Source organism: Thamnophis elegans, chromosome 11 (assembly GCF_009769535.1).
Source record: "Thamnophis elegans isolate rThaEle1 chromosome 11, rThaEle1.pri, whole genome shotgun sequence".
NCBI classification, from domain to species: Eukaryota; Metazoa; Chordata; class Lepidosauria; order Squamata; family Colubridae; genus Thamnophis; species Thamnophis elegans.
The window spans coordinates 38,119,766-38,379,541 of record NC_045551.1 but is presented as its reverse complement, the minus strand read 5'-3'; the positions used below and the strand labels follow the sequence as shown (position 1 = coordinate 38,379,541).

At 39.0% G+C, this 259,776-nt stretch overlaps 1 protein-coding gene across 1 annotated transcript; it reads right to left on the bottom strand.

Annotated features, from left to right (window-relative positions):
• Nucleotides 1-28,377: 28,377 nt before the first annotated feature.
• SH3RF3 (SH3 domain containing ring finger 3) lies at nucleotides 28,378-246,906 on the bottom strand. The gene is made up of 10 exons (XM_032227048.1): nucleotides 243,856-246,906; nucleotides 99,482-99,757; nucleotides 86,787-86,882; nucleotides 78,882-79,235; nucleotides 60,123-60,223; nucleotides 56,928-57,098; nucleotides 54,874-55,112; nucleotides 50,835-51,169; nucleotides 33,056-33,393; nucleotides 28,378-28,872 (listed from the first exon to the last, which is right to left on the bottom strand). Exons 1-10 carry the CDS (start codon nucleotides 244,534-244,536, stop codon nucleotides 28,704-28,706), a joined length of 2,760 nt encoding a protein of 919 aa, XP_032082939.1. The 5' UTR covers nucleotides 244,537-246,906; the 3' UTR covers nucleotides 28,378-28,703.
• Between the last annotated feature and the right edge of the window lie 12,870 nt (nucleotides 246,907-259,776).

The following is a 259,776-nucleotide window of genomic DNA, read 5'->3' as shown; positions in this document are numbered from 1 at the left end:
CAACATTTCAGATTTCTTTCTGGATCAAGCAGCTCTTTTCCATTCAGCAGAAGAGCCCAGTGGCTAAAAGCAGATCATGTATGGATTGATTGTGGAGAGGCCCAAACGGGATTGCTTTCATGCAGCCTTGAAAAGACTCAAAAAATGACAGCTTTGCTAGGAATCTTTTCCCTTTGGGTCTTTTTAAGACTCAAGAGGTCCAAACCCAGAATATAGCTCATTTGAGCTTCCCTGTGCTCACATCAATTTCATTCTTTCTCTCTAGTTTTTTGTCTATGAAAGAATGCAGTACAGAAGGAACTCTTGAGATTGTCTTTTAATTGAATGTTATTGCTTTAAATGAAAAGCATTGTTTTTGTTGGCTTTTAATCCTAAATTTGCTGCCCAGGATTGCAGTTGTAGAATGGGTGGCTTTATAATTTGAGATAATAAACATAATCAATTCATCTTAAATCTGGATTCATAATACGGATAGGGCCTCTTTCCGCCATGTAGCAGGAGCCATTGCATCCTCAAAGTCTCTGCCTTATCTTCTCCAGTTGTCATCAAGCAACAATTGTGCAATTTCATAGATTTTGGCCAAGAATCTAGCCTCTTTTGGCTCCCCTTTTTTGCACTGTTTTGTTGTCCATCTGGCCACGACAAGTACTTAGTAACTAAGAGTTTCCTGTGCTTGCTTTTCCTCCCCTCTTTTATCCTGCTCCCTTTTCTATTTCTATGAGCTGTTTTTTTAAAGAGTGTAACCCTATGGCCAGGGATGATCTTCTTATGAAACTTTGTAAGCCATTCTGGTTGCTCTTTAGCAGAGCAGAGTGGAATGTGGATGGAGATATATACTCTAAATATTCACGATGCTGCATCCTGATGGCATCTGCATCATAATGCACGTGTTATTTATGCATGTTTCTGATATAACTGAGAAGATCCACATGCAGACACTTTTCTATTGCTAGGAAATGCCTAGCGCATTGGGTCAGTTTGGGGAAGGTCACTGCTGTGACGCACTAGCATATAGGACAGTGATAGCTAATCTTTTTGTTGCTGGATGCCAAAAATGCAATGGTGTGCATGCAATGGTGCACATATGTGCTGGCACCCATAAGCATGCCCCACATACGCATGAGCGCATAACCCCCCTTACATTCCCAACTCATGCGTGCTGAACTACTCACCTCCAAGCTGAGCTTGGTATTTCCTCCAGAGGGCCGGGGGAGGCCGTTTTTGTCCTTCCCAGGCTTCAGGAAAGCCTGTTTTTCGCCCTCCCCAGGATCTGGAGGATTTCCTGAAGCCTAGGAAGGGTGAAAACAGCCTCCCCCCATCCTCCAGAAGACCAAAAATCAGCTGGCTGGTGTGCGCATACGTGCTGGAGCTGACTGCTCACGTGCCAGCAGATATGACTCCATGTGCCACCTGTGGCACGCGTGCCATAGATTCATCATCACGGATATAGGATTTTACTGAACATCAATCCATGCCTGGCAGTAACTGTGTGCACATTTAAATAATATAACCAAGGCTATGCATCTAGAATCTGCCACTATCACGGGGTGATCCAAGGCTAGACAACTAGGGGTACTCTAGTTAGGAGGTCTCCAATTCCCTTCTGAGTTTGTCTTTGTCCCTCAATGCAATTGTCTCTTTTCCATTAAAAGCAGCAATGATGAGACAAGAAAAACTTTGCATTACAATATAAGGAGGATATGAAAAAAAAAATATTGTTCCAGATATGAACCTGGAGACAGAAATGGAAGATTTTTATTATGCTGAGGTTCAGTGGGAATTTTGTGAACATGGTACTGTAAAGCCCATGTTCACACAGAGACACACACACAGATACACATGGGGGTGTTACTTAATGTTGATGTCAATAGATCAATGTTGATTATTGACCGACGAACATGCAAATCTCGTATGATGGATCATGTCAGTAGTGCTTTATTTATTTAATTAATAAGTTTTTTTTCCACAGTACTACTTCTCCAGAGCAGCTAGCAAGCAAACAGAAACTTTAATGTATAATTGGGGTAAAAGGGAATCATGCAGACATCTAGCATAGCTAGGTGCCAAAACCAAAGCCAAAAAATAAAAGTGGGATTAAAAGTCACGGGAAATAAGGAGGTTTCCACTGAACTCCAAACATTTTAAAAGTCTACCAAAGATCCTCTCAAAGTAGGGCAAAAAAGATCTGGGGAACACCCAGATGGATCTGGGGCTTTCAGCTGCAGAATGAAATTGAATATAAGCAGGGGTGGGCTTCAGAAATTTTAGCAAGGGGTTCTCTGCCCGGTTGCTGGGTGGGTGTGGCCTAGTAAGCATCCTTCACCATGGCGGGGGTGGGCGTTTTTTCCCTCCCAAGCTCCGGAGGCTTTACTCGAGCCTCCAGGAGTGTGAAAACAGCCTCCCCAGGCTCCAGAGACCCTCTGGAGGCCAGAAACGGGCCCATTTCCAGCCTTCCCAAACTTCCAGTAGGCACATTTTTTGCCCTCCCTGAGTCTCCACATGTGCCCTGCACTTACCTGCATCCCAAATGGGCCACGTGGAGACTTCTGAGAGTGGCAGGGTGGGTGGACGGGGCCAGCCAGGAGTGAGATTTGGGGGTTTGCCAAACTGCACAGAATCTTAGCTAGAGGTTCTCCCGAACCCCTGTGAACCCCCAGCAGTCCCTCCCTTGAATACAAGGCTCAGATAGGAACTTCCTGGCTACAGTTATCTCTCTTGATGGACCTAAAGGCTATTAATCTTCCCAATTTTATCTACATCTTACATAGAGAAACAAAGATTTGGGTGAAGCCAGCCAGTTTAAAATATACTCATATGTTTTATACTAGCTGACCTCTTCCAAAATACACATGCTAATTAACAGAATTACATTTAGATGAGTCAATACAGCATTAAAGCAAGTGTAATCAGAACATAGCGGATCAACGACAGTATTTTGAACTGTGTGAGCCCGAAGCTTCCGCAATTGGGCATTTAATTCATTGAACTCAGTTCTGTATAGTCCTTCATGAAAGACATGGAAACTCCCACTAAACCCTGCTTTTCTGCTCCATTTTGGAGAGAGATTAGGTTGCTAGGCAACATTTCCCATGTAGCTTCCTCCTCATCAAGAACAGTAGATAAAAAGTGAAGAAAAGAGGAAAAATGTCCTCCTGTTGGGTCAAGTTATTTCAGTGATATGATGAGTCAAAGTAAGTTAGAAAAATAGTTCTCAAATGGAAACTGAATTTTAATCATTTGTATTTAGGTAAATCCAATCCAATCTATTTATAATCTATCCTTTAATTTTTTTCACTACTGAAAAATCTTCACAGAAGAGTTTCAATGTAGTTGAAAATCACATTCAATTAAGCTTATGAGTGATCAATCTATTAACATCTCTAAGATTCAGGGCAGAAAATACAATTATATACTCATTAGTGGGGAAAAAGTCTTTCTCTTTCCCCCCAGTCCAATAGCTAATAATGCTGCTGTCAGCTTTAACACAAACCATGTAAAAAAACATGATCTGATGTAATCCACTACACAATTTCTTTGAAGATTGAGATCTATTTGTTTTCCAGCTCTAGCAGTGGGGGATTTTACATGCTATAATGAATTATGCTGAAAGAGATAGAAGGGCAGGAAGAGGGGATTAGTGCCTAATTTGTCAAATACATCCAAGTAAAGTGTATTCAACATTCAGCTTGCAACAGGAGAGGATGTGCGAATGATGGTGGTGGAAAAAGAGCATTTTATCTGAGGACTTCTTGTGTTATATCTGTTCTATGTGAGAGGCATCCATTTGTAAAGTCTACATTTCCATTTGGTTCTTGTTGGCATTACGGTGCTCTTGTGCTGTCCAAACTTTGGGTCCCCCAGTTTCCTTTGAGAAAACATGGCTTCTCCCTTCCCTTCCCTTCTGTTTTGCATAGTTGTATAGTTTTGTGCCAGAAGGAGCACCTCCTCCCCCTACTCTAATAATATCAGGAGTTAGAAAGCTGGAGATGAGCCCACATCGATCATTCACATGCTGTTCCATGTAATCATTCTGTCTTTAGCTGGAACTAAAAAGGAGATAAGAAAGGATGGGGTGGAATGGTACCAGACCTCCAGATCACGGGAGGTGGGGGGCACATTGGATGTTAAGCAGTGGCCCATCAACTGAGTCTAGAAAATAGTTTTTGGTGGCTGGTACCCATTGCCTTCTCCCTTGTCTCAAAAACAAAGTTACTTAAGGAGTCTCTAGATATACTATTATTTTCCAATCACCATTATTATCCCCTGTATGCAATTTAGTTGAAATCTGAAGTGTGTATATAATGTTGCTTAAGTATATGCACATAATGTTGCTTAAGTGTGTGTGCATGAGTGTGTGTGTGTGTCTGTGTGTGTGTGTGAGGCAGTGGTGGGTTTCAAATAATTTAACAACTGGTTCTCTGCCCTAATGATTTCTTCCAAAACCAGTTCACCAAACTGCTCAGAAAGTTAACAACCAGTTCTCCCAAACTGGTTACGAACTGGCTGAATCCCACCACTGGTATGAGGACACATGCATGGTTAAGATACTTGTTCTTAGTTAAATGTATGCCTTGTTTTGTGGGCATGAGGCTCCTGCAGCATTTGCACCAACTCCATTTAATGATGCACCTATTTTCTTTTTATTGCATGGTGCAGCAGAGAGGGCAAAGGCAATGGTGGAGCACTACTTGAGATGTTAGGTCCAGTACCAACATACCGATTGGGCTGAACTCCTCCCCTTTGCAGAAGTTGCATATAACAATGCAGTGCACAAAAGTACGGGATTTACCCCATTCCATGTGGCCACAGGGTAGGAGTTCGTCCCAATTCCGGAGTGTCCTCAAGTGCGTCCAGATGACACGACCTCGCAGGAGTGGATAGCCCAGATGCAAAAAGTTTGGAAAGTGGTGAGGGATGCATGCCGAAGTAAGAATACAAACTGCATTTACAAACTGTTTGGCTGGTTTCATTAACCCTTTAGAACCTGATAATAGGATGGTGTGCACTGTTATGAAAAAAAAAGGGTATCATGGATTTTCCAGTCTTTTCATGACTGATTGTGAGGAAAGTAAATCATGCATCTCATGTGAATGGTATCGTCAGTGATGTGTTGAAGCCGGCTTGTACCAGCTCACAAGAACTGAGAATTAAATTATCTGAAATTTTGCCAGTGGTTGGGAGCAGAGCTAAGCCACTGAGACCATGGGTCAGCTCTTCTGCAGCTAGTGGCACAACACACTGACACAAGTGAGCCAGCTGATCCAGTTTTTAAACTTTTGCCAGCACCCCACTGTGGGTATATTGCACGCATGAATCAAATATCACTGTGATGGCAAACCCATGCATGCATGCCAGAGGTGGCATACAGAGCCCTTTCTGTGGGCAGGTGCGCCATCGCCAGATGCTCTTCTGGTTTCCAGCATGCACATGCACGCTGGCCAGCTGGTCTTTGTGGGTGCCAGAAAATGGCTTAAAAATGGCCCAAAATGGCCAAAAAACAGATCATTTTCCAGGCTGTTTTCCGGGTGTTTTTCAGGTTGTTTTTGGCCTGAAAATGGCTGAAAAACACCCCCAAAATGGCCCAAAGACCAGCCAAAATGCCCCCAAAACAGGCATATGTGCGGTGGCCAGCTGGTCTTTGGGTTTCTGATGCTCTGGCACATGCGAAGATCAGCTAGTCCGCACACATGCTCGTGCTGGAAACCCGAAGACCAGCTGGAGGCATGCGCATACGCACCAGCCAGCTGCTCTTTGGGTTCTAGTGCTCTGGTGCATGCACGCGCACGCATGCACATGCATTCCAGTTTGGGCACTCTCTGCAGAAAAGGTTCACCATCAATGGTACATCATATACTTAGAAGGGCACAGGATATGTTGCCCAAAAGATACACTATACAGTTCTGCATCTTACAGGCCTAGTCAGTATATCGAATAACAAGATGACTTTCAAGATAAATTGTCCTTCTCTCCTAATTTTGGGGAAACCCTAATAAACCTCCTAGCAACTTGATGTTCTCTGGAGCCATTATTGAAAGCAGTTTCCAAATCTAGAATAAGACATTTAATGCAGATTTCATTTTATTAGTTTCTTTGACAGAGCGAGAGAAAGTCTCTCAACCAACTCTTTTCCCCTATGCCTTTAATGTTGGATTAATGTTAATGGCTGGACCAAAAGGCAGCCGATGTGGCAAACGGTGCTGCTTTGTGCTTACATCTGTGGTGCAGGCCACCGATTCAGGCCATTACTCAAAGACTGTGTCCCAGTTCAATGGTTGACCTAATTGACTCCCCCCTCCCCACTCCCAACAGAGCGAGGCAGTAATAAAACCACTCTAAAATATGGAGATTGCAGCCGGTGGTGCACAAGGTGAATGAAGGCAGAATGCAAAATGGTGGAGCACGCTAAAGATTGCATTCTGCTGCTATTTTTTGCTCCGTTCATCTTGTCTCCTAAACTTGTCAGACTCATTTCAAAGGGACACATTCTTTATGGCACCAGAACCAAAAGTATCAGTTATTTTGAAAACCATCACATGCACATGGAGACTTTGGAGAGGGAGGATAAGACGCATACTGGCTTTTGGAGCTATCTGTAACAAAGGATGGATTGCAATGCATTTAAACACATCAACAGCAGTGACCACCACCCTAAATAGCTCTGTCAGAGGGATTTAAGGCTGATTTCTGCATGCAGAGAAAACATGCCTTACACTGTTTTCTGCCCTAAGTATATGCTTTTATTTTCAGCAGGTTATGCATTATCTAAAGCTGTCTGTCAAAATTCATAGCTATTATTATTTACTTGGCGTTTTTCAAGAAGTTGTCTTCTTGTGAATAGGTCTCCCACCTACCCAGATATCCGATCCATGAAATATTTAGAATGTGTCAGGCAGTTTGGTAAAGAAGGCTTGGTGTGGGTACCTTTTTCAACATTGCCTTTGAGTATCTGAAGAACATCTTAACACTGATGGTCTCATCAATGTATTATCTTCAGCAGAATGATTGTGACTGTGCAGGATGTGTGTATCGTGCAAGAATATTCCTTCTTGTTAACAAGGAAAAGAAAAGCTAGGAAGTACAGGTACTCCTCGACTTACAACAGTTTGCTTAGTGACCATTCGAAGTTTCAACAGCACTGAAAAAAGTGATCATTTTTCACACTTACGCCCGTAGCAGCCTCCCGATGGTCACGTGATTTATATTTGGATGCTTGACAACTGACTCACATTTACAACAGTTGCAGTGTCCTGGGGTCACCTTTTGTGACCTTCTGACAAACAAAGTCAATGGGTAAACCAGATTCACTTAACATTGTACTAATTTAACAACTACTGTGATTCACTTAACAAATGTGGAAAGGAAAATGGGACAAAACTCATTTAACAAATTTCTCACTTAGCAATCTAAATTTTGGGCTCAATTATGGTCGTAGGTTGAGGACTACCTGTACAGCCTGGGAGAGGAAAGACAGCATAATTCATGCAGGGAAGGTCAACAACTTCATCCTACAATCTGCAGTTTCAATATTCGTTGCTATCCTGCTGTGCTTTTCACATGGCCAAGTTCTTTGAGAATAATTCTTTGTCTTTTTGAAAACATAGTTCCCTTTCCCCCTCCTGCTTTCTTGTTCTTCATTGATGCAGGGCATGTTAATCTGTTAAATAATAGGTTCGTGGTTTTCTTGTGTTAATTTTAATCCCTATAAAATTAGGTAATTATTACATACCTGAATCTCATCTGCTGGGATCCAAGTTCATGTAGTAGATCTGCATATATATTTGTCCATATTATCATTTATTTGTCACATTTATAATTGTCTCCAGGACAGTAGGAAAGCATGCTTGGTGGGCCCCAGTCAGTCTTGTGAGCTAATCCAGACAAGAGGTATCCCCATAAATACTAGCTCTAATTTAATTGTAAGGTAACAGCAGAATGTCGCATATCTGAAAGTAAATCATTTACCCCCCACCTTTACAGTGCAAGAAACTAGGGAAGATCCTATTAAGATGTCCAGCCAATTGGTTCTTTTGGATACAGAGACAATAAGCACATGTGATTTTAACACATTAAATTTTATTCAGTTACAACCCGCCACTCTGGCCCAACGTGTGGGAAGCCAGGCTCTGCCTGTCACAAGCCAGGACAAAGGGTGAGTGATGGAGGAGTAACACCTTCTTAAAAAAACTTGTCCAGCTGGCCCAGCTGGTAGCACCTCGTAAGGGTCCCTTTCCAGGGTTACAGGAGAAGACGGTCAATGGTTTTGAAGGAGGAAGAAGGCTCTACGCCCCAATGGCAGATAAAGCGGCAGAACCATCTTCTAGGAGAAGGGAAACTGATTACAAACCTCCACTGCCTTGTGGCTATATCCACTACTGGAAAAGGCTTCAGGAGTCAACCTTGAGGCAAAATCCAGAGCCGGAGTCCCGGAAGCAGTTTGTGACTGTGTACAACCATGTTCTGGTAACTCCTGCGATGCAGCTGAAACCAATCGTATCAGCTCTGCCGTTCCATTGGACTGTTTCAGCGATGTGGAGGGGGCAGATCTGATGCTTGGGTAATAGTCTATCTTCCATATTAATCTACCCAGCCCTCGTGCTCTGGAGGGGACACTCCAGATTTACCTCTTTCCAGAGCACGATACCATAGTCTTTTGAGACTGAAGGATGCCAATGCAATGTACAACGGCACTGAAAAATGTGACTTTTGACTGTTTTTCACAGTTATGACCTTTCCAGCATCCCCATGATCATGTGATCAAAATTCAGATCCTTAGCAACTGGTTCATATTTTTGACTGTTGCTATGTCCCAAGGTCATGTGGTCACCATTTGAGACCGTCTGACAAGCCAAGTCAAAGGGCAAGTCAGATTGACTTAACAACCGGGTTGCTAACTTATTAACTGCAGTGATTCACTTAACAACTGTGGCAAGAAAGAACGTAAAATGGGGCAAAACTCACTTCACAAATGTCTCATTTAACAGCCAAATTTTGGGCTCAATTGTGGTCGTAAGCCGAGGACTACTTGTAGTACAACACACACTAGTTGTGCTTACATGAAGCGAATATTCTTTGTAACAGGGACAGTCACAAAATGCTTTGTCTCTGTCAGACTATTTTTTACTTCAGTGGGTTTAGCTGTTGTAATCAACTTGTCCTCATTTCTTCTTGTAGGCCTGAGAACCTTATCAATATTTCTATCACTTGAAAGCATGTATGATAGTATCAGAAAGGAAGCCAAAGCTTGCAGGGTACAACACTTTAATCCACATGTCTTACTTCCAGCAATAAGCATTAAAAATGTCTTTATCTTTTTGCTGCAGTAGTGAGGAAATTTGTATTTTTAAAATATCTTAAGTAGGGGGAAAAATGAGTTACTTTTTCTCGACTATGACAAGTGTTTCTGTAAGGCATTACAGAACAGAATTTAAAGTAGCAGATTCTGAATAATTTTATTAACAGAAAAAGAGTGCTTGGCAGTGGATTTTCATCCTGCTTTAAAATGAACTGGCTATTTTTCCCTTGGGGAGAGAATGGGGCTCAGTGGCCCCTTTGAAATCTATAATTCTGTGATAATCTACTGGGCAGCCCATTGGCACGCAGGAAGAAATATACTACTTATGTTAGAAATATGAATAAATGCCTATCCTTAGAAAAACACAGTTGCATGCAAACATTTAGTTATCCTTCGTTAAATTCACTGACTCCCAGGGGAATAGATCTCTGCAGGATGCAGAGTTAAGCACAATATTTTTTCTGCAAACCTGAATTCATATTTCGCATTTATAGGTAGTTGTTTACCATTTCAAAACCAACACAAGCAAAAACAGTACAGCAGATACAGAGGTATAGAGGTCTTTCTGATCATTGCTTCATAACATCTTCTGTGGCAGAAATAAAAATCTCCAAAGGTCTTCTGCAGCCAGATAGGAATCTTTTTCCCCCTGGATTTTGGGATTATCCCCTCATTGAAGAATTTTTCTAGTTCAGAAATACTTTTGGATTTTTGCCATGCGCTGCAGGTTTGAGATCTACTCCAAGGTTTTCAATAATCTTCCGATGTGGGGAGTGTGAAGGCCATTCCAAGGACTTTCACTTTCTTTCCTGAAGGAATCTGAGGGTTGATTTGCACCTATCCTGTGGTTTGTGCTATTGCTGAGATGCCAGCCTCTCTTTGGCTTCACTTTCCTCACTAATGGTAGAACTTTAGTTTGAAGCTAAGTTGATCTCTAACAGAATCCATTCTTTCTTCCTCCTGCACCAATTATTTCCTCTATTTTTGATCACCAAAACCATAATGCAGCCATCCAATCCTTAACTGTTCGCCTTTGGTCATCTGCTTTACCCTTGTGAAGTAGTTGTGACTGTGCAATTTAATTTTTGTTTTATCATTTCAAAACCCTTTATTCAAAAACATTTCTGTTTATTGTTTTCTTTTCCCAAATTTAGAAAATAGAAAGAGGGAGCATTATGTGTACAGGTAGTCCTCGACTTACACAATTCATTTTGTGACCGTTCGAACTTACAACTCCACTGAGGAAAGTGGCTTATGATCAATTTTCACACTTATGACCATTGTAACATCTCCATGGTCACAAGCTTTACATTTAGATGCTTGACAGCTGGTTCATATTTATGACGGTTGCAGTGTCCTGAGCAGAGGTAGGTTGCTGCCAGTTCAGCCTGGATCAGCCGAACTGGTAGTAGCGGTGGTGGGAGGCTCCGCCTACCCGCCCGGACGCTTCTGTGCATGTGCGCGAACTGGTAGAGAAAAAATTAGCAATCCACTTCTGGTCCTGGGGTCATGTGATCCCCTTTTGTGACCTTCTGACAAGCAAAGTCAATGGGGAAGTCAGATTCACTTAACAATGGGGTTACTAAATGTCTATGGAGATTCTCAATCATCCAGGTCATGGTTGTCCCAAGGGTGTTTTTTCAAGAGGCAACTTTCTAGTTTCTCTTTGAAGATATTTTGCTTCTCATCCAGGAAGCTTCTTCAGCTCTGACTGGATAGTAGGGAATGGAAGGTTTGATATTCCTTGCAGACAAAGAATGCAAATGACCAGCATAAATCCTTCCATTCCTCACCACCCAGACAGAACTAAAGAAGCTTCTTAGACAAGAAGCAAAACATCTTCAAAGAGAAACCAGAAAGTCCAGTTACTTCTCGAAAAAATACCTTTGAGTAACGGTGTTACTAATTTAACAACTGTAGTGATTCACTTGTGGCAAGAAAAGTTGCATGAGACAAAACTCAACAAATTTCTCACTTAGCAACGTAAATTCTGGGCTCAATTCTAGTCGTAAGTCAAAAACTACCTATAGTACATGTCAAGTTTATGTAAAATAAAGGTGGGATCTACTAAGATAAATAAAGTGACCTATGATGAGGTCAGAGAAAAAAAACCCTTCCTTTTCACATTGCACAGGCAGCACTGTATTCTGCCCTCTGGACATTTACTTCATTGTCAGCTAAACTTTTCAGCAGTCATTTACTGTGATCTGTAGGTTGCGTTTTGCAGATTTGATCCTGTTTTAGGACAGTTTTAGCCTAGAGTTATCTTGTTCTTCCAGATCTTGTCTTGACTTTGCTGTTCCAAGTAACTGTATTAGAGCAGAAACTGCTAGCTAGAAACATTTAGAGACATTTTTATAGCTCTGTAAAAGTGAATACTGTAGTCTCCCTTTTCAGACATTTAGACAGGTCCTTAGAGAACACCCTGATCGTTGGAAGTAAACAACAACAACAAAGCCAGTCACAATCTGAGGTTGTTCATATCTGGTCTTTTCTTCACATGACTAATTGTAGATTTAATGAGTTGATTTAAAGATCTTATTAAAAAAAAAAACCAAGCAGCACTAAATCAGCTGAAAAAGTGCCTAAATGTGTATCTGCCATATTCACCTTTTTTAAAAAAAATGAATCTGTGAACAGCTGCACTTAAATAGTACAATATATCACAGAAGTGAGTACACTCCTCACATTTTGTATATATTTACTCACTTTTGTTGCCAGAGTTTAGACATTAATGGCTGTGTGTTGCATTATTTTGAGGAACAGCACATTTACACTGTTATACGAGCTGTATACTCACTACTTTACATTGTAGCCAAGTGTCATTTCTTCAGTATGTGTTCAAATCTGCAAAAAGATGCCATATTTGACTTTGTACAATGCAAAGGTTTTATTGCTTTCAGAAGACACTGAAATTTGCTTAAACTTTTTTGTGCAAATGTACATACCAAATACTTGCGGTTTCACATTATAAATATACATATATATGTTTTTTTCTCTTTTTACGACCCTATAATGCCTTTATTGGGGTGGAGTTGGGGCGATTTAATGGAGCTGAGAGTTTACTGCCTGGATGCCCTTCCTGATGCCTACACAGAGTTTGCAGCAAATATTTTCTCTTTGTGCCCTGATAGAGAAACATTTATCACTGCTTAGGATTTGAACTCTCAACCTTCCAAGTGGGAGGTGTCTTCATCTCAAGGCATGTATATGTATATGTATTTCTCAACTTACAACCACAATTGATCCCAAAATTTCTGTTGTTATGTGAGACATTGTTAAGTGGGTTTTGCCCCATTTTATGGCCTTCCTTGCCACAATTCACCATAGCTGATATGTTAATAAGATGGTTGTTAAGTGAATCCGGCTTCCCCATTGACTTTGCTTGTCAGATGGTTGCAAAAGGTGATCACTTGACCTTGGGACACAGCAACATTCATAAGTACGAGTCAGTTGCTAAGCATCTAAATTTTGATCATATGATCATGGGGATGCTACAAAGGTCATGTGTGAAATACGTCATTTTTTTCAGTGCCATTGTAACTTTGAATGGTCAATAAACAAATTGTTGTAAGTCGAGGATTACATTTATATGTTTGTATGTGTATATGCATATTCTGAAATTGGGAATAGGAGGATGTGGATTTCAAATATATCTCCAATAACCTTTTCCCTAATGTTCTCAAACATTTTGAGAAATGGAAGCAGAGATTCCTGCCCTTTGCATCTAGAGGTGGACTTCAGCTACAATAAAGGAGCATGGCTATAAAGCACCATTTTTTATGATGACAGAAGTTGATGGAAAAATGGCCATCTAGGGAGAATATAATGAAGCTAAGCACATTTTTTGGGGGGGGGGTTGCCTTCTTGCACCGTAGGCCGTGCTCCGTATTCTTAATTGAAATGGCTCATTCCCTGTGTAGCCAGGAGGCACACAGGGGCAGCTTTTTATGGGCTCCTCGGGGTCTTAGCTATTACCTTGGAAATGTAGTGGGCTTGATGGATATGGGAGACAGTGATATTCCTAAAATGCACTTGAAGGATCTGAAGAGATTTGGAGTTAAGATGATCCTGTAGTGTGTAATCATTGTCCAATGTGTCAGGAAATATGTATCATTTCCACTAATTTCTAAAAGGCAAAACGATATTGGTGAAATCAGTCGAAGGAGGAGGCGTTCTTTTCCAGAAGCAGCTGTGTGAAGGGATCCTTTATCAGAACTGTGAGAGGCTGTGAGGTTTTGCATACTCATTAAAGCCTTTGCTTCAAAAAGCCAGATAAGGCTAAGAGCTGAATAAATCATTTTATATCCATTTAGTGATGGCAATTTGTGACTAATTAACTATTGGGGAGATGACCTTTTTTGAGCTGTTGATGTGTTCTTTGCAGGAGCTGGCTGAGAGCACATCCCAAGGGACAGAAATCCACCCTGCAGGGCAATTATGATGTAAAGCAAAACAAAACAAATGCGTGTATCAATTTTAGGGCACAATTTTTGCCAGATGCATTTAGTTTTAAACGACTCTGCATCATTTGGGTTTGCAGATGTGCACTTGCAAGCATTAAAAATTGGGCTTTGAATTAAAAATGTTTCATATTTTAAACCCCTCCCCACAATCCATGATCAGGAACTGTAAATGAGTGAATGTTTTTTCACAATATTTTTTTAATAGATGATATATCCCTTCAATACTGCTTTGAATACTACTTGGTGGAAAAACAGGATTTACATTTTTTTGGGGGAGGGGCATAAACATAAAAATAAACTGCAGTTTTGACACTTAGAAGAACATTCACTTTTTTTCTTTTTTTTTTCTTTTTTCACTGGGGCTGGAGAGTTATAGTATATATAAGCCATATATAATTTTATATTTCCAACTGTATTTTACCACTGTGGTCAGCCTTGCAATGCTGGTGGAGGAAAAAGAAAAATGAATCTGTTTTTTAAAAGATGTCCTCTGGGTCCGTTCAGGGAAGCCACGAGTCTGAATTAACTGGCATTTCAAAGTCTATTATCCGTTTGAGTTCATGGATGTAGCTACAGATGGAACCTATTTTTTGCCCACAATTTTCTAAAGAACTGCCTTTACCGACAGGCTTGCACTCTGTCAAAATTATTAGTGCGAGATTATAGCAAGATGCAGCTGTGTGTGTATGTATGTGTGCGTTTATTTTTTTGTTTTATTTTTTTAGCACCTGACAAACAATAGCCATTTTTAAGATGAGGAACTTCTCAAGCAACAGTTGAAGGCACCATGAGATGAAAATGGGCAGAATAAACCAAACCAAATGCCTATGAAGATGCTCAGTCATCCAGGTTGTCTCAAAGGTGTTTTTTCAAGAGGCAACTGGAGTTTATTTTTCTTTGAAGAAAAACAAAGTACAGTTGCCTCTTGAAAAAAAACACCTTTGGGAAAAACCAAACCAAAACAAAATACATATTTATAACAGGCATAAAAGGGAAGAATAGGTGATAGGAAGATGTTACTTTCACTGGTTTGCTTTAAAAAACAAACACCAAATCAGCCGATGATGTTAAATCCATGTTTTGTGTTTCATCAACATCTCAAGGGCTACTAACTATTAAGATTGCAACATGCATATAGGAGCCAGGTTATTATGTTTCCTTACTTCATACATGGATAAAAAAAGGGCAAATTATAATGCTGGGCAGGGGAGGGAAGCATTGGAATTACTAGGTGTGGAAATAATCTTTCCCATCCTTCTGCAGTCTGGCCCAAATCATCTTGATAAAGTTTTTATTGTTACTGCTGGTGCTAAATGAGTTGGCTTGTGCAGTCAGGGGTTGTGCATGAATGGATGGGTGGAGTCTCCAAGGCCATTTCCCTGATCATCATGAGGAGAGGTGGCTAATGCCAATGCATTAGATCAAAGTTAAAGGAGGTACCCATTCTCTGTTCAGAGTTGATTGGGCTTCAGCCACAACATGAATCCAATTCGATCAGGCATCACAATGCAATAATCTTATTTTCAATGGCTTGTTAGGACAATGATACATATTTTTATCTTGGTATGATGATATATGCAATCTTTTGATGAATATCAACTACACTCAACATTGGGAAGGACAATATAAATAGGGCGAGGCAGAGTGAGCTGATTTTCTGGATTTTACTGGTCTCTGACTGTAATAAAAATTGAAATTGATTTTTGGGATTCTACATACACACACACACACACACACACACACACACACAGGAGTTCATTAAGAGACTTTATGAGTTTCATTGCTTTTTTTAAAGAGAGCAGCAGTTAAGATGATGGGCTTGTCAGTTGGAAAGCTGGCAGTCCAGGTTCAAAATGCAAGCTCCACATGACAGGATGAGCTCCCATCCTCTCCTTAGCTCCTGCCAACCAAGCAGTTATAAATGTAAGTAGATCAATAGGTACCACTTGAAGGTAACAGCACTCTGCTGGTCACATGACCACAGAAATGTCTTTGGACAGTACGGGCTTAATGGCCTTGAAATGGAGATGAGCACTGCCCCCTATAGTCAGCAATGTTTAGTGGAGTAAATCCACAGGGACTCCTTTTACTGTTATTGTATTTTAAAACTGTTGTGAGTCTCTTTTAGAACCTACAGTACAATTTTCACAAGCAATATCTACCTATCTACCCTGTTTCCCCCAAAATAAGAACTCCCCGGATATAAGCCCTGCCCAAAAATATTGCAACACAGCAGCAGTCATGAGGTGACCATGCTCGCTGCCTCCTGCACCTCAAAAATAATAAGACCTCCCCAAAAATAAGGCCAAGTGCTTATTTCAGGGGTCAAAAGAAAATAAGATCCTGTCTTATTTTAGGGGAAACACCATATCATCCATCCATCCATCCATCCATCCATCCATCTATCTATCATCCATGAGAAATACTCATGACCCTCACAACTGAAGTATTTCCCCATCCTGTTGGTATCTGAGAGGGCCAGTTTTTCTTTCATCTTAGGCAGCAGCAAAATGTCTTGAGTCAAACTATGTTCCAGGTCTTAAGTAATGGAAGAGACAAGTTCATTGCCTCCTGAGGAAAAATAAAGATATGTGTGGAAAGAAGGAACTCCTTGCAATATGAAGATATCAGCAGAGAAGAGTAGATTAAGATTTCCACAGTATAAATGGCATAGGCACATTTTAAAAAAAGGAAAGGATTATGCTAAAGAGAGACCAACATGTTTTGGTTCCTGAGGCAGTTTATGTAAATGATCAGAGTAAATGTAGTCTTACCGGTTGTGTCCTGATTAAAAGTACGCTGCAACTGATTGCCTGGAAGGGTAAATAAAAGCTTTCCATAATTAATGAAAGATTCTCTGAGAAGGTCCACCCTGACCTACTTGGAGAATAGATTCTTAGGGACCTAATATTCTTTGTATTATTCCTGGGAGCTGTCCAAATCAACCTGATGACTTGGCATGATTGTCCACAAATATTTGGAAGTGGAAGAAGTGGGTGGAGAATTGATGTTAATGTTTTCTAAAAGAGACCCTAGGGTCTAGGTAATGCCAACTGCACACCTGTCATCATCAGGAGTTAGATGTATGAACTGTAGACTGTTTTTTAGTGACCCTGTAATTCTTTGAGTGGGTTTTTGTTTCTACCAGGTTCTGATCTAATGCCATACCTGCAGTCTGAGCAAGGAAAGGGGTAGAGATCTCTCCATCAAAGCAGGGGACAGAACAGCCTGTAGAAATAGCAGAATTAAAGGGTGGGTTGTAATTTCCCATGTTTGCTTTCTACATTTGTAACAACTCTGATGGGGGATGGGGGAAAACCCTGTAACGGAGAGTTATTTCATGTTTTGTTTGGAAGGCTACGTCATTTGGAGGAAAAGGAAACAGCCTAGTTCTTTAATAAAAACAACAACAACAACCCTGGAACAATGGCCTCTGATTTTTATGAACCGGCAGTCATTTCCACTTCCTCACATTATCCAATAACCTTATCAGAAGTTAAAATGCCCTCCTCCCGCAGCCCCACCTACATTTGCATTTAGATTGTTTGGTGCCAACCTTCTCAATAAGATACTTTTCAGCTCTGTCAAACAAAACCCGACTGTCATTTAGCACAGTGGCAGTCAATTTACATTTCCATTAACACAGACCCCAGACAATTATCAGAGGAAATGAAAAAGAAAACGGCTCTACCCAAAGCAACCTTCTGCCTGTTGTCCTGATGGAGAGTTCAGAGGTTGATGGTGGGATGAAGTCGGTCAGTCTGGGAAAGAGCAGCAATGGGATGTCATCACCTTCCCTCAACTGGAAGGTTTGTCAAGATGACAAACAGGCAAACCATCCTCTAGATCAGGGGTCACCAACCTTTTGGACGTCAGGGACCACTAAATTCATAATTTTAAATCCCCGGGCCACTAATATGAATTATTGACGGGATGGGGTCCTTCCGACACTCAGCTTGGCCGTCTGTTAGCGGAAAGAAGCACCCAGGGTCAACCCTAAGTTTGCTGTACATTGCAGCAAGGAATCTCAAATACAGCCAAGAATGAATGTTTGTCTTGTAGCCAGCCTAGGTGCTAGTTTGGTCCCCTGCAAACTCTGACTTTTGAGGAACCTGGCCGAAGTTTTTTGCACTGCTCACTGAAGCACTTGGACTCCCAGGGAGGGAAGGAATGGCTGGAGCTACTAAACAGGCAGCCAAGCTTAATGCCTGAAGGACCCCATCCCATCAGCAAATGGAAGTAATTGCTTCGGTGGGACGTATCTGGTCCAGGGGCTGTAATTTGAGGATCCCCGATTTAGTGCAATATAAAAAATGCAAAAAAAAAAAAATTCTGCAGACCACCAAAATTTTCTCATGGACCACCAATGGTCCATGGACCACCAGTTGGTGACTGCTGATCTAGATCAGCATCGAAGGAAGATGGTCAAGGAGAAAGAGGCAAAGTGTGGATGGAAAAGGCAGACGGCACGATACAAGAGGAATAGACTAAAAAAAATGAGCAGGCGGAGGAGGATGCGTGTGCTGTAAATCATAATTCAATATTATGAAGAGAGGAAGACCTAACACCCATTTTTCTAACTGAAAAAATTGTCTGGAAATGCACCATGTAGATTTCACCAGATATATTCCTACTCATTTCGAGACAACATCGAAGCATTTGCATAGGAAAGCCTTCTGTTACTTTATAATGGCAGTCAGTAGTATTGTTCTATGATTGCAGGCAGACCAGTGGTGATGCAATTGAGGTTTATAGATAGCAGCTTAATAAATGTACAGTTCAATTCAAAGAAGTGCCTTGTGAATTGGGATTATGCAGTTTGAGTCTGAGTCTTAGTACTCATTATCTGTCTAATGAATCTTTGTCTCCTGTGATTGGTTGCAGTTTTCCAAGACGTACCTCAGTCCTATCATCTGCTATTTTAGTCTTTTACCATGAGATATTAGGAACTATCTTGTGGGAACTACTGGGCTCAAAGCATGAAAGTTATTATAAAAGTGTTATTTTTTAAAGGAACATACTTCTCATTCTAATGAATTTCTGATGTGCTCGCTTGTAATTAATGTGGCAAAATATTTTATGCTTAAGTAAGAATGCATAAAGGAGAGCATCAGGAACAATTGGAGGTATATAAATGTTCTATATAAATACAGAAAGCATCCTAAAGGCATTTCCATGCAGTAAAGCAATGAAAAGACCTCACATATACTGGTCTCCTTGTGTGAAAATGGTGCCTGCCTCCAATGAAGGGCTTTAAGCAGGGGATGACTAGTTACTGTTTCTTGCTCTCTAGCCTTTAGCGCTTGTATAATTCAAGCTCGTATTTCCCAGAGTAACATATAACATGCTAGGCTATTTCTAAGACTAATTTCTAGAGGCCAGACAGCTGCATAAATTGCATTTATGTTCTATGGACTCTTATTAAACTGACTTCTCCTTCTGGTCAGTTTAATACTGCAGATTATCCCAATCAATCTTCACAATTCCAAATTTCTACATCATCTCAGAGAGGGCTAATTGTGCTGGAAGGGTAACTCCCAGGGCCTTGACTCTTCAGCAACTCACAGCCTACCAATGAAGAAAGATACAGATTTATTGACTATGTCCCCTCTTGGTCTATCACTCTTCCTGCTTGCATTTTCTGAAATTGCTAATCTTCTTACTGCCTTTGTTTTCAGACGTGCACACACAAAAAAACCCCTCGGCACTGATTTTGCTCTTGGGACAGATCCATCCAGGAGCTTGGGTCAGTCTCTGTTTCATTCAATCAGCCTTTCTTTCCCTGGGAAAATAATAACTCTGTTTTATTCGTCCTTGTCCAGATTTGATTCCCACTCATCAGAAATGTTCATTCACATATACAATGTTGCTATTTGAAGTAAACTGAGAGGTGCTGGCCCCAGGCATGGGCATGGGGTGTAATGCTATCGGTTTGGTCAGGGGATTTCCTGCTTTCTAGCTAATCTAAGTAATGTGGCACAGTGGATTCCTCCTTCCCCCGCTGTTCACTTACCTTGCTGTTTGTTTACTCGCTTGCCAGGCGCACTCGGTAGGAGGCTCCGCCCACCCGCCTGGATGTCATTTTGATGCTCTGAGCATGTGCAAAACGTCCTGCGCAAAGGTAAGTGGATTTCACCTCTGCCCAGAGTGATCCTCAGCATGTCTTTGGGAATTCCATTCTGTTTGGATCATGAATAAGACAAGAAAAAGAAAAGCACAAATTGCTCCTGCCACTGAATTACTAAACTAATCAGAAAATATTGTTCAACGAGAGAAGGAAGAAAGAGATCCTGGGAATTGTTGAGAGGTTGGGGGACCATGTCACTTATATTGCTTGTTAACTAAACACTATGTTCTGTCTCTTTTCTAAATCCCTGCTCTCTAGCCAAGCAAAACAAACCTCCTTCACTCAGGTTACACTAATGGTTATTTTATTTAAAGGATGAGAACACTGTCACTGTCGGTCATTTGTACTCATAACAACCATTGACATTTTCTAAATAATATGTTAACATTCATGTGTAACAAAATCCTTGTTTCTGACATGTGCAAAGTACAAAGGCTTTTTCATTTGCAGAAACCTCCCTCCCCCTCCCACCCCCAGTATAACAAATTTGGCCTTTTGCAAAAGAAGGCTGCAAGGACAATTTCTTCAGAGATGTCTGTCACAGGAAACATACACATGTGCATGTGCTCCCCCTCCCCTCATGCTTTCAGTCCATTGAAGGCATATTTCTCAATGGAGTCACTGTAGACGCAAGATCTCATCAAAGGACAGAGAATTCCCTGTCTGAAGTCTGTGGATTGCCGTTGCCACTGTGCTTGTGCTACTTAGGTGGGATTGGTTGACCACCGGAAATGAGCGCCAGCTACCATGATGAAAGAGATCTAAGAGCCAGCACAACTCATATTTGCAGAGCATTGAACAGTCAAAGGAGGTCTTTATCCTCAGATGAAGTGTGATGGATGAGTCTTGCAGCACCTATTGCTGGAGGGGAATTTGTGGTAACCCAACTCTTTTTAAAAATACTGAATTCTGAAGAGTGGCTTTTTTTGGCCGGGGGTGGAGTTGGGATGAGGTAAATTATTGGCTGTTTTGGCTTCACACAGATTATGCATTAAACACCTGCATCCAGAAACACCCAGTAGCTGTTGTCCCCTGGCCCAAAGAACTCTACCAAGACATTGATTCTTTTTCCCACAAACGTTACTCAAGGTGGACAGCTGAGTATACAGTACAAGAGCTACAAACCTCTGCAATTCTACATTCTGAGCATGGGAAAGAAGCCAATATGAGATCAATTTGGCCTCATGTTTACTAAGCCAGAGTTATTTTAGCAGCAGGCAAGCCTTTGTCTGTATTGAGGGGCAATGGGTGCGCCCTCTCATTAACAGTAACTCTACCTCTAGTTCCTAATTGCCTTTCATAATCCCCACAAACTTAAAACTGACTTTCCAAGGAGTAAAGCTTAAAAAAAGCGATGTTCACAAATACTTCCAATACCACTTCTGGTTCACCAGTTTTGGTATGCCCAAATTAATGAGATTTTAATTTAAAAAATGGGACTCTGGCATATGAAAAGTAAAACATTGGTTGCTAGCTGTTTGGCACCCATGAGATCACCGGGGAAATTTCTAGACCCTAAGTAGATCCCATAAATATTTCTAGGAAACACATTGGTAAGTCACACATACCTAGTGCTTTGGGAATGTGCTCATTATTCACCAGACCAACAAAAGGATAAAATTAAACAGAGATATGAGATGAAGAGCATTCTGAATCCTGATATTAAGGATCTGACAGTGGCAAGTAATGCTCTCCATCTGCCTTATAGTCAATACATTTTGGATTCATTCTGTCCTCTTGGGATTAGGTAAGCTTTCTCCTGCCAATTAAATTCTGCAATCATCATTAACATACTTTACAGCTTCAAAGTACCCCAGGTATTTAAAAAAAATCACCCCAAAATATTTTAGTATGTTGTGTTTGTGTAGGATGTTGTGCAGCAAAGTTGTTGGAAAGAATTTGATCATCCCATTATTTCTTCATTTATTTAAGGAAGTTACCACGCCATTGAGGGTCTAAAAATTTATGCAAAATTGTGGTTGAAGTCCTGCATAGCAGTTGACAGTGTTATGATTTAACAGAACACAAGAAAAGACATTACTCTTTCCTTCCATTTGTTCCTTTTCAAGCTCCTTTCCAGCTCTCTCTCTCTCTCTCTCTCTCTTTTGAACTCTTGCCTGAATGTTTGTAATGTCTAATTTTCTCTAAGATCTTTTAAAGTTTGATGGGGAAATTAACCATATGGAAACTATATGCCACTAAAAACAAAAGGACTTAAAAATGATTTGCTTTGGCTGGATCTTGGGAATTATATGAGCTTTGAGCAGGGAGGGTTTGGAAATGCTCCATGCATGGAATGTGCTACCCAAAGGGAGGCTTTTAGGCTGGAACCTGGAAGACTGGTTCCATTTTATTCAACTGGAGGGGAGGCAGGGAAGAGGAGAAGGGAAGATTGGAGGAGGGGAAGGAAAAGGAGAGGGAGGGAGGGAGGGAGGGAGGGAGAGGGAGAGGGAGGGAGAGAGAGAGAGAGAGAGAGAGAGAGAGAGAGAGAGAGAGAGATGCAATTGCTACAGTACAGAGGTTGGTTTCTACTGGTTTGTGCTGGTTTGGGCGAACTGGTAGTGGTAATTTGGCCTGGGTTGCAGAACCAGCAGCAACCCAGGCTGGCCACGCCCCCAAACCGGTTCCCAGGTCTCTGCTGCCGTTGCTGGCATATTTTTTAGTAGTTTTCATGTTCTTCGCTCATGCGCAGAACAATTTACATTGAATGCGCACGCATGTGCGAAGTGAATCAGTACCAATGCTAGTAGAAACCCACCCCTGCTACAGTACATTTCTCACAGCAATTGTGGGCTGGATGGTATTTTTCTTAATTTCAAAAGGTAGGGACTGAAATATATGAATGACAGCTGAAAATGTTGGCATGCACTCTACTTAGGACTTCTCATTTTAGGAAGACAAGGATACAGTGCCAAAACTTTAGACTGTCCCATCTGCAACTCTGGGCACATAAAGATGTACTGTACAATTACACTACAGGAAAGGAATATAAGAAAATAGTTAAGATATTGCTGAACGTATTTGCTTTGCTCTGCTTGTTCTCTTGGTTTTTTTTTTTAAGTACAGAGACCTACAGAGTATTTCAGCATATTAGTATGCAAGTAAAAACTCTTGCATCTGAGTTTTTCTTTTTGTAAAATAATTTCATGCACATTTCTCACTTCAAGTATCAACTGGCTACTCCCTAGTATACAGTCAATAGATCAGCCTCTAATTCCATGAGCCTTTGTCCAAAGATGGATGTCATCAGAAATCAGTCTGCAGTAGGCAAATGCTTGCTTGCTGTTTCAATTAATTTGGGGTCTGACATCATTAATATATGCAAAGCCAAATACATTTTGGATGCATATTGGTCTGCATCTTTTGTATTCATACGGTATTGTATGACAAAAAGGATATACTTTAAGCAGGAGAAAACCATCCCTTTCAACTTAGTGAGAATATTTTGGGAGATGTTTCTGACATCTAAATGAGACCTAGCACATACATGACTATAAATATTCTTCCACCTCTTAAAAAATGTTAGCAATGTCACCAGCCAACTTGTAGATTTATTTCTTGTCTCCCTATTTATTGCACCGTTAGGTTTCTGGTTATAGGAAGCGTCTGTTGCCTGAAATGTTGTGGCTTGAGCTGGGTTACAAAACTAAATAGTGTTTAGAATGATACATTTCTACAATAACAAATCAAATGTTATCTTTTTCCTCTGATGGTAAAACAGAGAGTAAGAAAAATTGCAATGCTCTGTGCTTTGTGGGAGACTGCAGTGTTCTTTTTATTGCCAAGAAGAAGCCAATTAAAGTGAATTGTCCTGGAAAAGCTTCCCATTCTCCAGAAATGATCATCCATCTAGATGGAACACCATGTCTTCATGAGACCTTCCACATGTTATTGTAAGAGAGAGGACCTTGTAGTATTTAGCAGTATTCCAGAAGACTTCCCCACCCATTTGGTTAAGCATTAGCATCTTCACAGCATTGGATCTTTCAGAATCTGACATTAGCTCCTAGAACTGATAAAAAAAAATCCTAGAGAAATAAAATCTGAGTTTATGAACAGATATTCTTTTAGCAAAGAATGGGCTGAATCCAGATACGCCAGGTATCTTCTGCTAAATCTCACAATGTGGCTTTGCAGAAGAAATGGGAAACCAGTATTTTATTGGGCAGAAGAAACCCTATTAGACAAGTTGAGACAGGACACAGCTGATCTTAAAATGGGTGGGTAACTATTGGCCAGGTGCAACTAGCTGCTTTTCCCGGAATGGCATTCTTACCCCTCCAGAAACGGTTCCCCACTGTAATAGGAGAAGCTTTAAAACGGTCTCTGCCTGATCTATGGAATCAATTTTGAAGTCTCACTGTAACTTGGAAGAATGATATTGAAAGAGGAGTAGCAACGTTTGGTAGCCAATCTCTTTCTTTGGAATTCTTCCCTTGAATTGCAACTAGAATTTTTTAAAAAAACAGTCTCCTTTAGCAAACAACAGAAATCCCTTTTAAAACCTGATTGCAGCCTGAAAAGTGGATTCCCTGAGATGGATCAGGATTACTGGGGAGACAGATTATTCTCCAGCAATATCCTATGTCTACTTCCCTCTGCATCAATTAGCAGTCCCAACTGGCAACATTAAAGTTTTGTTGGGAAGAAAAAGCTCCTAATTTAATCAGAGCAGTAAGATGTGCTTAGATTTCAGTAGAAACAAAAAGTCCCTTTGGAAGGCACACTTTTTGACCATCTGCATCTTCTCCTCAACTTGCAGGAGATTCCACAATAATGCATGTTTTGAGTTCAGAAGATGCTAAGAAGGTTGTGCTGTCAATGCCTCCTCATTGAAGGATCACCAAGATGGCAGATGCAATTGTGTGACAAAAATCCCATCTCTTTATACAGATGCATTATATTGTCTCATATACAAAAGTATGGAGCTTTGATTTGCCACATTAGCCTTTTAGACCCGTTATCTTAACACATATTTTCCTATTCTTCCCCCCTTCTAGTATTTTGCACAAGTGCAAGGTCTTCCTCCCCCCCCCAGATCAAATGAATGTTGACCCATTGGTTGCAACAGGAATTGCATGAATGTCTGGCTTGGGTGACAAGCTGGTTGGTCAATCCCTGAAACAGCCAATGGAACAACCATGCAGGAAAATGTTAGGAGGGAAACAAAAGTTACCCCAGAAGATGTATCTTTTTCAAAGGGGCATCAACAGAGGCAGACCTACGATGAAGCTTCTTTTTGGCTTTGGCTCCAAAGCACAGCCCTCCCTAACTTTAGTTTATTCCTGGGTTGGGTCCAAGTAGGATGTAGAAGGTGGTCTGCACTAGAGCTAGAGGAAAGGCCTGAGACACAGGGCAAAGTCTTTCAAGGAGATTTTTAGTTGCCCTATGGATCAGAGATTCCTTCTGCCCTTTATACACCATCCTTTATTTATCATAGCACAATGAGATTTCTTGTTGAAGTGATTATCAGCTGCTTTCCTTCCACTCTTCTTTCTTAGGAGTTAACTTAAGAATTTGGCATCATGCCCTGGTTTTCTCATATGGCCTCATTCTGTTGACTAGAAGCCAGGGCTTCTCTTCTGCATAAAAAGGAGGTATTTTTCTCAGGCTTGAAGCAAGTCAAAGTGCATCCAGAATCCCTCATCTTCATTATGAAACCTGATTCGTGCAACTGATTCAAGGGAAAGGTTTGCTTGCCTGTGTTTATCAGGCACAATGGGGCAATGGTTTTGCAGATGTTGAATTCCAATTAGGAAGCAGGTCCAATTGTGTGAGATGTTAAAAGCTATAATTCACCAACATCTTCAGAGCCTCAGGAGGATCACTAATTCCCTACACTGGTACTTGGGAGTCAAGATCTACCAGACATAACAATTACCTCTACAACAACAATTTCCTAATAGGTGTCAAAAGGCATTCTAAAAACTGGACCCTATTTATAAAGAAGTCCTTTACTTATAAGGAATATCAGGGAATACATTTCTTATAATTAGAAAATTATATTGTACAAAACCTCCTTCTCTTTGAAATCCTGATAAAAAAAGCACCAATCAAAATTGAATATTAAAAGAGGTGCTAAAAAGTATTTTGAAATCAATGAAATAGCCCAAAACTATTGGGCATCAGTTCAATACTGGTGGTTTTCTAGCAGTATTTTTAATGTGGGGGAAAGGGAGGGGCTTTGATCTGAGCTGGTGATGAGCTGCTCATTATCCACAGAAGAAGGGAATGGGAAGCCCTAAAAGATGACATTCAATCTAAAAGTAGGTTCTGGTTTGTACTCATTCAGGTTATCCAGACAGCCACTTTTATGTACTTTCCTCCTTTCCTTAGAGCAGCAGGAATACACAATGCGCTCAAGTGGTTTTACCTCAGGGCAGGGCAGTTTGTTGACTTTTCCCTCTGTATTGTGAACCAGTTTCAGTGCAGTTGTTGGTGTATTCCTGTCACCCTTTCCCTCACTCCCTTGATTTATTTCACTAGTGGGAAGTCCAAACACAATCACTGTCCCAAATGTGAGTGAGGCAGAACTGGGGACTTCAGTACTCCCTAATCAGTTCCTTTGATATATTTTTTTCTTTCCCGGCAAATCTATTGATCTTCTTTGAGAATGATTTCCCAGTGTCAACAGCAGTCAAAGGGAGGCAGGGAATATTGATCTCTCAGTCTTCTGGAAAATGGGAGATCAAAACCTCAATCTTGTGGGGGAGAACAAGCAGGATTTTTGAAAGCTATGGCCCTGGGCGTTTTCTCCTTCCCACCCACTAAGCATTTGTAAATGATGGGGGAGAGTGCTTTCCACACAGGTTCAAGTCAAGGGAAGGGATTCAAAAATCTAGGAATGGCTTTCCAAGCAGTCAAGCGTTAGATGAAGCAAAAGGGGGAGGAGAAACCGCTTCCCCCTGCTTGCCTTTATGGGACTTGTTGTCCAAAGAAAGCTGTGCTTGCAGTCCCAGATCCTTCTCCCAGGAGGGTCTTTTGATCTGTTGATGCTGCTCTGAGTTTCTGCAACTGACAACTAGATTAAATAGGTGAATCATCCAGGCTGGGCCCTTCACCCTCCAGCTCCTTGGACCAACAATTTCTCTGTTCCTTTGCTGCCTCCATGTCCTCTGCACAGAGGGAAAGGGTTGCTTCTCTTCCTAGTACTGCATGGACAAGGACCAGCAACAAAATACAGGCCAAAATGAAGTACAAGCAGCCAGTGACTACTAAAGAGATCGAAGGCTGCCTTCCACTGGCAGAAGTCCCAGCTCCAACCCCAATGCTCTGAGCCAGATTTTCTCCAACATCTGAAAATTTCTACACCTTGTTTGGCTACGTAGTAAATTTGGCTGACTGCTCGTTTCCAGGTGACGTGCCCCCCCAATCATAAAAAGGCATTTGATGCTCAGTGCAGGAGATGTTGCCTTGCCAGGGATGAGCAAGAGCTTCCCTGTTGCCCATAGCCCTCTTTGTCTCCCAGTTCTTCTCGACCAGCTGCTTCTAGAGCCGTGATGGCGAATCTACGTGTGCCTGAAGTGGTACGCAGAGCCATGTCGCCTGGCATGCACAGAGTCACCTGTTCCTCTTCCGGATTTCTGGGGTTGGAGCTGGGGCTTCTGCCAGTGGAAGGCAGCCTTTCATGTGCAAGCGATGATCACCTGGCCTTCATGTGTGTGGCAGTGCCGGAAACTGGAAGAGCTGGTCTTCCGTTTTCCGGCGTAAGCATGCGTGCCAGCCAGCTGATCGTCGTGTGTGCATGCGCTCCAGTAACCGGAAGACTAGCTTGCAGAAACCGGAAGTTCATTTTCCAGCTTGCACATGCCCCTAGGGCAGCTCCTCTTCCATGTTGCAGCCCCGCTGATCATGCATGCGTGCTCCTTTTTCAGCACTCTGTGCCGAAAAGGTTTGCCATCACTGTTCTAGGGCTTCCTATTGAAAGCAAGATATCCTTCCACAACCCATCTGTCTTGTTAGCGCCAATGCTTTTTAGGGGCTTGGGGGTTTGGATGTGGAAATAGCCATTCCCTGGAAGACCTGTACCCAAGTCCAGTCTCCACAACTCACGGAAATAGCTACACACACAAAGTATCTGGTATCTCTTACAACTCTTACAAAAGGCTTTCCTGCAGCGGATCTACTGGGCCAACTGGAGATATGCAGATTACTGCCTCTGACTGCATCGACCCCTCTTGGTGGTCAGCTTGGGAAGCTTTGGATTGAGAAGGGGAGGAAACGCCACTTCCAAACCAAATCAACGAAAGCCAAATTTGGGCTGTGGTGGCAGGCTGGGAATGTCATCACGAGGACATGGAGTAGAGTATTTTTGAGGTATATGTGGAAATAAATTATATTTTGGGCTTCTGGTTCTTTCTACGTGAGCAATATTTTCTGCATGAGCCCAGTATTTGGAGGACAGACAACAAACATTCCCTGGCTGCCCTCTTAAACCCAGTTCCTTTTTCTCTTCCCTCAGCCAATAATAAGAACACTGCAGCTCAGAGAAATAAATTACAGCGATACAACACGTTTCTTTTCTTTCCCAAACGGAATTCCTCTATCATTTACATGAAATACACTGGCTGGGTTTTAACTTGTGTCCTCTCCATCTCTGGTCTGTTCCATGTAGAAGGCACAACTCCAACATACTGCTGTATGTACTGTTTGAAAGCGCCGCCAGACCCCTTGTTTCCAGGTGGTCAATCATTGAGCCTTTGGGAATCATAATCATGGCTCTCTCCCATTATGGCACTTTCCCTTTGTTGCTGCTTTATATGGTTTTTGTGCTCCAGCATTTCCTCCAGGACGTCCCTCAAGTCCACAACCCAAGCCTTCAAAAGCTCTCCACGAAGCTGCCGGGGAAGAGGCCTGACCTGCCATTCCGCTGTAACGTCCCTTTGTACCAACCATCTTCCCTTTTCTTGTGGACGAACACAATGTCACCCTCCTTCAGTTCAATCTCAGCTTCGCTCTGCGGGGGATACGGGACCACGACACGGTATCTTCCAGGAAAGAAAAGGGGGGGGGGAGGAGAAAGCTTATTGCATATACTGTGGATCCATTTACAAAGCAACATGTTTATCACTGATTTATTCTGTGTCGACCTCAGCCATTAGCAGCCCCAAAGACAGACCTGCTCAGGATTAGCCATCATCTTTGCCACCTTGCCATTGCAGGAAATGCCAGAAGAATCAGTACACCATGCCAGATTATGTCTATGTGTGCAAAGCTTGCCATGCAGGTATTGTTCTGATCGAAGATTCTCCAGAGCATGAAGCAAACTCCTTGTCCCAACAAAAAACCCTTTTATTAATGTACTGTGAATTCTGCTTATTCACAACCAGAAAAGTCTTTCAAGGGAGGATTTACAGTCACAGACCTTATCTGGCTTGGAGAGCTGCTAGGCTGATATCTGCAAAACTTGGCAAGGAGTCTCGGAGAGTCACGAACCAATTAAGTGAACTAATTGTCTCCTGCAAACTCCATTCCCTTTTTGCTCCTCTTTTATTTCCTCTGGGAGGGGCCATTCATCGTCCACCTGTGGCCTTACTTGCAAGTCAACCCCTGTTCTTTAGCTGTTCCCTTCGTCTGGCAACTCTGCACATGTGCATACTGGGAACAGGATCCAGTTGTTTGTTTGCCTCACTGATGTCTGACTCTGAAGGCAGCTGATAACTGGCATATGGCTCTTGCCCCCTCTCTGCCTCTGACACACAGCCCTCATCAGAGCCTTCCCCAGACTCCAGGATTGGCCCATGTTCCTCCCCAACCCCCTCTGAATCTGCTGCCAGCTCCGCAGGTGGGCCACAAGAGGCATAATGTGGCATACATACTTAATGTTAATTGCATATGTGTATTTATTTATACTCTGATTTAAAATTAATTGGCAAGCCCCTCCCCCCAAATCTGATGGTCAGCTCTCTTATACGGGCAGATGTACGGGCAAAGTTTGGCATGGAAGATCTTGTTTGACTGAGATAACATTTCCTATCAAATTGCCTATGGCAGAACTGCTCCTCTTATATTTAGGGTGCATTGCCAATTTCAACCGTGTGTAACTAAGTGTTTGCATTATTTTAAACACGTGTCGGCTAATTGCATTATTACATTGCAGCAATTTTAGCTAGAACAATGCCAACTAATCTTGCAACGCCATATGGATAAACAAAACGAGAGAAAGTTAGTCATCGTTCACTGGACCGTATCATTTTGGCAAAAGGATGTGTAAACTTCTCTTTCCCAGAATTCTTCAGATTGATATGTATTGCACTGATACAACAATCTTGACTTTCATTTAGATTCCCCAAATGCTTTTAAAAAATGGAAAATTAGTCTTAACTACAAAATTTCCACTGAAGGGTTGGACATATTTCCAATGAACAAATGATGAAACTTTAAAGTGATACATATGGATACATACTTAGAGACACACGAGATTTTCTCTCTTAAAAATATTGACTATATATCCCTTTGTGGGTTTTTTTTTTTGTTCAAAACCTAGCACAAATAACTAGCCATTAAGTCTCAAGAGAATGCTCTGCTGTTTTGCTAAACCAGGCTAATGCAATGTCAGTCCTTAACCTAGAGCAGGGATATTTCTATGACAACCTATAGCAGTTCTCACAGGGAAAAACTTCCAGGGGGCTTGTCTCAGTTCTGTTTGTGCAAGTCTTCAAGATGACAGGTGCTGCCTGAGCAATGACTCCAGCTTCATTGCACAAAGTTGCCAGAGGCTTGCGAGCATGACACACATGGCTGTTATCTAAATTAGGCAACCACTGGTTTGGTTGTTACCTTCCTTGATCTCAGTGTCCTCCTATTAACTTTCCCTAATCTTTTTAACATCTTTCCACTGGCCTGTCCTGATTCTGTCTGCCAACTCCTCCAATGTCGTCCAACTGGCCCAGTCAGGCCACATCTTCCCTGTTTTCCCCACTGGCCTGCTCACACCTCTGTCTTCCTAGCATCTTCTCACTAGGAAAAAGATCATTCTTAGCAACCTCTCAGACACCCATTCTGATTTTTCCAACATCCTTCTGCATCCCTAGTAGTGTTGAGCTTCCTGAAATATCCCATTTTTAGTTGTGCTTTACAATACCGGTTAAAACTGCGTGTTTATTCCATGTAGAATGAAAAAAAGAGAGCTATGTGTTAAAGAAGCAGCAATTGATTCTCATGAACCAGACCAAACAGACTAGCTAACCTTCTTGGTGTCATATCCTTGTACTATTGTTGTGTTTTGTCTCTGAACAGAGAGATACCAGTCTTGATGCAATCCATTTCTATCCATATATTTCTTCATTGCCTTTCTCTCAACACCTGTCATAGCATTAGATGGGCATGGAAAGAAAGATACCTGAAGGCAGAGTGGCTGGAATGGCAGCATTATACGTTGTAGGAGTTCGAAAGGTAACAGCAGCTTCTGGTCATGAAAACCTTTAAGGGCTTTCTCTGTACTTGCTTATATTTTTAACAAGCAACAACCCTACATAAACAATAGTCCGAAATTTGACTGTAGCATAATGGACATCATCTTGAAGTTTTTGATCAGACTCTGTGGACAATATGGAATTGGCTAGAAAGGCCAACTTTTTGTCAGCCCCAGATTTTAAAAAACACATACCTATAATCCTGTTTACATGATATCAAATATCTGAATTCATATCCTGGATTGATTAGAGGTGAATTTTAACCCAGGCTGAGCAGTATTAGGAGACTGAAATTCTGGTCATCTGGAAGACTAATCTAGTTTTGTTTTATCAATGTCTCATGTGGCAGTAAACAAAGGCTGAATCTTGAACATCTCAAAAAGTATATTGCTATAGTTTTTGTAATGAACAGTAGAACTAGATTTGGCACAAGAGTTTGTATGAGACTGGATAACATGTGTCCAAATCAGTCTTAGCTGTTCCAGGTCTTAAGCTTTCCTATTTCAAACATCCAATACAATGAATGTATTTTTTTAAAAAAATCTAATTCCAATGAAAGCTCTAGGAGTGACATTGAAAACCAAAGTTTTTGAGAGCAAAGATGTCAGTTTTGTCAACTGTCAGCTGTTGACCAGCTCTCAGGCCAAGAAGGACAAGGGGAGAAAAATATGTGAAGCTAAGGGGAAGGTAGAACAAAGGTACACCTGTTTGTTCAGTTTCTAGTAGCTTCATGCAAATAAGCAATACAGATTTCATATAGCCTTCCTGTATTAAAGGGCTGGGAAGTTTCTGCTGGGTTTACGCTGGGATGCCTGAACTAAGCTAGTTGTTTAGCTTCATTCAATATACAAGTAGCCAAGGAAACATCTCAAGGGCAAAATCAAAGATGAAAACATGTTTCCCAACTTCTACTGTGGGTCAATCAAGGGAGATGGACAAGCCATCACTCACAGTAATGAAGGCTCTCCTTAATGTCATCTCCCTGCATGGCCATTCACCAGGAATCTTTGTTCCAGAGATTCACTTCTGGAGTTGAAATCAGATGGTGGAAGAATGCTTGAAGAGATGTGTAATGAGATTAAGAGTGGCAGACAGAGAAAGATTCAGTACACTTTGCCTTTGTACCATTCAGTTCTTTCAATTGGATTCCAATCTTTGTTTTATATGTGGACTGGGTGGATCTATTTTGAAAGATAAAGGAAGGCAGTAATTTGGAGTTAGTCCAGTAACTAGATAGAATACTTATGAATGAAATATGAAACTTCTAAATGCTGAGTATTTGGGTGTACCTAGTAGGGCTGGTGTCATGTTGTAAATTGGCAGTGATTCTTCACTATGGATCAGACGGGCACCACATGAGACATGAAGCTTTGGGTACACATTTTTAAAAAGGCACTAACTATATTTATGAGAACAAATGGATGTAGAATGAACTTCCAGATTAATATAGCTGCTCAAGTAATTCCAAGACTAAGCTCCTCACAAAAAGATGAAATTAATATTCCTCACTTATTGATTAAAAATATACCAACTGTTAAGGAATAAAGATCAATTCTTCCATTCTAGAAGAATTCTGATTGGTTTGCTTTGATAATAGGAAAAAAAGCCGAAACAAACTGCAAATATACCCTTGCTGTTGAAACAAATCTTGTGCTGTGATATTAGAAAAAAAAATGGCCTTAATTGAAAGTGTTTGGAAATGCAAATCTGTAAATAGGGAATTTTCATTGCATGGTGTTTGCACTCAAGGCCTTACCTTTCTCGATTCAATGGCTTAGCTTCTGGGTGGCTGGTTGCCATTGAAGGTGGCAGTTGCCTTATGGGAGAAGGAATAGAAAAATTCAGATCCAAAGATCCCGTCTTTCTGTGCAGAGGCTCCATCTCCATTGCGCCTTGCATTTCACTCTCGATAGGGCACGATCCTGCCCTCCCATGGCTAGAGAGAGAGGACAGTTCAGGTCCCATTGCACCCTGCAGCATCCCTTCCACTATTGCCATAGGATCGTGTGTTGGAGACATGGAGGGAGGAGAGCGGGGTTTCTTTTTCGTGGATGCTCCTGCTAGAAGTTTCAAGAGTCCGCTTTTCTTTTCTTTCTGCATGAGGATCACATAAACCATTGATGGTCCGATTAGGCAATTGAAGTAAACATCATCACCTGTTTTTCATATCCACCAACACAAAAGCTAAATAGTCTTGCAGCAGGCAAAGTATGGACCTCTGGGGGGATGCATCTGTGTTTTTGTGTACCTTGGTGTGCATATGCATATACTACAAACCCAAATATTCATCCAGGTTGTTGCACTGAAGGATTTTATTTAGGCAGAAAAATAAACAAGAAAGCAAGCAACATTTCCACATTATCTTTGCAAAGATGATTATGTCCTTATGGACTGTAAATGCGATGTTCAATACCGGAGTTGGTATTATGTTTCATTGCAATAAGGACAAATGATTCATCCCAGGGAGGGAATAGGCAACTGCTGAAATTTGAAAAGGCAATAATGTTTGAGTCTACCCATGGGGGAAACAGAACACTGAATGTCTAAGTCCTTGGTGCAACAAGAAATTGGTTGTTCCTACAAGCATGTTGTTTCTCTGCTTATTTCTCTTGCTTCTCTCCTTTTGACTGATCCCAGCACTGGGGCCTTTGTGAGATCAGAACATGAAATCAATATGTCCTTGCAATGCACAATTTTCCCTTTCACCAGATCTTTTAAGTCAGCCGTGACACTATCCTCTTTAGCATACAATTATAGTGGATCATTCTGACTAGCAATGATGGGAGTTGCAACTGATCATACAAGCAAGCCCCAAGTAGTTTGTAAGTTTCTTCTAAATATTTGTTAATTTTGTTAATTTAACTGTCTTTCCAGGAAGCACAAAGTGGTATATGGCACTATATTCTCTCATTTTGTTCTTGCATTATTTCAATCTCAGTTAAACTGAAAGATAGTAGCTAAACAGAGGTTATCCCGGTTATAATACCATGTTTCCCCCAAAATAAGACAGGGTCTTATTTTCTTTTGACCCCTGAAATAAGTACTTGGCTTTATTTTTGGGGAGGTCTTATTATTTTTGAGTTGAAGGAGGCAGTGAGTGTGGTCGCCTCACAGCTACTGCTATGTTGCAATATTTTCGGGGAGGACTTATTTTCAAGGGAGGGCTTATTTTAGCGCATGTGCTCAAAAGCACAATTGGGCTTATTATCTGGGGAGATCTTATTTTTGGGGAAACAGGGTACACAGGTAGTCCTCAACCATTCATTTAGCAATTGTTTGAAGTTACAGCCACACTGGAAAAAGTGATTTATTATCAGTCTTGCAGTTATGACTATTGCAGAATTCACACATTCACATGATCAAAATTTGGTGTTTCGTAACCAACATGTATTTATGCGGTCACCACATGTGGCGTTGCCAGCTGTTTCCCATAAGCAAAATCTTTGGGGCAAACCAGATTCATTTAATAACCATAGCAAAAATGACTGTAAATTCAGGCATGATTCAATTAACAACCACTTTGCTTTGCAACCAAAATTTTGATTCCAGTTGTGATCATAAGTCAAGGACTACCTGTAGCTTCCTTGTCTTTAATCTGCCACTTTAAACATGGTTTTCTATTCCATTTCATTTCAACTTTCAATTTAGCTTCTATCTATATCTATGCTAAATTTAAAGATAGATAAATAGATAACACAAATAAGCATATACAACAATTCATCTTAAATCCTACTATAGAGCCCTTGACAAAGCCTTGATGATAAGTAACAAAATGTGCATTATAGGTTGTATAAAAATCTTATCAGTGAGCAGAAAAGCAACACAGAAACTGTCTGATTATCTGGAGACTGCTGTGAGAAAGGGAAAAATAAGGTTTTGCTACAATGTTATATAAAACCTGCAATATAAAAGACCACATGTAATTCATTCTACCTCTGGCGTGCCATACGTGCAGAAACAATGTGATATGGGGAGTTTGTGATACCTGTCCTGTAAGTATGCTGAAAAAAGGACATTAGAAGTGAGCCCACAGTTTCTAAAAACAATTTGCTTACTGCTAAGAATGCACACCAGAAACCTTTTTCTGTATAATATGTATGAACATATGGGGGAATTTAAATGTTTTAAAGCCAAAGTTTGAGAAAAAAAAAATTCCCGCTTCATAACATTACTACAAGATAAAACAATGTGCACTGTCTCAATTTTGTCATTTCTTCTATTTATTTATTTTTTGGAAATTCCCCTTATATGTGTCAGCAAAGGCAGGAGTTTCCTTCTAATCTATTGGTAAATTAATCTGGCAAGATATATAAAATATTTAATGTTAATTAAGGCAATGTGTTTCACTTATTTATAGGTTTGCAGACTTATCAAATCAAATCTTCATTATAGTCACAGACTAGCATATGAAGACGTACAGTAATTCACAATTAATCAAGGATAAGTTTAATTATTATTTTACAGTGTATTTGTCTTGTTGAGCTTTATATCAAACTGGATACCAGAATAATACAGCAAGATCAGAGAGCACCATGAACCTCATGGCTTTCTTTTTCATTTTAGTTTTCTTATTATTAAAATTTACAAGATGCCCAACTCCCAGGGACTCTATCTCAATCACATTAAACTACCATCTGTTTCTATATATTTTATGGAACTGATGTTTCTCCGGCTTTGCTATTGCTACATTTCATCCTGATTTTCAACAGTTGTGAGTCAAGAGTTCACTTTTTCTTGCCTGGCAGTACAGAGTATTCACCAATACAACACTGAAAAAGTGTATGCTCTTGCTTTTTAAAACTTTGGCAAGTCTACCCAGTTTGGGGTTGGGCAGCCTTAAAACATGCTAGCTGAATTTTGTTTTGCCCTAATTAGATTCAACTTAATGGGATCCAGACCCAGATGCCGAAAAAGTAATGTCTTAATAATTTTTTGGAATGGAAACAAATATTTAGGCTGATTGGCGAGATCATCTATAAAATGTTGAATTCAGGAAAGCCAGGAAACTACAGATCCATCAGCTTGACCTTAATACCAGGGAAGATTCTGGAAAAAATAATCAAGCAATGAATCAGCAAACACTTAGAAGCAAACAAGGTAATAATCAAAAGCCAACATGGGTTTGTCAAAAACAGATCATGCCAGACTAATCTTAAAGCTTATATTCTTTGATGAAGTGACAAAACTAGTGGACCAGAGGAATGCTGTAGATATAATTTACTTGGACTTCAGTAAGGCATTTGACAAAGTAGACTATAATAACCTACTACTTGATAAAATAGAAAAATGTGGGTTAGACAGCATCACCACCAGATGGATTCGTAACTGGCTGACCAACCACACTCAACATCTAGACCTCAATGGAACTGCATCTACATGGAGGGAGGTATGCAATGGGGTACCCCAGGTCTCTGTTTTAGGCCCAGTACTCTTCAACATATTCATCAATGATTTGGACAAGGGGATAGATGGGGAACTCATAAAATTTATAGACGACACCAAGCTAGCGGGAATAGCCAACACTCCAGAAGACAGGTTTAAGATACAGAAGGATCTTGACAGATTTGAACATTGGGTTCTATCTAACAAAATGAAATTCAATGGTGAAAAAAGTAAGGTTCTACATTTAGGCAAGAAAAACAAAATGCACGGGTACAGTATAGGTGGTACCTTGCTCAATAGTGGTGACTGTGAAAGGGATCTTGGAGTCCTAGTGGACAACCATTTAAATATGAGCCAGCAGTGTGCAGCAACTGTCAAAAAAGCCAACACAGTTCTAGGCTACATAAACAGAGGGATTGAATCAAGATCACGTGAAGTGTTAATACCACTTTATAATGCCTTGGTAAGCCCACACTTGGAATACTGCATTCAGCTTTGGTCACCACAATGTAGAAAAGATGTGGAGACTCTAGAAAGAGTGCAGAGAAGAGCAACAAAGATGACTCCCGTATAAAACATATAAACAATGGTTGCTGGAACTGGATATGTCTAGTCCTAGTTTAATGAAAAAAAGGACTAGGGGAGACATGATAGCCGTGTTCCAATATCTCTGGGGTTGCCACAAAGATGAGGAAGTCCAACTATTCTCCAAAGCACCTAAGGGTAGAACAAGAAGCAATGGGTGGAAACTAATCAAGGAAAGAAGCAACTTAGAACTAAGGAGAAATTTCCTGACAGTTAGAACAAGTAGTCAGTGAAACAACTTGCCTCCAGAAGTGGCAAATGCTCCAACACTGGAAGTTTTAAAGAAGAAACTAGATAATCATTTGTTTGAAGTGGTGTAGGGTTTCCTGCCTAAGCAGGGGATTGGACTAGAAGATCTCCAAGATCCATTCCAACTCTGTTATTCTATATTCTAACTGGGAAGAATGAATTTGGAAAATGACTAGATCAGTTTATCTGAAGGGCTTTAAACAAAAACTGAGGGGGGAGGGTGACCAAACTTTAGGACCTAATCCCACGCATAAACCGCAACATAACCTGTCAAACAAGAAGATGGGAAAGAAGGAAAGAAAAACTCAGATACAAAGCAGGAAATTTAAGAGGCATATCCAGGGTAAGCCACAAAGGGCTCAGATGCTTATACAGTATCACTGCAGCTACCAAAAAGCCAATGCAATCCTAGGCTGCATTAACAAAGGGATAGAATCAAGATCATGTGAGGTGTGAGTATTGCTTTATAAGGTAAGAATACACTTGGAATTCTGCATTCAATTTTAGTCACCACAATATAAAAAAAAAGATGTTGGGACTCTGGAAATAGTGCAGAGAAGAGCAACAAAGATGATTAGGAGACTGGAGGATAAAACATATGAAGAATGATTGCAGGAATTGGGTATTTCTAGTCTTGTGAAAAGAAGGACTAGGGGTGACATGATAGCAGTGTTCCAATACTTGAGGGGCTGCCACAAAGAAGAGAGAGTCAACCTAATTTTCAAAGCACCAGAACGCAGAACAAGAAACAATGGATGGAAAATAATTAAGGAAAGAAGCAACCTAGAACAAAGTCGAAATTTCATGACAGTGAGAACAATTACCCAATGGAACGGCTTGTCTTCAGAAATTGTGGATGCTCCATCACTGGAGGCATTTAAGAAGAGATTGGGCAGCCATTGTCTGAAATGGTTTAGGGTTTGAGCAGGGAGTTGGACTAGAAGACCTCCAAATTCCCTTTCAATTCTGTTATTCTGTTCTTTTCTTAATTACTATGTGCAAAATGGAATAAAAACTGTCTTGATTAGTTCTATTCTTCTAACCTAACCTACAATTCTTTGATCAGTTAAAGAAAGAGTAGCATTTCTGTAGGAGATGACCAGGCTGAGCCTCGGGGAGGGGTCAAATGTGTAATCAGTCATGAGGCCCTGTGTGCCCACAAGAGATCTAAGCCCAGTCCAACTTGAATTCCTTTCTTAACTCCCACTCTTTCCCCTTGACTGCTAATAGTTCAGTCTCTTGTAGAGAGTTTAAGCTTGCAATAAATATTTATACTCATTTGAACTGCCCGAATCTCTTGATTTCTGTGGCGCCTAATAATTTATGGTTGATTTTTCTGGCAATACTCCTACATAGCTACACATTCAACAATTGGTTAAATCTTTATGTACGTGAGTTGGATATTGCCATCCTTAGATAGGAAGATAAGTCACGTACAATCCTGTTGATGGTGATTCTTAGGATTGATTAGAAACCTATCAGAATTTTGTAGTCAAATATGCCATTTGGATTTGCTAGCCTTTGTTGTATACCCAAAATTACATCTTCAGAATTTTGTAATGTGTTTGGCAACTCAAAATTTAGTACATAAATGAAAATACAACCCAACCAAATATGTTAGCAAAAACTATGCATCAAAATGCTACCTCCTAAAGAAAAAAATTGTTATCCTAAATCCACCCTTTAAGAAAAGCACTAAAATGCCCACAATACATATTTTAGAAGTGTTTGTGAAAATGCTGACGGTTTAACTGCAAATATTTTCCCAGCGAACAGCTAACAGAACATGCAGTAGTACAGATGAGAAATTTTGTGCACGGCTGACAAAATCATTTTCTGTATCAGAAATAACAGAAGTATCTTAAGTGAAAGCAGTAAATGAAGCATGCTGAATGACAGAAGTGTCCTCAGTGTGGGTTCCTTCTAACTGGTGGGATTTGGAAAAAAACGCTGGCTTTCAAAGTACTCTCCAGATTAGAGATCCAACTTGTGCAGAATAGTGTAAGAATCCTTGAAATATTAAAATTGGGATTTGGTTGCCCTTGTGAAATAATGGCCAAAGTACAGGTGAAACTTCGAAAAATTAGAATATCGTGCAAAAGTTCATTTATTTCAGTAATGCAACTTAAAAGGTGAAACTAATATATGAGATAGACTCATTATATGCAAAGCAAGATAGTTCAAGCTGTGATTTGTCATAATTGTGATGATTATGGCTTACAGCTCATGAAAACCCCCAAATCCACAATCTCAGAAAATTAGAATATTGTGAAAAGGTGAAATATTCTAGGCTCAAAGTGTCCCACTTTAATCAGCTAATTAAGCCATAACACCTGCAAAGGGTTCCTGAGCCTTTAAATGGTTTGTCAGTCTGTTCAGTAGGAATTACAATCATGGGAAAGACTGCTGACCTGACAGTTGTGCAGAAAACCATCATTGACATCCTCCATAAGGAGGGAAAGCCTCAAAAGGTAATTGGTGTGGCATGGAAGCTAGCAAAGTCCAGGGTCAACGCAGCTGTCTATCAGGAGATTTTGGAGCACTTCATGCTTCCTTCTGCAGACAAGATTTATGGGGATGCTGATTTCATTTTCCAGCTGCCCACACTGCTAAAAAAGTACCAAAACCTTGTTCAATGACTGTTGGATTACTGTGCTTGATTGGCCAGCAAACTCACCTGACTTGAACCCCATAGAGAATCTATGGGGCATTGCCAAGAGAAAGATGAGAGACATGAGACCGAATAACGCAGAAGAGATGAAAGCCGCTATTGAAGCATCCTGGTCTTCCAGACCACCTCAGCAGAGCCACAGGGTGATAGCTTCCATGGCACACCACATTGAGGCAGTAATTGCTGCAAAATGGGCTCAAACCAAGTACTGAGTACATATGCATGCTTATACTTTTCAGAAGTACAATATTGTTCTATGTACAATCCTTGTTTTATTGATTGCATGTAATATTCTAATTTTCTGAGATTGTGGATTTAGGGTTTTCATGAACTGTTAGCCATACTCATCACAATTATGACACATCACAGCTTGAACTATCATGCTTTGCATGCAATGTGTCTATCTCATATATTAGTTTCACCTTTTAAGTTGCATTACTGAAATAAATAAACTTTTGCATGCTATTCCAATTTTTTGAGTTTCACCTGTACATCAAAACTGCCAGCACCAACCTCACTGTTAGCAGGGAACACTGCAATGGGGTACAGGTATCTTTGGGTCCCTCTAGAGATGACACAACATATGGAGGATTGCAACAGGAATGTAAGAGTAGTAAATGGTAAGGGGCATGAAAGCAAGAAAAGGGAATGCTGTGTACCTATGATGCAACAGATTGAGTGTAGCTGGGCTAATTCTTGGAAACAAAATTGATGAGTAAATATAGGAGAGTGAAAAAGTATTCATTCTTGAAGGGTTAATATCTACAGCAAAAAGTATGAATTGGTATCATATTAATTATGTGTAGATGTGAGAGTAGGAACAGTGTTATGATAGCTGAATGTGATATTCCAGTCTATGGTACCCCTGGGAACCTAGAAGAGAAGAACAGTTGTACAAACTTCTGCATGCCAACTATTCTCCCATATAGAGAAAAGAACATAGCACTATTTGGCTATTTAAAGGTTCTTTTCCATTTGACTAGATGGAAAGAAAGGGGCTGTAATGGAATGGCAAATATCGCTGGAGGAAGGCTGCTGAATGAAATAATGTTTTAAATAAAAATACACTGTTACTTGACTGAAGCTGGGATTTGGCACAAACTGCTGGATCCGTGTTGGTCCTTGATCTGTAATAATAAACTAAACTAAAAGTCCTGGATAGTCCAGCATAGAAAAGTCAGGATTGCCTGAGCAGAATGCGCATTCTCCTGCAGCTGAGATAATAACCCATGGCTCCCTCTCTGCACACATGCAGAGAAGAACAAAAGAAACACGTGTATGCCCAATTTCATAGGGTTGCAGAATGATAATGCTTACCCTGCTAATCATGGTAATAAAAGAGTGATCAATACGTTTGGTGCATTTGAAATATTGTTCTAAATAATTTACATGGCCTGCCTAACAACTCTTGTATTTTCTCATTCTGATTCTCAATTAGAGTTTGCATTTATTAAATTTCCCCTCCTCCTATTGTAGAGAGAAAAGTGAGCAAATGGGATTATTTCTGGCAGTCTATAAAAACCAGAACCAGAATTTTCTTCACTATAAGGGGGTAATAAAAAAAAAGAATTCTGCTAGAAATTAACAGCTGCCAGATTGGATTTAAATATTCATTTATGGCATACCTCTGCCATGGCCACTAATGCTCCTATCACACACATAAAATTTAATGTAATTCAAGAGATTTTTTATTGAAAGGATCAAATAATATCCAATTGCATCTTACATGTTTGTACCTACTGCCAAACATTCATATATGTTAATTTATATCCTAACATCTTCATATAGAAATACTATAAAATGGTTCTAAATTTAACTGTAAATTTAATTTTAAAAAAATTTCTTCATTTTTTTAAGGCTTGTAATTTGAATATTAAAATATTGAAGTCCATGATACAGAATTGCATGAATGGAATTAGGAAGATTCTGGAATGGAATATATATATAAGTGTATATATATATATATATATATATATATATATATATATATATATATATATATATATATATATATATATATATATATGTTATATTTATGCTGATAAATAAATAAAGGGAGACTAGTATAGATCTATTTCAAGCTATTTAGCTCTCATCAGCTAGCCATACCCAAGTTTGGGAATCGAACCTGTGCTCTATTGCCTCCCAGGCAGGGTTGGGAGGCAATAGAGCACAGGTTCGATTCCCAAACTTGGGTATGGCTAGCTGATGAGAGCTAAATAGCTTGAAATAGATCTATACTAGTCTCCCTTTATTTATTTATCAGCATAAATATAACAAATGTAACAAAAAAGGCAACAGTAAAAAATATTGGGTTTCTGTCTGGATGGTCTCTTGTGACGAGCCTAATGACAGAGAGTGGAAGTGTGACCTTCCTCCCATACTTGGGCATACCAGGGGTTGTGACTTTAAGTATATATATGTATGTATGTATGTATGTATGTATGTATGTGTGTATATATATATATATATATATATATATATATATATATATATATATATATATATATATATATATATATATATATATATATATAAATAAATAAAAAACAAACAAATAAATGCAACACAAATGTAATAAGGCAGCATAAAAAAATGGCTTTCTGCCTGGATGGCCCCCAGAGTGAGCCGATAGACAGAAAAGGGAAGCAGTATGCTCCCTCCCATATTTGGGCATACCAGGGGTTGTGACACAATACATACATACATACATATGTATATGTATGTATGTATGTGTATGTATATGTATATGTGTGTGTATGTATGTATGTATATATATACATACACACACACATACATACATACACACACATATACACACATACACACACATACATACATATATATATTCTGAAGATTATATTCTGAAGATTACAAATGTTTAAGAAAAGTCATTTTTAAGGATGCTTGAAGAAGCGCTAAAGCTAACAACAGGAGACAATCCTGTTTCATTACATAATTTGAAGCATACTATGTATTGACAGTTGGAGTTCATACATTTGGCTGAGTTAATTGCCAGCCTGAGAAATAGTTATCCATTGATTGTTGCTATAGATCTTTTGCTGTAATGTTAGGAAAGAAATGGCAGGCAAAATGCGAAGCATGAGATAACTCTTATAGATAAGTGTTTTATGATCTGAAACCTTCATGGCCATAAAATAAATGAGGAAAAGGATCTACAGCCCAATGTACAATCCAAATGGGAATAAGATCAATAATTTGCTTTAAAGCTAACATTTCAAATTATTTGAATCATTGACAGGACAGTGGGCCTAAACAAGCACAGTGAAAGGGCTTTAATGTTTATTTTGCATTGGAGTCTTCCTTGATACTCGATTGTGTTTGTTCATTCATTCTGATGAACTTCTGATATATTAATTTATATAGAAATTTATTATTCAAAGATTCTTTGTACCTTTACTTGTAAATACGTTTTCTAAATAAAGAAATGAAACTATGGATTACAAACAGTAGCTGAAAACACTGAGACATCTAATCCAGATTTTGAGCTCTGCCCTACCATAATTTATTCCATTTGCAAGACATTTCCAAAATACTTTAAACCCCTTAGTTTCTCCATTTTGTTTTTGCCATCCTAGAATCTCAAACGTGTTTTGTATAGCTCCTACTGTATATTCGGTTCCCAGGAAGCATCTTTACTTACCTGAATTAGCCAGTCGCTGATCCTTGAGTAGGCTACTAACTGATTTAAAACAATAGATGCAACTGATGACTCATGTTGCCTGAGATAAAGAATAAATCCAATTATGAAAAACCCCAATAGCAGCAGTAAAGTTTGCCAAACTTCTGGAACAAATGCCTGGAGAAACAGCCAGGTCTTCAGAACCTTGCGAAAGTTGAACAGGGTTTTCAGGTCACACTATCATAGACAAGTCACAACTCCTGGTCCAGCAAGATGAAATTGTTTAATAGAAGGGCCCAGAGCACGTCCTGTCTGCTACATCTAGTAGGGGGAGCAGAACAACAAAGAAAGACAGTCTAACAAACTAACCCTATGCCATAGAGGCCTTTATAGGAAAGAAAGGTATCTTGAATCGTATCTGGAAGCTTATCAGGAGGCAATGCAGCTCATGGAGCAGACTTATATCAGCTACCACCAGAAACATCGAAAACTGTCAATACCGTCACATTCAGGACAGTTGTGAGTTCCAAATGCTGTGATATGTGTTATATAGATTACAGTAATCCATGTAAGAATTGACTAAGACTTGATTAACTGTGAAGAAGACCTCCCAGTCCAAGAAGGGATGCAATTGGTGCACAAGAAGAACTTGTGCAAACTATAGACTTACAAGGTAGACCACATCAATTAACTGTTGCTGCATAGGTTTACAACTATTTTTTTTAGTAAAATGGCTATAATAACAGAATCTTGCAGATTTAAATCTACTTTCCCTCCTCCTTTTATTTTCATGTGAATTAGGAGAGTTCCTGTGTTAGATGTTTTTGAAAGTAACTTCGTATGGGCTTAATCTATGTTGATCTATTTGTTGCCTTGATAACAGACCTTCCCTCTCTCTGTCAAGGTCATCCTTTATATTCCCAACACGAAGGCCCCCTAGCCATGTTTGCCACTTATATTATACTTACGGTAGTCAGATACCTAGTTGCCTTGCCCGAAAGAGCATACTGTATAATAGAAATAAAGCTTACAGCTATGCTACAACTCACTTATCTTTTTATGCATTCAACAGATTTCTTCCTGGAGTCAAAACTGTGGGGCTTCTAAAATTATAAAGCTGCAGGATGGGAACAATCTCCTAGACCCACTGTAATTTCTCAAGATTCCTAGATTTTGAAGGCATCCAAGATACAGTTCAAATTATTTACTATGGAATGATAGTCTAAGTTTGTACAGTCTGATGCACATAATGAAACATATTAAAACGTATGTTTAAAAAACCCACCAATATTATGCTCCTTGCAAATACTGTTTTGCTGCCAAATCAGTATGCAAAATGTGAATAGAAAAAAACAACCATATTCTTCATGAGAAGACTACAAAGAGATTACACTGGGAGTTCTCACCATGGGTGTTCCCAGAGTAAAATATGTCTGGTTCTGTGCTGAACTTTGATTCTGTAACCTATTTCTGAGAAAAATATGGGTGTGGAAAAGAGCTAGAGAATGATCCACTGCACAGTTTACATTATAGGATTAAAATAGTTTGGCTTTATATAATATCCAATTCCTTACTTTTGTTTAAACACAACCTTTCAGGAATCTTAGCAAATTATCAACAGGCTCTTTTCAATTAAAATCCTACAAATGTTCTTTACCTAATGTTCCATGCGGACTAAGCAGCAACTACTTAAACAATAAAAACGAGAATTTTCCAGGTATGTCAAATTTCTAATGAATCATGTGACTATTGCTGATTATTGCTGAACCAGCCAGATCAGTCTTTTGGCAGAGGAAAAGCTGTGGGCCACATGCACTGAACTTAAGAGGAAATTAAACTTTAGCAGTTAAATCAAGCTTTTATCATTGCAGAACAAAATTTGGCAGTGCTACATTTCTACAGTTAAGAATAAATTGAGGGGAATCTATGTCTGCAGCTGCATGCTATTTTGCTTTTCTTATTTTACTATTTTCTGGAGCTAAAATGCATATTCTTAAATGTACTAAGACCAAAAAAAAAATACGGGAATTATAATCAATATACTAAACTGAAATGAAATTCCATCTTGAACTAATTTAATGTTAAACATCCAAAATACTCACATTTGCTTTAAACGCCAAAAATTCTCTCTGAATGATAGTCCAAGATGTAATTTGTGAACAAAAGGAATTTATTTTTTTATGATGCTAGGTCCAAGACATTAACAGAACAGTATAACAGAGTTTGAAGGGATCTTGGAGGTCTTCTAGTCCAACCTCCTGCTCAAGTAGTGGACTCTCTACCATTCTAGACAAATGACTCTCTTCTTAAAAACCTCCAGTGATGGAGTACCCATAGCTGATTCATTGTTCTCACTGTCGGAAATTTCTCCTTCGTTCTAGGTTGGATCTCTTTTGATAAGCTTCCACCCATTACTTCTTGTCCTGCCCTCAGGTACTTTGAAGATGGAATGGGACAATTGCCACGGCCAACTCATATGATTAAGTCGCCATGGCCAATTTGTGACAGCCAACTCACCATGGCCAACTCGCCATGGGACAATTCACCATGGGGGAAGAGTTACATTAATATTGAAGAAATAGTAGAATAGAATCATTGAAGAAAAAATGCGAAAGGAGGGGCAAAATTGACTGACTGACTGATTAACTGAAAGACATTGATGACTGACTGTCTTATCCTTGTATGACTTGGACTGTTTGATGGACTCTGATACTTCTATTTCCATGAAAGTAAAAGCCTATTTAAACTGCAGTGTCTCTGCCGGTTTGTGTGTTCTCCAACAAAACTCTCACAACGCTTTGCTGAACGTACTCGCTCTCCCAAAGGGAGCTTACCTAATAAAAATGATGTCAATGACAAAAATCAAAATATTGTTTAACTATTTTAAATAATTAAATTGAACTGTTGAATTTTCACCTAGCCCATTGAGATTGTCCCTTCTATAGCATATTTAAATGAATAATAATAATAAACAAAAACTTTAGCTTTCCCCACATAGTTCTGTTATTTTTATTCTGCTATTTGTCTTTTAATGGTAGTGTTATACTTTTTTACCTTTATGTCTCTTCTGTATTTTTATTACTGCACTACTTGTTATTTTAATAAAATTGTTTCCACAACATTTGCTATGTCCTCATTGGGGTGACATTACCTGCTGTGACCCACCTTGATGGGAATGTCTCTATAAATAAAAATGTAAAATAAATAAATAAATAAATTTATCATTGTGTAAAAACAGCATGTTTTCATCTGATGGGTAGCAGCTGCTCAATAGCTATTTTAATTATTTAATTATTTTATTAAACGTCTAGCCTATTTTTCCTCTAGTAGATCTGAGCAACCGGTATATACCTGTGTCTCTGAATAATTTCTAAGGCCAGGCTGGATTAAACTGTAGCTGCTGAACACTTCTATGGCTTTATATGGGGCTTCTCTGTGGTGGTACCAGGCCTGTGGGAAGCTTCCCCGCCCACTAGGATTCCAGAAGGTTCAGGTCATGTCTCAGGCGTTATGGCCAGGAGGATGGGTGGGTGTTTCTGTTTGCTTTCCTTGACAATTTTGGTGAAAAGTTGATTATCTTTATTTGACATCTTTTATTTATTTATTTTTAACTGAGATTTTTGCTTTCATGTTTAGTTAGCTTCCCAGTGTTAAGATATACATTTGCAAGATAAATACATAAGTAAATTTGTAGGTCACACCAGAGAAGAACGGATGGCATTTACTAACTGGTAAAAAAGAAGAATCACTGCACTATTTTAAGCATAGTGTACAGGAATGAAATTATGCACGAATCAATAATTCCTTAAGTCCATATGGTAATTCTACCCTACATTAGACAATTTGAACAGATTTTACTACTGGCTTAGAGGAACAAATGGTATTTTCAAATAGCTGGCTTTCAACTAATTTGGGTATATTCTAGGCATCAGAAAATTATAAAGATATTCTGTCACTGATGATGGATTCATAAGCTGTTCCAAGAACCAACAACATATTCATCTCTTTAGCAACCACAGTGCCATATGCTTTGGGAAAGTTTAATCAGAATTCTTATCAGAAGTCAGGATTCCCCCCCCCCCCAGAAAGAATAATTAGATGTTTAAACATTTCTAGTGTGATTTGCTTCATCAGATTAAGCTCCTGGAACAGGATCATTTTGTTCAAGTTAATAGTTACACCTGACATGAAAACAATAGCTAAATTATTTATCAAATAAACTGTCAGAGGAAAAAAATAGATCAATATCAAATCATAATAGATTAGTAATTAACAGAAATATTACTGTTAAAGAGGAAATTGTATTCTGTGATTTTTAACACATAATACACTGCTGCAGATTGGTTTATGGTAATAAACCAAAGAAATGTAAAATCCTTTTTATAAAAAAGTTATAAAAACAATACAGGTGTTTTGCCCTCTGTGCTTAACATTATAATATTAAATTATCCACATCCACAGCTATCCTATTGCTTCAACTTGAAATTGTTTTAACTTCTAAAGACGAAACTTGGAAATTGAAGGCTTCAGAAACAAATGTTTTTTATTCCAAAAATCTGAAGTTGACAATGGATGGAAGCAAATTTACTACAGTGATTTGACTTCCTCACATGTTTCCAGCAACTTTCCAATCAGTCATTAATAACTACTGGTATGTGAAAGTGTATACTAAAACAGTATTTCTTTTTTTTAAAAAAACCAGAAGTTTCAAAATTGTTTTTATAGATTGGAACACAAAGCTGAACTCTCCAAGATGAACTTCAACCTAATAATATATAGCATTTACAAAATACAGACAAAGATGTTTAGTGTATAATAAAGAACTAAGTATTTGGTGGATTGTCTACAGATCATAAGCCAGCAGGAATTACTAAAGGAGTTACTAAAATCCCCAATGTAGTCTTAAGTCACACTAACCATTATGTGCAGCCACAGAGTTTCTTTTGGCACCTTTAAGCCTGAATGCAAAGCATCCAAAAAAAGAGATGAAGTCACACGATCAGCTAATGGAGAATGGAACAACAAGGCAGGGCTCAGGTTTTGAATTTAGATGACGTGTAGAGGTGGTCCTTACAACTATTCATTTAGAGACTGTTCAAAGTTACAAAAGCACTGAAAAAAGTGACATGATAATTTCCACACTTACAACCATTGCAGCATCCCCATGGTCACATGATCAAAATTAAGATGCTTGGCAATTGGCAAGTGATTAGGATGGTTGCAGTGTCCCAAGGTCATGTGATCACTTTTGTGACCTTCTAACAAGCAAAGTCAATGGGAAAGCCAGGTTCACTTAACAGCTGTGGTACTAAGTTAGCAGTGATTCACTTAACAACTGTGGCAAGAAAGATTATATAATAGGGCAAAACTGAATTGTGGCCATATGGCAAGGACTACCTATAGTCCAGTTATATCATTTAGGGCAATCAATGAGACCTGAATTTTGGAATAAATTCTGAAAGTGCAGGGAAAATAAAAATTTGTATTAGTTTAATCATTATAAATTAAAATATATAATTATGCTGGACTAAAAACTGTGCAATGTAACTAAAGAAGAAAGTCCACCCACTGAGCAAAACATTAACTGAATTGGTTTCATTTGTTGTTTAGGATTTTTTTTAGTGAAAATCCATCCTTTAACTTGATCATTAAAAGATAAGAGCTCTATAAAATATATGGCTATTTACTTATCTGGAACTTACTTTTTTTTTGGGGGGGGGGGAAGAATCCTACGCTTTAAACTGGTAATTTGTATTTTTTTAAATGGCCCCAAAAATAGAAGAAGAGTGAACAAAAGATCCATCCAAAACAAAACAAAACAAAACAAAAATGCTCCAGTCCACGTAGCATTTGGTTTCCAAAACATGGAAATCTGAGTAGATTAATAGCTACCACTTTGGTGGGAAAGTAACAGCCTTCTGTATGCCTTCTGCATATAGCTATGGTGGCCACATGACCATGAAAATGTATTTGGACCACGCTGGCTCCCTCGGCCAAGAAACAGAGGTGAGCACCACATCTTGGAGTCAGACACAACCGGACAGGGAAACCTTTATCTTTAGCAACAAAACTTACGACTAATAAGAAGGAATGCTTTTACACACTTAGATTTTTACTCCAATACTTCTAAACAGTGATTAATCATGAAGTTCTGCAAGTAGCTTTTAATAGACAGCATTCATCACCTATGTAGGAGAGTGATTAGTTACAACATGTGTAAACTCTATATGGAAACAAAATACAGTACTGTGTTTGTGAAGGATTGACTGAGCTTAGCATGTTTAGATCAGCTTGGTACTAACATTCATTAACATGTTACTGCACTGACACTGAAAGGCTGTTCTGAAAGTGAACCCCATATGCCTACATCTCTAGAGAATCAATCACATATTCAACATCATATTTAACCCTGTCCTGTCCTGTTTTACCGATGTGTACAAGTGCAATTTTCTGAAAGAACCATATATATATATATTATAGTACTATTAAAACAGCCTCAAACATTCACGCATCAATGTTTTAATATGCCTCTGACTCTAAGCCCCCAAGGCTACATGTCATTTAACATCTTCAGTCTAATTAATCCATTTTGGCTGAACTTAGATATATGGAAAAAGGCTATTTGATACTTATTTTGTATACCTGTGCTATCAAAATTGCAGCACTTAAAAGAAGCATATCAATCAAAGAGGTACAACAGATGGAGAAGATAGTGAATTTCTTAATATGTAAGATACTCACTCAACCAGTCAGCAGCTCCAAAGCTACATTAAAAAATGTATAAACAGTAAATTAATCAGGGTGAAAATTATATATATATATATATCCTTTGCAAACCTTTGATGCAGTCTCCAGAGTTCCTTCAAAAATTGACATCAAAATGCAATGATGATTGTGATAAAAAAGAAATTTTATTACGTATCTAGTAAGAAAATTAATTCAATTAATTCTTTTAAGGCTGAGCATAATGTATCTACTCATCCATGTTGCAAAGTGGTCATTTACCTTTTCATTTTTCCTTTCTTCTGTTTTGCAAGCTGTGTTAGTTGGGCTACAAGTCACCAAGCTACTGATGGGCCCATTTCCAGCTTCTCCGTTCAGATTGACTGCAGTGACATTGGGAGGAGTAATTGCTGCAGCTGCTGAAGTGAGAGGAATAATAGGCCTGGCACACTGTGCTCCAGGGATGACATGCACAGGAGAGTGGTGGATATGTTGTGGAGAAACCACCGAGTGTGATCTGATCACAGTTGCTGGGAGGCGAGATGGAGAATTCTGACTTCTCAGTGGTGAGACTGTGGCTGTGGGCCGATCCTGGGCCTGCACAGAATTGTGCACAACTAAAAAGAAAAAGGGTGTAAGGAAACAGGAGAGGGAAAAAGTAATTTCAGAAACACTGTCAAAATAGAAATGGAAATATCATAGGAGATTTTGAACTCCTCCTTTCAAACTACTAAATTCAGACGGAACTCTTTGATTATAGCTCATCTACAATACAGAAACAGTAACATCTCAATAGAAGCTGTGCAAAAGCTTACAATTTTCATCTTATATCTTGATTAGCCATATGCAAAACTGCATGCAATTCAGAAATAAATGTAGGGCAAGCAAATATGCTCAGGTTGAACTAGATTTTCATATAATACTTTTAAAATAAAAGCAATATGGAATATTTTGAAAGAAAACCACAACACTTCTTACTTACCAGTACATATGAATTCAGGAAGCCCTACTGTAACTACCGTATCTATTCTGATGGATGAAGTAATCCAGAATACTTCAACAACTAGAATTATTTGTGGGGAAAGTCAGTTAGATTCATTTTGACTTGGAATTCTGAGTTGGAGAACATTATAAAGGTGTTACATCAGCAATTATTTGTTCTATTATTTTGAATTGTTTTTAGCTGTCTATGTCAGGGGTTGGCTTCAAACATTTTAGCAAGGGGTTCTCTGCCTGGCTGCTGGGTGGGTGTGGCCATGGTGGGCATGGCCTAGTTGGCCTCCTGCACCATGGCGGGGGGACGGTTTTGCCCTCCCTGGGCTCTGGAGGTTTTTCTCGAGACTCCAGGAAGGCGAAAACGTCCCCCATGCTCCGGACGCCCTTCCAGTAGGCCTATTTTTCACCTTCCCTGAGCCTCCACGTATGGCCTATACTAAAAACAGGCCACATGGGGACTCCTGGGAAAGGAGGGGTGGGCGGGATGAGCCAGGATTGGGATTTGGGGGTTCTCTGAACTGCACAGAATCTTAGCTAGAGGTTCTCCAAAACCCCTGCAAACCCCCAGCAACCCACCCCTAGTCTAAATTTTAAGGATGTGGAAAAGATATACGGAAAGATGAGTCATTTTGGGCTCCCTGGGGAAGCTGAATCTTGGGAGTATCATTTTACAGTGGTTCTGAATCTTCTTGTCAGGCTGGTCCAGAAGATAATATTGGAAAGCTGTGATGTGACACCTAGATTATGGACTTACCCAATTCCATAGGATCGTTTAATTTTATCTCCAATGCTATTCATGTACAGAATAAGGAAGATGACCTTGATGGAGACAGGTAATATCCACCTCCAGGAATGAGTTCAAAACAAGCACAAAGTGTGTGGTTAACGGCTCAGACATCTCCTTAATCCACATGGGTATAAGAAGGGGGAGAGGTTCAGCACAATCAGACTTTCAGGATTCTGTTGTTATAGCCCAGTGATGGCGAACCTATGGCATGTGTGCCACAGGTGGCACGCGGAGCCCTCTCTGTGGGTCCGTGAGCTGTCGCCCAGCTCAGTTCCACTGTGCATGTGTGCGTGCCTCCTACCGGCCAGCTGATTTTCGGGTCTTTGCTGCACATGCCCGAGGGATGCAGCATGCCCCCCCACACCCTGTTTTTGCTCCCAGGAGGCTTTAGGGAGGCCTGCTAGGCTCAAAATGGGGTGTTGGATGGGTGTGTGGCATGCTCCCATGGCCCGTTTTTGGTCACAGGAGGCTTTAGGGAGGCCTGCTAGCCCCAAAATGGGATGCGGGGGGAAGTGTCGCACACGCATGGGGAAGTGGGAGTGCAGAGGGGAGCACATGCATGTGGGGGAGGGAAAGGGGAGGCCGGGGGTGTCGCATGTGCAGGGGCGCGGGGTGTTGTCACACGTGCATTGCATTATGAGTGTGGGCATGCATGCGCGCTTTCGGCACACAAGGACAAAAACGTTAGGCATCACTGTTATAGCCTCTCTCAATAAAAGTAATCGTAACCTAATAAAATTGATTTTTGGTCTGATTTACTTGGTAGGGATAACAGTTCAATATTTACACCAAGGTACTGGGAGAGGTTATCTGGAATTTTGGAATGGGTTGTCATCAATATGCATTCAATTCCTAGATAGCAGTCAGTATATATTATGTAAATTTGATAATGAAAGATGGATTAAAAACAAGACAAGATGCTATTGGGAAACAGGAAACTGATCTCAGGGATTAAGTGTCAGATTGTTTTGGAAACAGTTGCATTGTCCTTGAAAGAACAGATTTGCAGCCTGAGAACATTCCATGAATCTCAGTTACCATTAATAATATCTTTGATGTGGAATGCACATGTCTATCCTTGAGTCAGATGAATTTGGCAGGGATTATTATCTTGGATACCTTGAGTACTGCAACATGCTCTACATGGGGTTCTTCTTAGTAAGTGTCTGGAAGTTGCAGTTTGAGAAAAAGATAGCAAGCTAAATGCTAATCGGAATCATATGATGTTGCTGTAACATTTACACTAGATGTACAATACAATAAACATAATACAATAAATAGCTGTTTCTCCCCCCTTTCTTTAATGTTTAGCAGAACCTACATGCAGTATATAGCCATTTAAAAATAAGACTTTTGTAATTAGTTAATCTTCTTGAAAATGTGGGATAATGAGCCACTTATTCTGTGATTTGAAACAGTCACCTAAAAACCAAAGTCTATTCTATTTTACTTCTGATCAGAGGCTGCTTTTTCTTAATATGTTTAGGACAAATCAGTATTGTATGTTAGGAAAGCAATCTGGTGATCATCAGAAAGTATTTCTAAAATGATTCTGAAAAGCTGCTGGAATATATAATTATAATAAAAAACTCAAAAGAACAGCAGTGTAAAAACTGATTTTATATGCATGCAGAACATTCTTTGAACAAAGAATGCCATGTGGGAAAAAAGCCCATTACATAATGTATAAACTCTATTTAAAAAAAAAGGAAATTGTATTTCAAGGCTCGCCTGGATGTATCCCTTGTTTTGTTCATTGCACAATAAACATCTTCCATATTTTAAATCTAATAAACTGTTTTAAAACATTAAAGCAATACATGACTCTTCTTAGACTTATCAAGTTTACTTCTTAACATACAGGATGCTTCATGCTTCCCAAATGAATTAGTGTGTAAGTACTGTAGTGGGACTGCCATTGTGAGTACAGGTAGTCCTCAACTTATGACCACAATTAGCCCAAGATTTCTTTTGCTAAGTGAGACAAAAAGTGAATTTTGCCCCATTTAACGAACTTTCTTGCCACAGTTGTTAAGTGAATCACTGCAGTAGTTAAATTAGTAACAGGGCTGTTAATTGAATCTGGTGGCCCCATTGACTTTGCTTGTCATAAAGTCGCAAAGGGGATCACATCACTCCTGCAATGGTCATAAATATTAGTCAGTTGCTAAGATGACTTTTTTGAATTTTGATCACGTAAGCATGGGGATGCTGTAATGGTCATAAGTATAAAAAATGGCCATAAGTCACTTGTTTCAGTGACCATTATAACTTCAAATGGTCACTAAGTGAACTGTTGTAAGTCGAGGACTACCTGTATAGGATAGCCAGAAAAGCAAAATGTGGTCCTTGCAAGCAATAAATACAACCTTAAACAATGTAGGCCAAAGGCCAAACAAAAGCTCTAATTCCTATCCCTGATTCAGTTTTGAACAGAGCAAGGACTTTGCGGAGGCGCCCTAGACAGACAGAAGATTCCGAGACTCTTTTTCTCTGACGCGAGATTCAGAGGACAGGATGTCTGCAGATTATACCTACCCATTTGCACAGCGCTGCGAGGCTGAATCACTGGGTGCTGAGAAGAATATCTCAAACAGTTATTCATCTGTGGGGAGCCTCCTGGCAGCTGCGTCTGAGAGGGAGGGGTTGTGATTGGAACGGCAGGTCTGGTAACAGGAGCAGAACTGGTAAGAGCCGGGGCAGCATCTCGAGGGGAGCCTTTGGCTGTTGGAGAGCCTCCTGTTAAATTCCTGGGCTGGTTAGTTGATGCAGGAACCCTGGATAAAAAGGAAGCCCAAGATAAGAGTTCTGTGCAAGAAGTCAAAGGCAACATATTGGAACCAATGTTTCCTCATCATGTGTTCACAGGTAGTTCTCCAGGTACAACAGTTTGCTTAATGACCATTCAAAGTTACAACAGCACTGGAAAAATGGACTTACAACCATTTTTCACACTCATGACCATTGCAGCATCGTCCTGGTTACGTCGTTGGTTACATTCAGACGCTTGTCAACTAACTTACACTTATGGTTGCAGTGTCCCGGGGTCATGGGATCCCCTTTTGCAACCTTCTGACAAGGAAAGTCAATGGGGGGAGCCAGATTCACTTAATAGCCATGCTATTAATTTAACAACTGCAGTGATTCGGTTAACAAAGGTGGCAAAAAAAGTAGAAAAATGGGGCAAAACTCGAATAGATTTGAATAATAATTATTTTTTTTTGCCACAAACTGGCCAAAACATTGTGAAGCATCAAAACTTGTTGTCAAGTGAGACAGGGAGACCATTTACAATGTCTGTAAAAGACCCATAGCTGTTGTAAATGTTGTTCAACAACCAGTTATAAGTTGAGGACTACCTGTGGAACAGCACATTCTGTCTCATGAGAAAGTGATATGTATTACACAAAATATGCAACCTTAGTTCTTATTATAGAGAGAAAAGCTGAACAGAAATCCTTACTTCTGGAATTGAGAAGAAATATAGGAAACTAGTACTTGCATAAAAAAATTCTATTTGACCTCTTTTAAAGAAAGTATGAACTATGCCAAAGGTAGGAAGCAGAAAAAAATGGGCATTTCGGCTGATACTTTTGTGGTTTATTTCTACCTGTCAGCCTCTGCTTTGCTACTGCTTCGGCTGCCATTGAAACGGGGAGGGGGGGGCATGGTATTTGGGAGGGGAATCATTGCTGTGCTGGAGGAAGTTTCTAGACGCTGAACTGACCACCTTACTGCGCATGTGGAGGAGGGGTGTTTCCTGCCAAGGCCAACGGTCCAGCATTCCATCCTGGTGATGCCTTTTGAAGTTATCTCACACCTGACATTGGGGGGGAAATATGATTGGACTGTGCACGGGGATGCCAAGAGGAGGGGAATGAATTATACATTATATTATTAGCTTTCGCGCCTAATTAACCAGACTCAGCTTACCTTTGCAACTGTTCATTTATAATTAGTAAAAGTACACTTGATTTCAATACAAATGGAGTCCAGTGGTTTTCTTTCCTGATTACTGAATGAAGTGATGCTGACACTACCACATGCAGCAGTTTAGATGTATAGCCTTCCCCTGCCTAGCTATGAGCAACCTCTGTACAGTAGAACCTCTGGTCACAAACACTTCTGGACCACGATTAAATCAGGTTTCGACCAAAAAAAATATTTTTTTTCTCGCGGCTGATTTCCCCCTTCTGTGCAATTTTTTTTTTGTAAGAGCCAAATTTCCAAAATTATGTTCAGGTGACGACAAAATTGGGTTGCTACCAGAGTTATGGAATGAATAATGGTCGTGACCAGAGGTTCTATTGTATCTAGACAATAGTCTGAGATCACAGACGAGATGAACATGTACTTCGCTGTAGAGGTACAAATGTGAGATCAGGCATAATCCTTCAGCATCACAAACTGTTCTTATAACCCATTTGTGAGGTTATTATGATAAAAAAAAACATTATGGAATTGAAAATAATATATTAAAATTAAAACATATGAGGTGCAAACTCAGGAAAGACACTTTTTGGGGATTCAGTTCCTTCCTTTGGGAGGTGGTGATGATATCCAATTGCTAAAACCCCCACACTGCTTCTCACCTGGAAACTGGAGTGACATAATTGCCTGGAAAGACGCCACACATGCCATTTCTCAAGGACGTCCCTTTGAACCAGCCATCCTGACACTTCTCGATAACACGATACATTTCGCCCTTACGTAGTTCTAGTTCATCTGTCTTCTGAGGTTTGTAGGCATATAATGCCAAATAACTGTCAAAAATGATAAATATATAAACAGTCAGAGGGTAAAGCTGAAGACGCGCATAGCAAGTAAACCATATTTTGTTTTAAAATAAAATACCTGTTATTGTTACATTTATTTATTCAACTGAAATTATTAACCAGCAAAAGAATATGGGAACATAGAAGGGAAAATTCATCCAGACAGCTACAAGATAATTAAACACATTGACAGCACTAGAATATTAATTGGAAATTCATCTACAAATTTCAAAAATAGGATGCCCATAACAAAATTTAGCTGGATACTGAGTATCAAAATGAAAAGACGCAACACTCAAGTAATTCTACGTAATGTATTTTAAAGATATTTTGCACTTTAAAAATAGGTAGCTGAATTAAAGGAAACATGAAAGTAGTATTTATAAAATTACCAGAAATCATTTTAAAAGACTATAGTTTTCAAATTTCCCTATTATTATACATATCAGAGGGACAGTCATTGAAAATCAGAGTGGGTGGTTTGATGGGATATGTTCCTTCAGGGAAATTGGGACTTGGAGCTGAGGGAAAACCCTGAAGGAAAGGGACTTAAAAATCTGGGCACAGATAGGCTGATGGGTTACACTGTGCATGGATATCTCTGGCCATAGAGAAGAGCAGGGATGACATGTAACATCTTTGCCTTCTTTGTCCCATAAAATCACTTGCCAGGATTCTTCCAGATTTTTATTTTAGCCAAAACTCAGAAAAACCAATCTTTCAGCAAAATTCCAGAACAATCAAAATTCGGCCAATTCAAAATAGTTTGGCAGAAGCTCTGGGACACGAAAGTTTGCTTCAAGTTCAAAACAAATATACTGCATATTCTATTGTGTGCATATCCCTAATAAGGTACACTATATATAAAACTATACTGGCTTTGCTAAATTACAAGTGATTTTTTGGGGGTAATTACTGGAAGGTGTAAAACTGGAATTTTCCACATAGCTGCTCAAAAATTACTGGAAGGTGTAAAACTGGAATCTTCAACATAGCAGCTAAAAAAAACCCCCTAAAATTCAAATTCAGTTTGAATACAGACTGTAACCAATACACACAAGGCCCTAATTCTTCTGCCTTCTAGAAAATACAAGTTGAAAAATAAATGTTGCTTGCTTTTTTTATTTTATCCCTGTGTGCAGTAAGCACTCTCACTGCAAGCAGAAAATAAACAGCAATAATTATTAGACTGCTCATATCTTTTAACAATTCCTCGAGGCATTCTTTGCCTTGATTTATCAAATGCTTCCAGTAGGCAGCATCCTGATCAAATAATTAATGTATATTTTTCACAAGAGGCTTGAGGAATTATTGTCACATTATGTTTTGGCAGTGTATGTGTGGTGAACTATGTTAATTAGCACGAGTGCGTTCTCTGGTTTTAGTACAATCAGTACTAGACACTTGGAACAAAATATAAAACCCTCAGCTATCTTTGACTACCCAGTGACATTAGAAAACAATATTGAACTTGGGGCTTTTTGTGATGCTGGCTGTCTGGATATTATGAGTTAAGTTTCAGACTACACTAATCAGCACTAATAGTTGCCAGGTAGAATTGTATTCCAGCTTTAATTTTAGGCTACAGGGGCTCAACTGTGACTGATTTTAAAACATCAAATTCTCGGTACTATGATTGATGTCATCTTTGTAGGCCTGTTATGAGTTTGTGGTACACCTTTGAAGTGAAGTCTGGTTTTCTAGCGCTTAAGAGCACGGAAGTGCTTATTTCCCTTTTCCTTACACATATTAAAAAAATCCACAATTTGTCAAGTGGAATACTGTAGACAATTACAGAAAAACCATACAGTGAGTTCATTAAAAATACATAATTAAGTACTTATGGTAGGTGTGATGTCTATAGGTAGTGCTTATTTAGTGACTGTCTCGTTTAGTGAGTATTTGTGCTTATAATGATGAAAAAGTAAGCCAAAGTGACCAATTCTTTGTATGTCTGCAAAGAAAGCTGAAATTATATCACAAGCTGTTACAATATCATTTTGTGACTGCTTTGCTTAACGACCTGATTGCCGGTTATTAACCATATTAAATAAACTTAGTGTAGTTGTTAAAAAATATACATTCTCTTTCTCTCTTTAAATGCAGCAGACACCTTAAATGTCTTAGATGGAAATTCAAATGCTGAGATTATATAAAGGATAAGATTATTATAAAGTTAGACGAGAACCGCAGCCATAAACAAAGAAACAAATTCAGGTAATGGAGAATGGGTGAAGGACACTCACCATCTCCAAAATTAATCAGAATGTTTTTTCAGATAATATTCCAGCTGATAGGAAAAGTGCTGGATCCAAGGAAAAGAAAACTCAGCTTGTGCTTGGTGTTTTTCCCCCTTGATTGTGTATTTAAATTCAATAAATATTTAATCATTCTATTTTTAGTATCTTTCACTGAAACTAAAAATTTTACACGTACCATGCTAATGTTGTAACATCATTTACTGCTTAAATACATACCTGGAAGAATTTTATTTTATGAACCACTCTTCCTAATATAATTTCAGGTACTAAATTGTATAGGAATATTGTTTCTAAATGGTTTAATATAATTTATGGCAGTGGTTCTCAACTTGTGGTCTGCGGACCCCTATGGCTGTGATATTGTCACGGGGGCCCATGAAGGCTTGAAGAAATGATTTAAATCTTAAGTCCCAATGGTCTGTGGCCACAAAACATATTTAAAGTGGGTCCATGGTAAAGAAAAGGTTGAGAACCACTTATTTATGATATTAATGATTTTCTCTATTTAATAGGAACAATACCTACCAAGTAATCATTCACAAAACTATAATAAGTAACTTGGGAATTAAAATTTGTGTCAACCTGTGAATACAAGTGACCTAGCCTTTCACTCATCACTTTTCAATGTTGACAAAAGGCTGGTTCACCCAGACCAGTGATAACCATGAGAAGAGGTTCTGCTGACATTTTCAAACTACAAATAATAATGCCAAAATTATACATTGCTCTTCAGAGCAAAACTTCTGCTTACATATTGAGTGGTAATTGGACCTTCGATGGTGTTCCTTGATCTCCTACAATTGCGCTGGTTCTGGGCCCAGCCATGGTTGCAGATCCAGCTAAAGTAGAATCCTAGAAGCAACAGAAGTGGAGAAAAATGAAAGGAATGCCCATTTCACACTCATTTTTTACTCAAATTGTATGACCTTCAATGTGTTTATTTATTTATTTCACTTATTAATATCCTTTATTTTCTTTAAGATAGGTTCTTTAGCTTTATGCATTCTAACAATGTATTTTTTTGCAGAAGAGTCACCAATGGCCAAAGCTCCACTATAAAAAAAGATTCAGAAAAATCTGTATTTTTTTCAGCCTAAAACAAGATTAGTCTCTCCATTCTTTAGATTATACTATGCTTAATTTGATAAGAGCCATTATTCACTTTTAATTTTATTTTCTTATTAACTTCTTGTGCAGTAATAATTCTTCATATGTACTGTTATGTTAAAAAACAAGTTGGTTGTCAATTTCTCCAGTGATTATTTTGTATATTACTTTTTATAATCAGCCAGAAATCTCTTCAGCAATCAGATATGAACTACAAAGCATTAAAATAATAACTATTGTCATTGTAACTCAGTTTATTATTATGTTCTTTATTCTCAGCTCATATTACAGTGTCAAAAGGGAAACCAGATCTACTACTGATGAAACATATTATTTAAAAAAAAATACTTATGCCTTCTCTACCGTCTAACAGTAAAAAAGTTGTTTGGAAAGGAATAAATTTTGTTCTTTTTAAAAGAATATATTCAAGAAAAGGAATGTTAAAAAGCTTTCCTGGCTATTTCTTGTCTCTGCATTTTAAGAGATTGTGCGTTTCATTTTCTTTCAGTTGATGGAATTTGGACCAATGATTTTAAAAGTTTCCAAGGTTTGGCAAGAAATAGATAGATTAATTTATTCACTTATAAAGACTCCTGATATGAAATATATTCATAAATCCTTCTTCCTCTTTATGTCATCTTGTGGGATTTTACAAATCCCCAAGTTAAGATGCATTTCATAAGCTGTGAAGTGTGACAAATTTTAATGCTTCTTTCCAACTCACTCTCTCTTAATCTTAAAGCATCTATTAGTCATTTACTTAGCTAACTGTAGCACCAGGGACTGGTACAGGGGCAATAGTGCAGAAGGACCATTTTTAGTGCTGAAATTGGATACCTAGTCTTCTAATGAATTGTCCTTCTGAACAATAGGAATATGCACGAGACTAATGCTCTACAGAGAAAGGTTGGAAAGAAATATATTGGACCGAAAATATATTTGATTCTCCCTTCCCTCAATTAAATTGCAAAGCCCAGTAAAAATGCAGACAAATAACTCATTTGAGTCATACAAATATCTGATTGACTATTTCTATTGTTCAGATCAGACAAAAAAAAAAATCCAGGCCAGAATCATTCCCTATATGCAACTGATTTAAATAATCCCCTAATATAGTTATTTTGATCTGTACTCCTAAAATTGTCAAGTCAAGCTGAGTTTTGATACAAATTCGGAGTTTACCAGGTTGGTGAAAATTGATGTAATATAATATTTTCCACATATAGAGATCTGTATTCATCAACATGTTTTCCCCAAATTGTGCACTGAATTAAACAAAACAGACTTTGTAAATCATGGATACCCAGATGAAGTTCCTGTATCATGAATGTTAAACTTAGATGATTTTTTGGACATTTATTTTACAATATTTGTATCATGCTAACATTGCAAACTCTGCACTGTCTGGACAGAATATGAAAACAGCCCTATATACAACATATTAGTATAATTTAATCTAAAGGTTGGAACATGAGCCACCATTGCTAATCCCTCTTGCTCCAAGAGGAACTGCAATGTCACGTCAACTGAAACTAGCAAAGGATATCCTGATCATAGAATCCAACTGTTGTTCTAAAGAAGTTAACAGTCAAGGAGAATACTTAAGTTTTGGACAATCCCCTTCAAGGATCAGCCACTCAGAATGAATATGGAGGCCATCAGCAAATGCGTCAATTTCTATACACACAGCAACTCTATTTTGCCAGATTTAGCCTGGTTTCATCCTACCCAATGCCTCCCACAGCTTTACCAAGAAAGATGCTGATAGTACCCTCTACGTATTGATAATATCTCATCCAAATTGGCAGATGATATCCCAATAGAATATATGTCCCAGTTGTTTAATATGGATAACAAATAACATTATTTTTCACATGGAACATTATATTTTATATGATAGCAAGAAAGCTATCTGGATACACAGGACCACTGATTTGATTTCCAGAGGGAAGTGCTACGTGATATATTTGCAATTAATTTACATTTACTTTCCATGTAATCTTGAGACTCAAGGCAAGACACACTGCACCTGTATGATATCTACTCTGGTTAGGTTTTACAATGATAAAATAGTGTAATGTGTGATTAAAAATAATTTTGTACAAATATATTATCACTTGTGCAAATCTTGCCTATTTAATTATGCCTGTTTTCAAATAACATGATGGAAGAGTTAAAACTTAATATCTTGTAAAAAGATGTTTTGCATAAATTAGGTTGTTTGGGATTTGGCTTTGCTAAACATAATATATAAACTTACACTTTGTTTACTTTAGGAAACTGTTATTAAAACAGTTTATCCCATTAAAGAATGCTTGCAAGATGGCATTTTGATTTAAGGGCCAATAATCTTCAGAAAATTACATTTCATTGATCTATGAACATAGTAATCTGTTAACAGATTCTTTGCTTCCCAGCATATTGACATATTTGTTTAGGAAAGCATGAATTTAAATAAAACAAATCATTGAATCTAGAAAAAGTAAAACAACAAATTCTTATTCTATTTTGTTAATGAGCCAAACATCTGATTTAGTATTTAACTAAACTATATAAGGGGGATATGATCATTTATTTATGCTTCTGTCTCCAAGAAAAAGAAACAAATGAAAATCAAAATACAAACTAAATGGAAAGTTACTTTGCACTGCAGTGCTGTAAATGTGTTTAGAATTATGAATATCAAATGGAAGAACCCAAAAGGTATTGGGGCAGAGGAGAAAGGCAAGAGGAAGGATGTCTGTTGACTTTTATTATTTTCCTGATACTTCCAGTTGTCATATACATGCTAATTAATATTTTCCTTTCCCTCCCTTCCTTTCCTTTTCCAATGTCATCAGTTGCTTCTACTTAATTCCTATTGCCAAATACTTTCTCTTTTGACACTTTTTTAATAGCCATATTTATATTGATACAGATCACATCTTTACCTCAGGAGAAAAGGAACATCTTAGAGCCCCTTCAAATATAATGGTTGCTCAATATCAAACAATAATGGTGGCACTTTCCTGTGGACCTGATATTGAGGATAAGTTAGGAAGACAGATAGAAAACAAGGCATTTTTATCTGTAGAGAACCATTTATTGGAAAGACTACATTTTATCACAGTTACTGAAGACAATGGGAGGCAAATATATTGACAATGCAACTTTAAAATCATGAATTCAAAGGCAACATTTGGTGGAATGCAATTGTCTAACACATACAAAATAATGAGGTTTTTTTTTTACTCCTTTTCAATACAAGAAATGCAATATCCCCCTCCCCCCCACGAACCAGTTTGATGTTATGGTAAAGGCATCAGGGTAAAGATTGGAAAATTGGGAGTCTTAGTTCTGCTTTTGGTACAACATCAGCTGGTTGATTGGGAGCCAGTCACTCCCAGCCCAAGAAGGAAAGCAAGAGCAAACAATTTCTGAAAATCCTATTAACTACTACAGGCAGTCAGTTGGAGTCAAAATTGACTTGAAGGCATTAAAAAAAGACAATGTGGTTTTGACAATACCCCAAGTGTGTGGTATATATTTTTCTATCTGCTGTTCTCTTTGGGGTGGAGAAATAATAAAATTAACACTGATAGGAGGTCTTTTCTTTATTGTGCTGCTCCCTGTGTGGGCTTTTCCACATATTCAACTAAGATCTGACAGTGCAAATTGATTTTCTGTGCATATGCACGGAGAGAGGGGGGGAGGGAAGGAGGGAGGGAGAGAGAGGGGGGGGAGAGGGAGAGGGAGAGAGGGAGAGGGAGAGAGCAGACATAACATTTTTTATTTCATGCCTGAATTTTATTTTTTACAGTTCCATAGTGTGTGTGTGGGGGGGTGGTGGTTCTTACCACAATTGTAACTGCTAAACAGGTTTATCAGATACTTTTTAGTCTCTAGTTGCATTTTCAAGATAAATGGGAGTCATGTAACCTGTAACAAAATACCGTACAGACCAACATTACAAGACGTTTAAATGCAAACATGCTGTTTCATTAGATACTGGATAAAAATTGTGTTATCTAAATTTGGAACAAATTTGACACTGTTTCTCTGAATATCAAATATTGTGTATTGCAGTAATGCCATATTTATTAATGAAAATAGTAAGGTTTTTCATGTTTTCATTGCATATTTAGATTTTATCTTTAAAGTGAGAGCAATAAACTTAAAATCCACCTACAGACCTTAATAATATGTGATCCTGTGGCAATATCTCAGCTAGAAAATCGACTAATAGTCTTTGAAACTCATGCTGCTCATTTCTGTCAAATTCATTGACTAACCAATGGGTCATGCAGTTTCTCCAAGCCTTAATGTTCTTAGGAATAATGCCAAAGCACTGAAATTATATTTGCACTGGATCAACTATTGGCAAGAAAGCGCTGCACCCGAGATAAAGCATTCTCATCAAATGTTAATTAACGAAGTGGGAGTTAGGGCATCCAATGACTCCAGAACACAGCTTTTCCGTTAGTGGTGCAATATATTAATAAACACCCTTTCACACACTGATAAAATATAATTACAGCTGCAGATGGGCATATACAAGCTATTTCTCTATTGCAGGAGGTGATAAACATAAATTCTTGCTATAGATTTATCTAACCCATAAATTATAAAAACATCTGTGGTATTTCTAACTCTTGCCTACACCAGCCAGTGTGAGAGACTAAAAAATAAACTACGGCTCAGTTATTTCTGTGTAGCTGGTTGGGAATATTAAGATCATTCAGTAGTAACGAAGAGCATCTGTTTAATGAAACACCATACCATGGAGGACCCAAACTGCAGAACTCAAATGAATGAACTTTTCACTTGTCATTTGTCCTTGCCAAGAGAAAGAATTGACTTTCATATTAGGTGAGCAAGAAAGGTACAATATGATTTCACAAATAATTATTATTTTACGTGATAGTAAATATGACTTAATTCAATATGGCTTCTTCTACAAGAAAAGAAAACTAAAAATAAATTTGCACAGGTTTGTATTTTTTTTTTTGAAATATTGATGTAAAATTTCTATTCTATAATCAGTGGTTCTGATACAGAAAAACAGTGTGTCCATTTTAATTAAAAAGCAATTTAAACAAAACAAAGTATAAATGCAGACATTATTCTTCTGGGTCCACTCCAGGGGTGAAATCCAGCAGATTCTGACAGGTTCTGGAGAACCGGTAGCGGAAATTTTGAGTAGTTCGGAAAACTGGCAAATGCTACCTCTGGATGGCCCCAGAGTGGGATAGGAATGGAGATTTTGCAATATCCTTCCCCGGGAGTGGGGTGGGAATGGAGGTTTTGCAGTATCTTTCCCCTGCCACGGCCACCAAGCCACACCACACTACACCCACCAAGCCACACCCACAGAACCGGTAGTAAAAACAAATTGAATTTCAACACTGGTCCACTCAGTTGCAAAGACTAGTAGAGAACTAAACTGGGTAGCTCCTCATAACTACTACACTTCTTCACATTTACAATTCTTTACAAACTCTTCTTCATATATCTGATCGTGACTAAGAGTTTCAATTTAGGAATGCAGGAAGCTATCATTTGAGGGTGTCAAGATAATTTTAGATACAAGATTTTTAATGTGAAATCAACTGCATTAAAAACAGAACTTTATGAGTGGCTCAAAGAATCTCCAGTGTTTGCCACCAATTCTCTCTTTCACCCACAAAAAAATTCTGAAGTTGTGAAAAGCAATGCAATTTAATAGGTGCCTTTGGGAAAGGATCTTCATTTAAAGGTTTCTTATTTTCTTGTAGGCATACTTTGGAACATACCCTAAAATTTGAAGAATAACAATATTCTTCCCTTAGAGAATTGACTTGGGCAGTCAATTAATTGGTGTGAATGACCAGAATGAACGTATTGTTAATTTCCAGACTTCTTTTTAAGTGTTTCAAGGATAACTTTATGGCACATGGTAGTGAAAATTTTAGACTGATTCAAAACATCCCCATTTGACTCATAATTTCAAGGTATAAATTCATAGAACATATTGGTAATCTTGGGTAATCATGAATATAGACACAGCAGAATACTCATATTGCACTTGAAAGAATACTTATTCTTACAATGCAGCAATGGAAAATTATTCCCCCGCCCTACATGCTAAATAAGTCTTCTGCCATAGGTATATATGAGAAATCTTCACACCTATCTGTTTTTTGAGTGACTTAATTTTTTTATAAGTTTTCAAAAATAAACATAAAAATATGCAGTTTGTATAAAATATGCAGAATAGTGCATGTTCAGGTTTTTTTAAAAATTAAACACAGAGCCATGCTTATGTTATGTAAATTTCCACCTCTATGTGTGTGATTATATGATCTTGGTACTTTGTCTCAGTAGGGCTAAATCAACTCAAACTAACATTCTGGGTTGGGAGGGAGCCAGTTGAATTTGATACAAAAAGTAGTTTGAACTCTGATGATATGTTATGAGTATAACTGCCATTATTCACAAAACAATATTTCTTTGGAAGAGAAAATTAATTGACTGCCCAAGTCAAAAACCAAAGAGGATTTGGATTGATTTCTCCTAGTCTCCAATGCACAGACATAAAACTAAACCTTTGTCTTTGGCTTCTCTGTGTTTTAAATACAATCTGTATGCGTCTTAACTTTACTCTGCCAATGATTTTCTACAGTCTACAAATTTGGAGCATGTTTCTTGTTTTCTATTGACCAAGAGTTAGTTACATATGCCCACTTCCTTTTATATTGGAAAATCATTAAGGCAGACTCTGGTTTTTTAGCGTTGTATAGTATAGCCTTTGTTGTCATGGTACAAAATAAATACAACAAAATTGGTTTATCATTCCGCATGAAGATGTTTTTCATCTTCAAAATATATACCATAAAATTGGGAAGTAGGCATTATTGGCTCTAATTGTGAGCAAATGTACTCTCTGCTCAAGATCAGAATTTATTTTGAACATATACAAGCAGTGCTCTAGCATTCTTATCTCCCAGCTCAGGTTATATATTGAGAAGGAGGTAGCCATGCTTCATTATTTATGAGATTCATCTTTGGCCTGAAAAACCTAGGGATTTGGAGCTAGCTGACCTGTGACCTTTCCAAATAGCAAAGAAGAATAATTCATTAGGGGTTCAAATGGAGAGAAGATGAGACATCTGAGGCCTAGGCAAGATTGGTGAGCCAAGTGGGACTTCCTCTGCTGTTCACACCAGTTTACTTTCACATATCTTCTCTATGACCCTCATGCAGGCTCAGTTTTATCACTGGCCTGCAGCTGTATTATATTCTCAATACAAATCAATTTAACTAGCCTATAAGAACACTTGATGTGACACACAGACACAATTTAGAAGGCCATATTTAAATTTTATGGCTGCATTCAATCACTGGGCATCAAATGTGCTAAATGCAAATTAGGTTGAGGCAGGGCACATACTGATCAAAACAATACAGGTTTCTAAAAAAAAAACATTAGCAAAATCTGCCACTAAATCCCTTGCTTCTTAGGGCTGCTGGAAGCTATTCTTGTGTTTTTTGTGTCTATAGAAATTAGAATCCATTAGTTTCATGCTATTCAGATGATAAAAAGGCTTAAGAATACTACTTGTTTTCAGACGCATTTATAACAGAACAAGAAATGTATGTGCTTATTACTGACAAGCAGGGAACTGTTGAGACTTGAAGAATAATCTTTGTAATTCTGGATACTTAGCATAGCAGTAGCTCTAAATGCAGATTCTTTCTGAGATGTTAACATTATGTGGTAGAATATTAAACATAGTTATTTAAAGTAATAGTGCTATATGTATTTTGCAAGTTAATTTCTTGTAATGGGTTCATTTTATAAATATCTATGTACAGAAAATCTTACACGTGTAAGTTCTGAAACTATCTTACTGATTTCAAGAGGATCTAATTCTAATATACCATCTTTTGAATCAGGATATGAATAATATTACTGTTTAATATTAATTAATTTAATTAATATTAATTAATTAGGATTACAATAATACAATAGCAGAGTTGGAAGGGACCTTGGAAGTCTTCTAGTCCAACCCCCTGCCTAGGCAGGAAACCTTATAGCATTCCAGACAAATGGCTATCCAACATCTTCTTAAAGACTTCTAGTGTTGGGGCATTCACAACTTCTGGAGGCAAGTTATTCCATTGATTAATTGTTCTAACTGTCAGGAAATTTCTCCTCAGTTCTAAGTTGCTTTTCTCCTTGATTAGTTTCCACCCATTGCTTCTTGTTCTACCCTCAGGTGCCTTGGAGAATAGTTTGACTCCCTCTTCTTTGTGACAACCTCTGAGATATTAGAACACTGCTATCATGTCTCCCCATGTCCTACTTTTCATTAAACTAGACATACTCAGTTCCTGCAACCGTTCTTCATATGTTTTAGTCTCCAGTCCCCTAATCATCTTGTTGCTCTTCTCTGCACTCTTTCTAGAGTCACCACATCTTTTCTACATCGTGGCGACCAAAACTGAATGCAGTATTCCAAGTGTGGCCTTACCAAGGCATTATACAGTGGTATTAACACTTCACGTGATCTTGATTCTATCTCTGTTTATGTAGCCTAGAACTGTGTTGGCTCTTTTGGCAGCTGCTGCACACTGCTGGCTCATATTTAAATGGTTGTCCACTAGGACTCCAAGATCCCTTTCACAGTTACTACTATTGAGGAAGGTACCACCTATACTGTACCTGTACATTTCATTTTTCTTGCCTAAATGTAGAACCTTACTCTTTTCACCATTGAATTTCATTTTATTAGATAGTTCCCAATGTTCAAGTTTGTCAAGATCCTTCTGTATCTTAAGCCTGTATTCTGGAGTATTGGCTATTCCTGCCAGCTTGGTGTCATCTGCAAATTTGATGAGTTCCCCATTTATTCCCTCATCCAAATCATTGATGAAGATGTTGAAGAGGACTGGGCCTAAAACAGAGCCTTGGGGTACTCCACTGCATACTTCCCTCCATGTAAATGTAGTTCCATTGAGGACTACACATTGAGTGCGGTTGATCAGCCAGTTACAAATCCATCTGGTGGTGATGCTGTCCAACCCACATTCTTCTACTTTATCTAGTAGTAGGTTATGGTCTACCTTATCAAATGCCTTACTGAAGTCCAAGTAAACTATATCGACGGCATTCCTCTGGTCTTCTAATTTTGTCACTTTGTCAAAGAATGCAATAAGATTAGTCTGGCATGATCTGTTTTTGACAAACCCATGTTGGCTTTTGGCTATTACTTTGTTTATTTCTACGTGTTCGCTAATTCGTTGCTTGATTATCTTTTCCAGAATCTTTCTTGGTATTGAGGTCAGGCTATAGGTTCCTGGATCTATTTTTTCCCCTTTTTTGAAGATGGGAACCACCTCATCTCTTTTCCACTCCTCTGGCAGTTCCCCGGTGCTCCAGGATCTCTGAAAGATATAGTCAGTGGTTCTGAGATCTCATCTGCCAGTTCCTTCAGAACCCTGGGGTGTAATCCGTCCGGTCCTGGTGATTTGAACTCGTCTAGGGTAGACAGGTGCTCACTTACCATTTTCTTCCCTTTTTCAATTTGTGTTCCTAATCTGATTTTTGTGGTGCTGTTTTTGATAGGTTGGACTGCTTTATCCCTTTGTGTAAAGACAGATGCAAAACATGAGTTAAATAGTTCTGCTTTCTTCCTGTTGCTTGTCACCTTCTTGCCACTTTCTCCCAGCAATGGACCAATTGTTTTCTTAACTTTTTTCTTATTTTTAACATGTTGAAAGAAGCTTTTTTTGTTACTTTTTTTACTTTTGTGGCAAGCCTTTCTTCATTGTAAGCCTTAGCTTTCCTTACTTCATCTTTACAGGCTCGGGCTATTTGCTGATATTCTGCCTTAGTTATGTCCCCCTCTTTCCACTCTTTATACTTAACTTTTTGGTCTTTCAATTTGTCAAAGAATTCTTTATGTAGCCATGCTGGTTTCTTTTGGGAGCTGTTATTTTTCTTCTTCACTGGTATTGTGCTAGACTGAGCTTTTGTAAACTCATTTTTCAAAATTTTCCAAGCTTCTTGAGTTGTTTTCCCCTTGAGGATTCTCATCCATGGAATTCTTCCCAAGCTGTCTCTAAGTTTATCGGTATTAGCTCTCTTAAAATCCAAGACTCTAGTTTGACTATGTTCTACTACTTGTGTTTGCATAATGTTGAATTCCAATATTGCATGGTCACTTGCCCCCAGGGTTCCTATGGCTTCAACACCTTCTATCATTTCCTCTCTGTTAGTGAGAATTAAGTCTAATATGGCCTATCCCCTTGTTCCCTTCTCTACCTTTTGGGAAACAAAGTTGTCTGCTAGGTTCATTAGGAACCTGTTGGATCTTCCACTTGATGCAGAGTTTGTTTCCCAGTTGATGTCAGGGTAGTTAAAATCCCCCATTACTATTGTGGTGTGCTTCCTACGTACCTTAGTTAGCTGACTAGCAAAAAGTTCATCTACTTCATCTGCTTGGTTGGGTGGCCTGTAGTATAGACCTATGGCAATGTCGTTTCCCTCCCAACCTTTAATATTGACCCAAATGCATTCAAGATAGTTCTCATCATTGTTGTGCTCTATTTCTGTAGAGATGTAGTTATTTCTTATATAAGGTACAACTCCACCTCTTTTATTTGGTCTATTTCTTTTAAATAATTTAAATCCTTCTAGCTGTATGTTCCATTTGTGGGTTTCATCCCACCAAGTTTCTGTAATGGCAACAATATCGTATCTGTCCTCATTTACTTGAATTTCTAATTCACCCTGTTTATTCCTCATACTCTGTACATTGGTGTATAGACATTTGAGTCTATTTTGATTGACCCTGTGTTTACTGTCTACGTAGCCTGTGTCATGCCTGACTGTCCCTGTTTTCTTGCCACTTGTATGATTCATGTACATGGTATGGCACTCACTATTAAATGCTTGGTTTTGCTTGACAGCAGGAGTGATAAACGTACCCGCACAAACATCTATGTTACATGCACTGATAACCCTATGAGTTTTAGATTGCTGGGGACAGTTTAGGATTTTTTTAAAAATTGTCAATCTTTTATGAAATGCAAGTATATTTTACAAACTATTTAACCAATAAAGTAACCAACTGCTTCCTGTAGTGTCTCGTAGTAAACATAAATCCTGTTGGATTTTGTATTTATTTAGTTTGCATATTCAGAAAATGCTTTAATAAAGCATCTCATTTCAAGCAACAATTACAACATTATCCTCAAAAGATACATAACTACAGTAGTTTTGTTTTATCTATTTGAAAACTGCACTTATAGTAATTTTGTTCATTAGTGTGTATAGAATTCTGCAATAAAGAGTAAACACAAATGCAACTAGAAGTTACAAAAAAAAGTGTTCAAGGGAATGATGGTAAAAGTTCTTAAGCAAATTAGAGATGTGACCATGTTAGTTACAGCCACAGATCTTGGACAGAAGCTCTCCTTCATGTGGTAAAGCCACACTTGGAATACTGCATTCAGTTTTGGTTGCCACAATGTAAAAAAGATGTGGAGATTATAGAAAGAGTGCAGAGAAGAGCAACAAAGATGATTAGGGGTCTGGAGGCTAAAACCTATGAAGAATGGTTGCCAGGTATGTCTAGTTTAATGAAAAGAAGGACTAGGGGAGACATGATAGCAGTGATCTGATATCTCAGGAGTTGCCACAAAGAAGAGGGAGTAAAATTATTCTCCAAAGCACCTGAAGATAGAACAAGAAGCAATGGGTGGAAACTAATCAAGGAGAAAAGCAACTTAGAACTAAGGAAAAAATTCCTGACAGAACAATTAATCAGTGGAACAACTTGCCTCCAGAAGTTGTGAACACTCCAACACTGGAAGTTTTTAAGAAAATGTTGCATAACCATTTGTCTGAAGTAGTGTGGGGTTTCCTGCCTGAGCAGGGGATGGACTAGAATATCTCCAAGGTCCCTTCCAACGCTGTTATTCTATTCTTGTTGTCCCGGTTATAATTTAAAGACCATGCAGTGGGAAGAGAGATAAGATGAAGGGATAAAAAGTTAGCTTGGGAGAAGAGGCAGAGAGTTAATTCAGAAATTAATTAATTAATTAATTGCCTGCCGATATTACCACAAGGTAACTATGTGGTATATATACACAATCGGCTTTGGATGTTGTGAGAGAGACAAGGGAAAGAAGAAAGGAGCTAGCGGGCTAGGGAAAATAGTATATCTTTTTGAAGTAGATTGGTAGCTTGACCAATATACAGCATAAAAAACTATGAGGCAACCATACTGTGGATTTGGCTGGGGATGAATTGTGGTTTGGAAGGCCAAGATGAAGAAAAATGGAGATGTAGAGATTGGAGGGAAGATGGAAGGGACAGAAAGGAACACTGCCATGCCAAATGATGCCATGCCAAGTCAATTATGGCTAATTTTTTTGGCAAGGGACAGGGAGAACGCCACTGCTTTTAAAAAAATATTTTTTCATTAGATTTTTTTTTAATATAATGAAAATATACTTAAAAAAAAGAATAGAAAAAATAGGGAGAAAAAAGAATGGACAGCTCCACTGTTTTAAAAAGGATATTTGGCGGATTCGTTCCCAATGAGATCAATACCTTAAGTATGCTTAATGCTAGCAATGCACCTTTTTTTTTTTTACTGTTTTTGCATATCCATCCATCCAATTTGTACAGATGCAATTCTGTACGACATTCAACAAACAAATAAAGCAACAAATATAAAAAGTTGTGTTCCATGAGCTACATTGGCTGCCATTTTACTTCTAGGCCCAATTCAAGGTGTTGGTTTTAACTTGTGAAGCCCTTCATGGCATGGAACTGGGCTATTGCAAGGACTTCCTCCCCTTAGTTACATCAGCCCATCCCATTGGAGATGGCTGAGAAGGCATTCTGCAGGTACCATCAACTAGAAACCTAGATTTTGAAGGTCCCAGGATATGTGGAATCTCTACTGAGGTGCTCACCTAATGAAACTTTATTTTCCCCTGAAATTATATTATATTAGATTTTGATATTCCAGACCAGGTTATTGTTATTAGGCCTGGGATTCCCAGAGAACTAAGGACATGTTTCAATGGCTCCATTACTGCGGTGACTATTCTTTTCTCTTTGCTTTGGATTTATATATTTGTTTTATATGTATATTTGTTTTTATATTTCAGATATAGACATATAAAAATCCACATTAATAGATAAATAACCAGCTGAAGCTTCCAAATATTCTTCAAGGACAACCCCATGTAGAGCGCATTACAACAATGAAACCTGGAGGTGATTAGGACACAGCTGTCTATAAGGATGTATAGAGGTAGTTCTCGACTTACAACATTTAATGTCTTTGGAGTTACAATTGCATTGAAAAAAGTGACTTATGATTGTTTTTCACATTTCATGACCATTTCAACATCTTCATGGTTATGTGATTACAAAATCAGGCACTTGGCAACTGATTCATTTTTATGACAGTTGCAGTGTCCGGGAGTCATGTGACAACATTTGGCAATCTTCTGACAAACAAAGTCAATGGGGAAGCCAGATTCACTTTACAAGTGTGTTACTAACAACTGCAGTGATTCACTTAACCACTTTGGCAGAAAGGTCATAAAATGGGGAAAATTCATTTAACTACTATCTCATTTAGCAATTTTGGGCTCATTTGTGCTTGGACATGGTGTATGTATCTGTATGTATGTGTTTATGTGTGCATATACTCACACATACATACTCTTGCCCCAGGCAGCAGGCCTGATGATAATTAATTCTATAGGAGCACAAAGAGATCTGCTTAGGAAACTGCACACGTTGGAGGTAATCAACTCTTGAATTTAGGATTAACTTCTAAATTACAGCAGAGACTATATAAACTAAACTGACCTTATAATCACAGCTTTGATTAGTAAATTGCATTTATGGGGAAATTCCACAACCAGCTCTCACTGCTTAGAATTCACTGGAGTCCTCCTGTTTTCCATTATTGTCCTGTAACACAATACCCCACCCATTTTGAGAATGATAATTAAGTTTTTTTTTGTACAATTTCCCATCAAAGATGGAATTTCCCACCCGTGGTAAGTTGCTACCACGGCTGGGAAATTGCCATACATATGTGAATATAGAAATGGCATGGTTGTGTCAAATTTGGATGGCCTTTCATATGGTTCTAATTATCACATTCTACCACAGGAAAATATTCCTTAGGTAATAAGGTTTATTAGTGAACCAAGCTTGTGTTTTTTTCACTGCAACAGGATTTGGAAGAGATCTATAGATTTTCCTTTGTTGCGATCCAGGGTACTGTGATATTAAGGGATAGTTACAATGAGGTTTTTTTTTTTTAACATACGATTGTTTACCCAGACATTCTACTTACTAAACAGTAAAACATTAAGTCTGGACCCACTGATTACATAGTGGGAATAGCATTTATAGCTCCTTTTAAAAAAAAAACCACAGCCTTACAAAATGGATGCTGCTGGTTCTTTATAAAACAATATTAGTCTTTCTCCATATGGTTGTATCTTTGAGTATATATGATTGCATAAAGAAAATATGCACCCTTTATTTTTTGTAAACTTGATTTTGCTCCCTTAGGAGGATTTTATTTTATTACTCCACTTCTAACAGCAGCTTTCTACACCACAATTTGCATTTTAAACCTAGGGGAGCCATAAAAGCATTTTGCAAAACAACACATAAAAGCTGCTATTGGCCATGCATCACTGTATGTATAGGAGGGCAATTTAAAGCCATTTTCAGTTTATGCAAACCTTTTTGCTTGGCTAAAAGGAGTCCCTGTATCACAGTCTCGGCTCCTCCTATGTGAAAGGAGCAATACAACCATTCCATTTTGGGCAGGACATGCAATTATTACTGAATTGTAAAGCTTATAGTCTTCCATATGCTCTTGAAAAACAGAAGTGTGTAAATAACGGTCATGGAAAAATACTAGGCAGAGTCCTTTAAAAAAACGTACTTTATTCTGATATAAAGATTAGTAGAAACAGTAATTTTCACTGCATGCTTCTACATTTTCATTAAAGTTTTAAAAAGCTTTCTTACTTAATGCATATTGGTCTATATAACAATAGCTATTAGGTAAATGCATAATCATATAGGAATTTTTTCCTATATAGGAAAAAAAGAAACATTACAAATTAAGAAGAGATTGGACAACCATTTGTCTGAAATGGTATAGGGTTTCCTGCCTGACCAGGGGGATGGACTAGAAGACCTCCAAGGTCCATTCCAACTCTGTTATTCTAAATTCGATATATCATCACCTCAGTACCCAGAAATAAGTCCTACAGAATTCACTGGGACTTAACACAGGCAGGTTTTTGTATAACTGCAAGCAAGGTTGGGAGTATTAAGTCTTCTTGCTAATGTCACACACACACACAAACACACACACACAGAGACCAGGAGTGGGTTCTGGCAGTCATTACTGCTGGTTTGTTCATGGGCGCTTTGCGTGCGCACGCCTGATGCATGCTGTGTGCCCATGCACAGAGCAGAAGCAAAAAACAAGATGGCAGTGTATCTGGGAGAATTGGTTCGGCAGTGTGGCAGGTCTGGGTTGCTGCTGGTTCCAGTGACCCAGGCCACCAAACTACTACCATTTCATCCGAACCAGTAGGAACCCACCACTGGCAGACACACAGAGAAAGATTTCGTATTTGCACAACAATGGAAGAGTAAAGAGAGCCCTACAGATGAAAATGTGATTTTTAAAAAATTAGAATGTGAAGAAATGGATAGACTAACACAATTAAGGAAAAGGAAGAAACTGAATACTTTTTGACATGGGACTTATTTTATCAATGGCTAACTAATAAAAACAGAAGTTAGAAAAATATGGCTATAAGAAAAGAACTAACGATACAAGGAAGGTTTGTTAAAATGGACAAGCAAATATTATTATTACTATTATTATTATAGATTTAATACCAATGTAATGAACACTGTTGTAAACCCTTTGATTATTATTTCCTAAAAATATCTGTACCCCGACAACACAGTTTAACTAAAGATGGATTTTTATATGTTATTTTATATATATATATATATGAAAAGAAAAGTTTTATGTCATTTATATCAGCTTTTAAAAGTACTACAAAAGTAATAGTACTGTAGCAGCAGCAATAACAATCATTATAATAAGACATTAATCAAATTAATAATAATCTTAATTTTGTTGTCATACAAATCAAAAGTACTGTAGGCATATATATGTTCCAGATGTTTTGAACTATAACGCTTATAAATGCTGCATCTTTTCCCCTAATTCCATGATTATCCTTCTGCAGCAGCTGCACAATCATGGGAAATCTTATATTTGATTTAAGGAGTTCTAGAAATATGCTGTTTATGGCCCCACAGGCTAGAAAACATCTTTTTGCTTTCAAATCTGCACATCTGCACATCTGTAATATATATATATATATATATATGAATGAAAAGGTTTGGAAATATTTATTTAAAAAGTTCTTTTTCTTAGCATTTGTTTCCTGACTTTGGCATCATACTTGCCTTGTCTTTTACCATGAAACTTTGTTTAACAGCCGGCTTAGTGCAGAGACTGAAACTAATTAGGCTTCAGAGGTAGCCTAAGATCATTCAACTGTCTTCTGTTCCTGGGGAGGACCAGAATCTGGACTTCCCTACTGCAAGTCCAGCACCTTAACCACTATATCATGCACTTAAATAAAAGCATTATCTACCTATCATCCTGTCCCCTCCACCTTCCCTGAGTCTGTGCGCCACCCTAGGTTGGATTGACGCTGGGGCTCAGGACCCCGGACAGCACCCTGGAGTTTGGGGGAGCTGGTAGAGTTGTTAAAGGAGATTCAGGTTAATGTCAGGGTTCCAAGTAACAACTTCAATGAAAGAAGACTCCGAGGCTTGAAGTTCCTCAAAGTTCCATTTTATAAGAGATATCATATTGGCAAATCTGGGAAAACCCGAATCTCAAATTTCCCCACCCAAAAGAAAGTTCAAGTCCCTGCCCAATAGCCACATGTCCATCTTATGATCCAATCAGGCACCATCCAAAACTGGAGATGCCTCCCAGTCACCCTATTGCAGCTGCAGGGCAAGATCGCCTTGACTCTCTGAGAAGAGAATGTTATTTTGACTGTATCTCACCCACACTTTATACAGTCCCCCCTTCCATTTTCCCACAGTAGAAAATGTAGCAGGCCTGAAGGCCCAAATAGCTTACAGGTATGGCACCATCTCATATAATTAAAAACCAAGTAACAAATATGTGTAATAACTAAAATACCAGTTAAAGAATAAACTCAAAACAAATCCATACCATTCCCACTGAAACTCAACACAAATCTTTTTTAAAAATGTTTAAAAGCCATTAATGATAGAACTAGGAAATAGAAGCAGAAAGCCTTTGATGCTAATATTAGCTCTCAGATTTTGAGAAAAGACAAATGTATTTGCACAGTCTCCAAAAATGTCCCGAAGTATAGTATTCAATCAACCAACAGAAAATATTTTGTTGCAACATATTTTTTTAAACAGATTTCTGTCACTCAGCTGTACAGAGCCAAAGGAGTTTTCTAGGAAGTATCCCCAACTGCTTGCTTATATGAGAATTTTTTCAGTGAAATGTGATGATTATTTGAACAGGTACCAGTCTTGTAAACATAATGCACAAAGACCTCAAGAAGAACACAGTGAAATGGGGCTGGTGAACCACAATGTTAGTGTTACGATTCAACAATATTACAGAATTTTTAATGTATAGATAATACAGGCTAACAACTGCATTCAGTTCAACTCATATATTGGTGATTATGTGAATACATCTTTGTAGGTTTTTTTTTTAAGCGAGAGTATTAAATAAATAAATAAAAACCTTTTCAGAAGAGGTTTACAGCAGAGAAAAACCATATTGTGAAATCCTATTGTGTTGCATGTATCACACGAAAAGAAAACCACCACACAGACAAATCCCCAATAAGTTATCTAAGCCAAAGCCAACTCTTTTCTCAAGGCAATTCCTGAAAAATGTCTTCACTGTTTGCCTTTTTCTATGGGGTGATCAGCATATGATGATTTTGCTTCTGGGGGGAAATGGGAAAGAGTTCCTAGCACTACAAATGAAACAAAATGATAGAATTGAATTATTTCATCTTTTTTCTCCTTAAAGGATTTATATTTTTTCTTCTTTTTTATAGACAGGAGTAGGAGGAGGAGGAGGAGGAGGAGGAGTAGAAGGAGGAGGAGGAGAAGGAAGAGGAGGAAGAGGAAGAGGAGAAGAGTAGTAGGAGTAGGAGTAGGAGTAGTAATGTTATTTTGGAGACTTCTGCCACCTATTGAAATTTAATAGCCAATGCACATGAATTCATTTCTACCTGGTCTCCCCCATTGTTGACTAAGTATTGTGGTTAATTAAAAATTTACCTGGACAGGTGCACTGGTGGAGAGATGAGCCACATCTCCAATTCTGGCTGCAGCCCGGGGGTCACTTGAGCTTATCAGAACAGGAGCACTAATCTCCATGGAATGCCTATTATTCAAGGCCTGGGAGGACTTGTGGGTCATACTGAGAGCAGTGAAGGAGTGGCGCTTCTTGGTATTCTTCTTGCCGTCAATATGTCGCTGAATGGCACTGACCGCTCCAGCACTGTTCAGTGTGCAGCACTGGACTGTGCTTACTGCCAGGTTAGTGTCAACTGGCAAAGGGACGTCACTGCCAGACGCAGCAGCTACATTGGTCTTGTCCATCTCAATAAGCTGCTTAGCTGATTCATTGAGCTAAAAGAAGAAATAGAAAAAGAGGGGGGAAAGGGGGCATTACAAAGGTGTTATCTCTGAATATCTATACAATTCAAACTCCATCATCAAATGAGAGAATAAACAGTAGAAGCCAATCCGCGTAAGAACGAAATTTTGCTGGTACTTTAACTTGCACATATCAATGTAATGTTTTTTTTTTCAGTTCACTTAAATTGAACTAGAACTTACTGTTAGTTGAATATATATGAGATTATCAGACTTCTCTCTTAGAAGCAAAGTACAAAACACAGTGGCTATGCTATTGAAATAAAATAAAATAAAATGAAAATATTCTGTCACATAGATGTTTCATTAACAGAAGCAGTTTGTTCAATGATCAAAAATCCCACTGATGAATTAGTTTTCTTTTGAAAAACTGAAGTTATTACTTATTGAGTTAGAGCGGTCCTGTCATACAGGCATTATACAGTAACAAAGAGAAAGGGGCATTACAGAGCGATAACTCTACTACAGTGCAAAATTTACAGTTCCATCACGTAATGAGACATTACTTCATGCAAATCCTAAATATACAAAGATATATAAAGAGAAGATTTTCTTCCTCCTTTCCTCCCTCCTCCCTTGCAAATCCAATAGGAAAAAATTATCCAGCTCATTCTCTTAGATTATCCTTAGTATTTCCCTTTTAATTTTAAAGCCACAACTTTAAAAGCCAATTTCTTTTGTAGATCCAATGAAATATCTTTTTCTCCAAATAGTGTTGGTTCAAAATTTCGTGGTCCTTACAGTTTACGTGTTAAAGAACAGGTGGCAACTTTATCCAGGAAATCCTTGCACAAATCCATGCAAATTTGCATGTTCTTGGATTGGGAAACTTTATTCATGGTTACTCATATCTTAATCATTTCCCAGGTTGACTATTGCAGTACATTATTGTTGAAGAACATTCAGAAGCTGGAATTGGCCGACAATGCATCTGTTGTTAAGGTCTGTTAAATTATAGTTTTACATCATAGTTACTTAAGCTATTTAAATTACAGCCAGTCCTCGGCTTACAACAGTTCATTTAATGACAAAAGTTCCAACAGCTTTGAAAAAGTGATTTATGGCCATTTCCCACACTTGTGACCATTGCAGCATCCCCATGGTCACATGATCAAAATTCAGATGTTTGGAAATTGGTTCATATTTATGAGTTGCCGTGTCCCGAGGTCACATGATCAGTTTTCGTGACCTTCTGACAAGTAAAGCGGGAAAGCCAGATTCACTTAACAACAGTGTTAATAATTTAACCACTGCAATGCTTCACTTAACAATTATGACAAGAAGGCTCGTAAAATAGGGCAAAACTCAATGAACAAGTGTCTCACTTAGCAATATAATTTTTGGGCTCAATTATGGTTGTAAATCAAGGAGTACCTGTAAAAGGTGTATTCACATTTTTCAGATAAGTGCAGCCATTCATGACCCCAAGGACACTGCAACCATTTATGTTTCAATATTATTGGGATTCTTAGTTCTTTTAAACTTTCTAAAATAAAAATCTTTAGCTTTTTGCTAAAGGTTTTCCAGGTCACAGTTGCTATCTGTTCCTTAAAACATGAACTGTGGGAACACCAAATTTTGAACCAGCACATTTTGGGGAAATAATCCAGACTCAAAAATGGAAAATCTCCAGATCTGGTTGTTAGAGACTTGTTCTAACTATAGTGGTTTCCACCCAGGTCCTCTATTCCGGCAGGAACAGAGGTTTAATCCTATTGGTCGAAGGGTCTGACAGCTCCCTATAAAAGGGCTGCTGTCAGACTCAACCTTCGCTGCATTGTTCTCACTTGTTGTACTTAATAAAGAGCTGTTGTTACTGTTAAGCCTGTTTGTGCCTATCCATTACCCAATCTAACACTGGTGACCCCTAAATCCCATAGCTACTCAGTCTTGCTAGAACTAAGCCAAAGTTTTTTCTTTCCCATTCAGATTCCAACAGCCCCCCCCTCTCTCAATTGCAAAAGAACCTTGATAGGATCACTTAGACAGTCAAGGGAAGATATGAACAACTCTTATCAGTGTCACCCATGATGTAATTGTCTCTACCTATATCCATAATTCCATTTCTTACATCAGAACAACAGCCCCAGATTATACAATTCAGTCCCCAGAGGTTTTCTGAAATAGCCAGGTCTTTACAGATTGCCAGGAGATTAGGAGTGATCATCCTTTTTTTAAAATAAAAACAATTTCAAACATTTATTTATTTATTCAATTAATTTATATGCTGCCCATCTCACTTTGAAAGTGACTCCTTTGAAAGCCACATGTATGGTACATGAATTGTTTGTTTTAAACTGTTTATAGATGACATATATACTTCTCAACTCCTATATTAAAACATATTGTGATTTTATTAAATCTATAAATTACTTTAAACTTTGGTTCAAAGCTACCAATCCACTGAGCTGGAGATATATGGATAGTTCTCACAGCAGCAGCCTCCATTCTAGTTTCACCAGAAAAAAAACAAATCAACATTTCTTTATTAATATGCCTTGATCTTTAAATGATAGGGACAATCTGTACTCCTTCTATATTGGGGAGAGTTTATCATTTCCAATAATACTACAAGATCAACTAATCTACTGTAATGTATCTCTAGTACTTGTATTCTTAACATAATATTGTATTTGTTTCATTTTTTAAATAATCCTGAACTTAAAAAGAAAACAACTGTTCCAAGGATCCAATTTATTTGAATCTTCTGCCAATGAAAAGAAAGACATGATGATTGTACGATTGAGCTGCATACTATTCTGTACTGTATGTGTTAATTTAGACTAGCAAATGCAGAACACTTCACAAAAATGTTCATTCAGTTTCCATTACAATAACTTTATTCTATAATATCAAAATATATAGTGTAATGCTTACAGACCTTGTTTCAGGAAAAAAATAAATACAATTAATTGGCTTTAACATATTAATTTCCCGTTAGATTGTGAGAGTGGATAGAAGCCCAGATTCTTTGCTAGTTATTTATGCTCAAAAAGTGAATTATACATTTTATACTAACACAACATTTTTATATTTACGTGAGTATTCTGATGCTAGTGTTCAATACTCGGCATGTACATTTTAATTTTTACATTCTTATATCAATATTTGTAGAAATTCTGACATAACCATTGTTTTCCCCAATATCAAACAATATGTATTTACTATGATCTTTACATATTGCCCCTCTGTTATTTACCAGGAAAATTGCTTATAAGTAAATTCCAAAAGAATGCAAATCAAAACAGTCAGTGTTTAAGCAGGATAGCATCCATGAGTTTGTAAAAAGAAAATAAATAATGCATATAGCAACAGTAAGCACTAATCCCCTGACAGAGAACAACATATTTTTTTCTTCTTCCCTAGAGCAATTATAATACTTGAACAAGAAATGTTACAGTTAATATTTTACCTAAGTAGAAACCTGGATTTTTGTGGAGAATATTTCTCAAGAATACTATTTTCTATGAATATATAATATTGAATAATATACCTTTAATTCCATATTTGACAGGCTGTAGGCGTTTAGGGGAGACATAAAATCCTTGAGCAAACTATTAAATTCCTTCACCTTATACTACCACAACAAAACATAGCTTGACATTGCTGAGATGTGATTTACTCACAGCTAGTATAATCCAGCTATTTCAAAGTGCCTATAATACAGTCCAGTGATCTCATTTTTGAATTTACAGGCTTAATTTAGTTGAATCTTCTCTGCGAATACTAAGTTTTGTTGGCAGTCCCAATGTACAATTTATCATTGCAAATAATCATTTAACACAAATCTTGGTTAAAAGCAACCAATAAAATATTAAAATTTATTTAATATAAATTTTCTACTACCTGATTGATATTACTCCATTTTTGAACAAAAGTGTTCAGTATTAAATATTATGAATATGAGCGGAGCAACTAAGCCTTAGCTTATTTTTTGTACATGGTATATGTATTAAAAATCCAATTCACCTAGTTTGATAGACACTTCTGCAAATCTGCATGTTGGACCTAATCATATTGCCTTGGATGTGAGGGAGGTCTGGCTGAGACATCTGTCACTCCATTGATTGCCAGGGTTGATTCAGCTGATCTGGCTGGCTAGGCGGATGTCCCCTTCCTCCCTCACCAATCCATATGCGTCCCTCCCGAAGCTGTGTGCTCGGTGGAAGAGGACGACCATCCCAGATAGAAGGAGTGTACCGAACTTCGGTCAAGAGTATACAATAACTTTGTTCATGGCTCAAGAAAATTTTCCTTTACTAATGGAAATTCTATTTTACGGCTGTGACCACTGTACAGTTTGGAGAATTTATTCAAAAACAGATTGTGTAATTTATGAGTTACAATGCCAATAAGAGAATGCCTTGGTGCACATTGGATATTGTTTATGGTTCAATGAAAATATCTTAAACTTAGGTAAGATGGAAAAAAAATCAGACTTATTAAATATTTCTATTCCTGGTCAATAGGAATCCTCTACTCATCTCTCTTAAAGTACAATATTCTAGTTTGACTTTATTCCTTGTGCTTGCATTATGTTGAATTTCAATATTGAATGGTCACACCCACTGCCCCACTCCAAGTTACAGTAGTCCCAAAAACTGTGGTTTTTGAGCAGTAAAAGTTTTAATCATAACATTCAAGAGAATGTGGCCATGTAAGAAAATAATGTATATTTTACATTAAAATAATATATGTTACATTTCTGTCCCATAAGTTATATTTTCCAGAACATTTTATGCCTCTTTCCGAATATCTTTGATGGGACGGAAGGTGACACTATGGGAAATGATAGGATCCTACAGAAGATGGGCCTTGAACATTTCAGCTTCTTCCCCAGATCTTAAAAGAAGCAAAATATGAACTAGGAACTATAATTGTTTGTGAAGTTCCTCCTTTCATAATGACATTATAGACTGCCAAAACAAGTTAGAATGAATAGTAGACTTCACACCTTAATTCTCAGAATATTTTTGACTGAACAATCCCCTGAAGATTTCTTTACAATAATTAGTTTAGTCCTAGTGCATTGATTAACAGGAGCATAACAGCCAAGAGAATTCCCACCGTGTATCATTTAATCAAATAAACTGCCTGCATCTAACATTATGAGTATAGAACATCATCAGCCATTACACCACCATAAGCAGTCAATGTTTCAATAACAGTTGCTAAAACATAATTTTAAAAAATATAGTTATTGTCACTGAAGAATTTATATCCATGGTGCTTTGCATAATATTGAATACTGTACTGCTGTTGTGAATATGCTGGCAGCTATTTTATTTTTTAATTTTCCTCCAGATCTTTCAAAGAGAGTGGTGACTTATTTCCAAGGGATGGGTTACAACAGTGGAAAGGACTTATTTTGAGAGATTTATTTACATGTTATTACATGTAACTGTCATGTTATGAGATGAAGGCTGTGCATGTAGATTTTCCACTCATTTTATACTTACAACATCCCTATGAGTTAGAGTGATTGGCCTTAAGTTATCTTATATAATGTAAATAAATCATGATTAGATCTTTCCATTCCATTCCAACATATTAACCATTCTACTACATATGTTGCATTTCACAATCAACAAAATTGCTGTTTCAGTATAATAAAGTCAAACATAGGTAGTATATGAGGAACCTGATGGCTCAGTGGCTAAGATGTTGAGCTTGTTGATCAGAAAGGTTGACGGTTCGAATCCCTAACACTGCATAATGGAGTGAGCTCCCATTACTTGTCCCATCTTCTGCCAACCTAGCAGTTCGAAAGCACGTTTAAAAAATGCAAGTAGAAAAATAGGAATCACTTTTGGTGGGAAGGTAACAGTGTTCTAGGCGCCTTCGGCGTTTAGTCCTGCTGGCGATGGAGACGTCTTCGGACAGTGGTGGCTCTTTGGCTATGAAACGGAGATGAGCACCACCCCTAGAATCGAGAATGACTAGCACATATGTGCGAGGGGAATCTTTATCTTTAGGTAGTATATTCATTAAGAAGCCCTTACTGGGACATAATTAACTTGTGATAATCTATTCACTTTATCTGTCACATTTCATTATTACATGCAAATTTCCTTATGCACTATAGAAATAAACTTCTGAGTGGAGTGGGAATTATGCATTCAGTTTGACTAAACATTATTTTTTTAATTTTAATTTTAGGGTATTTATATTGCCACCTATTAGCACATGGTGACTCAAGGCGGCTTACAGGGATATAAAACCCTCATATCTAAAACAATAAAACTAATAAAAGAGAATCATTATATAATAAATTAATATAATAATATAATAACACCCCCCCCCGTAACAACACATCACACGAGCAATTTAATGGACTCCATCCCGTTCTGCATTCCCCAGGCCTGCTGGAAGAACCAGGTCTTCAGAACCTTCTGGATGAGTGTTAGAGAGGGGGCATTCTAATCTCTGGGGGAATGCTGTTCCAGAGAGAGGGAGCCACCACAGAGAAAGTCCTTCTTCTGGGTTCCACCAGATGTATCTTCCTAGGAGATGGGACCTGCAACATTCCTTGCCTCCCCACTCTGGTGGGCTGGATAGATGTGACCGGCAAGAGATGGTCTCTCAGATAACCTGGTCCCAAGCCATGAAGGTCTTTAAAGGTGACAACCAGCACCGTGAATTGCACCTGGCAGCAAATTGGCAACCCCATGCAGCTCCCGCAGGAGAGGTGATATATGTGCCCACTGAAGTCTGCACAAAACCATGCAGGCCGCTACATTTTGTACCAACTGGAACTTCCAGATGCTCTTCAAGGGCAGCCCCATTTAGAGTACGTTGCAATAGTCAAGACGAGATATGACTAGGGCATGAGTGACCGTGAGTAGGAATTGTCGGTCCAGGAAAGGGCGGAATTATGATCAATATTGGCACAAGATACTAATGAAAGTTGAGACCCTGCAATGTGAATCAGGGGTTCCACAAATTGCAGCAACCAGTCATATCTTACAAGTGCAGCTTTGATTTATATGCAAAGGCTGCTAGGAATAAGAATTTTTCTGGAGAAGCTCACTTTTAATAAATCATTCCATTAGAGGATTAGCTTGGTTAGCAACTTATGTCTTCAAAAAGCCAGCAACTACCTGGATCAGAGGAGAAGAATTCTGTATACTAGACAGTCATAGAACTGGAAATTGGCAGAGAAAAAAGTACAGTTTCAAGCAAGTGTGAATTCAATTCTATAGTAACTGAAGATAAACTTTCAAACTGAAGTTTTGTTTTTGTTGATTCGCATTTCTCAAAATGGTCAACTAAAATGAGCGGTATCTCCTTTACAGAAAAGTCTCTGTGACAGTTTTCAAAAGTGCATTTGTGGTGACAGAGCTATTGGTGTGTGTGTGTGTGTGTGTGTGTGTGTGTGTTATTTGTGTGTTATGTGTTCATCTCAGGGCAACAGAAAAATCCTGCATTTTGTGTTCACCATCAAAAGAATAAAAATCAAATGACAAGTTAAAACAATCAAGCTTTTTCTCTCAACAAAGAAGCACAAAGGTAATCTGAGCTTACCTCCACATACAGAATAGGGAATATTCCAATTTTATCCCCCAGCATTCCTTCTGCCCAATTATCATCTACTCTTCGGATGACAGTCAAAATTTCATCCTAAAAAATTATAAATACACAAAATAAAATTAAGATTTTTAAAAAATATTTGTTTCAAAGGAAATGGGAAGAATTTTTTTTCTTGAAATATATCTCACAAAGTAAAGCAAAAAACAAACATTCTAGGAAGCCAATGATTTTCACCAGAATAAGATGTTAATAAGGTTACACATTTCTAACTACTTCTCTAACTATTTAAAAGGCTACAAATCCATTTTAAAAATTGCATTTAGCCACTGTTAAAAAAAAACATGAAATGCTTTTTTTGGATGCTATTTGATTTGTTTGTAATATTTTATTGTATGTGTATATGCACTCAGGATAAAAACACAGTGACTTCAGTTCAAGACTAATTTCAAAATGCATGCTTTCTAAACTTGACTCTTGTTCAAAGAACTTGATTTTCAAATAAAAACAATATAGATCCCCAAATTCTAATGCATACTCTTTCTTGCAGAGAATCCAATGTATCTCATGAAATGTGCTCATATGTTTTATATTACCTCCTTTACTTCTGCTATATAAAGTATTTTCTTTTTCAATTTCCTCAATTTCCTTTTTCAGCTGTAATAATTAGCCATTTCATATGCTAATTATTATAATGGGAAAAGAATAACACATGTTTCCTTTTCTTGACCAAATCTGGCTTTTCAAATTGGCTGAAATGTTTTGTGATTCCACTAAGTGAAGACCGATGAAGGATGACTAAAATAATGTTTGTAAAGTATTTCCACATAGTAAAATTTAGTTTTCATACGTTTTGTCTGATTTCTGAGTTTTTCAGTTAAGCTGCTTTGAGTATTTCCTGATTTGGTGGCTCTATAAAGTCAAACAAAGAAAGAAATACCAAACCCGTTACCATTTTAAATCTGCACTAAAGCATCTGCTTACAGAAAAATAAAAAAACCCTCTAGGACTAAAAATATAAAATTCAGAGTTCAGGGAATTTGAAATCCATAAAAATATACCGATGAAAAATGTCAAAAATACTATGTAACACAAAAGAAAGACAGATGTTATATTGGACTGAATTACCATCACAAACAATACTCTCAAACTCTATTGGCCATAATACAGAAGCTGATTTAGTTGTTCCTGCATGTATTCTTTGGCTGCTAGTCTCATCTGTCTTCTGAACTTGACATTTCAAAGCACGACCATACTGGGAGTAGCCGGGAGAAGCGGCCACCGTACGGGTACGGTGGCTCATTTGGCCCACCCGCTTCCCCGCATTCCATGGCCGTTTAACAATGCGACCAACCCATTGCGCACAGGCGCACAGCATGCGGCACGTGTGCAACCTCCACTGGGCAGCTGGGTGTCGCAGGGTGGTGGTGTGTGCAAGCGCATGCAGCATGCATGTCCATCTAGGATGCCTGGGCCCATGCGCAGCATACTTGCTGTGCCGGGGTCCGGAACCCATCACTGGGCAGTTGGCTTGTTCCATGCCATTTTCACAATCAGAGAATAAATGCTGTATACTCCTTACAGAAGCCCCTCCTCTTTCTCAGTTATATTCATCATGTTGGCTTCTCCAACAGTTTTCCTTCTCCATCTGCCTAGGTATGATGAATATTAGGACTGTACACGAGCACAGATTTGAAGGCAGAAAGATGCAGGGACAGTCCATGTAGCATTTATCTGTGATTCTTATAAACAGCTTATAATTCATTTTTAATTCATTTTTTAATTAATTACATTAATTACATACATTTATTAATTTATTAATGTAATTACAGTGCAACCCTTGAGAGATGATGCAGTTTCTTTAAGGAAGCAGTTTTTTGCTTTCAAATTCAAAATACTATCCAACCCTAATGAATATAACACAGTGAAGCCTCAATTTAACAGATTGCCCATTTGGCAGATTTCTGATACAACAGATCACATGTCTGTCCAGATGTTCTGTTGAAATAATGGACCAGCCTGTTGCATCAAAGCTCTTTGTTTGAATGAGGCATTATAATTATATTATTTTATATTAATGCTATGTTATGTCATATAGTGAAAGAAATCACCAACTCACTTCACAGAGTTCTTGTGGGGAAAATAGGAGGAAGAAGGAGTGTCATGTATGTTATCTGTCTTGAATTATTTATAAAAATAATAGATAGAATAAAAATAAATAAATGCATAAATAAATTGCAAATTAAAGAACACTGAGAAGTTCAATGAGCTTTTGGTTCTCCCCAGATGATCCATTGAAGTGGGATTTTTCTCCAATAAACTTTGCAATGAAAACTTTAAGAACAGAAATAAATGTTTCTATTTATAAAAGAATTGAAATTCAACCACTAAGCTAGGAATGGTATGATGTCCACTTAGCTCATGTTAACTTAACTCAGTTTTGAATCCCTATGTGGACTGAAACAATGAAATTTACCCAGATTTGCAGTGCCTCAAATGTTAAGGTATACTTCATAGGGTAAAGAGTTGTTCATTGATTTGTATATTGGTGAAAAATATTCAGAAAGATGATTACAAGGGAAAATATATACCAAAAACTATGCTTAGAAAAAATATATAAAAATGTACATAATGAAGGAAATGCATAGAAATATTTATGCTATGAGAAATACATACAACCTCTTCATGTCAGCTTAAAAAAAATAACACAACTGGCAAGGAAACAAAGTGGAATAAATTTAAGGCTGGAAAAAAAGGAGCACAGCAAAATTGATTTGGCAGATGAACTGTTATGTAGACTAAGCTGTCTGCCTAATTTCCATCTCGTGTAGCTATGAAATATTATATAACTACATGAGGAATGAAATCAGTGGGATGATACTCCCTAGAACACAAAATACACCATTTGCAGGACAAAAGCAGAGCTATTGCCAGCATTGTAAAATGCCTTTGAACATTCCACTGAAAAATGTAATGGTTCATTCCAGGTCCTTTCTGACTCAGATCAGTTTTCATTTCACATTTTATACGAAAACATCAGATGTGGGCAACATTTACCATTCTGCTCCACCATAACATACAAACTACTGACATACAGTTCCCTGAACTGTTTGTATTTTATGTTAACAAAAACAAACGTTGGCAACTTGCATTTCTACACCAAGGATACACTGGGGGGGGGGGGGGAACAAGGGTTGTACTAACATCCTTGTGAACCAACTCTTTTATCCTGGTCCATATTTTGTCCTTATTTGCAAACTCTGGTATTTATGTAATTTATTTGGGCCTATAATTCATAGAGTGTGTGAGGGTGACCAATGACCTTTCTGTAATAGATTTTACCTGCTAACTTTCAGGAAAGTTTCTAAACTTACAGATTAGAAAGGAGAAGGAAGAAGAGAATGGAGGAGGGAAGAGAAAGCCAGGGACTCTCAAAAGACTAGAAATATTTTCTAGTCCCATGCTGTGTTTGTTGTGGAATTTGGCAGGTACCCTGCTCTGACCATGATGAGCTCCATATGTTTCCAGGATTCAGGCACAGACTCGACAGGAATGAGTTGCTCCTGTCCAGATTGTTTTCTTCTGCTCTTTTAATTCAAGACAAATTCAAGAAGATTAGATTAAATCTATTAAAGGCAGTTTCTGAATCTCTCTGAATCAACCCTGGGTGCTGCAGAAGATACTGCATGTGAATTTCTGGGAAGCAACTGACTGGTTATTATGTGGGATGCTGGATAATCCCTTAACATGACCTAACAGGATTCCTTTGTTTTTATATTGTTATAACACTGACTTGGGAACATCTTTGAGAAACAGGATATGAACTGATCCAGGAAATAAACAATCCATCATTTATTTACATAAATGATGAAGTGCCACTTGATCTTACTGCATGGTCTGCTATTCTATGCATACTGATTTCCATCAAACAAAGCTGTGAATCATTGTTTCAAAATTGTTGTCTATGTGAGATGTTATGTCCTTTTTCTGTTCCTTGTTGTTAATATGCCTCAGAATTAATCACTGTCTGACATCTGCTCCATGTTATTGTTAAGATAAGAAATTCTATTTTATCACTGACATCAAAAGCTATGCTGGAAATCAATCACTTCAGTCAAAATTGATTTTATTTTTATTAAATGGAGTAGAAGTCAGCTATTTTTTTTCAGAGAGGGGAAAATTACATGGAAAAATGTTTCAAAGAGTTTCATGCCACATGTAATGGTATTTATTAACACCATTCCTGCATTTTTGAGAGCCAAAATGAGCAAGAGATGGTGGCAAAATAGTATATTTTTCAACTGTCAGTGTCATCCTTGTTTGCCAATTGATAAGACATAACATCTACTTATGGGGAAAAATATATGAGGATAAATTGCAAAAGGTCTAATATATGTATTTGAATGAGGCAAGTATACATAATCTGAAATTGAAAAATGTGTGAGGTGGTCCATCACAGTTTCTTCAGCAGTCACTAACTCCATGTGCCTCGCACAAATTCTGTATTCTTCAATTTCCCTTCAATGGTAAAGCAATGCTCTCAGCTTAAAATGAGGAAGAAATGTTTTGAGGAATGCTTGCCCACAATTCTTCTTCAAAGGAGTACCAAGGAAAGATTTCAGATAAGAAGGAGCTATGTGCCTTCTGAATCTGCTTTGCTTTTCCATGGTGAGCCTGTGTAACAATATGTTCATTTAACTCACAACAATCTAATAGTGAGGTTATGCTGAGAGACCGCGACTGGCTTCAAGTCACCCAGATAACATGCTGTACTCGATGAGCAGTTATTTCCTCAGGCTGGAACAGTGGAAGAAAAGAGAAGCAAAGGCACTTCTTTGGATCTGCTTAAAAACACACGTGTCTTATGGTTTTGCCTTCTCTGAACTGTTTCAGGTTTTTATTTTTGGTACCGTTGAGTCATCCTTGGCTCCTGACAACAGCATGGACATGTCCTTGCAGTTTTCTTGGCAACATTTTCAGAAGTGGTTTGTCCTTACTGTTATCATAAGGTAGAGAGAGATTCACTAGCCAAAGGTCACCCTTGTTGGCTTGGGGCCTAGCATGGGACTAGAACTCACAATCTCCCACTTTCTTAGGTGGCTCAGTGGCTAAGACATTGTGCTTGTCGATCAGAAAGGTCAGCAGTTTGAATCCCTAGTACAGGTCTCCTGCGTGAGCAGGGGGTTGGACTAGATAACCTCCAAGTTCCCTTTCAACTCTGTTACTGTTTACTTGCTTGGTGTTTTTACCCCCACACCAATCTGGCTCTCATTATAGTTCTTTCCAGGAATTTTGTTCATTTCTGGCTTTTCTTTCACTTCCACCTTATCTGTAAGCTAGAGACCATATTGTTGGTCCATGAGCTTTTCAGCTGTCAGTCATATAATAAGTAACTAAATAAAACCTCTGCCATTTCAATTGATTAACTGTCTCTTATTAAGTCAGAAAATTTTCCCAGAAGAAAACAAGAGCAAACATCTTCCACAACTCTGTCAAGAAAAGTCTATAACTGGACTTATTATGGGTCTTTCCATTTTTTATGAATCTGTAGTCAGTCATCCCTTCATTTCAAAACCACACTTTTCTTTAAAAAAAAAAACACCATGGTTATCTACTTCCCAACTGCTGAAAGCATTTTTAAATTGAATCTGGAATCACCTTGTGTTCTGTTGACCATACAATATTACAATGGGTTCTGCAAAAATAAAAAGATGCTCACCTCTCTCAGTGCAAAAGCAAATTATAATAAATTGCTTCTACCTCCCCTCTTCTTTCCTACTTTATACGTATGTGTATTTGTCTGCTTCCTCCCTGCAGAGTAGCCCCAGTGTAGTGCAGCTGAAAAGCTGTCAACTCACCTAAGTCTTAAAAGGATTGCTAAACCAAGGAACCTAGAGATGGGAGTAAAACAAGAGATCCCACAAAGGAAACCAGCTGTAAGATTTACACAGTTGCAGTGTTTGAAACAAAAGGTGACTTTTTCATCTAGGTTTTTTCAAATTCATTGTGGCTAAGCCAAACATAAATAAGCACAGTCTTCAAACTTAGCAGACATGTCTTCAAAATGGCACAATTCTCCTTGGAGGTGGAAGTGCCCTATCTGTGTTGAGAAGCACTCAGTTCTAAAAGGCCCAGAGTGTTCAAAACAGAAGCTGGCCAACAGAATTGAGAAAACATTTCTGAAATCAAAGGGAATAGTTTATAACCACTTATTAGTGCTTGAAGCATTCATTCAGTAACATGTAAAATGAGATGTTTTTTTTAAATGTAAAGAAAGTGTCTTGCCAAAAATGAGGCAGGACTTAAATCAGTATTTTTCAAGCTTGGAAACTTAAAGATGTGTAGAAATTCTCAGAATTTCTCAGCTAACATATTCTGGAAGTTGAAGTCCACACATCTTAAAGTTGCCAAGTTTGAAAAATACTGGCTTAAATACAATATCCATACAAATATTGTGTTTCTTCAGGAAGGGAAGAAATAGTGATCTCTTTTCTCCAAGTCAAGGCATTCAACAACAAACCTCATAAAATACCTCTTTTCCTTTCAGGCAACTGTCATAAAAATTGGATGGAGAGCTTTAAATAGATTGGAATTCCAATCTAAAAGACATTATTGCATAGACCTCCTATTGGAGATAGGTCTGTCTCAGGTCTATTTCTGGAAAAAAGCTGAAAACAGAGCTTTTGGGATAATGTCATGATTATGTTTGGGATTTTATTTCTTTCGTATATACATATGTTTGGGATTTTATTCAATATTATTATTTGTGAGGCACCAAGAGTCTTATGATTGTGCCATGATATATGTTTGATTACTAAAATAGATAAATAAATGGATAACATTATTTATAATAATAGATTTTACAAGTAAAATTGTGAAATCAATCATTACAATATATCTATTAATAAAGCAGTCTTAAATTGAATCAAATCATAATATCCTATAGGTATTTAGAATGGAATGGAATGGAATGGAACAGAACAGAACAGAATAGAGCAAAACAGAACAGAATAACAGAGTTGGAAGGGACCTTGGAGGTCTTCTAGTCCAAATCCCTCCTCTGTAGGAAGTTGTTCTTGACTCACATCCATTCATTTAATGACTATTCAAAGTTACAACACTACTGAAAAAGTGACTTTCTGTCCTCCAACTTACAACCGTTACAGCATACCCAAGGTCGTATGATCAAAATTTGAGCGCCTGGTAACTCGCATATATTTACAATGGTTGCAGCAGGGACGTGCAGTCACTGGAGGCAGGGGAGGCGGGGCCTCACCAGTTTCATGAGGAAAAGGAAAGAATTTTTAAAATAATTAAAAAGGCCAAGGTAGTTGCTGCCAGACTCCAAGTCACAGTGACTCTGAGTCTGCTTAGTGCTAACTGTAGGGGGAGGCGGGAGAACGATGGGCATCCTTTGCATAAGGAATTTTTCGCCTTTTAAGAGTTAAGCAAGGGTTAAAAAGCGAAAAATTCCTTATGCAAATGAGGCACGTGATTCTCTCGCCTCCTCCTGCAGAGGGCACTTTGTTTAGAGGCTATTTTAAAACATTTACGCAGTGTCATCCACGTGGTGACTCTAGCAGCAACTATCCTAGCCTGCCTGGCCCTGGCTAGACCAAATCTTGCATTTTTGATGCAGCTGGAAGGTATGTGGGTCAGAGAGAGTGGGCAGGAGGGAGGAATTCAAAATTATTTGTAATGTAAGTAATTGTAATTTGTTTTTATTGTGTGTGTGTGTGTGTTTACCTGCCTCTGCTGGTGCGCGGGTTGGTACATTTATTTTTATTTTTCATTTTTTTAAAGTGCCGGCATGCCTTCTGGACCGGCCATTCAGCGGGACATGCTTGATGTGCTCCATCCCGGCGGGCGGAGAGGGCGAGGGAGGACTGGAGGTGACGGGCAGGCGGGCTCAGCAGCGCTGCTGCACCAGCAGAGCCAGCCTGGGGGAGGAGGGGCGGCTGAGCCTCAGCCACCCGAGCAGCCTCGCTTCGCCACCCACCCGCCCATCGCCTCCAGTTCTCCCTGGAAGCCTCATTAGAGCAGTCGGTGCCCGGAGCGGGACCGGGACCCACTCTATGGCGGACGGTGCCGGGACTTGAAAGTCCTGCCGCCGGGGCCCTGCTGCCACTTTAAAGCCATGCCCCCGGGCACCAACTGCTCCAGCGAGGCTTCCAGCTCCATCCCAGCGGGCGGAAAGGGCGAGGGAGGACTGGAGGCGACGAGCGGGCGGCGAAGCGAGTCTGCTTGGGTGGCTGAGGCTCGGCTGCCCCTTGTCCCTCAGGCTGGTGCAGCCGCCCGAGCAGCCTCGCTTCGCTGCCCGCCCGCCCGTCGCCTCCAGTCCTCCCTCGCCCTCTCCGCCCGCCGGGATGGAGCTGCAAGCCTTGCTGGAGCAGTTGGTGCCTGGGAGCATGGCTTTAAAGTGGCCGCAGGGCCCCAGCGGCAGGACTTTCAAGTCCCGGCACCGTCCGCCATAGAGTGGGTCCCGGTCCCGCTCTATGGCAGATGCGGCGCCGGGGCTTCAGCGGGGCTTTCGCACTTGCCTCACCGGCCATGAAGCTCACATGTCACTGGGTTGCAGCATCCCTGAGTCATGTGATCACCATTTATGACCTTTTCAGCTGGCTTCTGGCAAGCAAAGTCAATGGAGGAAGCCAGATTTGCTTAAATACTGTGTGATTCAATTAATAAAAATTGCAGTAATTCATTTAACATCTATGGCAAAAAAAAGGATGTAAAATTGGGGATGACTCACTTAGTCTTGCTTAGCAATTGAAGTTCTGGACCCAATCACGGTCATAAGTTGAAGACTACCTGTACTTTAAATGAATCAGATACTTGTTTAATGTAAAGAAAAACACTTATCATTTTTACATATTTTTACATATTTGACCATACAGTCTTATCCACTTACTACCGGAAAGCCATTAATAGAAATAAGATGGAAAATCTGTTTCAAGAGTCACACACACAAATAGGATTTTTTTCTTCTTCTCAGCCAGGATGAAATGAAAATTTTAGCCTACATCTCTCAGAGAAATCATATCAATGACAACAGATAGGACATGTCATTGTGATGGAGCTGTGTGAGTGAGTGACTTCAGTAGTGTGTGGGATCTGGAATCTATCTCAATAGGAATAGCTTCTTCAGCAGAGTGACAACTATAATTAGCATAGAAACGTCTGACGAAATAAAGACAGAGTGAAATCCAGAAATGAAAAATAGATTATCTGCTGTCAGAGAAAACAACAGACAAGGACCAAAGACTTATTCTAAGTGACAAGCCATATATAGCAGGAAGGAAGCTGAGGAATAAAAATGTGATGGGAAGACAATGAGAGTCTCAAGGCACCTAAAGGAGAGAAGAATTGTATTAGAGATAGTAACTGGATCAAAGTTGGATAAAAAAAAAGCTGCTACAAAGTTTACCAGAGGTAGAAAAACTTATTAGGTAATGATATAACACACTCATTCAGGGGGAAAAACCACCACTGTTTGGTGGATGTAGAAAATAGAGAGTTGGCATTTAGATCTGTGGGGAAGATGAGGAAACTCTGTAGGTCAACAAAGGCGCTCTAGTAAAATGTTACAGGGCTGATCCACATCCTTTTGTTTCGCGAGGTCAGAAAGGCAACGTGCATGCAATTCAACAACAGTCCTACTATGCTGGTCCTGGAGGTTGGAAATCCCACACACCCTTCTTTTCCTTTTTGGCAATAAACACATTGTGGCAGTAAATTAAGTGAGTAACAGTTTGCTGCTTCCTTATCATGACATATAAAAATAGTCAACTCTGGAGACTAATTCAATCAAAATGTGTTAATGAAAATATTTTCTCTTCCTTTAGGACTGCCAGAAAAGGCACAGGGAAAAGGTACAGGGATGATTAATTATTGTTTGTGGCTGCAGTTTTGAGATACTGCTAAGTTCTTGGTTTTCTTTTCCACTAAATAGCTCCATCTCAGAAGAATTAAAAATGATGAAGTTCCTTCATGCACATAGTGATGTAATCCTATCAATACATCTTCATATGATGAGATCAATATAGAGTATCTACTGATAAAATGGAAATTTTTCAGACATTTCCAAAATGGATTTTTACATTGGCAATAAGCCCTCGCCTTCAATGAGACACTTCCCATATTTACAAAAATCCAACCTAACATAGGATAATCAAATTTATCACTTTAGGATTTTTTTGGTATAAACCAGAGATGGTATTCAGCAGGTTCTGACCAATTCTGGAGAACCGATAGTGGAAATTTGGAGTAGTTCTAAGAACCATAAATACCACCTCTGACTGACCCCATCTATTCTCTGCCTCCCGAATCCCATTTACAGTATCCCTCCCCTGGAGTGGCCATGCCACACCCTCCAAGCCACTCCTGGTAGTAAAAAAATTTGAATCCCACCACTGGTATAAATGTGTGCTTCATACAACAATATGCAAACAGGTAACTTTTGTTTTTATTTGATTTAAACTGTACTAGAAACTTCCAAGGCTCTTCTTCACAGAAAAGACTATGCCTTCTTCTTTTAGAATATACTTAGGTGAAGTCAAATAACATCTTCCTATGCTTTCTTCCTAGTCCAGAATTTTCTATCTCATGGCTTTCCAAAACTGACATTTTGATTTGTGTCTTCTTTAAGCTTTTTATCCCCAAGGAGTCAATCTAGAGCAGGGTGTCAAACTCAAGGCCCAGGGGCTGGATCCAGCCCACATGGGATTTAGATCTGGCCCACAAGGCCACCCTGGAAAAAGTGAAGGATCAGGGAAAACAGGCTCCTGAGCTCAGTTTTCGGTTTCCATGGCCTACTGCAACCTCCACCAGTGAAAACAGAGCTCGGGAGGGCTGCACATGGCCCTTCTGAGCTCCATTTTCAGTGGCGGATGGTTGCAGGAGGCTGTGGAAGCTGAAAATGGAGCTTGGGAGCCTGTTTTCAATGGCAGAGCGTATGGACCACGAAAGGCACCCCTGACAGGAATGATGTTGAGATGGCCATGGCCATCCTGGCCATACACGCCCCCACCTCCCTGAGATAAAACACAACCATGATGCGCCCTGTAATAAAATTAAGTTTGACATTCCTGATCTAGAGAAAGTATTAGGAGCTCTGACTCCCATAATATAACTTGCCCAGTTCTTCCAAATTTGTTTGTGCCTCTCCACCTCCTCCTTCTCACTGTAGCATTTTTTCAGTACCCCTTACTTCTTTCATCTCCACAGTTGTGCTTCTCATTGGAAAAAAGTTAGGGCAAATTGTGATGATATAACTCAGTGTAATCAGCCCCTTGGCTGACCATATAGTCAGTATAAAGGAGAGATGCACATGTCTGTATTAGCTTTTGTTTAGATTAGTGAATTGTATGAATGCACAGCACAAAACCCCAACTGCATGAGATATTGTAACTACAATGGTGTTTTTTTTTTAAAAAGAGTTTTTAAGGTACCACATATCTCAAAACTTTATATCTTTTTAAATTGCTACTGCCAAAAAGTAACATGATTCATATATGGGACATAAGAACAAGGCAACTATTCCAGGCTTTCATGGAAATGTCCTATGGATAATTAGCAAAGTCTTAATGCAAGATTTCAGTTCCATAAAATATTTCATGGTCAACAAAAGCTGAACATTAAATCAATGCAGTTCTGTAACCTGAATGAGCAGTTATATTAATCTTGTGGACCACAGAGTTACAGCAGAAATTTCAGACAGTTTTGTGTTGACTTCTGGTTCTAAGATAATACTGTTGTATTCTCCAAACCTAATGATGTTTAAGGATCTTAATCTCTCTTTCCATTCAGTCCTTGTGATTCTGGTCATGTCCATCCCCAGTTCATTTCAAGTGCTGAATCCATATTTTTGTGATTTTATCTGAAACTGGAACTTTTTTTGTGTGTGGCAACACTGATGTTTGTGAAAAGTCTATTTTTCAATTGGTTTACTCTTGTCTTACTTGGCTTATCTTACATTGTAAGCAAAGTGTGTCCTTGCTTAGTATGTGCTGTGATCTAAAAGCAACTCAGTTTTAGTCCTTTGAATCAGTTTTACTTCCAGGCATGTACTCTGTGGTCCTCCAGCTGATGGTTGGGTCAGTTGTAGCCACTAAGTGCAAGGAATCCCACCCTCTTGTTTTACAACAATGAGTCCTGTTCTGGAGTCTAACCGACAGGGCAGGAAATCATTCAGTAAATGGCAGCCGATGCATGAAAAAATATTATCTCATTATATTAGAGAAGCATTCATTTTCAAATAAAAAGTAATCATACCATATCACTGAAATGTTCTATTTGTAATTTTATCATTCCTTCAGGCTATACAACTCCTTCTTTGTTGCCCGCCTGAAGGAAAACAATCAGAATGACGAAGTTCAAAGGCCTTCTGGAAATAATGTTGAGCCGGGGCATAGTTGCAGGCAATAAAAAAGGTCAAGATTGCAGCCACAACCACAGGATTGAAGTCTTGTCTCTCTTTACATGTGTTATGGGAAAAGAACATTAAAAAGGGTCGGGACTTCAATTATGTAGTTTGGACTGCCAATCTGACTTTTTTTTTAACCTTCCGCCCTGGAAACCTCTGAGTTGAGCTCTGTGGTAGCTCCAAAATTCATACTTTAAAGAGTAGTATTTTAAAGCAAATACATTAGGAACTATAATGAAACTAATTAGAAAAGGATGGGCATTTCTACCTTGGTAAAAGTCAAACAGTCTTTGTCTTGATCTTTGTCCTTTATTTCAAAGTCATAAAGTGCTTTGCCTTGTGGCGGGGCTGGTGGAAGAGGCTTGATACACTGGATGTAGCTTGCTGGGAAAAAGCCATGATTTCCATTCAGTTCCCCATGATACCAATTCTCATCTACTTTTCTGCGCAGTATAATAAGGTCTCCTTTGTTAAATTTGAGGTCACCAGGTTCTTTCCCTTCGTAGGCATAAAGAGCTTTTCCATAGGGAAGCTGAGTGGGGTTCTGCAACAAAAAAAAAAGAAAAATACTATGTACTATTATGCAATTAATTATAATATACATTATTGTTACCCTTCGTTGCATGTTGCCTTTATAACCATTTCTCATCTTAGAATTCACTACAAAATAGTTTAGCATGAGGCAACTACAAATCAAACTCTTATTTCCTGCAGTTGGGACAAAAACTGTCTCATACTATTTGCTTATATAGATACCTATGTAAGAATGTTTCTGCTATATCCAACAGCTGTTTTACAAATTGTGACTGTTAATAAGATAATTATCATTCTATCCCCTATATTTTATTGTTCCCTTACTACAGTCTTTTCAATTTTCTTCTCTTTTCAGTGAATGAATTCCTGTTTGAAGAATAGCAATTGGAATGTACTTATATTTATCTGTAAAATGCAGGTAGCTTTGTGTTTAAAAGTGGTCCACAGAATAATATACAAAAAGGTTCATTTATTTAAAATTTTGAATAGCATAATGAATAGAAAACAACGTCTGTACTGCGTACAAATCCAACTCTATTTTTATGAAATATCAGTCATGGTTGAATATCTAAGTCTATATTTCATAATTGAAATACCCAATACGAGTACTATTCATTGCACAATCAATTAAGTACCATTTTCTGAATCTCTTTGTTAAGTAGCTACAGAAATTTCCCCTTTTTTTCAAGCTATTCCCTGCTTGTAAGCTAGTTTTCTTCTCTTCCATTGCAAATTAATTAGCCAGTGAATCTCTAAATTAGACAGAATTCCTCTCCACTTTTCCTCTACTTACTCTAATTAAAAAGAGACTCCTACAGAAGGTGGCTTCACATTAAAGAAATTTCTCTACCAAAAACAAAAAAACAACCCAAATAATTGATTAGTCTTACTGAGTTCCTCTCAGCCTTTTTCTATCAAAAAATGAAAAGAAGAATGTCCATCTATTACGAATGTAGGCTTGTCATATAAATGAAGCAACCTTGGAACTCTCAGCATTTCTTGTATGTTCACATTCCAGAATATGTCTTTATTTGAACCAATCAATTCTGATAAGCAAAGAGGACAATTACGTCTACTTGGGGGAAAAGTGAAGTCAAGTAATGACATGCTGGGGATTCAGTCATTGAGCATTTACATTTCAGACAAATCAAATGGCAGCACTTAAGAAACTACAAGCAAACAAACAACAATCACGAGGCAATTAAATGGTAACTAGGGCCTTGAAACCAATGAATTGATTGCTTAGTAGAAACCATTGTATGACATTCAGTGCGTCACTATCTTCTTTCCCTGTTCAAAAGCTTTCAGCCACTGAACAGCTCTCAGTTGCCTTCTCTCTATTATGCACAGTTCCTCTTATCCTCTGGTTCAGTGTGAAAGCTTCCCTCAGCATTATTCTATTTTCTCAAAGATTTCTTTTTAAATCACCAGTTCCTCATGTTTCTGTTTTAGCCTATCTTATGCCTTGTTGGCTCAATTTCTTTCTTTCCCCAGCTTAGCATGTTGCCACTTCTCTTTTTAACATACTGTGACACTTCTCATTAACCTCCTCCTGTCTCTGTTCCTGATCTCCTTTGAGCTTGTCCTCCCCTCTCTTTTACCTCCCCCCTTCCTGTTTTTCAGCTCACGACTTCTTTACACGCCTCTTCCTTTCTGAACTTCATGCTTATTAGTTTATTCTGCATCTCGGAACCTTTTTTGTTACAATTTTCACCCCACCATACAGAAGAGCAACAAGCCAAAGCTCAACTCAGGCAGGTAGAAAGCCTGTCACCGAGAAATAGGCTAAACTGGAGATTCAGGCATTCTCTGGAAGGACCAAATATTGCAATGTTTTTAGAGCCATCATCAACTGCAACAGGAGACAGGAGTACTTTTTCCAGCATTGCTGCAGCAGTAGCAATTTTTAATTTATCTGTTTATCTAAAAAATGTAATATAACTCAAACAATATAACTCTGGGCAGCTTACAAACAAAACAAAGCAACAAAAACAACAGTCAGTAATAATCAGGAATAAGCAACCTGTTTGACATTCATACCCTTTCCTGATGAATGTATTCATTTTCGTCCCAATGCTCAAGGGGAATAGCCAAGTTTTAATTTTTATTTAAAGGTCAGCAATGTTGGAAACAACTGAACTTTGGGGATAGGAATTATTTAAAAGGGCAGATGCCCCTACAGAAATGGAATGGCTTCTGGGTTTCATCAGATGACAGTGACTCAAGGCATGACCTAAAGCAGTGATGGTGAACCTTTTTCTTATGGCCACTCAATTCCCCGCCCACTTGTGCACGTGCACGCAATCCCCCCACATGCATGTGTGACCCCCCCTCCCCAGGCTCCAGAGGCTTTCCTGAAGCCCGGGGAGGGCAAAAACGGCCTCCCGTGGAGGCCCTCCGGAAGCTGAAAATGGATCGTTTTCGAACTTCCAGTTGGCCCATTGGGGCCGTTTTTCGCCTTCCCCAGCCTCTGGAGGCTTTCCTGAAGCCTGGGGAGGGCAAAAACGGCCTCCCCTGACACTCCAGAATGGTGAAGAATCAGCTGGATGGTGCGCGCCAGAGCTGACAACTGGCGTGCCACCAAATATGACTCTGCGTCCCACCTATGGCATGTGTGCCATAGGTTCGCCATCACGGACCTAAAGCATGCCCATATTATTCGTGTAGATAAGTTCAGGACATATCCTACAATAACTCAGCTCTATGCCATGGAAGGCTTTATAGGTGACAACCAGCACCTTGAATTGCCCTTGGAAAGTGGTAAGAGCCAGTGTAGTTCATGAAATAGTGGTGTTATACAGGGGCATACAAAAGTACATACAGATAGTCCTTGACTTACAATCATTCATTTAGTGACGGTTCAAAGTTACAACTGCACTTAAAAGTGACTTACGACTGTTTTTCACTCTTATGACCATGGCAACATCCCCATGGTCACATGATCAAAATTTGGCCACTTGGCAAGTGGTATGTTGCACTGTCTCAGGGTCATGTGATCACCATTTGTAACCTTCCCAGCTGGCTTATGACAAACAAAGTCAACGGGGCAAACCAAATTCTTTTAATGATTGTATGATTGACTTAACAACTGGAGTGATTTACGTATCAACCATGGCAAAAAATATCATAAAATTGGATAAAACTCACAACAACTGCCTTGCTTAGCAACATAAATGTAGAACTCAATTGTAGTCATAAGTTGAGAATGACCTGTTCTTGGTCAATTGTGGGTCAAGGATGGTCCAATGTACAATGTGTTGCAATAGCAGAGCTTCTGAATTGGTAAAACTGTTTCACAAAATGAAATTCTGCACACAAAAAATACCCCATAGTACAAGGAGAATGAAAGAATAAGATATCCACAGTTTGTCTGCTCAGCAATGAAACAATAAATGTCAGTACAAGGCATTAATAACAATTAAAACTGGTAATGCTTATTTTGTAGCTCATTACTTGACGCGCACTGGAGCCATTTCTCATTTTGTGAAGGAATTTAAAGGAGCACCTCCACATTTGGATAGATCCTTTATACAAGCAGTCTGGACAAGGCATATGGTTTCTGTCATGAATAAAAACTTCTTGGAAAACTCATCAGCTGTATCCAGAAGAGGGATTTCCATGCAGAAACTGGTTGAATTGAACTATTCACAAACAGATATGTAGTGCAGGTAGTCCTTCACTTACAACACTTGGTTTATTGACTGCTCAAAATTATAACAAGATTGAAAACAGCAATAGCAATAGCACTTAGACTTATATACCGCTTCACAGTGCTCTTTATAGCCTTCTTTAAGTGTTTACAGAGTCAGCATATTGCCCCCAACAATCTGGTCCTCATTTTACCCACCTCAGAAGGAAGCTGAGTCAACCTTGAGCCAGATTGATTGGAACTGCTGAACTGCAGCTAGCAGTCAGCTGAAGTAGCCTGTAGTACTGGACTCTAACCACTGTGCCACCTCGGCTCAAAAAAGTTACTTATGACCCTTTTTCACACTTATGACTCCTATAGCATCCCCATGGTCATATGCTTGGAAATCAATGAATATTTATGATGGTGGTAGTGTCCTGGGATGACATGATCACCTTCTGTAACCAAAATTCACTTAAATGTTTCACTTAACATGTGTTAACTTAATGTTGGACTCAATTTTGTTCTTAAGTACTTCACTTTTGTTTAGCTACAGCTAAAAGGCACCACTGTGGCAATTGTTACATTACCATTATGAAAAGCTGGAAGAATTCTGGGTGATTCAAAAGATTTGTCAATTGCATGTTAATAAGAACCAGAAAAATAAAGCACATCACCTTATTAATTAGGTATATTAAGTAATTATGCAATTATTAGGATGGAAGGGGCACTAATTTTCCAGTGTTTCTCCTTTTCTCATATAAACGTCTCAGAATTATTGATGTGCATCAGCAATTTTTCAATATTATTCCTATTGACTATAAGATAAATAGTCTTACTTCCATTTGTCTAGAGAAGGGGTCTCCAGTCCATTCAGAAGTGGGCCATATAAGTGGCAAGTGAGTATACTTGCAACTGCAATTGTGGAGGTGGAGGGCATGCCCGCCGCTCACAAAAATCCAGCTTCCTGTGTATGCACAATTGCTCGCTGTTCGTGCAAATGGAGCTGTGCAATCATACACACATGTTACTCATAACTTTCCTCTCCCACCTTCCGGTCTATAAAGCCGGAAGGTTGGGGACCTCTGGTCTTGAGTAGGGTTGCCAAACTCGTGGCCTGCGGGCTGGATATATCACGTGCTGGCCACGGCCACCCCCATTTTAGCAAAGGGGGAAAAGGTTGCAATACATCAACTGACGACAGTGTGTTATCGCAAGTTTGATATCCCTGGTCTAGGGAGAAAATCCAAGGATGCTTTGCAGGGGTGGGGTGGGGTAATCTTGAAGGGCTTCTAACTTTGCACTTTTTAAAGGAGCTTTCCACTTGCTGATTCTAAGTAAGCTTCAAGAATGCCAATAAGGAAAGATTTGTATGTATGTGCCTAAGAAGTTATGCTAGTTTATCATTTTCCAAAAAGGAATTGGCAAAGCTACCCACCTAATTAAAAGGCGTACTTTATTTTGCATGCCCATATTTTGAGAAATGTTTATTGTCAGACACAGGGATCTCAATTTTACTGCAAAACAAACTTTCTAAAAAAAATTATAACCATGGGAGTGCAGAGAATAAAGTTTTGCCAAGGGGACATATCATCATAAATTTGAATGTTTATTTTATAGGTAAATAATTGTTTGTTTGATTGAAATGATGAATTTGCTAAGTTTTAAACATAGGACTCAGCTGACATATTTAAATCATGTAGTAGTAGTAATAGTAGTCTACTGATTAAATCTTCAGTAATGGAATTCAGAAATAAAGGCGCAAGCTGAATTCCTTTTTGTTTCAAAGATTTAGGGAGGAAAAAGTAGAACAACTTGCACCTGTCCATGAAGCGAACACAATGAAGTTGCTATAATGGTTGACAACTGAAACATTCCAGGCATGCATAGATAGATAGATAGATAGATAGATAGATAGATAGATAGATAGATAGATAGATAGATAGATAGAAGACGAGTGACTTCCATTTTCTCTTGACTTCTCAAATTCTCCTCCAAGACTTTAATTTAAAGAATTGCTTACATATTTAATTTCTTTGGACATTTGTGAAAAGAAAGTTCCAATTTAAATGCATGTAGAAATACCTTCCCCATTAAAAGTTTCTTACCAAATGTTCCAAATCATTTATTTGATGTATAAAGAAAGCAGTCCGAGTTGTTTGTCAATGGTGTGCTAAAACTGAACATAAACAATCTCTTAAATAGAAGAGCTGTGGCACCAAAGGCTCAGCTTTCCCATGCAATATTGTCATAATTAAATTGGACCTTAAAAATCCCAGTTCTCAGGGCAAACTTACAACTATTTAATGAGGGGAAATTGAAATATTGTCACAACTTACATTGGAATAGCTCCACTAAATATAATGTAGGAAGCCAAAGTGATGAGTAGGAGTCTTCTCAAGGGCTATCAGATCACTTTGGTCCTGCAGTACTTAGAATATAAACTATCAATTATGGTTAATTATTAGAATAAACTGTATATAATTTCTTGGGTTCTTTGCTCTGTATAAAATTTTCTGCTTTCTAAACTTTCCACTTACAGTGATCATGAATATGACAATCTTCTCTAACTCAAGCCCTACTGAGCAATAAATAACCTAGTTCTTAAAGTGCTACAGGATCCTTTGCTGCTTATTTACCATAATTTATGTTATTCCATTGGATTTTAGCATTTACTTCATTGAGACATATGAAAGTATCTTAAAACTTGGTGGAATTCAATTTTCTTATATAGTGTATCTATTAAGATATTCAAAACTTTCAGAGTAAAATAATACAAATTTCAAGTGTCTTAAATTACTGTATATCTATCTAATTTAACCTTCAATTTTGTCCACCTTTCCTAACTCTTTTCGCAGGAATCATGTTTAATACTTTCCTGATGGTTAAGTAGAGAAATGGTGATTCTACAATCTGTATCAATGCATTAATTAGCCTGGGGTGTGTGTGAAATTATACGCCCCTCAGAGAGGGTTCCCAATTTGGGAGTCCTCCTGGATCCGCAGCTGACGTTAGAACATCACTTGTCGGCTGTGACCATGGGGGCCTTTGCCCAGGTTCGCCTGGTGCACCAGGCGACCCTATCTGGACCGGGAGGCCCTTCAGATGGTCACTCACGCCCTCGTCACCTCAAGACTGGATTACTGTAATGCGCTCTACATGGGGCTGCCCTTGAAGAGTGTTCGAAGACTCCAGTTAGTCCAGAACACAGCCGCGCCAGCGATAGTAGGTGTACCTAGGTACACCCACGTCACACCTATCCTCCGTGAGCTGCAATGGCTTCCCATTGGTCTCCAGACACGCTTCAAAGTGCTAGTCGTTACTTTTAAAGCCCTACATAGTATCGGACCTGGCTACTTGAGAGACCACCTCCTGCCAATTACCTCCCTGAGGCCTATAAAATCGCACAGATTAGGCCTCCTCCGGATTCCATCTGCCGGTCAATGTCGGCTGGCGACTCCCCGGCGGAGGGCCTTCTCTGTTGCTGCTCCGGCCCTATGGAACGATCTCCCTGCGGAGATCCGGACCCTTACTACCCTTCCGGCCTTCCGCAAAGCGACCAAGACCTGGCTGTTCCGGCAGGCCTGGGGCTGTTGATTTTGTTCAGCCCCATCCTACGTTGTGAACGTTGTGGATCTTTTAATGTTGTCTTGTTTCTGTATGTCCTTCCTTTTCCCTTTTTTACTTGTAAGCTGCCCTGAGTCTCTTTGAGAGTGGGCGGCATACAAATTAAATAAATAAATAAATAAATAAATAACATATAAATTGAAAATTGTTATTATAAACAGAACATAATAAAAATAAATGTGCAGAAATAACTTTGAGAAAATATAATATCTTAAGAACATGTTAACACATTATACATTACAAAACCCCTAGTGACCCACAATTAAGATTTCAATTTCAAGTATGAATTTTTGAAGAACCGGGTATTTTTTAATTTGAAAAAAATCAATTACAGAACTAAAACATGTGCAAATCCAATATGGTGCAATTTAGTCGACTTGCAGTATATTAGACTGCAGTGATTAGTATTTTAGGTATATGGTTACCAAATTCCCACCTAGTACTGTCCTTTAAAGCAGTTATTCTCGTCAATTAAGCTAACCTTATAGTACTGGAAGAATGAAGAGGGTAAGGAAAAAACAAGAGGGGTTTTTTTTGGCGAAAGAGCAGACAATGCAAACAAATTAATAAATGTTATAACTGCATTGTGTCCATCAACTGTAACATGATACCAATTGCCTTGTGAAGTTTATATGCAGAGTGTCTTAATTTATGCATCTCAATGATATGGAAAAAGAAAGATCATGGCCAAGTGCTAATTTCTGATGTGCTACATTCTAGACTAAATTATGGCAGCGGATTGTCCCTGCCCCCACTTTAATTGTGCAACTCCCATCTGTTTAGTGTATGCCGTAAATGCTATAAACACTTTGGAGTCAAATTATGTTTGGGTTTTCCAAAAACTGTTAAATCTACAGTGGAACTGCATATTTGTGCAGTGATATAGTTAGAATTTGGCTTTGTATTCTCCATCGGGACACAGCTAACTCTCTAACCCAACAATTTGTTACTCTAGCAGTTCCAAGAAAAGTGTGGGGTCGATAAAGAACATAGATTTGGCAACTGAGTGTTATCAAAACAGTTAATTGAAAAGATCTTCAATTTATTAACTGAGAAGCTATTTTGTATCATTCTAATGCTTGTTTAGATAGAAAGAACATAACATTTTATTAAGATCTGTTGAAAACAGTCATGAATTTCAGACCCCCACAATCTCAATTAAAGATTGTTTTGCTGACATGCCTGAAAAAATAAAATAAAGGCCGATCAATATTCTTTTGAACATCTGGCAACTTTCTATAGCTATGATACATTCAGATTAATGTGTGTGTGTGTGTGTGTGTATTTATTTTGTAGTCCTTAGTTTGCTTGCTAAATCTGTTTCTTCCAATAGAATAATGTGTGTGTGTGTGTGTATGTGTGTGTGTGTATGTTTATTTATCTTGTAGTCCTTAGTTTGCTTGCTAAATCTGTTTTTACCAATAGAAGGTTTTGTTTATGTCCTGGGTAACATATGATCCTATTCTTTCTGGATTCTTTTTTGCCATAAAAATCATTGGTACTTAACAACCAGGCAGTTCAGTGAGCACGCGATTTGGCATGCGACTCACTTCCTGCGTGCACGCACTCATGCCTGATGCACCTGTGCACACGTGCGCAGTTTGAAGTAACACAGCTGATTCGTGTGGCAATCTGCCGCACGAATCAAATGAGAAGATAAAGGTAGAAAATAGTGTGGGCGGGCGGGTGGGCGAACCGGTTCACTCCCAGCTGATCGTCAGAGCTACTGGTTCGTCCAAACCAATCTGAACCGGTAGAATCCCACCCTTGGTTAAAATTTAAAAAAGAAGATACATCAACATCTAAAAAACCATGGAAAGCTATAAACCACATTCTAGCCTGCACTTTTGTGAGGCCTGCTGTAGTCTCAGGATGGCATTAGAGATACATTTCGAGACATGAAGGGCTAATCTTAGAAATTTGAATTGTACAAGTTCTAGTGGTGCAAAATTGGAGAAGGAGCCCAGCTAAAGAAGTTGTGCTATTGATTTGGCTTCAAACAGTTTGAATGTGGCAAGTATTTTTAAAAAGCACTTAAGCCCACATGTATATGAAACTACTTTTTCTACATCAGAAAGACTGGTTTTTAGACTGGAGCAATGTACTATAACTAGTTAGAAGGCAAAAGACTTCAGCCAGTATCTGATTAAAGTTGTGTCAACTCAGCACAAGCTGGCCGGAGAGTCCTAATCAACTAATTAAGGTCACGGAGCTGAGCTTGTTAACTTATGCTTAGCACTTATTAGGAAAGTGCTGCTGCACTGAGAAAAGCTGCTCAGGAAGTGACAGCTTGCTACAAACTCAGAAACCTGGACAATATTTGATTTTAAGGCTAAGCGTGCCGCCAGAGAGGGCACATCCTTTTTTTGCCAGACTTCTGAGAACCCTAATCTTGCCAGATGCATTAAAATACCATGTTTCAAAAATAAGACTTATTTTCTTTTGCACCATGAAATATGGCCTTGGGCTTATTATAGGGGGAAGGCTTACTGTTTTGGGGTTGCTGGGCAGCTGCTCCCTTGAGAACTGGCTCCCAAAGAGCCGCGCACAGTCTCAGGGGCAAAGCAGCCATGAGGTGACCATGCAACCCCCCTATCCAGCCGGGCAGAGCACCATTCACTGACCTAGGGGGTATCCCTAAGGTGCCAAGGCACGTGGGGCTCTGCTCGCTCCCCTGCTCTCACGGCTTGGCACATTAGGGATACCCCCTAGGTCAGTGCATGGAGCTCTGCCCAGCTGCAGAGGGAGGTTGCGCGAGCACTTGTTCCGCCCACAGCAAGCATGCTTCCCAGCCTTACCACGCCCTGGCCCAGCTCTCTCTGCAGGCCCAGGGCACCTCCACCACCACCGCCGTGCTCCGAGCATAACTTCTTCTCCAGCTTCCAAACTCCAAAATTCAGCTGCAGAGTCTTCCAGCAGCTGCTGCTGTAGGAGTGCGCTCTATGGTTGTGGGCTGGCTGCTGGACAGAGAGTCTTCCAGACAGAGAGTCGTGCAACCCCCCCCCTCTCCAGCCGGGCAGAGCTCCATGCACTGACCTAGGGGATATCCCAAATGTGCCAAGCCGTGGGAGCTGGGGGGCGGGCAGAGCGCCACGTGGCTTGGCACCTTAGGGATACCCCCTAGGTCAGTGAATGATGCTCTGCCCAGCTGGAGAGGGGGTTTGCTGGGTGGCTGCTCATGAGTGTGGTCACCTCATGGTTGGTTCGCCACTGAGGCTGTGCCCGGCTCTTCAGGAGCCCACTCGCAAGGGAGCACCTGCCCAGCAACTCCCCCCTCTGGCCAGGCAGAATGCCACTCCCCAACCTAGTGGTATCCCGAAGGTGGCAAGCAACGTGAGTGCCTTTCCCCTGGCTCCCATGGCTTGGCGCCTTTGGGATACCACTAGGTCGGTGAGCGGTGCTCTGCCTGGTCAGAGGAGGGATTGTCAGGGGGCCTATTTTCAGGGGTGGGCTTATATTTTTGTCCACGTGAAAAATGTGGCAGGGCATTAGTTTCAGGACAGGTCATATTTTTGGGGAAACATGATAGATTTCTGAAATATTGAAAAAAAACTAACCTTAAGGCTTCAACAAAACAAAAATTAAAATTGTAGGATGCACTGAAATAGCAAAATGTTTGTTATTGCTAGGTGTTGTGTTAAAAGAGTTAATTCCCTCAACATAACCAAATCGCTTACAGATAATTCTTCAAGCACCAGTACTAGTGGTGGGCTTTCACAGATCAACATTAAAGCATACCGAAAACTTTCCCTTCCCAGTTCAGTCATAGGTTTGCCACCACTGGATTAAGACATGACCATTCAGGACATAATAGGATTAACCCACTAAGATACAGAGCTCACTACATTGCACAATATCCTAAGGTCTTTGCATCACCTTCAGAAACATCAAGCAAACTTAGCTCACACAACCTATAGAGCCAGCTATGACCCTACATAACCCCTACATGGCCCCATGGCAGTCTGACAACAGCCAAATACATGTTCCTGCACAGGAACAGGAAGCTCCAGGGCAAAGCCCAAGAGAAGGTATAAAAACCCCTCACTCTCAACTCCATGTTGTCAGCTATCCAGGATCACACATGCTTGGTGATTCTGCTTCATCATTAAACCATCTTTCCAATCAGCCTCCAGCCTCCATTTTGTCTCCATTGCCTTTCTCCCGGCTTGAACCGAACTAGATAGATATTTCTTCAAACAATAGCAATAATGAGGTCAAAAACATCAAGAGGGTAGCTGCAGCTATGTGATCAAAGCCCTATCCCTTTTTATGTATATCACACATGCAATACGTGTGGAAAGGAGCAGGGCTTCTATTGTATGGTTATTGAGGCAGTTTTGGCTTTTTTGACAACTCTTGCAGCTTGCTTGCTTGGAAATATGTACATTACATTGTACTACTAGTCAAAACAAAGAAAAATGATTAATTCCCAAAAATATAACTTTTTTTCCTAAAGTATTCTCAATATTCTATGTCTCTTTTGGAGTCAAACAACTGAGTTTTCTGAGACAGTGTCTATTTTTATCCGTAGATAGCTGTGTAAAAATAATTTATATCCAGCTAACATGGATCTTCACAATCAGTAGAGTAGCATCACTTTGTGGAATCAAATGTTTTTGATGGTATTACTAGTGGGGATAAGAACTGAATATATGACAGATCATTTGTTGTTATATGCCACTGAGTTCAAGGCAAGTATTCTTTTAGTTGCAAATTCCCAAAGACACTCAAATCAGTCTATTGAATTTACTATTCATTACCACACTTACAGATAATGAACAGGAAATGAGCACCACTGCAATAAAAACGAAAAACTAGAGAGATGAAATGCTTGCCAGAAGTCTGAGGGCTCTGAAAATTTGCAAATGAAAGACTATTGATAATTAGAACACTGGAATAACTGCAGTTCAGGCGACAAAATAAACTGTTAATACTCAATCATCACAAATGTTTTTATTTAGTTTATACATAAGAAGTGGTTCTTTATTACAGAATGACTTGTTAAACTTTTTTATATAAGTGAAAGACCTAGGGCCATGATGGTGAAACTATGGCATGCGTGCCATAGGTGGCACGTGGAGCCATGTGTCAGGGCACGTGAGGCGTTGCCCTGTCAGCTGGCCAGCTGACTTTGGACTTCTTTTGAGGCCATTTTTTGCCCTTGAGGAAGGCTTCCTTGAATGGACTTCCGGTTTGTCCATAGGTCCATTTTTCACTCTCTGGAGCCTTCAGGGGCCTCCAGGAGGCTTCCATGAAGGGTCCGGAGGGCAAAAACTAGTCCTCTGGACAAACTGGAAGCCACAATTCCCAAACGTCCGGGTTCCCCAAGGTCCATTTTTCGCCCTCCGGAGCCTTTAGGGCCTACAGGAAGCTTCCCTGAAGGCTCCGGAGGGCAAAAACCAGCCCTACGAGCAAACTGAGATGAACCTCCTGCGTTCCCCCCTGGTTTTGGACAAAAAAGAGCCAAAAAAGTTCCCAAAAAGCCAAAAAAGTTCACCATCATTGGACAAGTCTTCTTTATTGACTAACCCTAAATTCAACAAAAAAGATACCATTAATAGGATTTATATTAGTATTTGTTTTGTTGGGAATGGGTCATGTAGTCCAATCTTTCACAAATAAACAAGACCAGGAACATACTATCCAATTATGACTAAACAAACATCAAAAAAAATATTGTGAATCTATACATAGTTCCTGATCAATAAATCATTTTTATTATGGTCACAGACCAGTATTAGTTCCTGATATAATAAGCTGAAGAAGTAGGTGGATTTATCTGGAAAAAGTGGAGGGCACAATGAATGATGAGAAGCACAATCAGGTTGAAAGATAATAATCACCATCTAATCCATATTCAACTTGCAGTGACGGGAGGAGAAACTATTAAGACATTGTGTCTTGGTTGATTGCACACAGTTATCAAAAATAACCTTTGAAAGCAACACAAAAGACCTAGACAGACAAATAAACCTTTAATGCTTCTTCAGTCAATCATCAACTGTTTTTAAGCATAAAGAAGACATATATTTGAGGTAAGGAGTAAGAACAACTCCTTTTGACAGGAATGTTCTTGAAATATAATTGTATTACTGTATTGTTACAAAGTGGACATCATTTGCATGGAGTTGTGCATGTAGAATGACCGTTGGCTTACCTGAATGGTCGTTCTCTGGGCGCTGCAGGAGAGTCCAAGCAAGGGTTAAATTTAGTCTATTCGCCCAAGGACTGAGTTGATTTTCTCAACCACCCCTCCTCTCCTCACTGAGGTCAGTTTAAAAACGAAGGTGGTAGTCTGTGATGGACTTGTCCACTGTTGAATATGTGTTTGTGAGGGAAAGACGCAGGAGCCATGGAATCAGAGAGTAAGATGTTTATTGCGAGATGACAAGCGATTCAAAACGTCCCTGCAACTGTCAGGGTATTTATACTCGAGCCCAAAGCAACTGTCAAATGACCAGCCAATCAGAGAGCTGGTAACAGGGAACATTTGCATATATAACACTCCTTCCCCCCAGTTATTTGCATACTCAACGCTCCTCTAACATTTGCATATATAACACTCCTTCCCCCCCAGTTATTTGCTTTGTGTGCAAAGAAAGTCCAAGCCTGTCGGTAACTTTGGTTTTTTTGAAGGCAGGTTGGTGTCCTCGTGCTTCAGCTTCCCGTCCAGCGCCAGGCCTCGCTTCTCCCGGTTGTTGGTCAGCAGTGGCGTCAGCGTGTAAACCTTGCAGAAGGTGGAGCTGGGAGGCAGGCAGCTTTGTAAGGCAGGTGGCCTTGGGAGGTAGGCAGCTTTGTAAGACAGGTGGCCTTGGGAGGTAGGCAGCTTTGTAATGCAGGTGGAGCAGCGGAGGCTCCAGGCAGCAGCAGCTGCAGACAGTTTGTATTATGCAGATAGAAAGCCGTGAGGAGACGGATGGCAGCAGCGGCTGCAGACAGGCAGGCAGTTCCAGCTGAGGTTGGCCTTCGCGGTCTTTGGCTCGTCCTTGGAGTTGGTGTGGCTCGTCCTTCAAGTTGGCGTAGATGGCTCGTCCTTGGAGTTGGCGTGGCTCGTCCTTCAAGTTGGCGTAGATGGAAGGCTTCACGGTGGCTACTGCTGCTGCTGAGTGCATGCTGGCCATTGGTTCTCTGTTGTGGCTTTTGTGTCTGATTTTCCGCGTTGTTTTCCAGGCTCTGCGGAATCGCGATCCCATCCTCGTCACCAGTGTTGAATATGTGTTTGTGAGGGAAAGACGCAGGAGCCATGGAATCAGAGAGTAAGATGTTTATTGCGAGAAGACAAGCGATTCAAAACGTCCCTGCAACTGTCAGGGTATTTATATTCGAGCCCAAAGCAACTGTCAAATGACCAGCCAATCAGAGAGCTGGTAACAGGGAACATTTGCATATATAACATCCACGATGTGTGTTCAGTCAAGAGAGTCATTGCTCCTCACAACTTGAGGCGATCTGGAGAGAAGAAGAAAACCCCAGGGTGGGATTGGACTCTCCCGCAGCGGCCAGAGAATGACGTTCAGGTAAGCCAACGGTCATTCTCCTCTGCACTGCTTGGAGAGTCCAAGCAAGGGACATATCCAAGTTATGTAGTCCCAGGGAGGGAAGCAGAATTGTCCAGGGTGTGCGAACAGAACGTGCGAGTGTGCAATCAGCGTACCAGTAGTGACAGTATGAGCAACCCACCACTGGTGTATACATATAGGTACAGTTAACCTGCATGCAGAAAATGACAGAGAGACAGCTAGAATCTTGTTTGATAATGATGCTTAATTTTTTACATTGAAGAATATGACTATCTATAGAGCTATAAGTTTTTGTCAAAGAACATGGTGGCTGGATACTATCAAAACTTTCACCAGAGAGAGCCCAGAAAAACTCAAAGAAATAGTGCAAGATTGGAAGATGTGGAGAGACGTGGCCCATAAAATCACCAAGTCAGACTTGAGTGAATGAAAACCATCATCATGATGTGATTCCTCACATGACTGCATATACGAGTATACATTTGCTAGCTACATTGGGGCAATGCTATTTTTTTAAAAAATAACTATCTATACTGCCGTAATTTCCAATGCACTAAGATACTTTGGTGTTTTGTAGCAAAACTCCACTAAAGGAATACATTCCCATAAACCTTCATCAATGTGTACAGTTGAATTGTACTTATAGTTTACTTTAATCTGGATACTGAAATGACAGTATCTCTTTATTTATAGGATAGCTATTAATACCTCTAATGCAATTTTGATTCACTGATACAAGATTTCTTGGCTTAGTCAATGAGGGAATACAGCATTCATATCTCAGGAAATGCATGGATTAGAAAGTAAGAACTGCCATGTTTGATGACTGAAGATTCATCCACTTCAGTATTATGTTTGCTGGAGTCATCCAGATGTCTGGAAGCTCATAAGGAGGAAATGAAGTTAACAACCTTCCATAAATTTATTCCTAGCATAAAGTGTGGGAGGAAAAAAATATGCTTGAACAGATCTCACCTTGGCTTTCTAAGTGAAAACTACATCTTGTTCAAATTCCTCCCACAACCATTTGCCTGAGGTGCCAGGAGACTGTGGGAATTCTTCACTGACCAACTCATATTGCTTTCTTCCTTTCATTAATGCAGGGTTGCACAAAATATACATATCCATTACTAATATGACATATAGCCCAATTTGCAACTGGGAATCCTTACCTTTGAATTCTTAATGCTTATCATGAGCTGAGGCAAGCTATATTCCTCTGACTTGCTGTTTCCTGCTTTCCATCAACAAATTAGCTGGTTGATATTGTCTTCTCATTTCTATATTTTAAGGCTTTTATAGCCACTGAAGGTGTTGCTGTTTCGCTTAATACTTACAATCTTAAGTAATCTTAAAAGAAAAATAGGACTATTTACTGTATACCATCAAGTTCAACCACTCTTCTCGGTGCAGGAATCCAAATTAAAACATTTCAAATGCACAGCTATCCAGCCTCCACTTGAACCCATTCAATAAAGGGGAGGCTCTTACTTCTTAGGTATGTGTGTTGTGTGAACAAGACACAACTTAACTATCCATCAGCTTGTATCTTTGAAGGCTGATGATGACAAGTTTGGAAGCAAAGAGTCTGATATCAGAGACTATTATTAAACACAGTGCAGTGCAAAAAAAAAGCAAGAAGACTGTTACCACTTAATGGTAGGAGAAACAGATGCAAGATTAAATAGAAAGCTTCATGGCTTGATTTTGCCATAGCTGATGTACTTCACAATTAGCCCTTGTATCTACAATAAATACGGGGTTTGTTTTCTTAGAGGGAGATTTATTGCCAAGCACTGCATAAAGCTCTATTAATATCCTAGGATGCAGTTCAGTTCAAGATCTGAACTCATTCAAAAAGCTATTGGCCATGTTGATCCTTACCATTTCTATCAATCTCATTCTTTAATCCTGGCCTTTAACTATATCTTTCCCTAATTTATGGTGCAATATGTAATCTTTTTTTGTTGGAGAAAACCAGATCAATGAAAAGAATTGAGCAGCTCTTTTTAACCTGCCAGCATTTTGTCAACTTAACTGAACAACTAATATGCCGATTGGTTTCTTTTCTTTTTCTTATATCTAAAGAAATGCTTTTAAAATTATTCTTACTATCCCTTGCCAATCTTTATTCATTCTGAGGTTTTCTGACACCACTCCCATTGTTTAATGTTATACATCTGTTTTGGAACCTGCCCATTTACATTTCCTTTATGCATCCTCTTTTATTTTCAGAGCCTCACATTGACTTCTTTTGCTGCCCCCATGTTTTCTCCATGTATTGGAACTGTTTGCAACCATATCTTTAGAATCTGTTTCGTAGGACCTCTGATCCATCCTGAGCATCTTAACCCATTAACTTATCTTACTATAAGAACCTACTTAACCTTGTTCTGATTTTGTTAAAATCCTTTGTTCTATGCATTTCACTATGTGTAGTTTTTCGTCTGCCTTAAATCAATTAATTCCAACATTATATTACCATTTTTCCCAATGCTCCTGCTACTTCCCTTTCCTTTGTTATATTTACTCTGTTGCTTGGATATCAAGCCAAGGATAGCTGATCCTTTTGTGTCATCCTGTACCCTCTAGTAGAAGAATGTTGGCAGCAAGGCAAGTCAGGAATTTCTGGAAAGACAAGCCTGGAAGAATTTGTTTCCCAACAAATGTTTGGACTCTTTTATCACTATTTCATGCCTCTGAAAGATCTAAAATTTTGTTTTGGAGGGCATCATTCACCTCTTTTTTTTTGGTTGGGACTGGAACAGTAGTCATCATTAATTGTGTTATTTTTGTTTCTACGCTTGTGTTAACCAGAAACTTTCTATAGCATTGGCATTTGTTTTGTTTTCATTGGGGTTGTTGCAGGAGTGGGTTACAGATTCTTTTACTGCTGGTTCACTCAGGGATGCGCTTCAAGTGTGCGCTTGATGCGTGCTATGCGTGCATGCACACTAGTTAAAAATTGCTTCTGTGCATGCGCAGAAGCAAAAAATAATGAACCGGTTCAGGATGCATGGGCGGCCAAGTTACTATCTACTTGGCCGAACCGGGCCAAACCGGTAGGAACTCACCTCTGGGTTGTTGTTACTACTACTACTACATCATCATCATCATCATCATCATCATCGCTGTTGTTGTTGTTTGTTGCACAGCCAGCCAGATATTAGATTGGATTTGTCATTTTTGTCTACTTATCAAGTCCTTTCCAAGATGCATTCCTGGATGTTTGATGGTGCTAAAGATATCGTCACAGGGTGGAAGCTGTTCTGAGTAAAGCTGCCTTTTGCAATTAACTGATGGCAAATTTGTTAGCGTCAATGGTGTTCAAATGATGCTCCCAAGTGCCTATTACTATTGGAATGATCTTTGCTTGCTTTTGCTACAGTCATTCTATTTCTATTTGCAGGTCTTTGCATTTTGTTATCTTCCATTCTTTCTCTTCTATTCTGCTGTCCACTTCGACTGTCCACTAGCCAGACTTTTTTGTCTTTCTTATCAACAATGATGTTGATGATGATTATACTTTTATTCATTAAACATGAAACTCAGTCAACTGAACATTTAAAAATGCATCACAAATATCATTGACTGGCTCTGATGGTTGATATGGGTTGCTGCCAGCATCCTAGGTATTGACCAAGTATTTTCTTAAAATGTATGTTGTTCCGAGTAGCATAGTTTTTTGCAGTTCTGCTAGTGTTATTGCAATTTCTTGATGTAATTTGTAAAATTCTTGGACATGGTGCCAAGTGCCCTGATGACAATGGGTATCACTGTTACATACTTCATTCATAATTGCATAGTTTCGATGACCAGGTCGCAATATTTTGTGATTTTTTCCAGTTCTTTTCTTCAACTCTGGCATCTCCTGGTACAGCAATATAAATAAATTATAAATCTTGATTTTCAACTATTATTATTGTTGTTGTTGTTGTTTGTTGTTAATAGTAGTATTACTATTAGTATATGATATTGTTACATTAGCCAAGAGACCACAATTCTGTTGCAGAGCAATAGTTTGGCTGCCAATTTATCAGTACTGTTGTAGGACACGCTCACATGCTTCCCAAGGTTGGCCACAGGAGAGAAAGCTGGCTTTGCACCAGACAGACAGACAAGTGGCTTTCCTGCAGCAGCATCCTATGCCCCCTCCCTTCCCCAAAGCTTCCTCATAAATGGACACTGCAGTGAAGGTTTATAGCTAGCAGAAATCTGATTGCGTGCATGGAGCACCAACTGAGTAGAATATGCTTTCAAATTGCAAGGTGGGCAAAAGATGAGGCAAGTGATGGGACCTCACCCCGCCACATAGTGCTAAGACTCGAACTGCTGGAGCAGAGATCATCTCCAGCATCATTAAGCCACTGAGCCAACACACCTCTCTTTCTAAGCAAGAATAGATGTCATTAACATACTGTGCAGTTCCTCCTCCTTTTCGGTTCCTTCTCTTATCTTTATACATAATTCTGAAGTTGATGCTCCTATGTAGACCAGAAATTTATCTGTTTAAAATTATGACTGAATTATAATAAATAATAAGTACTTTTAGAGTAGAGTAGAGCAGATCAACAAGGAAGATCAAGGAATTATAAAAGACACCACAATAGTTGAAAGACACAATAGTCAAGTCCATAGTATTCCATGTTTGTTCTTGTTTATGAGGAATGAGTTGCATAATTTTATTAGAAATTCAATGTACTTATTTATTTGAATTTCATATTTCTTAACTGCTCACCTTCCCGTCAGACATCATAATCACGTTTTCTATTTAATATTTGTAGCTCTAACAATCAAAATGTTAAACATATTAACAGTGAAATGTAATCAGGCTCAATACCATTTAAATTACAAGAACATTTTGTTCAAGCAATCCTTTTTTACGTTGTAGATGAGTCTGAAGAGGCTTTTTCAGCATCTTCCTGTTGTTATCCATTCACCCTGATCCGTTGCATGTAGCAACTCATTAACTGCAATTCATTGGCACACGCTCTCTTCATAAAGATGATTAAGAGCCTCTTGAAAGTAAATCCTGCTGACAGTACAGACTGACACATTCTTGTGCTTGTATGTTAGCCTGACTCCTGCCACAGTCTTTAATCAGCTCAACCTTGATAAGTGTTGAGTGGGTAGAAGATACAGCCTGCTACAACACTGATCATTTCCAACTAGCTCTGAATATTTTGGAGGTTAAGCACTCTTACATTTCAAACTGTCCTTCTCTGAAAGAGAACTATTTTCAGAGAAAAACTCTCAATATCAGCTGTTTTTTTTTTGGTAACTGCAACTAGAATAAATGCTATCTTCATATATTTTTGATCAGATAACAGCAGTACTTCGAAAACCAGCTGGGAAAAGTATCAAGAAGATGCAAGCATCCAGAATGCAAATGAGCCTTTCATGTCCCTACAATGAATTTCTTTACATAAGAAAAAAATCATTATTTACAATATATAGGTCAAAGAAACATGATCTAAAAACCCCAATTATTGCAGCTGGATTCAATTTAATTCCAGCTAACATATTCCAGTGATTTTTCATGCAAATGATTCTGTCATCATGTCAACCCTCTCTAAAAGCTCAAGGTTCATAACTGAATCTGAAATGTTCCTTGAGTCCCTGGTTTAGTTGATACAGTCTGTAATATCACCCTGTGAATGATTTAAATCGTTATGCCAAACTGAAGGTGACTTCCATTTATATATCCCAGAGGATCACAGCTCAAAAATATAATTGATACAACCTTCTATTACACTCTTGGAATTTCCTAGGACATCTCTTAGCAAAATATTCAATTGTATGTTTGCAATCTTCTATCATAACTATGCATGTAGGAAATTAATGATTTATAAAAGGTTGAAATATTGTGTAAACCTATTAGCTGAATTAAAATTATGAAAAATTATTTTCCTGCAGGTTTTTTTTTACAAATTATATTCTCTTATTTAAATTGTAATATTGCTAAACTTAATATTAAATTAAAATTAGTCCATATAACTTCCAAGAGAAATGTTATGTAATAGTTACAGTATTGTACACAACAAAATAAAATATGCTAATAAATATAACAAAGTTGCATTTCATACCTCTTCATAAGGAAAAAAAAAAACCAAAACAGTGTCATATTAAAATATATTCTACAAACACAACAAATTTCTTAATGTATTTGGTAGCTTTTCCAATTCTCACTTTTGTCCCCTTGGGACACAAGAAGAAGCTGTGAAACACCGAATTATCTAAATTCTAGCATTTCAGAAATGCAAATAAACATTACTGCAGGACAACTTAATGTGATATCTCCTGTCAGATTTGCAAAATTTGGTTTTATGCTTTAAGATGGATGCTGCAACGTACAAAATTGAATATTACAGCGGTTTCTTCATTCCAGTGACTCCCCTCCCCCAAACACACATCCCATCCCAAGCAAAATAAATAAATTGGAAGACAGTATTTTAGGGCAGATGGAAAAATGCCTCAGCATTTTAGAAAATATAATTGTGTGCATTTGGAATTAATATGTTCTATTTTACAGACTAAATTTTACCTAATCCAACATTCTTTTCCCCACAGTGATTGATAGGATGTGAATGGCATTCAGAAGCATCTCCTCTGAGTCAGGAGGTGACCTACAATCATCAGGAGTGATGACTACCCACAGAGGTCTATCTATTTTGAGCCTGTGAACCATTCCTCTTCTTCTTTTTTTGTTTCTTCCTTATAAAACACTACTACCAATGATGATATCTTCCCAATAGTAACTGAAATGGCACTTTTAAGTACATCTTGAGAAAAGGCTGTTCACAATCATTTCATTGTCTCTAGTAAGTTCTTACTGCATACTTCCTCAGAATTGCCCCCTCTTTCCTTAATATTGTTTCCTCTACACATACTATACTTAATATAGGAATACTGACTTTTCAACGAATAAGGTAGAGTTTCGTAACAATAATCCTGCCCAACTACATGTTATTAGGATATTTAATATGCCTTGAGAAACCCACTACCCTTGCAGACAACAATAAATCATGATTTTTTTTTTGTTAAGCTTTTATGTATCTTACTTCCACCAAACATTTTAGGGCAGTTAATTCTTGAAAATCTGATATCGTACTGTACATCTAACTTCTAGGACAGGAATGTCAAACTCGATTTCATTGAGGGCTGCATCCGGGTTGTGTTTGCCCTTAGGGGTCATCTTAATGTCACTCGTGTTGGGACACCTGTGGTGGCCCAGGCTGGGCTGGGGGTATCCACTGTCTCGAGCGGAGGATGACAAGACCAAAGAGAGCACCAAACCCTTGTCCTCCAGAGGAGCCTCGTTGTACCTCTCAGGCCACATAAAAGACCCCCAAACAGTGGTGCAGGCTGTCCAGAGCCCTAGCATGGGAAGAGCAAGCATCCAGCCTGGTCCTGAAGCTCACAGGGCACCGGGACCTCATGGCCCAGCCCAGCCCAGCCCGCTTCCCTGAGGGGGTGCCTGTCTGCACTTACCTCCTCCTTGAGGCTGCTACTGCTGTTCTTGCTCTCCTTGGCCACGTTGCTCATGATGTGCGTGGGAGGGCAAAGTGTGTCGGTCAGAGGGAGACCCATTCCCTCTCCATGCAAGGAGACCCAGCTTTGTAACCAAAGCATCCTCAGCAATAGGATGGGAGACCACCAGGAGATGTCAGGAGGAGTAGACAAGGGCAAAACAGCAGCAGGCCTACTGGTGGCTAAGTCCTAAGGCAAGACTCCCCTCAGACCCTCCCTCCCTCTCATTATAATCCCCTTCCTTCCTTCCACCCACCCACCCACATTCCCTCTTCATTCTCCTTTCTTCTTCCTTTCCCTCTTTCCTTCTTTTTCCTTCCTTGCTTTCTTCCTATCTTTCCTTCTTTTTCTTTGTCTTTCCTCTTTCTCCTTGTCCTTTCCTGTCCCTTCTTGGATGCTCAAATGCAAAAGGGAAAACATTTCTCCTTTTGTTTGGCTTTTAGTTTGATTTGCTAGTCCTCTGCAAGCAAAAACGGAGTCCAGCTCAATTTTCTTCTGTGATGACGTCCTGAAGCCCTCTGCCAGCAAAAATGGAGCTCCCCCCCTTCCCCGAGCTCTGTATTTGCTGGCAGAGGGCTGCAGGAAGCCATCGTGGCAGAAAATGGAACTTGGGAGGCCTGCACATGGCCCTCCCAAGCTCTCTTTTCACTGACAGAGGCACCGCAGGGTGGTCCTTTGCTGTCCCCAGGACAGCCCCATGGGCCAGATCTAAGTATCCCATGGGTCAGATATGGCCTGCAGTGCCTTGAGTTTGGTACCCTGTACTAGGGGATGTTACATGCTGTCTCTTGCAATATCCCCTAATTGTGAAAGTCAAATGTGCCTTCAGTTTTGATGCAAAAAGTATTGTACAATTAGTAGAAATATATGAAACATTGCCTTAAACACTGATTCAAGGACAGATGTTTAAGATGCGACTGACGTCTATGGTTTGGAACTGCTTATCTATGATATTAGAATCCTAATGAAATAGAAATAACTATTCCACAATTATTTGAGGGCGATTGTGACTTGGGACAAGTAATTGGATCTTCTAATTGGATCCTCTAATTGTGATTCTTTCGTCATTTCTCCACAGCCACTAAATACTGTATGTACCGATAATTGTTTTTTCCCTCAATGTCTGCCAGTCTGAGCACTCTTTTTTATAATTCTGCAGAACAAAAAACTATTCTTCTATAATGTTCTACTGTTTGGAAGGCAAGACAGCAAATCAACTGACAAACTAATATGTACAATCTTATTTCCCACAGAGGGAATCCGAATATGGCAAAAATTCACAAACATTCCACACTAACCTATAATTTTAAAGTAATGAGAAAGGTGGAAATACATGAATTGGCTTGCAAAGATATAAAATAGTAGTTCTATTCTCTCAGAGGAGAGACAATCAATAAAATAAATGCTCAATTACAAAGCAACCACATGGTTAAATGCAAATTCTTCCCGTCTCCCAACTCCTTTTTTAATTCTTATTTTCCCTCGAAAGCTTAGTTTCAGTTTGAATGCAGTCAGTGTTATCTTTTATAACAGAGTTTAGACTGCTGGAATCATTGCCAATAATTCCATGCAATATTATTTAGCCACAGTTCTGTCAGAGGAGTAGTGCAGATTTGATTATATTATTTTAGACTGAGAGCATCTGCCATTAACATAATGGAATATTTGATTATATCTGGATAGTTGGAATCAGTTACTTTGTGGGTTACAAAACTACTGATAATGAGCCTGGCTTTTCAAACTTTAGAAGGGTTCACTAACATGATTTTTTTTTGTTTTAAAAATGCTGTACTGTATTATGGGGAACGTTTGCCCTAATGTATATATTATGTTAATTTAAACTCTATGAATAAATGTCCCAAAAGTATATGTTTTATGTTAGAAACAATGAAACAAAGTAAGCTACTTTCCAATTTTTACTTTCTGGCTTGAATCCTGAAAAGAAACAATGAAAATTAAACTAATAATTTTTAAAGGACTAGCTGTGTTAAGCAGCTAAAACAAGTAATATCATAATTGGTGATCTAATATAGCTACTTGGGAAGTGATATTTTCTGCTTATGACTTGGCTAGGCTAGTTAGCTTGCTCAAGCATCCAGTGTAATTTCTAACCTCATTTCACTGACACTCTGCACTATTTTCAATAAGTAAGATAAAATAAAAACGTTATTCCTATATGCCTTAAGGCATCATTCCCAATGAGGCACTTCAGCTCTAGCTTGATGATATGAGAGAGGGGGGAGGGGAGAGGGGGGGAGAGATAAGGAGGAGGAAGAAGAAAAAGAAGAAGGAGAAGGAGAAGAAGAAGGAGAAGAAGAAGGAAAGAGAGAATGGAGAGAGAGAGAGAGAAGAAAGAAGAGAGAGAGAGGAAGAGGGAGAAGAGATGAGGAGGAGGAGGAGGAAGAAGAAGAAGAAGAAGGAGAAGAAGAAGAAGAAGAAGAAGAAGAAAGAAAGAAAGAAAGAAAGAAAGAGAGGAAGAGGGAGGGAGAGATGAGGAGGAGGAGGAGGAGGAGGAGGAAAAAAAGAAGAAAGAAGAGAGGGAGGGGGAAGAGAGAGAAGAAGAGGGAGGGAGGAAAAGGAGGAGGAGGAGAAAGAGGGAAGAGAAAAAGAAAGAGAAGAAAGAAGAGAATGAGAGGAAGAGAGAGAGAGATGAGGAGAAGAAATAGAGAAGAGACAGAAAAAGAGAGAGAAAGAAGAGAGAGAGGAAAAGGGAGGGAGAGATAAGGAGGAGAAGGAAGAAGAGAGAGAAAAGAGAGAGAGAAGAAAGGAGAGAAGAAAGGAGAGAGAAACAGACCAATACAGAGAAAGAAATAATCCCTTCCTTCCTTGTTTCTATCATAAGTTCCTCCCATGTAAGAAATTCCTTTGCCTCTCCTCAAGAATCTCCTAAAATCCATCCTCACTCTTAAAAAAGAGAAATTGCCCAGATTTGATGCATGCAATCAAATGGGCTCTAGTCCATGAAATGGTATGTTTTATTACTGTTAATACATAAGATATTCAGAGTCTTTGTTACAATTATTGCATTTATTAAACGATAATGAAACATAATCAAAGTTGAGGTGAATAGGAAAAAGACACATTAAAGAAAAGAGAGGCTGGTTTAATATATGTGTTCTATGACAGTGTTATGAAGCTCTAATTTCAGTTTGGATCCTACAGAAGTCTCAGTTTCCACAGGTGAAAGGCAAGCAAAACAGGAACTCTTTCAATGAAACCTTTTGATATGCACTGCCCCTATGACTCACATAAAAAAGGATGGTGCTTTAATAATCTGGTGGTGACCATTGTCTTGACTTTTTTTTTTTTTTTAACACTCCCAATCTGCAGATATTTCTGGTCTCCTGGAACATAAGATATAATGCAAAATTTAGATTTGTCCAGCAATGCTCATGTTTTGGTTACATGTCTTCAACAAGTTCAAAGTGGGAGGGCTGTTTGGAAGTTATGATTAGCTGAGATTATTGAAAAAAATGTCTCTGATTTCAATCCTATTTTTTCTGGTGCCTTTTGTTGTTCTTCTGAATCTTGTTCAGAGTGCTGGTTGAAGTGTTATATATTGTGGCTGCAGTTGTGCTCTTGCACAACTCTGAAATTTTCTCTGGATGGGCAGAGCATACTCCTTTGCTGTCTAAGGTGCATTAGATCCTTCGGGATTGGGCGGCATATAAATTTTGATAATAAAATAAATAAATAAATAAATAAAAAATTAAATATATTTGTGACACAGAGTTCTTGGTATTTGTTCCTAAATGCTTTTCTCTGATTAGTTTCTTTAGAGCATTCTTCAAAATTTAAGTTAATGTTAATGTATATTGCTACAGACACCATATTTTTCAGAGTATAAAACAAACCGGAGTATAAGAGGCACCAAGATTTTGAAGAGGCAATTAAAAAAAAAAAGTTTTTGCACTCTGCAGACCTCCCCAAAACAGCCCATTTTTCACAAAAACGGATCCATTTTTTGTCAAAAAAGGACATGCATAGCCTTTAGGAGGCTTATAGAATGCTCCTGGGGGTTGGGGCAGTGGTAGAATACGACTGGTACGCCCCAGTACGGGCATACCAATGCCTGCTGGGAGCAGCAGATACCGTTCCGGTATGGTGCTCTGGAAGGCCCACCCGCCCGCTCTCCTTACCTGTATTTGAGCCGGTTGGGGCTTCCGCGCATGCACATGGAGTGTACACTGCATGCGAGACCCTCCGCTGAGAAGCTGGAGCATTGTGGGTGGTAAGTACACATGCGTATTGTGCGCATGCTGCGCGGGTGCATGTGGTGGATGCCCGGCCCCATTGCACCGTCCGGTTGCAAAGGGATCTGTAACCCACTAGTGGGCTGGGGGGAGGGCAAAATTGAGCAAAAAATGGCCTGCTTTTCGCTCATTTCTGTCCTCCCCAGCCCCCAGGAGTACTCTGCAAGGCTCCTAAAGGCAATGCACAGTCATTTGATGAAGAGGGTGGGGAACTCAGCTGGCAGCTGAGTTCCCTAGACTCATAGTTCTGGGGGACTTCAACTTGCCTTCGCTCGGTGAACGCTCTGACGGAGCGCAGGAGTTCATGGCTTCCATGACAGCCATGGGCTTGACTCAGGTAATTCGAGGCCCAACCCACTCAGCGGGTCACACGCTCGACCTCGTATTCCTCTCGGAGCAGTGGAGTTACGATCTTGGTCTGAGGGGTAATGAGATCATACCCCTGTCGTGGTCAGACCACTGCCTACTGAGGCTAGACTTCCGGAGGCCAAACCCCCACCGTAGGGAGGAGGAACCGACCAGGTGGTTCCGCCCCAAGCGACTGATGGACCCCATTAGGTTCCAGACGGAGCTTGGGGTTATTCCAGATACTCTCGCCCACAGTTCGGTTGAGACCCTTGTCGCTGCCTGGCACTCGGCAGCTTCGGGGTCTCTAAACCGGATTGCGCCACTACGGCCCCTCCGGGTCAGCGGCCCCCGGAGGCCTCCTTGGTTTACCGAGGAGCTCCGGGAGATAAAGCGCTGGAGGAGACGCCTAGAGCACCTGTGGAGATTAGACAGGTCCGAATTGAACCGGGCACTTGTAACAGCATGCACCAAGGAGTATACTCGCGCTCTAAGATCGGCAAAAAGAACATACATTGCCTCCTTGGTAGCGTCCGCCGAGTCCCGCCCAGCCGCCCTGTTTAGGATAACCCGCTCCCTCCTAAATAGGAGGGAGACGGGGGACCCCTTACAGGGTAAGGCTGAGGAGTATGTTCAGTTCTTGGCGGACAAAGTTGCCCGGTTTCGAGCGGACCTGGACTCCACTCTTGCAGAGCCAGCTGAGACACAGGGGAAAGACTTGGCAAACCATCTCTGGGTTGAGTTTCAGGAAGTTGCCTCTGGGGATGTGGACAAGGCTATGCGAGCTGTGAGTACCTCCACTTGTGTACTGGACCCGTGTCCCTCCTGGCTGGTTGCCAACAGCAGTGAGGTGACACGAGGCTGGATCCAAGCGGTTGCTGTGGCATCTCTTCGGGAGGGGCATTTTCCCACCGAGCTTAAGGCAGCGGTGGTGAGACCCCTTCTGAAGAAACCGTCCCTGGATCCAGCTATTCTTAATAACTACCGTCCAGTCTCCAACCTTCCCTATGTGGGGAAGGTTGTTGAGAAAGTGGTGGCCCTCCAGCTTCAGCGTACCTTGGAGGAAGCAAACTATCTTGACCCCTTCCAGTCCGGCTTCCGACCAGGTTACAGCACAGAAACCGCTTTGGTCGCATTGACCGATGATCTCTGGAGAGCTAGGGATGGAGGCTTTGCGTCCATCCTGGTTCTCCTTGACCTCTCAGCGGCTTTCGATACCATCGACCATGGTATCCTTCTGCGACGACTGCGGGAGGTGGGAGTGGGCGGCACTGTTTTGCAGTGGTTCTCCTCCTACCTCTCGGACAGGTCGCAGTCGGTGTTGGTGGGTGGGCAGAGATCGTCCCCGAGGCCCCTAACATGTGGGGTGCCACAGGGGTCGGTCTTGTCCCCCCTCCTATTCAACATATACATGAAACCGCTGGGCGAGATCATTCGGAGGCAAGGGATAAAGTATCACCAATATGCGGACGATACTCAATTGTATCTGTCCGCCCCGTGCCAACTCAATGAAGCGGTGGACGTGATGGAACAGGGTCTGGAAGCTGTTAAAGACTGGATGAGAGCAAACAAACTGGTGCTCAACCCAGACAAGACCGAGTGGCTGTTGTGTTTTCCTCCCAATAATTTGACCACCGTACCATCAATCAGGCTGGGGGGACAAAATTTATACCCCTCAGATAGGGTCCGCAACTTGGGAGTCCTCCTGGATCCACAGCTGAGTTTTGATCACCATCTATCGGCTGTGACCAGGGGGGCATTTGCCCAGGTTCGCCTGGTGCGCCAGTTGCGGCCCTACCTGAATCGGGAGGCTCTCACGACAGTCACTCGAGCCCTTGTGATCTCTAAGCTGGAATACTGCAACGTGCTCTACATGGGGCTGCCCTTGAAGAGCACCCGGAGACTTCAGCTAGTACAGAACACGGCCGCGCGAGTGATTGTGGGCGCACCTCGGTTCGCCCACATAACACCTATCCTCCGCGAGCTGCGCTGGCTGCCTGTGGATCTCCGGGTGCAATTCAAGGTCTTACTTACCACCTATAAAGCGCTCCATGGTAGTGGATCTGACTATTTGAGAGACCGCCTTCTGCCAATAACCTCCCTGCGTCCCATCAGATCGCATAGAGCGGGCCTCCTCCGTATTCCATCCGCCAGTCAGTGCCGACTGGCGACTACCCGGAGGAGAGCCTTCTCAGTTGCTGCTCCGACGCTATGGAACAATCTCCCCGTGGAGATTCGTACCCTGACCACAGTCCAGGCCTTCCGTACAGCCCTCAAGATCTGGCTAGCCCGTCAGGCCTGGGGATAAACTCTTCCGCCCCTCCCGAATGCTGAGAGAATGTTGTGTTTTTAGTATTTTTCAGTTATTGCACATTTCTTTTTATGTTTTGTCTTCACTCCCCTTCCTTTATTATTGTAAGCCGCCCTGAGTCCCCTCAGGGAAAAGGGCGGCCTATAAATGCTATTAAAATCTACAAAATCTACAAAAAAAATCTTCGGGAGGCAAAAAATGCTGTATTCAGTGTATAAGACGTACCCAGTTTTTCAGACTCTTTTTTGAGGGAATAAGGTACGTCTTATACTCTGAAAAATATGGTAATTTGGTTACTGCATATCGCAGTGTTGCAGGAAAGTGGTGGATGCTGGGACTGTTTTTGGTTATATCTTTTATGATCATTCATTTCTTTATAGCCTCTTTGGCGGTCCCTGCTTCCTGATCAGAAAAAGCTACAGAGAGGATTTCTCTCCTGATAAAATTTAAAGGAGATTTAATGAAGGTGGGGACGTACAGAGACCGCCAAAGGGAACAGCTCAGAATCAGAATTGAGCTGAAAGGGACCTTGGGGGTCTTCTAGTCCAACCCCTTGCTCAAAAAGGAGACCCCATAACAATTCAGGCAAGTGTCCAATCTCTTCTTAAAGACTGATTCTGTATTAATGCTGATTCTTAAAGGCTGATTCTGTATCAAGAAACTGGATGGTCACCTTAGCATTGATTATCATGTAACAATAAAAAAAAATATTTGCAGCTCAGGGTTGAAATGCGGTGCTCTTTGAGCTTGGTTGTTTTCTTGCAGACATTTGATTATCCAATTAGGTAATATCATCAGTGCTAGAAGAGAGTGGGGTGTTTGGAGAGGTGGTGGTGGTGGTTGAGGAGGAGGCGGCAGAGGAAGAGGAGGAGGACTGTGGGGTCCTTGGTGTTCTCTCAGCTTGGTTGTTTTCTTGCAAACATTTCATTACTCAAACTAGGTAACATCATTACTGCCACCATGCATTTCAGATATGCTTTCATTTAAAAAAAAATCAGAGAAGCAGTATAATTGTTAACTCAGTCAACTGTTCTGATATGAAACTCTTCTCACCTAACACCTGGATTATCACAAAGGTAACTGAAAGCTTCTTTGGCTGTGTTGATTTGCTTGTGAAAATGCAGCTCTCTCCAGGCAGACTTGCTGGGTGTTTATGTTGACATCCTTTAGACAGAAAAATCTTCCACAGGTGAGGACATTATATTTCTTCCCTGCTATGAATTATTTTTGCTATGACTTTCTGTATTTTGATTGTGTTTTCTTTTAATTACTGAAATCTGAGTAATAAAATGGACTAAGCCAGTTCTCTGCATACATGCTATTATTGTAAGTATTAAGTAGTAATACAGTATATTTTCACTGGCAAATTCTGATTCCTGTTTCAAATCTTCCAGATGAATAGGTTTTGTACATTACAGTAACAGGAATTTAGAATGACAGAATTTTCTTTTTCAATATTTTATTGGTTAGTTGGAAACTTTCGATTTTTTGCATTTTCATATTATGTGATTATTTTGTTTCCTCTTAATCTGGGATATCTTTTAATGATATTAAAAGGAATAGGTCATGCAACCCCAAACTCAGAAGTCTATATTTTTGTACTTTTGAAGCAAGAAACATAAATACTGCAATGTAGCCCCATTGTTTGGGTATGTGTGAAATTGACTCACAAAATCCAGGGGGAAAAATTGCTTCATATATATGTGTGTAAGACAATCTTGGCCACTTGGAATATTCTTTAGTCTAGCCAAATCCAAATCCTGCAACCGTTCTTCATACATTTTAGTCTCCAGGCCTTTGATTATTTTAGTTGCCATTTGTATGTTTTATGTGAACTTCAGAATCAGTTAGCTGATTACATACATCAAGGAATTGGAAACAGCCTTGGAGAATTCTGCTCAGCGAGGAAGACATTTCACAGCTAATATATCCCCCAGAGGTCAGCTTCTGCTTGACAATCTACAGAGGGGAAAGACCATCATTACGAATGTTCAACTGAAATCTTCTGTCCTGAAACCTATGCACATTAGATTTTATTTGATTGGGAGTATTTATTGATTTTATCTATCAAATTTAGAATTTCCCTCAGAGGGGAACATAGATTTTTATGCAGAGGCAGCAGACAAGCTGCCATTTTTGTTATTGTGATCTGAGAAAAACAGTGATGCACACTGATAATGTTATCAAGTTTGGTAATGAAACGTCTGCAAGAAAACAACCACACTCAGAGAGCACAAAGGATCCTACAGTTTAACCTTGAGCTACAAACATTCCCTTTTCTGAAAAAACTCGTAATCTATCTTTGTTTATAAAGCAACAACTAAGTATATGTGGTCAAATATGCCATTATTACTTGTAATTCCAATAAGGAAAACATGCTGTGATCATTTTAGTTTCATCATGAGAATGTGGGTAATATATATTAATATACATCTGATATTGAACCTTCAGAAGGTATAGCCAGATGTTCAAAGTAAAGGATAAATCAGCTGGACAATTAGCAAGGCAAATATCTATATACAGAAATCAGGAATTGGCATACATTTGCCAAAGGTTTATTAAACCGTAAACAGTTCAGTAGAATCATCATTTACTTTTGCTCAAATTTGTAATGCAAGGATATAAACCAAATCATAGCATGCAATATTCAAGTCTTAATTTGACTCTATTTTATTTCTAAGGTTCAACAGACAACAAACTGTTGGAAAATATAAACTGTCCATCAGGACTTGATATTCTGGAAGAATCAATGTAAAATGTGTTAGCTAATGATGTTGGAAATGCTAGATTAAATTACACTGCAATAAATTCCACCCTGAGGGAGATGAAGAACAAATGTTTGGGGAAAATTGGATCATTAATCCACAACCAATCTCCTAATAGTTTAGAGCTATTTCCCATCAGAATGCACACATGGTTCAATCCATAAATGAGCAAACTATTATATGTGCATGATATATACATGAATGACATGTGGTAGGTCTCTCTCACTCTCTCTCTCTCTCTCACTCTCACTCTCTCCCCTCCTCTCTCTTTATCTCTCTCTCTCTGTGTCTGTGCATGCAGCTGTCTGTCAATTTCTGCTTGAAATATCAAAATGCCACTTCCTATCTGTTCTTGACAACAGTATGGACAATGTGATTTAAACTGAAGTTTATCATTTATGTATCATAGATTCCAGAAAGGAAAATTAATTAGTTGTTATAATCTGGAATTATCTATGTATGGCACTTATCTTTTATTGTCATTCAATTTTTCAGTCATGTCTTACTTTGTGCAACCTGAGGGATATCATTTCACTTGGATTGTCTCTCGGTAACATCTTTGAATTTTTGTAAGCCCCTGCTTGTGTCATCAGTAAGTATATCTTGCATTTTGTGGGTCTTTTTTTTCTATTGACTTAAATTTTTCTCACATCAGGTCTTTCGTAATGACTCATGCTTTAGCAAAATATTTAAGGTTTAGCCTCTTTATTAGTGTTTCTAGGGAAACACTAATAAAGTGTTGGGTTTACATAATCCAATACTGAATTATCTGTTCTCAACAATTTTCTCCACCACCTCAGAATTTGAATACATCCATTTTTTTTGGTCTTTTCTTCTGATGGGCCAACTTTCACATCCATGTACTACAATTAATTCCAAGAGCAGGTGGTAGTCTTGGCCTGGAGGGCCTTTGCACAACTGTGGGTTGTGCGCCAGTTACACCTTTTCCAGGACCAACATTCCCTACTCACAGTCACTCATGCCCTAGTCACCTACTGTTTTGACTATTGCAATGTGCTCTACATGGGGCTGCCCTTGAAAAGTATCTGGAAGCTCCAGTTGGATCAAAATGCAGCAGCCTGCATGGTTTTGTGTAGACCTGCACTGGTTGCTTCTGGGAGCAATTCAAGCTGTTGGTTCAAGGGTTTAAAGCACTTCATAGCTTGGGACCAGGTTATCTGAAGGGCCCTCTCTTGCTGCTCACTAGAATGGGAAGGCAAGGAATGTTGCAGGTCCTTTCTCCTAAGGATGTACATCTGATGGAACCCAGCAGAATGGCCTTCTCGGTGGTGTCTCCTGCCTTTGGAATATCATCCCTTCAGAAATTAGACTGGCCTCAACTTTGAAACTCTTTTGTAAGGCCTGAAGACATGATTTTTCCAGCAGGCTTGGGGAACCCAGAGTGGGATAGAGTCCACTTATATGACTGGGTGTTTTTGCCGTGTGTGTATAGATGGAGGGGTTATTGTTTTTTTATTTTTATTGTTTTTTTAATGTTTTTATTCTTTAATAAATTTGATTCAACTTATAAAAAGTCAAATACTAGTTCTGTTTTTGCCTTGAGGCAGATACAATGTGGGTGTTGGGCTTAATAAGATGTGGACAAATTACTCCATAATTACTATTAATGATGGCTTCCTTCCATAATGAGGAAGATCCTATTAGATCAGTTTGCCCCAGGTGCCTATGGATCCTTGGGCTTTCAGAGGATGCTTGAGAAGTATTTTGAGAATCTAGTAGGCAGTTTGATCAAGACCTTGGTCACCATAAATGTAACTAAGGCACTTGATCTGATTGCCCCATAGTGTCCTCTTCACAACAACTGCACAATAAAACAGATGGCAGCTGTGTCCAAGAGAGCTTTTGTTGAGTTACACCTGAGGCAATTGCTGAATTTAAAGGAGCTGCTCATAATCATGCATAATTTGTCACCTCTTACTTGAGTTGGGCTGTGTATGATGCTGTCTTTGGGAAGCATTCAAAAGCTGGTACAAAATGAGGTGAACTAGACAGTGAAGGGTGTATCCAGACACTCAGGTGACCCCATTGTTTCAAGAGCTATATTGAACGGTAGTTGGTTTCCTGATGTAATTCAAGGTGCTAGATGTCATCTTTAAGACCCTACATGGTTCTAGACTGGGTCTGACTTAGATTAGATTAGATTAGATTGTTTATTTGTATGCCGCCCTTTTCCCTGGGGGGACTCAGGGCGGCTCACAATCCAAAGGAAGGGGGGGAAAACAGACTTTTACATATAAGACAGTACATGATTAAAACGCAACATTCATACCATTCGGGCGGGTTACAATCTTTAGCCCCAGGCCTGACGGGAAAGCCAGATTCTAAGGGCTGTGCTGAAGGTCTGGAGGGTGGTGAGGGTACGAAGCTCCACGGGGAGATCGTTCCATTGGGTCGGGGCTACCACCGAGAAGGCTCTCCTCCGCGTGGTGGCCAGTCGGCATTGGCCAGCAGATGGAACTCGGAGGAGGCCTAAACGATGAGATCTAATGGGTCGCGAGGAGGTAATTGGCAGGAGGCGGTCTCTCAAGTACCCAGATCCACTACCATGAAGGGCTTTATAGGTGGCAAGTAGCACCTTGAAGCGTATCTGTAGATCGACAGGTAGCCAGCGCAGCTCGCGGAGGATAGGTGTTACGTGGGTGAAGCGAGGTGCACCCACAATCGCTCGCGTGGCTGCATTCTGGACTAGCTGAAGTCGCCGAATACTCCTCAAGGGCAGCCCCATGTAGAGCACATTGCAGTACTCCAGCCTAGAGGTCACAAGGGCACGAGTGACTGTTGTGAGAGCCTCCCGGTTCAGGTAGGGGCGCAACTGGTGCACCAGGCAAACCTGGGCAAATGCGCCCCTGGTCACAGCTGACAAATGGTGTTCGAAAGTCAGCTGTGGGTCCAGGAGGACTCCCAAGTTGCAGACTTCTCTGTCTGTTGTGTCAATTCAAGAAAAGCAATTCCCTACAGGCCCCATCTATACACAATTGTCATTTGAGAAGTCAGAAGGAGGCATTTTTAATCACCTTCCCAATGTTTTGTGATTTCCTCCCTATAGAAACTGGTCTATAGTTCTTACTGCAGTGAAAAACTGTGAAACTACAAGAGAAAAGCCACCCACATTCTAATTTATTTGTCCAATTTTAACTACAGTATATAGCATAATTGTGTCCCTTTGTACTGAAGAAAATTATTCAAAACCTCTCAGTTTTCCCCAGTATAAACCATATTCAATTATTATAATTATCCTGATACACTTTTATAATCTTGTTGAGAGCTGTAGCTTGTACACTGAGAATCCACATTGTAAGTCATGAAAAATTATCAGGCTTTCTGAGATCATAATTAGTTTGTATGAACATGAAATGAGGAGACAGAGCAGGTTGCATTTTCCAGAGCCCATTCACATTGCCAGTTTTTCTTAACATCAAACAGATCCTAGTAGCCACTAGCTCATTGCCGAGCACAGCAGAAAGAAAGAAATTCTACCCCAAATCATTTGTACACCACTACACCAATCCCAGGCACTGCTGGTCATATATGAAAACAGAGCAATAAAAGTGTATTTGGCTTTTTCACAGTCTGAACCCAGACTGGAATTTCCTGCCTAGAGACTTGTGCTTTCTCTTACTCAATGCTCTTTGATGTTTTAATTCATCTTCTAGGCTTTACTTTTCAAATTTTAAGTCTTACTGCTTTGTCCTTCTTTTTTATAATTAGGAATTAAAGAATTTAGTGTACCCTATATTTTGATTGTATTGTTACTATGTTTAGATACATGTTCTTTTTCCATGAACCTTTGGAAAAAAATGGATTTTTAAAAATAGAATACAGGATATTTTATACATAAACTATCACTCTGCTGATATTGTGAGAAGTAACAATAAAAAGCGAGAAGCTTCAAAATAGAGCAAAGAAACATATGAGGAATCCTAGTAAATTATATAGAATGTCCAGTATATTTTACTATATATTTTATAAGTATACTGGAAGAAAGAATCATAATGCTTTATGATATTTAAGTAGCTTTTGTTTTTAAGCTTTTGTCTTTCAATTATGTTTTTTTATTTCACTTTGTGAGGCAAAAGGATTGTCCAAGGATTTGTCTGATAAATATTCACAAGTCCTGAGTACATGAAGCATATAAGATAAGATAAGATAAGATAAGATACTTTATTTGTATGCCGCCCTTTTCCCTGGGGGGACTCAGGGCAGCTCACAGTTCAGGGGGAGGGGAGGACAAACCAAGTTACATATAAGACAATACATCATTAAAAGCACAACATTCATACTATTCGGGCAGGGTTAAGGTCTTTAGCCCCAGGCCTGTCGGGACAGCCAGGTTTTTAGGGCTATGCGGAAGGTCTGGAGGGTGGTGAGGGTACGAATCTCCACGGGGAGTTCGTTCCATAGGGTCGGAGCTACCACAGAGAAGGCTCTCCTCCGCGTGGTTGCCAGTCGACATTGACTGGCTGATGGAACTCGGAGGAGGCCTAATCTGTGGGATCTAATTGGTCGAGTGGAAGTGATTGGCAGTAGGCGGTCTCTCAAGTACCCAGATCCAATACCATGAAGGGCTTTGTAGGTGACAACTAGCACCTTGAAGCGTACCCGGAGATCAACAGGTAGCCAGTGCAGCTCGCGGAGGATAGGTGTTATGTGGGTGAAACGAGGTGCACCCACGATCGCTCGCGCGGCCGCATTCTGGACTAGCTGAAGTCGCCGAATACTCTTCAAGGGCAGCCCCATGTAGAGCACATTGCAGTACTCCAGCCTAGAGGTCACAAGGGCACGAGTGACTGTTGTGAGAGCCTCCCGGTTCAGGTAGGTAAAGGTAAAGGTTCCCCTCGCACATATGTGATAGTCATTCCCAACTCTAGGGGGCGGTACTCATCTCTGTTTCAAAGCCAAAGAATCAGCGCTGTCCAAAGACATCTCTGTGTCATGTGGCCGGCATGACTAAATATCTTCCCATCAAAGGTGGTTCCTATTTTTCTACTTGCATTTTTGATGTGCTTTCGAACTGCTAGGTTGGCAGAAGCTGGGACAAGTAACAGGAGCTCACTCCATTACGCAATGCTAGGGATTTGAACTGCCGAACTGCCTACCTTTCTGATCAACAAGCTCATTGTCTTAGCCACTGAGCCACTGTGTCCCCCATGTATGAGTATGAGATTTCACAAATATGTTTCCTGTACAAGACTATGAAATAATTGGAACATTTTTCAAAATGTACTATAGAGTTATTATCTTTGATGTAATAATAAAATAAACATTCTAGATTTTAGCAATAGGTTGAGGGAAGAGAAATGCACTTTATAATGTTTTAGTGCTGTATATATTCATATCCAATATTGTATGGAATAATCCCAGGGTGTTCACTGTCTATAATAGTGTTGTGAGTCGAGGATGGGTTTGAAAAAGAATTTAATATAACTAAATGATTCTTAAGCCAAAAAAGCATCCCTTGTTAAAGAAATGTCTGATAAAATATAGTTTAAACGATAATTTTAGGATACGATGCTAAGCTCAGTTTGTGCACTGTAAGTCAAAATAAGTTTGCAATCATAATGTTCTCTCTCTAGAAATGCATCCTGTGATGAGTGGATTTTGACTTTCTGCTGGCCATTATGCACAACATTATATAATACAATAAATCTCCAGTGATTTACTTCAAAAGGGAACTAATCCTGGTATGCACTCTGTCCTTGGAACCTTTTAGGAATCATAGTTTGGGGGAGATTGTAGTAAAATTGTATGAATACCAGTAGAAAAGTTCATTAGGCTTTGGTTTATAAGAATTAGGAAGTTGCACATTGTAAAGAATGATATGTAAAAGGACACATATAGAGTACGACCCACCTTAAATTAACCATCTATTAAAATCCCATCAATACTAGTATATGATAGGAAAGCATGTTTTTACGGGCTCTCTTGTTAAAATAAATGAGACTTTGGAGTGCTTAGTGTCATCTGGACCATGCTCTTACAGAACACATTACGAACATTAACTATTCCCTAGAGTGAAAAAAATACCATTATGCTTCAAGAGTGTAAAAGGGTAGTTGTTTTATTGTTCCCCTGATGAATCATGTAAGACAATTTCTCCACTGCTTTGATCAATTTTTCATTTTTTTTATCAATTCACAAGACACATTTCTGAAAATAGCTTGGTCAAAATGTACTATTCCTATGGAAATAGCATTAAGAAATGGCATTATTGACTGCTAAAACCTTGCTGTGAAAATATAGATTGAATATGGATAGAGAATGTCAAATGTAGTGTTTTCTAGTACCTAGGAAATCTCTACTTTAATTTGTATGGTGACAATTCTGTGATTTGCTGTACTGTCCTAACTGGATTGCAGAAGGACAGTAGTTTTGGTTTAATTATGTTACAGGTTTTAAAAGAAGAGTTCAGAGATGTATTGTTTATTTCTTCTTTATTTCTTTTAGAGTAAAATCCACTCACAGATTATTATATTCCCAGATAGAATGTATGTTTGCACATAAGGATCTCTGAATCTTCTTTTTTCTTTTATTTCCAAAGTTAAAATGCAAACTTCATCCAAAAGAAGAAGAAAACAAAGCAAAAACTAAACAAGACAAAATGTGTATAGAAAAAGTAAACATACACATATATTGTCTCCTCTAGTTGAATACTAATTAATGTCTTTTAACAATAATAGTTTCATCCCTTGCAAAACAGATCTACAATTTATAAACTTCTGCAGCTCTATTTACCCAGCTACTTGATCTATCATCTATTTATTGTAAAAGAATAGCCTACAACAAAATTAAACTTCACAATCCCTCTGTTAACAATGTATTATTGTTGAAAGTCCACAATGGCTTCTAGTTTACCATAAACCATAAACTGCAATCCTTATTTCTAATCAGTCAATATCCTGATTCTTAATAATAACACTTCCCATTGAAATTATAACTGGTATCTTCCTAAGCATTTGGATCTCATTCCCCATAGCTCTCTGTTGTGAATATCTCTGTAACACTTGTTTTCAGAAAGTTTTCGTACAAATTGAATTACAGCACCTCTTAAGCCTATTCCACAATCTCTGTCAGTTTTCTTAAGACAGTCCAGTTCATCACTGATCCATATTGCCATATCTAAGCCTTTTAAAATTCATGCTCCTTTCAGCCTTCTCCAATGAGCCTTCGACTTTTGAAAAGAAAAATCCTTCTCCTTCAGTTCTGTCAGCAGCAAATTGACTTCCAATCCACCCAACTACAAGTCTGACTAAGCTGTTATTATTTGCATCTAAATATCATCCTTAGGTTGATTTATCTGTTGTTAAATCATTAAATCTTTTATGTAAATTTTCATCCAGAGGTTGTAAATTGAAAAGCATTTTTTCAAAGACTTCCAAGAAGGAATTAAATTGATCTGGCTTTATTGTTGCTTCCATTTTTAATATAACACAAATTTCTTTTATAGCCAGACTTTCACAACAAAACATAGGTAATTCCTCTTAAGAGCAAAGGAAGTAGATATTCTGTAACAAAATTCCTATCTCTTTAAAGAAAAAAAAAAGACCAGAAATAAAAAGAAAAAGAAAATAACACAATTCTTTTAAAAACTAGTAAAATGCAAATGTCTTGTAGTGGAAATCCAATGTAAACATAAGTGAAATCAAATATCACTTTCATTATCAAGGAGAATGTTTTTGCACTGTCTTTGTTTCTATGTCACATTTGTTTCATAATTCTAAAGAAAGCAATAAAACAGGTAAAAAGTTCACAGACTAGCAAAGGGATATAAACTAAATCAGCATTCAACCTGATGATTATTTAGAGATGTAAGTAAAAAGAAAAAAAATCAAAGTGTGTTGTTTAAAACAAAAGTATGCCTAAGAAACAAACACTGATAGGAAAATATGGCGATCTGATCCTCCAACTACTCTTACCGAGAGTTGCAACTATCTGCATTACTCTTCCAAGATAAGTACATGGTCTTCTGAAGGTTGTCTCCGGTCATTTCCAAAAGAACCAAATTTGGCAGCAAAGTCAGCTGTTTGTCAGCATGAGAAAAAAATCATCCAGCTGCTCAGCACACCATTTTCTGGAGAACCCCCAGGATCTCTGAATCTTCTGCTGAAAAATCAGGAGTTGGAGCAAATCTTAACAGATGAATAAGCTTGGCAAAAGCCTAAGCTCAAAATAACTATCAGGATCCTTTTTTACAAATATTTATTTTTTGACAATTTTTAAAAGTGTTTTAAAACGTAAACGTTATCCTGAACAAATATCTTCGCACAGAATATACCTATTCTTTTATTTAACTGTTTTTTTCCTGGCATTATGCCAGTTAAATCTCAGCAGGTGTCTGGCTGACCTGGTCCAAGCTCAGAAGCTAAACAGGGCTGGGAGTATTTGGGCCACTCATAAACAATGAAAAAACAAAACAAAACAAAAAACCCTGAAAGATCGCAGTGACAATCCACTTCCCCTTCCAAGAAATGACATACACATGTCCATGAAGCCACCAAGAACTGAGATTGGCTGAAACTTCCAGTTGAATGAATCAGTTGTGCTGAAATGAATTCAAATTCAAATTCAGGAGATACCCAAAGGTATATGCTCTGGCTGAATACCACCTCTGGTATTAAGGTTCTGGAGAACCGGTAGTGGAAATTTTTAGTCGTTTGGAGAACCGGCAAATAGTCTGGCCCCGCCTCCACTGCCTCCCAGCCTCTCAGATGATCTTCTTGTGTTGCCTTGAACAGGAGAACAGAGCTGGAAAGCAGGTTAATGGGATTGGGAGGGAATGGGGATTTTGCAGTATCCATATCCTGCCACACCCACATAGCCATGCCCACAAAGTCACATCATGTCCACAAAGCCACGCCCACAGAACCAATAGTAAAAAAAAATTGAATCCCACCACTGGAGATATCCAAGGGCAGGGGTGAGATTCAGCAGGTTCTGACAGGTTCTGGAGAACCGGTAGTGGAAATTTTGAATAGTTCAAAGAACCGGCAAATGTCACTTCTGGCTGGTCCCCGAGTGGGGTGGGAATGGAGATTTTGCAGTATCCTTCCCCTGCCATGCCCACCAAGCCACGCCCACCAAGCCACACCATGCCCACCAAGCCATGCTCACAGAACCGGTAGTAAAAAAATTGAATTTCACAAGTGCCCAAGGGTAGATGTTATGCGATCTTTCATTTCTGCAGGAAGGTACAATGTGAAGCCACAGTTGGGAACAAATTTCATTCAATTCAAGTGGAACTAGTAAGTCTGTAAATTTGCATGATATTTTTAATCTTAATGAAAAAGCCTAAAGCAGCATTTGCCTTTGTGCCATCTTATCCTAATTACTTACTTTTGCTATATATATTTCTTAGATTTATAGGCTACCAGATTCCAACACGAATCTACCTATTCTTTCTATATAGCACATATTCCTTTTTTTCTTATAATGTACTTTGGGTGGCATTATTGACAACTAATTTCATTGATAGGGTTTGTTATGAAAGCCAAATTTACTTGGCTTTGTTTTATTTTACTTTCATTCTTGTAGACCAGGTACTCCCAGCCCTACTTAACTTCTGATCACAAAATCATAGATGCTCTATTTTAGTTGAAATTGCAACTACACTTTTTCTTACCATCAAACTAAAAATAAAGAGTTTCTCCTCTAAAGCTCTGAAAGAGTTTCAACAAAGCACGCTGGGTTTTAATTGGATCACTTGGGAATCATTCAGATATAAACCCCAGATTTATGCTAATGATAACCTACAAACTTTTTTGTTCTTTCTTCATTTCATGAAACCAAGAAATAATTAACATATATTAATTTGTATGTATATTGTAATTTTAGAAGACTTTTAAAGTATCCTCTTTTAAAAGTATTCTCTTATGCAATATGATTCTATAAATTTAAAGAGACTGTAAAAAGTCATTCATGTTTCTTCTGTAGTCTGACAATTTGTTTTTTAGATTAATCTCCTTCACTTCTATAAATTTTAATGGAATACTATTTGAACAAAGCATTTCTTCTCATGCCTTGCTCTCAGGTTTCTTTTTTATATGACTCATATTTCCTCTATAATTTTATTTAACCACAAGCAGAATTAACTTCTCCTGAACTACTGTATGTTCTGGGTCCCCTAGACTAGAAAACTTCCAACTATTAATCACATTGTAGTTCCTCTCTCAATCTGTGCACTAATTATTTTTGTAATCCATTTCCATGATAACAAAAGGCCACAGGAATCTCTGTGTCTTAGCCATTATTCTGTACAACAATAGAATTTTTTTTATTTAATAGTTAAAACATTTTAATTAATTTTTGTACAGCTTTGTAATCAGCGACTGCTGTGTATTGCACGCATCACTGGGTCTGGGATACTTTGAAGACTTTCATGAAGGATATTAATTATATTTGCTGAATCTTATCATTCATTACCAGATATGGCCTGTGAATAGATTTAGGGAAAACCTGTCAGATCATAATCAAAGTCTAAGATTTAAAATATTGGGCTTCATCAAAATCCAATGCTTAGAATAAAAACCTAGAAAAAGACAATTATTTTATGCTGTGCTTACAAATGCCAGCATTTTCCTGTTGGTTATCTTCTGGAAACAGAATGATGGACTCTATGAATCCATCTGTCAAGATAATGACATACAGCACACTAGTGCTGTATGGGTCTTCATCATCATTTCTTAAAGGAACATTTCTATTTAAAATGTCCCAGAATTCAAAATGGCCAGATTAAACTGACTTCATTTATATTAACAGAGCTACAGAAAACTCTCCAAGTCTCCTCTTCTCAGAAGTTATTTATTGTTCATAAATTCACAGCCAACTGACAGAAAAGGGCACGATGGAACTAATTTAACATTTCTTTGGTCAGATTATGTTCACATCTGAATGAAAAATCAGTACAAAAAAAAGTGGAGCAAAATTTATTATTTTACTGAAATGGTCATGGGTTAGGTTATCATACATCTTGTGCTTGTGGCAGGAAGATTAATTTTCAGACTTGTTCACATGAAAGACATTTGGGCCAGATGACTTTGCCTTTTCAGAGGCCTTAAGCTTTAAATATCCGGCTTTTTCTCTAAATCATTTTGGAGAGAAAAGTGAAGCTAAAGAAATGGGTGCAGCACCTTAAATTGAATTGTTAAATGCAATTTTCTTCAGATTATGATGGAATCGGGAATATATTTAATGTCTTACTAGCACTTTATATTTTAAGGTAGACTAGCCATATACGGAATACAGACCTAATTCTGTGCCTTTGACATTCCTACCATAGCAATCTCTGACTCCCTCCAGATTTCTATCAAAAGGAATCTAGTCAGGAAAAAAATAATGCAAAGGTCTATAACCCAAACAAGTTGAAACAAGTCTGATGTTTGTGATATATTTCACAAGTCCAATTGGGAGACCAAGGCATGAGTGACCAAGTGCAAGACTACTTGTCCACGAAAGGGCATAATCGGTACATGACATAGAGTTGGGCAAAGGCCCTCCTGGCCCCAGCTGCCACCTGCTCTTTGAGTAAGAGCTGTGAGTCCAGGAGGATCTCCGGATTATGCACCGGGTGTGTCTGAGATATGCAACCTCATCCAAGACAAAAGATGATAAGCTCCTGGATAAAGAGGGGCCCACCCACAATCACTCTATCTTACTGGGGTTCAGTTGAAATCTACCTGTCGATTCCAAATAGCATCCAAAATTAAATCAGAGTCCAAGGAAAGGATTCCTCAAAGTTCCAATTTATTAAGAGAGCCATGTTGGCACATCTGGGAAAACCCAAATCTGAAAGCTTCCTGGTTTTCCCCACCAAGTTGAAAGTTCAGGATCTTGCCCCCACACCCACAAGCCCACCACATGGTTGTGGGAATAATTACAGAGAAATGCTCCCACAGGATGTCCCATAGTGTACATGAAACAATGAAAGCACATGGGAATGTGGAAAACAGGATGAATGAATCCTAAAAATAACTGGCCATAGCCAGCTCTGGCCCTAAGTGATAACATTGTATGCTAATGAGTGTAATAAGAATAAAAGGGGCTTTCAGAGTCTGTTCTGAGCTCTCTTCCCGAGACATCTTGCCTGAGTGTCTTATTCCTCATGAGAGACCACCACACATGGTCCAATCTTCCAATCTTCATGTGAATATTTTGACTGTGAATTGTTCATACTTGTACATTACATTATATCTGAAAAATGAAGGATAATTTAAAATAGTCTAATAAATATAAGATTGTGACTAAAGTGCCACGCTGGCAGTTCCACCCATCCAGTTCCAGTCAGGTACAGAGGTGTAGAGACAAAGGATGACCTTGGATTCTAAAAAGGAATTTTATTTTGGCTATATAGCATTTAACTCCATACCACCCCTCCCATTTTCCCACAAAAGAAACACATAGTAGAATAATAGAAAGGCCAAAGATCCAAAATGGAGTATGGCTGCAGGCCTGACACTACCGTTCCTCATCTAGATTCCTACCGCTTCCAGGCAACCATTGCATTACTCACTTCACCGGGGATGATAATATATAACTGAGATACATAACATATGTGCTCTATACAGCTGATCTTTGCACAAAAATATTACAGGATAGCAGTCTCCAGGGAGCGTGAGTGCCAGGAATGAAGGGGATTAACAGCAAGGTCCCAACTATAGAAATTATATTTTTATATTTTAATTCCATGTGTCTTTTTAATTCTTTATTATTCATTTATATAACTTGCATTTTTAGAATATACCTGGTCTTTTATGCTTTTCCTTTCTGCCAATGGCCTAGGCAGGAAGTGAAATGTCTTTGGTACTTTTTTTGGATCAACAGAGTATTGTGGTTATAAGATTATACTCCGTTTTTTTTTTAAGGATGAATATTATCTTGGAAGATGATCCAAGGATTAAATTTATTTCACCAAATCATATAAAAACCTGTCCTAATCTTACTCTTAATTCTGAATAACTATCCTTACTTCCTTTTCCTGATTCCTGTTTCTTCTCAACTTTAACAATGTACATGTTCTTGCTTTATGACTATTCCTGTCTTGGATCTTAAGCTATGTCTGGTTTTGATTATGAACTGTTTCTGACTCATTTGGTATGTTGGAATTAAAACTTGCATGGTCCATGACTTGACTGCTTTGAGACCTCATATTCCTCATATTTTAGATATGCTTGACGGTCTGCTATTTTAACAGCTCAACTCCTGAATTATTATGCCATATTATGATTATTTCATGAGAATATTTTGACTATGAATAATTAGTTGTTCATACTTGTACATTACAGCACAGCTGAAAAATGAAGGATAATTTAAAATAGTCTAATAAATATAAGATTGTGACTAAAGTACCAGTTGAAAATGCTTAATATATTGGATTTTCTGAATGTTCTTTATGTGATCCAAATTTGGAAATACTGTGAGCATAGGTATTTTAGTTCAGCTTTGTAAAAACCACCACCAGCTATATACATTGAAAAAAGTAAGGTTCTACATTTAGGCAAGAAAAACAAAATGCACAGGTACAGTATAGGTGGTACCTTGCTCAATAGTAGTAACTGTGAGAGGGATCTTGGAATCCTAGTGGACAACCATTTAAATATGAGCCAGCAGTGTGCAGCAGCTGCCAAAAAAGCCAACACAGTTCTAGGCTGCATAAACAGAGGGATTGAATCAAGATCATGTGAAGTGTTAATACCACTTTATAATGCCTTGGTAAGGCCACACTTGGAATACTGCATTCAGTTTTGGTCATCAGGATGTAAAAAAGATGTGGAGACTCTATAAAGAGTGCAGAGAAGAGCAACAAAGAGGCTAAAACATATGAGGAACGGTTGCAGGAACTGGGTATTTCTAGTTTAATGAAAAGAAGGACTGGGGAGACACGATAGCAGTGTTCCAATATCTCAGAGGTTGCCACAACGAAGAGGAAGTCAAACTATTCTCCAAAGCACCTGAGGGCAGAACAAGAAGCAGTGGGTGGAAACTAATCAAGGAGAGAAGTAATTTAGAACTGAGGAGGAATTTCCTGACAATTAGAACAATTAATCAATGGAACAGCTTGCCACCAGAAGCTGTGAATGCCCCAACACTGGAAGTCTTTAGGAAGATGTTGGATAGCCATTTGTCTGAAATGGTATAGGGTTTCCTGCCTAGGCAGGGGGTTGGACTAGAAGACCTCCAAGGTCCCTTCTAACTCTGCTATTGTATTATATATAGGTTTTTGGTTATTCGGGTTTTCTCCCGCGTAAAATTGGTGGTGTCTTGGCGACGTTTCGACGAAGTCTCATTCGTCATCTTCAGGCTTCGTGCTTCCAGCTTCCGGAGCAATATATATATATACACACACAAACATATGCACAACAATAGAGATCTGAATTTGAATTTTTATGCATTAAAAGAAGTACAGAAATACAGTCTTAAATTTGGTGTGAAATCATTTGATTGTATCAACTATTTTAATGAACCTTAATACAGAATCTAATCATTTATTTCAATTGCTTATATCTGTGATATTTCAAAAACTAAGTGAATGGTATAAATTCCTATGCTTGACTGAGGAAGAATTTTGTAAAAGGTATTTAAAGCTAAGAACAGGCTTTTTAATAACTGTATTTAACTAAAACAACTAGCCGAGAAATCTGAATGAACAGCAGAATTCAGGACTTTGGAGAATGACGATGGAAATGAGAAATGCAGATTAGAGTGAAAAAGGGATAAGCTTAACAACTGCACATATTAAGGAAGTACATAATTCTAAGGACATGAATTACTTGAAGGCTTCCACCATTCATTAGAATGTCCTTCTAAAATTGGAGCTATATTTAAAATCAACTCAGGCAAAAAGGGGAAGAAGATAATTGCCTACTCTAATAGAGCTCATCAATCAAATGGGATATTCTCACTAAACTAATAATAACAAAGCAGCAAATCATTCTCACGTTTCTATGACCAAGGGTCAGCAATCAAGGGTCATTACTTTCACCAAAGGCTATGCATAAACCAGAAACTCATATAGTGTAGTAATACTAAATGGAAATCTGAGGAAGTCAAGGCCATAGAAATCCTAGCAATATTTCAGAACTATGTGAGGGAGTGTTCCAAATGGTAGAAGATATTATAATATGCAGACATAATTTAGAATTATTGCAGCCTCTGTATTTAGGACATTACTGACACTCATTTTTTAATAACCTCAGTTTCTAAAGATCAGTACAATGAAGGAAAAGCAGGTACAGAAAATTCCATGAGAATTAGACATGCAGCAGAGGATGATACAAATACACTATATAGTACCAAGTCCCATTTGGAGTCAGAAAATCATCTAAGCCAGACTACAAAGAAATTAGATAAGCAATAAGAAAGCAGCAACACATGCCAATGCAATAAAAAAACATACTATTAAAACTTGCTACATTGGTGCATTTGTTTTGTGTTGCTTTGGTAAAAGAAAAAAACCCCTGCTTTATGAAAATATTATCTTCTTCTTAAGTTGATTTCCAACTTTGCTTGTTGGAGGCCCTGGGAAGGTTGAGAATGACCCCACATAACCCCAGAATACTACAAATGTTCTAAATACATGCCAGTAGCCAAGCACTCAAATGCTAATCATGTGATCATGGGAACCCTGTGATAGTGATGAGTGCTACTAACAGTTGTTAAAAAAACTAATCAGTCAAGGTCTGAGTCAAGGGATATTTGTACAACCATTGAAACTAGGTAGCCCTCAACTTACAATCACAATTGAACCCAAAATTTATGTTCTTAAGTGAGATATTTGTTAAGTAAATTTTGCCCTATTTTATGATTTTTCTTGCCGCATGTGTTAATCACTGCAGTTGTTATATTAGTAACACGGTTGTAAAAGTGAACCTGGTTTCCTCATTGGCTATGCTTGTCAGAAAGTCACAAAAGGGGATCACATAACTCCAGGACACTGTAATGGTCATAAACGTGAATCAGTTGTAAATCACATGACCATGGGAATGCTACAATGGTCACAAGTGTGAAAAATGGTCATGTCACTTTTTTCAATGCTGTTGTAACTTTGAACGGTCACTAAATTAACTGTTGTACATTGAGGACTACCTGTAGTTGTTTCCACAAAATAATGCATCAATGTCTTTCATAAATGGAAATTCAGCTGCAGTCAATTTGAGCAATTTAAGACTTCTAAATATTCAGGAATTATATTCCAATCTTCTCATACCTGGAAGGAGTAAGAAAAAGCTACCTTATTTTGTACACAAATACAATAAAAATCTAATACGATTATCAGATTCGCTCCTTATGACTACAATAGAAATTACAAAATTATCTTGTTATTTATAATTACTTTTAAAATGTAATTCACTTAATTCATATGTATATGAAGAAAATTGCCCCCTAGAATTGTCAGCTTGTGAAGATACTTAAAATAAAAGCCCCAGAGGAAATTAGGTTGAGGATATAACTCCATGCACCATTAATCCAGAAAGTCCATTTTTCTTTCTCACGTATTTGTTTCAATTAGAGTTCGGTGAATCATTTTCACAGCCCCAGAGAGAACTTAAAGCAAGCACCATCCCTGTTAGAAGATAATTTAGAATATATATGGCACTGCTCTTTTAGTATCTTGTCAGTCAGAAACATGAGAATGGAAAAATGAATTAAAGTAAATGAGTGCATACTGGAATTTTGAAAATCTGTGCATAGAAATATATTTGAGCAATAAAAAAACCTAACCTTTCTTTAGGCAGTATTTCAAGACCTCATTTAATCTCAGCCACAGAGGAATACAGTATCATCACTGTATTATTTGAAATGCACACGAAAGAGAGACAGAAAGATTTATTTAACATCTGTCATCTGAAATGTATTTTAAACACGAAGTGATCCCACAGTCTTCTTAAGAGTCATTTCTATTGTGGAAACTCTTTATAAATCACATGAGTAAAAAAAATTGTTATAATGTGCACAAAAACATACAAAATACAAAAACATAATAACATTTGCTTTCAAAAGCAAAAACAAACCCTAGAAAGTAAACAGCATATATTTGTTTCAAAACAAACTTACAGGCATAGAGAACAAAATAGCAGTCCAATGAGAAAAACGTTCTTTCTTAGTGTAACATAAAATATAGACTTAAGCTTTTTATTTCAATTTGATTTCCTTCAGTGAATTTTTAAATAGCTGATATAAGCAGAATTGAAAGAGCTTTACAGCATATCCTAATCTCAGCTGTGGTTATAAATCTAGTATACAGGTAGTGCTTATTTAGTAATCACCCGCGAACATCATAAATATGAGCATTGGTTGCAAAGTTACTTTTTCATCATTGTTAAAACTGCCAATCACCTCCACTAGACCGATTAGATCCCACAGATTAGGCCTCCTCCGAATTCCATCCGCCGGCCAGTGTCGACTGGCGACTACCCGGAGGAGAGCCTTCTCTGTGGCTGCTCCGACCCTCTGGAACGAACTCCCCGTGGAGATTCGAACCCTCACCACCCTCCAGGCCTTCCGCAAAGCCCTTAAAACCTGGCTGTTCCGACAGGCCTGGGGCTAAAGAGCTGTTGCCCCCGTCTCAAATGGTATGACTGTTGTGTGTTTTTAAACTATGCATTGTTATGTTTCGTTTTTTGTCTGTACCCCCCTTCCCTGATTTGAATTGTGAGCCGCCCTGAGTCCCCTTCGGGGGAAAATGGCGGCATATAAATATAATAAAATCCAAAATCCAAATAGTCGCTAAGCAAGACAGACACTAAATGAGGGTAACTTGTCATGAATGTTATGATAAACATATTGAAATTCTTGACCCAATTTTTATATTTTCACTCCTGACAGTTAAACAGACATTTCACCCTTTTCCTGTTTCCCCATAAATCCTCTTCACATGATTAGTTATGTATGTATGCATGTGTATGCATGTTTAAAATTATACTTTATGCTAAGCGTCTAAAGACATGACTTTATTGAGATTCAGTTGCAAGAAGGAAGGAAGGAAAAGACGGAGGGAGGAAAAAGAAAGGAAGACTGGACAAGCCACATTCCACTGAATGGTGTTGAATCCAAACAGACTCCAGATATTATCTTAAGCAAATACTGGTGTTATTAGCAATCCTAGACTCCATGTGGTTTACTTTGAAGCTCAGGTCATCTCTGAAACAAAACTAAACACATCAGTTCAAAACAATTTTTACACACACTGCATATCTCTTATGAAAGAGATACTTTACTTTAACTACCTGCTTCCTATTCTTCACTAATCCATGGCATGTCTTTTTAGCACATAGCTAATGCCTCTCAAAAGCTAAGAGGTGAGTGAGATGAAGCTTTGCAGAAGCCATTTTGATCCTTCTGCATCTGTTGAACAATTTTTAAACCATGCAGTATTTTGACACAGCCTACTATCAGGTGTTCCTCCTCACATTAGGTCTCCACTAGACTTAGAACATTTCTTTTATGTAAACTCCAAAATAGATTTAAAAAAATAGACGATAGTCTTTGTTATGTCCATTTGTTCAGCAACAATTCAAAGTTACAGATTCATTGAACAAATGCTAGTTATGACTGGTCCTCAAAGTTCTGGCTATTGCAGTGACCCCCTTGGTCACATAATACAAATTCTGGTGCTTGGTGACTAAACCACATTTATGACTGTTACAGTGTCCCATGCTCATGGTCTGCCCTGCAGAAACTGCCTCTGCTCCAATTCTTCCCACCTGCCTACCTCTCTCCCACTTTGGACTCCATTCATTCTTCTCCCTATCTTTGCTACATTCCTAATTGACATTTGCTACTTCTTCCTGTTGCTGCTGGCCTGGGGTAAAACCACTGGGTGAGGGCACAGCTCCATGACTTGCAGTGGCAAGAGGCGGAGCCTCATCTGATGGCAGATCGCTGGAGATCGCAGAGAAGGGAGCAGAGGCAGGTGGCAGAAGGGTGAGTGGAAGAATCCTATTGTGTCCCATTGGAGTGAGGAGTGACAGATTGTGGAGAGTGCTGTGAGACGATGGTGGAAGCATAATGCAGGACAAGTGATAGTGGCTCCCGGGGCAAATGTAATAGCTTTGAGGGGGAAAATGTCCAGATGGCAGTGGAACTGGAGGAAGCAGGGGGATGAAGGCTTCCTGGAGGCATAGTATGCACGCTGCAGCTTGTGTTGGAAGCTGCTGGCACTTCACACTATATCCACAAGATTGTTGTGGCCCACCAGCGGCCAACAGAACTGGCAGCAGAGTCGGACAGTGAGGAGGTTGGGAGGAACATGGGCCAGTCCTGGGGGTGGAGGAAAGCTCAGACGAGGGCTCTGAGTCGAGGCAGATTTAGGGAGGGAGTTAGACAGCAGTGAGGCAGAAGAACAGCTGGGGCTTTTCCCACTGTGCGCATGGGCAGAGCTGCCAGAAGACAAGAACATTTAAGAAAGCAGGGTTGACTTAGAAGTAAAGCCACACCTTGGAAATGATTGGCCCTTCCCATAGGAAACAAAAGAGGAACGAACGGGGAGTAGATTTTTGCAGGAAACAATTTGCTCATTTGGTCAGTTCAAGAGTGGAAAGTTCTGTGTGTGACTTTAAGAGACTCTGAGCCAAGTTTGCCTTGCCCTGCATTTGGAAACTAGTTATCTGGCAACGAGATAAGATGTGTGTGAATTCCTCTGAAACACTATTTACTAAGCCTTGCTGACTGAATGAAAGGAATTCACAGACGTGTAAATAAAAGAGGTTTTGTAGGGATCAAGACTTTGCTTCTTGCTTTCTAAGGTAGCCTAGGTCAGAACAAAGATCACTAATCATCTTTCATGACTGATTATATCCTTGAATCTGGATCTTCCCAGTTCAAGCCCAAGTACGATGACTACTTGTTTTATTTTAGACTAAATGCTGTTTAGTTATTAAGCAGCAAAGTATAGAGTTTATTTATTTATTTTTAATGAAAATAAATCAGGTATATTCATTATTGTGTAAAGTTTATTAGTTTTACTAATTGAAATTAAAGCTATAAGTTGTCCAACACTCTTAACAAACTATTAATGAGAAACAAATGCTTTTCTATTTGTTCAAGAAGACCAGGGGAGGAGGATATCATAGCTAAATAAATATTAAGAACAATTCAATTTTAAATATATTAAGGACATAAATGTTCATTCTGAAAGTTGATATCATGATCTCCTTTTGGTAGTCTTCATGAACATAAACTTAGCCACACATATAAATAGAAGTCAACTAGTGTGTTATCGCTTACAATGAGGTCTGTTATGTAGTAATTATAAATGTCCATCTCCAAAATGTTCTGCATAATTCTCAAGAATTATGTAATTCATTGATTTCTTGGATTGTTGTCATGGTCACAACAAAAGTCTTATTCAAATCTATTTCTACATCATATTTCAAAATGCATTTCCATAATTCAGTAGGCATAAAAATGCACAGCATGAATTACCACAGCAAATCTAGAAAGTAATTGTAAATCTTAAATTATTTTTTTTTTTAAATAAAGACAAATTGCAATGTATTACTGGAAAAGAACATAATATTCTACAATACGAATCTTTTGATGTGAAAACAATATACTTAGAAATAAATTGATACGGCATTCAACTGAGGATAATTCACAGACCTGAATGAATACCAATAATAATGTTGAATGTTGAACATTGATACATAATATCCAAAGAATTGGAAATAAATACACTGAACAGAAATTGTTTTTAAAAATCTCCTTGAATACCAGATTTTAGAATCATACAAATTGCTTTTCAATATTAATAATTTTCAAACAAGATGTGCTATATCCAATGGAATAAGCAAAAATATTCATAATTAATCTTTATTGTTTCTACAATTCTATAGATAAAAAGCATAATCCTAAAATATGCTTTTTAAGTTGAGTTGTTAACCCTAACTTATTCTTAAATACTGTTCTTCTTGTTTAAACAGCATATGTGGCTCTTGCTGTAAATAAGTACAAACTTTCTGACAATTGTCTATCCAATGGAAAGCAAGGAGTTTAATGGATTTCAGTTCTTGGATTTAAATATTAAGTGTTAAATTAGAAAGAGATCTAAATCCATCTGATGATGACAGATTAGCTCATATATACATGGATGTTTATATGAAAAAGTTCTAAACGTATTCCAAAATAATGATATTTCCTAGCATACATAAGTATAAAAAAGGTTTGCCTGAATTACTTTGAAGAGGGATTGATTTTATATACCTGTATTTTCAAAGTAAATTCTTACAATTCATTTAATTTAAATCATCTTTTGCTCAACATCATCTTCCCATTTTCTTCTTGCCAAAACACAGAAATGCACCTTGAGCAGGTGAAAATTTTAGAAACCGGTGTCTGTGTAAAGGGTAGCAACCACAAGCATTCCATTTTGCATTTAGTTTGACTTGCCCATGGCTGCTGCACCCAGCCCAAACTTATAACTGATAGAGCTGAATAAACCCTCCAGATGTTCTTTGGAATGTGGTAGAGCTGAATAACTCACTTCCAGCTACTAAAAGAATCATAAGGTTTCCTGCTCAGACAGCTGCTTTGAAAGTTGTTGCTGGCTATTTCTGCCTATATATCCACACAGATCCACTGACTTCTTAATGGCATTCTCAACACTGTCACTCTATATTCCCTGGATTTTTGGGGTGAAGGATGACAATTCATGTAGCATAAATAGGCATTTGCAAAAAAGATACCATCAAAGAGGCAATTCCCCCCATCAAATTAGTTCCAGAAATTTAAAACAGGAAATAGTTTTGTGGGTTGCAACTATAATGCACATCATTTACATTAATATTACATAATTTTTCAAAACGTACTCATTAATTTCTGATGCTGCTTTATGCAAAGATCTGTGGTGAATTGAGATGCTTTTTTTCTTGTCTTAATAGAGCATCTGTGTAATGCCACATTTCTCATGCACGTTTCCACAGTTTAGTATAAAATGAGCCTTTGCTAATTCCAAAATTCATTTTCAAGCTCATGAACAATAAGTCAAAATGATCAGATGATTATGAACCAGCTGGCCCTGCTTATTTATACAGCCAAAAATCATTTCTATAAACAGGTGTGGGCTCCACTGTCTCTTCCCCCCCATCCCCAGTTTATTATGACTAACAACTGGACTATATTGCTTCAAGTCAAATTCATTGCTTGTAGAAATAATGGAAAGGTTTACATATACTTTGGTTCTGAACATTTTATTTTTGGAATTGACATGCAGTAATTTTTCTCACTTAAAGAAATAGTAACGACTTAATTTTATCTGGGACACAGAGATTCAAACTGTATCTTGAAATGGACCGTGTAAGTTAAGAAGTTACTTGGTCCTTTCTTGGGTTGCATAGCTTTGTTTGAGTTCTACAGTGCATAGGTTGCTTAAAGGTGTGATAATGTGAATAATTAAATTAAGCTAAGTCAAATAGAGTGTGAATAAAGAGTAATTTTCATGCGTCTATAGAAATCATGTTTGGCATTAAAAGGACAAGCCTGAAAAAGCCTGAGGACACACTGCCTTTCTTCTGCTGTCCCAGTTCTCTGTATGCAAGGAGATTGTATCAGAAGGTTTCAATTTTATCATTAAACTAATTGCAGTTCCCAATCACATGTGAATTCAGAAAATGTAGTTTGTACTAACGATAGTTAACATATTAAAATATCAAATACATAATTTAATTCTAGCTCCTTCTTTTTCAATCCCTGCTGAATCTGTCAAAATACTTGTATATAATTTTAAAAGAACAAGTACTCTTTATCTGGTCTTTTAGGTATGACAAAAGCTTTGCATTAGGGGAAATGTCAGGCAACGTGGCAGTGCATATATATATACATAAGAAGACAGCTGGGAGTAGCTCCTAAGCAGCTGCTACATAAGCCTGGAAAAAGATGCAGCTGCCTTAACAATTCAAAAAGAGATACTTTGTACACGACACCTGTGCATTTGTAGCATTGCTTTTAAAGGATCTGTACTGCTGCGCTCTTCAACATAAACCCTTGGAATGTTTGATGATCTTCAAATACTAAATATACTTGTTGATTTCTTTCATTTCTGAAAATGTCATTACTTATTTTTGCAAAAAAAAAAAAATCTTTTACAAAACAGACAGTTGTATGAAAGAAACAGAAAATTACGACCAGTTAAATTTTATAATGTGTTAAATGTCAGATACTTAAAAAACATAGATATTCAGTAAGGATACAACATAACTATCTTAAAACCTGGTAGTTGTCACATAAAATTGAAACACTACAGTAAGTGGATTGAGTTAAAACTCATTGTTGTAGACCTCAAAAGCATTCAATGATTAATATGAACAATACAATACAACACACAGTTATCCAATAACCTTCTCAGGTACTAATGCATAGGCATGGTCACACAAATATTTACCTAAATCACACAAGTTGTGATGGAAAATTGTGGAATTATGAGAGTTTCATAACTATCAGTATCAATCCAAAAACTACTATGTACTCAGTTAGTCAGCTACTCTGCACCAACAAGTCTTGCCAAAATTGGGGGAAAAAAGACTTTTATCTAAGCAAAGGCTAATTGTTAGGTCTAGAAGAAAAATTACGTTTATGTTGAGTGCTGGTTTAACATAAAATATTACTATATAAAACTATTCTGAGATGAACATCCTAAAGTAACATGAAGCAGATTTTAGGGATAATGAGATGGTGATTCCAACATCCAAGTGTCATTTATAGATTTATACTGAGACACACACATTAAGTATTTAAATAACAATGCTGAGTATAACATCACAAATTAGATCTGAAAGATGAAGATGCTTTTTCCTATTAACATTTTTTTCATTGTAAGGGCCTGAAAATAGGGGCCATCCTTTAAGCATTGCTTCTGTGTGATTATCTGCCTTAGCACATAACCAGCTAGGTGACTTTGGGCCAATCCATTTTCTCTCAGCCCTGAGAGGGTGGCAATGGCAAATCACTTCTGAAATCCCGCCAAAAAAATCCAGTTCAGACTGTCACCAAAAATTGGGCATGACTAAATAGATGAAAACCAAATGTTTGTTTGTTTACTATGCCACCCATTTCACTAACGAAACACTAATGAAACTCTGGGCAGCTGAGTGATTATAAAAGGAGATAGTATACTCCATTCCGTGACTCACATAAATTTGACATTATAAACATACATATAAAATATATCATTAATTTTTGTGAATTAAAAAGAATCATTTGATCCTGAATAAATCAGGGCTCTAGCATGTCCTTAGAAATACTTGGGGAAAGGCATCAATATCTTTCTGAGTTTTCTGTTCGGATGTAAAATGTCTATGTCAGGCACAGGTTATTGGCGTTTTATTTTAACTGTCTTTTGTAGCCTTCAATTTGCACTTAGTTGCAAGCTGTGAAAATAGGAAATATTACCACTTGCTTTCTCAGTTTAGTGACGTTCACCAACGTACATCAGCAAAGGCATATTTTCTGTGAACAGAATGATAGGACTATTGATTGTGTGAAGTCTCACAGATGCTCCTCCTCTACACACAGATTCTTTCATGGTAGAGTGATGAATTACTTTGTGCCTTCCTTTAATCTAGCTGCAATTGTGAGATAAGAGGAATCTGACCTCATTCTAAAGCCACCTGTTACAAAAGGCCTGAAACAACGCATACTGAGAGCCACATCTGTTTACTGAATTTTGCATAATTTTTAAAGTCATAATTTGTTTTATTGCTTTCAGACACAGCATAGTCAATACTAAAAAGAGCATGAAGATTGAGTATTGAATAAATATTATTTTACTAATTTCAAAGAAAACAATGAAATATTGACTACGGATTAAGTCACCTAATAAAGTCATATAACAACCAGGCGTGACCCTCTGTGTACCAGCAATCCAGGGCTATCCAATGAATAATAATAAAACAGGACTTCTCTTTATGATTATAACAACTTAAGATGTTCAATACATCCTTTACTGTTACATGCTACATATTCTATTGAGTTTCCTACAAATTCTTCTGTTTTCTACCTTTAATGAAGTTAAATACCCAAATAATTGAAAATAATGAAAAAAAGAAAGAAGTTCTAACACAGGGTTGTTAAACTCACAACGCCACGCCACCATGTAACGTATCACAAGCTTCTCCCCCTTCACTAAAATGGGGTGGGTATGGCCAGCGTGTGACACATCCAGCCCACAAGCTGTGAGTTTGACACCCCATTCTAAGAGATAATACATTTATTAGAGCCAACTACCTTTTTATAATGTGAATTGTCAAGTGGTGGAAATATTTAATTTAGTTTTACAAATTTGGACTTGTACAACTTCAAAATAAGGCAAAAAGTCAGCACAAGTCCATTTTTTCAGACATAGTTTACAATTTCTCACTAACCACAGAATAGTTAAAACAGACTATATAATCTATGGTGTGTTATGAATCACTAAATAGAGAAATATGTTTGTGAGAAAATCTTCAACAGGTTATAGTAATTCCTTAATGAGGCAGAAACACTTTTATCTAAAAGAAATAATTCCTTGCTTTATCATTCTTAAATTCTGAATAGAAACATGAACCTAGCTATGTTTTCATTATATTTGCAGAACTTGATTAGTCTATGCAAGGCTGAGATCAAACAAGGCTTGATCCACAGAGCAGCTAACAGTTTTCAAAGTAAAACATACGTTCTGGGAGAAGGAAATAAAAAAAGCAAGGAATTGCTTTTTTCCTGATGTTAAATTTGCTTCTGGAAGACAACATCAAAGTGAGGAAAAAAACCCACCCGACTTTGCAAGAAAGATTCTGAAAGTTTTACTTCCTTTTCCTACATCTTTGTGTAAAGAAATTAATTTATTTTGCATACTCATTAATATACCCATCTATAGGTATAAACCAACCCTCAAATATTTTAACCAAAAATATGAAAACTGTACCACCCAAAGATAAGGTGACCAGCAAAATATTGTGGTTTAATTTAGACAATTGGTTTATTAGTTAAAAAAAAAAGGTGGTTCCATGAGTATAGATCAGGGATGTCAAACTGGCAGCCTGCAGCCCGGATGCATCACCTGCAGGCCACGCCCACCCCAGTTCCACGAATGGGGAAAATGTCTCGAAATATCACATGACAGCAACGTGACTCAGCGAGTTTGACACCGATGGTATAGATAGTCTTTGTTTAGCAACCAAATTGGGCCAGCAGCAACATTGTTAAGCTAAGAGGTTACCAGGTAGGAATCATACAACTGTGGTTTCTTTTCCCCACTCCCTTTGGAATGCTCACCCTAGTGCTGAGAGAATAAGCAAGAAGGGAATAAATGTGTACATTTGGATTCATTGAAAAAGAAGGGATTACAAGAGAGTAAGCAATGGAGAATTGAAAATAATGTAATCGTGCCAACAGCCCTGATCGTGCTGTGTAAAGAGCCAGTGTGTATTCCCCATTGTATCCTTGCTTACTTTCTTGTAATTCTTCCTCATCAATCTCTCCTTTCTGCAAGGATAGCGGGGGGGGGGGGAGAGGAGAAAAACAATAGCTCAAGGTACAGTCAGTGTAATGTGACTTAGAGATTCTGTGAAAATCTTAAATGTAGGCATTGGTCATAAAGTTCCTTTTTTTCAGCACCATCATAACTTTGAATGGCCACTAAATGAGGCAGAAGCTAAGTATGGACAAACAGTACACATGGTTACTTTAAAAAAGCACTATCATGTATATTTACAAATACATCCATCCAGTGGAGGGTTCCGGATCTCGTTCCAACCAGTAGGAGATGTGAGACTAGGAAAATCCCTAGATTGTACACTGGGTCTTTTTTGAACAGTGCAACCCATTCAGTACCAAAGATGAAGCAGTCCTTGAATCAGAGGGCCCAAAATCCAGAGCCTTGTCCAGATTCAGTTGAAACCTGATGTTCCCTAGAGAACCAAGCCCCAAGGAATCCCACAAAAGAGTCAAGGGAAGGTTCTCTCCTCTACCACCCTGCCAATTGGTATTGACCCTGGAGAAAAGAGGAGACCCAGCACAATATAGTGCTCTTCATCCCCAATTCCTTGAGCTGATCCACAATACCACGATCAGTAGTACGGAAGGTAACTGCAAGGTCAATTACAGCAAGAGTGTTCACGACCCCATTAGAGATAATCCAAAAGCTTGTCCAATGCCATTTCTGTCCCATATCCAGGCATGAATCCTGACTGGGAGGGTACAAATAATCTGCTTCACACAGAGTCCTATGAAGCTGAGACCTGGCTGGGAACAGAAATATGGGGAGCCCCCTTCCAAAAACCCAACTGATCTGTGGAGCCCTCCTTAATGAACAGGGTTTCACATTAGCAACCTGTGGAGCAGTCTTTGAAACTCCTAAGTGACTTATGGTTGATTGCCACATTACCAACCTTGCCTGAGGTCTCAGCTGATACTACACCTGAAACAAAACTAGGAAAATTTCTGAAAGTGGGCTCCCCACACTTCTATTCTCAACCAGGTCTCAGTAATGCATGGGAAAACAGAAGCACAGACTAAGAAACATATAAAGAATCCTCAGAACTTGACAAAACAGTGTCTAGATAGAGATAAAACTGCAATTATGAAATGAAAGCATATCTATTTGATTTACTACCATTTATTTTGTTAAACCGTTAAGTACAAAACCATTTATTGGTTTCTGCTTTAGTCTCTGGCATCAGAGAAATAGCCATACATTTTCTAACCTAAACTTAGAAATCTATTACATATTCTATTAAAAGTTTTAACAATGCATGTAAATTTTATGGAAGTTTTATTTATTAAATAATCACACAGGTGTACGTTTTAGAAAATTACTCTATTTAAGAGTCTGGATTTTTCATTAATCTCTCTGAATATTCTGTTTGCACCAAGACCCACCTCTGGAAGACAGAGGTTTTTCATTAATGTTAAGACATTAGAAAATCTAGTAATTACTATTAACAATGAAACTGTCCTGAGTTAAGTATAGTTTCATAAAGTTATGTTCAGTATCTTAATATAACCTGCATATTATTGGGCGGTGTATCCTCTGACTTCTGTTCCATGATTCAGAAAAAAACTTCAAATACAAATGTTAGGAACACACAGCCCTTGAAATCAAGCCAACCCAATTGCTAGAATCCACTGAGGATGGTGGGTACCGCTACAGGCAGGATCAAGGAAAAATTCTTTTTATCCATCTGCATGCCTCAGAAAATCTGTAAGGCCGAAAGCCATTCAGATAAACTGGTAAGCATATCATAAGCATAACAGGTAAGAGATCATATATTTTTCACATATGGGAAAACAATAATATGTCACAAAGGACAAAACAACATCATTTGGTGAGAAAAAGAATGTTTCAAATAAGGAATCAGGTCGATATTGAACTAACATTGAGAAGCATTCCATGCAGCAGTACAATAGCATTTCTGCAACATAACTTTTTCCAAATTGTAGCAGCACTTAAATTATACAGTATATTTTACAGCAAATCTATACCATATCCATAACAGATTGTAATATGTACAATCTGAAAAAATATTTTACAGTTTATACGAAGACTGGTCAACATCAGCCTTGGGATTCACAATATGAAACAGGATATATAGTTCAGTTTACTGCCATACTATAGATTCAACTTGGGGCTTGTACCTGTGCTCAGTCTTCCTTTAACAGCATTTTGTGCATCAATTTCATTAACCTTGCAGTTCTCAAATTATAAGGCAACGCTAACAACTCCTTAAATTTTAAAGACATATTCATAGCATTAAAGATAAAGGTTCCCCTCGCACATATGTGCTAGTCGTTCCCAACTCTAGGGGGTGGTGAAGAGCCAGTGCTGTCTAAAGACGTCTCCGTGGTCATGTGGCCGGCATGACTAAATGCCGAAGGTGCACGGAACGCTGTTACCTTCCCGCCAAAGGGGATTCCTATTTTTTTCTCCTTGCATTTTTACATGCTTTCAAACTGCTAGGTTGGCAGAAACTGGGACAAGTTACGGGAGCTCACTCCGTTACACGGCGCTAGGGATTTGAACCGCCAATTGTCAACCTTTCTGATCGACAAGCATTAAGGCTAGATATTTATTGAACAATTCATACAAGATATATTTCCTGATTTTGTATAATTTCTAATATCTGTTTCTATAAAACCAATAATTTTAATTTTGGCAGAAGTAATTTCTAATCATTGTTATTATTTTAAACATTTTAAATCATTTTTTTTATTATTGCGAGAAGAACCATATCATCAGCATGGAATAAAACAAATATTTGTTATTATTTTGAAATGAAGGGAAAACAATGAAGCTAATAAATAAGGCATGACTGCATTTTTATAAAGATTTAAAAACATATGTATAAGGCTACAGCTTACACCGCCAAAATACAATAGGTGCATATCTACATAATTATCCATTAATTTTGTTCATTTCGCTAACTGAATCAAAAGCAGAAGCCAAGTCAACAAGTGCTACAAAAATGTTTTGTAATAATGCTTATGTATTTAGAGGCAAGATAAATTAAAACTTGGCAACAGTTAAGCATCTTTTTGCCCTTTCTAAATCATATAAAATAATCTCATTATTTCTATAATGTCTTCTAATTAATCTAATAATGTTTTGGCATAAATTGTAGCAGAGATATTCAGAAGGGACCTATTCTGGTTTCTTCTCAGATCATAGGTATTTTTTTCATGTGTAAAGTTAGGGTGTATAACTTATTCTTTTCCCAATTTTCAATCATTTAGTTGCTCCATATAATGTTTGGTTCCTTCCTGATTATAGCGGCCTATGGGTTTTGTGGCCAGACATGGCTACTGCTGGGCTGGTATGAGTCAGAAGGAGAGAGAGAGAAAAATAGGAAGAAAAAGCATTATGATATGGTTCTGGAATGCAGCTGTGCCATCATTAGAACATATGAGCTGATTTGGCTGGTAGCCAGGACTGCTATGGGAATCGTGGAGGCAGCATTCTCACTGGCCAAGCCTACTACAGGTAGTCCTCATTTAGCATCCATTTGAAATTACAATGCCACTGAAGAAAAATGACTCATGACCAGTTACACTTACAATTGTTGCAGCATCCACACAGTCCTGATCAAAATCCAGCTGCTTGGCAACTGGCATCTATTTACGATGGTAGCAGCATGCTAAAGTCATGTAACTGTCCCAGCTAGCAAACTCAAGGGGGGAAGAATTGAGGAATATCTGTATATAGGGATTAGTGACTAAAGTGGGGATTTAGCCAGCTTCCCACTTTCTTACTAGGGGACAGGCAACTGTAAAGGACAACAAAAGAGGGAGCATGCAGAAAGACACAGAAACGTGTTGCCATATTTCTGACTCTGTTGCAGAACGTGGCTGTGGAGAGATTGTGCTGGAAGTTGTCTGGTTGGAAATTAAACATAGTTACAAGTGTGCTGGAAATTTGAACATGCAGTTACCAATTTCTGGCCCAAAGGGGAAAAAGGGACGTCAGCTGGAAGCTCCCTGAAAAAACAGAAGTGAAAACATCCATAACTCAAGGCCGGCAGGGAAGGAGGGAGGTGCCTAACTACAGACAGACACCTGGACTCTTCAGAGAAGCTCAGCCCAGAAGGTCTGGGCAGAAGACCCAGAGGGAACTGCATCAATGCAATGTCTATGGAGAGAGTGGCTAATGATGAAAAAGTGGAGCACATGCCTAAGTAATTCAGCCAATTCCCTCCCTCTCTCTCAGTGAGAAGCTGAAGGGGAGGAAGGAAGAAAATGGGGGAGTTGGTAGCTAAGCAACAGAGCTAGCGGTTGCTAGAGAATAGCCCTGGTAGTGAGACTTGGAGAAAGTTGACACCCTTCCTGTAAGTAGTAGTTCCTTATTGTTGTAATGTTATTCTACTAACAGTAGTTTTGTATATAGTAAAAAAAAACATAAATGCTTCCATTGTCTGCCTTTGAAAAGCAAGTGTGATCTTTTAAAGAACAAATATATACAACTATTAAAAAAAAACACCCAAGTGTTACACTGTGATAGTCATCACACAAATCCTTCAAGAGGTAAGAAGCTTTTAAGGGCAATTCACAACATGCTGCTCTCCTTTTGTATTGGTCTGCAAAATTTTTAGCATTATTTTATAACACGTGAAAGAACTACAACAGCTTGTAGCTATTACTCTGCAATTTTTGATCCTGGAATATAAAGGGGCCCTTTTCTAGTCTTCTGACCAGGGCTGGGTTTTCTACACCTGCCTTCAAACAGCATGACACATTTCAATATCTTCTACAAAAATCCACAATTTTCCTGGCATTCCACCAAATCCTTCAGCTTTGCTTGTTAACAAACAAACTCAAAGGGCAAACTCGATGGACCACTCTTTCTGCAGTCAGATTTCTATGTTTCTATATGCTTAATGGACTATTAAGTTCACTTTACAAAATGTCTGACTCTAGTTCAGTGATCTTTTTATGTATCATTGATTTCAGGTCACTTCCACTCCCCCCCCCTCCCAAATACAGTATCTCTACAATCATATCTTGCTCAAAAAAAATCATGGTTAAAATAAATCCAGATTTAGCCAATACCTCCAGATTTTAACATCAGCATGACACTGTTTGAAGTGTCCTACCTAACATTGCCAAGATCTCTATTTTTTAAATTTATCTCCATAATATATTCTGGATTTTGCAATACACTGTATGATTTATTGTGTTTGGTTCTTGTGCGGAAAAAATAAAGCTATTAAAAAGCACAGCTGTCTTCCTTTTCATGACCAGTTTTTTTCTTTTCATTATTTAAATGTTCATATTCACATTTTACATTTTCTTGAAGTTGTAATATATAACATATTTTCATCATTGGAGTGGAAATATTAAAATAATGAAAACAATAAGCAAACTCAGCATTAATAGCTTTCTGATTCATTAATGAATAAGACACTTATTAAGATCACTCTGCATTTACTGAGAATTAAATCAGTGATTGTCTGTTAATTATAGAGATGGCTACACATTTCTAAAGAAATTACTTTGTCTATTGGACCTGCAAAATTCCATCCAAAAAGAAACAGAAAAACTCACCCAGTGTTGGAACTAGTGCCTTCTGAATTTCTATAGTCCAGATTAAGGTGGCAGTACAATTTTCCTAGTTTCCAAGACTGCATAAATTTAAAAGAAATAAATTCTAAATGGATTTTTAAAGATTAAAAAGAAATGGGGGTATTAACCTATTTAAAAGAACAGCCATTGTAACTCAGTACACTATTGTAGACTGCTAAGGGCTAGAGATCAATCAGACCGTCATTCCCACCTTGGTTTCCTCAAGGTGTGAGTGAACATGCTGTCTATGTTGTCTACATGGGGCTGCCCTTGAAAATCACTCAAAATGTACATTACTGGTTTAGAATATAATAGATTATGCCAGTCTGCCAATTCTGCCCATCCAGTAGGGTCCAGTAGGGCAATGGTCATGCTTCAGGTCACATTTATTAAAAAATGCTTATCTTGCCGACTCATGAAGGCATGCCTTCCCAGTAGTGGCACCTGCCATCTGGAATGATATCCATCCAGAGGTCCAAGTTGGGTCCACATTAACAATTTCTGAAAATTATTTAAAATTGTTCTTCTCTGAAACCTGGGGAGAGGGTTGTAGAATCTCTCGTCTTTGGTTTTGTGACATTTTGTTAGCCTTCTAATCCGTTCCTGCTTTTGATATACTATGTATTTTTCTTTTTAACTGTAAGTTGTTCAGAGTTAGGCAGCCTTAAAATTGGATAATAAAATAAAACTTACTTATATATAATTATAGTATAGATTGACTACTGACAAAACTAAATAATTCATATTCAAACAGTCTGGATATTTTATCTTAATAAGGAACTTCCTTGATCATATAGTAACCATAATAACAGCAACAGTAATTTAAAAAAATCAGTGATTAGTCTGCTTTCAACGGAAATTGGACAAGATTTTTCAATTGCGTTTATTTCTAGAAAACTGACTACAGTTTTAATATGGAATGCATTTTTGTATTTCCTATACAATTATTCTTCACTAGAAAAAAGTTTAAAGTTTAAAGACTCTAAAACAAAGAGTAGTTAAAGTATAATATAAAACTGTACTTCAAGTTCCTATGAAATCTCAGAAAGAAACTCAAATAGTTTTAATAGATTTAGGAATTTTATTTCAAGGAACAAAGATTGCAGAGTTGCAATTAAGGTCACCACACATAGGCTGGTGTCCAATTCACACAAATGCTTGCCAAGGGCAACTCATTAATAGGCAACCTTGCATGAATTTATTCTCAGAACTGTATTCTGGCCAACGTATTAGCCTACTCTTCTTCTTTTCATCAAAATTAGCAAAAATTAATGGACAATAGAATCCACTAATCTTATTTTGATGGTAACATCTAAATCAATTATACTCCTGACTTAAATCCAGTGTACAACCATTAAAAAACAGACAGATTTATTGATCTCTGGTCACAGACAAAGAAATATGTTATATTGTGATACAAGGGAATACTATTCGGATATTTTACTTTTTTAAATTCTACTAACATAAAATCTCCAAAGTGACAAAATTTTTGCTCCGTCAATTTTAAAAGTTGAAATACACTCCATCAAAAGAATATGAAAACATTTAATTATCTAAGGTCAGATACCTACTAAACCAACAGATTCTGCGTTGGCAAAACTCAACACTTTTTAACTAGTGGGTTTTTTTACATCCCCCTCCCCCCCAAAAAAAACAATGCCCTATATTTATGTATTCAAGGAATAGTTGAATTCATATGTATGTTTCTGTACTGGAATCAATTTGGAGGAAACAAATATGTACCAACTTCTCCAAAGCAGATATTTTAAAGATTTATCTCTTGATACTTCAGTTCATACATTATTGACATTAGGTTTTTTTTTTCTGATTCAGATCAAATTATAAATAGATTTGTTACAAGAAAAGACAAGGAATTGTGGGCAATGTTTATCCAGTAGTAATATGGATAAAATGTTGGGGGAGGGGGGACAAGAAGGAAGGAGAGCAAGATTATTCTGCCAAATTTTGCAACAATAAAAGGAATAACTATGATTATAGAATTATCACAATTTAACTAACTTATGCAAGAATTTTGAATTTATGTCATAAAGTTTTGTCTATCTTCCTCAACCTGGTGCATTCTAGGTAGGAGTCCTATAAATTTTCAAAATACCTAGCTAGAATATGGCTACTAGTCACAATGTTTTATTCTGCTCATACCAACACAGTCCCTGATATCTAACCAAACACTCTTCCTTTGTGAGATAAGCAACTGTTTCTCCCTTATTCTATCACTTTCCACTGTAATTCAATTTCATTACATTTAGGTTTAATTGACAATCATATTAATTAAAGTAATCCACTGAGAAAATATACAGAATTTTAGAAGACATTGGTGATAATGTCCAAAGTTATGAACAGGTTCCTGGTAAGAAGTGCTACCAAGCCATCTCCAGATATTAGTGTTTAATTTCCATGTCTCCTATGAAAATGATAAAAAGATGGCAAAAGCCCCCAGACAGTTTGATCTTATTGTAGATCCAAAGTTCATAGAGAGTGCTGGATAACTGCTGGATCTAGAGATCTATTTACTGACATTTTTGAGATTCCTAGCATGTGGAAGGGATATGGATTGGCTATCTTTATCTAGTAACTCTTTTAACATCTACTCACTAAAATTATTGTTGCTCTTTCCCCAATTTGTGAGGCTGTAGTATTGCCTTCAAATTCTAATGAACCAATTGGCTCCTGACTTGCCATTAGTGTAAAGTTTCCCAACGATGCCGTAACTAACTCATAATAAGAGCCAATGTTTCAATACAGAAACTAGTGATTTATTAACAGCTTCATTAGGCAAGATTTATTCGCAGCCATTTCTTTTGCTTTGTTTACCTGCTTCTGAACTTTGCCCCTGTTCCTTTTGTCCCCTCAGTCTGTGTCACAAATCACATTACCCAACAGATATTCCTATCTCAAACCAGCTACTGTAATCTGAGATCCAGCTCCGCGGACGGTATGCATGAAATGTCAACACGGGGAGTTGACAATTAGAGTATCCACTTTAGCATCTTTCAATATTTTTGTATAATTGTACAGAAGAATGGAATTGAAACATACATTAAAATCTGTTTTCTTCCATCATATAGGTTCTATAACACTAAAACACACCCACAACATAGAAATGATTGCTTTGTCTTACTCTGGATTTCTTCATAGACACAAATCTTTGACCAAACAGATTATACGGATGAAATAGATAATAGACACAGAAAGAAAAATAATGTGAAATCAATTAATGCGTGGCACGACAAAACCGCGCTACGAAAAATAGCGGAGATTAAATCACGTCGCTAAAGTCGCGACGTCATCACCGCACGTCATCACCGCGGGGACAACAGTGCGGCGACAGAAGGGCGTTCTACATACTTCATTCTTTGCCTCCAAAGGTAGCCCTCCTCCTCCAGCTGACAGCGGCAGCGGGCACGGGGCAAAGCGGACTGCCCAGCAGCAGCAGCCTGCGGGAAGGGTCCAGCACAGCCACGGGGGGCAGCAGGAAGCCCGCGGGGGGCCCGAGCAGGGCCGCCGACACTGGCGGCGGATGAGGACGCGGCAGCAGCGGCGGCTGAGGCTCTCCCGGGGCCGGCGAAGCGGGCTTGCCCGGCAGAGGCAGGCCGCCCTCTTCGTCCTCAACAACATCTCCCGCCACTGGGCAAGCCTGCTTCGCCGGCCCCGGGAGAGCCTCAGCCGCCGCCGCTTCCGCGTCCTCCTCCGCTTCCTGCTGCCCCCCCCGCGGCTGAGCTGGACCCTTCCCGCAGGCTGCTGCTGCTGGGCAGCCCGCTTTGCCTCGTGCCCGCTGCCGCTGTCAGCTGGAGGAGGAGGGCTACCTTTGGAGGCAAAGAACGAAGCATGTAGAACGCCCTTCTGTCACCGCGCTGTTGTCGCAGCGGTAGGGTCGTTTTTTTCTTAGCGCTTCGGACGCCGCGGATTTGCCTCCGCACTTATGTCGGCGCAGATAAGGGCATCGCGGCTTTGTGGTGGAACCAATTAATGAATTAATCTTATTCAGTCACAGACCAGCAGATAAAATATAAATGTCACAATTAATTAGGATAAAAAAGGAAAACTATAATTGTAGCTAGAATGAAAGAAAATGCTACAACTGGGATGCAGAAAACCTGATTTCAAATTTGCTGTTTTAGAGATGTAAAGGGAAAGTTTTTCTCCCAAGAATGGAATTGTGCCATTTGCACTACAATTGCCTCTCACAATGAGATTGCTGAACAAAACAATACAGCTGTTTCTAATACAATGAACTTGATTCATTTGTCCAGTTCTACAGCAAAATCCCTATAAATATGTAGGTTTCTGAACATGACAGTATGTTAGTTTTTCCCAGGCTGATGCTTGCCAGATGTATTGGACTAAAATGCACCATTTCTAGCCAGCAAGAATATTGTGTTTGCTGACTGGGGATTATGGGAATTGTATTCCAACACATCGGGTGGCCCAGAGTGAGGAAGCTTCCATAATTCAATACGTCATAACAGATGCCAGGATTATATTTTGGAACACAAAGAATTGGGATTAGGCCTAATAGTGAATAGATCTAGTGATTTCTTGTGCTTGGTGAAAAATTGTTTTGGCAAATATCCAAAAATATAGACAATATCAGCTATAGCACAAGCATCAATTATAATCTTTTCTATATCCTAAAACAGGATACAGATTATCTAATGAATTTTTTTGCTTCTAATGTGTTATTAAGCATTTCACTTATAAACACAATCCACTAATGAAAACATTATTTTTACAGCAGGTGGAGGGAAATTCTCCTGCTCCCTTGTATATAGAAAGTTAAATGTTATATAGAGCAGTTGAAAAATAAATGTGTTATCCCCCCATCGGAGTCTGAATCGGAAGGGAAGATGAGCTGGAACAAGAGCCGACAGAGATTGAGAGGGCGTTGAAAAGCAAGGCTTTTCAGGATCAGAAAGGCTTGCAGACAGGGAGGAGCAGGAGAGACAGAGTTCAGGCAAAAAGCAAGGACCACTCCCTCCTGATCCTAGAGCACAGAGACAAGAGAGAAGGAAAAAGCAACACAGACTAGCCAGCTATGAGGGAGCAGAGTGTCCCTTCCCCCTTCACAAGGCACACCTGGGGATTGAAATGTAAGGAGGTGCTGCTGAGAGGGGCATTTGTCGGGAATAAGTGTTGAATCTGTGGAGTTTTGTGTGTGTTTGCCAATGCCTGGAGATTACTATTTGGTTAACCTGACTTACTGGACTGCTGGCCCTGGTTACTGTTTGGTTAATGTTGCTTACTGGACTACTCGCAGCCAGAAGCTGCTGAAGGTGCATGTGAGAGCTTTACTCCAGGACTTATAGTAAACTTGAGGACATTTGGGAGCAAAGTTGGAGGAATTGGCTGTGCTGCTTTTGTGCCATGCCCGGGGTCATCACAAAATGTAAATGAAGTTTTCTGCTACTAAACACGAAGTATACAACATCAATAGCATTCAATAGTTATTTCAAGGAGCCTCCTTGAAATATTCCTCTCTTAATGTTAACCTCTCCGATTGTTAACCATATCACCATTGATCAGCAACTGTGTCTGTCATTGTGCCAACAATCTTTGCATAAAGTTTCTGATGTTTCTACTGATTCAGGTTATTTCTAGGCACTTCGTTATCCCATCGTGTGGCAAGGGTCAAGTCTCTGTGTAATCAATTCATGCTACATTCAAGTTGGACTTCCTTCTCTTGCAGTTTTCCAGAATCATCTTCTCAATTAGGAATTGATCTTTTGTTCCTCTGTTGATTGGGTAGTTTCCTTTCTACTTCAGTGGAAAGAACTTATTTGCAACTAGATAGCATCAGTTATCACGGTTAGTAATTTGAAAGTTGTTGGTAAGCAGTAATTGGTTGCCCTAGTGCTGCACCTTTTTCTAGACATTTCATTATAAGGCAGATTTGCCAGATGTTACCCACTCTTCAATTTCACCTCCACATTTTGTTTTATGTTGTTATGCTTGGTAACATGTGGATGAAGACTAGTCAGATGTTTCAATTAAAATCCATGCAGTTCATCTTCACCTGGTGCTGATCAATTCTTGATCTTCCTTATCCTTTTCTCCACCATTTTTTCTGAAAGTTACACTAATGTCAAAGAAATAGTGGAATAAAATAATGATAGAAATAATGCCAAAGCCAGGACAAAATGAAATATGAATGGAAAAAAAATTAAAATATTTTTAAATTAGTTTAAATAATTAAATTGAATTGTACAGCTGTCCTGCAGCAAGTTAGCCATGGTGAGTTTCCTGTGGTGAGTTGTCCCATTCTGATTTCTTGATTAGGTATTCTTCAGTCTTTTTGTTTTTCAACTTCTTTTCTTTCATCTGTTCCAGCTTACTTGCGTCTGATCTCAGCTTGCTGATCTTACTTTCCAATCTGATCTTCCATATTGGTGTCACATTGCTTGGCTTTTTTCTTCTTTGTTGATTTTCCATTCCAGTTATTCAGTTATAACTACAATTGTGCTGTACGTTAGTTGGCTTGTTTCTTGCAGTTAGCTGGTGCTTATATTTGATATTGGAGTATTGGCATTTTGTAATACTTGTGCTAGCTGTTTCTTTAGAAGCAGCTTCAAGGTAAGCAGCCTTATTCTGAAGTTTTTGTGCTGTTCTAGATACTCAATTATTCTTTGTTTCAGTTCTTCTACTTCTTCAGTTAGAGGTCTTTGTGCTTTCTGAGGCAGAGGAAAGGTTGCCTGGTTTCCAAATGAAAACAATTCTATCTCTCTGCTGGATTGCTCTATTGCGAATTCCCTCTGGTTTGCTTCTAAGTCTGAGTTAATTCTGGCAAGGATTTGATTTCTTTGGTCAAGATAGACCTTTGCAATTCTTCCAATTCTGCTTCTGTGAATACTTTATCTTGTACTATAAATTGATATTGATTTGTAGTCTCTGTTCTGTTATTTAAACAAAGCAAAAGTAAAATAGAACAAAATAACTGAGGAAAAAGAAAACAAAGAAAATAATATCAATATGGTTAGTAAAAAAGAAATGTCCAAATATCATTAAGATGTTAAAATAGTGACCACTGGAAAAAATATGAAGAATTTTGTCTCAAGTATCATTCATTCAAAGTACATCTCTTAAAATTAATCCCTCCTCTGCAGCTACTAGAATCTTTGAAATATTGAAAAAAGATATCTAGAATGTGATATTCTGCTGGGGCGAAAAGAATCTCTGATAACAGGGCAGAGATTTTACCTTACTTGAAGCTAAAATTATGTGTGTGTGTGTGTGTGTGTGTGTGTGTGTGTGTGTGTGTATATATATATATATATATATATATATATATATATATATATATATATATATATATATATATATATATATATATAAGTTTATTTTTATAGGTATTGATACACAGTTTATGATTTAAGATTTTATAGAAACCCCCTTGCCCATGAAAATATTTATTCCAATTTACAAGTAAAATTTGTAGAATATTTGCAGTTTTAGGATTTGTTGATGTTACTTTTGTATTACTAAGGTGATATAACCATACACTTTTAGGTGTATGTATGTTGGAAAGTATGTAAATAATATAGCTAAAATGTCTATTTATATTGTACTTATTTAGAAGTAAGCCTCTACATGCAGAGACATATTCTCAGGAAACACCTTGTCAGTCTAGCTAAATATTGAAAATATAACAGTTCAAAGCTCTAGCTAAGAACTAAAAATAATTTATAGTAACAGGCTGTAATTTGTCAATTTTCATAGAGACTATTAAGAAGGTTAACTTTATTCAAGAAGCTGTCTAAAATGCAATCTGTTGTGTGCAGAATGTTTTCCTTGTCAATCTAATTTGTAATTCATTTTCTTAAGACTCTGGAAAGCTGATTCTTGCAAAAATTTGCACTTAGGAGAACATTTTATTTAAAGCCATAGAACTCAAACTTATTTTAATCATAGTAACCTCTTCATCATTTTTCTCTTCCATACAATAATTTTAAATTAACTTATCAGTCTGTTATAAGTGCTTGAATATATCAAACCTACATGAAAAATAAAGCTGAAATAGTAACTATAGATATGTACTCTCCACTATGTAGCATTGTTCTCACTTGTAGATGTTCTCTGGTATGAGCGGGATGGGAGTAGTGCATCCATCCTTGACCTCTCAGCAGGTTTGATACCATCCACATTTGTATCCTTTTGGGTTGCAGGATTCAAGGCTAGGTGGCTTAGTCTTGTGTTTATTCAGCTCCTTTCTCCAGGGCTGGTCCCAATTGGTGTTTATAGGAGAGGTCCAACCTTCTGCCACTCTTTTGTGGCATGCTGCAGGGTTTGGTTCAATGGTGGGTTGCAGGTGGTATGCCCTGGTACGGGCATACTGGTGCCTGCTGGGAGCACCGGGAACCGTTCTGGTACGGTACTCCGGAGAGCCCACCCACCTCCCCACTGTACTTACCTGTATTTGAGCTCTTTGGCGCTTCCGCACACACACACACAGAGCGTACAACACCTGCACGACATTCTGCCATGCAGCTGGAGCATTGTGGAGGCGTTGCAAGAGGTAAGGATGCATGCTGTGCATGTTCATGTGGTGGACGCTGGGAACCCTGGTAAGGCCGGGCCCCCTTGCATCGTAACGGTTGCAATGGGATCCAGAACCCACCACTGGTTTGGTACCCTCGCTGCTATTTTTTTAACCTCTATATGAAGCTTGTGGATGAGATCATTAAACATCACAGGATGAGCTATATTACTTTGCTGATGATACTCAATTTTATACTTCTATGCCTTGTAACCCAAGTGTGTGGTTGCCTCCAGGCTGTTGGACTTTGGATTGGGGGCAACAAGGTTCAGTTGAACCCTGGTATGGGTACATGGAACCTTGGGATTTGGGAGTTTAACTGCTCTTAGTTCTGGATCGGACAGCACTACCCAAGACAGACCCTTGCACTATTTGGTGGTTCTCCAAAACGCATGACTCTTGAAGAATAGATGGCAGTTGTAGCTAGGAAAGCCTTAATGCAACTTCATGTTGTGTACCAATTATGTCCTTCCCTGGATTGTGCTCATTCACTCACGACCTGGTCATCTCTTGCTTAGACTACTGCAATATGAATTACATGAAGTTAATCTTATAGAAGCTATACGTGTTTCAGAAAATAGCTGCAAGGCCAGTTGTAGTAACACCTGTGGCAGGTGCATGTAACACCATGGCTAGTTTGCTTGTATGACTAATTCAAAGTATTGATTTAAACTGTAAAGCCTTTCATGATATGAGACCAGGCTACCTGAGGAACTGTCTCAATGTAATGCTCACCCTGATTCATTCTGGCAGAATGGTCATGATGCAGATCCCATTGGTCAAGGAATTTCGGATGGTGGGGTCCAGGAGAAGAGCAGTGCCCCTTTAATACTTCTTGCTGCTGGAGGCAAGATCACCATCTGTGGCTTCATCCGAAGGACCTCAAAACACGGCTCTGCTGATTGGCTTGGGACCTTGATGGGAGTGTTTTATGCTGGAAGTGAAGTAAGGCACCTTCATACTGCTCACGTACTTGCTTTCTAGATTTAATTCCTGTTAATTCTAATGTTTTAACACTTTAATACTTTTATGTTGTTTTTATTGTATCGTAAGTTCCCCAGAATCACTTTGGATAGTGAGATAGGTAGCTTATATATGTAATAAATAAATAAGTCCAGATCAGCAATATTTAACAGAAAGGAGAAAAAGTCACAATACATAAAGTGATAAGAATAAAATGACAATCCAAACAGAAATTACCCTCTTATTAAGTTGGGCTTCCACCATATCACAACCCAAAAGACCACAAAATAGCCAGACTTGACAGCTTATCTAAAGTTCAGCAGTGTTAGAGCCAACCTTAAGTTGAGAAGGTCTTCATAAGATACTGTAAATTACTCTTAAAATGTGTTCTTGGAGGAGAGAAATGTTAGTTAGAGAAGTATATTAAACTAATCGAAGTTAGAATATGCAGTTCACCACTTTAAAGCCGTTAAAACCTGGCTGTTCCGGCAGGCCTGGGGCTGATGAGTTCCCAGCCCCACTCGAATTGTTGCGGCTGTTGACGAGTTTTTAATTTGTTTTTTGTATTTGTCTTGTCTTCTTGTTTTTTGTACTTCCCCTTTTCCCTATTTAGTTTGTTAGCCGCCCTGAGTCCCCTCGGGGAATAGGGCAGCATACAAGTTTAATAAAACTAAACTAAATTAAACTAAACTTTATGTATCATGACGTTTTGTCCTTTCTGTTAAACTCTGTTGAATTTTATGAAAGCTGCCTTTATGAAAGCTGTGGTAATTTTCGTTGAATTTGGTTATACAAGTGTTTTAAATAAAATAAAGTTTTGATGAAAGACCAAAGATTATGTAATTCGCACCTTACATGAAATACTTCTTGTTTCTCAATCAAGCATTTGCTATTTGTACTGTAGCCCACAAAAATAATGATTTCATGTCTACTAACTCCTCATAAACTGGAGAGGAAAGAACTATGTTGATCAAATCTGGTGCTTGTTTTCATGTCTGATCCATGCTACTTCATACTATAGGTACTACTCAAAGACAGAATAAGTTTTGCATGGCAATTGAAACTTAATCTAATTTTCTGAATTAAATAATCAGGTGATGGTATCATTTTGTCACTTAAATTTCCTCTTGCAATGCAAAACAGTATAAACAGGACTGGCAAACCCACTGTACTTCCACCTCTAAAGCATCATTTGAATGTGTGGAACTGAGACGTTTGGATTCTTTCTTTTTTAAAAATCTATATATAGATCAGGAAGCCACAGTCTGCATGGAATATGGGGAAAAGGACTGTATCCATGTTGAAGTAGTGAGACAAGGCTGTATTTCCTTTCCTCATTTATTCAATCTCTGCACCTAATATATTCTGATAGATTAGAAGATGGGGAGAAGAAACATCAATAACCCCTGCTACGCTGATAACGCTACTCTGTTAATAGAAAACGTGAATGATCTATAAACTGTGGTATGGAAAATCAAGGAGCATAATGGAAAAACAGGACTACAATCTTTATATATATAAATGTCTCTCTCTCTCTCTCTCTGTGTGTGTGTGTGTGTGTGTGTGTGTGTGTGTGTTCCAGCATAACTCTGGAATGCCTTGAGCAATTTCAACAAAACACATATGGTACACAGACGACTTACTCTCCAGAGAAAAATACTGTGTGTGGGGGGGGGGGTAAGACATCCCTAATGCCCCTTGGGGGGGGGGGTTCTGTTAAGATGCAGCCTGTTGTGCCTTTAAATGGCTTCTAATGTACTGCCGTAAAATGGCTTCTACTGTACAGCACAGTGGAGTTGCCATGATAGCAGCTTCACAGTACTCCACAAGGGGGCTCCCTCTGATAAGGGGGAAAATCCAACATTAGAAATTACGTTTGGTCTGTCTGGACATTCCCCACTATAAATAAATACCCGGGCAATGATGCCCGGGCTAGTTAAATATAAAGAAGACTTCACAAAAGAGAGCAATATGGCAGCAAGCCTTAAAAACTGATAGAAGTCACTGAAATGGTGGATATTTTCTACCATTTAGAACTGAATATTTAAATGATGTTTATATCCTCCCATTTCAGCAGAGTGACTCTATTGCCTAACAATACATTAAAAAAAAAACCAAGTACAAAAACAACAAAACAACCAATTTTATAACTATTTTTTAAAAAAACGGATCTATCACATCACCCTTAAAATAATTATAAACAATACAATGTAAGGCTCCTAATAAACTATCTGAAAATGTTTTATACATTGGCTCAACTAAGATTCTGGCTAAGTGAATAAGAGAACAGCCAGATTTTCAAAGCTCTACCGAAGAATGAGTTAATTACCTAAGGTCAAACAACTTACTAAAGCAACAGATCTAGTTCAATGGAGCTTTGAGGGAGACTTTTCAAAGACATACCTTTGAATGCAAAAACAGGACACATTACACTGAAGAACAAATTGATTAATTAGCCACACAGGAGGCAGAAACAGGTATAAAGAGAGGGGATTCCACCACCTTTTTAAAGGTTTAGGCAAAGTAGAATATGTATATAATTGGATACAGCAGCAAAATATTTGATTAGGTATAGACAACAGAAAGTATTTGATTAGGTACATATATCATATTCCTAGCAAAGACAGTGAGGCAATTAAGATGTAACAGGGTTGCACTACAAAGACAATGATGTTTTGAAAGAATAAAGATGTAGTTTATTCCATCAACATGGATTTGTGTTTCAAGGTTTCAGACACACACAGGCAGATAGTACTCAAAAGCTGAAGAAGATAACAGCAGACAGAAATGTAATTCAAATGCTTAGCAGACAGGAGTTGCCTGAAAAATGCCCATTACAATCAAAGAAGCAATAACCTTGGCCAAATACACTCCTAGAGTCGTAAAAAGCCAAATGAGGTAGGGTCATGAAGGAAGAATCACAAACTAGAATTAAAAGTGATTGTTTCCAGCAAAGACTGTAAGCCAAGCAGCTGCCTAAATCTGCCAACAGCTGGCTGCAATTACGTCTTACCCTTTGCCTAGCAAGTAACCTGATTGAGGAGTTTTACTCTGCTCACCTCTGTGTGTGTTTGGATCTGGGGGTTGTGCCTCATTTGAATGCCCCAGTTCAACAGGAGATGCCTGAATTGAATCCTATCTTCCTAGCTGGAAGCAGAGGCTGAGCACAGGCTCAGCTGAAGCAACATTGTCATGCTTCAGATTCTGAATCATGGCTCATAAAACATGCCATTCTATGGAGCTACTTTGGTTTCCTTTCCCTGAACTCTGCTCACCTCCCAATACAGGAAGTCCTTGACTTATGACCACAATTAAACCCAAAATTTCTGTTGTTAAGTGAGATATTTGTTAAATGAATTTTATTTAACAATTTATGATCTTTCTTGCCATATTTGTTAAATGAATTGCTGAAGTTGATAAGTTCACAACTGGCTGTTAAGTGAATCTGGCCTCCCCATTGATTTTGCTTGTCAAAAAGTTGCAAAAGGTGATCACATGACCTTGGGAAACAGCAACCATGCCCACCCCAGCTCTGTGAATGGGAAAAAAACTTTGCAAAACATCACATGATGGCGAGTTTCACACCTGTAGATTAGCTTTTAACCTGACACACACCCCATTTACTTTTTCATAGTTAAGTGAAAACCATATTGTTTAATAATGCAAAAAACCCTTTCCTTATGCCAAAAGAGCAACAGGAAATCCTTTCTGAAAATAACATTCCATAAATTGCAGATTTTTTTCAATACTTTACAAAATTGAGAACATTTTTCTCTATGTCTCAGAGTTGGCCTTTCTAGACTAAGGGTGGAAACGGAGGGGAATGTCTGAAAAAGTGAAACTAGCTAGATGGATTATATTGTTGGCACATGAGGAGCAGATAGGTTTCATACTCAAATGAACAGATAAGGAAAGCAGAGATAAAAAAACAAAATGATTTAAATACTAATGAATAAAACATAGGGTAAATTTAATTTAACAAAAGAAGTACCAAAAAAGGGGATAAATTAAGACAGCTTATTTTTACACTCCCATGAACTGTGCTACCTACAAATCATGTTGGAAATGTGCAGCATAATTTAACCAGAATACAAAGAGTTAATTCATATGATTTTATTTACTTAGCTAAACGATGCAGGAAAAAAGCCCCATATTCACAATAGCAACTGTGATTAAAATACAAAGACAGATGGCAAAGTATACACCAGTGTTTGGTAGATAAGGAAGAGAGTGATGAATTAATATTACTTTAAATTCTCAACCACATATACTGATTCTTTTTTCAATGAAAGCATTGTCTTGCATATGCATTAGCATTCCAGACACTGCCAAAACTCTAACCCTTCATACCATCACAGTCTGCATATCAAACATAGGTTTTGAAATCTGTACACAAATCAGCACAATTATGTGTTGGCACAGAATCCCAGTGGTTAGCTAGGCCAGCAAACCACTCTCTCCCATCTGTTCCAAGTAGTGAAGGGGTGTATCTTGGCAATTACTCTCACAACAGAAGGTCTTTGTGAAAAACTGAATTTAGAAACCTGTTCATTACACAACTTCCAGAAGGTTTGTCTTCTTTGTTCAAACTACCTGGCAGGATAAATGGAGAGAACAAAACTATAGTCTGTCCTTCCATATTTAGATTCTTCTTATTCACCATGAAATCCTAAAAAGTCTACAAAACTATTTGCAAAAGCCTCTATATTATTATTGAACTAATAAGCATTCTCCAATATTTCAATATTCTGCATAGGATCTGTAATTATGACAAATATGCAATATATACAATATATACTTATTTTCTAAGTACAGGAGAAATACAGATTTTTCACTTAAAGATGGGAGAACCAGTTTGGCATTGTGGTTAAGGTGTTGGTTTAGAAACGAGGAGACAATTCTAGACAGGATATCCAGCTAACTCACAAAGTTATTGTTGCGGGGGGGATAGTAGACAAGAATACCTGTCTTGAGTTATATATTAAAAGGTGGGATAAAATCTACCGTAATTATAACAATAATTTCCTGATATTTATTTATAATTCTATTTCTCTTATTATTGTTGGCTAGATTTCATGGATAGAATTGTATCTCTTCATCCTCATACTAGCCTCCTTCCAAGCCCATCCTGGGAGCCTCTCTTCAGAACCTTGTGCAAGTACACCATATCCATTCCAAATACTTGGTTGTTAAGCAAATTGGTTGCCTAGTGAACATATGAGACCCAGACACACAAACATATTCATTACTGACGCTGCTAAGAGCACTGGTTGCTGTCATTTCATTTATATAAAGTTCTACAATGTACTTTTACTCATTTTGCCCCCTCACAGGGTGAAGAGATTGTTTGAACAAACTATCTCTTCTAGAGATGCTTTTCTGTGCAGCAGAGTGTTTCCCTAAAAAATGACAACCACAAGTTAACAAGCTCAGCTTTGTGGTCTTAATTAGTTAATTAGAATGTTCTGGCCAACTCTCAGGGGCTGCCTGACCAGATCTTAATCACCTTTACACTGAAATCTTTTGTTGCCAGGCACAAAAAGTTTGCTGCTAAGTGGGTACCTTGCTCAGAAAATGATTTTTATTACTATGTATCACCGTGATATTTGAATATGGTCACTAATTGAGGCAGTTGCTAAATGAGCAATGGCTGTATATTTGTACAGATGCACAAGGTATCTCTGGATCCAGTCAACAGTCAATTGTGTAGATCAAACAGCCATAAGTTGTATTGTTGGATAAAATGAAAATCGACTCCTACTGGTATTAATTTTCAAACCACAATTTTTAGTAATTTGGAGGGTGGTATAGGTATGTATGTAATTTCATATGTATTAATTATATTAATCTAGACAGAAGAAACATGTCAATCATAACAATCTAATAGATATAATAGATATTTAATAACAGAAATGCCTGCCTAAGGGAACATTGCTCTTCTCCCAAATGGGTTGTCTCCATCCATGTTAATTTTCTGAAGTCCCTTGAAACCTGGTTATACCATATCAGCTTGGGGGTCCCAAGAGACCAGTGAATTTCTAAGGTGGTTCTGCTGCCCTCTGCCTTTTAACCCCAGCTTTTAAATTTTCTGGATGTGTTAATTTTTTTATATTCTATTCTTATTTTATAGTTTTTACTGTATGCCTTTCAAAGTCATATGAGTGAGTGAGTGAGTGAGTGAGTGAGTGAATGAATGAATGAATGAATATGTCCTTTTACAAAGAACATCATCACAAAAATAAATTTTTTGATCCTAATGGACTGATCATTTTAGCTAGTCTTTTCAAAAGAACATAATAACAAATAAATATTAACTGCTATCCATGAACCACATTTACTATTACTGTTGTCCACTGACATTTAGGAACCCTGAGATTTAATTGCAGGTAATAAAACTCTTTTTTCCATTGGCCATTTCAATGCAACTTACATATGTCAAATATATTTCATATTTTTCAGTATTTCTACCAGCTTACTTTACATGGTAAAAATTGATGTTTGCAAATTTACTTTACAAGACAGTATTTATATAACTCTTAATAGACACATTTTAATGACAACTTAATATTCATCAGTTGATGGAAGTTCTTGGAGTACATCCTTGAATGATAAGAAATAATTGACAGAGATGGCCCTGAGGCACAAAATTCAAATCTAGCTTTGATGTACCCAGGAATTTGTCTTTAAGAATAAGATCTACAGGATTGTTGGTACCCTCATAAATAAAATACTTTGTACATGGAACAGTTTTATAACTAACTTATGAAGATAGTTTACAAAGGGTTCTAATCCTTAGGGGCTCACTAAATGTTAGCTTCTTAATGAGGCACCACAATTATAGCAACCTCTGAGTACTTGAAATGGCTATCAGTTCCCAACAGGCTCAAAAACCTACCTTGAATTTAAGTGTTTCTGTCCATTTTTTTAAATAACTCGTGCTTCAGGGAATATTGGCATTATGAGACTTCTGTACGTTCAGTGCCTCATTTGCAGAGTGATTAAAAATTAATTTGGAGCATTTTGAAATTGGAGTGTTCCAATAAGCCACACAGTCGGTGTAGATAAACAACTATTCGGCAGAAGTAAGGAATGCTGCTTTATTTTAAAAAAAATACAGAAAAATCCAAGAGTCATAGTTGAGAACGAGGAAGTTACTTTTTTTTTTAATGCGACAGTATTTGAAGATGCTTTCCCATGTTGTAAAATTATAAATAGGGGGCACTGAAAAATATTTAAAATATTTCTAAAGGTTTAAAATTAAAAAAATATTAAATTCAAATTTAGGTTCAAGATTTTAGCTGCTATTATTTGTATGTAAATAATAATCTTATCAAGTATGGCTTGACATCATAAAACAAAAAAAAACGTTTGGAGGTTAAAAAATATACATGCCATTACTTTGCATAAAAGAAATGTAGAAATCAACATTTCGGGAAAAACACTTTTAAACATTCTGATTGTATACAATTATCTGTTTTGTAGTCAGAGGTTGGATTTTTATCACTAAAAAAGAAGTGAGAGATGGGACTGGATTACATGGTTAAGTCAAGCTCAAGTTCAGGTTGACAAATTTACATAATTTTCTAAAAGCAGTATCAATCTACACAAAGGGACTGAAATGGTTCAGAATGATGGTTTAAAATGTTGTTGCAAATTTTAGAGACTGCGATAGGAAGTAGGTAGAATAGGGTTACAGAAATATAATATCTCAAAGCTATGCAGTAAAGCAGATGAGTTCTGTGTAAAAGTATTAGCAACTACCTAGACTTGACCCAAATTTTTGTGTTTTGCAGCCTGAGAGCACATTCATTACCAAAACATTTTTAGATCTATAGACAATTTTCCAAGCATGAATTTTAAAACTTTAAAATTATAAATTTTAAAAAATGTAATTAACGCCATTTAGTTTTAAAATGAGGACAAATTAAATATTTGATCCGTCTGAAAAAAATGAATGATACCATCTTTAGACTTATTCCTTACATTGCATGATATGGAATCAATGTGAAAACAAATATATAAGTATTGTTTTCATTAATTTATTTAATTCCATGTACAAAAAAATAAAAATCATTAGTCCTTGTAGAATGGATTTTCTAGATGATGGAGGGAATAAATAATACCTATTTAACATTTTGCAAATAATTTATTGTTAATTTGAACTTGCCTTTAAAGTTGGATTTAATTTAGATTTCAAATCCCTCAAAAATGTTGAATTGGTCTTTTAGGTTATTTTTACCCCACCTTTCCTTAAGACCACAGGGCTTAGTAAGTAGTAATTTGAAATGTTTCACCACAACAGTAAAACTGTGGTTCAGGGAAGCTATTTACATACAAAAAACACATTTTTATTTTCACAGAAGCAACTTTTAAAAATTGCATGTAGTTAATCAACCATTATCCACAAAATCAGTTTCATATGTACAAGCTTGACTCAAGGATGTAATCCGTTCCCCTTTCCTACTTCTTTTTTAGTAATATAAATATGATCTGAATTCAAGAGAGACTTGCATAGAAAGTCTGGATGTGAATGTTGTTATTCAGCTTTCATAATGTCTGTTGCTCGGAATATCACTGCCAGCCAGCTTCAGGAAAAAGCTGCAAATCTACACAAATAGGGATAATTTCATATTTATAGACTATGGAGCATGCTCCTGACTATATTTTTATACTTTGCTTGTGGCTTTCCGTAGAAGGAATTATGTCAATCAAATTTCATTAAGATGTAAAGTTCAGCATATGATGAACCTATAGAAATGGATACAGAAAGCCATGTTAGTGAACATGAAGCCAAAACATTGACTTTACTATTTATTCACACTTCAGGTGAAAATTTATATAACTAAATATTCTTCTAACTTAAATAAAAGTAAAAGAAATTCCTCAAATGGAAAAAGCTCAGTAAAATACATAGTGTAGCTATTTCCCAGGAATGTTACTATTCCATGAGAGTAAAAGAGAGACAGAGAAGAAAGACGGATAGTTAAAGTAATATAAAATGCTAGCATATTAATTTCTTACTAATTCCAGATAATGATTTCTTACTGGACAAAAATGCAAAGTTAAATAGTCTCATAAATATGTATAATAGCAATAGTAATAGCAACAGCACTAAGACTTATATACCGCTTCACAGTGCTTTACACCCCTAAGCCGTTTACAGAATCAGCATATGGCACTCAACAATCTGAGTCCTCATTAAGCCAATTACAGTATTATTCCCTTAGTAGAAAGCAGGAGTAGAATGGAATGAATTAATACTGTATCGGATGTGCCTGAAATCTAAATCATCAATCATTGCCAACAGTGTATTTTAAGAGCCTTCTCCTGGTTATGCTTTTAGATATAGAAATGAATTCCATTTATTTCAAGGGAATTTACTTTTGAATTTGTATAGTTAGATGGCTCATAAGGTTCATCTGAAGACTATCAATATAGTTGCAGTTTCAGTTTCAGTTTATTAAACTTGTATGCCGCCCTATTCCCAAAGGGACTCAGGGCGGCTAACAAGCCAATAGGGAATAGGGGTGATACAAAGAAAACAAATAAGACAAAAACAAAATCCAAAAATCAGATTAAAAGAAAACTTCACAACAGCCGCAACAACTCGAGTGGGGCTGGGAACTCATCGGCCCCAGGCCTGCCGGAACAGCCAGGTCTTGACAGCTTTACGGAAAGCCTGAAGGGTGATGAGGGTCCGAATCTCCATGGGGAGATCATTCCAGAGGGCCGGAGGAGCCACAGAGAAGGCCCTCCCCCAGGTAGTCGACAGTCGACATTGGATATACAATTCTGAACTATATCACTAGCATCCCAAATGCAGAATTAAAAGAAACAATGTAAATTTCTCTAAAGAAATCAGTCTTATATACTGTAAAAAAATTCATTTATGAAAAAAAAAATCAACACTCCTTCTCATAGCTGCCAGCACTCACACAGCACCACAGTGCCCTTCCTATGCCCATTCACTTTCAAGCTGCCCCATAGGTTTCCTTTCTGCCCTCACCTGGTGCTGGCGGCATTTGTCCCTGGTTGTTCCATAGCACTCTTTCACCCATCAACCTACTTGCGAATCATCTGGGATTGCAACTTCCTACTGGCTTTCCCATTGATTTTTCTTGTTGAAAGCTGGCAGTAAGTCATAAGTCAATGGCACTTGAGGTCCGCAATTAGCAAACCACAACTCTCACTTAACAACAGCAATGTGGAATAGTGGCATTGCTATCAGTAAGCAATGCACCTATGACAAATTGCACGTTGTGACCATGTATCTTAGCAAGAGAACTGAATAAGTTCTCTTGCTAAGTTATAGAGGTGGTATTCCACAGGTTCTCTCCGATTCGGGCGAACCGGTAGCAGCGGTTGCAGAAGGTTCCACCCACCCACCCTGACATAATGCACAATCACTGTGCATGCACAGAAGGCTGTGCGCATGCACAGATGACATGCATACAAGCAAAGTGAGTACACGCGTGAGCACACTCACATTTGTGAAACCGGTAGGGAAGGTAAGTGAATCCCACCCCTGCCCAGTTACCATTGTTAAGCAAAGCTACCTGTAGATGTTTCGAGTTGACTAGAACTGAAAATTGGAATTCAGAAGAAATGCTTAAACAGGCAAAGTGCTGGCTGGATTATCCCTAAAGCAAACAGGGCTAAAGGCAGCAAGAGAAACAATTCACTAAAGAATGCAAAGCAATTAATAAGGCTTGAAGCTAGAAAGTGAAGCACTAAACTTTCTTTCCATTGTTTGGCTGAAATTGCTTTTCAGTGTCTTTTAAGTTAAATTAAATAAGAGAAACCCTCGAATATGATGTTGTAACAAATCTTGTAGCATCTTTTAATAACACACTGCATTAGAACGCATAAACTTTGGCTAAAGACAGCTTACTTTGTCAAATGCACAGGGTGACTTAAGCAATGTTGGATACTAGAGAGGGGCAGGAATCTGTTTCCCTTGATTTTCATAACTATTGTTATTTTCCCTCCCTTTCTCCCATTTCCTCATACTATGCCATTAAATAAAGCAAGCTGAAGCTCATAAAAGCTTATGCCATATAATTTAAAATTTTACAATGAAAATATAATTAGTCTTAAAAGATGTTATCAGATTTTGGCTACCATAGAATGACCTGGGTGTCCTCCTACAATTAAATATGATGTGGCAGTACCTCTCTCAATTAACTCCTTGAACCCTTGTATTCAATCCGTGACTTTCAGAGGTTCCTTTGTATTTCAGGCTTATTTTAAGGAAATATAATCTTAACCAGACTAATTTATAAATGTCCAACAGGAACAAGTAAGAGCAGCTTTCCAAAACTCACAAAACTTTGGCTAGAGTACAAAATAGGTTTCCAAGACTACAGAAAGAAAATGAGAATGAAAGAAGGAAACGAAACTATTTAACCAATTTCTCTTCTTATTACTGGGAAAACAAGCATGATTTTCATCTAGATATTTCACAGAACCATAACCTTTTTTTAAATTTACTATTCTCAAGTTTATATAAAAATATCTAAACAACTTTCTGCAATGAAAAACATATTGTGCATAACTAATGCAGAGTTAAGCACTGCTTCTTGGTTTAAACTGCATCATACATAAAGTTTGGTGTGGCTTGTGATCATTGTAGAGAAATTATGATGCACAAAAATCAGCAAGACATTTTTGTATAATATAATTAGTTCTATGCAAATCAAAACCATGCTGGTTTTAATAATAACAATAATTTGGAGGACAAGGAAGAAAACAGAGTAATGCCAACATAAATTTAATACTATATCCATATGTGCAATTTTCTCAAATGTACATGAAATTATTATTGAATTATTTTGATTCACAATTTTAGCTACGCTAATATTAGTTGAAATGTCTGAACATATTGGGGCACATTGACTCAAATACAATTACAGCCATAACAACTGGGCACTAGGCCTTCAGTTTGTTGCTTATAAATAGTCACAATACATTTGGTTCCCTATATTGAAGTTGGTGAGTTTCAAACACAGAATATTTCATTTACCATATACAGGTAATCCTAATTTACCAATTGAGACATATGACTGTGCCAGACTTGTGTCAATTCTACTCCAGTTGTTAAGGGAATCAACACAGGTCATTAGCATGACTTCAAATGACAGTTACTTACAACTTCCTGACAGTTTTCCTGTTGACTTTGCTTGTCAGAAACTCGCTGTGAAAGTTACAGATGATTATCATGTAACTGTGAGATGCTGCAACTGCTGTAAATGTGAGCCAATTGCAAAGCACCTGAATAATGATTGTGTGACTGTGGTGACATTGCAATGTTTCTAAAGTTGTTTTGGTTGTCAATAGCAATTCGCTGTCCCCATACATTAACATTGGAAAGAATTTGGTTTGGCTGCAGTTTTGTAGCTTGCACCTTATGTGGATATGAATGAACAGTATCCAACTATATGAGATAATGCGCTGATCAGGGGTGGGTTCCTGCCAGTTCTAACCTCTTCTATAGAAGAGGTTCCACAAATCTACAGTGGCGTTTAGAACCGGTTCCAGTTCCCAACCCCCGCCCGTCCGCACAGCATCAAGATGAAGAGCGAGAGGAGGAATTCTGGAAGTCCACAAGTCTTAAAGCTGTCAAGTTTGAACACCCCTGGGGGTTTTTTCCCTAAAGGGTTAGGGGTGCAAGGGTCTTGTAACTTGACAACTTTAAGACTTGCATACTTCAATGCCAGAGTTCCTGAGCCAATATGACTGGAGGAGGAATTCTGGGAGTTGAAGTCTACAAGTCTTAAAGCTGTCAAGTTTGAACACCCCTGGGTTTTTTTCTAAAGGGTTAGGGGTACAAGAGTCTTGTAACTTGGCAGCTTTAAGATTTGCGTCCTTCAAATGCCAGAGTTTCTGAGCCAACATTTTGGTTGCTAAGCAAGAGCATTGTTAAGTGAGTTTCACCACATTTTACAAGTTTGCCATGCCCACCCAGTCACATGACTGCCAAGCCACTCCCACTTGGTCACATGGCCAGCAAGCCACTCCCACCCGGTCACATGGCTGGCAAGCTACTCCCACAAAGCAGGCCACACCTACAGAAGAGGTTCTAAAAAATTTTGAAACCCACCACTGGCCCCGATGCCCTGACAAACAGCTCTATGACTACATTTCATGCCCTTTGCTTCCCTATTTAAAAAGAAGCCTATGATATTGCTATACTGCATAAGTACAAATTGCTCATAGGAAGCTATAATAAAGCTTTCATGACTTAAAACTAAATAAGAAAGCATTAGATATTTGCGCCTGATCAGTCACACTGAATAGGAATAGAAAGTTCCTACAAGTTCGCCTAAGATCCAATTGTACTAAATTCAGCACTTTTGCTGATGCCCAATTTTAAATTTTCTATAAGGTAAAGGTAAAGGTTCCCCTCGCACATGTGTGCTAGTCGTTCCCAAGTCTAGGTGGCAGTGCTTATCTCTGTTTCAAAGCCGAAGGATCAGCGCTGTCTGAGATGACTCCATGGTCATGTGGCCAACATGACTAAACGCTGAAGGCGTATGGAATGCTGTTACCTTCCCACCAAAGGTGGACCCTATTTTTCTACTTACATTTTTACATGCTTTAGAACTGCTAGGTTGGCAGAAGCTGGGACAAGTAACAAGAGCTCACTCCATTATGTGGCGCTAGGGATTCGAACCGCCGAACTGCCAACCTTTCTGATCGACAAGATCAGCGTCTTAGCCACTGAGCCATCACTTCCCTTACAAAATTTTCTATAGTAGAGCACTTTCTTTTTTGGGTAGGAAATACATCTCAACTGCATGTCCTAACTGATATTCATATTTTCTTCAAATTCCTTTTGAACTGGTGCTGTCCAGAAACCAGGAACATCTACCAAAGCAACACCTGGAGAAAAGGAACACAGATGATTTATGTGAATGCATTTTAAGAACTACTGTTAGAAGCAAGCAACTTATTGTTTTTCCCACTGTAGTCCATATACATCACACATAAAACTGAACAGCAAAATTAATAAAGGGCAGTTCCAAGAGCCCATCTCTGCCCAATATAGAAGGCCCTACTTATAATTCTACTGCTTGTAATTCATTCTGTCCCATAAGTCCAATCCACCATGCTTTTAAAAAATGTACAGGACAGATGGCAGATATCTGGAAATTACCAAAGTGGAGAGAATCAATGTAGTGTCTGCACAAAGAAGTTCTGTTGTGGGAAGATGACAATATAGACAATGTAATCTACCCATTGAATAAAAAATGGATCCTAGTACAATAGTACAGAAATAAAGTGAGATATAAAATGACAGAACAAGGGAACAAGGATGGATAACAAGAAAGGTTAAGGGATAAAGGTCCCTTGAAATGGCAATCAGAAACAATGCAGAAAGAAAATACAATCATACTATAAAACCATATTTTATATATGAAATTATGGAATATAAAGTTTCCCCTGACATAGGTGGACACTTGTCTTCTGAAATTGTAAAGACTAGTCAAGAAAGCTGTGCAACAGCTAGATGAGACCTGGAACATGCCAAGACCAAGGCGAAAATACTTGCTCAAGAATCACAAAGCATCACTGTCATCAGTGCTTCCAAAGATGCACCCATATTTAGTAGGCTTCTTACCTGTTTTGTGAATTTTGTGGAATGTATGAAAAATCGACATTCAAAAAGAGTGGACAGCCACCAGTCAGCTATAATTTGCTGTCACAATCCTAGCATTTTTCATGCCTTAAGGCACAGCAAAAATGGCTCTCAGTCCCATATCTATATATTTCAGCTCCAATATATTTTGGTGTTTCTTTTTTGTTATTTTTCTTCTTAATTTAGAGAAAAATGGAGAGGACAATAAAATTGACAGAAATGAAGTAAGGATAAATATTCTCATCTGGCCTTAGCTGACAGAGCAGAGAAGCTTTCCAATAAGGTGACTATTAAGGCAGTCATATCAAAGAACTGAGGAGAAGGTTGGGCAGAGCACAGTTTAAGAGTAGGGACTGATATAGATATACTCTCCCGCACAAAATTCTCCTTAATAACAGAAAGGATCCACTGGGGCTCCAATGTTAGCATAGAAGGGGTAATAAAGAATACAGAGAAATGAAGAACACTAATTAGAAATAAGCTTTTTAATAGTAACACACACGGGTGGGTTCTTGCCAGTTCTAACCTCTTCTATAGAAGAGGTTCCACAAATCTACCGTGCCGTTTAGAACCGGTTCCAGCTCCCTCCCCCACCCGTCTGCACCATGCTTGCCCTGCCTGCCGCTCAGTGATTGGCTGGCTCACCAATCGCCCCACCCGCCTCTAAGAGTCCTATCTAAACCTTAAAGTCTTAAAGCTGTCAAGTTTGAACACTCCTGGGGTTTTTTTTCTAAAGAGTTAGGGGCGCAAGGGTCTTGTAACTTGACATCTTTAAGACTTGCGTGCTTCAAATGCCAGAGTTTCTGAGCCAACATTTTGGTTGCTAAGCAAGAGCGTTGTTAAGTGAGTTTCACCACATTTTACAAGTTAGCCACTCCCACTCAGTCACATGGCTGGCAAGCCACTCTCACTCAGTCACATGGCCAGCAAGCCACTCCCACAAAGCAGGCCACACCTACAGAAGAGGTTCTAAAAAAATTTGAAACCCACCACTGGTAACACAATATATATAATTTTATATATCATATTATCAATACAGATTCCCTAGGCCTCTGTTATATTTCTGTTATATTTACAACAGAAGATTTAGAATAGCTAAGACACAATAATTGAATTAATGCTGAAATAATTTAGTACAAGTGGATCTTAGGCAAACTTTCAGGAACTTTCTGTTTCTATTCAGAAAAAGACTGTTATTGTTAGTTCAGATAAGGACAAATGACCATAAAGGCACTACAATTGCTATTATTTTGAAACAGGATTGCATATAGCTTTTGAGTATGTGTGTGTCATAACTTTGAACAGCCTTTAAGTGGTACCTCAAGGACTACACCTGTATCATGGTGGTGAAGGCATAGGCCAGCAGCCCACTTTAAATGGTATTGTTGAGTAAGTTATCAAAGAAAATTAGAATATAAATGGAAATAATTAGAACGGTATTATTTATCATTTTATCTAAAGAATTCCTGAGCAATTTCAATGACCAAACATTCTCCAAAGTAAACAGAGAAACAGACAAATCTTTCTTACGTGATGTTTTAGCAGAATTCCATTGTGGAGGGCAGGCTTCCTTTTGTTTTTCCAAATTGAGTATTTTTCTATATTGTAATCGTTATTTTTTGAAAAGTCTATTATTTTAGACATTAATTTCACATGTATAATTTCTGCTGCATTAAAAATACTTTTAAAACTTCTAATATATTCTCAAGAAACAACTTCTCTACCGAGATTTGGATTGTATCACATGCGTTATTTATTTTGCATTTCTAGAGAAACAGGCTTCTAAATACCCTGTTTCCCCAAAAATAAGACCTCCCCAAAAATAAGGCCAAGCGTTTATTTTGGGGGTCAAAAGAAAATAAGACACTGTCTTACTTTCAGGAAAACACGGTATTGTTCCAGTATTATTTACAGGTGAAACTCGAAAAATTAGAATATTGTGCAAAAGTTCATTTATTTCAGTAATGCAGTGAAACTAATATATGAGATAGACTCATTGCATGCAAAGCATGATAGTTCAAGCTGTGATGTGTCATAATTGTGATGATTATGGCTTACAATTCATGAAAACCCCAAATCCACAATCAGAAAATTAGAATATTACATGCAATCAATAAAACAAGGATTGTACATAGCGCAATATCGGACCTCTGAAAAGTATAAGCATACATATGTTCTCAGTACTTGGTTTGGGCTCCTTTTGCAGCAATTACTGCCTCAATGTGGTGTGGCATGGAAGCTATCAGCCTGTGGCACTGCTGAGGTGTTATGGAAGACCAGGATGCTTCGATAGCTCTTCTGCATTGTTCCAGCTCTTCTGCATTGTTCGGTCTCATGTCTCTCATCTTTCTCTTGGCAATGCCCCATAGATTCTCTATAGGGTTCAGGTCAGGCGAGTTTGCTGGCCAATCAAGCACAGTAATCCCATGGTCATTGAACCAGGTTTTGGTGCTTTTGGCAGTGTGGGCAAGTGCCAAGTCCTGCTGGAAAATGAAGTCAGTATCTCCATAAAGCTTGTCTGCGGAAGGAAGCACAAAGTGCTCCAAAATCTCCTGGTAGAGAGCTGCACTGACCCTGGACTTAATGAAGCACAGTGGCCCAACATCAGCAGATGACATGGCTCCCCAAATCAACCCAGACTGTGGAAACTTCACACTGGACTTCAGGCATCTTGCAGTGTATACCTCTCCATTCTTCCTCTGGGTCCTTGGTTTCCAAATGAGATGCAAAAGTTGCTCTCATCAGAAAAGAGGACTTTGGACCACTGAGCAACAGACCAGGTCTGTTTTTCTTTAGCCAAGGTAAGATGCTTCTGACGTTGTTTGTTGTTCAGGAGCGGCTTCACAAGAGGAATACGACATTTGAAGCCCATGTCCAGGATCCGTCTGTGTGCGGTGGCTCTTGATGCACTGACTCCAGCCTCAGTCCACTCCTTGTGAAAATCCTCCACACTTTTGAATGGCCTTTTCCTGACAATCCTCTCCAGGCTGCGGTCATCCCTGCTGCTTGTGCATCTTTTTCTTCCACATTTTTCCCTTCCACATAACTTTCTATTAATGTGCTTTGATCAGCACTTTGGGAACATCCAACTTCTTTTGCAATTACCTTTTGAGGCTTTCTTTCCTTATGGAGGGTGTCAATGATGGTTTTCTGCACAACTGTCAGGTCAGCTACCGAGGCCTCAAGAGAGACAACACTCCGAGAATTGCACCACTCTGTGAACTTCTGCCATGATTTGTAAATCCTGTTGGTGGAAGGGCGGCTGAATAATTTTGATTACCTTGTCAGAAACGTTAGCCACAGGGGACAGCTCCTCCTCTGAATCAGAGGACAACTCAGCAGGAGGGCTAACCTCAACAGGCTTTTGGCTTGGAAAAGATTGGATTCCACATGCCTGGACTTCTCCCTGGTCTTCCTGAGGGGAGCCTGTGAGGCCCTGCCATCCTCTTCTGTCAGGTTAGCTGAAGAAGACCTGTGACTGAGCCTAGGAGCTTTGGGCAGGGGCTCTGCTGTGGATCTGCGCTTGGAGGCCCTGGCTTGTGGGAATCTAGCCAGAGCTACTGGAGCCTAAGACTCTGCAGGGGCCTGTGGGGCCTGGTTGGGTGTGGCAGCCATGGCCAGTACTCACTGTGTTGGTTAAGATGGCTGCCAGAAGATTCCCACCCAAAAAAATGGCTACTGAGGCAAAAAGCCTATGGGCCAAGTCAGCAGCGTGGCCGAGGGAGTAGCAAGGCAGTCAGAGCCGGCGGTGGTTGCTGCGGAGAAACGGTGTCAGCATAAATAGCTGCAGGGAAGCTTGCTGTGTTGGCGGCAAAATATGTTGTCGTCGGTTGTAACTGCGGTGGCGGCATTATTGGCGGCAGTGTTATCGGCGGTGTCAGTTCTAGCGGTGGCAGCTGCAGCTGTTCTAGCGATGGTGGCGGCTTCAGCGGCAGCTGTAAAAGCATCTGAGGTGAAAAGAAACACTGCCTATACAGCGGTGGCCTCCCGACGGGGTGCTAGCACCACAGAAAGAAGATTCCCCTGCTTCACAAGTCCAATTAATGGCAGGAGAAGGTAGGAGCAACTAATTTGAAATATAGCCAATTTAATTCTATTTTTACTAAATTTAAGTTGAGGAGAGAGCAATTAGCACAGCCAGTCCCAATCGAACTGAGTCTAAAAAAGCGGGAGGACACTCCTCAGAGGCTATGATGTTGTTTTAGTAGGCTCAGTCCTATTGGTTACTGGCAGTGTTAACCCATGCATGGCTGCTGTCTCTACCAACTTGGGAGAAAAGTTCATTTCATTATGCATTTATTACAAATATCTTTTATGGTGAGCAATGGATGAAAATAAATACTTAGCACAAGAAATAAAGTTTCGCTATAAATAGTTAAACATATGGGCAAAATAAACTTTACATAAAAACATTTTTATTGATTAAGGACAAAGTGTTGAAATAGTGAAGTTAATCATCAAATGCTCATCGAATATTTGCCAATACTAGGATTCTAACTCTAATCTTCAGAACCTAAAACCAATTTGGCTAATTTCTAGAAATATATACACACTAAGTTCATAATTGCACAAGGCCAAAATGTAGTATGTTTCATTTTGATTTAGCATACTGTATGAACCATCCTTTGTGATTAATAGCTTATGTGCAAATTCAATTAACTGTAATTTATTCAATAACTTTGTATTATACAAATATTATCATATATTTGGTGTAATATCAATAATACAATATAACTATTCAGTAATTTTGGTCACAAATCATAGCAAAGAATGATGGGTGAATCCAAACCTAAGCAATTTTACATTAGGCTGTATTCTTAGCCTATTGTTAAATTATATTATAATTGAATTATTCAGCTAGATCAAATAATGTATTTCAACCCTTACAGTTGGTGCATAGATCTATCCTTCTACAATATTACTATCTTCGGCTCCCATTCTTTCTATTTCAGATAGGAAGGTCCTCCAAGCAGCAACTAACTTCTGCCATGAAAAGCGTGCAATCAGTTTTTTTTAAAGCGAACATTATCCAGTCTCCAAAATATTTAAGCTACTATAAATATAAATAGCAAATAAATAGCAACTAGGAAAAAATTGTCAGAAGTATCTGCAGGGGTTTAAAAATATGCAGGATGGCAAATTCAGTGTTACAGCTGAGGCCATAAACATCTCTTTAATAAATGTAGTAAATGCATATATAAAAGTGTTTAACTGCAATAACACAACCACCATCTTACACTCCTGATGTAATTTTACATGCCTTTATATAATTGCTCTAAATACCTAAGTATCATTTTCCATTCATTCTCATTTATGAATTTTACATGGCTATTTTTAATAACAAATCATCAGCATTGGAGAACCTCTACAGATGCTTCACAGACTAATTAACACTTTTGCTTGATAATGTTCAGTGATGACAACTAAATTTAATGGGGCACTGTTATATTATAAAAGACTATTTGAAACAGTGCTGTAAAAGCTGTTGATTATTTAACAAACCTTCTTACAAATAATATTCTGGAACTTGGGACGATTCTACACCACCAGTTTATTTTTTATAATATTCCAAAGTACAGATAAAATAACAATCCATTTATAATCAACATGAAAAGTAAATAAATTCAATTATAAACATTTTAATTTTGAATCTAAATTGAAATGCATCTTTAAAAACTATGTTGTGCAGATCATTTATTTATTACATAAACTAAAACAACAAAGGATTTTATTCAGTGATTAAAAGTGGCTAGTTTATGTCTGATAGTTCTCTCAAAATGTATGTTTTAGAAAACAGCAATAATAAATTGATTCAGATGTCACTATTCTCGTAGTTCTTCCCATGGTTTGGAGGATCAGAATGAATGTTGTTTCTTTCTTTCTATGCATGTAATTAATAGAATGTTTCCAGGATATTCTACTGAAGAGAGATGAAACCTATTATCTCCACTATAGTTTTTCATCTCCTTTTTGCACTTACTGCGCATAGAGAACTCCCAAAATGGCAGTGTGATTCTGCTAATTTAAGTTCAATATTTTTTCTCATTTTCAATTACTCAATCTTTTCTAAGATGAAACAGATAAATTTCATACCTAAAACTGACTTTTTTTTCATTGATTTTCTGAATTAATGTTCTTTATTATTGATAATAACATATGTGGTCCAAAGGAGCTAACCTTTTGGCTTGTGATTGTGATTTTAAAGCATTCTATATATTTTAAGACCTGCATCATTAAATGTAATGTTTTATTTAGAATAGAGAAGATTACCATATTTCATTACTTTCAAAGTCACTAAACCATTCAATTATTTAATGACTACCATATGCTTTCCTGATCAAACTCTCTGTTTTTCTCTCTCCAAAGAAGGTACCAATTCAAAAACTACAGCTTTCCTAACACTTTTTCCCAATGTAAAAGAAATTGAAACCATTTCATTCTTTGTGTTCTACAGTTAGTCCTTGACATATGACTGTAATAGAGCCTGCCCATTATGGTTGTATGGCCATGAGGGTCATAAAACGTGTCAGTCACATGACCAACCCGAGCTTATATTTTTTGCAGTGTTCATTCCAGAAGTGCAGGATTTCAGCAAAACCATTGTAAAATATTATTATGCAACTGCAGGATGCTATAAACAGCTATAAATGTAGCCATGTTGCTGACTGATGTTCAGTCATATTACAAAATGGATCTAACTATTGGAACTTTGAATCAAGGTTGTAAGTTCCCTTTTTTGGATTTGTTGCAACTCTGAACAGTTTCTAAGCAATTCATCATAAGTTGAAGAGTACCTGTATTGTGGGTAAGAAAAAACAAGGACCATAATCAGTCCTTTAGAGATGTAAAGGATATTACTATTAGCATTGTGAGGAGCAAAACTTAAGCCACAAATTATATTTATGTATTTATGTACCTGGACTTCTGTGCCACTAACAGGAGAATCATAAGCAAAAAGTTTACAGAGATGTTGCTGTAGGTGAATAGCAAGAAAAAGTTCAGATTTAAACTTCTGCTTGTCCCATGCCTATTTATATCATGGAAACCCCATTAAAAATACTGGTAACTATCTCTATGTACTTCTGAAAACATATGGTCATATATTAACGTCAATCCTGAAATACCTGAAAAAAGACAGACTAGTATGTTCCCCTCTTCTAGGGTTTGATTCCCAAAAGAAAACTAGTTTGGAAGAATCTTCTCAACTTTTAGAAAACTAGACAAACAGTTTTTGATTCCTTGCAAAATAATGTTTCTTTGATCTTCTCTCTTGTTGCTCCTGTTCCTAATTATCTGTTACTTCTCTAAAGTAAATGGCTAAATGCCTAAACTCATGTCGGACTTCATCTGCCACAGCAGGCAGAAAATTACTGATATTATAGAATGGTTTTGGAAGCCATCACTTTTCAATTGAGAACAAGAAGTTAGATATTTTCTCTGTAAAATTTTTCAGCTACTAAAATGTTCAGCCTAATTTCATCATTCTGCAATTAAACGTAAAATTTCAGTCTTGCTGTAGAAGCATCAGTTTTAGTACCACAAAGAGATGTGAGCAACTGCCCCACATGCAGCTGTGAATTCTGCAGAATTCATTGCATTATATTTCCATGTACATATGCCTATGATTGCCAATGGAATCCTACTAAGTTAACTATTATCTCAAAACAACGATCTATTTATACGTTTATGAAGAACAAATAGTAAGAAATAAGATAACTTCTACAAAGGTTCATTTGGACATCAGCAGTTTTATGCTCCAAAAAGCCAAACAGTGAAGAACTCAAGCAGAGCAGTGGCTGATGTAACCCTTTTCTCAACAGCACAACTCAATTCATGCTGCCAGTAGAAATCTGGAAATGTGATACAACACTGTGCTCAGAGAAGCAGGAAGCTTCATCCAGCATCTAGTAATTTCAGTAGATGTCATTGTGCCAAACTCAAAAGTTTATTTTTCCCCTCACTTTCTGATCTCAACTCAGAAGTTCATGGCTGTATTTGCTGCCAAAATGAGTGTGTTACAAGCACTTCTGGGAAAAGCTCAAGAAGTATTGGCATCCTTACACCATTATTTCATTCAGTCATTCATTCATTCATCATTCATTCATTCATTCATCCATAATCATCTCAAAATAATCTTTGGTCGCACTGCTTTTACTTCACTAAGTAACTATGTTCAACATTCAACAAAAGTACAGAAAACATTTTAAAACCTGAAATGTTCTATCCTTGAATATTAATTTTTGGAATGGCCATTCACCAGAAGGATTTGACTGAAACAGACTCCTCAATCTGTGTTTTGAGGTTGGACCACCTGTGGTAGGGAGGGAACAATTCAAATGCAAAATATTTTCATAGCTCTGTCATTTTTGATGTTTTCCTTTATTTTGTCTGAATCAAACTAACTCCAAAGAATATCCCTATAAAGATGTCATCATTTGTAAGCTGAGCATCACATAAAGCACATTTTTCAGAATGTAACACTAATGTAATTAAATAATATGTAGCCTAAATAAGCATGGTTAGGAACTGGTTTAGTTGGTTTCTTAGCGCTATATAACAACAGTGTTGTAGGAGAGCACAATTCGGTGACTGATCTATCTGCAGCTGTGAAAAATTCCATCTGTTGTCTGCTATTGAAAACGCAGGTGCTTGCTCTGACAGTCAAATTCTATTTGGGACAGAACTGGGGAAAAAATAAAATAGTAAGTAAAATATTATTACGCAACAAGTTTCTCATACACCATGTTTTTATTAAAAACCTAATTAAAAATAAAAAGAGGAATATAAGTTTGAAACAATTTTATATGCAAATTTCTCTAAGCTTGATTGCCACCAGATGGAAAGAACTAAGGAATGAACTTTGAACAGTAGCTGCTTTAGCAGTGTCACTTAAGGAATTCCATCTTGGAACAGAGAAATCGGCATTTCTATTAATAGCTACATGTTTGTTTATTTATTTATTGAATTTATATTGCTGCCTATTCGCCCATGGCAACTCAAGGTGGCTTACAGAATATAAAACCACATTGAAAACAATGAAAATTAATAAAAAGAATCAAATAAATTAATATACTACAGTATAGCAAACTCCCCCCCCACCTTCCACCCCCCCCTTGCCCCAATGACAGCAGATCATATGAGCCATTTAATGGGTTCCATCCCATTCTGCGTTCCCCAGGCCTGCTGGCAGGACCAGGTCTTCAGCAGCTTCTGGAAAATTATTAGAGTGGGAGCCATTCTAATATCTGGAGGAATGATGTTCCAGAGTGAAGGAGCCATCACGGAGAAGGCCCTTCTTCTGGGTCCCACCAGGTGTATCTCCCTTGAGGATGGGACTGGCAACATTCCCTGCCTCCCCGCTCTGATGGGTCAGGTAGATGTGATTGGCAACAGACAGTCCCTCAGATAACCTGATCCCAAGCCATGAAGGGCTTTAAAGGTGACAACCAGAACCTTGAATTGCACCTGGACGCAAATTGGCAACCAATGCAGCTTCCTCAGGACAGGTGATGCATGTGCACACTGAGGTCTGCACAAAACCATGCAGGCTGCTACATTTTGCACCAACTGGAACTTCCAGATGCTCTTCAAGGACAGCCTCATGTAGAGCGTGTTGCAATAGTCAAGATGAGAAGTGACTAGGGCATGAATGACTGAGTAGGGAGTGTTGGTTCAGGAAAGACACACAACCCGCAGTTGCGCCCTCCTGGCCACAACTGCCACCTGCTCTTTGAGCAGGAGTTGTGAGTCCAGATGCTTGCGTGCATAGTCCCTAAGATCATGTCTACTTTCTCAGGAGGAACAAGGTCAAACTGTTCCCAGATAATAGAGTGAGAACCTGCCTCAGGGGTTTCCACCGGATCAGCAACCACACCGGCATCTAACAGGGAATGCAGTCAAGCAATTCTGTCTTCCAGAAAATCCATAAATTCCTCAGCAGGCCCCTTCAGGTGGACCTCAATCACCTCCTTCCCCAGGAGGAGGTTTACCTTAAAGAGGATTGCTAGGCAATTATCTGCAAACGCAATTAGTGTGGAGAAGTATTTACACTTCGCTGCACGAATCGCCATGAGATAGGCCTTAGTAGCAACTCTTACCCGTGATGTTACCCAGCTTATGATTATAAATTTGATTGTAAGAAGTCAAATAATGTTTTAAATATTGCTTTCTTTTGTTGTTGTGACAATTATTATAAAAGTTATCTACTTATGAAATAGGTTACTTTGGACAGGTATGAGAGGGCACCTGGCTAACCCTTTCCCCCCTTAATATTACTTTATTGCAAATAACTTCTCAAATTGCTTCTCAAATTCTCAAAGTGTTAGCTCACAAAGAACAATATATCTTTCTCCATTATAGCAAAATAAAGCAAATAAAAATAAATATATAAAACACAAAGTAAAGTGAAGTTCAAAAAGGGTAACTGAACTTTAGTTAATTTTTGTGTGTAATGTTTATTTTGGCCCTTACCCATTTGTAAAACAGACATTATACCAGTGTTTCTCAACCTTGGTGACTTTAAGTCCTGTGGACTTCAACTCCCAGAATCCCCCAGCCAGCATAGAGTTGAAGTCCACAGGACTTAAAGTCACCAAGATTGAGAAACACTGCATTATACATTACAGGAGGGGAGAGCTGACTTGGAAGAAAGAACTGTGCTAGGCAACTTCAGAATCACTTGCTTTCTTCTTTAGGCCTAATTCACAATCACTTAGAAAGATAATGGAAAAAAGATGAAGTGTATTATATTATTTGACACCTAGGAAGGATAAATAAAACACAGAAAAGGAAGAACTAACATCAGAAGTAAGATACATTAAGGCAGGGATGTCAAACTGGCAGCCCATGGGCTTGATGCGTCATACACAGGTCACACCCACCCCAGCTCCAGGAATGGGAAAAACATTGCAAAAATTCATGTGAAAGCAATGTGACAGGACGCGTTTGACACCATGCATTAAAGGATTTTCTTGTTAAGAGAATATAGGGAAATACCTAGCAAAAAGTCTTAATGCTTGTCTTTTTTACAGGTTATATAACGCAAAGACATTTTCGTACCATTTTAGCTGGATTGAATATTGTACAGCAACATACAAGTTTTCAAGTTATACAAAGTTTATCTTGTAGCTATATTTTTTACAATCTTACACAAAGGCAGAATTTGATCAAGGAAGATGTTTTTCTTATTTTGTTTGTTTTCTTGATCTCTAAGAATAGAAGACAAAGCACTGTCAGACCTGCGAGCCACCAGGGCTGTATGTTGCCAGTAAAAAAACCCACACAGAATCAAACAAATCAAAGAGATGGAAAATCATTTCTATATTACTGCCAGAAAAACTACATTGAAGTGTTCATGTAGTCACTAGAGGTTCAACTTGACTTGTAGAAAGCTTATCTTCATTTGACACCAAAATCTTCTGAGACTATGCTCATTAACTGAAGGAATAGGATATTGTATGTTTTATTTTTTTATGACTCTACAGGGACATTCGCAAGCTGACTCATTTTATGTTTTCTAAAGCAGGAAATTTATTTTAATCTACTGGATTTTTAAAGGTGTATTTTAATGTTGGTACATTATTTGATTTTACTGTATACTGTATATTTGTTCATTTGTCATGCTGATTTATTTTATGTAAATAAACTCTGGAACGTCTTGAAGTAGAAGCTATTATTAGCAAGAAAATGTAGCATTCACATTTTTATACGCTTTCATGCTGATACTCATTACCTCAAATGCAATCCAAAGAAAGCACAAAACAAAGTAAAGATACAATATAAAGAAAATAAAATTCTGGCCATCCTTATCTTAAATAAATTTCTCATTTGTATCAGATGAATAGACTGCAGTTAGTAAAGTTTTTGCCACAATAAACATGTGGTCTTTAAAATGTTCTGTGGATTTCATATCAGAAGAAAAATCAGAATATGACATGTTGAGTACATGGATTTGTCACAACACTGTATGAATGTGTCTGTATCACTTGGAATTCCACCAGAATTCCATTTCCCCACCTTTGATACTCTTTTTATTTGTATATAATGAATAACCGTGTTTTCTGACCATGTATTCTGCCTTTTAAATACTGATAAAACTCTATGGCATAACATAGTGAACTCTTATGACAAATATCAACTTTGAAGGTTAAAATCAGCCCCCTGATTCCTCTTAGCAATTATCAGGATTACCAGCTGTTAAATCTACAATCCTGCAGATAAATTGAAGTATAATTTTTCAGAAGGATTCACCAGAGTCTTACTTACATGGCAAAACAGGAAAGGGAGAATACTTGAAGAACAATGAACCAAAACATTTCAAAGACTCAAGATACATATCAATAGTAAGCCAGATGGCATGTGTCATAAAAAGAAAAGCTGCAGGCAGTAGTAAAAGTTATTTGTCACAGATGGCTGTTAGGGAGGAGGTCTAAATTTGGGACTGCCACTGAATTTATGATTTTATTAACTATGAATATTTAGGAAGTAGCTTTACAATTCTGTTAATTACTAAAACTGGGATAGTCGTATCTTCTGTTTCCTTTTTTAAATAAGGATCTCAACTTTAAGACATCTCATTTTTAAAGAGAATAGCTTTTATTAGAAATCTCCCTTGGTTTCAGATATAATGGACCTTAAGTCGCATGATCCACAATTTCTATCTATATAGAAATAGTTCCATATTATGAGTTGGTTGCATCTAATCATCATCAGCTAAAGCTCATTATTCCATTTGAAAGGTTTTCCATTTCGAATCAATTTAAAGGTAAGAAATAAACAGCTGCCCAAACAGTTATCTCGATCCGTTCCAGTCTGGCTTCAGACCTGGCTGCAGCACAGAAACCGCTTTGGTCGCGTTGACCGATGATCTCTGGAGAGCCAGGGATGGAGGCCACGCCTCCATCCTGGTTCTCCTTGACCTCTCGGCGGCTTTCGATACCATCGACCATGGTATCCTTCTGCGACGACTGCGGGAGGTGGGGGTGGGAGGCGCTGTTTTACAGTGGTTCTCCTCTTACCTCTCGGACAGGTCGCAGTCGGTGTTAGTTGGGGAGCAGAGATCGACCCCTAGGCCCCTAACGTGTGGGGTGCCCCAGGGTTCGGTCCTGTCCCCCCTTCTTTTCAACATCTACATGAAACCGCTGGGTGAGATCATTCGACGGCACGGGATAAAGTACCATCAATATGCGGACGATACTCAGTTGTATCTGTCCGCCCCGTGCCAACTCAACGAAGCGATGGATGTGATGAGCCAGGGGCTGGATGCTGTTAAAGACTGGATGGGGGTCAACAAGCTTGTGCTCAATCCAGAAAAGACCGAGTGGCTGCTGTGTTTCCCTCCCATGAATTGGCCAAGTACTCCATCTCTCAGGCTGGGGGGTCAAATTATACGCCCCTCAGACAGGGTTCGCAACTTGGGAGTCCTCCTGGACTCACAGCTGACCTTCGAACATCATTTGTCAGCTGTGACCAGGGGGGCATTTGCCCAGGTTCGCCTGGTACACCAGTTGCGTCCCTACCTGAACCAGGAGGCCCTCACAACAGTCACTTGTGCCCTTGTGATCTCTAGGCTGGAATATTGCAATGTGCTCTACATGGGGCTGCCCTTGAAGAGCATTCGGCGACTCCAGCTAGTCCAGAATGCTGCCGCGCGAGCGATTGTTGGTGCACCTTGGTTCACCCACGTAACACCTATCCTCCGCGAGCTGCACTGGCTACCTGTTGATCTCCGGGTGCGCTTCAAGGTGCTACTTATCACCTATAAAGCCCTTCATGGTAGTGGGCCTGGGTACTTGAGAGACCGCCTACTGCCAATTACCTCCACTAGACCGATTCGATCGCATCGATTAGGCCTCCTCCGAATTCCATCTTCTAGCCAGTGAAAACTGGCGACTACCCGGAGGAGAGCCTTCTCGGTGGCTGCTCCGTCTCTTTGGAACGAACTCCCCATGGAGATTCAGACCCTCACCACCCTCCAGTCCTTCTGCGCCGCTTTAAAGATCTGGCTGTCCCGGCTGGCCTGGGGTTAAGATTGTAGCCCCATTCGAATTGTGCGATTGTTGTGTTTTCTTTTTAACATGCTGTATTGTCTATTGTTTGTCTTCTCCCCCTCCCTCTTTCGAATTGTGAGCCACCCTGAGTCCCCCCAGGGAAAAGGGCGGCATACAAATAAAGGCAAAACAAACAAAACAAAACAAACAAAATAAATATAGTATTCAAAGTTATTGTTTCACACTCTATCCTAGAAAGTTACAGAAATATACCTCAATAGCCAAACTTTTTCTATAAGATAGTAGTTTAGTGCAGGGCTGTCAAACTCGCAGCCTGCAGGCTGGATATGTCATGAGTTGGGCCTGCCCCTGCCTGATTTAGCAAAGGGGAGGAAGTCCCGATACATCATGTGATGACGCGAGTTTGACACCCCTGTTGTAGTGGAATACTTCCATGCTGAAAATCCATAGGGTGAAAAGGAGAAGAATGGTCCTCTCAACTTAGGCAGTTGCCTTGAAATCGTGACACTATTTGTCCATCTATTTCAGTGTTTTTCAACCACTGTGCCGCGGCACACTAGTGTGCCGCGGCACAGTGTGAGGTGTGCCATGGGAAAAACACTCGCCCCCCCTCCCCCAAAAAATCGTTTTTAAAATGCGCTTTCTGAACTCGGCCTCTGTTGTCTTGGGAGCCTTCGGGGCGAATTCGCTTAATCTCCCGCCGCCGTCGTCCCTTTCACCCGAACCAGAGCTAGGGCAAGCCCCGTGGCCGTTGCACACGTGCGCGATCCTATTTTCTCCAGGGAACGACGAGCCCGAGGAAGAGGGAGCCGCGCAAGGGTGGGGCTTGTCATTGCAGGCTCTGGGCTGACCCTGCCTGAGAGCAGCTGCAGCTGCAAGCCAAGAAAAATTGAGAGAGAGGGAATGTGCACGTTGCGCTCTCCAGAAGGGCTAGGGACTGACAGCCGCGGCGAAAGCAGCCCCCGCCGGCCGGCCCTCGCTTTTGTCTGCTGGGTAGTGAAGGTGGCGGCAGCAGAGGAGGAAGCAGCCCGGCGTCGCTGCTCGCCTTTCCCGCTCTGTGCGTGGGAGAATGTGTGTGTGTGTGTGTGTGTGTGTGTGTGTGTGTGAGAGAGAGAGAGAGAGGTAATTCATAAAATCCCTTCCCCCTCCAGCCATTCTTCCCCTTTCCTACAACTGACATTGGTTTTTTTAAAAAAAAAATTGTGGCGGAGGCTATTGCAAGTAGATTCGGTGTGTGTGTGTCAGGGTGGAAGGAAAATTGAAGTAAGATTATAAGCACAGTTGTAGTTTTAGTAGTTTTATTTAGAGGCAAATAAACGTGGCTTGCCTCGTCTTTTGGGGCGGGAGGAGGGCTCTGCCATAATTCCACATTAGCCAACAGTTTTTCCATGCTAGAGCTAGAAGTGTTGTGTAAGCCCAATCTATATGAGAACCAATAGAAATTAGTGGATGAATTCCATAAACCATGGTTAACCATGTATAAATGTCTTGTGGAAACATTCCCATGTTGTCCTATTGCAAGTAGATTCGGTGTGTGTGTGTCAGGGTGGAAGGAAAATTGTAGTAAGATTATAAGCACAGTTGTAGTTTTAGTAGTTTTATTTAGAGGCAATTTCACTTAATAACCAAGTTGCCAGTTCCAATTGTGGTTGCTAAATTTTTTTAACATTTTCTAATGGTGGTGTGCCTCGTGATTTTTTTCATGAAAAAAGTGTGCCTTTGCACAAAAAAGGTTGAAAAACACTGATCTATTTCACTATGGTTGCTTTTGACTGTTGTAAGTTCAGGAGTTTTTATTATTATTTCTTTTTATTTTATTATTAAATTTATTTGCCATCCATCTCGTGTCAAACAGAGATTGTCCTATCAACTGATACTTTAGCCTTTTGTGGAGAGCTGAATTTGATGCCTTTGGCAGGTGAACCATTTGCTCTATTTCTAGCTATATCCCACTTCAGTTTGCAATAGTCTGCAGTAACATAGAACTCCATTTAATGAAAGAACAGACAAAATGTAACTAAGCTGCTAAACAGGAATTCTCAGGCTCAAATTCACTGTCAGCACAACCTGTAATGTAGTTTTCAGGATTGACAGTGAATTTGAGCCTTAGATTTCCTGTTTAGCACCTTAATTACATTATTAAATATAATAAGATAGCCACACTGAAATTAGTCATTAAGTATAAATGTGTTTTTGTCAACATATCACCAAACTAGTAATTGTCCCAAACACTATAATGGGAAAAATAGAACCACAGTTACTACTGCCTAGGATACTAAATAGTACAAGAGATATTTGTCCCTGAAGTATCATTATTAACTCATGGTTCAAACAATGATTGCTGTCAGGGGAAAATTGGAATATCACGATTGAAAAGATAATCTCACTTGATATTGTATTTCAATCCACAGCATCATCAACTTGCAGATGGACATTCAGAATGGGACATTATGTGGTCAGTTAGCTTTTGAAACAATGCAGTGTTGATGTCAATGGGACAGAAGGATATCCAAATCACTTTAATGTTAAGGGAAATTTGAATCCCAGAAAAATAGAAGGAACCACAAAGGTATTTTCAATTTTTCTACTTTATTTTATATTATGAATAAATTCACCCTTTAGGAAAACCAGTTTGGTCTAATCTAGTGGTTAAGGCACCAAGCTAAAAACCAGGAAACTGAGTTCTAGTTGCATCTTAGCCATGAAAGCCATCTGGGTGAGATTGGAGCAATCACACTCTCAGCCCAATTCATCTCACAGAGTTGCTCTTGTGGGAAAAATAGAAGGAAAGAGTATTAGGCATCTCCCCACAACAACAACACTGTGAGATGAGTTGGGCTGAGAGTGTGACTGCCCCAAGATCACCCAGATGATGGCTAAGATAGGACAAAAACTTAGAGTTTCCTAATCTTGAATTCTTCATAAAAACAATAAAGTTGGCATGCATAAATAAGTAAAGAGACTCACTTTGATGACTGCTAAGTCAGTACACTGAACATTACTCTGATAGCTAAGTTAGTGTTCACGGTGGTTGGAATGGACTTCTGCAATGGATGGAAACCAAAAACAAAGTTCTGACTTTGGGTGGCATTGTAAACATCAATATTCTCTCTCAAAGAAATGCTCTGTGACATGACAGATGTACCACATCTGCTTGAAATTTTTAAAAGTGGCACACGAGTCAAATGTATATTCCACAAATGAAGGCAAATATAGATGTCCCAAGATAATGTTGCAAGATTCAATCTGGATTGGTTACCCAGACCAGAGATTTACTCTTCCGTGCTGGAGCCCCTCCTCAGATAGTAGAGAGAAATCTCCCGAGGATGGGCTCCAGCATGAGTCCGAAAGCTCGGAAGAGTAAATCTCTGCTCCCTGTGACCGATCCAGATTGGATGTTGTATATTCTACTTCCAAACACTGTCAGTTCATTAGGTAGACCAGACCAAGAAACCAACCCCATTAGGGTAAGGCTACCTTTATTAAAATTAGCTATAATAACCAAATCTTGCAAGTTTTATTACAGTGTAATTCTTCCTCCTCCTTGTAATTCAGTGAGTTAAGCAAGTGTCTGTGCAGGGCACTTCTAATCACCCACCTAGCCAGTTAAATCAGCCAAGGCAACCCTGATGATTAGTGAAAAAATCATAAAATAGTTTTAATCAAGAAGATTAATACTATTTGCTGGGCATAGATTCAAGCATTCTAATTATAGAACAATTCCCTGGAATGTTGAAATTGCATCTCTTAATCTCTTTATGTAGCTGCAATCTACATTCAAACAGACAATTAGTGAAATTCTGAGTACCCAACCAGATAGTCAGTGACTTCTGATGTGGTTCACTTTATAGAGCTGTGTTTCTAAAGTATGGGTTGCAATCCCTAGAAGACATGGCGGTAACAAGACAATGGATGCATGGCCATCAGACAATAATTTTCTTACATTCCTTTCTCAGCAGGCATACCAGTTTAAAGTATACTGAATTTAAAAAAAACAATGCAACAATTCTACAACCCTGGACCCAAGAATATTTGCCTTTCAACAGACAGCCAGAGTAATAAAATGAGCATAAAAGAGCAAATCATCTTAAGAAGTACAGAAAATTATTGCAATTGCTAAACATGGTTATATTTGGGGGGTGAGGAGGAATTTAGCAACCCTTCTAGAGATAATTGATAATATGTCAGTTAGGAGGAGGAATGTAACCTTCTCCTTCATCTATTATGGATGAAGAAAAGAATTATTATTAATTCACCATTATATTTAGAAAGGAAACCATAAATGGAAAATGAAAGGGACAAATGAAATCTTCCTTCTAACAAGGAGATGGCAAGAAGTTATAGCAGATGAGATAAAAATACTCCTGAGGATCAGTAAAAGGATTTATGCTCAATATATAGTGTAAAATCTACCATACAGGCTACAGTGCTGCATACAAGGTGGTAGTTTGATTAAACCATGCCTATATGTCAATGGCATGGCAAATAATTCCCTCCATTCATATAGACTCTCTTATGAATGAAATCAAATAACAAACTGATGAACTATCATATTTTGGGTCTCTGCACAATCCTTATCTTCCAGTATGCCACTAAAACAGTGTCATTTAACCCAGTATTTCGGCTACCAAAAAGAGATATTGGCCATTAGAGATTAGTCTGGATTCCAAAGTCAACTGTAAGTTAGATACACAATGGGGTATTCAACACAAAGTGTTTAGAAATTTCAGTTGCACTGCTTAAATGAAGCTTAAGTCACAAGAGTAGAAAATCTGTGCACCGTATAACAAATGACCTTGGCTCTGAAAATTTTGGCAGCAGCTGGGACACAGTTATTGCTAATATGATTAGCAAAACTCACAATGGTGTTTGAAAGCTTATGGGCCTGGGCAGAGACTTTGCTGTTTGTTCCGGGTCGCTGAGGCTTGCAAGGAAGCATCTAGGTGTTTAAATACTCTTGATTTGATCAATGTCAAAGCCATTAATTTTCCAAGAGTAGTGGTGGGTGACAGTTCATTTGGAGAACACATCTACTTTACTTTTATTGTAATTGATGACAAGTTGCTCCCTTCTGTAGTAATGGGCAAGAGAACAAAGGCTCAGGCTCATTTGTGTTAGAAGATTGCTGCACTATCAGCATATAAAAATGATGAAACAGGTCTGCTGTCTGACACGAAGAGGATAAAATTTAAACTTTGTTGCCTATTGAACTAATTAAGTAATATAAAAAGTGACTTCACCCGGACAGAGGAGGAGCTTACGTCACTACAAAATGGTCACCCGATCTCGATGCTCCGAGATCACCGCCAATACTTTGTCCGCTGGGTGGTCCAATCGGACCTAAACCGTCCCGGAGAGATGGTGAACAGGAAGACTACTTTCTGCTGATCACAGGGACATCGCAAAGTCCCTGATTGATGCAGGAGAAGGTCTCTCAGCTGGCGTTAAAAGCTCAGCCCTTAGGCTGATGAAGTAGGGACGGCTCCAAAATGGAAGGAAATGGAAGAGAAAGTGTTTACAGCTGGTGAGGAATTTTTACCCATTTTAAAAGCGCCTGCCTATAAAAAAACTTAAAGCTAATTTAAATCTAAGAATAAAAGAAATAAGTGGCGGAATTAAGCTTTGGATGGTTTTGGTCAGTGTGTTATCTTAATTTTTAAACGTTATTTTCATGGATTGAAGTTTCTTCTTCTAAAATTTTTACTATTACTTTCACATACGGACTAAACTTCTCCTTATTCATCACTACATGTGTCTTTTACTCTTTCTTCTCTATTTCATGTAAGAATTTGACTTTTTTTAAAACTTGGAATATTAAAAGATACAAAAAGAACAAAGAGAAATGCAACAATTGTAACAACAAAGGGAAAGATAACTACTACTCGAAGACATGAGACTGTTTCGCTACTGGAAAGACACAGACTGATACATGAAAGTGTTTAACCTAAAACTAGTTGGACTTAGTGAAATTTAGTGACAATAGATATGGTTAAATAAACAATTGAAAATGATAATAATGTATACATATGTATTGGTATAACAAGTAGTAATTGGATATGAATATTGAATGGTACCTATAAAAGGAAGATGAGAAATGGTTTGGTTACATATAAAGATTAATGAAAAAGAACTAAATTATGATAATGGATATAATCAAATAAAGGAGAGATAATGATAACAAAGTATATATAGGTATGGGTACAACATGGGAAAATTGGATGTAAATTGTAAACAGTGATTTGGAAAGGAAGATTAGAATTTGTTACTAAATGTTATTGATGTTTAGTTAGAATAGGCCATAAGGAATAGTGCTATTGGGATACTAGAAATAGCAAATGAGATACCAGTATTTGGTTATGTCTTGAGTTTTGGTATGTTTTATGATGAAGGTCGTTTAAACAATTATAGTCAAACGAGAATGGGGGTAGGATGATGGTAATATGTACAAATATATTTGATTTAAAATACCAGAATTAATATGAATCATGGGTGACTGTGAAAGAAATGCACAAAAACTTTTTGTAACCAACTAATACACTTTCTACAGTAGGTAAAGAAAGAGGATTTTTTGTGTTGTGTCTGTTTTGAAAACTAAAACTAAAAAAACTTTTAATTTTTAAAAAAGTGGCTTCATCCCTTTGAGGTCATGAATTGAGATATCCCGGTGGTCATATTAGACCAGCGTTATCTTCTTCATAAATGTTAAATCAATAACAAAAGATGTTTCTCAAGAGAAGCAGCTGCCAATTTCTCCCGAGTGAAGGAGATCTTAGGAGGCACAATACCACCTGCTTCAATCTTCTCCACATCAAGACACCCCCATGTTCTGTTTCCTGCCTCTTGGGTACCTCACCTGTTGGCCACTGCAAATCTGTCTTGCCCGCAAGAAACAATGGGGAAGGAAAATGCAGGGTGTGCCTGCCTTTCCTAATTTTGCCTCTGCCTTTTCTCCTGCCCTTCTTTTGGGGCACAAAAGGACCAGTTCCCTAGCCTTTCAGAGTTTTCCACACTCATCTGCTGGCCATCTGGGAGGCTGCAAAGCTCTCCTGCTTTTTGCTAGGCTTTGGGAAGCTGGCTCTTGTATAAAAGACATCAGCTTTCAGGACGAGCTTCCCAAACCTTTTCCTTGCTTAACCCCTCATACCCCTGTCGTGGTCAGACCACTGCCTACTGAGGCTTGACTTTCGGAGACCAAACCTCCACTGTAGGGAGGAGGAACTGACCAGGTGGTTCCACCCCAGGCGACTTATGGACCCCTTGAGGTTCCAGACGGAGCTTGGGGTTATTCCTGATACTCTCGACCACAGTCCGGTGGAGACTCTGGTTGCTGCCTGGAATTCGGCAGCGTCGGAGTCTCTTGACCGGATTGCGCCACTACGGCCGCTCCAAGGCAGTGGATCCAGGAGGCCTCCTTGGTTTACCGAGGAACTCCGGGAGAGGAAGCGCCGGAAGAGACGCCTAGAGCACCTATGGAGGTCCAACAAATCCGAATCGAGCCGAGCACTTCTAACATCGTGCATCAAGGAATACATCAGGGCAATTAGGACGGCGAAAAGAGCTTATATTGCCACCTTGATTGCCTCCGCTGAGTCGCGCTCAGCCGCCCTGTTTAGGATAACCCGTTCCCTCCTAAATAGGAGGGACACGGGGGAGCCCCTGCAGGGTAGGGCTGAGGACTACGTCCAGTTTTTAGCGGACAAAGTTGCTCGGTTTCGGTCAGAGTTGGACTCCGATTCTGCAGATCCAGCCGAGGCACAAGGGGATAATCTGGTAGACCACCCCTGGGTTGAGTTTCAGGATGTTGCCCCTGAGGACGTGGACAAGGCCATGAGAGCTGTGAGTGCCTCCACATGTGTACTGGACCCGTGCCCCTCCTGGCTGGTTGCTAACAGCAGGGAGGTGACACGGGGCTGGATCCAGGCGGTTGTTACCGCCTCCCTTCGGGAGGGGGTCTTTCCCCCCGCACTTAAAGAGGCGGTGGTGAGACCCCTCCTGAAGAAACCATCCTTGGATCCAGCCGTTCTTAACAATTACCGTCCAGTCTCCAACCTCCCCTTTGTGGGGAAGGTTGTTGAGAAGGTGGTGGCCTTTCAGCTCCAGCGGTCCTTGGAGGAAGCTAGCTATCTTGACCCATTCCAGTCCGGCTTCAGGCCTGGCTACAGCACAGAAACCGCTTTGGTCGCATTGACCGATGACCTCTGGAGAGCCAGGGATGGAGGCTTTGCCTCCATCCTCGTTCTCCTTGACCTCTCAGCGGCTTTCGATACCATCGACCATGGTATCCTTCTGCGACGACTGCAGGAGGTGGGGGTGGGAGGCACTGTTTTGCAGTGGTTCTCCTCTTACCTCTCGGACAGGTCACAGTCGGTGTTAGTTGGAGGGCAGAGATCGACCCCTAGGCCCCTAACATATGGGGTGCCGCAGGGTTCGGTCTTGTCCCCCCTACTTTTCAACATCTACATGAAACCGCTGGGCGAGATCATTCGGCGGCACGGGATAAAATACCACCAGTATGCGGACGATACGCAGTTGTATCTGTCCGCCCCGTGCCAACTCAATGAAGCGGTGGACGTGATGAACCAGGGACTTGAAGCTGTTAGGGACTGGATGAGGGCTAACAAACTCGTGCTCAACCCAGATAAGACCGAGTGGCTGTTGTGTTTCCCTCCCACCAATTCGGCAAGTATTCCACCTCTCAGGCTGGGGGGTCAAACATTATACCCCTCAGACAGGGTCCACAACTTGGGAGTCCTCCTGCATCCACAGCTGACTTTCGAACACCATTTGTCAGCTGTGACCAGGGGGGATTTGCCCAGGTTCGCCTGGTGCACCAGTTGCGCCTCTACCTGAACCGGGAGGCTCTCACAACAGTCACTCGTGCCCTTGTGACCTCTAGGCTGGAGTACTGCAATGTGCTCTACATGGGGCTGCCCTTGAAGAGTATTCGGCGACTTCAGCTAGTCCAGAATGCGGCCGCGTGAGCGATTGTGGGTGCACCTCGCTTCACCCACATAACACCTATCTTCCGCGAGCTGCACTGGCTACCTGTCAATCTCCGGGTACGCTTCAAGGTGCTACTTGTCACCCATAAAGCCCTACATGGTAGTGGATCTGGGTACTTGAGAGACCGCCTACTGCCAATTACCTCCACGCGACCTATTAGATCTCATCGATTAGGCCTCCTCCGAATTCCATCTGCCGGTCAATGCCGACTGGCAACTACGCGGAGGAGAGCCTTCTCGGTGGTAGCTCCGACCCTATGGAACGATCTCCCCGTGGAGATTCGTACCCTCACCACCCTCCAGACCTTCCGCACAGCCCTCAGAATCTGGCTATCCCGTCAGGCCTGGGGCTAAGACTGTAACCCGCCCGAATGGTATGAATGTTGTGTTTTTAATTATGTATTGTCTTATATGTTAAAAGTTTGTCTCCCCCTCCCCTTTGGGTTGTGAGCCGCCCTGAGTCCCCCCAGGGAAAAGGGCGGCATACAAATAAACTCTACAATCTACAATCTACAATCTCCCTCTCTCAGAAAGCCACATTTTATTCAATAAATAAAACTAAAACAGGTGGGAGAGACAGACTTGTTGATCTTCACCTCCCACCTCAATCAGGTGCTAGATATAAACTCTCCACCTCTGCTCTCTAATCTCTATGCCTTTTAAAACCTTACCTTGACTCCAGGCTGAAGAGTAGAGGAATGGAAGTGAGAAGGAAAGAAAACAGCTTTTCCCCTTGAATTGGAAAGAAAAAGCTTTATTTCCAAAAGTTAGCCAACTACTATACTCTAGGTGGTGTTCAACAAAATGCTCTTTGCAAGCTTTAGCCAGCCACCTGACTGCTTCTAGGGGGTAGTCTACCTTTTAAATCCTATATGGCCTTCACAGGCAGTCAGACTGCCCCCTTTTATGCAAGAACTGGCTTCCCAAAGCCTAATGAGAAGCAGCAGAGCTTTGCAGCTTCCCAATAGCCAACTGATCAGCAGCCAGCTGGTTGGTGCAGAAAGTTCTAAAAATACCCACCATTTGGGAAGGAACTGTCAGGGTCTTGAAAATGGTGGCTGCTTCTAGGAGACAGGGGGAGAAAGCTCAAGCGCTTCAGGTTCCATCAATGTGGGATGGCTGGAAGAGAGGTGTGTGTATGTTCAGCATTCCCATGATACAGTATCATAAGGATGAATGACTGTAGGGCCACTGCAGTTATCCTAACTTTGAAAGAGTTGTATATAATTTTGGGATGTCGGTCATAATTTGGAACCATTGTTAGGTGGCCTTGAGGACTACCTCTAATGAACTGGGTATTAAAATATCAGTTTACTTCTGATAATCAAGCATTTGCCAGGAGCTTCGGGGGGAAAATGAAGCACAACATTCATTCTTGCTTTTTGCTTAAAGAAATACCTTAAAGAATTACGGTAGAATTCTTCCCTGTAATCTTCTAACAGTTGTCCCTTTAGATCTCTTAACATTTTGCTTTTCCATAAGGTTCTGTATCTTCTTTTCAATTGTAGGACAATTCTTCACAAATGCAGTTCATTTACTCTAAGCTGTTAAAACCTGGCTATTCCGGCAGGCCTGGGGCTGTTGACCTCATTGTTGAGGTCCAGCCCCGATTGAACGAATGCATGTGTTGTGATTTTAAATCTGTACTTTTCTAATTTTTTTTCTTCTTCCTCTTCTTTTTTGTAAGCCGCCCGGAGTCCTTCGGGATTGTGCGGCATATAAATTTTAATAATAAATAAATAAATAAATAAATAAATAAATAAATGTGTGATCTAAATGGCTCTTGAATCCACACTCATGGTCAAGCCACAACTCTGAGAACTATTTGGCTCTCTGAATCATAGGTGGAATCTGGGTGTGAGTGTTTTTAGTTATGTAGCACATATAATGCTATTCAGAGGAAATTATGATCAAAGGAAGAGAAGGAAGTAAGACGACTTGATTCATATTCAGTATAGTTAAGCTGAAGGGAACCCTCAAAGCAATTCATAGTATGACAATGTTTTGCAAGATGCAGCATTTTAATAGAAGAACAGCATTTAAAGGAAAGAAGCAGCACTCCTCCTTACTCTTCCTTACTTTGTTAAATAAAAATGCCTAATTTTTAAATGGAACCCGAATGTCAGGAATTATGCAAAAGTAAGATCATCCTTCCAATTAAAAAATATTTTAATTCTTGGGGCAGGAATGGAATAATATTTATAAACCTGTAAGGTCCCAACAATATTTTGCTATAAAGATTAAAATGTAATTCCTTGCCTTCCTTAATTCCAGTGAATAATTTATGTCATTTATCATGTAAGGGATCATACTATTGGAAAGTTTGAGAACATCTTCTGTAAAGGGTCTATATGAGAGCATTTCATCATGGAATCTCATGCACATAATCCACCCAAAATTGGGTTAACATGCAGTATATTACTTGGTATCAATAAATGTTGATCTAGAAGATGTGGAATGAAAACATTAAAACTTGGTACTTTGAATTGTGAATTTCAAATAACTGCAACTTCAAAGAACTACAGTTGAAAATTGATGTGACAGAATGACTTTGAAAAACCAAGAATACAATGATAAGACCATTTGTTTGGGCCATAATTTTCATTAAACTAACTGAGATATAGTTTTGAGTAGACTTGTGTTATGTTGGCGTTCAGGCGCTAATATGATTTGCAATTGTAAAAGTGTTAATGTAATTTCTGCTTTAATCTCTGCAAAATAAAATTTGCATTTTACATCACTGATTAAAAGTGAGTTTCCATCTTTATAAAGGTGTGAATTTTTGCCTCACAGATTAATGGTTTATGGCAACAAAAATGAGCTTTCCAAATAGTAGAAGCCATATACCGGTAATCTCTTTATGATGTTGAAATAAATTATAACTGTGAAACAGTCAGTTTCTTGTATTCCCTTCTAAGTAATAATACTGACAGGAAATCGTGTGCTCAAGCTTCACACTGCCAAAAACTGCTCTCTTTCATGTTATGCTGAAGAAGACCGAAGACTTGTGTTACCTGCTTGGGAGGAAGCAGAATTTGAAAGCATTGCAATGCAACTAGAAGGAAGGAAACTGCTCAGACAAGGAAAGTTCTTGGTGGTTAGCCTTCTGGAACAGATTAGCTATTCCAAACGCCCAGACTAAACAACCTTGGAAAGGACCAGAATCTGTTTCATTAAAACACTGGAAATACAGTATGAGAAACCACTTAGACATTCATTGGACTGTACTTCACTATAAAATCCTCCATGCTTAAAAATTCCATAGTTATGCAGTGATTCATTCTTTTTCTCTAGCATAATTACTAGTAGCACAGTTTCACTTCAGTGTTGAGAAGAAGGTAACTAGAAAGGGCGTTGGTACTTACCTGATACGCCTCTTCTCATAGTGGGGGGGGGAGTATCCAGGATGGGTTGACTTTATCCTCTCGTTGATTGGACTGAGTCATCAGAGCTCTTGGTATAAGCCTCTGGTCCACCAGGCTCCGCCCAATTTGTAGACGAAGAACTCTATCCGACTCGTTGAACCATCCACTCCAGACCTTGTTAAGGTTTCTACTTTTTATTGAATCCTACTTTGATCATGTTATTACAACCTACAACCTAGTAAATGTTACCTTTCCATGACAGGGGGGGTCTGGATACTCCCCCCCCACTATGAGAAGAGGCGTATCAGGTAAGTACCAACGCCCTTTCTCCATAGTGAGGGGGAGGAGTATCCAGGATGGGACGTACCAAAGCCAAACGTCCCTAGGGTGGGTAATAAGTTGAAGACCCCTGGCCAAACTAAGCCTGGTGAGATGTCTCCCTTGCCCTGTGGACAGCCTGTAGTACCCTGCGCTCAAACAAAGCCTCCACCGAGGCAAAGGTGTCCAGCTTGTAGTTCCTCACGAAGGGTGAGGAAGAAGACCCTGCGGCTGCCCTACATGTCTCCACCAATGAGGCCTGTGTAGCCCAGGATGCCAAGGTGGCTGCACTTCGTGTGGAATGTGCTGTGATGGGGCTTGGTGCCTGCATGCCCTGGGATTGGTAGGCTGTAGCGATGCAGGACCTCAACACCTGCCTATTGTGGTGGAAGTCACCTTTTTACCCAGGGACCACAGATGGTAGGAGACCAACCGGGCCTCGGACTTTCTCTTTGGGCAGGTTCTTTCTAGGGTGTGCCACTTCTTCTCTAGGGGGTGAGCAGGGTCCAGACAGAAATTGGGCACACCCAGGTCCTGTAATTTGTGGAAACATGAACCCACCTTAGGAATGAAGGAAGGGTCCAGCCGCGGCACCTCTCTGTCCTGGTGAAAGATGCAGAGGTCATCCTCCATGGACAGGCCCTGCAGCTGTGATGTCCGCCTGGCAGATTTGATGGCCACTAGGAACACCACCTTAAGGGTTAAAAACTTTAGAGACATTGTTCGCAATGGTTCAAATGGGCCACCTTAAAGCATCCAGCCCTTTATGCAAGACCCAGGAGGGGCACCTGTGTATCGTGAGTGGTGTGAGGTTGGATGCCCCCTTCAGAAACTGCCTTGCCAAAGGTTGTTGACTAAGTGCCTGGGCTCTACCGCATAGAAGCGCTGAGAAATGGCCGAGACTTGTCTCCTAAACGTGTTAGGGCCTAACCCCTTGTCCAGGCCTGCCTGAAGAAATCTGAGCACTAAGGGCTCTATCCCCTTGATGGAAAGTCTTTCCTCCTTCAGGATGCTCCGTTCAACCGCCAAGTGGTCAAATGGAGCCATTGGGGTTCCGGGTGTTCCAGTGACCCCTGCCTGAGGGAGAGCCTATCCTGAGGAATCCTCTGCGCTCTGTCCCCCAATAGCGACTGAAGGTCTGCCAACCATGGCCTCCTGGGCCAATAGGGGGCAACCAGTACCACCTCCGCCCCCTCCCCAAGAATTTTTGGATGACCCTGGGAATCCGGGGCAAGGGTGAGTAAGCGTAGAGCAGTCCCCGAGGCCAGGGGCCTAGGAGGGCGTCCGCCCCTTGACCCCAGGCTTTGGTACCTGGCATAAACCTTGGGAACTGGGTGTTGGGGGGGTGGCAAATAGCTCGACTTCCGGGTGGCTGAGGTGGTCCATCGCCTCTCTGAAGATCACCGGGTGCAATCTCCACTCCGAATTGTCCACTTCTGCCCGGCTGAGCCAATTGGCTCTGATGTTGTCCACCCCCACTATATGTTCCGCCCTTAAGAAAAGAACATTCCTTACGGCCCACTGACCCGGCCTTTTGGCCTCCCGCATGAGAGCCTTCGACTTGATCCCCCCGTCTGTTTAAGTGGGCCTTGGGTGCAATATTGTCTGTGGGGGACTGGAATGTGTCTGTCCTTGACAGAGTGGTGAAATTTTTCTAGGGTCAAGCGAACTGCCCTGCGTTCCAACCAGTTGATATTGTGAGTCAGTTCTGTCTGGTTCACTGTCCCAGCACTATCTGGTCTTGTAGGTGGGCGCCCCCCACCCTCCGAACAGGTTGGCACCCATGGCTACCGTCACCAGGTCTGGCGTTCTGAAGAATTCACCCTTGGTTATCGCCGGGGACGTCCACCAGATCAGTGAGCGTGGAACTATTGCCGGGAGAAGAACCCTGGCCTGGGAGTAGCTCCTGTGCCTTTGCTGGAATGGCAAGGGAACCCTTGTATGTCTCTGATGTAGAGACGGGCCCAAGGAATAATGCCAAAGGCTGAGACCCTGGTGCCTAACCATCTAGACCATGTGGCTAAAGGCACCCTGTCTCCGTTGATTACCTGGATGACTAGTCGTCTTTTGGGTGACAGGAATATCTTACCTGCCACTGAGTCTATCAGAGCCCCTAGGTGAATGAGCCTAGTGGAAGGGTAGAGTTGGCTTTTAACCGGATTCCCCAAGAACCCGTGCTCCCTCAGGAATGGCAAGGTGATATCTAGATCCCCTAATGCCCCTTCAAAGGAGTATGACTGTATGAGGAGGTCATCTAGGTGGCCTAGAATCCTAACTGGAATCTGCCTCCAGCTCGCTGCTAAGGCAGCCATTACCTTGGTGAAGTCTTGCGGGGAGGAATACCGGCCGAAGGGCAAGGCCTGGTTATGGGAGTGCTGCCCCAGGTAGCTGAACGTGAGAAACCTCCTGTAATCCCTAATGATAGGAATGTGTAAATAGGCCTCTGTGGGGTCTATAAAAGTGCGGAAGTCTCCCTGTCTGATTCCCTCCAAGATGGAGTGGAGGGAATGTATTTTGAACCTCCTGTAACGATTGAAGCGGTCCCGCCACTTCAGATCCAGAATTGCCCTCCATCCCCGATGTCTTGGGGATTACGAAAGGGATAGTGTAATGCCCTTGGCCCTGCTGTCTAGAGGCACTGGCTGGATGGCTCCATGTCCAGCAGGAGTTGTATAGCTGCATCAGCAATCTCCGTGCCAGGTTATTTGAAACCGGGCAGCTCTGGAAAAACCCCAGGGGTTTAGACAGGAGTTCCAGAGCCGGACTGTGCCTCATGGTGTTCTGAACCTATTTATCTGATGAGGCACGGTCGCAGCAGTCGGTGAAGTATGCCAACCGCCCCCCTGGGGGGGGGGTGAATCGGTTCTGGCCTTAGTTTTTGCGGGAGGGGCATCCCCCCCGCCACATCCTCCGCTCCCTCGGAAGGGCCGCTTCTGCTGCCTGCCCCTCTGCTGCCTATCTTGGCATCTCTGCCTGCCGGAAGAGCCTCCTAGTAATGCCAGGCACCTGAGTACCCCGCCCCTGAACCCCTGAAGGGATCTTAACCCCAGAAGGAGGACCCGAAGTCTTGTCCCCGGGAACAGGGCCGTCTGGAGTAAGGCACCGTCCTGAACTGTCCCCTCTTAGGGGCTGTGGGGAGATCCTTCCTCTAGTCCTTATTCTTGACCAGATAGGGGTCCAGAGCGGGTCCAAAAAGGACATCTCCTGTGAAAGGAGTGGATGCCAGGTGCCACCTGAGGTGAACCTCCGCCTGCCACTGTCTCAGCCACAGGAGCCTGCGAGATGCAACAGTGGAACAATTGCCCTGGAGGCAAGCCTGGCTGCAGACAATGAGGCATCTGCCACAGATTGGATGACCCCCCCAGCTTATTGATGTCCTGGTGCGCTCTGACCTTGGTAATGGGGATGCGTTGTTGCAGCTCCTGCAGCCAGAGCAGAGGAGACCTGTTGAACAATGAGGCGGTGGTGGCGGCCTTCACCGCCCAGGCGGCTGCCTGATGCCTCTTCGGAGGGTGAGGCCCGCCTTCCTGTCTTCCCACGTCAGAGCCTGCTCAGGTTCCCCTGGCAGAATCAGGGGTGTTGCAGAGCCAAAGCCGAGGCGCCCCTGGTGGATGGGATAGCACCCCCTCCATGTCTTGATCCACATTGAAAAAGGGCCTTGTCTGTGGATGTGAGCATGGGAATGGCCCCTTGGCACTTGACCGATTCAAGAAAGGCCCTGGGAGTTGGCACTGTGTCGGTCTCAATGGCCTGCTCCTCAAACCTGGTTTCTGCAGAAAACCCCTGCTGCTGAGGCGGTGCCTCTGCTGCTCTGTTCCCAAGCCTGGCGGCTGCTTAACCCTTAAAAGGAGTGATTTATATAACAAAGGCTGGAACAACCCGGTGAAGGTCAGCTTAGGGGGGGGGGGCAAGCCTATGTCATCGGATAGGTCATCCTCCCTGACTTCCCCCTCCTCACAATCCAGCTCACTCTCCTCCTGTGATAAGGCTGAGGAGCTAAAGCTGTCCTCCCCCTGGGTTTCCAGCCCTTCAGGTATCCTAGGAGAGGATGCCACTGAGGCAGCATTTGAGGCTGCTGCAGCAATGTCAGGCATTGCTGGAAGCCCTTCATCATTATGTCTGAAAATTGGGGGCCCCTGTGGGAGCTTGCTGGCTGGGGGCCCCTGCCTGTCTGGGGGGGTGGTGGCAGAGGCTGATCTCAGGGAGGCAGCATGGGGGAGGGGGATTGCCACCTCTGAGGGAAACCCCAAGGACTAGGGGTGTCAAAGGGGATTCTTGCCTGCAAATGGTTGTCTCCCCTGCAGTCCCACCTGCTGTGGGGCCTCCAGGAGCCTTTCTTTTCTTTCCCTGGCATGGGATGGATTTGAGGCCACTTGCCCTCTTGCAAATCTGTTCCAGTCTTTAATGCCTCCTCCTTTCTTATTTAGATGGCTTGGGAGGCTTGTGACCCCCCCCCTGCTTTCAGCTCTGCCCTGGGGGAGAGGTGCTTCTTTTTGTCTCTGCCTTTCCCCCCCCCCGCCTGTTTCCAGCTCTGCCCTGGGGGAGAGGTGCTTCTTTTTGTCTCTGCCTTTCCTCCCCCCCCCTTCTCTGGGCCGCCTGAGGGGTGGTCACTAACCTGGTGGGACTGCCGGCTGTTGTTGCCAGTACCTGTGTCCTGCCAGTCTCCTGTTGCCTCTGGGCGCCGCCATCTTGGAACACATGGTCCCTTATGGCTTCAAGATGGCGCCTTTGCCAGGAGATGAAGGCGCCCCTTTTGAATCTTCTGGCTGGGCGGCTTGTGCTCCGAAGAGCTGCGCTGCTGCCGTTTTCTTCACTTCCCATGCCGCTGGAGTCCTTGCTTTGCCCGAGCCCCCTCCAATGAGGTGGGTCACGTACCAATGGGGCGGGCGCTCCGCGTTTGCAAGGCTCCCTTCCAGGGGGCGGGGGGGCTCCGCGCCGTCCTAGCCTGTCCCTTCTCACGATCCGCGGCTCTTGGGGAAGTCTCCGGCGCTGCTGGCGTCCTTGCAGCCGGGCGTGCCTGCCAGAGGCTTCTGCCCTCTGTCTCCTGCTCACCCGGCAAATTCCTGTCTGAGTGTTGCTTGTCTCACTCAGAAGCCTGGGCGGCGGGCCGCCCCCTGAGGGGCTTTTGGCCGATTCTTACAGTCCCGGGAGTTGCCAGCTCGCCTGGGATGCTGTAGGAGGGAGACACTGGAATTTTCCTTCCTTTTCTTTCTTGAATATCTTCGACCTGTTGGAGATCCAGGATGGCCAACCGTCCATTTGAGTGGACTGAGTCTAAAAACGGGCGGAGCCTGGTGGACCAGAGGCTTATACCAAGAGCTCTGATGACTCAGTCCAATCAACGAGAGGATAAAGTCAACCCATCCTGGATACTCCTCCCCCTCATTATGGAGAATTATCTATTGAGACCAAATAGATGTAGCAGCATTGTTCATGTAAGCAAAATGTATTACACTAGTTCAATAATATATGAAAGCAGTATTCAAGCCGATCAGAAATGCAGAAATGGAAAGCTGTTCTGTCTTTGATTAGTTACCACAATTGTTGGTCAAGCTGTTCTGCAGCAGTATATGCTCTTTTGTAGCTGGTGATTATATTTATAAACATCAGGAAAATATTATTTAATTTATGAAAGGGATTTTGGAACCTTTGTATGATGAATGTAATTAAAAAGAACATATAGTACGTCATTTTGTAATGCTATCTAACAGGAGCACATTGAAATTAAAAACTGTAACAGATAATCCTAAATTATTTGAAAGATGCATATGCTAAAGGATTATTAAATGGAAAAGCAAACTAGTATTTTATTGTGTTTTTTCTAATGTAATGTTTCCACAACTAGCAAACCAGGAAACCATTTTGGCATCTTACCTAATTTCTCTTAGAAGGATATTTGTGGCAGGAGTACAACATGTTCTACTCCATCTTCAAACCCAGAAATAGCCACAATTTTAGTCTTCTTTTTAATTAATAGACAAGAGTACATTTCTCATAGCTTGTTTGGCCAGCTAAACAACTTTTTTTTTTCTAAAGGGTAATAAAGAGAAGAGATATAATAAAAAGCCATTACAAAGAGACATTTTCCCTTCTTTGAGGGAAAGGTCAAATAAGGATTTATAGAATCTTTTTTCAGAGTTGCAGATTCTTTTATTTTAGTTCCTGAAAAATACAGCCCAAAGACTGTAATCATAAGTAACTCTACAATATAATTCTTTTATGTCATGCCAAGAGCCAATCCATAGATGTATATGAATCAGCATCTATGATATTGCTGAGTTCTGGACATTTTCCCTAGCAGATAAATTCTCAGCTGGAACTTTCTTAAACAGGCCTACAATTCTCATGAACTAACTTGCAAAAACCTAGATGACTAGGTTTTTGTCCTGCAAATCTCCTTCTATTGTATATACAGGAGTGGGCTACTGGAGGTTCACAGGGGTTTGGGAGAACCTCTAGCTAAGATTCTGTGCAGCTCAAAGAACCCCCAAATCACACTCCTGACTGGCCCCGCTCACCCCACCCCGCCCACCCCAACCTGCCCCTCCCAGGAGTCCCCATGTGACCCATTTTGCATGCAGGTAAGTGCAGAGCTTATGCGGAGGCTCGGGGAGTGCGAAAAACAGGCCTACTGGAAGTTCGGGAAGGCCAGAAATGTTTCCAGGCTTCAGAGGGCCTCCGGAGCCTGGGGAGGCCATTTTTCACCCTCCTGGAGGCTCGACAAAAGCCTCTGGAGCCCGGGAAGGGCAACCCCTCCCCCGTGGTACAGAAGACTGACTAGGCTACACCCATGCCCACCCAGCAACCAGGCAGAGAAACCCTTGCTAAAAATTTTGAAGCCCACCCCTGTGTATATACCCCCTATGATGATCATGGGAAAAGAATATTACAATAGTTACTATTCTGAGAAACGAAAATGCTTTGGCATCTGAAAATCAAACATTGCTAGATATGGAAGAAACTTTGTTACTGATATATTGCTGCCATCTAATCAATTTTAATCCTGCTTTTCCCACCAGAGGCTTCCTGCATTTTCCATATCGAAAAAATTCCTCCTTCAAAGATTATACAAATCCAAAAAAAATATGAAATGCTAACTTGTGGAGAAGGTTAGGTTTAGTTGATATTGTTTACATGTACTCTTATCAATCCAGGCATCTCCATTCTACATCTACATGTTTATTTTTTAAGGAACTATTACATCAAAATGCAAATCAAAAGCACATTTATTTAGAATAAGTCATCTCATAAAAAATGATTTTAACATAATAGTAGGCACGTAAACATAAACAAACAAAAATAAAAATAGCACAAGTATAACAAATTTAAAATGCAAATGAAAATAGGAAATAGCAATAGCAGTTAGACTTATATACCGCTTCATAGGGCTTTCAGCCCTCACTAAGCAGTTTACAGAGTCAGCATATTGCCCCCACAGTCTGGGTCCTCATTTCACCCACCTCGGAAGGATGGAAGGCTGAGTCAACCTTGAACCGGTGAGATTTGAACCGCTGAACTGCAGATAACAGTCAGCTGAAGTGGCCTGCAGTACTCCACTCTAACCACTGCGCCACCTCAGTTCTTCTAATGCATAACATAGCATGAATATGCTGTAATCAGACATTTAGGGAGAAGTGGCACACCAAGAAACATATTGAGACCCTCCACCAAATATATGTATTTATATATTTGTGTGTGTGTGTGTGTGTGTATGTATGTATGTATGTATGTATGTATGTATGTATATATATATATATATATATATATATATATATATATATATATATATATATATATACACACACACACACACATACATACATACATACATACACACACACACACATACATACATACATGCACATATACATACATACATGCACATATACATATACATATATATACATATATATACACATACACACACACACACACACACATATATATATATACATATTCATTCACCTGGAAGGGCGGCTATACAAGAATATGGGACGGCTTATTCTGACTCTTAATCCTCTTTTGAGCAAGTTCTCAACAGCTTTAATATACATGTCTCCCACACAGAACAATTAAAACAAGAAACTTGGTTGGTATTCATAGTTACTATCACTACACAATTTCATACTGTGTTTCCCTGAAAATAAGACCTCCATGGATAATACGCCCAATCGGGCTTTTGAGCAGATGCGCTAAAATAAGATCTTCCCAGATAATAAGCTCTCCCCCAAAATATTGGAACACAGCAGCAGCCACGAGATGACCACACTCGTCACCTCCTACACCGCTTATTTCGGGGATCAAAAGAAAATAAAACCCTGTCTTATTTTCTGGGGAACACGGTACTTCATTCCATAAAGAACATAGTTCCCTGAGGAAAAAAATGAAATGAACTATTGAAGTATCTGAAACTATATTCTTAGGCAATGATTGTGAAAACTGATATCTGATTGTGAAAACTGATAGAATCTATTTAGCTGGCTAATAAAACAGTGGTGGGAAAGTTCTCTTTCTCAAATATATTTTGCAGAATTGGAGACCACGTCTATTCTCAAAAGCAGAGTTTAAGTAGTATAACTCTATCATGAACTAACAAAAAATAAATGGCTACACAGTCTTATTCTTTGAAACTTTCTTAATTATTTTATTTATCACATTTAGAAACTGCCCATCTCCCTCACAGAGCAACACTAGGCGGGGTACAAATAAGACAATCTGTATACACCCATGATGGTGAACCTATGGCACGCGTGCCAGGGGTGGCATGCAGAGCCCTCTCTTTGGGAACATGCGCTGTGGCCCGCTGCTATTCTGGGTTCCGTTGCGCGCATGCACACCAGCCAGCTGCTCTCTGGCATGCGCTGGAACCCAGAAAAGAGCAGCTGGGCGTTGCACATGCGCGCGACAGAACCTGGATAAGCAGCTGGCTGCTGCTGCATACGCACCAGCCAGTTGTTCTCTCCCACGTGCATATGCATGCTCCAATTTCAGCACTAGGGGTGCCAAAAAGATTAACCATCACTGGCACAAACATTCTACCTGTATACACAGGCAGAATGAAACAAGAATAAAATATTTAAAATTCAGAATTAGAAGACAGGAGAGAGCCTTCAAGCCCCATGACTCCATGCACCTCTGTGGGCCCCAAATGAGTTGGGTCAAGTTGAGTTTTATGATCCACTGCCACTATGCTTTTTAAAAAACAACAACTAGAAGATAAGTAAAACTGTGGATATAAAAAGTAGAATGAACTGCATGGGAACTCCTATCTTTAATGGATGCTCTAATTCCAAACTAAGCTCTGCTTTCTGACCTTCTTGCCGTTTGTGTTATTCTTTTCCACAACACCAATGCCAAAATCGCTACATTATCTGTGTGAAGCCTGCCAAGTTCAATAAAAGACTGTCTTAGCTATTCATTTACTCAACTCCAGTGTATTATCAAAATGTAACAAATGCAATAATAAAAAGCCACCTACAAATGTAAACCAATTATAGATCAAACTAGCTTCAAAGCAAATTTTCAGGGTAGATGAAATGTAGGAGAAGTTAAAAAGCGAAGTACAGCAGAAATATGCTGTGATGGTATACACAAGATTTGAATAGGATGATTTACATCTAAACACTGGATATTTTTAAGAAGAGATTGGGCACCAATTGTCTGAAATGGTATAAGGGCCTCCTGCCTGAGCAGAGGGGTTGGACTAGAAGACCTCCAAGGCCCCTTCCAACTCTGTTATTCTGTTATTTTTCTTTTATATACAACTCCAATTCTTATCATTTAATTACTCATAATTTAAATGGATAGACTATTTCAGGGTGTCAAACTTGCGGCCCACGGACCAGATGCTGGCCATGTCCACCTTCGGTTTAATGAAGGGGGAAAAGTCGCAATATGTCACATGACAACAATGTTAGCTTGACACCCTGGACTATTTCCTTTGAATTACATAAATCCACAGAACACATATTTCATATTACCTATTTAATCTGTGATGTCATTCACATATCAAGGGAATCACTTAATTTTACCCATACTGTTAAAATTATATAAACCATGTACTAAAAATGTAAATAATATTTTTTTTTATTATCATTATCATCTTCTAAATATGTGCATTTCTCTGTGGCTTAGACATTTCAAGTAATATATAAGACAAAACAAAATCACTAAAAGAAATTGTAGCTGCAAAAATGCAATTAAATGTTTAAAAACAGACTACAAAAATAGCACAAGTATAACAAATTTAAAATGCAAATGAAACTTACTATATTTTAAAAATCACAAATGTATAACACAGCATGAATATGCTGTAAGCACACATTTAGGGGAAAGTGGCACACAGCCTTTGGAAGGACGGATTCACAACCAGTTACCAACTCTTCACATATAAAGATACAAAAAAGAAGCACTTCTGAAGATAATCTGAAGAACAGATAGCTCATAGAACAATCTATAGTCTTTTGGATTCTTCAGCTATTGTGACTCTAACTTGTGAATGTTTTTATTAATCACAATTAGTCACAATCAGTCACAAATTGAGCCTGGAAACAAACTGGGAATAGAAAAGATAAAACAACTCAGATGATACAACGGATCATAATACACGTAGTCTTCAACCACAATCACAATTGGGCCAAAATTTTCCATTGCTAAGCGAGACAGTTGTTAAGTGAATTCTGCCCCATTTTGCAACCTTTCTTACCACAGTTGCTAAATGAATCACTGCAGTTGTTAAGTTAGTAACATGGTTGTAAATTGAATCTGGCTTCCTCATTGACTGTTGAAATAAACAAAATGTTAAAAAGTTGTGATATTTATGTAGTTACTTACCAAGCACACCTAAATTATATTAAAATAATTAAAATATCTTTACAATTCCCAAGGCATGTCACAACACTTGAGCACCTCTATTGTTTGGAAATTGAAAGCTGAAAAATCTGACACACCCTAAATTTGTCACAAGGTCACAAAAAATGATCACATGACTCCGGGACATTGCAACTGTCATAAATATGAGCCAATTGACAAGCATCCAAATTTTGATCACGTGGGATGCTGCAATGGTCATAATGGTTGTAAGTGTGAAAAACAGTCATAAGTCACTTTTTAAATGCCAGTGTAACTTCAAATAGTCATTAAACAAGTGTATGTACGTCAAGGATTACCTACTTTTAATTCATGTTCTGCCAGCCAAATTTTGGATTGTTTTCAAAGGCACTGTAATTTCTAACTAAGGCAGCAATGCAATTATTAAATTAGAATAGTGATGATCCTCTTTCCTAATGTAGATATAATAGTTGCTGCACTATTACGAATTGTAAAAAGCATTCTGGGTCAAAGAAAATACTTGTTTTTCTAAAATCAAGACTGGAACAATTAACAATTTCAAACTACAAACCTGATTTTGAAACTCCTTACAAAAGCGTTTCAACACTATTAATCTACTCTCATTAATGACTATTGATTGACCTGATTGATTTATACATACATACATACATACATTTGGAGGTTGTCTGACTCCACAAGACTCTGTAGATTCTACAACGTTAAAAGTAAGAAAGCAATAAAACAATAAAAAGAAAGATATGCATGTCTGGAAAAACTCAGAAATTTAGTACTTCTGTCACATCATCTACTGAACCCAGGGCTGCATGTTATCAACATACCACCGCAACTAGACTTCAAATATTCAGATGTATTTCAGACAGATGCTGAACAAAGTGGAAGGTCAGATATAATCTTGCAGGAGCCCAATGTGAAAATACCACGAAAATGAACTGAAAAAGAGATGTCCAAATTTGAATGAGACCACTAAAAGCCTGTTTTCCTCATTCCCAATTTAACTAGCTTTTCAAGAACATGCCTTATGCAAAGTATCAAAAGCTTCTAAGAGACCTAAAAGAATCCACTGAGTTACACACTTCCCTTTTCTCACCTAACAGGTCATCCACCATGCAACCAAGTCAATGCTAAAGTTAAGCCTAAGTGTCACATTAAGAGTAGTTTCATGCATAAGAACAAGGGATCCACTTGTCATCTATGCAGATTGTTTTGCCATATTTGAGAACTGGGTCTTTCTTTGAAGAAATGTGAAAGATTCAGTGGTGGGTTACGACCAGTACGCCCCACCCGCCCGCCCGTCCTTACCTGTATTTGAGGTCTACGGGTCTTCCGCGCACATGCACGAAGCGTATGGCGCCTGTGCGACAGTCCGACGAGCAGCTGGAGTGTTGCGGAGCATCGCATATGTAAGTACGCATGCACGCGCTGCGTGCTACGTGCTGCATGCATTCATGTGGTGGACACCAGGCCCTGTTGCACCGTACTGGTTGCAATGGGATCCGGAATCCACCACTGGAAAGATTTCATGTGAAAGGGTTTTTTTTCCCAGAGAGTTCTAATGGCAATATAATGCAAATATAAAAATATGGAGGTAGGAAGGGGAGGAAAATCCTTAAAACTCTTCCAGCACCACCTGAACCTGATACGTAAGATAACAGTTATGTATGGTAAAGAAGAAGAAAACCAAGGCAGCAGCTTTTTTCAGTTCTGCAGGTTATGCTTCCAGGGAGAAAAAACACCCAATGATGACAGTCAAAGAGAAAGATGACCAGAGGGCCAGGAAGAAACACAGCCTAAAACAGGGAACACCTTTAGCAGTGGAGGAGAAACAGGATGAGGCAGGCTTAGACTGAGTACCTTTGCAATGCAAAGTTCTCAGTCCTTTAAGGTAGCCCAAGTCAGGAAAACAAATACCACAAGAAATACTAGAACTCTGCTTTATTATCAGTAAAGGTCCGTGATGGTGAACCTATGGCATGTGTGCCAGAGGTGGCATGCAGCGCCCTCTCTGATGGCAAGCAAGCACACACACACATACTTTGGGCACTCGGTCTGGAAAAGGTTAGCCATCATTGGTATAGATCATAGGCATCAAATTGGCAGCATCACATTGCCATCACTTGATGTTTCGTGACGTTTTCACCATTTGCGGAACTGGGGTGGGTGTGACCTGCGCATGATGCATCCAGCCCAGGGGCCGCTGGTTTGACACCCCTGGTATAGTTTATAACACAATAAACTTGAAAACCTGAGAGCATTTCCCCTTTTCTCTTCCTTAAAGAGAGTCAAAGTGAAGCAATTTGGAGTTTCTTTCTTGTGCCTTCCTTTTTGGGGGAGCTACCTCCTATTTCCTTCATCTCCCTGCTCCTCTACAAAAACCTAATTGATTCAGGTGCTGGAGCCAGAGAAAGCTTGAGTACAGGGGGCAGAGGCAAGGTCTCTTTAGCTTTTGCTTTCAATAGAATAGAGGGGAAGGAAAGCAATTAGCATTCCAAAGCCAACACTTTAGATAAGCAGGTGGGGAAAGGAAGTGGGAAAGAAGTGCAGTTTGCAAGAATTGCTAAGATTTTTTTTTAGGACTGTTGCTGTTAAAGGCACCATTTCTTTATTATTATTTTTGCACTAACTTGTACATTCAAACTACATCACTTATCCAAAGAATAAACAACACTTTAATGATCTTTTGGTTCTCTTTGTGTGTGCATCAATTCCTATTCTTACCTGCTTTTCAACACCATCCCTGCAATCAATTAAAAAAGTAGTGAAATATATATTGTATTTTCAATCAACTTAATAACTAAAGAGGGACCCCAGTTGGCATGCCAATCACCCTCAACTTTACAGTTTAAAAAGATCCTAATACAAAATGTTCCTATACAAAAGATTGACAGTTTTTATTGGTAAGAAACCTGAATCAGGCATGAAGTGAGGAGGTGCTCCCTGAGGAAGCCAGATAACAATAGCACTTAGATTTATATAACACTTCATTGTGCTTTACAATCCTTTCTAAGCTGTTTACAGAGTCAGCATATTGCTCCCAACAATCTGGGTCCTCATTTTACCGAGCTCGGAAAGATGGAAGGCTGAGTCAACCTTGAACCGGTGGGAATCAAACTGCTGACAGTTGGCAGAATTAGCCTGCAATACTGCATGCAGGACGCGGTGGCTCAGTGGCTAAGACGCTGAGCTTGTAGATCAGAAATGTCGGCAGTTTGGCGCCGTGTAACGGAGTTATTTGTCCCAGCTTCTGCCAACCTAGCAGTTTGAAAGCACATAAAAATGCAAGTAGAAAAATAGGAACCACCTGATAACAGCGTTCCAAGCACCTTCGGCGTTTAGTCATGCTGACCACATGACCATGGCTGGCTCTTCGGCTTTGAAACGAAGATGAGCAAGACGACTAGGACATATGTGCGAGGGGAACCGTTACCTTTTACTGTACTCTAACTACTAAGCCACCGCCATTTCCAACAGCAAATGTCAGAATGACAATTCTCATGACTGGTGGAAGAGGGCAGATGTGTCCAAAGGGTGGCTCACTGATGCATTAGCATTGTGCCATAACAATTCAAGTTCTACCCCTTTTGAACTATGCATACCTGCACAAAAGCGGAAAATTTGCACATGATGCATACCACAAAGCTTTCATAATTTTTCTATTATTTTATTTTTTTCATTATATAGTGAAATGCAAACAACTATAACACTAGCAAAAAATGCGTAGTGATTATACAATATACATAATTGCATATTCTACAGTGATTAAATGAACTAAAAAATAGCAGGAAAAAAGTCATGCAATACTCATTTCTATCAGTATGGAATTACTTCCATACCTGCTGGTGTTTCAAAAGATCTTGTAGACCTGGCTCTTTGCCCAGGCCTTTGTCAAGGGTGAGTGAAGCGTCCTTTGGATTGTGTGAGTTTGTTTCTTTTGTTCCTATCCAGATTTTTTGTTATGCTTGCAATCTTTATTCTTCATTTTGATGTATTACTTGTATTTTTATTGCTCGTAATGTTTTTACTTGCAACTGTTCAGTGTTTTTGAATGTTGGGCAGCATATAAATTTAATAAATAATAATAAACATTAAGTTTGCATCAAAGTGAAGTCATAGAGAAATATACTGCTTCATCGTATTTTAATAATACAAAGATTTTTCTAAAACAGAAAATGATTTCAATTCTGAAGTCATTGCTTAAAATTGCAGAATAGGTTTCTTTTGATTGATGTAAGATTCTTCTCAGCAAAGTCAAAACTCTTTAAACAATGATGCATTCAATATATTGGGAATATAATTTAACCTTGCATTAAATCTTAAGCTTTATTGCTTTTCAAATTTTTATTTATATGTTACAATTTCAAATCAAAAATGCACAACATCAAATAATAATTTAAACAATCCCTAAATTTTAATAATATCAGCAAAATACTGTATTTGATTTGTTATCTTTTCTTTGAGGATCTTAATAGCTATATAATAATATTTTTGGATATATTAAATTATAAGAAATAATTTTATTTTTTAATTATCTATTGATATTCCAAGACTGAATGAATAGAATATTCATTCTATTTTGAAATTTCATACGAAACTTAATTTTTGGCTTTGCTTCAAGTGTTGCATCTCTTAACAAACATTTTAATTGCAGGTACTTTTTGGGCTGGTAAAACATCTGAATTGAATAGCCAAGGGATAGACTTAGCATGGTGGACCTATGTACAGATACAATCTAGATATTAGAAAGAGGCTAAAACACATGGTTTTTATAAAGAATCAACAGAATTGGATCAAATCTTAACAGGACCGGAGGAGAAACTAATTTAAAAATTCTATAATTATCTATTGACTATTAGAATGGAAGAGGAACAAGTAAAAGAAACCATGATAGCACAGTCTAAAAACTTTGGGTATTCTATGGAATTGGACAAATGGCAAAAGTTGTGGGATAGAAACTATAAATTGACACCATCCACTGCATACAAAGAAAACCAATACAAAATGTTTTATACATGGCACTTCCCTCCAGCAAGATTAGCTAGAATGTTTAAGAATATGCCTGCCAAGTTTTGGAAGTGCAACCAAACCGTGAGCTCGTACTAACACATATGGTAGACATGCCCAAAAGCAAAAAAAAAATATTGGACTAAAATACACACCTGGATAGAAAAAATGATAAAGAAACATATAGATTTAACCGGAAATATTTCTGTTTGGCATTATATCAGAAAAATACAGTCAAAGGAATGCACTTTGAGCACTCAGTGCCTAAAAGATTCGCCACCACTGCCACATAGATATATGTGCTGATTTAGAGGAATGTTTTTATAATGCCCCCATACTAGGACTGTAGAGCAGTGTTTCTCAACCTTGGCAACTTGAAGATGTCCGGACTTCAACTCCCAGAATACCCCAGCCAGCGAATGCTGGCTGAGGAATTCTGGCAGTTGAAGTCCGGACATCTTCAAGTTGCCAAGGTTGAGAAACACTGCTGTAGAGATTAGTATATCCAACATGGCTGGGGGGAAAATTGGGAAAAAAACCATGGACTGGATACTTTCATTGATTGGGAATTAATATTCCAAACATGTTGTTTAAGACGGTTCCTGGTATTTTCAAACCTGTGCAGCATAGGTTTTTAAGGCTTTAAAATGACTGTAATGTTAATTTCTTGTGGTTTCTGGATTAAATCGTAACCCTTTACCTATTAATGGGCAAATACTGTCTAGCAGCTTTCAAGGCTTGATATGAAAATCTTTATTTACTATCCTTGCTTTCTAAAACGTACAGGCTTACTCTTCAAATAGGCCCAAAGATGGTAATAATCAAAACAGTTCTCATGCCAAAAAAATAAAATTATTAAATTAAAAGTCCAAATTGAAAACTTGGCAGATTAAAGCTCTTTTCAGCAAAAGGCAATTTCAACTTGGTCACAGATATTTCAGGAGTTTGGGCTCACCGTCGATTGTTTCATAGGTTTGTCTACTTTTGTAAAGTATCTATTAGGGATTAATGTTAGAATCCCTCTTAAAATATACATTAGTCTCAATGTAATATTCATTTTAATTACATTCATCCTGCCTCAGAGACTCAGTGGAAGTTTTAAACATCAGGCTATAGCTACTAAAAGTGTTATCTATACACAGGGATATTTTTCAATATTCTGTTATAGATTTCAAGGAATATATATAAAACCAGGTATTTTATAGAGTGTATATAAATTATAAATCATAGTTTCTTACATTCGTTATAGATATGTATGTGATATATGGATAGGTAAATAAATAAAAGGACAGATGGACAGATACAATATAGAACGGGGTGTCAGGCCAGATGTGTTATGTGTAGGCCATGCTCACCCCAGCTCCATGAAGAGCAAAAACGTTATGATACATCATGTGACTGGGCCATGTGACCCAGTGTGTTTGACAACTTGCTATAGAAGATCTCTACTATTTGAATACTTCCTTCAAATTAATAATTTGCTGGTTACTTGATGTAGAGGACAAAGAAAATTGCCTTGATAAAAGGGATGTGAGTCTGGGGCAAGAATGTAACATGTAAATGTCTCGTTTACATAGAGATAAAGGGCAGGAAAGCAAAAAAAAAAGCATACATATTTTCAAAATTCTGTTATTATACAGTAAGAGAAGTACTGACTTAAATGGCATTGGTTTCCTAGTCTGATCTACCTCAAAGGTCTGATCGTTATAGAAGTCTCCAATTTATATAACTGAAAATAAAAATGTAAAAAGGAATCAAATAGATTATCACTATTTAACTAGCCATCATTATCATGGTTTCCAAATATAAATATGTGATATTTTTTGTTCTTTCAATCAGTGATGCAATAGCTTTACAGCTTTCTCTCCTGGCTTCCAGCAGTTCTGATTAATGAATTGCAAAGAATATTCAAATTGTTCTGAAAGTTGCAGTGCCAATTTAACCTTAATTGCAAAAAAAAAAAAAAAACTTGATATAATTCATATGTGAAGGGTGTAGCATAAGACAAAAATGAGACTTTTACAGCTGTGCAAGATTAAAATCTATGCCAATTTTTCTGCTGAAACAATGGCAATGGTGGATCCATGAATAAATCTCTTGAATGCATTTCAAGGGGTTTTGTGAAGGCCTGATACCCTTGAAATGTCTATAATGCTGGGAAAGCTAAAAAGAAAGAGAAAGTGACAATCAGCAGGAAGGTGGATGGACTCCATTATAAAGGTGATAGGTGAGACGAGATAAAAGAAGATTAGCACCTTACTCTATTGTCACTTCAAGTCCTAGTACTCAACCCAGTTAACAGACCTTTTCTGCAGAGGTCTGTTTGATTAGTCTGTCCCAGGAGGAGCTAGAAGTCCCCTGCATGGCCTGACCGATGCCCAGGTTGTCCTGGAATGAGAATGCAATGGGGGACTTGGATCAGATCAGGCCCATACAACCTCTCTTCTTCGGTGGATTTTGAAAATCCTTGTGATTTACAGAGAAGTTGAGAGAAATGAGACAAGTGAAGATGCCTAAAGCATTGCTGGAGGACGATAAGGATTGAATCCAAAATAACATCAGTTATGAGCCATCAGAAGCACATACCTTGAATAGTACAATTAGGGTGTAACATCTGCTATCGTTGTGTCCTGGCTAGCCTTCTGGTGGCCTCATTCAAAATAATCTGGGGCCTCCTAAATTATTTAATCATTTTATGAGGCATATTGTTAAAATAATGTTATAAGCAAGTTGCTGAGGAAAACTGGTGAGTTTGGGTATAAATTACTCCCTACCTAGATGTCTAATGTTGTCAATAGGATCAGAGCAATGTAAAAGAAAGCAACTGTCCAGAAGTTGATATTTTAGTCATTTTAATGAAAGCATTAGATCTTGTGAGTCTGAGAGATAGTGTGCCCACAACAGCATAAAAGGAAGAAGACAGATCTTTCCCTTGCCTGTATTAACACCCGGGATTACTCGTGAAAGAAAAATTGTGGTAGAAAAGAGGAAATGTTACTTTAGAAATGGAACAACCAAGATGACTAAGCTGCCTGAACTGTGGTCTGGATAAGGCAAAGCCATGTTACGAAGCTATGTTGATGCCACAATTAGGAAATGTGATTATGAGTCCATGGTTAAATAGTTACATACAGCTTTTAAGTTCTGGAGAAATGTTGATAAATATTGTTTATAGGCTTCCACCTTTTAAATAAATTCATTCTCCTAGGCGCTGCTTGGAGTGTAGATGGCAGCTACATCCATCTCTGTTCCACCAGCTGGAACAGTCTCCCGGTTCTAGACTTGTTTGCCAGTCCCAAGAACGCTTAGCTTCCCTGGTTCATTTCAAGGTTCCAATGCCCTGACATGGAAGTAACGGACGCTCTTCGGTGCTGCTGACCCCCGGGACTGCTATACACGTTCTCGCTCCTCCCACTAATACCTCAGGTGATCAGGAAGATCCTGCTGGAGGGGGCCGAGGTACTGGTCGTGGCTCCGCACTGGCCCAGGTCCTGGTTTACCGACCTTGTCAGTCTGTCGGTGACCAAGCATTGGCGCATTCCTCAGGAGCAGATCTCCCTCTGCAAGGGGACCATTCCTCACCCGGACCCTCGATGGCTTCAATTGGCCGTGTGGCACTTGAGGGGGAGCTCCTGAGGCAGGCTAACTTCTCTGACAGGGTCATCTGCACCATCCTGGCATCCAGGAGACCTTCTACTGTGCGGATCTATGCTGCGACATGGACCAGTTTTTCTTCCTGGTGCCACTCCCATCAAATCATCACCAAAGCTGTGACAATTCCGCACATCCTGGATTTTCTACAGGAGGGCTTGGACAAAGGTCTTGCCCCCAACACACTTAGGAGGCAAACAGCAGCCTTGGCCACCATCTTGTCCAGAGATGATTCTCAACCGCTCAGCAAATGCCCCTTCCTGAAGGGGGCTACCAACTTACACCCTCCAACGGTGCACCGTTACCCAACTTGGGACTTGTCAATAGTCTTTCAGACCCTAACATCACCGCCATTTGAGCCCATTTACTCGGCTAGTCTATGGCATTTGTCGCTCAAAACTGCTTTCCTCGTAGCCATTACCTCGGCGCGCAGAATCTCAGAGCTGGCTGCGCTCTCCGTTAGGGAGGACCTTTGTATCATACATTCAGACAGGGTCATTCTGAGATTGGATCCAGCCTTTTTACCAAAAATTAACAGCTTATTCCACAGAACACAGGAGGTGATCCTCCCTGACTTTTGCCCGCACCCTAGCCATCCCAGAGAGCGGGTCTGGCACAAACTGGATGTGCCCCGCGTTGTGCATGTGTACAAAAAGTGGACGGCCTCCTTTTGCAAGTCGGAATCGTTCTTCATTTCATTCCAACCTACTTCAACGGGCAGGAAAGTGTCATCTTCCACCATAGGTCACTGGCTGCACACATGCATCAAGTTGGCCTACAAACAACAAGCCAGGTCTGTTCCTCCTCGTATAACAGCACACTCCATGAGGAGTGCCGCGACGACGGCCGCCTGGGCCACTCAAGCACCTATTGAGGAGATCTGTCGAGCGGCCACTTGGTCCTCGCCGTCTCCATTCATTCGAAATTACAGACTGGACTCCTTTGCCTTGCCTGAGACTTCATTTGGAAGGAGGGTCTTACAGCGGATTGTTGCGGCCCCTGTTAACCAGGACATTCCTTCTTCCCACCATGGGACCACACAGCTTGGGTATGTCCCATGTTGGACACTCCAAGCAACGTCTAGGAGAATGACCGTTGGCTTACCTGAATGGTCATTCCCTAGGTGCTGCAGGAGTGTCCAACCCCACCCTGGGGTTTCTCGTGAGGGTGCAGGACTTAGCACCTATAAGTCACGGACGTTTCCATACAGCAACCTTGGGATCGGATACCTTCGTTTTTAAAACTGAGCCTCTGTGGGGAACAGGAGGCGTGGCTGCACAAAGATTTGAACTCAGTCCTTGGGAGCAAGCTGAAGTTAACCCATGCTTGGAAACTCCTGCAGCGCCTAGAGAACAACCATTCAGGTAAGCCAACAGTCATTCTTCTTAAACCATAAAATAGAAAAACTATGTTCACAATGGCTCTGAATAAAATAAATATTTAGCTTCTCAAAATGTAGTGCAGAGGACATATGTTATCTTGACTTGGCATACCCTTCTTCCTTATTCTTCCCAATTAAATGATAAGGACCTGAATCTGGCAAAGTAGTCGTAATAGGAAAACAAATGTAAATAATCTCTTGTAAATCTTATGGGAAATTCACAGTACAATAGGTTTGTACAAAATTGCATTACTCGGATACAACCATAAATTACTAAATCATTCATAGCATGAATTCATTTTGTTATAGTCCAGAAAATTATAATCCAGAAAACTACTTTAAATGGTTTGTTATGCCACTTCATCTCCATCTTGATATTCATACTTAGCATTCTCTTCTTAGTTATAAACAGCAAATGGAACACAATGTTTATCCCAGAATGTTTATGTGTTGTTCATTAATGAGTTCTATTAATCACCAATGCAATAGCACTGAAATAAATGGACTTCTGTGAAATGAAATATATCTTTGGCAAGCTAGTGTCACCCAATTTTACATAATTAAAAATAAATAAAATAAATTTTTCATGTTACGTTTGATCCTAGATTGGCATGCATTGTTGAGACCTACTGATGGATGAGCTGGCTCTAGTTAGCTCAGTATTTCTTAACCTCAGAAACTTTAAGATGTGTGGACTCCATATTGTCTAGGGAATTCTGGGAGTAGGGAGTCCACACATCTTAAAGTTTCTGAGATTGAGAATAAATGAGCTCGATATGATACAGTCAGGAATGTGGAATAGTTCTGACCTACATTCAGTAAATCTCTTCATAAAACTATCTTTGCAAAATATGTGGAAGTGATATTTTCTTCCAAATATAGATGAGAGTATAGTAAAATAGTAACAAATGAATTTATTGATCCTGGGATGCTTCTTGGTAGTTTATTCAAATATCTTACATTGGATTGATTTGATCCAGAATCTACTGTGCTTCTGAAATTCTAAAGTAGGTAGAGGTATTAGAGGAATTACTGTTGGTTTCTAGGCCAGTAATAATTTTTATAGGAAGATGATATTATTTATTTGTAGGATTGGAACAACAGACATTAAATTTATGCCTTGAAAAAACAAAGGAAAGCTACATAAGCAGTGTTAAATTAACATTTGATTCATACTACAGAAAAATATATTTGATATTTTAGAAAATGTTCAGGAACAGTTGACTTCTATCACCCTGTTATTTGTGTATTTAAGATTTTTATACCACTGTAATCCAAAAAGACACTAGGCAGCATACTATAAAATAGGAGTAAGAATCCAGCACTTTTGTAATAATATTAAATGTATAACCAATGCTAAACTTTTATCCCTCATTTCCAATTTCTGGTACCTATCCAACTCAGATTAGCTGATTTCAAAAGGCCTACCAGAAAAACCATCTTTTGACAGGACTACAGACTTTGAAAATATGAACTATACTCCGTCTTGGAAAGCAAGGTATCCCATAAGACTTTTAAAAGCCCATAAATGTCTTTCCTGACATAGTTTTTGATAGATTTTTGACCATCCTGTATTATTTGCTTTGACCTTGTCCTATTATTGTTGTATTCAGGGCAAATTCAACAGGATTGCTGATATGATTCTGGATTAATCACTATCTCTCAAAGATTCATAGGTTCTACTTGGCTATATCCTCAATATTTGGAAACTATCGAGATATAAAGACTTGTAAATTTTTGGTTCAGGGAACAAGGAAGAATTTTCCATACAACAATTAAAATATGAAATTATATTTGATTTGTTACAATGGAACACTTTAAGTGATAAGTATAGGATTCTTTTAAAAAACAAAAACAAAAAAGTCATCAAATTTGGCCAAATTTGGGCAGCTATCAATATAGAAAATTTCAAACACTTTTTAAAAATTTATTTTACTTTATTTATAATCCATCCTCTCTATACCTATTCTCATTTTGGTGTTGATATATTGGCAATCTATAATAGCAATAAATCAATCAATCAGTCTTTTTATATAATGAGATTTTATCAGAAACTCTGACTTGTAATTCTTTAAACCAGGAATTCCAAAAATCTTAAGCACCTTGACATCTTCATAAAGTTTCAGATTGTTCATTGATCTACCAGTTCCTACAGGTAGCTTTGTCATATTTCTAACAAAACAGAGAAATGGCACTAATTTCTGTCAACTGCACTTTATTGCTAAAGGCAATAATAGATTACAATATGCAGTGCATTTTTGGGGTGCCATATTAAATGTTCAAAATATATTTACGTGCATCATATATGTAGTAAAAAATTGTGATCCAGGAAGTATGAGAATATATAATTTTATCTGTGAACATCAAGAATTTAAAAATTAAAGTAAATTAAAAATTCCAAGGATTAATTAAGTAAGCAATTCAAATTATATAGTCATCCATCTCACTTTTGTGACTCTGGAAGACTCACAATTAAAACAACTACCAAACAAAATACAGATAACAATAAAAGAATAACTACATTAAATACAAACTGAAACCATAAAACGTAATCAGCAGAAAAGTGCAAGCCATGCATCAATGAATACAGTCATCCAGAAGGCTGCATACCATAACCACAGCATGGTGACAAATGTTAATAAACTCTAGGGGAATGGCAGAAGCACAGATCATTTGCTATAACATAAATTTTCACAGCACAAAATTATGGCTTCACTCCAAATATAAATAAATAAATAAAGGCAAAAGTCTTCCTCAGTTAGTAAGAAGAAAAGAAAATGTGATGGAAAAAGGTTTCCAAGAGTCTCAAGCTTCTGGTAGGTTATGGTGACGTAAATATTCCTGGAGGAGTGGGAATGACATTACAATGGAGATTGGTAACCAGCTGTAAGTGGATTCTCTCTGGAGAAAGGAGAGAATGTGAGATCACCCATAGGGGATCTTCAGATAGCTGCTCCTTGGTAATAGACTGTAGGAACCAAAGTATTTGCAGTTGACTTGCAAATTGAGCAGTTGGAGTTGAGGGATTTCAACTAAGCTCATGTAGCCTTTGTGGAAACCAAGTTTGACTGAACCTCATTTCTTAATCACTTCTGGAATTACTTTTTAATTGCTTTCAAAATATTAAGAGCAACAAGTTTTATGGCATTCACTGAGTGGGTTTCCTTCAATCCTTAGTGAAAGAAGTTTTAAGTATGTATTTAGGGACGTAGAAAAAATAAACAACAAAAGGATGATTAGAGTGTTGATTTTGGAAAGTTATAGAAGGGCTACGAGTCCAGATGGATTTGAAATAAGATTTTGAACATAATTATAACAACCCTTCCCACGAGGACATGTTGTAGTTTTGAATTCTTAAAATAAAACATGACAGTATGAAACTTTGAAGATTGGACACCACAGGGAAACAGAAGAAGCTAAAGATTAAAGAAGGACCGTTAAATCTAACTTGCTAATAATGGAGCAAAACACTTTAACATGGGATGCATTGGATTTCTGTGAACAATGGATTCTATAATTAATTTTAAAAATGTCCACCATAAATAGATGTTAAATATCTTACAGGAGAGGAACAAGTTCTGGGTGGCAAAATGAAGATTGATTTTTAATGTGGATTTTAAAATGTCAAACTACAAGAAGGATATGAAAAAAAATGTTACACTGACTATATAAATAAAACCATCTGACATATTAATAATCGAAAGGTACAAACAAGTAACAAACCAGAGGAATCACTTGGATTTTTTCTACACTCTTTAAAAAAAGAGACCTGTTAAAGTTTTGAAAGATTTTGGCAGAAGGAACAAGGGAACAAAGAAAAGAAAAGAAATAAAAGAAATCAGGTTCTAGAATATTTGAATGGATTGCTGTAAAGATTAAAATTATTAAAAGCAAAAGTAAGGAAAGTAAAATTGGTTTATTTGATTAAAGTTAAAAAATTACATTATTATCTACATAACATAACATAACAATGAGCTCTTGATGATCAGAACTGAATGATGAGACTTGCCTGGATCTGGTAGCCCCCAAATAATTAGAGTTCTTGTCATATCCTTTTAATATCTGCCTTTATAACTCATGACCCTTCAAGTTTTATTCATCACAATCTAAGGCTGTTTAATAGCCTTTCTGCTTTTGTGAAACAAAGAATGAAAGTTTATAAATCTGGTGGCTGATTTCAGTATGCAACTACAGTATATTCAATTGAATGGGTTAGTATCTGCGCAAGTTTAGCCTCAAATTGGAGAGAAAAATAAAATAGCTTTAATTTTTTTCCACGTATTTTAATCACAGCAACAATAACAGGCATGTGCAAACCACTTTTCCAAAGTTGTAAACACAAAGTTGTTTCACAGAGTTTAATCTATAATTTTCACCAAAAAGTTGTCATTCATTAATGGACACTGTAGTGAGTGTGAATTTTACGTTATGTATTGATCTCACAATTGTATTAGTTACATTGTAATCTTCTGGGAACCTTTTGGGAGTTTGGCACTATATGGAGTAAATAAATATGTTTGAGTGTGAAAATATTCTATATCCCATATCGTAGTAGTTACTATAATTTTTACTCCATTCAATTTTGGGTAAACTATTTCCCCTCCTCCACTGAAAAAAACCCCACAATGTGTGCTTATTCATCTAAACAGAGGTCAGGGTCTTAATAAACCAACAAACAATGACAACTACACAGAACAATATTCCTGAAAAACACAAGCTTAATGAATACTGCATATATTTCTAAACACATCCTGTTTTTCCAGTTATCCTCTTATCAAAATGGAGCATTAAAATACAAATAAAAATCCAGAGCTTGTTGCCATTTTTCCTTAACATATGATGTCAAATGAAAGCTAAATGTATTAGACTTCGTGAGGCTTTAAAAAAGGTTGACTATTGAATAAGTCTGTGATGGCGAGCCTATGGCACGCATGCCGCAGGTGGCAACCAGAGCCCTCTCTGCAGGCACGCAAGCTGTCGCCCCAGCTCAGCTCCATTATGTATGCACACATGCCTCCCGCCAGCCAGCTGGTTTTTGGGTCTTTGCCGCAAAAGAGGCAGGGGGGCGCATGTGGGGGGATCCCGCATGCCTACACATCAGGCGGATTGCATGCATGGGAGGGCAGGGCGCACATGAGGGGGTCACGCATGAATGCACGGGATTGCACACATTGCATTATGGGTGCACACGGGCGCGCTTTCGGCACACGATGACAAAAAATGTTAGCCACTATTGGAATAAGTAATCAGGTAAAAGTAAGTAATTAATAGCATAGAGTGAGGATCCCAAATTCATCTCATTTGCAGATGCAAAATATTTATTAAGTTATAAAACAGAATAGGATTTGGGATTTTATTTAAACACAAAATATCAGCAATGGAAACCTAAGCAACCTGGTAAAGGAAAGTGAAGGTTCAGGCAGATATATTTATCAACTGTACATTTCAGAAGTGAGAAGGAGGATTTTCTTAACAATGTCAATAACACCAAGAACAGCAGCAAAACCGTTTTGGTCACTGTCAGCTATAAGACATTAGACAGACATTTTTAAGTGGGGTAACCTACAGTGGCTAAACTAGTTAGCCTACCTGTACTTTATGGTCATAACATGGATGACTGGTACATTTTCCCCAGGGAAATTTTAATCACTTAATTCAGTAAGTTTGCTTTGAAAGAACTGCATATTTCTTAATAGATACACAGAGCTATAGTGGCCAAAGAAATCAGATCATCTGGTATTATTTGACATTCTGAGATTTATTGCCAATTTAAGCATTCATAACAAATGCTTATTGGATCTGTGACAAAAAAAATCTTCTAATGACTGACATTCTACTTCCCTTTGTAGGGTAATTCCACATCCCAATATCCCTGATTACTTAGTCCAATACAGTCTAAGGCTGTGCTGCCAGTAAGTTAATGTATTCTGCGTCCTCATAAAGACAGTTTGGGTTGGTAGGAATTCAAAGAAGAAGCTATCAGCTATGTTTTACAAAACTACTATGAACTTAATTTCCTGCGAATGCACAAAGGATGGTTGCCATCAAATTTAACAAATTGTTTTTTCATTTTCTTTAACAAAAACGCCATTCAACATGATAATAAACATGCTACTTCTACCATTCATAATTCTTCCTGTGGAAGTAGGTGAAGGATTAGGATGAATTCTACTTTTCAATGACCAATTAGTATTTATTCCCAGAAAATTATAGAGTAAGAAGTAATTTGGGGATATATCTCCCCCGAATAAATATTATAATTTGGTAAAATATCTGTTCTACTTGATATTCTATATTGCTTAATACATATAAAGAGCTCCATTTGGTTTTGAGGAGAACATGTGAAAATAACTAATAGTAACAATTCTAAGAATTTTATCTCCTTGCATAGTTATATATTTAGCATTACTTGAAAGTTCTTTTGCTGTGAGGAACCTTTTAAGGATTGGAAATGCTGTGCTGATTTAAAAGGTAATGCTGTGAAATCACTTAGAAGGCTAAACAAATAATTTCAATGAAACATTGATATTCATGAACTCATTCATGAACTTGCATGCAACCATACATTTGCGACAGTGAATACATTATTTTAAAAGTGAGGCGAGTCTGTCACTGCAAACAAAAAGTGGCTTTTTACCAACTCTTGTCACTTGTTATACACCAGTATGCACAAGAAACCACTCATTCTTGCACTAACAATGCTGATTTTTGCTATAGGTCTAGCAGTATCTCTTGATTGTGGTCCTGTCCAATAACACGGTTCCAATAAAGAATTCTATTCTATGTTCCAGAGCCTCACATAATGAGATGTGAAGGTAGTCCACCTAACACATGGAAAAACTAGTTTTAGTATGTGCTGATTAAATAATGCTATTGCTTCAGGAGGACATGTGAAAGCTACTTTTCAGCAGAGCGTATTGTTTACATTCAGCACAATGTTATCTATTCTGACTGGTAGGTGCTCTCTGGAGCCTGAAGAAGAGGAATGAGTTTCCAATCACTTGCTGACTATTTCTTACAACTGGGATTAGAGGTACCAGGGAACTTGTATTTATGTAGCATATGATTTACTACAGCTTCTGTATCATGTATATTCAACCACAAAGTTCAGGACTGTATACTATTCAACACACTCACTATTATTTAAAGCATTGTGATTTTTATGTAAAAGAAATGAATTCATTTACAGTCACTGCTCCTTCAAAGAAAGAAATGTTGCTCAGACCAAACCCTTATCAATGGTTTTAAACAATGCTTGCTCTCTGAAGTGCTCATGTTAGCAACAAGAAATGATATGTCCTTATGGAAAATGCTTTAAAAAGATAAACTATTACTTCAGGATTTGATCATCCATGGTACTGTAACAGAAACGTAAAGAATAGCTTCAAACAGTATAACAAGAAAGGAGATTTTCTAAGGACAGTTGCACAGAACTGAATCCTCCTTAGACCAAAGGATGAGTAGGGAAAAGAGGGCTCAGAAACAGTAAGAACTAAGCTAAGTATACAATTAATATACATTTTACTACATCACCAGCAGTTGAGGGTCAATGTGCATTCATTTTAGAAAAGCAGAGGGTGGCTTACATATCACATAAGCATCGGTGGCAAAATAGTGTTTGAGACAAATTAAAGAGCCATCATTATATTGTCACTGATGCCAAAGCGAATCCTCTGTGCTTCAATTCAGAGAAAAGGATTTTTTGGCAGATGCACCTCTTATTAATCCTGCAATTCTGAATAATCATAATTTGAGCCTCCCAGAGCTGTTTTCAAGGAAAATTAAAGGACTTTCACAGAGCTGAGTGGAAGCTCAGAAATGGGAGAGAAAGCCACGGGAAAGAAAGAGGAGTTCCAATCTCCCCATTGTGTCTGGCTTCACTTTTGTCTCCTGGTGAGGAATTTCTAAAAGTAAATAAAAACACTGTTCTCACAACATGCTTTTAATGGACAGCAGTCTTTGCAGGACATCTACCAGCCTTAGGATTGCCACATATACCCTGCTACATCTGATCATCAAAGTTTAACTCCGAGAGCCAGCAAAGTTGCTGGAGCAGCCAACCCAATAACACAGTCACCCTCCTGGATGCTAAGTGCAGAAAGGTGTTTCCATGGTGCAGAGTTGAAAAGGTTGAAACAAACAGCGTCGGAAAAGGGGCGGGTCAAGGAAGGAACGAAGGAAGGGGAAGGAAGGAAGGAAGGAAGGAAGGAAGGAAGGAAGGAAGGAAGGAAGGAAGAAAGAAAGAAAGAAAGAAAGAAAGAAAGAAAGAAAGAGAAAGAAAGAAAGAAAGAAAGAAAGAAAGAAAGAAAGAAAGAAAGAAAGAAAGAAAGAAAGAAAGAAAGAAAGAAAGAAAGAGACTTGACTTCTAACTTACCTTAAGCAAGGCGCTCCGACTGGCAGCGGCGAGTTCCCGCAGACTGGCGGCGGCTGAAGCCGCTGCAGCGGCCACACTCGGAGAGCCGCTGGACGTGGTGGCCACCGCGGCGGGTTGACAACCAGGGTTCACAGGGGGGACCGCGCTGTTTCCTCCACCTCCTGCTCCAGCGGCGGCCGGGCTGTCCCCACTGTCGCCGCCCGAAAGGCCAGCGTTGCTCGGGGACTTGGGGCTGCCGGGGCCGCAGTTGCCTCCCCCGCAACAGCCGCTCCCAGCGCCCGCGCGGGGTCTCTGCCTAATGCCGTCCAGCAGGCGGACGAGCAGGATGTTGGCGGGCAGCTCGTCGACGCCGCAGCCCACCAAGATGCGGCACTCGGGGCAGCGCAGCTCGTGGCGGGAGCTGACAATGCTCTCCAGGCAGCGGCGGCAGAAGGTGTGCTGGCAGGGGAGCACCTTGGCCGTCGTGTCCAGCCGCTCCAGGCACACGGAGCACTCCAACAAGTCCAGCAACGACGACTCGTCCATGGTCCCTCCGGCGGCGGGCGGCGGTCCTTCGCCGTTGCCCCCGCCGCCGCCTCCTGCTGCCGCCGGAGCCGCCCGCCGCCTCCGCCTCTCCTCCGCCGCTCGTTTCTCTGCGGCGGCAGCCTTGGAGGAGCACAGCCAGGACGCCCCTAGGAGCATTTAGACCAGCGAGGGAGGCCGCGGGAGTGGCGGCAGCCCCAGCACATGGCAGCCGGAGCAGGGGCCGCCGAGCCCAGCCCGCCCAGGGCCTGTCAGCACCAGCCGCCGAGCGGAGGGCGGGGATTGGGAGCGCGACTCTCTCCCCTGCCCGCTTTCCTCACCGGCAGGCGGGCAATGGCTCCCTGGGGTGGGCGGGGGCTGCCTGCCGCTCCGCGCGCTCCCCCTCGCAGCCGTCCGCCGTGGCCCACAGGGAGAGCGGCGAGCCGCCCCTTCGCCTCTCGGCAGCCTCCGCCAGCGAACGGAAGCCCGGGCAGAGCGAGGGGGACGCTGCCCGCCCGCCCGCCAGAGAAGGTCAGCGGCACCTGCTCTCTTCGCTTGGGGCTCTCCTGGCTGTCAGCAAGCGCGGCGCTTTCTCGGCACCTCCGCCTCGGGAAGCAGGGGCAGCCCCAGTGCCAAAGGCCGGGTGGCGGGCGCTGAAGAGCGAGCGAGCGAGCGGCCGCCTTCCTTCTTCGGGGCTCGGCGGGCCGCCTTCCTTCCACCGCGGGTCCTTCTACTCGCTCTCCCACCGCCGCTCCCCGTTGGGTACGGTCAGGGATGGGGCAGCTTCCATCTGCTGTGTCTCATGCGCTCCCGTCTTCCAAATATTCCTCCCGACGAGGGTGTTGAAGATTCAGAGAGAGGGTTGTGTGTGTGGGTGTCGTGACCGATCAGTTGCTCTAATCCTGGTTTGTTGCGTGGATCCTGGTGAGGAGGAGGAAGTCAGCCTGATCCTAAATCCCGGCCAAGTTCTGTTGCTGGCAGGTTTGGGGTCTTTCTGTCCTTCCCGGGCTCACTAAAGCATCAAGACCACCTCTCAGTCCCCGCCCTCGACTCCTTCGGTCCTGTTTATCCTCCTCCGGGGATGCTGCTCGCTGCTAATCGAAGGGGGCTGAATTGCACGACGCTACTAAGAGTCCTTGTTTGGATTCAAACGTCTTCTGTCTAGGAGGCGCAAGAAGATCCGTTTTCCCACCACCATCACCCCCTTTCGCTTCAAAATTGGTCCACCACTTGCTTTTCTTTTCCTTTTGGAGTCTGGAAATCAGACCCCGCTAGAGGCGAAATAAGTTACGCCGGTCTTCGCAATAAGACACCAACTTCGTGCTGCCTTATGTGCTACGACACCGCAGAATGTTCTCTTAGTCATAGAATCCATGGGGGGGGGCGGGTTAGAGAGGGATGTTTTCGCAAACTGGAGCTCGGTTTCGGCCAAGCGTCAGAGGAACGGAAATACGTACCCCAGGAGCAATCGGAGGAGATGGGAAGTTTGGAGAACTTTGCCCACTCCGGACGAGTCAAAGATATTCCTTGCAATTGGCTTCCCTCTGGTGGTATTTCGGTAAACTTGCAGCGAGAAGGAGAATTTTAGGTTCGACCTCCACACACATACACGCATTCCTCGCCCCATACTTGCAATTTGATACTGAAAAAAAAAATGATGGTATTAATAATACTGATTTACACCTGTTTAGCTAGCTAGTACATTATAGCACGTTGGGGCGTTGGTGTCCATATGGGGGAGCAGTAGATGGAAACTGTTAACAGGCCTGCAGTTAGGAAGAATTTCTGTTTATCCATATTAATATCGATTTAATAAATAAATCGATTTAATAAAATAATAATCAAAAGAACTGTCGAATTAAAGAAATGATTAAATAACCATCGAAGTGGACTTTGGTCTGAAGAGCTGGAAGCCCTTGTACAGATTTAAAGTCAAGCAGAGGAAAATATGAGGATTTGTCTGGCCATCCAAATAAAAAATGTAGGCAAAACATTTTTGAGAAAGATGGGAAAGAAAGAAATATGATGTATCAATCAATCAATCAATGAATTTGACATTTTGGTGGGGTTTGGTAGAAAATATTTTCAGGATAACACTTAGGGCAATACATTTTGTAACCAAATAATTTATATTGATTTTAAATGTTGCTATTTAGCTCACTTTTAAATGTAATTTAATTTAATGCACTTGACAAGAAAAATTGGAAATGACATGTCAGTACATTAAAATATTCCCATTTACTTTGAGGCTGCTAACATGACCCAGGCTGAAATATTTGTGGTCCTGTTTTGGGTCTTTGGGCTTGCATTTCCATTGTATGATAGGAGGATCCAATGCCATTTTTATTCTGCTAACATTGAAAAATTATGTTACAGTAAGGAAAAAGAAAGGGAAAAAGAAAAACATGGATGAGTTAGATAAGAAATTGGCAGAGGACTGCTGCCTTTTTGACCCAGGTTTATTTAGGTAAGATAATCTTTATTGGCACTTTTTTCTGTGAACACACTGGCACACATTAAAAAATGAAATTCTGATGCCCTTTCTCAATATATATATATATACACCCATACATGACTTAAAAATACATCTGTCTCTCTCTCTGTGTCTCTCTGTGTCTGTCTCTCTCTCAATCTCTCTCTCTCTCTCTCTCTCTCACACACACACACACACACACACACACACACCTATATATATTATATATATTTATATATAAATATATAAATCACAGACCATTTAGAATACATAGTGGAGGGGGGGAAATCTTTAGAGAAAAGATTAGGGATATCATTAAAAATCATCCTCTTGTGCTGTTATTTTAGTGAAAATCACTGCATTCTGCCATTCCATCTTCTGCTTGAAATGATTTTGTGGTTTCAGACATATTTCCAGTCTTCCCGTGAGCTGCACTTTTAATCAATTATCCATTCATGATCTCTCTCTATAATTATGGTGCCCAGAGTCCTATTGTCTGCTTGTCATCTATCTAGTATAAGTAAGGCCAATCTTTGACCTACAGTGCAGTCATAATTGCATGAAGACATTGTTTGCCTCGGTGATAAAAATTTGTTATGGAGCTGAAGAAATAAAAACCTCAGCTTTGCAAACAACCTCTGTTTTGAAAAATATATATTTCAGTATATAGAAGGAGCGTGTGTGTTTTCAGCTGGTCCTTTTTAAAAAATCAGAAGATCTTTTGTTCCTGGGTAATATTCAGCAGTGTCCTTGCAAAAACAGAACAAACTAACTAACAGAATATACTCTTAAATAATACTGATGCAATGAGGAAAATATGAACAATGAAATAAGCCTCAAGGTCTTGGTTATTAATCTACTAGAGCTGTTAGTCTCAGGAATAAAAGCTTTTGGACTCCTCAAACTCCAATTCTCACCTAATGAGAAGAAAGGACTCACTGGATAAGAACCTATTGCTGAGACTAACAATTAAGAGCAAAAGAAGAAGGGGACAGCAGAGAATGAGGTGACTGGATGGAGTCACTGAAGCAGTCAGCATGAGCCTAAATGGGCTCCTAAGGGATGTAAAGGATAGGATGTCCTGGAAGAACATTGCCCATGAGGTTGCAATGGGTCAGAGACAACTTCACGATTAACAACAACAACTAGAAAAGAGAAAGAAATGCAGTAAAATTTGTAGCACTTTACCATTTTTATATTTTTGGATTTATTTATTTAATTTGTATTTCATTTCCTTCAAAGACACAAACTTGAAAAACTTTGTTCAAGTGACAATTCAACTGAATCGTACTCCTAAGGAAAAAGGAATAATTCTGCAGTTTCACTTTGGTGTTACACTTGCCAGAGACAAATAGAATTGCTGTCATATCTCCTGTGATGATGCAAGTCATTACACTGATACAGAGAAGTTATAAGCCATTACCATTTAAGGGTAGAAGGTCTGAAACTTTTTCACATCATGGCACCCTTAGTGTCTCAGAAATTTTTTCACAGCATCCAAATTGGCAATCACCTTGAGCTAGTAGTTCATGCAGTTTCTGAAGATGTTCAGCATTGTTGAGCTTCCCCTGAGAATTTAAAATTTCCCACTGTGCCCCTGTGAGCTTGCTGTAATGCCCTGGGGCACCACCACACACAATTTGGAAACTGCAGACAAATAGAAATTCTGTATTGCTGCCTAGGCTGTTTCTCAGCTGTCTCCAGACTGTAATTCCAGTCCAGACTGAATGGGTAGACAACAGCGCTGAGCTTCTGCAAGGCCTATAGGTCCTTGCCATGCTTCCTGCTCTTTCTACTTATGAAGAAAATGCAAATGTACAAGGAAAGCAATGTACAGACTGGTCTGCCGCTGCCTCCATTTTCCTTTTAGGGTTTGTTCTCTGTTCGCTAGTCCCCCATTCCTTCCCTTTGCATCCCCAAATATATCCACACATGATGTTTTCCCACATCCTCACCACGCTACAGTATCTCTTTTGACACTAAACCATCCAATCCTCAGATGCTACAATAATTAAAACAAAAAGGAACAGTTTCTCATTTTTCTATGTATGCCTTTGGAAGTTTTGTAATAAAGAATTTATAGCCCAGCTTTGCAAAACCTAGTAGCAAAGTTCTGATCTTGCAACTTAAAGATGCTTTAAAAAAGGGGACAAGAAAGGAAAATGAACATACCTTATTGTTAGGTCAACTGCAAAATTATTTTAAAATGGACATTACCTAGGATGAAACGGTTGCATGGAGCAGGAAGGGGTTTTGCCATTTGGAGCTGCTTCTAGAATGAAATGATGTTGTAGAGACCATTTGTTCCTAATGGTTTGGGATTACCAGCATTCCCCCCTCCCTTTTTTGATGCTGAGACCTTGCTGAAGAACAACTGAATCCAGAAATTTCAATAATCACATGAGTAATAGGAGGAACTGATATGCATTAATTAATTTTAATACAGGTAGTCCTTGATTTTCAGCCATTCATGTAGTGACCATTCAAAGTTACTTATGACCAGTTTTCGCACTTAAAACCATTGCAGTATCCCCATGGTCACATGATAAAAATCCAGGTGCTTGGCAGCTGTCATATATTTATGGGTTCCACCACAAAACCGCGGACGACAAAATCGCGGTCAACGAAAGCGCGCATTTGACGTCATCACAGCGCGACGAAAACATCGCGCTGTGATCAAAAAATGTAAAAATAAAGCGAAAACCTTACCCTAACCCCCCCAAACCTAACCCTAAACCTAACCCTAAACCTAACCCTTAACCTAACCCTAAATCTAACCCTAAACCTAACGCTAACCATTAACCTAACGCTAAACGTAACCCTAACGCTCTAAACCTAACCCTAACCCTTAACCTAACCCTAACCCTAAACCTAACCCTTACCTTTATGTGAATCGGCTTGCTTAAATTTTATTTTTATTTCAATTTTTAATTTTTTTCATCGCGCTGTGATGACGTCAAATGCACGCTTTCGTCGATCGCGTTTTTGTGGACCGCGGTTTTGACGGGTCACGATATTTATGACAGTTGCATTATCTTGGGGGAGGGGGGTCATGATCACCATTTGTAACCTTCCCTGTTGTCTTCCGACAAGCAATTATAGTTATTTGCTTAATAGTTGTGGCAAAAAGGTCATAAAATGAGGCGCAACTAAATTAACAACTGCCCACATAGCAATAGAAATTTTGGGCTTCAATTGCTGTCATAAGTCTAGTACGATTGTACAGATTCTACAATTGATATTTGTAATTTAATAAAGTATGAACTTCTATTTTCATAACTATTCTTTTGACTGCACTACTAAGATTGCATAAACTGGGGAAAAGGAAGATAAATAAAAATTTACATAAATGAAAATCTCGGGGGCACATATTTTTAAATGTATGCTTTTACTGCTTTTTAAATAATGTCTGAGAAAGGGGGGAGGTGACTCCACAAGATAAAAATACATGCATTGTCAAAGAAAAGGAAAAAGAAAAACACAGAATGTGGTTTTTTTTTAAAGTAAAGAAATCTAACAAAAGGAAAAAAGGTATAATATATAATTTTGGCTGTGAATAGCTACAGCTATATATAGTTATCTAATGCAATTATTATTCATATTCATATGTACAGTATTTCTAATGCATTCATATAACTATCATTTTAAGCTATTGTATTTTATATAAATGAGTTCCATTTCATTATATTTGCTACAGAGTCTTTGTCTAAAGGCAAATCTTCACATAGGTGGCAAGTGCATTTTGGTCTCCCACTGAGAAAATGGGGCCACAGATTTATCTTTCAATTTTGCAGTCTAAGTCTTCTGGTCCATGGTAATGCCACCCAGAATACATTTATGTTGTCCATGTGTCTAATTTCAAGTACAGATAATTCTTGACTTACAACAGTTCATTTACTAACCATTCAAAGTTACAACGGCACTGAAAAAAAGTGAATTATGACCGTTTTTCACACTTATGACCGCTGTAGCATTCCCATGGTCATGTGATCAAAATTCAGAAGCTTGGCAATTGGGTTCATATTTATGACAATCGCAGTGTCATGTTATCATGTTTGTGACCTCTGACAAGCAAAGTCAATTTGGGTTACTAACTTAACAGCTACAATGATTCACTTAACAACTGTGTCAAGAAAAGTCATAAAATGGGGAAAAAATCATTTAGCAAATGTCTTAACTCAGCAACACAAATTTTGAGCTCAATTGTCATAAGTCAAGGACTACCTGTACATAGTTCAAAAGAATATTATTATCTAAAATTGTTAGCTTTAGCTGCACAATTATATTTATATAATCCAAAACTTTCTCTCAAAACTTTTTAACTGTAAGACATTGTCAAAACATGTGTTTGTGACAAATATTTTAATAAACGGGACATGCATCAAATGGATTTTTAACTGGACTATAAAATTATCCTGCTTATATCTTTTAAATCAATTTTAAGATAGGATTTTAGGGTGATAACAGTGATATCCACCATCATCTGCATTTTACAGAGGACATTAAAAGGTTGTAACCATTTATTTATTTTATTCAGTTTAGCTGCTGCCTGATTCCATTTGACTTTGGGAAGCTCATAGTATAATAAGCAATAAAAATGCAATGCAAAATAAAACAAGATAGGGATCTGCTTGCTCAGTACAAAAACTTCAACAAAAATGCACCCAATGAGAGGTTCCAATCTCATGCAAAGCCCAAATGATATTTAGAACTTTGCAGTATGAACGCCAGAACTGAAACGTTTTCCTATTTTTATATCAGTCACAAAAATAGATTGTTGAAACTAGTCATACATGTATAATAGATATTGCTGTAATGATTCTTTATTAGTTAACTTTTAATAATTTCTAGTCTACAATATGTTTCAAAAATCAGATGATTTTTTTCCAGGTGGCCTAGCACCTTTTGTTACACAAGAGAACTTTCCCAAAATTGGAGCAACAGTCGGAAGCTGCTAATCCACAAGTCAGAAGCCATCGCTCCATCCCATTTTTGCAATCATGCAAAGAAGACTGCATGACCATAATTTATAGCAAGAGTACTCTCCAACAGTATATTTTTCTTTAAACTAAGTTACAAATTCAGCTTTTTAGGGCCAGAGAAAATCTTACAGTATGTATTTTTAATTATATTTTCCTTGTACAACTGTGAAAGAACCTTCCAATGATCTGGAATAAAAAGAAGCTGACAAGGATATTATTTCAAAAGCATGGTTGCAAGTTATTCCAAGTAACAGATTGCTTAGGTTTGGTTGATTTTTAATTATATTGGATTGAATCTAATAAGCATTAGAATAGAAGACCAAGAGAGGTAAAATGGAAAGCACCCCTGGGGCCATGGGAGAACCTTTTCTTAATCCTTTTCTTAATTCTCGTCATGCACTGGATTAAAATCTGGAGTTCACTTGATTAAGGCAACAGACCTGGAATGCTCATATCTAGGTATCTATGAGATAAGTCCTTCCATTTTCCTCTGGTAACGATGATGAAAGTTGTTGCAACTTCAGTTATACAAAGGCTTTTTTTTTTCACCCACCACTGGCAAAACTATAAATCAGTATGTTTTGATCCAATGATAAAAAATAAAAAAATGAATTGCAAACTGCTTCTAGAGCTGAAGTATTGCATTTGTAAAGAGTGACTAGTAAAGATAAAGATAGAGGTCTTCACTTTTTCCTATGCAGCTGACCTTGTCAGTTGAGAGCCTATTCTTCTACACATCACCTCCTATAAATCAAAATGAGTATGAACCAAAGACACAACAGATAACAGACCATGTTTTAAAAATGCTTACCAAACATATTTATTCAGAATGGGACAATTTGTCTGTTTCACCTAAAAAACATCTGATGTCAAACTTAATATATGTTAAGTCAGGGGTCTCCAGCCTTGGCAAATTTAAGCCTGGGGGACTTCAACTCTCAAGCAAAAATGACTGGGGAATTCTGGGAGTTGAAGTCCGCCAGGCTTAAAGTTGCCAAGGTTGGAGACCCCTGTGTTAAGAAATAATATGTAAACTATTAAAGAAATATGAGTAATATTAACTTGAAAAGAAACATTCATGCACATAGAATGCCATTTTTGCATATGTCCACATGTTAAAGCTATTTTACAGGCATTAGCTGTTACTTTAAGAAATATTATAGATTCATTTAATGGCAAAAAATTAAAAGCTATGAGCTAGGCTTTTTAAAGTAAGCTAATTTCCCCCCATATATTATCTGAGTCTATAGACTGACCTTGCACATTTTTATTTTTTTTATCTCATACTAAGGAAGTAGCCTGTGCTCCCAAAAGTAATGTTGGCAATTAAAGGATAAAATAAATAATCACTGATAGAAATGTTTGCTAAGCTAAATATAAGTCATGTTATCAAAACAGGTAATTTATATTGATAAAATTTAAAAAATCTCAGTCCTCCTCTTTTATTTCTTGTTCAATATAATGTACAGGATCCATATTATTTTTCTATATCAAAAGGCAATAAGAAGCAATAGGGAAAAATGCGTGTATACAGAATGATTAATGCCCAATTAAAATTTATGTAGCACTTAAAAGCAACTGGAGAGCAGAGAACGTTACATTTGAGAAAGAAAGAAAAAAGCCAAACATCCCATAGCAGAAATAATCCTGTTTAAAATAGCCTCAAGAATCCTGTCTCATCTATATTTACATATGTTTTAAACCAATTGCTTACTTAAGCCTATGATTTATAATTAGATGCTAATATAAGTATGTCACAATATCTGTTTCACATCCAAATTAAATTTTAAATGGTTGGATGTTCCTGATGTTCATACTGTGCTTTTAAAGAGAATAATTTTTGATTACAGTTAGATTTAAATGAAATAAACATTAAAAAGTTAGGACCATGTTAAGATCAAAGAAATTTAGCAATAATAAAAACTATGTGATAGAACTGTTGAGGTGGGCAAGGAAATAATTTGGTCCAACTAGCACAGAGTGCCATCATCACATTTGACACAGTCCTGTTGAGTTGCGAATCTCTGAAGTAAATAGATGTCAAGGACAGAAAATAATTGGATCAGACATAAGTCCTACTGTGTTTTCCAATGGTTTGTTAGGACAACAACTTAGCCTGAAATATCACTTGACTCTGGAATTAGAGTATAATATTCTCTCTGCTTTTCATAATATCTTTTTAACCTACCTATTTATATACCTGTATATGAACAATTCTTTTGCAGAATCTAAACTAATATCACAAAATATGATATGATATTAACTCATTTAGAACAGAAAATGAATTGATGTCAAGTAGTGTAAGCTCCAATTCCTTGATCTCCAATTGACATCTTTGCTCTACTTTATTTTAACCTGTGACATTTATTATTTATTTATTCATTAAACACATTGCTACCTCACAGCAATAAAAATACTTTTGGCTGCCCATAAAGCATATAAATAGAAGCAATTTAAAATATCTATGGTAGTATTTAAAATAGTACATTAATTATTTGATTAGTCATTTTGCATTTATGGTTTTCAATGAATTTTCAGTGGGTTTATTTTTAAGAGTCATGTGAAGAGATTACTTAAACATAAAGGTAGCTAACTCTAGCCTGGTGTTTGCTTTTCTTCATGGCAGGAACACAGCTCTTTCAATACTCTAGAGTTCTCAGGGAAAAATCTTGATTTGTTTTCAGAATAAAGTGTGAGCTATCTCTCTATGGATTGTATATTCTTCTTTCCAGTGTTGTCATTCCATTCAATAACATCTACTTCCTCTATAACATCTATTTCCCCCCCACATTCAAAACTCCACCCCCCCCTCAGGATTCTGGGTAAGTTCACTTTGTTGAAACATTTTTGTGAGAGATGATAGCAAGTGATGTAATCAGTTAGGAATAAAGGTGTAGCAAGAATCATTTTGTTCCAGAGTTGAAGGGAAATCTAAGAAACAGAGGAGGGATGTCCAACCTTGGCAACTTTAAGACTTGTGGATGGTAACTTCAATGGACACCCCTGCAATAGAGCATTTCTAGCCCAGGCTTCTATAATATATAGATTTTCCTTTTAAAAAAACTTATTAGCAAAAGGTTTTGAGGAAACACATTTTGGAAGTGTCAGGTTCAATAGTTTATCTTCAATGGGGCAGTTGGAAATCTAGCAATAATATCTCTTGGAAAAATCATTATTTGAGAACGTTGCGTCTCTGTTATATCTCTGACTTGTATTTCTAGATCTATTCCAGGAATCAGTTCTTTTGCAAGCATTATTATATTCTTCATTGCATTTGCTTTGTTCACATTATGTGCTCTTATGCTATAAATTCAGTAGGACAGTGGTTGTCAACCTTTTCTTCACCAAACTCCTCTTTAAAATAGCATTTGTGGCCATGGACCATGGCCATAGACCACCAAGATTTAACCCAAGATTGAAATCATAACATTTCTTCAAGCCTTCACAGACCCCCTATGATGACATTAAGGACCTCCCGTTCCCAGGTGTCTGCAGATTACAGGTTGAGAACCACTACAGTAGGATCTTACCACATGATTCTTACAGTACTGATCTCCTTGATGAGTTTTTCTTTAGTTTGGTTGTGTCATCATCATTTCTAAAGCTTCACCCGATGCCTCCAAAACAGAATTATTCTTGTTTGTCAGAACCTATTCTTTCATCTGAAAGGTTAATATGAGTTTACCAATCTTGCTTTAGTTTTTCCCTAAATGCTTGTAATTAACTGCTAATTAATCTTCATTGCCTTTTGCAGCATTCTGAATAAAGTATGTCTTTCTTGTGTTCTTTTTCAGTCTTCCAACTCATTTCCATATGCTAATGTAGTATATTGCAAAAATATATGTAATTTTGTTTTACATTTTCCTGACCTCTAATGTATATTATCTTTTATTTTGTTTTTTGCAGAACTTGAAACTGCCCTGTTTTCATTTGTTAGCCATGTCAAAGAGTAAGCCAAGCATCACTGGACTCCCAAATAAACATTTATATATATTATTTATAACATAATTCAATATAGTGTAATATAGATAAGAGACTTAAGAAAGTCCTATAATTGTGTGCATTCCAAGTATAAATATTTCTATTTAAATATATTAGGAAAATAAAATGTGTCTTCTTTTTGGACACATTACAAAAAATAAATATAATTACAGTGCTAAAGTGTAACACAAACACCATCAAAACTGAGCATAAGAATGTTTTAATACCATAATGTCTACAGTTTAGTGCTCTTACTCTAATTTTTCATTTTAAAAAAGCACCCTGATAATTGTTTCCTGAATAGTAATTGCAGATACATATCTTATTGTACAGCAATGAAAAGATCAAGAAGACTGAACTTAAGAACATTTCCCCTAAATTACCGCTTACATTTTCCTACAAAGTAGTTTCTGTAATTGATTTGACTTCTTTCGAAAATAATTATTAAGAGAGTAGAAAATAGAGTCCCAATTCTAATATAAGAAATGAATGTATTTCCATATTCACCAAATAACATTTCTGTTATGTTGTATAAAATATTTTAAATCCATACTGACCAACAGATTAACCCAACAAATGCCCTACAGCAAGAAGGATTCTCAATGCACATAACAGTTTTGTTGTAAAATTATGAGTTATGTGCAAGTCTTATAAGATTTACCACTCCAGATCAATCTGTTATACACCTCAGATGTGATGAAGGGCAAAGCAACCATGAAGACTGTTTCTGTTTGCATAATTCACCATTTAATTTCTTAAATTTACACATATATCTAGAGCCATAAATAATCAATAGGCTGTCTCATATTCAGGTTTGTAGAATTTAAAAATTAACTAAAATGTATTCAAAAGCTTAGAATTGTGAAATGTTGAAATCCAATGACAAAATGGAAACATTCCATTATCTGTAACTGTGTTATTTTTGATATATAAATCACATCAACACCCCTAGAACCAATAGTTCCCACTAAAATCAGGATGCAGAGACACCTCAACCCCCGAGCAGCCATGTTTTTACTGGCTTCTGGAAGCCATAACATGGGATGCTGTGTATTTGTGTTTCTCAGTTTTGACAACTGCTCTACACAGAACAAGAGCTCTCACAGAAAATGTCCCTTTTGGGTTTATCTGCTGCCATATTTCTTGGAAGGTGGAGTCCTTCAGTATATGTCTGTTTCCTTGCACTACATAGTAAGAAGAAAGACAGTTTAGTCTAGTGGTACCAGATAGAAAGCAGGAAACTGAGTTCAAGCCACAAAAACTAGTTGGGTAAATTTGGGCTGGCTACAAATTTGCATCTGGACCCCCCCCCCCCCATGGGGTTTTTTTCCCCTTCAAAACATTTTGCTCCCTATCCAAAAAGTTTATCCAGTTTTTCAGTTCAGAACTGAAGAAACCTCTTGGATGTGAAGCAAAATGTTTTCAAGGGGACCCCCCCCCCCAAGAAAGTCCAGTTTCCTTTTGAACAGCACTTTTAAGACAACCATAACTTGGATGAGTGAAAATCTCCATAGACATTTGGGCCAGTCACTCTGTCTCAGGCAATCTACCTCACAGGTTCTTGTGAGGAAAATAGGAGGAAAGTATATTGTGTGTGTTTTCCACCTTGAGTTATTTGTAAAAACAATAAAGGCGGAACATAAATAAATAACATTCAATCATGGGAAGAATCTGGCTGGAACAGTTGGCCTTGTAAATATCCAGGTCATGAGCAATTTAGACTTTAGAAGTACTAACAGGCTCTATGATGACTATCTTTTTACTTTTGACAAATAACTGCAGAAATATTGGGAAAGCCACTCCAGCACAGATGACCACTTGAGGGACCACAGTTAGAGGTAAGCAGCCCATCTTTCTTCTTCATGGTCTCTGTGCATTATATATATGGATGACTGATGAGTTTACAATAGTGGTGGTTGGAGCAGGAATCTAATCAGATGGGAATAGAAGATAGCCCTGCCCTGCCAATAAAGGCAGGACTCATTGCTGTGACATTCAAACAAAGATTCTGTACAATGAAATGTTGTACTCAAATGAAGTCCCCGTACAAATCATGTAAATTAACTTCAATAGCAACATAGCTGAAAGTGTCATTGCTCTGGAAAATGGAACCTAATCTGAAAGGAAGATTCACAAACATGAAGACATCAGGACTTTCCACTTTAAAAATGGACAAATTGATTAGGGATGCAACAGAAGATAGCAATACAATCCATGTAGAAAACTAACCCATTGTAAACATAAAGGGTATACAAACAGCATGTTCTATAAATAAGGTAATCGCTAGATAAAAGAAGGTAAGACCAAATATTTATTAGCAGAAATGTCTGAGACAAGGTTGGAAAGAGCTCATACAGGCTTCAACACATTGTGTGAAGGAGGAGATGGATGAACATAAGCTCACTCTTTTGATTAGCAGAAATGATGACTATCAAAAAGGCAACTATGAAAAATAGGAAATGATAATTCGCCTTTGCTAGAAGCTCAAAGGTCTTACTATTTTCCTGGTCAGGGATGCAAACTGGTTTGATTACGAATATAATTATTCCAAATATACTACATTTATGTATGATGTGCAGACAGAATCCCATGTATACACAATTTCATGTATATACATTTAAAATTTAAATAATTGTATATTCTGTATTAACACTGAATGAAAGGTGCCAGGTTTTTGTTGTATTTAATATTTTAACTGGTTGTGTCTTATATAATTCTTTAAAATGATTTTACATACCTTTTAATCTTTGATTGGGAGCCAGCCAGATTTGGCTGAAAGAATGGTGTTTAACTCTCCAGTTGGACAACATTTGTTGTAATCTTATTTAAATGATCTCAGATTTGGCAAACATAATAGAAATTAATTTAAATCAGCAAGACATAAACTCTTTTAAATGGATGAGGATGATCTGTGGTATAATAGCTGTCTTTGGTGACATGGCACAGATGTTAACAGATATTGGATACCAAAGCAAGGATAGACTTTCATTTACAGGATTTACAATATAATTTAATATTGCACAGTATTAGGGTATATTGATAGAAATATTCAATTACCCTTAGATGTATTGTTTTACTGAGCCGAGGTGGCACAGTGGTTAAATGCAGCACTGCAGGCTATTTCAGCTGACTGCAGTTCTGCAGTTCAGCGGTTCTAATCTCACCGGCTCAAGGTTGACTCAGCCTTCCATCCTTCCGAGGTGGGTAAAATGAGGACCCGGATTGTTGTTGGGGGCAATATGCTGACTCTGTAAACCGCTTAGAGAGGGCTGAAAGCCCTATGAAGCGGTATATAAGTCTAACTGCTATTCATTGTTAGAATCATATAAATGAACACTGAATTCTGGAGTTTACAATACAATAGCAGAGTTGGAAGGGACCTTGGAGGTCTTCCAGTCCAATCCCCTGCCTAGATAGGAAACCCTATACTGTTTCAGACAAATGGCTATCCAGCATTTTCTTAAAGACTTCCAGTGCTGGGGCATTCACAACTTCTGGAGGCAAGCTGTTCCACCCTTTGATAGACTCTCTGTTTTGTCTCTGCTATAGCTCTGAATTGTATTTTTAGGACAATTTTAGAAACCAATTCTTTTGCAAGCATTATTATACTCTGTGCTGCATTTGGTTTTTTCACATTATAGACTTTCATGCTGTAAATGTAGTAGGATCATCCTTACCATGCTGCTAAAAATCCCTTGATGAGTTTTACTCACCGTAGCTTAGTTGTGACATCATCATTTCTAAGCCTTCATCTGATGCCTTCAAAACAAAATTACTCATATCTTAAAGACCACTTAAATGAGAGATATAAACGAGACTGGAAAAAATGGATTGACTATACACAAAACAAATACGGGACTAAGAAATTCCAGATAGCCTATGCTTAAGATTAGGAATAATCTAAACTGTTCAAAGTTTGTGCAACAGGAAGAAGCTGAGTTCAACGCAGAGATGTTATTGACTTTCTTTTTTTTATTTCCTTTG

Coding starts and splice junctions, on each gene's coding strand:
- SH3RF3 (XM_032227048.1), bottom strand. CDS start 244,536: ATGCTCCTAGGGGCGTCCTGGCTGTGCTCCTCCAAGGCTGCCGCCGCA. Junction 57,099..60,122: donor GTCCAATTACCACTCAATAT/GTAAGCAGAAGT, acceptor CATTTTTGACAG/TTATTTGGCATTATATGCCT. Junction 51,170..54,873: donor TCGCAGCGCTGTGCAAATGG/GTAGGTATAATC, acceptor TTTTCTTTTTAG/TTGTGCACAATTCTGTGCAG.